The following is a 214,602-nucleotide window of genomic DNA, read 5'->3' as shown; positions in this document are numbered from 1 at the left end:
AAATCAGAATATGCACAAATTTGAATGATGAAGAATATAGCTTAAACATTTCAATGAAACCTCTAAAGCCTGTAATAGCTAGACTTGCACACAAGATGGCAGTATTTGCCCACTTTAACACCTCCCTGTTGGCCTGCCTCCCAGGAAAACCCAAATCAGAGTTTTTAGTTAAGTTTCTTCTACTTTAAGGGCACTAATATGAAAAATATGAAATGTGTTGCTGATGTGAATGTACCAAAATTGGTTGATTTGGGGTCTAAAATTCCACTGAACTCAGGAAAGTTGTGAAGTTTGAATACCTCTCTTAACGCACAATCTTGGCAATATATCATATGTATAAGTTTCATATCAACACATCAGTTTTTTCTCTGCCAGTGTTTGGAGATACCGTTTAAAGCATCCACATACCCTGGGCAGTTGCCACTTCACAGCCTGGTACTGCAGACATCCCAGCTTTTCCACAGACCATCTGTCAGCACTATGCAGAAGCAGTATTGTATGCTGCTGTCCGCAGGCCAAACCCAGTTTATGATCCGTTCAGCCACCCTCCTGTTTTTAAAATGATACTAACTTCTCATAATTTCTGACTTCTGGGACACCCTCCCTGACCAGATCTGCTGCTGGTGCAGTAACGCGTCACAGAGTCAGATTGTCAAACCCATTGTCCATCTGTTCCTCATAGACACAGAGCATAAGAGCATAGCCACGACTGTAATTAGCTGCAGGGAGAAGTTCAAAATCCCCACAGACTGCAGTCAAAACGTGACTTTCTGGGACAGTCTGCATCCAAATCGCAACCAAAAATAGCATTGTGGGAACAGACCAGACTCTGGATTCTGGACTGAGCACAGTTACCGTACTTTGACAAATGACCTGTGTTTTTGCATTTTGGTTTTAAGTTGCAACAAATATCCAGCCCTATCAGGACATCAAAACAGGGACTGCATTGTTTCAGATGGTATTCTTTCTCTCTTTGGTTTGAAGGGGGCACAAAGGCAGACAGAGCAAGAGAGAAAAAAAATAGGTTAAACAGTTCTTTGTGTAGAAATAAACTACAGATGGTAGAAATCTGTAGAGTATTTATATACAAAGTATACTCTCACACAAACATAGAGTTGATTTTTCTCAATGCTGTATACATCTATATGGAAGCCCATTTCCACCACTGAAAGAAAAAATATCAAAATTATGAGACAAAATATAATAATATAATTATGACTTTTTATCTCATAATTTCGACTTCTGTATGCAAATTTTAATTATTAAAAACAAACTTTAAAAATTTAGTGTCCAGGTTGCTGTAAAAATTTAACTTGCTGAATTGTTTAAGACAAGTTGAAGTAATTTTGTAATGATTCAAACCAAAAATAAACTTTTTCTGTGAAACAAACTTAAGAAAATATTTTTGCAGTGTTTTCATTATTGTGAAAACTGACAACCATAACTTATCTTAAAGTATATTTAAGACACACAGCAAGTTTTCATCATATGTTTTCTTAAAACTATATATATATATATATATATATATATATATATATATATATATATATGTATATATATATATATATATATATATATATATATAAAAGTGGGTGTAAGGAGAGTATTAACTCTCAGCTAAAATGCTGATCATGTTTTTAAAATTCATTTAATGAGTTGATGGAACTCTGCACAGTACATTCAGGACAAATACTGAAAATTTCAAGTTGAATTAATTTAATAAATACAACTTGCATGTTTACTTTAGGTTAAAGGGACAGTTCAGCCCCAAATCCAAAATGCACATTTTCCCCCTGGCCTGTAGCATTGTTTATCCAATTAGATTTTTTATATATAAAAATATGTATTTTTGATTATAAGGTGAACTGTCCCTTTATTGAAAAAATAAGCCAATTTCACTGAATTCCTGCATGATTTACTTACATAACATCCAAATCCATTTAGCATTTACATTCATTATAACAACTAAAGATCATGTTCAGTAAGATTACAAAAACACTCGCCTATTAAGTTTAGTATTTTTGGAAAAACACACATTTTAAAACATGAAAATACAAATCAGATTAAAAAAAATTTTTTTTTTTCATATTCAGTACCATGCACACACACATTTTTTTTTTCAGATCAGTATTGTCAGTCCTGATCTTCCATACTTTGGAGAACTTAAAGAAAATGACCTCAAGCAAATCCCCGAACATCTACTTCTGCATTATTGCTTTATCGTTGTTGCTCATTTCATTCACTTTAATCAAAGACTTCCATCTTGAATGCTCAGCCTGGAGACAGAGACACTGCATGCCTCACATTGTGGACCCATCCTGCCTGAATCCTCCTCTTATCTCTGAGGACGACAGATGAGCTGTCTGCGGTGGCAAGGCCTCGAACGTGCCCCCCATCACTCACATTGAGTTCAGTCTTTGCTTGAGTTTGTGTGTGCGTACTTTTATTAGAATATACTGTGCGTGTCTGCAAATCCTCAGCCAGATCCACAATAGTCATTTATGTAAATCCAAGGTCTTTTGCTCCTTTCTTCACTTATCCAGCCTCTTCCTCCACATCCTCTTAAGCTCTTTGAGCTTTTGTCGCCTCCTCTCATCTGCCTCAACCTTGAGATTTGCCATCTACTGCACTCCTTATAGATCAGAGGGAGAACATGGAGATGCACAGTACAGACACATCACGCAAAATCACATGCAAAAAACATCATTTTTATTTCAGTACAGCGCAGAGAATACTTCAGTTTACAACCAGATCACTTCCACCCCTTTGAAGCAAGTTTGGTTCCACTTCCTTCTCCTAGTTAAGCTGTATTAATGGCTCAATAGTCTGGGCAAGTGACCGTAGGGCTCTGTTTCAGGCTGCAAAGACTCTTGCAGTTCAAGGCCATTACCTCGGTTATAACTGCGGGTCCTGCTGGGAGCTGGGAAGTGGGTCTGCATCTCACCCTATTGGCCAAAAGCATTCTTTTAATCCTTTTAATCTTTTAGTGCCTATAAAAGAAAATATTACAAAGAAATAGAAAGGAAATGGTGAGTCAGGCTGGTGTGTAAACACTGCATGCATACACACACTTTCAAATGTACTCACACACGGTCAATAAAATGTCAATATGGACTCATTAGACGGTATGAGGCTGATGTTTATGCTTCCTCAGTTTATTCACAGGGTGGTCGATATCCAAATGGACCCGAGTTTCACAGAAGTTGCAGTTAAAGCTACTGAATTTTTATACGAGTTCTTTCACAGCCTGATGGGGATTCCATTAGACCCCTCTTGCTTTTATCGTCTACTTCACTCTGTCTTTGCCCCGTAATTCACTTAACCTGAGCTCTCCCTTCCTTTCTTTTTCCATTTTCATCCTCCTTTCAGCCGTGCCAAACTGGGAAATTCTTGAAAGTGCTAGTGGCACGGCATATAAAGGGCAACCCGCCACTTGGGGTCAAACTGAAATATCGCAGCGACTACAGGATGGATTGCAAAGGAATTTTCTACAGATTCTCACAGTCCCTCCAGGATCAGTGCCACTGACATTTCCTCCACCTCAAGGTTGACATTTTTGGTTTTTAGTGAAATGTCTCAACAGCTATTGGCTAGCTTGCCATACTGTTTGGTTCAGGCATGTCCCCCTCAAACTGTAACAACTTGTGTAATCTCCTGATCGTCAGATAAAAATCTAAATTTGTACAGTACTATGTTGGAAGGCAGAGCTGGGAATAACCAGGGTTGACTGCATTTCTTTGACATATATAGAAATGGGCAACATTAGAGCTCCCCAAAACTGAAGCCAAAACTTTTTACTTGCCCCCTGGTGGCTGGCTGCAGTATAGGTCATAAGTACATGTTAAAGAAGTGTACAGTGGTAACACTTTTAAATAAAATGCACAAAAACTGAGTAGTTACTAGCGAACAAATGAGGAATGAATGAGGAATTAACTGCTTGTTAACCTTTAGTTAATGAGTAACCCATAATCAAATTATATTTGTTAATGATTAGTTGATGAAAAAAATGAGTGAGGAATGAATGAGGAACTAACTACTAGTTAACTATTTGTTAATGAGCTACCATTAATAATTTAGGGTTGATAATGATTACTTAATGATTATTTAATGAGGACACGAATGAGAAACAAATTAACTAACTAATGATCAACTAATCATAAGCAACTGTCAAAATGTGATTGAGGTTGCTCATTAATTAATGGTTAACTAGCATGTTAGTTCCTCATTTGTTCCCTAGTGACTGCTCAGTTTTTGTCTACCTTCTTCAAAAGTGTTAGCCAGTATAGTATACAAAAGTATATTACCACAGCTTTCACTACTGTTGAAGTGCAGTGAAGCCATCTTGGATTTTGGCATTGGGGTTGGTGAGATTCCTTCAGTTTCGGTGTTGGGCGTTCCATGTGAAATTTCCAACTCGGAACCCTTGGAAATTCTGACTTCCCTGGTGAACTGGAATGTACCATTTAGTTCATGAGACATGGCCAAATATTTGCAAGACTAATAATATTCCTGTCAGCCAGTTGTAGTTTTTGTCCAGTGTCAATTAGCAAACGTTAGTATGCTCACATGCTAAGACGGTGAACATGGTACACTTTCAAGCTACTGCTTAACATCAGCATCTTAGCATTGTCATTGTGCACTTGTTAGCATGCCGGTTTGCCAGTTTAGTTCAAGTACAGCTTCACAGAGCTGTGAGTGTGACTGTAGACAGTTTTTTTTTATATATTTTCTTCCACTGCCTCTAACACAACATCTCTGTTTGTGTGCCACAGGTATAGTCTGACCTTGGGCTGCCAAAAGAGAAGCCTTATCTTGTCAATCTGATGACTGTCTCTTTTCAGTACCTGGTCACATACAAGAAAGCAGCTCACCCAGATAACACACAGGTACGAGCAAAGGCAAAGCACAAAATGATTTTAAGCCAATAGAATTGGGAAATAAACGTAAAATGATTGTTTTCGCAGCTGTGCAGTTGGCACTCATGCTTTACGCTGGAGTGAGCGGTATGTACAGCATCAGGCAGGCTGAGCTCAAAAAGGGGGGGAAAGGGGCTCGGAGTGTGCTGTAACAGTGAACAGGACAGGTCGAGCTGCGGCGTACAGGGGAGATGAGATGAAGGTTAGTTGTAGGTGATTGATGGTGTTGCCTGCAGCGCTGTCATTGAGTAATTGACCTGAAGTCATCAGAGTTGTTAGTATTGAATCAAGCATCTGTAATGAAATCAGAGACCCGGGCAGTGCTAAACGCAGGGATCCGGCTCTAATGCAGCAAGACTGATGAGGTTACGGCTGCAGTCATGTTTCATGTCCCTGTGTGTGGGAATCCTGGTTGGACCTCAGAGGGAAACACAATATTCTGTAATGCATTTTTTATACAAAAATAATTGCAAAAGGATTTGAATTTAATGCCGTGATCTTGTATTAAGAAGCATGTAGACAGTTTTATGGCATAAAATGATGCAATATTTGGATGTGGACGCTCGTCCTTCTGGAGATTCAGCCTCTCATTGTGCGCATGTTGTCCTTGTCTCTCCCTGACTCTCTCTGTGTGTTTTTGTTCTTATGCCCTCTCTGTGTGAATAGTATGCTTGTGCTTCGTCTCTTGTGTGTCTGTGGGGCCTGTCCTCGTCCAGGTTTCCATGGTAGAGAAGAGTTTTTGTGGCTCAGGTGTCTTCGGCGACCCCTGAAGTTGCTCAACATCCTCCTGGATCCATTCATCACACTTTTTTGTCATGCCAATTGTTCATATTGTTGCCTAGCAAACTGATATCAGCTGCCCTCTAAAATGTTTCTTTCTTGAAGTCATTATTATATCAAAAATAGTTCACAAATTAAATTTACAAAAACATACGTATGACAGCAGTGCATACAGTTCATATTAGTCTTCAAACTGCAGTATTTCATTCTCTGTTGATTCTCCATACTGTATCATGAAACAAATACTGAAGAAAACAAAATCTATAACTCCACCAAAGCCTTTTTAAGGTAGATGACTAATGAAGAAAATGCTGCACTTGGATGACTACACTGGCCTCGTGGCAGGACTCATTGTTTTACTGGAATCAGATTTGTGCAGTCTCAGGGATAATTCCTCCGTCACATGCAATACAGTCCCAATCAAAACAACTTTCCTGTCTACGGGAATGTTGGGTGGGTGGCTCACTCCTTCTGAGGTCTGACCGCTAACCGTGTCACGCACTTAAGAGAGAGTTTGGTTTAGTTTGTAAGCAGGTATTTAGGTCTTTGTTATACTTCCTGATAATGACCGTCTTGAGTAACCCGCTAAATTTCATGGCCTCAGGGAGCAAAGAGCTGCACATTCATCCTTCACTCGCTCAAATCAGCCGTTCTCATACGCGGTACAGTGTGCATATTTCCTGTGTATGCAAGAACTCGTACAAGTGATACAAAGCAAACAATATAATATACAAATTACAGAGTACATAATGATTTAGTAGGGCAGCAACACTGTATTATAAACATTAACAGATGGACACTGTGGACAATAGGTCTCCCTGTGGTTGCAAAAGCCGAATGGTCAACAATGTGAGTAATGATTTGTAAAAGGTGGAAACAAGGGTATGAGCAACACAGTGATCGTAAGAACAGGATCCCTGACCTCATTGTTACGACAACTCTGCTGTGTTAGAGTACTGGCAGGAGACAGATCAGTGCTGACTCAGTGGGAACAAGACATCCACAGCAATGAATCATACAAAGAGACAATATAAATATTTTCATCGGGCTTCAAACTGAATTGAAATGAGGAGATGTGAACAGAGGCCATGCACGTGACGTCACAGTATGCAGAAATCCCAGCGGTTACAACTACAGGGCGACAGTGAAACGAGTGACAGTTTGTGCTCAGCGTGAATGACAAAACGCAAAATACACATCTAAAATGGGAAAGAGCTGTTGTGCGATTTAGTGTACAAACAGAGCGATCTTTTTACAGACTGCCAAAAGCAAATAAGAAAGAGAAGAAAAGAGAAGCAAATGGAACGCTACAATTCACAGAAACAGCTGGATTCCAGGCACTGCAACGTGGCTTTGTGGGTGTCAGGTTTGCATCATTGTGATGTAATGTTTTCACATCACAGATGACAAAGAAAGGCATTGAAATGTGCGTCGTAAAAAACATTCATGTAGGCTCATGTATGAATTTAGTGTGACGAGAAAGGACCCCGCAACACATACAGTGAGTCTACTCTGCTCATCACTGACTGCCTGTCAAAAAGCTTAAAATGTGTACACATTTCAGAGGAAGTAACTTACCTTTTCACCCACCCACCATTAATATAATATGTTAGTTTTTATGATTCGCCCCACCCGATTTATCTGTGTGTCCATGGGTATAACTGCAGCCCATCATTTTTGGTGGAAACCAGCGAAACTGACATCCAACACTTGTTTTGCTAAAAATCAAAGATGAGCTGGCCTCAGTTTTTTTCAGCGCTGCAATTACTTGGTGACACGACAACCCATCATTAGTTTTTGTTTTGCATCTTCGTATCCAGTCTCCCCCTCAATTCCTGTGTAAACAACAGAATAATAACTTATTCTTGCCATTAGCCAGCCTCCAGTTCAATTTAACTCTATCCTTAAAAAGCAGCTTGATGAACCACGTTTACCAACTCTACACACAAGTGGTGTTTTTGACGACAACGAGCGTTAAAGCAACACAACACAACGTAGCTGTCCACAATACGGTGAGAATCTTCACATTCTCATTCTGTAGGACATTTTGCCACTCAGTCCAACTGAGGGAGGGTGTTTCAGTGGGAAAGTGATGTCAGCACATAGCCACTATCACAGCTGTCCTTCATTCACCTGTGAGACACAAACAGATTCCTTTCAGATAAAGAAGCCCCAGACCTATATCTGATTCCTGATCATTTACACGATTTGCGCGTGTAAATTAATAGAGATGAAGCAGCTTGTCCACTTTGTAATCTCATTTGTCAAACAGACTGATGACAGACTGAAACTTCACTGTCTGGTAACAAAGAAAACACACAAAGCAATGATTTCATTGTGTAATGGCCTCATCTGCTGCAGGATCTCATTAATCAGTACACTTGGAAAGGTTGTTTGCTACAATTTGAAGTGGGTGGAATTTTACGTGGGCGGACTACATGGGATAATGATTTCAAAATATAATGCAATATAAACTGAAGGCCAGATTGTCGAGGTTCCAGTAATCATGAAGATTATACGTTATTAGACTACATTGCGTATGTGGATCAAAATGAACAAATGAAGCCAATTATTCTGTGTCTTTCTCTTGTGGTAAATTGATGACTAGCCTATACACAATGCAATTACTTTCATTTCATTATTTTATCTCCCGTTGTAATTTAAAAGGAGGGAGTAGCTCCTCACTGCAGTATCATTAAAGGATTCCTGTGTGTTGTTCTGGCTCCTAGTGTATGTGTTTTGGTTGCTCAATTAACATTCTGTGGGGAACCGTGACATTTCCTCTCTGACTGTATCTACATGGACATTAGCCGGCCCAGAGAGCTACTCTTTTGGTGTGGTAGTGAAAGGTGATATGTGTGAGCAGCTGTTTGGGCTCCACAGTTCGCCTGGGCTGCCTCCCAGCAGCTGATGAGTGTGTGTGTATGTGTGTGTGTGTGTGTGTGTGTGTGTGTGTGTATACACATGTGGATATGTGTTACTAGATCACATAAATCACCCCTCTGCTAAGGATCACTGTGTCACTTTGTTGTCAAACCAATGCTTTCGTTACTTCACATTTTCTTTTTTATTTGCATCAAACTCCATTTATTAAGTGTTCAGACTGTGGGAGGGGGGATTTGGATGAATTAGAGAAAGCAGAGAAATTAGTCACACATGTGTATTCTCCTGTCTTGTCTGAGTGTGTCTCTGAGCATATGTAAAACATATTTAATTATAGAGCTGATTTAATAATCATTTACATGATTTAAGGACAATGTCAGCATGTCTCCCGTTTTAAGTGCTGTGTATTCATTACTAAATTACTGTAGAATATGTCTCTGAAGCAGTCTGGAGGAAGTAGTTACGCAAGTTTCACCGTCTGTTTAGACAAAGACGGCCATAAAATCCAGACTTTTCGGTGCTTAAATCAAATTTTGCCACAACCTGACTTCCCACCAAGTGCATGCTGGGACAGAATCCAGACCCCTGTGACCATGAAATGGAGTAAGTGGGTAACAAAATGAATAAATAAAGGAATTAAGTTTTGCCACATTTGTAAACATCGTTTTTTTTTCTTTTGTCTGTGTGCTAAAACCACAACACGCTGGAGACTTTGCTGGTCAGAGGCACCAGAGGAGAAACAATTGAGAACTTGAAACCTGTGGAAATGGTTACTGACAGTATCTCACAGTGTCTGACAGTATCTCTGCAGTAAAACAGTACACTGACACAGTAGCCACTGATAAAATCAACTGCTTTCAACTCACTTTAGACATTTATATCATTCAGCGGTTGATGAAAATGTCTCCATCCAGAAAAGTATGGGAACTAGACTGAGAGTCTACAGCCAAGTTACTGTAGCGGCTCTGTGAGGCTCTAAATGCTAATGTAAGCATGGTATAACAATGCTAACATGCTAAAGTCAAGCAGGTGTTGGGTTTCATGCCCAACAGAAAGTTAAAAATGGGGGTACAACACTCATCCCAATCCTGAAGCAAAGCAAAAAAAAACAGTGACCATAAATAAAGATGGATGATGTTTCCACTTCCTCCCACCAGACAAAACTGAAACCTAAATATCGCGCTGCCATCTTGCGCTGGTGACGTCATTCTCTGGTGAGCCAGAGTCCGTGCAGTAGTGACTAGTGTTGGAGCCGCGGTATCGAGTTCCCGCCCACACAGCTGTCTGACTCAAACACAAGCAGAGCTCAGCTGTCAATCATGGAATGAAACCCCGATTTATATAAGCAAATAACTAATTAAAACCACTTGAACAAACAAAAATTTACACTTGAACAAACACCAGCATGATAAGAACCATCTGAAACGACACAAACCAACCCCGACTTGGGCTGGATTCAACCCAAGTCAGCACCCACGCAAACAGGTATAATGTTCATCATCATTAGTGTGCTAGAACTAAAAACTTAGTTTAGCAGATATTTGGTCATTGAGTTACTCAACCCAACTGAAATCTTCTGGTCCTGCTGAATTTGAGAAACTCAGGAATGTATTTCTCTTATATTTTCCTTAAGTAACAAAAGGGCTTACACTACTTATAATGCAAAGTATTGGACGATTGACAAATTTGACCTATGATGATACCAAATGATTGATTGACTTCATGGTAATTCACCCAGTAGTTTATGATATATCAGTCTGGAGCAAAGGGGTGGATACTCAACAGACCAGCATTGATATACTAGCTGATAATAGATAATATGGTCTATAAAATCATGGGGCAAATTAGCTTAATCAAACCAAGAAATGGGAAAATCAACAATCAGCAATACCACTTTCTCCATTTCAGTTCGGTTCTATAAAAATTATTTTGTAGAAATAACAGCAGACGGCAGAAATTTCACGTTTTTGAGATAAAAGTTCAGAGAATCCTGTGAGATTAACACTCTGTCCTTGTAAAAAAAACCAAAAACACATCAGCCCACAAATATTTACTTTATCCATTCCTTGCGTCTTAATTTATGACCCATATTTCACAGTTATATTGACACAAATGAAATAACTGTGAATTCTTGTTTAAATTCAGGGAAAAGTGGTGAGGGGGAACACGGAAAACTGCTTGAAAGAAGTAAATGTTAAGTGTAAAAAATTAAACATTCAGTGCTGCAGTCATTTTGATTTGTGTGCTCTTTATGAGGATATTCGTGTTGGAAAACCTCTTTGTTAATGATTTTCACAGAGATTTTGACTTCGGCTTTTATTGGCTTCACTCAGAGCCCAATGTTGATTATAAGATGTGTGTATCCATCACAATTTAAATTCATTATATCATTATTACAATCGCCATGTGTTTAATAACAATGCAGTCTCACCCTTTCACCCCGACTCTTTCCACTAAGTTGGGAAATTTCACAGCTGCAGACAAAGCTTGTGGTTTTTACGGTATATAGTGGAAAAAAAGCTTCACCACTAATGATTCTGTGTTGTTCAGCACAGACCTGATGACTCAAATTTGATGTTAGAAATGCATTTCAATATCAAACACGTGCATTTTAACCCTAGCAAATTTATTGTGGAAAATGACCCCATTACCAAAAATTCATAGTTTCCCCCCGGCCTGTGCTGCTCTTTATCCATCTAGTTTTTTGGTGTGAGTTGCAGAGTTTTGGAGATATTTGCCTTAGAAATCTCTGGCTTCCCTCCAGTATAATGGAACTAAATGGCAAAAGTCCTGTGGTGCTCAAAGCACTGAGAAAATACATTTGAAAAATTCAAAACCAATTTTTCTTTCCAAAAATCATGACCCCGTTACTGAAGATAATTCACAGACCTTGTTGTGAGCAGTTTCATGTACGAAGTAGTTTCTTTCCATCAGAAAGAAAATAGTTCTGATAGATTCTTCTGCAGAAATTAAGTAATTCCAACATGAAACTACTCACAAGGTCTGTGAGTTATTTTTTAGCAACCGGGTCATGATTTTTGGAAAGAGACACTGGTTTTGATTTTTTTTAAATGTATTCTTTTGGTCATTTTGGGCAAAACAGGACTTGAATTAGTTGCATTTTACTGGGGAGGAGGCAGACATCTCTACAGCCAATAACTCACACCAAAATGGATAAACAGCATTGGAAGGCCGGGGGAAAAATATGTATTTTTGATTTTGGGGTAAACTGTCCCTTTAAGACAGTCTTAATTGTCCTCCAGTATAGCTGTTGACCTTTACTACCTGCTGCATGTAGCAAAACATGATCCAACACTACAGGTATCAAGCACTTTATTACATTTGGCCATGCTTCATCTGTTGTGAAACTCACTGTAATGCTCTCCTGCTGTGCTGAACTCTCCATACCAGTCCTCCCCAAACATGATGACTCTTACCCGATGCACATTAGTCTTAATTAAACTAAAGTGTTTTCTCTCTGCAGACTGCATCCTCCCTCCCTCCATCTCCTCCTTTCCCCCTTCACTCCTCCTGCCCTCCCCTTTCTGTCCCTTCCTCGTTTTTCCCCTCCGTCCTTCCAGCAAAGCTTCATCACATTTAATGACTTGCTTGTCTGGTCTCACGGGAGGTGCAACCGGTTTACATTCATTTATTCACAACTGTAGGCAATAAAAAACAGACTTTCAGTTCACAAACCAATAGGATGTTTCCAAGGCATTTGCTGTGACTCTGTACTGTAAATCACCGGTTCCATTTTCAGTGGGTGTAAAGATCTCCAGGCTCTTTGTATAGCACCACAAGAGAGGAGGGCAAAAATGTAGTTCGTGCATTTATTTAAATTTATTCACAAACATATTTAACTTAACACTGGTTTAACACACTCACTCATATGGTCCATATGCATGAAGAATGGACTGTAATGCATTTTCCTACAAACTGCTGTAAAATAACACATTCATTGGTGTATCCAAAGCCTGATGTATCTCTAAATAAAGCTGTATTATTATTCAAAAACTATTTAAAAACTCATCAGACAAATCGTGACATATCCCACATGCACTGTTAAGCTTGAGCACCAAGCCATTTTCATCTCATCTTGTCAGACACTGATGTTTCTTCACCACCCTTCTGCATCTCAAACAGGCACACAAGGTACACTTTAGCTGCTGTATGAGACGCTCCCAGAAAACCTCCAATCAAAGTTGGGAGGCGAGCCCTGGCGTTAAAAGGGCAATATGTAGCAGTGGCATGTGCAAAAATGACTACAGCTGCTGAAATAGCAAGTTGGAGCCATAGAATGTATGTTAATTTGATAAAATCCTATTTAATATACAATCTATGGTTGAAGCAAGTTGTTTCTTGCTACCTTCTTTCTCCTCCAGACTCAAGGAAAGCTCTGCAGGCTGCAGAAACTCTGCAGGAGTGCAGGATCATAAATTGACATTAACAAGCAAGGACAACTCTTCTACTGTAAGGTGATCAACGTTTATAACTGTCAGTTATCGGCCAAAGTAAAGGCCAGCCCATTATCCTCAAAACAAAAGCATACTCCTCTGAGTTAAGTGTATGCCTGTCTCACTGCCCGCCAGACACCATTAATATATGGCTCAATTTAACTGTTATCAACATCTACAGCTTCTACAAGATTATTAATGATTTCTTACAACTCACACACAGACACTTACTGTTTTGGTGAACGTTCTGCATTAATTTGACTATTATTGTGCAATGGACAAACAACAAGAGTTATTTTGGCTGCGGCTGCGGCCCTAATGTCACAGAAATGAGTATTTCAACTCAACATGTTTTCTTGATTTCTGATGACAAATCATGGTCACTTTATGATTCATTATGGTAAATATATCACACAAATCTCTTTTAAAATGTAAAGGGTAATAGCTTGCTTTTTCCGTTCATAGTATTAGAGTCCTACGTACTAATTTGCTCTTTTCACTGTGTAGGTTCACATGCAACACTATGTACCTTACAACTTTTAATAGCTTTTTAGTTTCATCTAGGACATGAATCCCGGTCTCTTGAGTTTGAACCATCCATCCTCCCCAATTGTGGATGCATCATTAGATGAAGTCACTTGAAAGCCTGATGTGTCTCTTTCAGCTGGGTATTGTATTTATGTCTGTATGACTCGCAGAGTTGCGGTGACAAAACACTGGTATGTAACCAGCTGGGAGTAACCAGTGGGAGAGATGGATGGACTCTCACATTTTTGGTTTTGGTCTTTTTGTGGGATTCTTTTCATACATTTTTCTCTTTTATATTATGTTGTTTTACTGTTTAGACACTAAAGACAGTGCATCACTTGTTTTTCTAGTCTTCTCTCTCTCTGTCTAGCACTTAAATGCCATTTCCTTTCTATATAACTTCTGTTAGACTGACTCTTGATAACCTTGTCTGCTTCTGTTTGTTTATAGTTACCAAATGAATCACATTCATTCAGCTCCATATTTCCTGTAGATACCTCCCACATTTTAGGCAATGGTGGGAGAGTGACCTCTATCATATATATCACATTATAATTCATGTGTGGTTTCTCAAAATAGATAAATAACCTGAATATAAGCTCTGACTTGTAATAATAAAGTATGACGAGATGTTCTGAGATGATTTTCCTGTAGAAGACAATAAATCTCATTATCTGTGGCTGGTTTAAAAACAGAAAAATACCTCAGTTCCAGTCTGTCCGCCGGCCTCCTTCCTGTCCCTGACCTCAGAGGTCACGGCAGCATAATGAGCGCGCTCTCCGGTTTCTCCTTCTCCTCCGAGCTGTCCTGTCGCTGCGCCTCTTGCAAAATATCACTGTCTCAAAGTTGTTCCGCTTATGCTGCTTCAATATGACCCCCTGACTGTGAGCTTTTCCACTTGTGTATATTCAGGGACAAACGGCCAACACGCATGACAGTGACTTATGGCGAAGGGGAAATGGGAGTGGCTGCAGAAATATCACTGATTACGATCAATGTAAACATACATCTCAACATTTAGCAGGAGCTCTACTGTATAGTAACAGTCATATATCAGTGTCTCCCAGGCTAATGTACAGTACACTGAATCAGAATTATGTTTGTTGTCTTGTGGCTGATGCCATCTGCCCCAGATGCAATTACCCTATCCATTATACTCCCCATAAGATTTTATTAATCACACATACATGAGTATTAGAGTTTCTCAGCTGTACGACAGACCACAATACCTTTGGGTAGCGTAGTTTGGTAAACCTCATTAACGCTGCCCAGAGAGAAAAGCCCTTTATAAAGCCTCAGAGCGGACTGTAAAAGGGACTGGGTCAATAAAGTCTTTATTTGTCTATACAGAGGCTGTCAGCAGGTTCTCTCTGTTGTTTTCCTGAGAGTCACTTTTGATTTAACATACAATCTATTTCAATACAGAGCGGCAAATGCAGAGCAATGAAGCTTTGGTTTGAACTTGAAGGAAAACCATTTGCCAAGGAAATGCATGCTGTGACTCCATTTAAAAAGTCAGTGCAGGCAGTGTGAGGGTAAGATTAGGTTTGGCAGCGTTAATTCTTACCTGCAACTGTTGCTATCTTTAACTCACAGCCAAACAAAAGTCATTTAAAGTTATAATCCTTAAAGGACAACTTTGGTACTTTTCGACCTCAGTGAATACAGACTTTATTTAAACCAAACAAGAGCTGGTATTTGTTGGAGCAGTGGAAAGATGAGCCAAGACATTCTGAAATTTATTTGGATTCTGTTGAGTTTGAATGAAGATGACAATGTTATTTTTCACTGAGGTTGAAAAAGTTACCCTTAAAGATTTCCATGAAATCAAAGCCCATTTTTTTCCTGCTGTAGCCTTTAGGTGTATTTATGTTCAGTAATTACCTCTATAGTTTTTATTGGTATTTGCTGATCCTGCCAGTCTCTGGGTTCATATTACCTGCTGTACACATACAGGAAATCACACGCGTGTAACCCAATGCAATGTCAGCATGTTGATATCAGCCTTGCTGTTTGTTCTCTTTACATCAAATTGACTTTTGATTAACATTTAAGCAAAACCTGTAAAAAAAAAACAAAAAACAGATCATCCCACATTACAACACAACATGCAAAACATTGTGTGGCTTTTATTATGAGAAAGTCTGCAGCTGTATTTGTAATAAAAAATGTGTGTACAAACCAAGACAACAGTGTTTTTTTTTTTTTTTTGTCTTTTCTTCACAAAGGATCAGTTTGAAATATTGCAGGGTGTTTGTTTGGTTGTGCTGGAAACACATACAATCATTCTTCTGTTGTATATCTGGCAAAGATGATGATCAGTGAATGTTTGCTGAGTATTAAACTCATAGACTGGATATAAATACAGATGTGGACGCAGCCACCCATCGGTTTGTGGACTCCTGCCTTTGACGCCTCTAATTTGGCATTTATGGACAGTGGTGACTTGGTTTTTTGCAGCCACAAGTGACCATATTTGGCTGAGAGGGTGGAGCTAGGCATGATATGGATTGCTATGCCTGAGAACCAGAGGACTTGTCAATCACAAGGTTGCCAGGCCCTCAAGCTTACCATGCTTTATTGTCTTTTACTGTGAACTGGACTATAACTTACAAAATGAACATCACATCAAGACTTCTTTTTGCAACAAAGAGAGTCGCCCCCTGCTGGTCATTAGAAGAGATGTATGTTTAAGAAATTTCCACACTGGCTTCATTTGTCAGACCCAGAAGTTTATGTCTGTGATTAAACTGCAACTACTGTTCCAAACAACAGGTGGTAACCAAAACTGATTTAATGCAGCAAATGTATGCTGAATTTAATGTCCAATCAAATCAGTCACTGCTCATGTTGAGACGGATGAAACCAGAGGGAAAAGAGCTTGACGGTTTCCGTAGCGATGCACGTGCACGTCTGGAATGTCTCTATGTGAGCATGAAGCTCAGTCTGTCCCACTGTGCCGTGGACCCCCGCGGCAGAGAAACCGCTCAGTCTCTCTGCAGTCCTGCAGACTTGCTTTTGCCCGTAGCACAATTTTATTCTCTGCCCAGCTCTTTTTTTGGCAGTATATAAAAGTGCTGGCTGCGGCTGCACAAATCATCACAGGCAGCCAACAAAGGTTGTGGTGTGGCGGAGGAGGGCAGTAGCCTGCTGGTGGATGTATAACTGCACTGTAAATTAAACATCAGATAAAGCTCTATCTGCCGTCAAGGCTGTGGGAGTGTGGGAGTAGCAGTGCAGAGGCCTGTGCACTCTAAAAAGTCACACAGGAATTTAGTAGTCAACTGATCTTTTCTCACTAACTTTAAGTGAATATACAACTTTTGCATGTTTTTATATGTTTGAGTTCTTCCAAGATTTCAATATTCTAAGTATTTATTTTCAGAGCACATTAAAGCTTAGAAACATGACTTGAAGTCATTTGGTTTGAAACAAACGAAAGAGTTCAGTCAGCACATTAAATTAAGTTAAAATAACATTATCAGCATTTTAGTTTTTTTAGGTTCAAGTAAATATCTTAAGCTTGTTGTTTTTTTTTTTTTCAAGTGCAAATGAATTAATATCAAGTTTATCTGAGCAGAGAAATTCATGTGTTTTGAATCATTACAAAATTACCTCAAATGTCATTTCAAATTCAGTCAACTTTTGGTTTTCAGGCAGCCTGGGAGCTAACTTTTTTTTTTTTTTTTTTAAGTAAAAAACAAATTGTTTTTTTGTTGTTGTTTTTTACAGTGTGTGGGTCTCTGTGAATAGCAAGGCAGCTGAAGTCAAGGAGGTGCAACACATGCTGAGATGTGAAGAGGAATAAACGTCTGATGAAGAATTGGGGATTATTCCAGAGGAGGTTTAGAAAAGGGAGGGTGGGCAGATGAATAAATAACTTGTTTGTATTTTCTCAAATAAAGGAGGCTAGTGTTCTTTCTTTAACCCGTCCTGGTAGGAGGAACCATGGAAAGCTTAATCAAAAGCAGAAGCCCAGAACAGGAGCTGACATTTTTTTTCTCTCGTAAAATGATCAACTGCCACTTTCAGTTTTTTGTCTGCACTTTGTATCTCATCTCTCACCTCAGCTGGATCAAGCTGGAGGTCTGGCACCAGCCATCCTGATAATAAGGAGAAAATGAGAGGAGAGGAAGCCGTGAAAGGAAATATCCCTTCAAAATGTGCCCCCTTCTTCTCCCCTCGGCCTCCTCTCCCTCCTCTCTGTCCCCGCTCCAACCTCTCCACCTCTATTCCCAGGCTGCACACCACGCTGGGCCCTCCATGGAGAGCAGGAAGCTGGACTGGGAACCGGGAGCCCTGCTGTCTCCAAGCCAAGGCAAGAGGGTATGAGATGTCTGCCTAGGAGAAGGTGGCCACTTTCCCAACTATGAGCCAGAGTCAAACTGACAGCCATGTTCAAGAGACCCGGGGGAAATTACAGAGCCTGAAAAACCTGAGTGCACGGGGGCACAATGTGAAAACCAGCACCCAGTGGATGAGCATAATAACACACATTGTGCTCACCGGTCCCTTCATATGGGGAATAATTAAACAAATCTCTATCTGGCACACACAGACAGCCTGAGAAAGATTTGTTGGGTTTATGCGCCTTTTGGGAGACTTGGTCAACCGCAATCCAGAGAACTTTAAGAATCCAAGTTTTGTCACCAAGAAAAACCCACCCAACTTTATTCCCATGATTACAGATGTACATTATTGTTTGTGCACTGTAAAAAAAAAAACATAAAAAGCTGTTTTGAAACAAAATCAGACTCGTAAACTAAACTAAACAAAGTTTTGCTGACCTATAACCTCCTGTTGAGAAAATGTACTTTTCTTCTTTAGATAAACTTGAATCTTTGAGTTAACATAACATGTTTCCCTGATCTCTGATGACATATCATGGCCATTTTATGATTTATTACAGTAAATATATTTCAGATTTCTGCTTTAAGAGTGTGAGTCTAAAATCTGAATTGGGTTGTCTTGAGTTTTCTCACTTTTTAATTTTTTTTTACAGTGTTTTTGCCTTCCACATGTTTTATGGATGGTGATGAAATATGTTGTTCATGAAAAACTGGCGAATATTTTTCTTTTTTTTTTAGTCAATACAAGATGTCAAATACTTCTGAAGCATCTTTGGAGCTGTCTTGCTGACACAATTCATTGCTTTGCCACCACAGCATGTAATAACACTGCAGTGCAGATTTCATAATTGTTACTGTGGCGTTTTCTTTTGTCAGACCCCACAAAAATGTCGATTTTGCTTGAGGGAGTGAGCCTATTTTTGTAAGAAACTCCAGTAATCCACACAGCCAGTTTGATCTGAAAATTAGTAACTTGTGACAAGTCTCTCTGGCTGTCTGATTAGCATGTTTTATTTTCTAAACTGTGATTCATTGAAAAGAAGAATTATGTCGACTCCAGGACAGGCAGCTAAATGAAGTAACCTATGGTCGAGCTGGTTTCATATAATTGAAAACACACTGCTCAGTCGCATTCTTGTGGCTGGAAGAGGCTTGTTTTTGAGAGGTTAACCTCTCTCTTTTTGTCCTGTGTGTGTCATACGTGAATTATAGTGGAGGAATAAGATTTAACATCTTCCACTCTGTTCTCACCCTGAGAGCTCCTTTAAGATGTTTTCAACCGCATTACCCATGTGGAATGTCTCAAACATTAGTTAGACGCTAAGAAATTGGTTTGTAAGTGCTGTGGAGAGCTGGTTTTTGTGTTTGCTCCAAGAGGTTTCCATAAAACATGTTTTGGATTTGAGTTAACAGTAAATGTAAGCTCTGTGGGACTATTGGCTTGATTTAGAAAAATAGCCATCAGATGTTTTATTTATGACATGTGCAAATGATTTAAAAAAATCATTAAAATAAGAAAGGAGATTAAGACATTAGCGAGATCTTTGAACATAACAACCCCAAATCTCCTAGCTTCCTCTTAAAGGGTGAGTTCACACAAGTATTTCACTCGCTGTACCTGATAAGGAAGTTTTGGTTTTATATTTGTATGATCATTTTTGTGTATTTCTGAGACTTTGAGGCTTACACTCCCAGTAAAGGTGAATGGTAACATTATTTTATTAGGGCCCGAGCACTGACCTCAGTGCAACCTTGGTAATGCTATATTGTGAAGATTGTGACGTTTTGTGTTTTGTTTTGTGTTGTTACCCTGACAACACAGTGAAGGTCGACATTTCACCAAAACATAGGAAGTTGCTTAAACTTAACTGCATGGTTGAATCAGCCTGAAACTTCACATTCTTTAACAGTCCAGGCCTGATCATGTGAGATGAGTCTTATCGATGGGCGTGGTCAAGCCATTTGGCCAGAACAGGCTCTGCTACACGTTTCACACATCATATTTTAACAAACTCCTCCTACAGAAGTAATAGTAGTAAGACTTCAAAATAGGTGTGTACCATGCAGATTAGTTTGTGATTAACAGCAATTAAAAGATTTGGTCAGCTTGACGTTAAGTTTTGATGTCGCGCCATGAAACCCGAAATTGCTATAACTTCTGTATAAATGGTCAGATTCGCACCAAACTTCACATGTTTTATGAGTCCCGACCTGAACACATCAACATGACTCTGAATTCCTTCCTGCAGTATCTGAAGGCCATGAAAATTCAGAGCCTCTTTGACTGGGACAAATACGACCAAAAGGATACGAGGGTCCGTTCAACGCCGCTTGCAGCTCATCTTGAGTTTTTGCTTGTTTTTGTCACTTGCTTTATGTCTACTGTTTCATTCTATGGTTGCTTCCTTTTTGGCTTACATGAATTTTGTATTTGTCTATAATCCTTAGAGTTGCCCTTTTAAAAATATCACTTAGTTCAGGGGCTAGTTCAGTAACAACACTGACTTTGGCCACCACTAGACTCTTTGAGTAGTTTTAAAATTAGATGAAACGCCCACAGCAACATCACATTTATATTCAGAATACTTTTTCTCTGCTTCACTGAAGCTTTCATCACACTTGTAGGAAAATACTGAATTCAAACCTAAGTCTGGCAGCACCATTACATCAAATGAAAGATATCGTTTTCTACATAATTCCCTCACATTTTGGACATCTTTGGAAGTCCTACATGGGCACTTGTCTAGAGTTGAAAAATAAAGTACTGAAGTACGTGAACAACTCTTGTCTGCACAGCATGAGTATGTAACCAAACCAAACCAAAGGGTTTATCTGGTTGCATTGTATCAAATATGAATTATTTATTGCTAAACTAAAGATCCGGATCTCATCCCTGTGCTTATTGCTTTCCTCTGGATGTCTGCTCCACCCTCACAACAAATGATTGATCGTCCCAGCGCCCTGCGAGAACTGACAGCTGCTCCCTCATCTCCTCTCTGGCCTTGCTAACCAGAAAGCCGTAATCATTTCTGACTGGACAATATCTATGAGACCTGCATAGTGCAGGCTGAGGGCAAGGTGTCCTGCTTGTGTTGTGACAAAGATATTAAAGGAATCTGTCTTCATCTTCATCTTATGGGAGTTTTCTTTTTAATCCACTCAAGGAAGGATGGCGGGCCCTCTGTGTACTCTCACTCTTATAGAATATTGAAGGATGGGAGCCTTGACACACACTCATAAAGTTGAGCGAGGAGAAAATCCTGTTTATTTGCTTGGAATATTACTCTATTCCCACAACAGATTTCAGGGTCACGTAATATGTGCTGACACAGATAGCACAAACTTCTGCCTCTCTATACTTGGTGTTTTTTATTGATCAAAAGAGATAAACTTTGTTCTTTTCAACATGGAGTCTGAAAGTTTGGAATGAATAAGTAACTGAATAAGTTTGAGATTAAAAAAAAAAAAAAAAGCCACACATCAGAAGGCAACACTGAGGTTTCTGTCTCCATTTTTGGAATATTTTAACAACTACAATGATTATCTCTCAATGCAAAAAAGTTCAGCAGCTCCATAATTCAAGAAAGGATGAATAGATCCATAATTTAGAGCATTCTGCACTCGTCTGCTGGAGACAACAGCACCACAACGGTTCTATTTCTGTCATACAGTATACTGTATGTACTAATACATAATTCAACAGTTAAAAACAACAGGGAAAGTGTGTTAGAAAAAGTGTTATCCAATCTTATTATAGTTTACACATGACAAAGTGTTACTGAGTGTGTGAGAGAGTGTGAGAGACACAGGGGTAAGGAGAACCAGATTATAGCATTATGAATCATTACAGATTGATGGATGGGTGCAAGTGGAAAGTGGGATTAGGCCTTTCGACGCGGCCTGTCATGCTGGAGTCTTCAGCTACTGTGACTGTTGGACTATCTTACTATTCCTAATATTTCAAAGCCTCTTACTCAGTGAGCATGACGTCCAGGGACGACTTCAGATGAGCTTACCACATTAGACATCCAGTATTAAGGGTTCTGCTTGATCTGCAGTGGGACTAAAACCAAAATTTAGATTGCTACTCTAGCACAAGCAAGAGTCAGAGTTTAGTTTGATGATCGCACTTTATTTTCCAGAACACTAATAAGACAAGCCATATTTTGTATTGAATTAGATAAAAACTGCAGATAATATGTTCTTCATTAGACAGTATTTGACCCTTTGTTAGACCCCTATTAGGCTTGGCTAATTAGAGCGTAATTAGGGACACATTATAACAGACTTGTACTGCGATTTCAGACCTGGGGTCTTGCAACCTTTATGATCAAAAGAGACGTTTTTGGGCTGGACCCTATCCCAGCTGACAATGGGCGAGAGGCAGGGTGCACCCTGGACAAGTCGCCAATTCATGGCATGGCTAACACACAGAGACAAACAACCACTCACTCACATTCAGACATACAGGTACTTTAAAGTTACCTATTAACCCATTATGCTGCATGCCTTTGGACTGTGGGAGGAAGCCAGAGTGTCCGGAGAGAACCCACACAGACACAAGGACAACATGCAAACCCACAGAAAGGTCCTGCCACAAACTCCCCAGCCCCTCCGCCAGCTGGAGAATTTGAATCCAGAACCTTCTTGCTGTGAGGCGATTGTGCTAACCACTGCACCACCATGCTGTCCAAATGCAAATTAAAATATAAAAAAAGTTGAAAGATTATTCATTTCCATATTTTTTCTTTTTTTGCTAAAACCAAAGGGATTAAATAGCCTAATGTAGCTCTGGAGCCACAGGTTGCAGACCTCCGTGTCAAACAAAAAAACAGAACTTATGGATCAGTTTATGACCATTATTCATAATTAAGTTTAAGGGCCATGCAAATTATGAGAGTTTCCAGGGAGAAACAACAAAACAACAAACAACAAAATGTTAGGATGCCGGGAGACGGCCCTGAGATACAGGAGAGTGTTGGTAGGTATGAACAGAACTGTATTGTAAACTAAAGTGTAGTCTTTCTCAATGTTGGACCCATATTAGATTTCATCAGAGGGTAAATAAGGACACATTACAACAGAACTGTACTGTGAACTAAAGTGTATTATTTCTCTAGGCAGATCATGTGAGATCAAGGAAATGTAAATACAAATGTGTCCCTAATTACCCACTAAGAAAGTCTAATAAGGGTCTAATAAAGAGCTAATACTGTCTAATATAGAACATATTATCCCTATTTTTTGTCTAATTTAAAACAAAGCACAGCTTGTTACATTTTATTAAGTGTACTGTAAAATAAAGTGTGACCAGTTTGATTACAGAAATGCAAAATGAGCTGATAAAAGTTGAGGTCTGGAAAAGGCAAAGGGATCCACGTCATTGCCCTGACTGTTATCAGTCTGTCCTTACTGCCAAACAGATGGTTTGTTTGCTCTCCACCTCCACACTTTATGGTCGTATAACCTCCATGTGTACAAATGTACCCTGACAGCGCTCCTTGCTCACAGACAGAGCACTGTTTGAGCAAGGAGCGATAAAGTTTTGTTAGAGTGCTGCCGTTATCACAGAGGGAGGCCTCAGCTAACCTTCAGGATTAAATAGGGTGCTTTTTTACATTTATTTGACTTTTACAGGGTCATGAAAGTAGGACAGAATTTATAATTATGTTATGTGGGGCAAGAAAAGTCATTTAAAAGAGACTGTACTGTATCATTACCTTTTACAGGGGAATTCTTTCAGCTTATTTACCCAGCTTATATTTTTATCTTTTCCCGTGGAGTCAAAATTGATGTTTAAGTGTTTTTATCACATATGAGTTATAATAATGATAAAAGTAATGTTTCAGAGGTATTATCTGGTATTTTTAATAGTATTTCAGAGTTGGTCTTTTCCTGTAAAACAATTAAAAACTGTTGACGATTCATCCTGCACTTGGAGGCATACAGTAATTTTGCATCCAATGAAACATTGGACTGGAATATATGTCTGGGGAGTGGGACTGACTGTACAAAAGCACTACTATTACTGTTATTTTAGCAACTGATTTGGGTGAAACAGGATCATCTTTCGTGGGGAAAATATTTTCTGTTTTCCTCTCTGATGGTTACTTATTGCTAAAATAGCAAACTGTAAGTGTTCGCTTGCCAACCCTCCATGTTTTTAAAGAAAGGGGCACATTGTTTTTCAAAGAGCAGCCTAACTAACATACCCTTAGAAAAACCTTTGTAAAAGATTAATTTATCGTAATAAAATCCGAAACTGGACAAGGTAAGGCTAAATGCTATTGTCATAAGTGTCAGTTATAGGTCATCTGCAGGCGTGTGTTTGCCATAAAATGTTCTGTAAAAGTCAGCAGAATACAGGAAATCTGTCTGTGAGAGGACCCACAGAACCTTCTGCTTTAGAAATCCTCCCTATTTTTGAGGTCTCAAGGTTGGCAAGTATGTGTTAGTGAGCAAAAGAGCTGGTCTCAGCAGCCTTCCAGTGACCACAACTGGTCACTGGCACAAACACATCCTCTGAGACCGACAGGGAATACAGTACCCAGGTCATTTACAGAGCTTCCTGATGGAAAGTTGCTTTACTTGTTGCTAAAGTAAGTTAGCTAACCTCTAACCCCATTAGCTTGGTTAGCCATGACTCAGCCCCGGGGTCCTGGGAGCAAAACCCAGCAAGAAAACCAACTGTGCTGCATCCTATGCCTCATCAAACTGGCCTCTGTTGGTTTTTGAGGCTGTTTTGTTGTTGGTGTCTGGGAAGATTCAACAGAACCGCTTTCCTTCCTGGTGGCTACTGTTGTGGTCTGCCACAAGTCCCTCCCAAGTTGCCTGTTTTACAGGAAACATGTAACCAGTAAGAACTCTGCTGGCATTTTAAGTGCATATCTGTTCTTTGTGTTATCTGCTGTATAGGGTCGGTTAAACAGGAAAAAGTCAGTTTAAACTGTCATTTTAATGCATTATTTTGGATTTATTGTATTATTTTCATTATGACACAGCAGTAAAATGTTCCTAGGATATTTGTAGTGATTATACTGATAAATTCTGTGGTTATTATCCTTGCAGTGCCCCTCTGCTACTGAAAAGCGTAACACCAGGCACAGCATGGTAAAGTACTTGACCTCTGAAAATGCTGAATGTAACTTCAGTATATGAGGCAACCGCCTAACCTCCCACAAACACTGCACAGGGATACCGAAGGCAGCGCCAAAAAGTTTTCTGCAGTTTTCTGTACGGACTGCAGTTTGACCCTTTTCCAAAACTGGAAAATTAAGCAGAGTAAAAGAAAATGAGGATTTGATGAGGGACATAAAAATCCAATATTACTCAAACCATCACTGGTATTTAATTCATTTAATGCCTCAAAGCCCAAGTGGTTTATCCTTTTGACTCTGGGTTGAGGAAACCTACACACATGTCATCAAAGGTGGGTCTGTCCTACAAATCATATTGTATACACACACACAGACACACACACACACACACACACACACACACACACACACACACACACACACACACACACACACTTCTTTTTTGTTCCCCAAACAAAAAATGATGATGCATTTCTTCTTCGTACCAGCAGAGGGCTACACATTGCCTATTAGGATCTTCAAAAATATTCAACTTAAGACCAAAAAGGCTTTTCTGTCTAAAAATGTCATTATCATCTAAGAAAATGGTAACGTTTTTTGGGGGTTTCTCTGCTTTAGATGTATACCACCAGGAATTCCTTCAGTTCTTTAATATTTTAGTGTGTTGATGTTGGATATTATTACCACTGGGCTGACTGACATGCACTGGTGCAGATGAGACATGGTGTCGCAGCTTTGGATGTAATTTATAACTGTTAACTTGTGCTATTCATGTTGTTGTTGTTTTGCATTTTATACAAAACAGTAATCTCCCAGCTAGGTGTAATGATATAATTTGACCTCCTAACCATTCCACCATTACATTGCATAAAATCACACATGTTGAAAAAAAAAGTTTATTTCATCTGAGCCCTTAGGACCCACCACTTTTCAACACAGTGCAAGTGATGCCCCTGCATTAAAGTAAGAGGAAGGTTAAGTACATAGAGGAAGTTACTGTTAATGCACCATTAACAACTCTACTTAAACAAGTGCAACTGTTCTTGGTTTTGATGTTTTCAACTTTAAATTTACTTATGAATTCAGGGTCACTACTAAAGCATTTCTGCAAGATGCATTTTTTTTTTTTTTTATCATTGCTCAATTTCACACACTTTCCCTGAATTTACATCATTTTAAAATCTAACCCGAGATAAAAGAAGAGACTAAACTCTGCTGGAACTCATTTTAGTATTTTAGCATTAAATGACTGGGAGAACATGTAACCTTGGCCTGTCACCAGCATGAATTTGCCTGACAGATTGAATCCAATTTCTCTGAGAGGCAGCATAATACAATATTCATGCAGTGTGTGAATACACAAATCACCTTTTAAGACATTATGTAAACATAATGCAAGCTATGTGTCCTTTCTTCTTCCGAAAGTTCAATAAATCCTCTCGGGCGCTCCTGTCTTTCTCTCGCTGTCTCGTCCACTGCAGTCTGGTCTTCCTCTCTTCATTTTATGTAAATGTGGCAATAAGGGGCCCATATACATGTGCACTTGCAGAGTGGGAGCCTGCAGCTGCAGGGAAGAGCTGCCACTGAGGTGCAATTACTGTGTTGGAGGGCTTCAGAGCAGCAGTCAAGCCTTGAGATGTTTGATGAGACATCAAACAATTTCCAGTAGAAAGAAGTTGTGCATGTGAAGATTCTCTGACTTCTTCTCTTTTGTTCGTGAAACAGATGAGGGCCATAATGAGGCAGACATGACTACACAGGTGGTTTGCTTCATTTGTTTCCATCCAGCTGTCTGCATTTGTTACACCCGTTTTTATATAAATCAGAAATCACGGCTCCTTTCTCCTCTTTCCAACTTTCAACATAGGCTGACTATGTTCTTAGTGCCAGTCATCCAAGAATAGTGCCCTGCCTTTCCCTTAATGTCACAGCTGTTGCTGATTTCCTCTTTTTTTTTTTTTTAGGATTCTGCCAGCTTCGCCACAGCAACAAATCCCTGGTGCATCCTGGGTCCTTGATCCTCTGTTTGTATAGAGTCACTATGGGGTAGCGCCCCGAATTTACTTTGAAAATGTTTTTTGAGCACATTGGAGAACTTGAAGGATGAAAGATATGCCTCTATTTCAACATACTCTTGTATATTCAGCTTCCCTGGCTGAGCCCAGATGTCTTGAGGTTGGAATAATGGGAACAATAAATGAATTAAAGGCAAATTCACAGATATTGAAATAAGCCCACACAGTCAGCCGGGGGCTTGTATAAAAATACTCCAGCAAAGACACTCATGGCAGCGTTTCTGCTATATTTGAGGATCTAATATTACACCCGCGCACGTTCTGTGATAGCACCCGGAGGCTCAGACATGTTGAGAAGCTCATTAATCACCAACCTGCAGTCATTGTGTTTTGCGTGATAGATTGCAGCGTGAAGACGGTGTAAAAATGACGAGGAGGAGCCTCAGTCTGTGTGTCTGTGTGCTATGATACCACCGTGTGTCTGTCCAGCTGTGTGTGTATGTGTGTCTATGTTCACACTTAACCCTTTGCTTCATCATAAATGACTTGACAGCTGAAGGCACAGTGTGACTTTGCACCAACATGGCACGGCTTGCCAGCGGGGGCATACGGTGGCGGCCACCTCGAGGCAGATGGCTGTGATTCTGTTAACATCTGTGTCAGGCTGCCCCTGCTGTAAAATAAATTTCCCCTCTAGGCCTGAGACATGACTTTGTCTTCAGGAGCGTTAACATGCCATGTAATCACACTGTGTCTGTGAATGTCATTAGCCTCCCTTTGAAATATGTAAGGGAATAAGAGGAAGGAGGCTTCGCTTTTTAAAAACAGGTGTGTGCACGCTTACTTCCTCCTCTGTATGGTTTTTAAACTAGAGAGTGCACTGTGCCAGTCATTTTCATAATTCACATGAAATCAATCAAAAGAATCAGACAGATCCAGGAATGCTGCGCTGCTGCCCTTTCGCTGATGCTGTGCTGACGTCTTAATCGAACAGTATATTTACAGTAGCCACTCCGGCAGCCATATACCTTAACTCAGTGTATGAAACAATTTGTGATTGTACACTAATGAGCCTTGAAAGAGACCATATTCCACAAAGCTTTGCCTTTAATTTGTCAAGTTAATGCTGCGTTCAGCAGAACAAGCCCCACAAGGACTGACCTGGCAACCTTTTCTTTTCTTTTTCCTTTCTTTCTCTATCATTTTGTTTTCTGGTTCCTTTTCTTTTCCAGTACCTTCCCTTTCCTCTCTTTTCCAATTCCCCTCTTTTTTCTTTCCTTTCATTCCTTTTTCAGCTCCCTGCCTTTCTTTTCTAGTTCCTTTCCTTTCCTTTCATCTGCTTTTCTGTTTCCTTTCCTGTCCTGTCTTGTCATGTCATTTTTCCTTTCCTTCTCTATCACTTTCTTTATTGTTTTGTTTTCTTTTCCAGTCCCTTTACTTTCTTTTCCAATTCCCCTCTTTTTCTTTCCTTTCCTGCCCTTTTCAGTTCCCTTCCTTTCTTTTTTTTACTTCCTTTCCTTTCCTATCCCTCTTCCTGTCCCACCTCTGTCCCTTCCTTTTTCCTCTCCTCTCCTCTCCTCTCCTCTCCTCTCCTCTCCTCTCCTCTCCTCTCCTCTCCTCTCCTCTCCTCTCCTCTGAGGTTTGACCACTTACGTATTCCACAAACGAGACAAACTCTCCTCCTCACACTGGTTCGGGCTTCTCTTTCGGCTTGAAATTTACGATGCTGAGGTGCAGCAGGGGTGTTTGCCTCGAGTGCAACAGGGAGAACTGTGGAAAGGGCATTTTTGCAAGCTGTCCTCTGACACGCCACCCACACAGTCCTAAACGGGGTGTTGTCTTCCGCCATAAATCACTCGGGTCATTAAATCACACCCCAGATACTCTTCTGCCCTTTCTCATCACAGTGGTTTCTCTTCATCTTTATTCAATTAGGGAGATTAATGGCCCGGGATACAGCACCCAGGTTGACATTCTGTTATGGGCGACATGACTGAAATGTCACAGTGTGAGGAGGACAGGATGTGAAAGGATGGGCAGGGGACGCTCATTTACTCTGGACACGTAGTGATAAGCCACTCTGAGGGGCTCTTTATTCCTGTTTATACACCTGTTGCTACTGGCTTGATGTGGCTTCAAGATCAGAATTTACAGAGAATCAAAGGAAAACTGTCTAAACCCCAATTCCAAAAATGTTGGGATGCTGAGTAAAACATAAATAAAAGCTTTTGCAACATCTGAACTTGGGGATTGTAATTTAGAATGTCATAAAATCATTTTTCATATTGTTTCTCCCCTTTAAACCCTTTCTTTTTACCGTCAGGAAGATGTGGTAGAAATGTTTTTTCAAGTCTAATGACAAGCAGAGTAAAAATTTTGTCCGCACCATGAATGAAACCATCCCAGACGCCATCCTTTCTCTGTGACTCACTCTAACTGTGAGCGGTGCTATGTGAAGCTGTAACAGACCTGGAGACATGGAGCTTGCTCAGCAACTCAGCAACTGCCAGAGCCCACAGCATTTCCCTACAATAGAGAAGGGATTTGAACTGGGGACTGACCAGTGTTTCATCTGTCAGACACTGGACCACATCTGAATAGCAGCCCTGGGCAGCGGCTTTGAAGGCTCCTTGTTAGTCCTGCCACGAACTGCCACTGTAATGTAAATTAGGTGGTCAAATAAAAAAAGAAATATGAAAATGTGAAAAGGAAAGCCACTAAGTGAAAACAGCACTCATTTCCTATAATGTATTGTTCTGTTGCTAAGGAGAGCAGAGCTCCAGGGGGATATTTCATCATGATATTATCTAAATATAGATAGAAAATGCGCATTTTATAGATTGCTGAGCCTTGCTGTGATGGTGGGATTTGCAGGCTACTGAGTTGAAGGGCTGTAATGGTAGAATAATAAGCCTTTCATCTCCCTTCGACTTAAATTTTTATCCAGTCATGTCAGTGGTGCTGTGTCTGGCATATACATGATACAATGAAGGTCACATAAAGGAGGAGAAAATTGGATTTTTGTGGATGAATGAATGAGTGCTCTGTTGTGGTTCCTATGCTAATGGAAAAGCTTGAGAGATGACTGTGTCTATCACTTGATCAGTTAGTTGATTGGTCCAGACTAAAATATTAACTATTAAATGGATTTCCAAGAATAAAAGTCTAAGATTTCACATATAGTAGACAAATTTGTGTTGCTTTGTTATGCTATATCGATGGTTTAAGAGTTATATTATTTTAAGTACCACTTTACAATAAAACTACCCTCATAAATGATTTATAAATTGTCATTAATTAGGCTGTAAACACTTTTTTGTGGGACTAATAAACAATAAACAAAGTTATAACACAGTTTTATTATATTCATGTGGGCTCACTATTTGGCAAGATCCAGTTACAAATTAATCTCTCTAATGTGCTGCTAGCATTTTCAATACATCACCATTTAGTAATGACTTGGTACCATTTATAAGCAAAAGGAGCCTCATTTTAAACCCATTCAAATCATAATAATAATGACTCACTGCATGCTGAAAATATCAAAGTAAACAATATTGCTAGAGCCTTAGTGCAGAGGTCAGCAACCTTTGGTATTAAAGGCCAAAAAAACAAAAAAACAAAAACTGTCTGGAGCCGTGACTATTTTCATCAGAAAATTGTACTTTTTTGGATTTGGCATCGTTAGCTTGCCTACAGTAAAGTAAGACTGGCCACTGGCAAAATTTAGAAGAACGTGCACTGAGCCATAACTGAGGCTGTGATGCATATTTTAATTGATGAAATAATAAAAACAAATATATAATTGTCATAAATATTCTGTGTATAGCTATACATTTTTACAATTGGACAATGTAAGAATCATTTCAGAACTACAACAATGATTCCTTCGTTATTTATTTCAGCTGAATTTTTTTTGACAAAGCCACAGGAAGCCACTGATGAGGTGCAAAAGAGCCACATGCAGCTCCAGAGCCGCAGGTTGCAGGCATCTGTCGTAGTCTGTGTGAATGCTAGTGATGGAGAAGGCAAAGTAAGCAATGAGATCTGAGGCTTAACATTACAGATAAATGTAGGGTCACTATTTAGCAAGCAAAAGATCACTACTGCCCTTTTTATCTAATGAGTTGTAACACCTTATTAATGATTTACAAAGTGTTTACAATCTAATTAATGACCTAATTATCAACCATTTATACATATTTATTTAATCTAATTGTAAAGAGGTACCATTTATTATATTATTCTTACATATCATTTGTGTATAAATGAAATCTGACTAATTTGTCTGTCTTTGTCTCTGACATAAATTGTGACAAACTGTATCCCTGTAAACTGTTTCCATCTGTGGAAGCTTATCCACATATTCTACATTATATTTACAACATTAATTGTTTGTGCAAGTGTTGTGTTACGCTTTCCACTTCCAATATATCAAACATATGAAATGTCACTCTGTGAGGAAACATGGAGCGCCTGTGAGGTCTGAACGTCAGGAACACTTTCTGAAATGTGCTCTATGCTGTTCTAGTCCGCTTATCAAAATACTGTAGTCATTACGATTTCAGCGTGGTTGTTTCCAATTCATTAATGATGCTTTCAACATGAAAAAAACAAAGTGTGACAAGATTTATAAGACAAACTGCAAGAAAATAAGGCATACAGACATTTGAATTAAGCATGGAATGATTATCAAATGGCAAAAAAAGTACCTCCATCTGCATGGCGTTGCAAAAACATCTCATCCAGAAAAACAGCATGAATGTTACAAGCCCCTTTTGCTTTTTTTGTATCACTCTCACGTAACCTACTTTGCCTTCACACAGAGTTTGGAAGCAGCTGGGTGAAGAAGGAGGCAGCTCCGTCTCTCATCATAGTCTGGAGTTGACTCAAGCTGCTGTTGGCTGGTTCGTCTCTGTCGTCATCTGGCAGGTGACTGACAAGAGCAAACACTCAGGCAGCCACGGCATTGTTCACGGTGGAGAAATCTCCTGGGAACCGCCAGCAGACTTCCCCCCGCATTTACAAACCTTTTCACACGCACACAGGATTGTCTACCATTACTTAGTATTCATTTCTTCCACTGTGTGATTGTCAGGCTCTGGGTAGCCATTGTTTAGGTTGTGTAGTGTGATTTTAGATGTCGTGTAATGTGACAGTTATTGTTGGTAAAGCTGACTGGAGCCTGGCAATGAGCTTGTTAAAGAGGAAATTAAATAACACTTTGTATCAAAGTGTAATAAAATGGTAGGGTGCCATAGAATTTTAGTACAAAATGTGAATGCTACAACATTATAGAGCATTCGAAATAGCTTTTTAATTTATCATTCCATCTGCAGCTGACACACAGGACTCCTCTGTGCATTGCTTATATAATTAACCTTTACTCAACCGTGCAAGCCACAGCACAGCGGAGCAAGACAACCACGCACATGTCTCCATGCTCACAAATACAGTTTGTCTCTGATGAAATGAAGAGCAGTGGAAAGATCTTGGCATGAGAAGTAATATGATTATGCATGGACTCACAGGTGTAACATTTCCAATTACTGCTGTTCTCAGTTTAATCAAAACACAACCACCCCAGAGCATCACCATCTACATGTTTATGAATTGTAGTTTAGAGGGTTGGCTGCACTGTGTGTACTGTTGTTTTTACTCTGGGTGGTACACAGTCAAATATGCTTAAATAATCATTTCCTGCCAGCGTTGCATTAAATGAAAAATAAGTCATGCTAGACTTGATAGAAATAACAAAACAGGTACTTTAGGTGTTTCATGAAAGTGTTGATTTTATATGCCTCATTATAAGGTGTGATTACCAGCTTGGCACTAGTTGCATGTATCCAAGCTGTGAGCGTCTTGGCAAACAGTTGAGATGATTCCAAAGCCAAGACGGCGAACAATAGCAACTGACTACAGCTTATGGTAATGAAGCTGAACACTTGCAAACAAAAGGAGACAAAAGAATTGCTGCCACATTTTCACTTTCTTAACACAGGGGTATTTATTATCCTGATATATAACAGCCCCTATTAACCACTTACAAGGTACACACTTAGAACGAGCTATTGTACTGTAAAACGAGTGATTTTATGTTTCTCTGTGCAAAGAAACAGAATAAACAGAAAAGTGAGGAAGATTTCAGACATCATTGTTCTTTACTGTTGCAAACCTGTGGCAATATGATTATTAGAGCAGTTTGCTTTGTCAGGCTCACAATGAACAATTTAAAGACAGTATCAAAATCGATGCAACACAAACAGAAATATTGTCTTTTTAGGCCACAAGTTCATTTCTCACAAACCAGGCAGACAGTTTGATTGCAGACTTCAATGTGTTATGCAAGTACCCAATTTGACACTGGGGGGTGGGGGTGGGGTTGTCATAACTAGTGTACAAATTCTGTGAGGTCAGAGCGAGCTTTGACCTTAACCACCAAACTTTAAGTGGTTGATCTTCGAGCCCAAGTGGACATTTGTACCAAATTTGAAGCAACTCCCTCCAAACAAACCTGAAATATTGCATCCACACCAGGGGGAAGGATGTGAAGTTACTTTTATCTTTGAACAAAATTTCATCAGTTCACTCTTAAGTCCAAGTGAACACTTTTGCTGAGTTTCAAAAAAATCCCTTAAGGTGTTGAAATATTGCGTTCACAAGAATGGGACAACCAAAAACCATAATGCCTCTGCATGTCAGGGCTGTTCCTGGCATGAACGCATAATGTTTTACAAGGCTTTTCAAAAATTGTGAATCACCCTGATTGGTCCAGTAGGATGTGAGATAAGATGCACACAAATGCAAGCGATCACATTGCCCCTTCCAGGCTTAAACCTGGCAGAGATTAATTAGAATTCACACGCTTCCTACTGGAGCCAGAAAACTTGCTAACTTTTGTACTAAGACCTGTAAACACTTTCTGTAAAATTAGTGGAATTCCCCTTTATGTACATGATCAATTTCAACAATTGCCCAGCAAACTACTCATGTTCTGGGGAAAGATAAACAGCTGAAGAAAAAAAAGATAAATTAAGGTAACAGAATGTTAAAATCATATAGTTTTGTTAAATACATGAACAAAACCAAGAGATGTTTTCTTTTCTGACAAACACATTAAAAGTTACTTTAACAGTGGCAATGCCTCCGGCTCACACACTGAGTGGGCAATTGTAAATAGGTTCAATTTGCAAGCTGATATGTTAAGTTTGCATAGTCTGCTGTTACCGCTGGTTGCCAGTTCTGGTGCTATTCTGAAGGTTAACTAAACACTGAATGAAATGAAGCATTGGTTTTGGACGGAATCATGAGAAGCAAACCAATCTTTATTCTTAATTACATGATAGTAGAAACGCCAGAGAAAATATGGGTCACTCCTTTGGTTTTTCAATGTGGCCACTGTTATGGCAACTTCAAGCGCAATTGCAGCCCTCTTTCCATTAAATGGCCATTTGTCACTGTATGAAAAAAATCTTGTCCTTCCCACCGTCATATGTCTTTTCACCGTCTTTATGACCAGTGGATGTCAAGGTTGTGTGGGAGGAATAACACAGCCAACAGTATAACTGAGCGTGTCCATGAATGACAAGAAAATGGACTCAATCAGACCATCCACAACCAAGCAAATACAACTCAAAGGTGGACTGGAAAGGTTGGACCTTGCTCGACAGAAGGAAAAAGCACCTTCATGCCAGAATAGCTCATACTATGCTCTGTTGCTGCAGCAACATGAATGATGTCATACTGTCAATATTAAACGCATCACTTTGTGGCCAAAACTTGATTGGACCTCAAGAAAATACCGTGGACCTGCCTGCCAAGGCTATTCTCAACATTAGCATGAAAAGCTGAGTGACAATAAACAAGAGTTCTGTTATTTCCAAGCCAATTGTTGTCATCAACTTTTCACTGGCTGCCATTTCTCAGGAAAGCTCAGATTCAGGGGCAAATATACGCTCTGAGTCTGAGCAGTGATGCTTTCACTTTCCCCATTCTTCAACAGGATTGATACTTAGTAGGAGGGGAGGCAAACGAGCAGCTTGGCAACTCCATTAGCATAATTGCATCATTAATTGTGAATCCCTTTCACTCTGAGAAATAGTAGCTGGTACTGGGTGCAGCTTCTAGTCAAGAGAAAGGCTTCACACACAGCAGTTTGTAACGAGCCAGAGAAATGCCTGCTGCCTCATTAGTGCTAGATCCCTGCAGGCCTCCTTCTCTGAATACAGGGGGGTCTGACGCCTGTGAATGACAAACCCATGGTGTTTGGTAGAGTGGAGGCATTCAGGTGAAAGTTATTACACTTTTCTTCCCACACTCAACCGCATAACTCAGCTTTAGTGTTTTCCCCACAGGGACACTCCAAGGTCGATTGTATCTCTCCAAGTAAAAGCGGTGACCAAACTTATGTTTGAAGAACTATTCCCAAACTGCTGTCTCCTCCGTAATGAGGACGCTCTCCCTGCATTCCTGCATGCTGGTGCTGTGAAACAGAATGGAAGAAAGACTGTGTGAAGAGGATGAATGAGTGAGTAATTAGGAGTGTAAGGCTGATCTTGAATTAGCAAAGGAATGACAAGTGTGAAAGCCGCCTCTTTATTTCAACACAGAGAGAAACCTAGTGAGTGGGCTGTACATGATTCCCAACAGGCAGTGTCAACTGCATTCAAGAAACAAATGCACAATGTAAAGAGCACACAAGTAAAGCTTTTTCACTTCACTACAGTAAGATGTTTGCAAGACTGTTCTGAGTGATACTGACATAAGGGCACTCAAAGAAATAGTTTGAAATTTAGTTCCGTATTCACTTTCTTGTCAAGAGGTAGATAAGAAGATATGATGCCACTCTTATGTCTGTACGGAAAATATGAACTAATGGTAGCAGCTGCTTAGCTTAGCTTAAAAAAAAGACTGAAAACAGGCCAAAAACTAGCCTGGCACAAAACTGGATGAACAAATGAGTTATAATGTGTTAATTGCTGAGCTTTAGAGGTGCTGGCAGGTTGATTTTGTTATCCTTGGACAGGGCCAGGCTTGCTGTTTCCCCCCATTTCAAGTCTTGCCAAGAGCTGAGACATAAGACTGATAACACTCTCATGTCTGTATGGTAGGCTAAATATGAAACTACAGCCAGCTTATCTTAGCTTAGCATAAAGACTGAAAACAGAGGGAAACAGCTAGCCTGGCTCTATCTGAAGGTAACAAAGTCTGTTTAACTTCAAAAACTCAATTAACTTGGGGAAAATGTGTCATCTGAAAACACACTGCTCACAAAACTCTGAACAAACTAGATTAAATACGTTTAAAAATAATGTTACTACATTGCCTGTTTCTCACATAAAATGTTTTCAGAAACATATTTTAGTGTACGGTTTAGCTGTAATACAAGAACTACTGTATTTATGTGGCGACCATTTTGACTCTGGTTTCCAACAGAGATTCAGTCATTGTCTCCTCACGATGCAAATACTCTAATATATCTTTACACAGCAAATAGTTGTTTGCTGACATACAGTGTGACTGAATGTTGTATGTTGCACTTTTAAAGCACTTTAAAAGCACCTTTAAAGCTCACTAATTAACATGTTATAGCTCTCTTTTTAAAATCAAAAACTGAAGTTGGTTTTATGGAAAGTTATGTGTGTTAAACATCTGCTGGTTGCAGCTGAGTATTTACCAAGAATGAAAACAGAAAACTATTCTTTTAAGAATATTTATTTTATTTAAGACACCATGGACACGGATGTTAGGAGGAAGAATTATAAAACAACATTTTCAAAAGCACTCTTTGGATTTTTTGGGGCTGTTCTCACTTTCCCATTTCCTCTCTTGGCTAAATGAAGAGAGCAATGAAATGAGGGAAACACAGCAGCTAATTATCATGGCCAAGCTGCTCAACAGTCCACATCCTAGAATGTCTGGTGACTCTCAGATGAAAACAAGCCAACAGTATTAATGTAACTTGGTTGAAAACTGGTCTTTCATGGAGGCGTAAATGGTCTCTTTCAAAAGCAATTACTGGGTACATTTCCTCAGCCGGCATGGTTGAATAATTATTCAGCAGCAGTGTCAGGAAAATGGCAAAGTTGGGTGCAATGCAATTCAGTTGAACATGAACAGTTTACAAGATGTAAATATTTTAATAATTTTCAGCTTTCAATTAGAGCATTCAAGTTTTATTTTCATGCAGTTTGTGGTTGTGCAAACAGCTACACAAAGACAAATTAATAATTCTCTTGCTGCCCTGAAATCCACTGTATACATTTTTATCTGATATCTCACAGGGATGTTCAGGGTTGTTGTGATGTTTGGTTCATTATTCATGAATGATAAATAATGCAACAAGTGTCACAATCGGTCAAAGCTAGTGTTTTTAGAGGAACATGGAGGATTTCGCACTGTATGCATATTTTATATAATGAAATGTTCTGTTTTCGGTCGGCAATAAAACTGATTCTCTGACCTTTCTCACTGGTGTGGAAGTTTAACAGCCTTCTGCAACGTATCAAACATCAGAGAGGCTGCAAATGCATAAATCTATTCATAACGAACAATGCCCACATGGGAATGTGGTCTCAAATTTATGGAAAACCAAACACACTAAAAGGTTTTGCTGTGCTTGTGTTGGAGGGTGCAGTCTATGATGAATGACAAGAGAGTTATGATTTTTGCCAGATTATAACCACCCAGGTGTGGGTGAAGAAAAGAAATGTCCATATATGCTATGATTGTTTTCAGCAATAAGTCATTCTCTCTTTATTTAATTTTTTTTTCTTTTTGTCAGGTGAAGAGCCAATATGCTACATTGTTTTGTTATATCCATAAGCTTTGTAAATGTCTAATGCTGAAATAGTCTGATAATTTCTTGCTGAATTGTTTCAGTAGCCTGATTTGTTTTGAACTTGGGTGTTAAATGGATTTTCCAAAGCGGCCTAAAAATAAAAGTGATGATACTTGATTTTGTCGTGCTTCGGCCTGCTCAGAGCAGCAAACCCTTGTTGAAAGGCCAAAAAAGATGGATTTGGAAAATAGCTAGCTGGTAAGACTATGATAATATTTAACACCACATTATTCTGCTTCACAGTGATTTTATTTTATATTAAGTATTTGCTCTGTGGTTTAGATTGGCACTTCATACTTTACCTTGAGGCAATAATAGCTTATTTTCTGAAAGGTCCTTTGGACAGAGGTGCATTTACAATGTAGTCACAGATTCCAAATAAAATTGATATGAAAATAATGCTGCTATCCTTCATCAGATTAATTCAGTATTTTAGAGGAAAACAGCCATATTGTTTTGACTACAAATGCACAACCCTGTCAACCAAAAATTATATTTGTATGCTGTTAAACAGTGTTGCCAAATAACAGAATTCCTGTCTGGATTATGTTCAATAGCAAACTTTTTTCCAGACCAAGATATGGTATTATATTCATCTACTGCACAGACAGAGTTTGTATTATAGTTGGGACGGATGGTACATAACAAGACTGACAGTCTAGTAGCTTTGTGAGGCTGTACACAGTCGTGCTTTGAGATCAATGCTAACGTTTGCATGCTAAAGTGCTCATAGTGACAACGCTAACATGTTGATGCTAAGCAGGTACAGAGAGGCGAAGTTGCTTCCCCTCTGGTGGACTACAGTGGGACGTTACTTCGGAAACAATATGAACGTTAGTTAAAGGTAGAACCAGTAGGATTTTTCCATCCTCAGAATGTTGAATATCAATGTCTTAGGTTCTGTTTAGGATCCCAGGCACAGCAAAATAATGAGAAATACAGACAGAAGGCAGAGTATCTGGAGATACAGTCACCACCACACACTTCTAGTGGGTCATAATCAAACAAACATAAACAAAAGGAATTATGTGTTTGAGTGTATACATTGCTTTATTAGTAATGTCAGATATTTTTTGATCCTGTTTGAATTGTGCCATGAATAACAGTTATGATGTTTGTCAATTTAAAGGATAATTTTACAAGTTAAGACAGTGGACAGTTTGCCGTTTGTGGTAAAACTGTTGGAAGTATAAAACTATGATGACACATAATAAGAAAGACTAGAAGTTGCGCAACTGACATTATGACTTTTTCACTCCAAAAGCTAAAGACTGTCACTGAAGCTATGATATCTGTGGGTTTTTTTTAGTAGCTCTGTGAGGCTGTACACAGTTGTGCTGTGAGATAAATGCTAAGGATTGTTTTCGTACCAGGATATAGTCACACAAATCAGGTGTCCTGGTTGTTCTTTCACTTCCCGGCTGCTGAAAGGTCCAGGAGTCGCTGGATAAAACACTTAAGATAGGGACAGTGATGTTGGTGTTGGTGATATACATTGTTGAGACAAGACACTTAGTTCATTAAGCACTTTCACATCAAACTAACTAAGAAAAGTGTAAAATTATCTTTCAAATTGACAAAAATCATATGTGTAATTTATGGCACAATTCAAACTGGATCAAAAAATTATTTGTCGCTTGCCATTGACTATTGTTTTTTCTGAAGTAAGGTCCCATGTGTGGGTTCTCTCTGGGTTCTCCGGCTTCCTCCCACAGTCCAAAGACATGCACGCTACATTAATTGGTGACTCTAAATTACCCGTAGGTGTGAATGTGAGTGTGAGTGGTTGTCTGTCTCTATGTGTCAGCCCTGCGATGAACTGGCAACTTGTCCAGGGTGAACCCCGCCTCTCGCCCAATGTCAGCTGGGATAGACTCCAGCAACCCGCGACCCTTATGGAATAAGTGGTTACAGAAAATGAATGAATGAATGAATGAATGAATGAATGAAGGTCCCATGGGGCACAATGCTCATCCAGGGGAACATCATTGTCTGTATCAAATGCCATACTGTTAAGGAGGCGCACAGTGAATGTAAACAGCAATTTTATGTTTAGACATATTGTAGTTATACTATTTATGGTCTTTCTATGCTTGGTGATGTGGAGAAGACTTGCAACATTTTTCAGCTCCTGTCAGCTTTCAGATTTTTTGTTGTGTATGTTAAAAAAAAAAGATCACACACACAAGTTTAGTAAAAAAAAAAATTGCCAAAGCAAACACTGTGTCTGTTTGAAATTATTAGATTATCAGATTACTGACAATATCCCTATTTTCAAATATGTGTTGACATTCACAGTTCAACCAGTGATGATCACTGTTATTTGGAGGTTTTGTTCTGCTGATCACACTTTGCTGCAAAGACACATAAAAAGCTGTCTTTAAATGTAGCTGATCCTCTCACTAATATACCCACAACCCATCCAAGGTTAAACTCTGGCAAATATCACAGAAATGAAACAGGAAGATCTAGCACATCAGCTTATAGGGCCACAGTCTCCACTGTCATACCGTGGCATGATGGATAAGCGCTTCTCTGCAATGAAAATCGGTTTTACTTTTTTCATGTTCTGAACAAATGGAGCATCCTGCCCACCGGGAGCCTTTTAAGTGATAAGCTGCATTTATTTCCCAAATGCGTTTTCTTTCTTGGTACAAAGCCGCGGACATCTGGTAAAGCTGATTACCAAAACAGACCTGTGTCATGCGTTCCTGTTTTTTTCCCCCCATGTCGACCTTTGGGATTGTTTATTGAAAAAATTATGAGCGGTGAAAGGAGTCATCCAGGGAGAGGATGCATTTGATAAGACACAGATGGTGAAGCATCAAACTCTTGATGATGTCAGTTAGTATGGTGCAGACAAGTGTGCTCTGTTAAGTGAGGAGCACTGACTGAGAGCTAATATATTTGATTAATGCAAAGGGATGCATGCTGTAGACTGCAGCCTGGTTGACAGTGTAAGTCATGCTTGATTATAGTCATATCTGAAGGTTAAACCAGTAAATATACACTAATTCTTTTTGCAGGAAGTATAATGCTTTAAAGGAATAGTTCGGACTATTTGAAATGAACTGCTGTGGACGGGGTCAGCAACAAAAGGCATTTTAGCCACTAAAAAAAAGGTCTACCTGAACAAAAATCAATATTAGTTTAAGTGTATGGTATATTTAAACATTTTGCCATCAGACAGCCTTTCTTGATGGGAAACGGCCACTATATTTCAATCATGAGATACTTCATTTTAATGTGCACTGTCTGGATGAGAAATGTGGAAAGTCTTTGGCAATTAGACCCTATCATGATGTCATCATGTATAAGGAGGTAGTGAAGCTGAGATTAATGTAGGAAATCCCCCGATGGAGTCCAGACACTGGTGGTGGTGGTAAAGTGAGTGAACATCTGATGAGCTCAACCTGGGCCCGGTTATGAAGAACTGGGGGCGAACAGGATGGAGGAGGGTCGCAATGATTCCACACTGAAATGACAGCTGGCGGCAGCAGCAGCAGGCAGGAGAACAGATCTGAAAGACTGTCAGTGATAACATGACTGCCTGATTGAGACAGCAGCTACATCTGGTTGGTTAACTGACAAGTGAACACCCTAATCAGCTGATTGAGAATGAGCAGGAAAGAGTTGTGAATGAAAGCTAGTCTTCCAGACTGAACTTATGCATAAGCCAAATATTGCTCTCTCCAAGCCAACCAAACTCTAAAGGTGAAATCAGTCATTTTTCCTCACAGAACCTGGGATTTGCTGGTCTACCGCAGCCTTGATTGGTCAGTTTGTTTGTATTAATATGTGACTTACTGGAAAAGTAAAGCGGTGAAAAAAATCTAAAGACAGCCTACACATAAACTGATACTGATCTATTTTAGGTGGACCTTTTTATGTGGCTAAAATAACTTTTGCTGCTGACCATGTCTACAACAGTACATAGATTTATGCATTTCTCTAAACAGGGGGCATATCGACAGCCATCCACTGTAAGTAAATCACTGGCTATGGATAAGTACCTCATACAACCCTACATAAAATAGTTCTCACTAATCCTTCTATTGCGTTCCATTCGGCAAAAATGAACAGCTATGAACGTCTTCTTTCTTGTTTTCTTCCATAAGAGGATCATTTTACTTGAATACCTTTAACCCCAACAACTGAAAATAAGGTGGTTTCTGTTTTTACCTTCATCCTTTTTTAGAAACAACAGTCCCCAAAACCACAACCAGCCTACAGCAACATTTGCCTCCCTGCCCTGAGCTCAGACCGCTCTTATATCTGGTAAAATGTTAAGATCCCTCTGCGATACATAAACAAAACCCCAGCTCACATTTCTTGCATGTAAACAAGTTCCCAAGAATTCAACATTTGACCAGAAAGTTAATGTAATTGCGTTTAAGTATGGTGCCTAAAGTGTAGAGGCCTATCTTGTGATTAGAAGAGATGATTACATGCTGAAAATCTATAATTATCTTACATAAGGTCTGCAGACCAGCAGCAATGCACTTTGGCTCAACACTGAATATTAAAAGAAGCTCATGCTTCTTTTGTTGACCAAAACAAAGCTCTTAAGATCTCTACCCTGGACATTTTCCAAGGCTCGCTTTGCTCACTTGTAAGGTAATCTTGCTGTGATTGGTTAATTTATCCCGCAATAACCTCAGGCACATGTAAAGAGGCAGCAGAGGAGGCTGACATGGTGGCAGTATAACAAGGAAAAATAGATGTTATAAAGCAAAACATGAAAACAATATTAGAACATTGTAACATGTTCACAATAAAGAAACAATATTTTGGCACAATTCACCTCTGTTTCTCTTACATCTCTCTCTCTCGCTCCCTCTTTTTCTCGTCTGCCACGCAACTTATCCCCCCAGAAGAAAGCGTTTGCTCACAAGTGCCAAACACAGAGGCGGCAGGCACTGCAGAATGTTTGTGTTTACCTTACAGATTTACACTATAATCTTTTCTACAAAATGTGAACCATTTGAGTTGGATCGGGAACAGAAGATGGTTTGGATCATGTTTTACTGATTGCAATGTTTTGTTTTCATAAAAGCAAACAGTATGGACACATACCACTCACATGCAGTGCTGGTGTTTATGAAACAAGGCCTGCGAGCTAGTTCAGGCAGTCAGCATGAGTCAATTGCTACTCTCATATAACATAATGTTCCAACCCAACTGGCAGACAAGACTATCACAAGTCTATCACAAGACTGTTCTGCAAAACCCTGGCAGACATGTATTGCCAATGTTTTTAATGTCCAATATACTGACAATTTGAAAAATGTCTGTATGGTTAAGGTTATGGATATATTGGGGTTACCCAAATTAACTATGATTAAATGAATACTACACCAATGTAGGATTGCATTCCTGTGACATTGTTTGGCCAGGTTTAGAGAACAGAAAATCAAAATTGATTTAGAGAAAAAGAGATATTGAGCCTTGTGTAAGAATATTTTAGTACTCTTATCCAAGATTTCTCTTACTTATTTTACAATGGGCTTGTACATGCCATGTGTAGCACCTCAGCACTCCATAGTATTTTAGACCTAAATGATTTAAGGGACCTCAGACTAGAATGATGGGGTGTTTAGGTTTGTTAGATTCAGGTATCTATCACATTGGGTGAAGCTCAAATTTCCCTGATTATGAGCATTTTTTTTGCAACATTAAGGTTACATGACTTCCAGCATGGTCACTTAACTATAACAATATAGAATATAATCATTTTCCGTACATGTGCTGACCTGGCTGAACTCAGTTTGACTCGGCACCACAGTCCACTTGGAGGTGGAGCTGGTGTGCTTTGCCCCCGCTCCAGAGATGGTCCATCTTGGGTACGATTCAGCACAGCTTGGTGCATTAAAAGTGGTAATGGAAATGCAAATCAGCACTGCATGGTTTGACTCGGCGCAGCCAAAAGTGCCAGTGCAAAAATCCCATCTGTCAATATAGACAACAGAGTCTTCTCACTGCAACACAAATGCTATCTTTGGTGATTTACTTTTAGTGCCCTGCTCACTTTTGCTCCCATGCCTGCTGTCACACTGCTCACCTGAATGCTACGCTGCCATTTGCCGCTTCTGCTGCTGTTCATGAAGCATTTCATAACCCCACCTTCTCCCCAGCATCCACCTGTACGCTGTGAGTTCCCCAAAGAAGAAGTCATTCCTTTTTGTCTTTCCCCAATACCTGATTTGTGGAGCCAAATATCAACTGTAAACATATTCTTGACCCATTTACATTCCATGTGAGTTGGCTGACTGAACTGTTGTCGTGGTGATAGCTCTAAGGTTATGAGCAAAAGGTCACTGCATTAATTCCCTCAACAAACAAAGAGAAGGCAGAAGAAACGAAACGTCCCACCTTCTTTCAGCAACTATTTTAACAACTCCCCTGAACAAGGCAGGGTAGCTGCAACTGTAGCACAGTATTAAATCTTGTGTTGTTGTTGTTTTTTTTTTTTTTTTTATGTCTGTCACCTGTACCTTTTTGTTTAGCCAGTTGTGCATCACCATCAGCTTTCACATGTGGTCTCCTGCACTTGGCTCTAATAGGGAAGTCTCCCCAATATGGCCCGCAGATGTTCATTTGAAGGGTCATTTACTGTTGATGTTGTATTAACACAAGTGTTTTAGTCGACTGACCCAACAGTGATTTATGATCTCTTGGGAATTCCAGGAAATTGTGGTGAACATGTAATTGCAGGGGAGCATTTTTAGCTCCTCACAGTTCACTGGACGTCGTTGTCCGGTCAGAGGTCTGGCAACCAGAGTGGCGCATACGTCAAGAAAGGATTGTTGGATGCCTGCAGTGCCACGGCTTTGATTTCTTGATTGATATAATCTAAATTAATTGGAGTGACCAATGCGGTTTCACATAATTAATGTTTACATACTGTCCAGTAACTCATTCAGTCTGAGCAGGGCCATGAATCACACAGTAAATCATTCAGAAAACAAGGAGAACTGGAGTCTTTGAACTGTGGACCAGTTCTGCTTCTGCACCACCTCCATCCTCCTTCACCATTTCCTCCAGGTGTCCATCACACAAAGAGCTGTTCTATGAGTCAAACCATACCTGGGCTCATTACAAAGCAGCATTCACACAATGAAACTCTTTGTTTCAGGTGCTGCATGTTTTGGTGCATTAAAAAAAAAGGGATCACTCTAAAATTCTCTGCTTGTAAATTCAGCAGGCAGCCTCAGTTTCCTGTGGAGGAAAAACACCATTAAGGATCCACAGTGAATCGAGGTAGCAGTGTTTTTTCTTTTTGATGGAGCGAGGATTTAACTTTTAAACAGATTTTTTTTTCCTGCAGGCCCTTTCATCCCCTGACCAACTGACAGCTCAAAGTAGAATTTCAATGTAATAGTATCAAAATATCAGCAAGGGGTTACGCCACAACTTGTAGCAGTGTAAGAAACATCAAAGATGCTCTGTGTGTGGCACCGTATGATGACAGAGAGCCTAAAAAGAACCATCTTTAGTACAGATTACTGTTATTAAAACATTATGTGTCTTTCCAAAGGCTGGGCTATTGCACTGGACAAGCTGAAGGGATCCTGCTGAGATGCAAAAAGTTGCTGCATGTTTCTAACTAACAGAGTATTTGGAGCTGAATGAAATTTAACGCGCGTGCTGAACCAATTTCCAAGATATTATCTCCACAATTTAAGTCATAAAACATCAAATCAAAAGTCAGAATGTCTGAAACTAATCTGCTACTGCAAAACTCATATTAAAACAGGGTTCAGTCTTGTTTTAGTTAAAAACAGGAAACAGAACTTGAGACGCAGTTTGATGATGTTGTGACATGGTGTGGGATCATGGGAATTGTTTTCTTTGCTTTAAAAAAAACATCATAGCTGATGAGAATCTATCTGACATGATTCAGGTAGAAATCATGTTCAAGGATGGCGTAATATTTAAGTTTTTTCAAGTTGTTTACTTTGGTCGCCAACTTCCTCCCTCACTCTCCGACATATGTATCCCGTGTTTTAGCAGCTAGCAGCTAGTAGTCTGACTCATCGATGTACACAGCCTACCATTGGTCGCTTGTTTCAGGCAGCATTGTGACGTGTGCTATTTGCATTTTCAAAGTCCCCGGAAAAAAAAAAACAACTTCTAACCTAGTCACTAAAAATGTTGGCAAATTAGCTCCTGGGTCGCTAATGATGCAAACAAAAGCTAGCAGCTCTTCCATTTCTTTTTACGGTGATTTAAGGCCAGGGCTCGCCTCCTGACGTCCAGATGTTCCAGCAAAACTCCTATGAAAAGTCTAGGAGAGTAACTAGCCAGCAGAAAATGCACTGTTACCTTGAATATATTACAGATTTTTCTAGGTTTAAAGATTTGAGATGTAACTACACAACTCAACAGAATTTATAACATATGTAACTTAATATCTCAACATTATTTAGACAACAGGTTTTTTTTAAAACTCCTTCTCAGTTCTCAAAACAGAAGGCAATAAAAGAGGTTTAACTTAAGCCATATCTGACCTCTTGTGTCACCTACCAAGAAACAGGCAATTTCCCTGTTTATTTTGCAAATCAAGAGGAAATCCACTTCCATGTGTGTGACCAGTAATGATTTGGGTTTACATGCCCTTGGGAAGGTTGAATTCATCTAAATCCCTCTAATTAATTTCCTGAGCATTTCTAACTCGCACACTCACATCTGCTTTGACAAGCAGCCAATCAGTGGAGACTAGAGGATCTGTATACTTAACATTATTGTAATGAGTGATCAATGTGCATCTGATTACATTTGTTTCTTTACTTCATTACAGTCTAAATTAACCTGTGGTGCCCCTGTTACATAAAGGCTTTCTTGTGTGCCCCTGTAAACATGGCAGTAATTAACTTCCAGTGGTTCTGAAGGATACAAATATCATATTTGTCCTTCAGAATGATCGTTTTTCATTGTCTTTGACGAGATGAGTCACATCGGCTCTGACTGAAACACACCATATCCAAGCTCCTAACGTTGACTGATAAGAAGTGACTGAAAACATTTTGCTTTGACAAAAGTGTCAGAGCACATTATCTCCTGTGATGCACAAAAATAGCAAAAGTCGTTTGGATGAGAAAGCACTGTAGATAATGCCAGAGTTTATACTGCAAAAAGTCACTTTACACAGAGTGTCAGTGGCAGTGTATTAAACCATGACATTTAGCACATTTGTTTCATAAAGTTACAACAGACCTAAAGTCATTTTTGGATGTTTTGTGCTCATGTACAGTATGCAGTGGTGGAAAGAATACTGAAAATCTGCACTCAATAATTTAAATGATAGAAAGTACTTTTTTCCCCTTGTTTTTAATTTTTTTTGGCCTTTTTAACGGTCATTTTGTTGTCATTTTAAATTGTAAATTTCCTCAGTCAACAAATGGCGCCACCAGAAAACAATGTAGGAGCAATTACTCCCACAACTATTGATGAAATATCCATGAATACTTTTTAACTGGTTAAATTATTAACAGCAATTAATCAATTAATGATTAATCATTAACATTCTTACTCCAAACCTGTGTTGCCACAGCATTTTATTTTGTTTTTCAGTTGTATGCCCTTGTTTTCATTGGTCCATTTGTGATCAGATCACTTTATTGAGCTCAGTACTCAACTACAATTTTAACGGGGACTAAGTAGATTACATCTTGAAATGTATACTGAAGTACAAGTAACAGGCTTGAAAATCTACCCCAAAAAACTACTTAATTACCGTAATTTGAGTATTTGTAATTAGTTGCTTCCACCCCTGACTGTATGTTACATTTGATTCTGAGTACAAATACAGCACATATACCATTTTAACTCAGTGAACTCTAACTGTTCATATGTTAGATAGCTTTGGTGAAGAGACCTTGGTGAAGATGTTATTTTATGGGTAATTATTGTCTATTTGTAAGCATCAGCATTTGGGTATGGTGGACACAGTCCCCAAAAGATGCATAAAGCATAAAGTAAATACTTAAATTTTCATGACAACTGTTAAAACAGAGACTGGGGGGAAGCTGGTCATGGTGCTGTGCACAGTCACCGATGGATTCTCATCATTAAAAGCCCTCAAAGCCCAGTAAAGCACTGCGGTTCAAGCTAATGAAGAAATATGACTGGTTTAAAACTGACAGCCTAATGGCTGCGATAGTAAGCAGTTAACCACCAGTTGCCTCAGTGCCATTTTATACTCAGCATTAAGTGAATATCATTTTGCCAAATATATAAACATCTTCTGATTACTTCCAGAACTCCAATTTTGCTCTTCCCACTAGAATGGAATAACACACCAAATCCACTCATTTGACGACTGATGTGATGAATGAAAAACGATTACTATTCAGTCCCTCTGCGCTGAGACAGAAAAATATGAAATTACTCCAAAGGGGAAAAAAAGTGTTCAACTGGTGTCCAACAACAGCAGAGTCATAAACTCCTCACACAAACTGTTGAATGTGATGTTAGGTACTAAGTCACTTTGTCTCTCAAGAGATAACCCATCTATTATCTGTGTTATGTTTGGGAATAAATCTACATTGTACCATGCATTTTACTGTGGGATTGCAATTAAGGTGAACTTTAAAGAAAAGAAAATAAGACAAAACTTAAAGAAAGGCAACCGGCTGTAAAGTATTTTTGAGTTTACTAAAGGCTAATTTGTTGTGTCAGCTTGGTTAAATTAAGAAGTTCAGTTTAAGTTGAGACTTACTTTTTTAAAGTTTTCTCTACTTTTCCTTTTTTTTTACAGTGATAAAACTGCACGTCTACACTCCACTCATTTGTAACAAACCTGAGAGGGTGTTTACGAGGATTTTCCTCATCATTCTTATACTGTTGCTGTAAATGAACAAGCACCAACAGCATTCGGGTTTTTTGCCGCTGGTCTCAATGGAGACTTTGTTTGGTTTCTCCTCTGTCTGGTTTGATACACAACAGAAGCAGCAGTGCGTGCTGTTTTTGGGATTTCTCCTCTTGTGATGAAGGTCTGTGGCCTTGAGCTATAGCTGCATGGCTGTGGATGGCGGAGCTTGACACAATCAAAGGCATCAATTACAATCAGGCATGTAATGGGGCTTTCTGCATTGTTTGAAAAAGAGCTGATCTGCAAAAAAGTCATTTGGCGTAAGAGGAAAAAAGGGGGATTTCTTGACAGAAGACACATTTGCGTGTGAGTCGAGAGACTGCACATGTGTGTGAGGCGCATTGAGGTTGCTTAAACAGATGAAAAACACAGACGTGTCTTGGCAAACAATGAATTGAAATGTGGATGTGCCTGTTAATTGTTTTAACAGCACTGATTGTATTTCAGCCAAATAAACACTTCATCATTGTAACAAACTAAAACTTAACCAGCTATTTTAACTTCATCAGCAAACATTTTTAGCTTTAAATGATTTGTGCATGAAAGGACCATCCTCTGACAGGACAGACCCAGAGGCCTTATCAATAAGAGTCTGTCATATGAGCTTCTTCCAAGACGAAAATGCTGATGATAAAAACAAGAGCATGCAAAATATTGATTTCAGCTTTAAAAGGTATAGCATTTCTCAGATGCCTGAATAATCTTTTCATGTCAAGGGACAGATTAGTGTGTTCCCAGAGTATACTCTAATTTCTGTGGTAAACAGTCACACTAATCAGTGTGTGAATTTCACATTTCACATCAAAAAAGGGGGAAACATACTGTTTTTATCAGAATAAACGTCCCCAAGGATTCTTGTGGAGCTCAGTCAGGCCGACTGGTAGATGTCCAGACCGCAGCTTTGAGAGATTTTCCATTGGAATCCATATCGGACCTGTCAGGGGGCCTCCAGGCAGGAACCCTGGTGCTGAACGTCCTGAAGCCTATTTGCAAATTACCTCCTTCACCAGAGCCGAGGGTAGAATAACACACAGCAGCCCGCCGTCTGTCCAAGACCCGGCTACCTGGGTCAGCTACCGCAGGGAGAAAAGATATGGGGCAGGACGGAGGAGGGGGGGCGGGTGTCAAACCTGGCAAACCGATCCCTGCTGATACGAGACCTGTTGCTCCTTCCACGCTCGCCCACCGGTGTCCCATTTCTGTTATTATGGGAGTTTTTTAAAGGAAGTGTCCAGAGTTGTTAGCAGCAGACTTTTTACTGGTTTTTGACATAAGGGTATAATAAAGCAGACTGTGGTAGACTTGAGAGCCATGTTCGTGCTCTAGATTTGCATGATGGATGGTGGCAGTGGCTGAGCGGGACAGGTTGCCTGCTCTAATGGGTCTCTGAGGAACTTAATCAGCCGTTCCCGCAGCGCTAAGGATAAATAACAAGCTGGACAACTCTGCTTTAGGGGGGGTCCGGCCAAGAAAGAGCAGACTGATGGCACTCTTGCAAAAAATAGCAAGAGCTCCCTTTAGCAAGATAATGAGCTTAATCAAGAGTGAAGGCTGGGAAACTGAGACACACACTTAAAATACATCTTTCTTTCCAAAATCTTGGGCTGGATGTCAATCTGTGTGCGCTCACAAGGCATCTAAATCTGTGATGAAGGATAAAGAAAGGTGTGTTGGTTCTTGGTCAAACCACATACTGTATTTTGGCTCTAGACAGTTTGCAGGGCAAAGTAATATGTAGAGAACTGCAGTGTGTTAATGCTCAGTGTAAAGAATTCTCTCTATAAATATCTACTTAACACAGTGAAGTGTAGCATTTTAAATACCCAAATGCCATCCAGGTCTCAATTTGTGATATATATACTCTTCTGGAGAGAGAAGTGCATTAACATGATTAGGAGCATAAAAGTATAGCTGTGTCTACTTGAAATAAATGGCAGCAGCTGTCAAAAATGTATTGATGGAGTGTTTGGAAATGACTCCGCAACAGATGGTTGGAAACAGCAAAAGATGAAGGCAGAATAATCAGCAAGCACTGACCAGCATGGCTAATGAACTCACAGTCTGCAATATGAGCTGATGAACTGAGAAATCATGGAAGTCGGTTGATTTCCTGACATATAGTCTATTTCATTTTGTGAGGGACAGTATCAGTATGATCAGAAATCACTGGTGAGAAAAGATTCAGCATTCAGAGCGCTGACATATTTTGTCTTTCAGCTGATTTACATTACAGAGATAGGTCTGATTTTTTCAAGTGGGGTTGTATGAGGTATTTATCGACCGGCGACGTGTGGCCAGTTAGCAGGAGGAGCAAAGAGGAGTACCAGCTCTAGAGACACGCAAACTGGCTCTGACATCTCCACATGTTTACATAAATCATCCACCCACCACCCACTCAGACCAATTATTGTCTTTAGAGACCCTGCAACAGGCACAATGAATCTTCTCTGCTCAAGTGACATCCTGTTGAAAAATTAAGCTAAAAATGTGTTTACATGGTAGAGAATCTAATTAATATTTTCCTTATTAATGCTATATTTTTTTTCATCCACCTGCCATTAATCTGCTAAGTTAATTTTTATGAACTGACCTGCCTGCTCTGTTTTACCCATGTGCCCACATGTATGATTGTAGCCCACGCATCTCTAACCAGCACAGAAGCTAAGCTGTGGACGGGATCAGCAACAAAAGGTATTTTAGCCACTGAATACTGAGTATTTTCACTGCTTTACTTTGTAATCATACAGCCTATTCTAATCAAAATATGTTTATACAAGCCAAATATCATTCTTTCTAAACCAACCAAACTCCATAGGGAAAATTGATCATTTTACCTTGCAAAACATGGGAGCTGAGTGTTGCCACTCAATCTGTTTGCGTGCTTCGGTGAATCCAAAATATATATTTATTAAAGTTACACAATAAACAAACAAACACGACATTACAAACAAATTAACAGATCGAGGCAGTGGTAAACCAACAACTCCTGTGTTCTGTAAGATAAATTTACTGATTTCACCCATGGAGTTTGGTTGGTTTGGAGAGAGCGATATTTGGCTTGTATAATGGTGGTTTCCCGTTGAAAAAGTTTGTTTGATGGCAACGTAAAGCAGTGAAAATATTCTAAATACAGCATACACTTAAACTGATTCTTCATTGCTTAGCTTCTGTGCTGGTGCCCCTTATTCTCCCAACTGAGGGGGTGTCAATCAGTAACTGTTGTAGGTAATACACTGCCTGTCGATAAGCACCAACAGTATTGATAGAATACCAGTGACAGCATGTATTTTACAACAGATATATATGTTGTACCTTAAAGCTGCAGCATATAAACCCACGTACTTGGGTTATATTACTCTGTAGATTATACTGTATAGATATGACATGGTTTCCCCTTCAACGTGAATCTGTAACAAGAAAAACAGTGCTGTAAAAATGTCAAACTCAAGCTGTGTGGGAGAAATCACAGAGGCTCGAGGAGAGAAACTGTGAGTTGCACTCTAATTGTAAACAGTAATTATTATAAATACACACACTTTGTGGGATGACATATTTCTGTGTAATTTGCTGTTCGGTATCGAGACCAACACTCTCCTGCTCCCGTATCTACAAGGTCGACAGATTCCAGGAGCTGCTGTGTGTAAAGGGATTCTAATAGAAATAAGCTGTGTATGAATCATAATTAATATCTCTCCTGACACACACTCCCCCTTATCTTCCACTGCTCCCTCACACACTCTAATGAAGTCAGACTTTAACTGGTAATACTACTTTTCACTCTCTTTATCGTCCCCACTCCACCACCTTTAATGTCAATGTGTTCTTCAGTCCATCTCTAGTCCGCCACCAGCCTAGACATCAGCGTCAATCCAAAATTCTCTACGCCGCATACACCCAAAGGAGATCATTTCTGTGTGAGATGAAATAAAAGCTTTTCTGCAGCTCTAGCCTCTTCACTGATTTCAGTCACCTCTTAAAATCATGTCATTCTCCATTCATGTCGGCCTTTCCTGATTGAGGCTGACTACCGCTGGGATTCAGATATTGTGCTTATTTTGTAATGTTTGGCTCTCTGATGCATCAGTTGGAGGTTTACACAGATTGTGTAACAGAGCGATGAAGAACTGGGCAGGGCATCATCACGGCCACAGCAAGCAGACAGATGGGAAACCTGCCCACATAAAAAAAGACTCTGCTGTTCATGAATCCCCTGCAACTGGTGCCATAATGGAGGTTCTGATAAAAAAGCCACACAATTTCAACTCTGAACAGCAGATTAGAGTTCATGTTCCTTTACTTCAGGCTAATTTAAACAACACATCAGACTTGATTAACTGACAACAGCAGATATTGGACATGTCATCTTTTTGGTCACATGAAAAAGGAACAGCACAATTTAGGTTATGTTTGGTGTTGATTAAATTAGAAAAATATCAGCTGACATCAGAGGTCAGATACACAAAGACACAAATAATTTGTTACTGTGCTGAATTTTCAGTTGTCGGAAATTTACGTTTTTCTTTTTCTGATAACTCAATACATTTCAAAATAGGCTTGTTACTTAACTTTGAGTGCATTTGACAGGAAAAATAGGAAAGACGATTGCTTGGTGCATCCGTGAGTGTATATCATGCATGACAGACATAACAAAACAAAAACCAACATAAAAGACATAACGAGATGAAAATGATGGAAAAGAGGAAACAAGATGGAAAGTGACATAAAAGTCGTAACAAGACAAAAAGGACATAAAAAGCAAAAAAGACAACAAGACAAGAACAAAAGTAAAAGACATACCAAGGTAAAAAATGACATTTAAAAAAAGAAAAACACATAAGATGAAAAATGAAGTAAAAAAAAGATGTAACAAAACAAAACAGACAAGAGGCAGAGACTCAACCAAGGTGAAAAGGTAAGGTTCAGTTAGTTTTGCACAGAAACAATCAGTAGAAATGTCTTTCAGAAGGCGACTTTTTACTTTTATACTTTGAGTACATTTACAAGCCTTAACTTTTTCGCTTTTGCTTGAGTAAAGATGTTGAATCAGTACTTTTATTTTTTTTTTTCTCATTTTTTCCCACAAGAATCTGTATTTGTACTTGAGTAAAGATTTTTTTTTGTACTTTTGCCACCTCTGGCTGACATTAAGATTTATTTAAACAAGTTGTAGACAAAATATGTGATTCTTCCAAAACATCTGCCTCCAACTTCCACTGCATTATTTCAATGTCAAAGTATTGTCTGTTTCTGGTCTTGTGTCCCTGTAATGCTTCATGCAGAGATGCTGTATTCCCCTCACGCTTTCTGTTTGGACCACACACTTTCTTTTTTATCTCATTACGTGCTGTGAGAGCAACCTGACAGCAAGACAGATGACTGAAAAGATTGGTGTCTTGTGGGTGTGGATCAGCTCGGTTCTGTCAGAAACACTTGCATCGCAAGGCAAATGGAGATAACAGTACTATTTGACACAGCGGAAAACCTCTTGAGAAGACTCCCTGCTGCAGCAACACACCAGGATAATGTGAATGAAAACACGACACATGATAAATAACATACCAATAAGCCCCAGTGGGTATTAAGTAAACACCATCCAAGGTGCATACAAACAGAGCAGAGGAGAGCAGAAGCAGGTGGAAGGCTGGAGCAGGGAGCCTCTGGCAACAACAGCAGGTACAGTAAGTAAGAAACACATCTGCATTCAGATTGGATGTGAGTGTGAACCTGAAATAGCCCCAAAATCACTGCAATGAAATGTGATGGTTGAGCTTGTGGTGCACCTGCACACGACACCTTCCTTCTCCATCAAAATCAAGTTTGGTAAACCAGCTAAAATAAGACAACGCACTCACAAAAAAAGGAATGTAATATAGTTACTGAACACACTTCAGTATGGTGGCTGAAATAGCTCAAAGCACTGCAACCTAAGAAAATACAAACAAATTAAGAAACACCAATTTGACAATATTCAGCATAAAGGAACAAGCTACAAACAGAGAGGGGAAGATACTAAAACTGGTGATTATGCTGCCTTCATTGGAAAATAATATTACAGCCAGTATCACCAGTAATATCATAATAATGCAATTAGAGCATTCAAACTAAACTAAACATTGTTTGCTCATGGTTAGTGTTTTTAAAGTTGTGGTGTGTTGAGCTCTCTCAGTTATCATATGTAATGCTGGCAATATGAACCTTGAAAGGTGGGAATCAAGGGATTCAAATTTGTGAATAACAGACTATGAGAGTGAAAACACAATAAATGTAGTCATTGCTACTTAAACACCACAGCTTATGCTATTCCACTACATAGACAATAAATCGTATTGATGATTTATTGGTTAAAAACCAATGACCTGTAGGCAGTATATTAAACAGTGGACAGAGCTTCTGCGTCTGAAAAGTGAAGTCAATGCCAAAGTGTCTTAAACCTGTATTCTTTCTGATGGCCAGCAGGGGGTGACTCCACTGGTTTCAAAAATAAGTCCGACTGTATGTAGTCCTATGAGAAATAGACCCTACTTCTCACTTGATTTATAACATCACTAAATAGTTTCCTAATGAGTTGAGTGTCAGTTGGTAGTTCCATGTCTTTCTTCCATACAGCATGATGCTCATTTTGTAAATTATGGTCCCATTTAGAGTGAAACAGACAATAAAGCACATGATTTAGGACGGGGGTGACGAGTCATTCTCAGTGAGCCTGATGAAACTGCTGAACTATGCAGAGCTGATCAAATATGAATCAAGATTAAGCTACCGGATTGCCTATATCTTGCATAAAATGTTTTTAGAAACATATATTTGTGTACTGCTTAGTTGTAATACAAGAAAGATTGTGACCATGCGGCCACTGTTCCCACCAATTCTACACTCTCATCTTATGCTCTGGTGGCACAAAACCAAGAGGGCAACCTCCATAATACCAAACTTGAGGTTTTAAAACAGTAGTCCACAAAACAATGAGTGACATCATGGTGGGTTCACACTTGATTTGACCATTGTCTGCCCAACTGACCCTAAGTCCCTCCTGCAAACAGCAAATGTCCAATCATAGCTTAGCAACTATAACTAGGGTGCAGTAGGCCTGTCAAGCTTTGCATTTCTCTCCGTGTTGAAGTGGTGTGCAGGAGGCTCTAAGGCCAGCAATTATCTGTGTTACACACTAGCCGGCACTCAAGAGAAAGCAGTACTGTTTGTGCTCCGTTTCAGAGGTGTATTAGTAAAATGGGCTGTTCGTTCATGGCTTTAAATACTGTAAAATGTATTTTTTTTTTGCATCTATAACAATAGTAGTCTCCCTTTGTCCTCTTCTCTCTTGTGGCTCCCCAGTCTCCTTCTTCCACTGAGTCCATCTTTAATTGTCTCTACTGTATCTGATGAACGCAGCCAAGCTAACCAACCGCATGACATCACAGGTTGTGGTACGGCAAGACGGCACTCAATAGATAAAACTGAGCTTCTTTTTTCTCTTATATGCGTACATTTATCATGTTTGCTAATTTGGTAATGTATGAAGTAGTGCCATAGTTAACATGAGCACCTTTAGCGAATTATTACACATTAGTTAACTATTAATTAACTGTGAGTTAATGCTTATTAACCATTAACTAATGTTAATTAATGTACCCTTATTGTAAAGTGTTACCCATTGGGATAGATTTGTTATTAATCACATATGTTGAAGAATTTTGATAAAACCAAGTTAGATAAAACAATCTGTTCGCTTTCATTGCTGCTCATACAATCGAGGATCTCTGTTCTGGCTGTCACTGTGTGTTAAATCACCTGGAATAACCTCTCTGTAGGTCAAATGAATAATTCCTCTCTATCGTTCTTTTGCATGACATTGATCTTCTAGCGGCAGTAAGTACTGCCCAGAGGAGTTCTGAGCCCACACTGGATCGCACACAACCCACCTATAAATATTGTCCTTCCCCCCTTCAGAATGCATGCACCCCTTGCGATGGCCTGAATGGAAACCCAGCTGTCTGGAGAAGAGCCTGTTGTTTTGACAGTATGCTGCTGGATCTTCACATCTTGTCTCTGTCTCTGGAACTAATCAATCCTGACGCTGTGATACGCACAGGCCACCTGCCTCCTCTCTGGCTACCACACACACATATGGCATACACACACCCACGCATACACATAATTCTACATGCACATTGCGCCGTTCCACCTCAGAGAACACTGCAGTTCTGCTTCTCCACATCAATGAGGGAAGAAAGAAGACAAAGTACATTCTGTCAGTGCAGACATAAAGAAATGGAGCCGTTTCCTGAGATGTGTAGGTCCCAGCTGCCAAAAAAAACACACAAAATGGTGTGTTCAGAAGGTCTCAAGGGTTTGGCTGTTAATAGTACTCTGTAAATCCTCAGGGGTGGCCATTTTGGGGAGATGGGGTTCTGGGCTGTGTCTCTGACTCCTTTTTCATGCTAAAACTGTACACCTGCACAAGCACACATGACCCTCCACGCAAGATCACACACACAAGCCTGTGTGGAAGCTGGCATATGTGGGGATCAAATCCAAACAGGGAAATAGAGAGAGCAGTCTTTCGCCAACAATTAGTCAGAACCCATAATGGCTTTTGGAGGATTCCTACATGTCTGTACTGACATTTGGGTGAGCCTTGGCAGCAAAACTCGAACTTTGAGTTCTGGGAATCACATGCATCAGCAACTTCAGCTTCAAACTTTTCAGAGGACATTTTCCAAACACATATTATACCGTGTACACTTGTCAGTAGGCTGGTGTGAAGGCTAAAAACCAAATATAGAGTGCTGTAGTGTTGAAGAAAAGATTTATGACGCAAACGACAGAGAACCACCCTGTGTGTTCATTTCCTGCTGTGGGCCAGAGTTCACTCACACACACACACACACACACATACACACACACACACACACACACACACACACACACACACACACACACACATATAATTTCAATGATAATATCTACATGTGCATCTAGTCCAGAAGGCAGAGGATTTGACAGTGTCATTTTGATGAATGTGTTGTTATTTTACTGGACTAAACTTAATGAGGATCGGGATTCATGAGGGGGAAGGGTTTGGATGGTGTAAATCTTTTATTGTGACGTCTTTATGCTTGGTATTAGAATAAATGCATTATCCAGCATATGTGCATAATTGCATTTCCCAAACTATGTGACGAGAATGCTTATTGCATTTGTTACCATTTATTTCTGCAATATGATTTGTGCTGAAGAGGCAGTGGTGGGTAGAGTACTGAAAGTCTATACTTAAGTAAAAGTACAATTAATTCCATTTAAGTGACTCAAGGGATCCATTTGAGAAACCCACTCAAGTAAAAGTTCAAAATGTTCCTAGTTAATAAATTACGACAGGTAAATACAAGTTAGGCTACTTTCCATTTTCATATTTTTTAGGGTTTACTGTTATCTAGCCCCGTGACATTACTTACAAGAAAATGATACTAGCCCTAACCTGGAGTGTACAGAAGAGATAAAAATGGACTGTTTTTCAAGAATAGAGGCGGGTTAGCTTACCGAGCTGCAGCCTAGCAGTTAGCCAGGGTCCCTTAGCCGAGGCCTTGCCACCGCCCGTCCCTGCTCTACTGAGTGGCAAGCTCCATCTTGTCTCTTAACCTCAGTTTAGGTTGGTGTCGGATGGCTCCCGAAAACAAAAGAGCTGGCTTTTGAGCAAAAGTCTTTGACCTGGAAGGTGGGGAAGCTGTGGTGTGTCTTTTTTTTTGGAGCCTTTCCAAAACACTGGCATGTCAACATTCATTCAACTGCTATAAAGTACTCCAGTAGAGAACCAGTCCAAAGGGTTTGGGGAAAAACCCTTTGCTTCACCATCACTGCATTGTGGTCAAAAGACAGACTATCTCTAAAAAGGAAAAGGAATATGACAAGTACTTGTTCCTTAAAAAATGTGTGTTATATATAAATATGTGCATTACTTGTAACCTGCTAGGCTCCTACTCACCTCTGCAATGAGGGAAATCCATAATCCACTTCTAGTAAAACAGTGTCCCATCACTGTGCTGTTGTCTTGATTAAGTTGGTCATTTACAAACAAACAAGAGTAAAAGTCAACAGACATGCTAGCTGCTAAGTTAGGCTGTAGTTAGGCTCATGTGATGCTCTGAGCTAAATGTGAACCCCAGGATGCTAACATGCTCACAATGACAAAGCTATGCTAATGCTAAAGCAGATAATGTTTAGCAGGTTCATCATCTTAGTTGAGAATGTTTGCATGCTAACATTAGCATGCACACAAAAAAAAGTCATCATAAAAGGCTGAATAGGATGTCAGATGGACAGATTTAAATTTTGAGCTGATGGTGGCACTAAATGGAAAATTCACGGATGACCAAAGTTCAAACAGTTCGTCCAGATGGGAACACGAATGTCTCAACCAAATTTCTCTCAAAACTAAATGTCAACCTCAACATGGCGCTTAGGTCAGTGGTCATTCTGAGTCATCCTCTGAGCGCGATGGATAGCCTATCTGTACCAAACCTGTCTGGACCAGTCGTGGACCAATCAACAGACTTACATCATCACGCCACTAACTTAATTAAATAAATTTCCCACTTTGCTTTGAGGTCAGGGTGTGGAAATCTCCTGAATAAATCTGCCAAGAGAAAAGTATTGCACACGTAAAAATGACTTCATATTACATCTTATTTTGATAGTGGTGAGACGGCGATGAGAAGCTGACCGAATATTGGCAACGTGTTTCCTTTTACACGATAACGCCAAAATAATGTGTGGCTTACAAAACCATTACAGCCTACTTACCTACAATAGAATCCTGTACGTTGTGAACTTTGCCATGTCTTAATAAACACTTTGTATTTAAAAGTCGTAGCCTCTGTGCTACGGTAGCAGCAGATATTACAAAATAACATAATGCCAAAGAAAGACAATTTCCTTTCTAGACATCAAAACACTTCAATAATATGAAGCAGAGTCTCATCTTAATGCTTCTTCTGTCAAGTAATAACAATGGATATTGGGTCCAGAGGGGAGGACTTGACAGCATCACGCAGAGCCGTCCACTCTAAAGAAGCTGGGAGTGCCTGGCTCAGGCACTTCAGATCAAAGTGGTGATAGTTCATCACAAAATATTTGCTTGATAACAGCAGGCAGATTTGCCAGATCACAGCCTAATAAGAAAAATTCCTTTCTCCCAGCTTGAACTCTTGTGGGTTTCGAGAAGTTATATAAAGCAATGAAGTACACTAAGTTTTCAGAGTGGAAGACAGACATTTTTGATTTCCTTGGGTGCTGGACATGGGGAATCCAGGGTTTATCTAATGCCATAAGATAAAGGTGAATATTCTGATATAGGAACAGGAAATCAAGTTGCATAAGATGTGATTTCCTCCAGGGGAAGAAAGTATTTTTATGTCTCACTTTACAAACTCAACACTTTTCTTAGATTTCTATTTTCAAAGAAACACTTGCTCAGTTAGATTCAAACTTAAATCAGTACAATATTACTTTGAGCAGTGGTTCTAAAACTTTTTCATGCATGCCTCCCCTTCAGGAGCTGAAAAAAGTTTGCACCCCAAGGGTGGCGAAGGGAATGATAAAAAGGATTCAAGTTGAATTCCATTCATTTAATTCTAGTATATCAATATATCAAAAATATTGATATATTAATAAATGTCGATACTAATATTTATATGCCCGCCCTCCACTTTGGGAACCACTGACTCAGGGTATGATGATGATGTCACCTCACATTAGTCTGTAATCCTTCAGATGATTTGCAGGCTTTCTGCTGCACATAATGATGGTGTCAATGGGAAAAGATCCTTGAACTGGTTTATCATCAGTTTACCACTCTAAATCAAGCCGTGGAGCACTAATAACAACTGACAAAATTATATGCTTTGCATAAACTCTCCAAGGGCAAATGAGGACACACGGTTTGTTTAAAGGCCACTGACAATGAGATCCAAATAAACTAATAAGCCGATATGTATCTGCTCAGTTCATTTCAGGAAAGAGTAATGTCTGCAATTACATGTCACAGCTAGACTTGTGCAGAGAGTTTTTAAGTATGTGGAGAAACTGCATGACCCACATTTTGGTCCATTTACTGTATTTTAAAAATCCTTGAGGACAGGGCAAAGACCATGTCTGTGAAGCGGCTTGTATTTTCACTAAAACCAATACCCCTTTCAGACAACAACTGCATCTATTTCAACTCACGTTTGACCTGAATGTTGAGGTCTGCAAGCACAGTGGTGCCATGAGCCAATGCTAATGTCAGTGTGCTAAAATCCTCACGCTGACAATGCTAATATGCTGATGTTAAGCTGGTTTCAGCAGCTAATATTTTATTATATTTTTGGTGCCATGCTGTTGTTTTGATGGGACATTATTCGAAAAGTCCAAGAGGCCGTAAAATGTCCCACTTGATCGAATCTCCACAACACCAATAACCCTGATATCTGATAACTAATATGAAACATGTTTGATTTTGCTGGGATGGCAAAAAAACAGATTGTTTGGGGGGGCACATTAACTGAGGTAAAACCCTCATGATTTTATTACAGCATTGGAAATTTGTCTGCAACAGTAGAATGACTTGAAATGTCATTTGGTGTAAGGCCAGAAAGATGGCCTATTAAGGGCAGAAACTTGGTGCAATATTTCAGTTTTGGACAGACCAGCAGATATACACCTACAATGGATATCCCAAGAGTTCTGCTGCTTGCATGGCTGAAAAATGCTTTAGGATGGGACAAAGGCTGCATCTGCAAAATTGCTTGCACTTTCCAAAATTCCTAAAACACTACCCTCTGCCTCTGCTGCAACTACCATGTGCACTGACGTATAATTTGCAAGACAGCGGTATATTTAACATCATATGGGAAAAAACCCGAATGCCTCCCGAGGCCTATAGCTAAAAAAACGAAAGCACATTGCCTTTGTGACATGACCTCACCACCCAACAAACCAGCAAGCCTCAGTATTTCATTATTTGTCAAGATAAGTGAGGCACACCTGTGCTATGAGGAGAAGATTCAAACTGGACCGGACAGTGCAGGCGGCCTCTGTGCATTCCAATCCAATAAGGAAAGCTGGGCACCACGGTGAGCCCCGATCATGGGAGGAGACCTTCCATGTAGACATGTGAGAAACATCACAAGGCGGACTGCCTCGCTCTCAGGGAAGGGCCTTTTGCTTGTCAGCAGGGTCTGAATTGTGGGGGCGGCTGTAATCGAAACACACCAGCCATATGTAGTCACTGTGCTACCCCTTCCATATGGGAATATTTACATGACTTCTTTGTTGTTCCAACATCAAAGTGGAGGAGATCCACTTGAGTTGATTTTATGACACATTTTAGCAAATTTGCAGGGGGGAACTTTAAATGCCTTGTAAAGCCTGTTCCACAGCATGCAAGACCACCCCATTAAGTCTGATATCCCACATGCATACAAAGGAAATGTGACTTAAAACTGCAGATGTAGCAACAGTGTGAAGGGGATGTGTGTTTTTGGATGGTGGAGAATGTTAGAAGCATACAGTAACCTGAAATGTAATCTACTTCAAAAATGGCTGCACAGGAACCAAAACAAAAGCGGAACACCATAAATTTATTGTGGAAAAAAAAGCAACATTGGGAAGAAAAAAAGTCTATTCTGGCACATTGTTCATCTTTATATTACAAAAAGGAGAAAAAGGCTACAAATCTTGATAATTTATACAAATACAACAACTTTCAAAAATAAATCTTTAATTTAGTAAACGCTCTGTGAACAAGTTTCTGCAATAACCCACTGCTTGAGATCCCTGAGCAGAGACACAGAGTGAAATGTCTTTTTTTTTCTTCTTTTCTTCACTCAAGCAATAACAATTATCAGTGTTTGTTCAGAAACACTTTATATACACACACACAGGAGAAAATGAGCACACTGTTTGACGATGGGGTGTGTGAGGTGAGGTGTGGGGGCAGGGATGAACGTGAACTGTGAGAATTTTACTGAACACATCACTGGTGACCATCACAGTCACAAACAGAACAGTGTTGACACCATTGTGAGTACGACAACTTATGTATATATTCAATTTTGTATCCTCCATTGTAGGTGCTGCTCTGTATTTATGTACAAACCCAAACTCCAAATAGTCGGGATGCTGTGTACAGAATAATTAAAAACAGAATGCAAGGATTTGCAAATTTCTATATTTGACTTGTGTCAACTGAATGCAATGCAAAGTCAAGATATTTAATGTTCAAACTGATAAGCTAAATGTGTAAATATACACTCATTCTGATTTTGATGTCTGCAAGATGTTTCAAAAAAAGTTGGGACAGGAGCAACAAAAGACTGGGGAAGTTGTGGAAAGTGCACCCGTTTTTAACATTTCACAGGTAAACAGGTTAATTGGTAACAGGTGGCAGTATCAAGAGTGGGATTTAAAGGGGCATCCTTGAAATTGTTCACAAGCATGGATGGGGTGAGGTTGACGACTTCGTGAAAAACTGTGTGGGCAAATAGTCCATCAGTTTCAGAACAACGTTTCCCAACACACATCTGCAAGGAATTGAGGGATTTCACCATCTACAGTCCATAATATTATTAAAAGATTCAAAGAATCTGGGGAAATCTCTGCACGTAAGAGGCAGGGCTGAAAACCAACACCAAAAAGCCTGTGACCTTTGACCCCTCAGGCAGCACTGCATTAGAAACCCACGTAATCGTATGAAGGATACTACATGTGCTCGGGAACACTCTGGAAAACTGTTGTCGGTAAGCAAAGTCCAGACGACATCGAGAAACATGCTGATTTCTCTGGGGCCCGAGCTCATCTGAGATGGATCGACGCCAAGTGGAAAAGTGTGCTGAGGCCTGACGAGTCCACATTTCAGATTGTTTTTTTGGAAATTGAGGAGAATGACCACTCAGACTGTTAACAGTGTGTTAGCGCTCATGGCATCATGGGTAACTGCCACATTTGTGACAGCCCCTTTGATGCTGTAAGGTACATAAATGTTTTGGAGCAACCTGTTGCAGGCATCAAATTCAGAATAAGTGTGTATTTACAAAAAAACAATGAAATATGACTATTAAATATCTTGAAAAGTATTTGCAGATCATTGCATTCTGTTTTTATTTACACTTTACTCTGCATCCAAACTTTTTTTTGGAGTTGAGGATTGTGTAATGGGCCACACTACTGTATTTGGACATCATATCCGCTAAGGTCCTTCATTTTACATGTAAAAACACAGTGCCAGCTGGTTCTGTTGCTAGGGGTAAAACAAAGCAATAAACTTACAACGTATAAACTAAGGACACAGAGAGATCAGGAGTTTTGTGGCCAATAACAAACAAATGATCACAAACACTGTACATATTCAAGGAAGGTGCCGTTTCACTTACTGTATGCTGACAACAACAAACAAAGAAATGGATGTTAATTACACAGAATATGTACAAAATGAAACCTTAAGACTGAGTTTTGACAATATGGGGAAATACTTCATGAGAGGGACCAAACTTGCTCAGTGTCTGAGCCTCCATTTTAAGTCTGGCTACTTTTTTGCTGCATGATTTTCTGTATACTGTACACAATGTCGGTATATATTAGGATTCATTTATACAAACACAATGAAATTAGTTTTATTCCAACAAAAACAATAGGCATTAAAACATTTCCCTCAGACGTGCTATGTCTGTGCATTGTTACGTGTTGAAAAGGTGTGCATCGGCATAGCTTTTGTATTTGGTTAGAAGAACTCTTTCATCTGTTTCGGCTCTGCACGCTCGCTCGTGAAAGCTTCAGGCGTGTGAGGGGAAGGTGTGAATGAAACTGCCGTACCTGCCTCTTTGTTGTCTGTGACTTCCATGGGAAGGTAGCTTAATATTTCCATTTATAGCTTCTTACTGTAGTCGACAAACAAGTTACCATGGTGACTTAGCCTCTTTGCCAGTGCAGAACAAGCAATAGTGGTAAAAACGCCACATGTGCGCTACTGTACACTGCTAAAGAAGATTCACACCTTTTATCATAAGGCATTACAATATGTCCCATTTCCTTTGCTTTCGAGGTTTCTTGCCAAAACATACTGTGTTCAGCAAAATCCAGCCTTCATGGAGCTTTTAGAGGCTATTGTTGTGCTGTCATGGCGACCAAATTAAATTCCCTTTTTCAAGTTTTTTTTTTTTTTCAAATATCAGGACATCTGCTATAAATGGTTTGCGATAATGGTGCTAATTTTCATCTTCATTATGAAGTGTGTGTGTAATCTCATTAGCAAAACAAAGTGACCCACTGAGGACGTGAATGGAGATTTTAGCGATTTAAACTTGATTTACATAATTAATTGGGTGATTCTGGATGGTTTCCAATTCTTTATAGTGCCGTATTTTCTTCATTATCAAGATGGAACATCTGATCTAACCAGGAACTTTATTAAATGGTGATGGGAAATAACCCTCAGTGCAGTGCTCTGAGATTCTTTTCTCTCTTTTATATTTTATCTCACACTGCTTAGGGACAAATTTCACCACTTTGAACTACAACTGCGTCTTTTAAATATCCTAATTTGCCGAAAATGCTGAACGATGTACCTATCTCACTTCAAGTGCTCTAGTTATAATAGAAAAAAAAAAGAAAAAAAAACTGTGGTTCCTTTGAGAGCACTAATTTTGAAGAAAGTTCTAAAGAGTCCAAATACCATGTAGCGCCTGCCAAACTGTGAGCAATGCTTCTGAGGAGAGCTGCTGGCCTGAGGTGTATGCAGAGCTCAGGAGTTATTAGGAGGTCTGTGCGGCACAGTCATGGCCCCTCTGAGCAAACATCCTCCCTGAGTCCCTTCCATCTCTCCCGGATGACGAGAGCGACCGCGGAGCATGTAGGCCGTCCTTTCCCCCCAGGTCTGGCGCGCAGATGGCTGGTGGGCGGGCCGGGGCGGGGTGAGCTCAGGGGCTCGTGGTCCTCAGGCCCTGCTTCTCCATGATGTTCCACAGCTTACGCAAGTTGGACTGGGTGATGGTGTCATCCGGTTTCAGTTGGAGTGCTCGGAGGTAATTGGCTTCAGCTTCTTGCAGCTTCCCGTTGAGGTGGAGGATCGCCCCCAGGTTCATCAAGGCTGCAGGATACTGAAACCAAAAAAAAAAAAAAAAAGAGAGATTTTCGTCATTTTGGGATTAGATCAGTTTCACACTAAGTGCACCTCAGGGTAGCTTAAAGCTTTGTTCCAAAGATACACTGTCTTTTCTGTCCAAGAATAGTAACACAAGACTCTACTCTGCTATTGAGAAGTAGGTACAATGAGTATAAACACAGTGATTCAGCCGCTGAGAGCGAGCTGACATGAAAGCAATAAGAGCTATTTTACTCACCACCAATGGTTTCTTTAGACCAAAGAATTATTTAATGAAAAATTCACATTTTACAACATCAGAGACTATGGGCGGATGTTTTGTGAGATGAATAATACAAATGAAGTCGATCTATTCACACTTTGCTGGGATAAATATTTTCGAAAAGGAATGTGGTTTGACCAGAAATGTTTTGAATCACTGAGCCACATCCAATAAATCGTTGTCTGGGCAATTTCCAAACAGAAAAACTTTGGACAGATGTTATTTCTGAAAGTTAAAGCTTTAAAATACTTCAAAGGAGATATATGCAAAATCCTAGTGTTCACAAATGAGTACTACAGTCCAAATAGCGACTGGGTGGAACAGCCTATGGTGGAAGCAAGTTGTTTCCCTCTGTCCCCTCCTCCCTAGATGAGGAAGCTCAGGCAGGTTGCAGGGACACTGAACACGTGACAAGTCCAACATTAAATTTTGACAATAGCAATAGCAGTGACTGTAAGTTGATCAGCAATTTATAACTGTCAGTTACAGCTGCTGTAAAAGAGCATTTGGTCATCTTGTGAGGCTACACTACAGACCCCAACACACTGTTGGTTCCTGTTTGTCAGCTCACCCAGACTGTGTTTGGAGTTTGGTAACCATGCTGCTTTCCATGCCCTTGTGTCTTGTCATGTCAGAGGGAGCAGCCACCACTTTGAAGTGGCTCCAGATGAATATATTGTATATTCCTGCTGGTGCCAAGGGGCGAAATCATCATCAGTGTGACGGGCTGGTGAGTCATGAGGAAAAGTGTCCGGGGTGCAGACACAGTAAGACCATGAAGTATCCAGGCCAAGGGAGGGACCACATCTGATCTCCATTTTAGTTGGAAGTGTGGAAAAGATGTCTAATCATATAGAGAAGCTACTGTTTTACTGCTCGAGATTATTGTAATTTAGGTAATTGTATCTCCTAGGAAACAAGGAATGTTCAAATAAAACAGTCTTAGTAAAAATGGCAGATCATCTGCTTTTACTGAACTGTTTGTGACTTTTTTCCCCTATAATTATCTCCTCATGCATCACTGTCACATGGAAATGCACATGATTATGGCATCATGACATTTACTGATGTGTTGTTGCACCACAAGCCTTAATTTTTTTTTCTCATGGCCTATTAACTAATCAAGGGTAATTCTAAGAGCAACACTTCAATGACGAAAGAGTGCTTTTCTATTAATGTTACAAGAAATGTTATGAGGGTGTAGAAAAGTGAATCATTTACAACAACAACGCTGCTACAACAGCAAAAGCATAGAAATAAATTGAACAGCTCATAAAAAGACTATGAAACAACATAAAAAGCCATCTCCATCTACATGGCTTATAAATATAGTAGAATTACAGCAAAACCAGACCAGAACCAATGTTCAGTGACATTTTCTCTACCAGCACTGTGTGCAAAGAAAAAAATATCCTATTTTGTGTGCCTGGGTGATGGGTCATGAAAACACTATTGTACTACAATTTTTGGCTAAATGTAAGTTATTACTATATTGACATGTATGATTCCAGTGAATAATTTCCAGTGAGAAAAAGTACAGAGGACTGATAGAGAGCTCAAAATTATGATGTCACAGTAAAGTTGATCTTTGACCTTTTGGATATAAAATGTCATCTCTTTACACACCACATTTTATTTTATTAGCCTACATATTGGTAATAAAATGGTATAAAATTCAGTCATAATTCAGGTCCATGTGGAGTCAAGGGTGAACTTCAAGAAATTCCTTCCAGGTGTTCCTGGGATATTGTGTTCACGAGAATGGATCAGATTTGATGTCAAATTGACCTTGACCTTTGGCAGTTCACCACCAAAAACTATTAAGTTCATCCTTGGGGCCAAATGTACATTTGTACCAAATTTGAAGAAATTCCCCCCAGGCGTTGCTGAGATATCGTGTTCACAAGAATGGGACGGACGGACAAGAAGACCCAAAAACATAATGCCTCCAGCCTCGGTTGTCACTGGCACAGAGGCATAAAAATCCAAAAGATAAAAAGATCCAAATCACCTAATGGATTTATCTTAACATTAAAGAACATGCCCAACACACCCTGAAATACAAACTGTTTTTAAACATAAAGCAAGCAACCACAGATGAGCATTTCAGCCTAAACACTTTAGTTAACCTTGCATTAAGAATACCTTTTCAGAGAGGTTCAAAACACAACCACTCTCAGATTGTGTGGTAATTTATCTTGCTTTGTCCATGCTGTAGATTGTGTGAACTGCCCTCTCTTGTGAGACTGTTCCAGGCTTGTCTAGTACACTCAAAAAACTCTCAAAACATTTCTCTGTTTTTCCAGTGTCAAGGTCGGATGAGTGATGCTCCATGCATGAGAATTTCAATGGGAACAATATGTCCAATCGTGCTGCTTTTCTCATAGGGAGAATAAAATTGATGAATAAATCAAAGAGAGGAATAATCCTTTTGTCCTTTAGAGAGAAGTTACTTCTTCCCTCAACACATATAAAACAAGCTACAGATGCTCCAGTCCAAAATAAAAGCGGACATGAACAACACTTCTACTGTTGCTGACTGACCCCAAAGGTGCTGCATTAATGTTACTGGACACCAATTCACTACGCTCGCTGCATATTGTGCAATTACATTAATCCCCTACCAAAACAACATTTTTTCTCTGTGTTTCAATTATCGTTCACAGGAGCTGCCAGAGTCTGTCTTTAATGGTCAGGGTAATTGTGAGGCTGTTTGCACTATAAATTACCTTCAGTTTGACCTGCCATTTGAGGGTCAAACCACAAAATAACGCTGGGGGATCAATTTGCAATTTGGGGATTTTTACAACTCAGGATAACGTTAGCCAAAATATAATGGTTTATATATAAGGACATATGTGAAAATGACAGCGAAGGGGCCGCACATAAATGTTAGAGCAACAACACGCAGGTGACAAGTAGGTGTATAATGTCAGTTTGGCCTCTTGCCTCTTGAACTGCCTGTAGGCCCCTACGGCCTATCAGACTTACTCATGTTCTCTCCTGACTAGATCCTTGCTTTTGTTTCAGCTCTCGATGTACGTCGCTATGGATAAAAACATTTGCTAAATGAAATTGTAAATTGTAAATTGCAGTGTTAATGCCATTTAGTAGAGTTGATGATGCAGTGTTAAGTGAATTGCAATTATTCCTTTGCCTCAGTTAATGGTATACGTCTGGATTCAGAAGCGTGTGTGTTACATAAAACACAATAATCATATTGTTAGTGTGCTTCATAAAATACCACTTCTATGCTGACTCTTTAAACCCTATGAATATTGTTCTATTTCTATCTTTACTACAAAAATCCCTGCTTTTCACTGTATTATCTTTAATTGATGGTCAGTTCTAGAGTCTTAACAGCTAAATGATTTTTGATAACACTTTTTTTTGAAGGGATGTGCATAAGACTGTTATTACACAGTCATAACAATGTCATGACACCTGTCATGAACATGGAGCAGTCTTTATGAATGCTTATGACTGTTGTCACAAAATGAAATTTGGCCAATTATGCCAATTTTAGTGTGGTGTCAGAAGTTGCTCCCATCTGGATTTGGTGGTCGGACAGGTTCATTGGTTTTCTGGTGAATTAATTAATTGACATGATATTGGAAAGTTAGGGGGGAGGGCAAAAATAGGATTTTGAAAAGTAAGGAGAATATGTCTCCGCCATCCCAAGTAGAAATTACATCCTTGACCTCCGTCTGTTCATATGATATCATGACTCAGAGTAAATGAAGTCTCTGGAGTCACTAAATGAATGACTGACAATGGTCAATGAATACCCTTCTATCTGGGGCTGTATTCACAAACAAACAACAAACATCTGGCAAGGACTGATAGCATAGCAGTGATTTAGGAAACTTCTCAGAGCAACTCTTACAAAAGAAGGAGACAGAAACTTTTATTTTGGTGACGAGGTGTTGTTGGGCCCATTGTTAGGTATGACTCATGCTTTTAAAGAATTAGATTGGCCGATCCAAAAAAGAACAAAATGGTCTTAGTGATAATGGGCAAAGAATGCGCAGTAAAACTGACAGAATTTAGTCTCTATAAAGACATGGTGTAAATGTGAATACTATTTAAAGAACATTCAATTGTATGCCAGATTTTAAAAGTAGTCTAGAAAAAGTTTGAAAATCTGGTCATACTTGCATAGTAGATCGTTCACATGCTGATAGTTGTTATAATTCTGTTATATTTATTTGTTTATGTTTATTTACCATGCTGGCTGTTTTAGTACTTAATATATTTGATATTAAGGGGGGAAGCCCAATATGTCCATGAATACTGTTATATTTTCTTTTATGAAACACCTTGTAACATAAAAGTGCTATATAAATAAAGTTTATTATTGTTTATTGTTGTTGTTGATGTATAGGTTTACTTCTCAGTCTTTGTCTTTCTGCCATTTTCTCCTCCGCTTAAGAAACTTAAGCCTGTTTAAAGTCCTCCTTCCCTGCACCTAACAGTTTTTCATCTTAGGAGCTCTTTTAAGGCTAAGATTCTTCATAAATAACTTATCTTTAGTAGAATTTGCTCTTAACTTTAAGGGGAAATTCTTTAAAAAAAGTCACAATTCCAAAGATTTTCTCAGAATTTCATCACTAGGAACAACTTGTTGCTCGAGGAAGCTTTGTGAATACTGTCCCAGATCTTGTATGAGGATTTGATCGCTGGCACATGCACAAAAGAATGTTTCCGTGACAATTCAAGCTTCTCGCATCATTCTTTTTAGTCCATGGCAACACAGTGAAGTTTCTCTCACATAATACAATGGATTGAGAGTTTTCCCTTGTTGAAACAGGTTGGTTGTTGAAATGGCCAATGGGGAACTAGCTTTTGGTGCCAGAGTCAAAAACAATGTCTGTCAAGAAAAGAGGTGGATTTAGATGGATGAGAGGTTGGTGAAGATGGGTAACCATGATTCTGGGGTTTGAGCATACAAACTGAAAACCTTTGTTGATCTAAGTGGAAGGTTTATGGGAAGCTGACCTAAACAGACTACTGAAAGCCTTTCGAGATCAACAGACTCCTGGTTTTCCTCTGAGTGCAGTTGCAGCAGAGACTTGAAAGATCTTTTTCTCTACATCCATGCAAAACTTATCAATTCCTGAGTTTCGTTTCCTTCCTCCACTCTCCCCTGAAGGCTCCCACCTTTCCTCGCCCAAGCCCTTCTCCCCCTACTTCACACAGCTAAGACTTCTGTGATTTATACCCCTACTCCTGCATTCTTCCTCACCCTTGCAACACTTGCAACACTCTGCGAAATGTTCCCTTGTCAAAAGCTTTCATTTTTTCCTCATTTCCTGCTGCTCTGTAACCTCTCTGCCTCCCTACCCTTCCCAAAACTGGCATGTAGCAGCAGAGGCAAGGCCAGATGTGGAGCATATTAGCCTCGACCATAAAGCAACATGTGCTATAAAGACTGTGAGAGTTAAAAGTGAAGCTAACTTGGGGAATGACCTGACCATAATGACTTCAGATTGGCATTTTAGGTAAAGAATGTCTACGTGGAATGGGGAAATTTCAAAGGACAGATGTCATAGGGTGCGGAGATCAACCAAATCAAACGCAGCATCCGATAGGATTTAGCTTGTCTAGATAGAGGGAATTGTAGGACTAGGGTACTAAATCCTTTGAATGGAGGGAATTGTCCGCTCTCACTCAGAGCGAGCAAACAGATGGGCTTAATCTAAAACACCAGTGCCTTTGGAAAGTGAAGAGTCAAGCTGCAGTAAAGCATGAAATGACAAATGAAGATGGACAGGGTACATGGCTTAAGTCAAGTCGCATCGGGAAGAACAAAGGATTATGGTAAAGAAGATGGATGAAGATGCTAAATTATAATTGTGCCCCAGATGTAAGCAATACAAATGGCAAAAGGCATCCAAGCAAAAGTGACCAAGTAGGGGCAAAAAAGTGCCTCTGTGCTTGGATGTGGACAGCAAATGCGTGTTTGTACAATTACAGATGCCAAAAAACAGTAATGTGAAAATTACATGGATCTGGCCCTGGAATAGAACTGTACGGAACACAAACATCCTCGGGACGTTTCTGCAGAAGTACAGATGTGTCAGGGGGCCGCAAGACAGTGGTCACCCCTGTCTCTTCACAAGAACTCCCAAAGGGTCCAGAGGCTTCAGATGAGGTGAACTGCGGTGTGAATGTGAGTCATGGATGTACAGTGTTAAGAGAACGGAAAACCAAACTCGAAGATGGCAGCCATTCATCGCAGTGAATGTTGGTCATTGTGTTTTGCCTCTGTGCTCTGCAGCCCACTGCTCATCTCTCTGTCCTGAAGACTTCATGTAACAGACATAAAGGTTTTCAAGGTTGCAAGAAAATTTTAAGAAAATAAAATCTTTATGTTTTAGAAATTCATGATACAAAGAGTTGTTGCAGCACGAGGTGCAGAACGTGTCCTGTCAGCAGTCTTTGGAGACATTTTTAATGTAGTCCTTCACATACTACACTGAATAGGTAACAAGGCTGAATGGCCTTGCCATATTTCTCAGTGTTAAGACATTTATGGTATGAATATGTTATTCCATCCTTGTAAACACTGCATGCTAGAAAAGGTCCTGCATCCATGGCCCTAAAAGGGATAAGCAGCCAATGAATGGACAAACAACCACTAGCAAACCAATATTGTTTGCTGTTGGACAAAATACAGAAATTGTCCTAGAAAAACAGGCTTGATTGGTCTCTTGCTCAAGGTGAGTTTCAACAAGAAGTGGCACAGCTCAAAACAACACAAGATGAAAAATAAATCAACCGTCCACCACAGAAGATGTATTTTTATATATTTGATGCTTGGTTTTACCCTGCATTCACAAATACAAATAAAAAGTAGCAGGCAGATCCTGTAGGTTCGTGGGTATTTTGCACTGAGATCATAATTGACATACATTGCTTTTGTAACTCAGTTATCTTCTAAGATAGCTGCTAGGTTACACACCTATTTACATACCATGTAGTGTGGTGTGTAGAACAAGCTGTGACTGGTGAAACAGTAGTCTGACTACTAGACTCTGACTAGACTGTGGGTATAAACCTACAATTCAAATGGCATTTGTCATATCTGCTATCTGAGTTTTCAAAGTCCACTGTCGCTGCGGGAAACAACAACAATTTCTGAGCTAGCAACCTACTTGCTGAAAATGTCAAATTAGCACCTGGGTAGCTAATGGTACAAACATGAAAAAAGCTAGCACCTCCCAGTTTGTGACCCTTTCTTTTGCCACGATTTAGCCATTTTAATGCCAGGTCTCGCATCCCCACGTACTACTGTTCCACCAAAACAAGTCCCCCTCCCCCCAACTCTATTTTGAAGCAGCACCATCAATGCATCCTAGGCTTGTGATTGGCGCAGAGCAATGCAAAACATCCAGAGATTTTTTTCCCCTAAAGCAAAACGATCACGCGTGGAGAAGGACCTCTCTCCAGCACTGACCGCTGTGGAGAGAGGTTATGCAAGACGAGTGAAACAGTATCTACTTAGCTTGTTTTTGAGAGCTATTGCGGGTTAAAAGGTTTCTTTGAGATTGGTGAGGTGTGCTACCAATGACTCATACCATTATCCTCTCAAAAAAAAAAAAAAAAAAAAAATACACACTGTCTCTTTAAGATTTCCAAACCTTTCTTTAACTCCAAAGGTTCTGCAACCGTCTATAAACAGAGAGAAAAAAAAACTGAGCATCGATTAGACATGAAAGCCTCACAGCATGGAGAGGAGTTTGTGCTACTCACAAAAGAGAATTAATGGAAACATTCCCACAATTCACCTTAAACTCAATGGTTCTCTTACATAATTTATGTATGCATTTGAACTGAAGCAATGAGAACATTATTTTTCTTACATCTGGGTTTAATTAGATGTTGAAAATAAACAATTTTTTGGCACAAGTTGAACCCGAGATCGACACTGAGCACAACAAAGGGGATAGGAGCTCAATTTCATGGTTTCTGTGGAAATGTTAAATTTTATCCTTTTGTTATACTCAAGCTGTTGTTTGTCTTTTTGTTTGTCATTGTTTGTATATATTATAGTGGGGCTCTTGCATGCAGAACCAAACTTTATTGTCTGTATAACATTATCCAGATATATTTTGATCATTAATCCAGAATTTGACTTCTTCTAATCAAGACGCAGGAACAAACAGGGTGACCACATGCCAAACATATTTTGCTCCCTCAGCGGACCTCACTTAAACAACTCGACCCCTCCTGTCAAAGCTCTCAAAGACTGGAGCCCATTCATTTTCAAGCTGTCAAAGTCCCCTGACCGAGTGTTATTATCATTATTCTTTTCAATCTACTTACCCTGGCCCGGCCTTTGAAGTACGGTGATGGATGATGCACAAACAAACCTGTGAGCTTAGTGAAAACCTAATTTTTCTGAGATCCACTGACAATGAAGGTCGTTGTGACAAGGCAGAGCGGGCAGTAATAATATTGGAAAGCCACCCATCACACAACGTCCAAATAGTAATGGGGATAATTAGCTACTTGTGGTTGTACTCACATTGGGTCTCAGGCTCGCTGCTTGTCCGTAATACTTCTCGGCTGCCTCATTTAGGCTGGCTTGTCTGCAAAGGGAAAACAGAGAGAGGCGATCATTACTCATCTTTATTGCTCCTGGCTTCGGATGAGGCCTTGAACCCGGTGTGTTTACTGGCACTCAGGGGTCACTGGGAAAATAACAGTAGGGAACAGCATGAGGGATGAGAGAGTCCGATCCAATCTCTGTTTGGTTTCTCGTCCGATAGCATCTTTCACTCGATAGCATCTGTGCCGAGCAGTGCGCAGCAAGCACTTTCTGCTTTAATTGAACCTTGAGGTCAGGACATTTGGCTTATTGGGTACTTCAGGAAAACTCATCAACAAAGCAACGCTGATCAGGAAAATTCACTGTACATTTCACTTTAAAGCTAGCGGGGGACATGCAGGATGGATACTGAGACACTGAGGGACAGCAAACAGCGTGGAAACACAAAGTCATTCAGTCATGTTATCATAACAACCAAGACAGCAGAGGAGATGGCACAGATGCACCAAAACATGCTGTATATGTCACACTGCGACAAAAAGGATTTTTGGGGCAGATGGCTTGTCGGCATGACTCCCTGGAAACAGAAATGCTGCAATATTTTGCTCTTGAGGACAGTAAGTCTTTACACTCTTAGAAGCAAAAGGTTCCAAAAGGGTTCTCCGTGAAGGGATGAGGCTACTACCTTCAAGGACTGTTGAAATCCATATAGAACTATTTTGTTAAGGGTTCTTTGCCCCATAATATAAAATGGTTTTTGGTAGAACCCCCAGGTGGGCCCTAGATAAAATCCTTGGAATATCAAAAGGTTTTCAGTAGAACCCCCTGAGTTGATTCTAGATGAAACTCTTGGAACATAAAATGGTCCTTTGTAGAACCCCCTGGGCAGATTCTAGATAAAACCCTTGGAATATAAAAGGGTTCTTGGTAGAACACCCTAGGTGGGTTCTTGTTAGCAAAAGGTTCTGGATCAATCATCAGACAGGATTCTAGATGGAACCATCACGCCATAGAAGGTTTCCCCGTAGAACCTCTTATATGAGATTGTGGGCGATGGTTCTAGCTAGAACCCACTATAAAGGGCTGTCTAAAAGGGCTCCAAGTGGAATCTTTTTAAAAGGTTCTACCAGGAATCAAGAGGGGTTCTCCTAAGGGCACAAAATGAAGAGAACCTTTATTTCTAAGAATGAAGTCAAGTCCTACATCATGCTTCTTATCGTCTTTTCATAACCCCCTGCTCTGCCTACTGTTATAGTCAAAGCTCCTCTGTTACAAGACACTTCCTGTTATTAATACTCCGCTATCCTAAAAATCACCTTTATGGTCTGCAGCTGCATGCTATTCACTGATGGCAACAATCGTCTCATTGCAAACAATTTAGCTTTGACAAAGTCAAGGACAGAGTCAATGACGGCTGGCTGTGGTGCCCCTTAAGTCGTAATGATCAAAGGAGGCGAGGCCGTTGGAACCACAGTTTCATTTAGGCTGTCGCAGTCTATTAAGGGATCATCATCCACATGGTTCCAGATAAAAGGCAAAGCTTTTATTTAAGGATTCCCAGGTCAGTGGCCCAAGTAGGATTTATGTTTGGTTTTAAAGACACTGTCTTATGTGGTCTACTCTTTTATTTTTCACTGATCAGTGATTACATAATTAATGTTTTCAGCTTGATATAATACAGTAAAACTAAAAAGTAAAACATCACATGCATAGAAATTGTAACTTTTAAGTCCACCAGGAGATGTGGGCCAATATCATGTCAATTAGAAACTGACACTTTAAACTCATTAACACCAGGAAAAGGCATTTGATATTTGAAGGTCCAGTGTGTAAAATTTACTGGGATTTATCGGCAAAATATGGCAGAAATTAAACCTAATATTCATAATATGTTTTCTTTAGTGTATAATCACCTGAAAATAAAAACAGTTGTGTTTTTTTGTTACCTTAGAATGAGCCGTTTATATCTACAGAGGGCATGGGTCCTCTCCCACAGAGGTTGCCACGTTGGACAACCGTGTTTCTACAGTAGCCGAGAGCGGACAAACTTAACACTGGCTTTGGATATGGCCTTTTGCATTTTTATTTTTTGGTTTCAGTTTTACGGCCTGTAGACTCAAAATGTCTGATGAAGGCCTGGTGCCAGAAACGTCACATGTGGTGATACTATTAAAGAAGTCTTAAGGAGCAGTTTCTGGTGTGCGGACCTATTTTTTGATTTTTGTTCAGTTTTACGGCCACCATAGTTTCACTCTTGGCATGTGAGTTGGTTGCAATCTGCTCTTTCTGCACTAGATGCCACAAAATCCTACACACTGGTCCTTTAAAGTTTTATTGAATAGATCACTAACATAAATATTTCATCATTTCATCATTCACTGATCAAATCATCACTTTGATCTAAAAAAGAGGTTATCCACTTACATATTTAACATACACAGAACAATGTGCCACTGCTGTTTATTATTTTAGCACAACTGAATTTTTCCAGTGCTGTTCCAAAGAAGCATTTTACATTCCAGAGGCGATCCAGACACCGACTGGAATTGCTGAATTTGTCCTGAGATTATAAATGTGGCTTTCACGTCCAACCACAACCATATGTTTGTTTGCCAGCATAATATTTAGAAAGCGCAACCTTATGAGTAAAAAAAACAGCACAAATCTAATTCTATAATATCATTATCACATTTATAAACACATTATCAGAAGAGAACTGGAGAACTGCCACGCCATGGCCAAAGAAGCAGCGGGACCTCCTCCTAGGGCTGTCTGCCTGCGGGTTCTGAGAGTGCAGAAGACAATGGAGGCCAAGAATGTAAACCGCTGCCTGGGTCTAAACCCGAGGAAGAGTCAGTGTGAGGCTACAAGAGCGCAGACATAAAGAGAAGGAGAAGGATGGGAAAATGGAGTAGGAATGAATGAAAAAAAAAAAATCCCTGGAGGGAAAAAAGTACTTGACCATATTTCAAATCAGCAACTCAACCACTGATCTTTTTACCCTGACATCCTGTTGTTTGGAGATGCTTTATTAACCCCAGACATGCACAAATCACAGCACTGACAGTATTGCTTATAAGCGTGACATTGCTGGATACTAATGACTGCATGAACAAATTGCGTTTTCAGCAACAGCCAGATATTTGTGCTTAAGCTGCAGCCGTCCCATCTGTTTTGAGCACAGAATTACATTTTTTCTCTTGGTTAGAATGGTACACTGAACACAGACATCTTCCCTAAGGGAAGTACTGTATGTGCAGTACACCTAATGTAAGTTGCTACCAATGTTTCCATTTATTACCATTATAAAGTTATCAATTTAATCTAATTTATCCAATTGGAACAGTCATATATGCACAAATTGGCATATCTAACATCATGATATGCTAATATACAATATGTATTGTAAGGCACATGGTTTGGATGGGAATCTATGAGGTGTACTATGAGTGCATAAACTGCTTCAGTGTGTTTTTTTTAAGCAGAGGTTGATTTTTTTTCCCGAAGACATTTTGGCCGCCCATCCAATTCGATAAAGGCACATTAGTGATGCTCATCATTGTATTTGCCTCACGGCTCAACACTAAGCAAAATCTCATGTTGGCCAAGTAAATCTGGCAAAAAAAGGATTAAACAATTAAACTACTGGGATAATAGATTAATCACTAAAAGCTATTTTTCCTGCAAAATGGCAGAAAATGCTGTTTTCAGCCTCTCAAGTCTGTAGATTTCCCATGTTTATTAGTTTACTATAATATTTAACTGATTATGTTTGGGTTTTAGACTAACAAAATGAGACATTTAAAGGTTATCTTGAAACTCAAAGAAGTGGTGATTTTTTACTATTTCCTGACATTGTTTAGAAGTTGCAGCTCTAGATTAAACATGATAATTAACTTTAGTCATTGTTATTCAGTAACCTCTGATAAAACAATTTGCACCGGGGCTAATAAAAGCTGACTTTGGGTATGTAGATGCCCAACCGGGCAAATGAAAAAAAAAAACACATTAACGTTCAGCCCTGTAGTTGTTTTTGTTTTTTGTTTTTCATTTAATTCATTTGTTGCCTTGGCGGTTTGTTTGAGAAATCTTTCCATCTTCGTAACCACTATTCTCTGAGTGATCACATTGTTGTTTCCAAGGTAACAGGTGATGTGTCCTTGACTGGTGGGAGTAAAAATATCACTCTAATTATATTTTGTTAAATTAGAACATAACCTAGAAACAATTTATTTGTTGAAGTATGAAGCCTTTTGTAAAAAAAAAAAAAAAAGAAAAGAAAATTTCATCTACGTAAGCGAACACGACTGTCTGTGAGAAGATCGGTTGTTTCTATATAGTTATTTTTATTGCCTGAATCAGATGAAACAAGTCTAAAAGAAGGAACAGATTTTTCTTTAGATAATTTTATTTTCAACATTATATTTTGTAGAAACACTACCACTTTTATCCACAAGGGGCTGTAGAAGTCTTCAAAATATAAAAGGTCCTGCCGGTAGCTTTAAACAAATTAACCTCAAAACTTTTAACAGACGCCTTAGCAGAATGCCACAGACCCCTTGGACCACACCTTGAGAATCACTGGTTTAGAACTTCGCTTTTCCTGTGAATATCTACAGATTTAACATTACTGAATGATGTCACAGCGCAAGTATTTTCACAGGGATGTGACACAAGTACAAACACATCCCCATGGAATCACCATTAACCAACCATGTCTGTCCTAAATTCACACTATAAACCAGAGTTAGTTGAACAAAAAAATGTTCAAAGGAGGCAGACGAAAATTATTAGTTTGGAAGCAAAATTGTCAAAAACCAAGTGCCCAAGAGAGTAATAAAGAGACATTTGCACATCTGAGAGTGTCTGCCCCTCTTTTTAATCTCTTCCTTCCCCCGTGTAGATTCACTTGTGTCCCCACCAACCGAGGGCCTTTCCACGTCCGCGTCCAAGACAAACACATAAAGAACTTGAGCTGTGGAAGAGTGGGACCCCATGCCAAGCAGGCGGAGGAAAGTTTGGCCCCAGCACTGCTTGAAGCCCTCTTTAGCTGCCAGGGGTCTGGACCCTGGAAGAGGCCCTCAATACTGAAAGCTGCTGGTGGTGAAGATCCAAGCTATGCATCTAGCAGCTGGGTAAAAATCTTATGTAGGGCTGTACAGTAATGCTGTACCCTTGGGTAAAGAAACAGCAGCTTTATTTGACTCTGGTGATTCAAGACATGGGTTAATGGTCTTAAAGGAATAGCTTTTAGGAAACTGAGAAGATTGATACCATTCCCCTGGCTGTATACTAAATATGAAGCTACAGCCAGCAGCTGGTTAGCTTAGCTCAGCACAGAGACTGGAAACAGTAACCTGGCTTTCTTTAAAGGAACAAATTCCACTGACAAGTACCTCTAAAGTGCTCTATAACCTGATTAAAACAGTGTACAGCTCCTGTTAAATTAGCTGATCATATCAGACTAAAATTGGATTTTATTGGATGTTACTGCTATGTAGGGTGGGTATAATTTGATTTTAATAGCTCTGATTCTGCTTATCAGTTTCAGTTCTTATAGATTCTCAATTCTGATTCTTTTATAAATGGATAAATGTTACCAGCAGAAAACACTGAGCGAAGCTAATGTTAGATGGTAGTCAGTGGATGGTGGTCACTTTTCTTGTTTCGTGAATATTCTGGTTTACTTAGGCTACTTTGCTCTAATGATGGAGGAGTATCCTGTCCTTGTTAAGTGTTTTGTAGCATAGCATTTGCTAACTTGAGGTAAAGACTCACACAATTTGTGCTACTCGTATTCCTGTTCCTTGGGAATCTCAATTTCGAAACTGATTTTATTCTGTGAATCAATCAATCATTCGGTTCTTGCAGACATTACACCACAGGTTTGACACCTCTGTAGTTCTTTTCACCATGTGGGCCACATTATCTCACCCAGAAACTCTTTAGATTTCTCCAATTTGGAATTACAACTTGTCAGATGATCTGAACAGTTTCTCTGATTCAGCTGCCCGCAATAACTTTCTGAACCACGTGAAGTCTCCACCTCAAAATATCATTTCTACATTTAGGTTTTCGTTTGCCAGGCTAACTGTTTCTACCTGCTTCCAGTATTTAAGCCAGTTAAGATGAGCGTTGTACTGATTTTTCTCATCTACCTCTCGTAAATAAAGAGCATAAGCATTTTCCAAAATGTCAACCTATTCCTTTAAAGATACAATATGCAGCAGAATATAGGAATTGTTATCTTCATTTTTAAACAAACACTAGCTATATGACATGACTCAGGCAGAAATCATGTTTATGGATGAGGTAATATTTAAGTTTCATGTTAACAATAGTCATACTCGCCGACGTCATCTGATGTGTCCTGTGTTTTCCTGGAAGTTACAGCAACTAGGAACAAGCTAGCAACAGCTTGCATGAAGCACACTGTTACCTTGAATAAATGATGGATTTCTCTGTGAACATTGTTTGAACATTGTTGGAAACATTTGGAAACAATGTAAGAACAAATCTTAACAAATATGTAACATCTGCCGAGCGATTTTGACATTTTAATGTGCTACATATTATAGCTTTAAAGATAACCATTTCCTTTCATCAAGTAGCTGTAATTCAAAAAGTCCTGAGCTACCCATGAAGTGTTTAGAGAAGGAAATCTCTACACTGGGTCATACTGTATAATTGTGTTGGTTTATTCAGTCAATGAGGCAGCATACTGTAAGTTGGCACATGGCTGTATTTACAAATTTCTACTCATGGCGTGCGTTCAGAAACACAACAGCTTGTAGGCTGCTCAGGCTTATCAGCTGAACCGAGCACTGATTTGGAAGCAGACTTTCACGTATGAGCCGAGGCCAGCAAAGAAAGAGTGAGACGGAGTGGGAGGGAGGTAAAGACAGAGTGAGAGAGAGCATATGAAGATGCATAGCTGCACAGCACGCTAAGACAAACCAGCAGCTCTTGGGCTGGCACTGCAGCGAGAGAAGAGGATTACCAAGTACAGCCAAGTAAATCACACTGGCTGAGGAGTAATGTAAGCCCCTGGATAAACCATGCAGACAGTAGACCTCCCTCTCTCAAACACAGCCTCCTTTCTGCTCAGCAGTGGAAAACTGTGGCCCACCCATCCCAGCTACAAAGAAAGAAATATATTCAGTGTCTTTGTACAAGTGCTGGAGCCATGGAAACCATCAAATGGTAAAAAAAAAAAAAAAAATCTAATCAAACACTCACCTGAGCATGTGGGCTGCACTGAAGACCACATCAAACTCCCTGCTGTCGAGGCGCGCGGCTTTCTCCGCCATCTCCGCCGCTTCCAGCAGCCGCGACTCCTCCAACAAAAACTGACCTGTCGGGGCAGGAGAGAACAGCGCTGCTGTTAAAACGCTGTGGGATCCCCACAGACGCATGTAGGGATACACAGTCTGCAAGTGTTGCCTTTGGCCCTGACAGAGGGACAGCCTGGTCTGCCCCTGAAATAAAACGCTGAAACACTAGATACGAGTGAACATACCATCTCTCCTTGGCCATCTCTCAGACCCATTTGTTCACATTAGCCAATCTTGTTAGATTTGTTTCTTTAAAATGAAAATGTATCTCGCAGGAGGTTTGTGTCTTATTATGGGTGTGGCTGTGTTGGCAGTCAGCCTCTGTGAACCCACAGAATGAGATGGAACCCTGGAAGCCTGACAAGGTCATGAACCGAGGGTGGACCCCTTGGTATGGGCCAGGTTTAAAGAGGAATTAATACTTTGTTGACTTTGGTTAGCCCCACTACTGTACCAGGATGCTAAACCACTATGTGAACCTAAGCATATTTTCCTTAATAACTGTGGATGAAACTGAAGCCATGAATACAGGCCTGAGGTGAGAGACAGATGTAAAGTGAGACTTCAGACCAGGACTGAGTGTAAAATAGCTCCAGGGTACAAACACCTCCGCAGTTATGGACGGTTCATGATATATCAAAGCTATGAGTAATAAAGGACAGACAGTCCCTGCATCAATAAATGCCAGTGCCCTGCTATATATTTTTTTTCAATATTTTACAATGGTGGTCTGTGCAGACAGACTTTGATACTGTGATTCATCATGTGTCACCGTGACTGTTGAGGGAATACTGGAAGACTACGTTTTGAACACAGAACATGGCCAGTTCACAGTGGGACAGACAAGTTTAAAAAATCAAATTATGAACATCCAGCAGCACTAATAGCAATTTTCTTGGCTGTTTCTGAGCCTGACCTGCCAATTTGAATTTTGGCAGATGCCATTTTTTTCTCTCTCTCTCCAAGAGTAATCATTGAGAGCATACGCAAACATTTTTATAACTTTTCTTTAATAGAAAATTAAATCCTATGCTCAAAATACCACACTGACTACAGCAGAGAAAGAGTGAGTGGTTCCTTCAGTTTGGGAACCACTGCCCTATAATAACTGAAAATAATGGTGCATCAGATGCTACAGGATATTATTAAGATGATCGTGCCATAAGGTAAATAAAACAGACACTGATACGGTGCAACAACCTGCTGTAATAAGGCTTTGCAGTGAGGGAAAAAACAAAAGCGGAGTCTGGATGAGAAAATGTTTGGGGAGACTGTTGAGTGTTCTTAAGCAAGCAACTGGAGGTGAGATTTTAACTGGTAGTTTTAACATCTTTCAACAGTAGTGTGCAAGCTGCAATTAGCCTAAAGGGCTGAAGAGTCCACTGCTGTATGGTAACACCATCAGCTGCTCAGTGCTTTCATCTCCTTGTAGTCTTGCCTCTCTTCTTCTTACCCTGTTATTGAAATCTATCACTCCTCTTGTTAATGCCAAGGTCATGCGTGTGTGTGTGTGTGTGTGTGTGTGTGTGTGTGTGTGTGTATGTGTGTGTGGCTGTGACCGGCGGCATTGAATATACATACACAGCTGTGCATGTAGATGCGTGGCCAGTAGCTCCTTCATACTTCATTACTTTTCTCTTATAAACTGTTATTTTTGGCTTTATGGCTGAAACTCACGTAACCTGTGACAGAAATACAATTGTGGTCATTGGAAAATGAAGCGTGGGGTTTGCATTAAAAAGCCATTGACCCTCAGACGATCAACAATACACGCTGCATCTTTTGAACATGGAGTGGAGTGGCAGTGAGCGGGGATAAGAGCGATGGTACAGCTTTGAGTTAAGACGGCTCCTGGCTAACGTCCAGTCAGGAATATAAAACGGGCAAGGTGTGCTGCATTTGATGGCCTCCATCTTTGCTGAAAGGACAAAACATGCAAGACTCTGGCAGGACGAGGGGAGGAGGACTCTGTGTTTTTGGTACTAACATGCAGTAAAAGTTGATGGATAATGTTTCCAAGATTGCTTCTGGTCTGAATATGAGTATGTAAACTACCTGCACCCTGCCCTGATCAGATTAAAGAGGTGTAAAATGGATGTTTTGTGTCTGAGCCAATAGTTTGCATAATGTGGATTCTCCATCTTTAATCATTTATCAATATCATGTCCATTTTTTATCCCGTTCTTTGCCGCTGCAACGACATTCTTTCTTTATGTGGATCAATACAGTTCATCTCATCTTAAACAAGGTTATTAACCTTTAAATGTGACAACTCTGACATACAGTACTTAAAGACAATGCAAAAATCCACCATTAGCCCGGTGTATTGATCGCTTTAAATGTCAAATACAAGCTAGTGCGATGACAGCAGCAAGCGGACATATCACTTCATCATAACATGCTGTTTCACAGAGACAAGATTTTAAAGGACTTTGAAGGAAGGAAGTAATTAACTTGTCAGCTTATTCAAACTCAGTCTGAGTATGACAGTAATTATATCCAAGAGTTTTACCGTCCAACTTCAAGTCATGTTTAGTCGCATCGAAATAATGTGAGATGAGAGACGCTGGAATTGTCACGTTCCATATTTTCATCAAATAAAAGAGAACAATCTGAGGAAATCATCCTGTCTTTTTACGATCCTCCCCTAACCACGTACAGACTGACACCACAGCTGATTGGAGGATGGGGTCAGCCGACGCTGTTGTCCGAACAACCTGCCAAGGTGTGGAAGTTCCTGTCTTTGTGCACGCAAGTGCACAAAGTGCATAGGTTAAATTACCAAATAAAATATTTGAGGATGTAAGAATAAAGTCAGGATATGTCCAATTGAAAGTGAAAAAAAAAATACAAATCTATGCTTACCATAATGCATGTAACAGTTTCCCTTTGTGGGATCGAGTTGGATGGCCTTCAGGAAGTACCTCTCCGCTTCTGTTTTCTGCCCCTGAGAGAGACGGATTAAACACAGTGTCATTATTGTTTCAACTGCTCCTCCAAACTACTCATTATGAAAACACCACATTCAGCTCAAGGGCCAAAATACCTTTGTGTATACCTAATGTCCCCCTCCAAACCGCAGCCCTACTTTAACAATAAATCTTAATAAATAGACATGAAACACATGGACCATGAGTGTTATTCTTTCAAGCTCATGTGTCGTCCTGTCAAAGTACACATTGTCATGCTTGGCACGGCGAAGCAGAAGGGGCAAAGGCTCATTCATTACACACTTTTATCTGTGCAAATAACACTTCCAGAGCATAACCGCAGATTGCCGGTGTGTGTGGGCTGACCACTGTGAAGCAAGACAGAGAACGGTGGATAGAAACGGAGCAGGAGGGTGGGAAGGAGAGGAGAGGAAAGAGACTGAGAGAGAAATAGTGAGCATGATATATCTACAGGGATCTTTAGAGTCATATAAACACACCCAGGTGCATAGCAAACACACACACACACACACACACACACACACACACACACAGTGAGATTTTTTTTACTGTGTGTACAGTGTTGTTCCTTTAGAGAGATGAAAGAATCCATACTGGGCGTGCGAGCATAGCATGATGACGGGAAGCCTCGCTGAAGCCCTGTGGACCTCGAGAGCTCCCTCAGGTCCGTTAGACTGTGACACGTAACCAATCACAGCTCAAACAGAACAGAGCAGCTGGCCAATAGAAGTGCCAGCTGGGACTTTGACACATCCCTGCTCTCAGTTGGGCACCAGATGCCATCTGATCAACAATTAACAATGTGCACTCATCTATAAAAGCTGATGTTTTAGCATTAGCAATGCAACCATTAGGGTGTGTTTCATTAAAATTGAATGCCTTTGCATGAATAATAACATAAATTGTTAAAGTGGAGTTGTACCAACAGAGGTGTGCGGTAAAATGCCAAAGAAAAAGATAAATATTGCATAAGCCAGGACAAATAATGCATATGAACTCACAGTTAAAAAAAGCAACTTACTTGAGGTTATTTACATGCGCTGTAAAAAAAACCCCAAACATTTGTTTTAACCTTAATAAAGTTAGTGTCTGCCGCAAATTTTTGTTTACTGAATTTGAAAAGAGAAGTTATGGAGAAAATATGAGTTAAGTCCACTTCCTGTACGATTTTTTACAGTGCAAATAATCTATTTGAACAAATGACTTCAGTTTAATCAAACAGGAGAATGGGCTCAAGTCCAATCAGTACAGTGCACTATTAATGACTGTATACTTAGTCGAGTGTATACATTTTCAGAGAGCTGTGGATTCAATAAATACATAATTTTCTAATGTAAATACGTGAGCGAGGTTTCCCTTGATGCTGCGGAAAATCAAGCACGTGCTAAGTATATGTTTAATAGAGTTGATGGTGTCCAAGTGGTGATCACAGTTCCAGTCTGAAAAGCATAATCTCTGTGTATTTTTATACTCGTACTCGCAGATGTAGGAATGTGTATGTTTGAGGTTCCAGCTGGTTTTATAATAACAGAGGCCTACGTCTGTTTGTTAAACCTCAGAATTAAGCTTTCACACACTGAAATGGGTTGCAGTTGCGAGTGGATGGAAGATTTGGATTATGACACATCTAAGTGCATTAATGGATAACATGCCCAGAATAAGCTACAGTATGTGGCAGTTAGTGAGCTCGGACCTCAAACTTGCTCATTTCTCATTACTCGTCTTAAAAGAAATGTTATTACACTTCTTATTAATCCCTAGAGAGGCAATTTGTTACACTGCTTGTTATATTACTTCACTGTTGTACCTCTTTAAACTGGGAACTGCATTCTGTTTCATCTTCAAACTTGTGCATTATAACTCATTTGGCTCTCCTATATCTCTCTGTGAATAATCATGAAACCCAACCAGCAGCACTGATGCTCAGTTTTCTTGTAATCTTTTTTTCTTTGCCAAGGTAACTACTCCAACATTCTTTATTCTACAATATTTTTCAGTGAGGGTTTGTGCTAAAGCTCTGCTGCCCAACCTTTACTGTGTACAGATCAGGTTTGTTTACTGTCAAATGTAATTTAACTGAAATTTCTCTCTCTGACTGTGCCAATCTTCTGCTTATATGTTGCAACATGATATTGCCTGCCCAGTTGGAAGAGGAGTATAGCCAGTGTATTGCACATGCTTGGCAACCTACAGCTACAGTCAGTAATAAAAAAGATGAAATTAAGCATAATATAGCTTCTTTTTATGGCTTCTGACGGGGGGCATCACAGAAAAAGTTTGGGAATCACTGGTTTAGAGTGTTAGCATTGCAAATTAGCACGAAACATAAAGTAAAGCTGAGGCTGGACTTTGGCCTGGTATTTTGTTGTAAACGTCCACAGTTATGGAATTCATTGAATCCGACACTGAAATTGTTACTGAATTCCTGCTTGCAAACTTTTAAGGCGCAGTTAAAGAAAATTTTCATTCCACCCTGAACCTCATCGTAAGATGTTTCTGTTGGTTATTCTAAATCTGTTTTATTGTTTCTTTACTTTCTGTTCTTTTCTCCTGTTTATGCTTGTTTGTGTATCTTGAGTATATAGAGAGTTGGTGTTAAATGTATTGTATTGTTTGTTTTTGCTGAGAAATAATGCTATTTTTTCATGGGTACGGTTTCTGAATAAACCTACCAGAATTCATTCCTCTCCTGCACTGCAAATACTGTCTTTTCTATTGATTGTATATGTTTTATATCTTTTATTTTGTATATATATTTTGGCTCACTCTGCAGCGAGGGATTATGAGGGCAAACCAATTTTTTTTTCTCAGTAAGGAGTTAGACTTTTGGAATACAAATGTATCTTTAGTAGTTTGTTTGCAGCCCAGGATTTTTCTTCCTAAAGATGAACGTATACTGGCAGAAAATAATAACTGCTGTATGTGATATGAGTGCTAATGGAAGACACAAAAACAAGGATCAATGGGACCCACAGCCAGCTTGCTTGCTGTCACTTTCCACATTTCATGACATGACAAAACTCCCTTTTTGTAGAATTAAAAGCACCTTGAGGCCACTCACTTGGGGGAGGGGATGGAAAGCACAAAACTGATATAGGAAGTCAATAATAAAATGCCAACCACCCTTCAAACCAAATTCCCATTAAATACATCCACTTCTCATTCTAGGCAGCTCATCGTGTGGATACAATATCCTCTCTTTTGTCACACACATGCTGAGCTTAGTGGTGCGTGCCTCACACACTTAAATCTCCTGATAACATCAGATAAACTGCAGATGTAGCTCTGGCTCTGTGGACGCCGGGGTGATTATGAATGAAGCCTGTGTTGTATTAGCTGAGGAAATGACAAGTACATGACTGAATCTAATATTGCAAGCATCAAGGCGGCCATGTCCATCTCTGACCTGCTGTGTGTACGGAGAGCTCGAAGCACATCCTGATCCCTGGGGCGTCAGTGGAGGTGTGCAGGGGTCAGCGCAGCGGGAGGGCGATACTGATATGTGTGATTAACTCTCCCTTCCGCTCCTATTTTGTCCTCCCCTCATCCACAAATCAGTCTTTGCTCTCTGCTCCCCAGCTACCGGCTCAGCTCCACCGTCCTCCCGTCCCTCACCTTTGCCTGACCTTGCTGCCAAGCCTTATCTTGCAGTCTCTCCACCTCTCCCGCAGGGATCTGAACCTCAAAACCCCTGACAGTATCTGAAGCGTCTTCATCACTCACAGCGGTGCCACAGGGAGTGCCGAGGTAGGGGATGAAAGAGGCGGGGGGCTGGTGGGCAGCTCAACTTCCTGCACTGGTTTTGATCATGCTTAAATGCTGTTGTCATCAGGCACAAAGGCCACAGCCAAAATCATCAATGCAAACTTTGCATTGTCAACAAATTTTGCATTTAAAAATTTGGTCACACAAACAACATACAAAAACTAGAAGTAATATGTTCTTTATTAGACAGTATTAAACCCTTTATTGAACACTTACTAGACCTTATTAAAGGGCATTTAAGGACAGAACTCTACTGTAAACTAAAGCATATTTATCCCTTATTAGACTTCCTAACTGGTTGATTCCATCAAGCACGGCACGTCTATGTCACGGTTCTGATCCGTCCTCCGCATGGCTGCAGCGCCGACCAGCAGTGTTTCAGAAACGTTTCAGTGTTTTGCCTGCCTGATTATGTTTACTTGCTCAGATTTTGTTGATTAGGTCCTCTTTCCTTGGTCTTTATGCTTCCACTATGGATAAGCAGGGTACGCTGTTAAATTTTTTTTTTTTCTGTTTGTCTTTATGATCGTGAGTCTGCACAGGGTCTTTTATTTTGAAAATCAACCGGATTCTCCCTGCCTTTTCTGTGTCTGACTTCCTGATCAATCGACCTGCTCTCTGCTAATCTGTCAAAAATACACTTGGCACATATTTGAAGCAGAGTGGAGTGGAGAGACACTTCTGAGATGCGCCGCAGTGCTTGTGGTGGAATCACAAGCATCGTCTAGAATGGCCATGGATTGCTCCGGCCGCCGCGGGGCAGTCGTATTGCACCTGGTGGAAATTGTGGATTAGAGGGTAATATGTACATGTAACTACAGAACTGAACTATTAATTTAAGTGTAATCACATATCTGCCACTACCCCATTTAAAAACAATATGTGAACCAGATCTACCAATAAATGCAAAAATTAAAGTCTTATTGTAAAACTGTGGGTAAATAATGTGATGTGCACAGTTCTGTTGTACTGTCACCCTAATTACCCTCTAAAACACATCTGATTAATATCTAACTAATACTCTTTAGTTTACAGTACAGTTATAATGTGTCAGTAATTACCCTTTAATAAAGTATAATAACTGTGTAACAGTATAGAATAATACACTTTAGTTTATAGTACTGTTCTGTTGTAATGTCTCTCTAAATACTTTCTAACAAAGACTAATAATGGTCTAATAAATGGTCTAATACTGTCTAATAAAGAATATTTCATTTCTATTTTTTTGTCTGATTTGATACAAAGAACAGTTTATTAGTGTACTATAAAATTAAGTGTAACCAAAAATGCTTCAGTTTTCAATCTTTCTTGTGGATCATGGCTCTAAGCTTGTCTAAACAACTAAGTTCCCTTCTTTGATGGCATTATTTGCACTCACAGGATCAGGGGGGCTCAAAACCCCTCTACAATCCATCACAGTCAGAGTCCTACAGATATTCATCCCTGCAGGTTTGAGCTCTACTTTCCACCAAAATCAATAACAGTTTCTTAAATAAAATGACTTTCTCTTCACGGCCCACTGAATCCTTCCCCTGAATCCACTTCACCAAGTCTTAACACTCTCCTCTAAAGAATTGTGCTGTTCCCAGAGACTGTCCTCGCTGACAGACTGTGGTTTCAGATCACTTCTGATGTCCAGTGGCTTTTGTACAGAGAGGAATTTGTGTCAGCTTAACGAGCAACTTTTATCCATGTTGTCAGCTGAACTGTTCTTTAAGCTGACCATCAGTCTGACTACAGATGCGAAAATCAATCCCGTGTGATGCTGGGGCTCAATTTAATTTAGACACTCAATGATCTACAACCGCAAGACTTCTTCACCCAGGACAGACTACGTAATGGCATTATTGAACCACAAATGTTTGACACCCAGGATGACGAATTAACACAGTTTTCAGATTAAAAGAAAAGTTTGACATTTTTCTTTTGTTGCAGTGGAGTTAGATGAGAAGATTAATACTTTCTTAGTTTTGAGAGCCGTATTAATCCTCTAATCTAATTCTGTGAGAAAGTAAATACACATATTTCCTGAGCTGTTAAGGTTTAATGTGTTGATTAAGTTTGGATGCAAAACTGCAGAGGTGTGGACTCAAGTCACCTGACTTGGACTTGGAGTCATGAATTGCAACCCGACTTGGACTTTAACACTCGTGACTTCACTTGGACTTAAGCCTTTTGAGTTACTACACACCTAATACTTGATACCTTCCCACAAGTGGTGACTCCACAAATAAATTAATTTCCCTTCATTTCCTGAATATACTAACATGTACAGTATTCATTCTTTCAACTTTGTTTGAACCAAACTGACATTATCCAGTCAAGTTGCATTAGAAAACCATGAAGAATTGAAGAAACTATCTGTTACTGAGTTCCAGTTGGAAAAATGATAATGAATGATAATTTTGTGCATGGACAAAAACTATGCAGTCGAATTGCAGGAAGCAAAAAGTCAAATGAGGGTGGAAACTCACTGTTACATTATGGCTTGAAGATGACTTGAAAGTCAACTTTAGGACTTGCCTGTCTTGACTTTGGACCTGACTGGGGACTTAAGTGCAAATACTGGAGACTTACTTGTAGACTTGCTTCCACTTCTGCAAAAAATGGTTGGACATATTGGAAAAATTAAGGTTTTTCCAGTTTCAATTTCAGTAAGCGATGTTCGAGCAAAATTCCTCCACACAGTGAAGCACAAAAACTAATAATTTTGGAAATGAAGCAAATTCTTTTTGGAATAAATGAAAGGAACTTGAAAAAGACAGTTTCCATAAAGGAAATGAAAAGGGACAGGGCTGGGGAGACTGTAGGCTTTCTGTGGAAATCCAGATCCCACTGCTCCAGGCTTTTGAACACATTTACTTGCTTTCATTAGGGTCCAGGCTGTGGGAGAAACGGGTGTCAGCTGAGAGCTCCCGCCCTTCCTTTGACCTTCTGTGCAACTCTTCTTCAAATTTGTTTATTTTTCTTCTAATAGTCCTTTTCGGCTCTTACTGCTCCTCTCGGTCAGCTCTACTCCAAATACGCCTATCTAGCTGCGATCTGTCACGGATGACTGGCTGACCCGAACACATGACCACCTCCTCGTTAACTCTGGGATTCTGGAAGCTTCTCCTGGCTCTGAGACCTTCCTACAAAGATGGCAGTTTCTTTAATTATTCAAACACAGGTGTGTGACCCTGAGAGGTTATCAGTTCTGAAACAGGAAAAACGGAAAATGCTAGGGGGACGTAGATTTCTTTCTTTACAGTGTTCAGAGATTTTAATTTTAAGCAGAGCCACGTTGCAAACATGCCAAATGCATGATATCTGATTTGCTGTTGATTCAAAGTTGCGAATTAAGCTTTTTGAGCCTTCTTTTAAGACCTAGTAAAAATGGCAGGACAAGGTTTTTAATCAAGCAGTCCTGTTCCCCCCAACAGACAGAGGCATCTCATGAAACGTGACCACCTCCTTTCATTGTTCTCTCAAGCTCGCTCACTTCCAATCTCTTCTCTCTTTCTCACCCACACACTATTGATTAAGTGTAGAGACTTCAGAACATTACGACCATCAGTAAAGACCTGGAGAAAACAGATGAAAAGCCTTTGGAGATGAAAGCGAGTATAATAAAAAGAAAGTGAAAAGAACTGAGGGAGCACACCAAGAGAATACGAAAGAGGTTCAGGGAAGCAAGACGGTAGACGATGCGAGGTCAAACGTAGAAGACAGCAAGACAGATTTCAGACCAGAAAGTCACCAGGTGAATACAGCGGACCTGCAGAAATGGATTTATAGTTGACCCAGGGTTGATTATTATTTTTCCCTGTCTTGTTACTGAATAGAAGACGAGAGTAGCAGAGTTTTTCTTTTCCTTTATGTTGTCCTCACTCTCAAAGTTCACCAGCATCAGAAACATGTAAAAGAAAACCCAAGCAGCCGATCACAGTTCTTGCAGTCCCAATGTGGAGACTGTAGCCCTGTTTTGAGGAGGCGCGTGTCAGCTACACTTTTACAAAATTTACAATACCAGCACTTTTAAAGTGACATCAATACCAATTTTCTACATCATTGCCATCATGTCAGTGGGAGCGTTCCTAACATAATCCTTCCACATTTTATGAGTTTATTTTTTATCAGACACCACAGGAGTGTAGTACAGCTATACTTTACAACATTTTGATGACATCCTGGCACACTGAAACTGTGCTCGACTTCACCACACCACAGACTGTACGGGTTGTAGCTGCTGTTTTAATGGGCCGACCACAAATCGCATTAAAATTGAAGAATGCTTGCAGTGATTGGCTGTGAACATATAGTATTTTTTTTCTTGATCTGGGTACAAAAAAGATCAAATGCAGGTATTTGATTAGAGAAGTTTCAATACTACTGGCTGATATCCAACCTTTACTAGTTTGTACCCTACAGCATACCTGCTGAGCCTCTGTAGGTATAAATCCAGCTTATTTAACCCTGAGCTACACAAGTGAAGCTACAGCTCAATGGTTGCCACAAATGTAAAACCTTAGAGATATTTAATTTAGCTAAGTGTTTGAGTTTTGCTGAAAAATACCATTTAGGCTATATATTTTAGTTCATAAAAAAGACAGAATTTGTTAGTTCTTCTTTCAAAAGTAGTATAGTCTCGCCTTGAAGGGAGGACGACACAAAAATCTAAAAAGACTTACCGTCATAGCCAGGAGTTTGCCGTAAGTGAGGTGAGCAGGAATGTGGTCCGCCTTGGCTCGCAGGGACTCTCTGTACCAGTGTTCAGCTTCAGTCAGCTTGTTCAGTCTAATGTAGGCCTCTCCTGTGAGAGCAGAGCGAGGGTCGAGTCAGGGGTCAAGCTGTCAGAGGTTAAGACATCACACATCTTCCCATTGTTCAGCTGAGGGTTTCCATTACAGTTAGACAAGTGGTGCTTGAAATCCAGCCTCAAACCCCATGTTGTTTGATATTTTTTACATATGTAAATCTGACACTAACCTTAGAACGTGCATTTGTTAGAGTGCTGCAAAAACAAGTTGCAATAAATCATTAGACCTCTTTTCGAATTCTTTCTCAACAGCAAAACTTAATAAATAATGGACATTGTGGTTTAAGCTTCAGTTGAGTGTGTGGCTTACAAACTTTCAGAGAATATTATTGAGTCTATAACCCACTCCCTCACTCTGTCTGATCTGTCAGACATCATCTGATACCTCCCCCTGCACCAGCTCTGACCCTCTGCCTGCTAACACCTGAAACAACAATAACCTCTCTTTCATAGCCATCCAATAACACTTGTATTATTGCAGGAATCTGACAACATCAGTTGGTAATTGGACACAACACAGTGAAAATCAACATTATAACATATTCAGGGGAAGAGGCTGAGTGTCTCCTAGCTGTTTTTAAATTTCACTAGAACTTGGCAATGAGGTTTAAATTCCGAACGAGTGGACAAGTCATTCAGACGGGAGTGGAATGAAACTTAAATTCCACGGGGATCAGGGATAATCGCTTCCCTGATCGGAAACTGTGATAAGCAACAGGTGTCACATGTGTAATCACAACTCGGGGACTTGTTTAATGATTTAAAAACACTTTCTCCTTTTACTGTGAATGAGCGATAACGCCGTGTAATGACACCTATTTAAAACATACCATAGGCATGTAAAAGACATCGAATTCATCGAAGGGCGCCAGACTTCAGACTTTTCCCCCGAGATGTCATATGATACGTGAGAATATATTTTCAAGATGATATCCATCAGTGCAGCCTTATGTTTCACATTTAAGTGTTGGAAATCCATCATATTGTCGCTACATAATCAAAAATGTTCTTGTCAACAGCTGACATCAAATGGAACAAAATAGTGGATTAGACAATATCCCAAACTTGATATCCATCAGTCTCCATATTTTCTTGAAATAAAGGTGCTAACTAGAACCATGAAGGGTTCTGACCTTTTTTCACAGGAGAACCTTTTTCAATTCCTGACAGAACCTTTTATAAAGGTTCCACTTTCAGAGACTTATACCTAGAACCCAACATAAAAGGTTATAACTATAACTATCAATGAAAAGTGTAACCCAGGAGCTCCTGTGAGAAGTTCTACAGAGAACCACTCTATGGTTTAATGGCTCCACCCAGAACCCTCTCTGGGGTTTCTAGCAAACAACACACCCACCCAGGGGATTCTTCAAAAACTCTTTTTAAATTCCAAAAGTTTCATCTAGAACCCACCCAGAGGGTTATACCTAGAACCCTTTCATATTATAGTAAAAAAAAAAAGAACACTTGACGCGAGAGTTCTTGAAGGATTTAAAGAATTCAAAACAGTATTTTGGATGAAAAAGGTTCTTAAGTGTAAGACTAAGGGTTCCTGTAGCCCCTGACAAACCCTTCCTTGAAAAAGGGTTCTTCACAAGCAAATGGTTCTGGGTAGAACCTCAGCTCTTCAGGCAGAATTCTTTTAGAACCCTGATCTCTAAGGGTGTACTACTGCAATATCGAAATCTTTTAAAGATGCCTTTATTCTCATGACCAGCTTGTCATTATTTTCTTGCTAACATGAGATTTATACTATTTGTCAGGAGGGAGAATTGAGAGCTCTGTATGCTTTTTTTAAGAATAGTAAGTAACTTTAGCTTAATAAACCATTTGTGTTTGATGGACAGAAATATCTGGATTTGAGAGATTTACCATAAACCCAAGGCACAGGTCTTCTTTGACATGACCTCTTTATTTGTTGACGGGGTTAAAAGCAGCCAAAATACTTGTCTGTCCTTCCTGGCAGCCGACCGCCATATGAGATTAGCACAAACTTCAATGTGCAATTAGAAGTGACATCGAAAACCAGCTCCTCGGAGCGGAACATTCCTCAGCCCACCAGAGGGTGTTGGAGCGAGACCAGCGGGGCGCAGATTACCACCCAGGTCTGCCTCTGATGAAAGCTTCTGCTCTTTGGCGTCTGACAAACAGCATGAGAGCTGCACAGCGACTCAAACTGGAAATACATATGAGCAGGTGTGCCAAATGTGCAAATCAGTTCAGCGAGGAAACAACGCTAAGCTGCAGAAATCACAGATCTCTGGCTCGGTGCCTCGGTTACAGACGCGGCGCTGCTCCTTAACGGTGACTGGAGCTTTCATCAACATTTTGACATAATCTCAGTCGCTCTGTCAAACTGCATTTTGCCAACACATAAGTGAACTTGTGGCACTACCTAGTCTGGATTACAGTGTGTGTGTGTGTGTGCACAGTAAGTAGCTGCATGTTTATGAGAGAGAGAGAAAGCAGGAGGGAGACGGAGACATAAAAAACAAAGAGAAAGCGGATATAATGAGCCTGAAAGCAGCTGTTCTACAGCTGTAACATAACAAGCTGGGTTGTTCCTGTAATGAAAAGCAAATTAACTCTAATTAACATGATATCATAAACCTTACAACTGTCTGGTCAGAACAGGTCTCAAACATGAGCGTAAACATGTTTGCTTGATGTCAATCTGACAGGTTGTTTACGGACAACATTTCTTCAATCTTTCAGACTAGAAATTTTGACTGTGTACATGGATGCTAAATAAAGTGATGTGATAAAAGCATGTGCATTAACATGCCCCAAAGGATTAATCAGAATCTAACTTTTTTGACAAGCACAAAGTGGTTCCGCTCACTTCTAATCTGTAGGAAATATAATAGAAGAAGTTGTTTCTGGTTTACCAACCAAGCTCCCAGGAAGAGCGCTGGGCACTGACGACAATTTGACATAGCGGCCAAACTGTGTAATGACAATGTCAAGGGATGCACTGCAGCCAAAAAAGACTTTTCCCCCATAGACTTACATTGTGAAAGAAGCACCTGTAAAATGACGTATAAGTTTTTTTGAGTGTCACAACCCCCACGAAATGATTCGTTTCAATATCAGAATTTTCTTATCCGGTCTGAGAACGTTTAGAGGGTCTCGATAAGCTGAACAATTGAATCATTTTATCCACATTCAATTGAGCTAAACTGGAAGTTAGCTGCTCAGCTGAAGGAAGTCTCTATTACACTTGCTCTGTGGGTCACTGAGTAGCTCTCATAGAAATGAACAGAGGCCTGCCTTTAACTCTGTATCCACCTCTCCTTGGTACATCCATGTTGCCAACAGCCAGTAGAGAAAGAAAAAAAAGAAGTGTAGTTTTCAAGATTGACCCACATCGTATCCTGGGAACAATCTCAGCATCTTTAAATCTTTTAAGGTTTCTACCAGAAAAGATGCATCTGCTTCTGACCAGTTCCGTTTGTTTTTGTCCATCCTGGAAACTCATTTGTGACACATCACCTAAACCCACGTGGGCCCGACGTCCACAGAAAAAATAGATTTATTCCCACCAGAAAGTAATAATCAAAATAAGCATTTATATGGTTATTACTTTCCTGTCGAACAGATTATGGAAGTTCACACCAGCCCTCTCAGCCTGATTGAAAATTCCTGTTGATACAGCTGGATTGGACCAATCTTTCAGGATTGAGGTGTTTACATGAGGCACTTTTATTCTGATTGGGCTTCTGATTATTTGTGGAATATTAGGGTCCATGTAAATGCAACAACTGATTTACACATTTTTTGACAATCTACTTTATTCTAGCGCTTCTTAAAACTTTTTGCAGCACATCTTAGCCCTGGCTTAACCTAAACACAACTGGAAATCTGAGCCAAGGGTTAACATCCTCTGAATTCCCATAATGCTAGAGGTATGACAAATGTTTGACCTCCACTTCTCTGCACATTTTTAACATGTTGAAAATAAATTTATTCTAATGGTATATAATCTAATATGAGTGATTTTAACCTGTGTTTTTGGGGAAAATTCCAAAACATCTGGGATATCCATGCTCCACACTTGGTGTTATCCCACATGGAAGTGTGAAACAGCTGACGGGGCTGTAAGCAGTGGTTTTGCACCATTTTTACACCAAAATAAGCGTGTATGCAGATTGTTTAAATGTGGGTAAACCCACTAAAAATAGGCGACTGACTACTTTTCTATTGCCAATAGAGGAGTTTGCTTTTTTTTAAGGTAATGGTAAGCCAAGACTCAACAGATGTCCAGTGTAAAAGCTTTACTTGCACTTAGAAATCCCTTGTGCTTACTGAACACTGCCTGTCCAGATGAAACACACGTTTATTTTAAGTCAAAACAACAAAGCAGCACAAATATTTAACACGTATAGCCATTAATTGTCCTAAAATACTCCAAAAATAGCAGGTAACCTTTCAGTTCCACTGTGTGTTTAAATTTTTAACAAATTTTATGCTTTAGAACTTGAAACAAAAGCAGCTCTTACCCATCATGTTGTAGAGGCTCTGTGGTGCAAATTGTCTTGGCATTTTCTGTATTGCTTCTTTAAACACTGTGAGGGCCTCCTGTGAATGAGACAAATAAAAAAAAAAAATCTAAAAAAAAGGTGGGGGATGTTTGCATTAGCGAGCGAAGAGACCCCGCCACAGAAACTGGAGCTGGAGTAACTAGTCATTCCTCCCCTGCAGCCGGGGCCCCGACACTGTGAATACACAGCGTGGAATTGGGGGTCGCCAGGAGGCTGGTTCATACAGAGTCGAGCAGAAAGGGTCTATCCTCATTGTCACGGCTGTTAAGACGACTAGAGCGGTGTCACATATTGACTGTGGTATGTATAGAGTGGAGGTACAGCGCTTCACCTCAGAGTTTAAATGGTAGAGGGAGCTGGAACTACTTTATTGCTGAAGGAAATGTTGCGGTTAGAGGTCGGAGGAAGTGGGGCTGCTCTCTTTCTCCAGCATGCCAACAATTTATAAAAGGCTTTATTGAATCTGCAGTACTACTGCTTCAGTCCTGATTGAATCAGCAGCATCAGTGCTTGTGTACAATATAAATGTTCAGCATTGGAAAAACCAGTTACTTTAGCCAGCACTGGAGGTCTTCAGGGGCACGAAAGAGAGTGAATTTGTGAGAAACTGCCTGAAGATTATCTGCACAAAACAACGCGTCCCCTATGACACAGGCAATTTTGGAACACGTCCATATAAAACCGAGCATTTTCTCAGTGTCCCCCAAAAGCTCCTTAGGCAAGTGTCTGCGTTTTATCTCAATTCACTGCGGTTCTACATTTTCCAGCATGTATTTTATGTAAAGAAGCACTCGTTGAACTCCCTGGTTAGCGATCAGGCTGTTTGCTAGAGGAGTATGTTCACAGGTATGCTGCAAAATACATATAAATATGAGCCAAAGTACACTCACTGTATGGCCACTGTATTATGCACCTGAAAAATCTATTGCAATTCAATACATGAGCTTTGACACAAAGTCTCCCTTTAGAACATTTATAATGTTCATTGGTGTTGACATTGTTGGAAATGTGTAAATACAGTTTGTTACTGAGGTCATAGTTAATGGTGGTATACTGGACTACATTATATTGAGTGGTGGTTATAATGTTTTCGTACAAAAGCAGAATAACAGAAACACTCAACATGGTATGAATATGATGCAGTCCAGTAAAAAAACATCACTAACTATGACTGAAAACATATGGAAGAACAGTGGGCTGCATTACTCTGCCCCTCAAAGTATGGGCCGAGGTCCCGATGTGTAGCATTTTTTTTCTATTAATCAATAAATTGTCAGTGAAATTGAAAATACAGTGTAACTCAAAATCATTCATGGAGACAGTGTCAACATCATTGCCATGGTGACCTTAACTGCTGAAGAGAGAGTGCTGTGCCAAGTTGAGAAAACTCAAAATTTCAAGGCAACATACTGCAATAGATTTCTGAGTTTTGAGCCTAACTCAAATTATTTAGTTCTGAAAAAGTTTTACTAACTAATATTCTTTCGATGCGATAATTTACTTTTCTTGTTTAGATAAATAGGAAATTCACTGAAGTGAAAGTGAATTACGATTATAATATTTTCATTTTCAGGCACCAAAATCAAATAAAGCAGGTTCACAGCTCACATTTTTTGTTTTTTTTTTAACACAAGTTCATCTAAAGAAGAAAAGTAAATAATCTCAACAAAAGATTATAGGTTGGCAAAACCTTTTAAAGTTTATTTTGAAACTTAAGAGTTTGAGTTAGGCTCAAGGCACAAAAATCTACTGCAGTACGCTGTCTTAAAATGATTTTTTTCACAGTGTAATATGCAAAATCTGTATAGACATAATCTCTATTGTCACTTACAACTGAGTAGAAGTGTGGTGGTGGTGGTTGTATCTGCAGAGACCTGCCATGTGCCTGTATTTCTTATCATTTTGCTGTTTTTGGCATGTTTTACCAACCCAAAATCTCAGTATTTGATGTCCTAGGAATGAGACTTAACAATAAACTATTTTTGTGGTGTGAACAGTTCTCACCAGTCCTACTGATTCTACCTTTAATTATAAGTTGTTTGTGAGTTGTGTTTGTCAACTGTTTCGACCTCTGACCATGGATAAGATCCAGATGTGAATTTAAACTCCATGTTTTATATCTCATATTTTGGGGTCAAAAAACATTTCAGAAATAAAACAGCAATATATGAAGGAATATCATGTTGACATACTGCATTTTATGTGTGTTAATGTGTTGGGTATATGGGTATATCATTGACAAATAACATATTGGCTTTCTTATCACATTCAATAGCATTATCAACAAAAATATGTACATAAGTTCATTCATAAAATAACCATTATGGTAAACTGGTGCTTTTAAGTTAAAATACATTACGGGAGTTATGTGAATTCAATGTTAACGCCCATGACGCTAAAATATTTTGGAACATACGTGTATCTCTGAGCATTTTCTAAGAAAAATATGAAATATGTTTCTGCAGTCTGGATCTTTACCTCCTGGTGCCCCTGCTCATGGAGCAGCTTGCCCAGGTTGTACAAGCAGCTGGTGACGGAGCTCTTGTGGGCGTGGGGGTCCTTCAGGTTCTCGTCTGGGATATCAGCACAGGTCAGGAAGGTGCGCTTGGCCTCATCTAGGCGACCCTGATTCATCAGGATGATGCCGGTGTTCAAGTAGGCCGCTGGGAAGAAACCAAAACATGTTAATTAGTGTTAGTTCAGGCAGGACACTCAAGTTCAGCTTGTATCAGTTGATTGGAGAAGCTTTTTCCTTCACCTCCACGGATTAATAATTGAAATAATTAAAATTCATTGAATCGGCAGGCTACAACCAAGCCTTTATATAAAACTGCATTTCATGGCTGTCAGTAACTTTTGCAAAAATATTTCACAACAAACATGATCATCAAAAAATAATCACACTAGCGAACATGCTGAGAGTTAGCTTGAGTTTAGCTAACATACAACATTAGTTTGTGACTAACCTCATTATGCATAAGAAGCTCCAGTCTGTTATAAATCTACCATAACATTAACATAACTTGCATACAATTTTTTTTATCTGGCATACAAATCAAACAAAAATATTAGAGCTGCAATGATTAATCAATTAATCGGTTTCTATGGTGTTTTTTGATTTCAGCTTCTTAAATGTGTTTTTTCGTGATTCCTGTATGACAACAAACTATATCTCTGGATTATGAGTAGAACAGGACATTTGAGGACATTATTTTAGGCTTTGGGAAAAGCTGATTGGCATGTTAAAACATTTTAAAACAAATAACCATTTATCAAGAAAATAATCAACTGAATAACAACTATTAAAATAAGTTAGTTGCAGCCCCTGAAAACATATGAAACATTAGCTTATAACAACACACCAAAATACCAGAGACTGTGGATTTGTGGAACTGAGCAGGGAGAGATGAAGGAGTGATCATCAGCGCCCATTCACCACTGTGTCAATCTTTCTGTATGTGTTTATTAAAGGGGATTTGCTCTCCTGGCAGAACAGAGCTTGGATTCTTTGAGATCTCCCTAAAAGAAAATAGCCTCTTCTGTCACATCTATGTACAACCATCTTCCCACAATGGTGATTTTCCTTGACATAAGTGTCTTTCACTGACATGAAGCCACATAGATGCTGAAAAGGTGAGTTATAACAATTTCTAGATTAAATATAACAACACTGTTGACTGTATTTATGCTTTGCTGTATGCTTAACAGTTGCGTGCATCCTGTGGGGTACTTTGGATACTTGCTAAACTTTTTCTTAAGCAGTAAAAGACAGCATCTAATGATCAATATGCAGCCAGAGAGTAATTAGTCTCTGTGGACCTCCCTCTCTAAACAACTCCCTATCAAGCAAGGCTGTTTGGATAAATTAAGTGAACAAAGCAGATCAATCTGGAAGGCTCTTCTATAGGGTGTTGATGTATAATCAAGGCAAACGGGGCGGCTGAGAATCAAACATGTTATCTTCATCCTCTGCTGTCCTTGAAATTCGTTATCTCAAAAGCTCACATTATGTTACGCCACATCCTTACACCTCATCGCCTTATCTGTCCTGCGTTGTGTTGCATTCGTGGGTCAATATCTAGACGTTTTTCCACTGCATGGACCTGGACTGAAAGCGGAACAGATAAGAAAAACCACAGATAGACAAAAGAAAGTTTTATCCAGTTTCATCAGCCTTCTAAACTGATTTTCCGTGTGCAGAAAATGTGACAGAAATCAATAGCACTTTATCACAGAGCAGGATAGCACTGCATATTAAATAAAGAAATGCTACAGTTTGCACTAGTTAGCCCACAATTAGGCAGTGAGAAATGTGTAACCTTGAAAAACACTTTAACTGTCACAACCTAATTCTGCCTTCAACATGTCTTCTGCTTAAGGTAATTAATTAACCTTGTTATCGGCTATAACAGATTGAATAATTGCACGCTGAATGGAAATTTTCTAGTCTAACCGGGATCTTGATTAGGTCTATAATTAATCCGGGGGAAGAAAGGAAGAGACGTTTAGGATTCTCTGTTTATCTGTCATTGACTGATGCCTTGAACAATGGGGAGCTAATTTATTGCATGATCAGGTAAGATTGCGAGCGATTTGTACTAATCAGGAAGTGAAGCTGCTGAAGATGACACGGTATGGAAAATTTAATTCCAGGAAAAGCAAGAAGATCGTGGTGAATGCTCACGGGAGTGAGTGGAAGAGTAATGAGCAAAGAGGAGGGAGAGACCACACATATAGAAACGTAGATACCTCATTGTCCGCTGCTATATGTCTCTGCTATGCATCTGTGAGGTCGCCATATTGAAAGAGGAAGTTTTTTTCTACAAAATCAACTATAACTCGCTTAATTGTGAACCAGTTTTCTGGGAATTTGGTTTGTTATAAACCTCAGAAAAGGATGATCCAATTAACATTAACCCTCTGAATAACCACAACTTCCCCACTGACATTAAGGATCCAAACTATGAAGTGGCCACATCAAGTGCAGACTTGAAGAGTGCACTCATGCAGAGTGCAGATCTCATTAGGCAACCTGAGAAGAATATTTAGATTTAAACTCTTTGTAATTACCAACATATTTATTAGTAACTAATTTAAATATATGTTTTTTTCTCAGTAACTGTAACAGATTATAAATACATGCACTATGTAATGTAAAGCATTCATGATATATTATATTTACAAGAGTGGGATGGACGTTACAGCAACCTTTGACCACCAAAATCTAATCAGTTCTTTAATAAGCCCAACTAGACGTTTCTGCCAAGTTTGAAGAAATTCCCTCAAGGCGTTCTTGAAATAGCATGTTAACAAGAACAGGATGACCCAAAACCATAATGCCTCTGGCCACGGCTGTTCCTGGCCTGGAGACATAAAAAAACATTTTTAAGGTTTTTGTCAAGGTCCTTCAGCAAGCAGTCATAAATGTGCACAAAAAAGGCTGATGAGTCAAGTAGTATGCAAGATTAGCTACGGAGAAGTTTCAGGTTTGAGGGTAACTCGCACACGCATGTACACAAACACACCTGGTGGAGATAATTATTTAGAATTTCAGCTTTTTGTGACTTTCTCTAAAATTGTAGCTTTCTATATCTATTATGTAGTTATAAAACTGCCTGGTTGCTTGTTAATATTATAAAGATTTCATATTTAAATCAATTCATTAATAAAAATAAACAAGACTATTTTTGCTCCCCAGACTCCAATTAAGAGAAGAAAATTTATCCAGTGTTGCCATTACAAACAATGTCATAAACACTGCAAATCTCAAATTAATAATTTTCATCTTCATTTATTCACTTTTGACACTGACACTTTTTGGAGAAACCCACAAAAGTTGAAGTTCTAATTGATTTACACTTCATGTCGCCTGTTCATTGGTCAGACCCTGCATGACCCAGCGAAAGTCGTGGCCATTCAGGAGGTCGATGTTTAGGCATAGAGCTGATTAGATCACCCAAGTAACTGAATTTAATCGTAACACAGAAGTACACGTTTATGAAAAAAAAATATTTTCATGAAAATCCGGTCAGGATTAAGCGAGTTGCAGTCGATTTTGCAGTCAAATCTGCATCTATCAGTCACTGAAATATATAAAGATGGATGACAAGTGAGGCCGAAACATCTCCATCGCCCCCTGGTGGCTGGCTCCAGTATATGTCACAAACCCCGCCCCCTTTATAGTAGCCGATGGGACATGGTTCAAACTGAAATGTCAATGTACACATCAAGCTCGAGCTCTGCTTACGACTGTGCCGACTCCAACTCTGACTCTGATACTACACAGACTCGAAATGACATCACCAGCCAAAGATCCCAGCTCCCATATCCAGAATATTTTGGCTTCAGTTTTGTACAGTCGGAGGAAGTGGAGACATGTCACCCATCTTTATATAAAATGTATGCTGTCAATGCACATGTATTCTTCAGTAGCGGATCTTGACCTCTCCAACATGGAGGACAGGCAGACACATGTCAAATCATGAAATCGTGTGTTTCTATACCTATAGGAGAGATGCACTAAAACTGAGAGAAAGAAGTAGACGTACTGAACATAGGAGCGGTGAAATGAAATGAGGGCGTCATGGCCTGGATTCATAATAAATGACATCATGCAGTTGCTTGATCTGTTGACACGACTCGGCTTTGAAAGCCAGTCCGACAGCTGTGTTGAATGTTGAATTCAGTTGGATACCCGCTGCCCTTTGCCACCTATTCCTCGTCTCCCTTCACATAACCACAGCCTGTGTTCACTGTTGCCTGGACACAGCACAGCCACAACCACAAGAGCTGGAGACTGTCAATAAAAAAGAAGAGCTGTACTTACAAGCCAGAGTTGGCCGGCTTCCAATGGCCAGCTTATAGTAGTGGAGAGCCTCTGAGAACTTGTTGCTCTCCTGGAGTAGCAAACCACTGGAAGGGACAAAAGAGAAGACATTGCAGGCAGTTTAAAACAAAAAAAAAAAACTGTGAGAAGATGTCGAAACTTTAAAAAAAGCCTCTGTTATGATTAGACAAGAACACAAGCAGATGATTAAACTGACGAGGAAGATTTAGATCTGAGTAAAACCACAGACATTTGAGCACACTCTGAGTGTTGGTTGAGGATGTTTTGCGTTTCCCCCTCAGGCTCAAACAGCATCATTAATAACCCTGTCAGACAGACAGCACTCTGGGGAATACAAGACAACAGGCACTTCCTCAGAGAGAACAGCTCTGATCAATGGACGCACGCATGTAAACGGAGAACTCGCCCATTTGTTCGTGCACACACACACACTCCTCAGTCACTGAACCAGCCATGAGCGGAGACAAAGAGAGTCAAGTACAAAAGCTTTGACATCAACACATACTAAAGGAAATCAAAGACGAATGAGCACCAAGGATAAGAAAAGATAAATTACAACACAAAAATATGATAACTCACAGGTTATACAGCATGTCAGCCATGTTGCTGCGGTAATAGAGAGCATTTCTGTACGCCTGTTCAGCCTCCTCCATCTTGCCCTGGCTCTTCAGGACGTTTCCAAGGTTGCCCCATGCTGACAGGTAACAAAAGAAAAAGGTTAATCGAACAGGATAAAAAGAAAACTTCTTAAATACAACTTTCTCACAGTCATCAAAAGCTCTTAGATTAAAGCAGCGGGAGAGGACATTTCTGTGGCAAGTAATGATTTTCTTTTGTTATTCACAGCCGCTTGAGTTCAATGTTTTTTAACCTCTAAAGAGAATGTTGTTCTGCTGCAGCTGGTATGGCAAGGCATTATGGGTGAAGAGAGCTGACACAACAGGGGGGGTTCGTGCCAAACCCACCAGTCACTCTTATGACAGTGAGACTGAAAAGAGGACCACCACAGTGCTATTGCACAGCTAATGGCATTAGTGTTGAATAGCAGAGTGCAGTAACTGACAGGTGAAACAAGGTTGCTAAGAGCTTTTGTACATTTTGTGCAAAGTGAGAACAAAAAGGAAATATAATTGTATGTAAAAGAGTAGCCTTCGCCGATTGGTATGTGACATAATAACTGATCTGTTTTTCAGGGTTATTTTATACAGCACCACATCATGTTATAACGTGAAAAGTTTTTTATGTTATTATGACATACAAACTTATCACATTATAACAAGAAACAATATAAGTTATCACATTATAACATTAAACATTCTATGTTATAATTAGGGCTAGCATTTTAACCTTTCTTCATCACCTGTGTTTGGAAAACATCAGATTTTCACACAGTCAGAGAGAGTAACAGTGTGCGTCCTTCTATAGTTCATTAATAAAATCCCACGCAAAGTAGAGGTTCTCTCGCTGTGGTCCGCCATAACCTTCCCTGCATGCTCCATGCTCCCTCACACCATGAATTAGAAATTAATTAAAAATGATGATACAGTTTTGCAAAAGGAGTCTGGTTAGTCTCCCTAGGCTAGCTACGGTTGCCAACCCCCCCCCCCAAAAAAAAAGAAGTGTCTGGGGAAAAAACAGAATTTAGTAGTTGCAGCTCCTGCCTTTTTTCTTCTTGTTGTGGCCAGAAAGAAAACAAGCGAGCATCATTAGCATATCACTCTTCTCTGCTTTCATCACAGTTTGAGGTGATTTAGAGACTCAGTTTGTAAGATTTCTGTCATCCTGGTGCATTAATCTGCGTAAAATGATGCCGCTAAGAAACATGAGCTGAAACTTGATTACCAACCACTCCTTTCACCTTCTCAATTAATAGGTGCGACAGCTAATATAAGCATTTCTAACTTATTTGTAACTCTTCTTTGAAATTGTTATCTGTGTGCATTTTTGTGAGCTCCTACCTGTTTTATGCTGTTACTGTAATGCGCACTGACTGACAGAAAAAAAAAAGAAACTCAGTTCACTGAGGGGTCTCTCACTGATGATTTGCATCTTTGCCTTTCAGGGAGAAGTCCTAGTTATCACATTAAGTTAACACGTTATCATGAACATTTTAGTATGTTTAAAGATACTGTGTCTTCTTGCATCTCATGTTATATTCATATTGAATCAGAAGATAAAGGCCTGGCTCACAGTGCTTTTGTTGACATGTGTTTATAGTGCTAAAATATGCAGTGTGCCTTTAAGCAATGTATTTACAGTATATAGTTGTTGAAAATCATAACATCTATGGACTCCTGGAGGATTATTCAGAATAAACAAGCAGAAAAACAGCCCCAAGTCCCCTTCATTTGACAGTGCATCCAGTTTTTCGACAGATTAATTCCTGAAGTTTCTTTCAGAGGAAAGCTTTGTGCATCCTGACATTTCACCGTTCAATCGATCCAATGAGTGCGTCTGTGTTCGAAGCTGGGTTCTGTTCAAATATCATAGTAGCCATAATGAATGTGAGTCGGGGACATCGGCGCTGCTGTGTTGGGCTGATGGCCTGCCAAAACAAACAGCTGTCATGCCTCAGCTCTGCTGCAGAATCTGAAAGGGAAATTAGCTAACACAACGCGTCCCGCTGTTGCCTTGCGAGTGCCCGGCCCTGCTTCCCTCCTAAGCAGCTCTGAGAACTTTGCTTTGGACAGGAATCTGTGTCTGATGACCTTGATTGTGAAGGCTGCTGAATATTTTATCTGCCTTTAAAGGTGCCAATCAGAGTTGCTGATGGTGCCCTTCCAAATGAGCAAGGGCATATTAAACAGATTGCATGCTGGGTATAAGATCTGTGATAAAGAGATACAGCAAGTGTTTCTAGCCTTGAGTGGTACAACCCACACCAGTCTCATTTTACTTCTGGGACAGTGAGTTCAACTGAGTGCTTGTATATTCAGCGGTAAGGCTGAGTGATGAAGAGACGACATTTTGAAGCAGCTTTACTTTGAATTATTCAGGGCGGCAGCAGTGAGACAGCACACATTATCAACTTCAAAACCTTGCTTCAAAGCTTGCTCACTGTTCAGACAACCAAATATGATGGCTGAAGGAGGTTTTGGTGAGGGAATATGTGCATGAAAGCGTGTGTGTGCACATATTAGAGCAGTTACATCTGTGTGCATACTGAGCGTGCACCCGAGTTGGGCGTTACCTTTAGCAGGATTGACATAAATCCCTGACTTGTAGAGCATCTCCTCATTCTGCCAGTCCCGGTTCCTCAAAACAGTTTTGACACCAAAAAGCAGGACCAGGGCAGCGCTGCAGTACACCAACATGGCCCTGGAGGACCTGCGACGCAGACGGACATACAGCGACCGCAACCCCACCGCCACCAGCAAGCAAAAGCCCATGCTGGGGATGTACAGTACTCTCTCCGCTATCACAAACCCCACGTAGAAAAACAGGTTTGTGGCAGGGAGGAAAGGGATCGCCAACAGGCCTAGAGAGAACACCACGACATTTTCAGTGGTGGGCAGTGGAGTCCTGCTCTCATAGTGCTTTTTGGTACCATTTTGTGCACTATCAATGTGAGCGTCTGTGTGGGAATTGTTCACATGTTCGTGATTATTATATTGGTAACTGTGTCCATTACTGTTCCCATTTCTGCCATTGGTGTAATGATGCGCTTTGCCATTAGCATCCTTGCCCTTAGCTGTCTGGTGTGTCCACAGGCTGAACCAAGCCAGCAAGAGCAATCCAGAGTAGAAGGCGACTGTATGCAAATTCCTCCAATCAGCGAGGGTCCTGATCAAAGGCAGGGCGTCCATTGACCAATCAAAGCTGAGCGTGTCCGGGCAAAGAAGAAGCCAAAAGTTGATGGCGGGCAGGTAGAAAAAGGTTAGCATCCTGGTGAGGAGCGACGGGGAGTCGGCCGCTGGGTTGTCGGAGTTGGAGAAGTTGGGGGGTTTGTTGCCCATCCAGTAGAAGCGGCAGGCCAACAGGACGGCTCCCCAGGCTGCCAGAAAAAACACATTCAGCAGCAGGTGGACGTTCTTTCTCTGAAAGACAAAGAAAACATAGAAACGGGGATCAGCCCTCAATCCACTGGAAAGGAAAGGAACAACTGTTGGAGAAAATACACAGCAAAATAAAGCCAAATGTAGTTTTCTGGGTGGTTGGAATATTTATGAGTCTTGGACATTTAAGTTTACTCTGACCTGAGGCTACAGACTGGAAACTGATCAAAGGGATGCCTGATCTTAAATCACTTCTACTCTAAGAATGAAATGACTACTACATGGTCACGACAGTGCAGCTGTGTAATGTCATCTGGAGCGAAACGTTTCTAAAGTATACTTTAGAAAGTTTTGATTCAGTACACTCTTACAAACGAAGATGCTAACTAGAACCATAGAGGGTTCTTTGGCTTGTCCTCATAGGAGATCCCTGGTGGAAACTTTTAGAAAAGTTTCACTTGGAATTCTTTAAGAGGGTTCTACTTAGAACCCAACATTAAGGTTATTCCTAGAACCACTGTTTCACCCAGAAGCCCCTCTGAGAGGTTGGGGGTTCTATCCAGAATCTTTGCACCTTCCAAGGGTGCTAACAAGCTGCTAATAAGAACCCTTTTTATATTGCAAGGGTTTTATCTAGAATCCACCCAGGGGGAACTACTGAGAATCTTTTCATATTCCATGGCTTTTATCTACCAAGAACCCTTTTATATTATGGTACAAAGACCCCTTAATAAAAGAATTCTTCAAGGATTTCAACAATTCTTGAAGAACTCTTTGGATGAAAAAGGTTCTTAAAGGGACCCTTAGTCTTACAAAGAACTCTTGACTAACCCTTTCTTCAAAAAGGGTTCTTCAAAAGTACATACTTTTGGGTCGAACCTCAGCCCTTCAGGAAAAACCCTTTTGGAATCCTTTTTACACTGAGAGTGTAGAGTCGCTTTGATATGTGTTTCATCAAAAAGTTTTGTTTTGGCTGCTGTGATCTTTTTTTTCAACAAACTCTTCAAACCACTTGTTAAACCAACCATGAAAAATAAATAACACATTAACTTTTATTAAATCCAGATTATTCACACTGAGTCAGTTCATTGATTGTTTAAAAATGAAAGCGACCTTAAATAATAACCTTCTATTCATGCACAGTTTTTTCTTCCATGGCCTCTACAGACATATCAAAACAAGCACTATTATATGAAGTCCATTCATCATATTACAGACTTGATATTAAACACTTTCCCAAATGCCGTGTGGAAATGCGTATGAAATATTTATAGTGTGTTTGGTTGTTTAATACTTCGCTGGCAGAGCACTGAAGAATGAATGGACATATTTCCCCGCAAGCATGTTCCAGTGTGGGGACCAACTGACCTTTCTAATTGTGCTCATGTCCAAAAAACCAACAAACCAAATTAGACCAAACCAAATTTAGTTCTTTTTCTAAATTCAGCAGCTGGAGCATGAACTGCTATGCCCACTTGTGTCCTGAAGAATCAATTTGAATCATTTCTCAGAAAAGGGAAATAATTCAGGGCCACAGAATGCAACAAAACATTAATTATCAATACATGAACTATGCAGCAGTGGTTTGAACCATTAGCCATTAGTCTCAGCAGTCTGAATCTAAATATCCAGGGCATCATAGTCTTAGATGTTTAATTATTCAAACTTAATGTGATGTGATCTTTCTCCGTCTCCACATGCCAAAGGGCTCAGGAGCTAATGTCCCATCTGTGACCATGAACTTCATACCACCACTGCTTTGGGGGCGCACTATTGATTTCCTCACCTGCCGCGCTGTCATTCACAGATTGCATTTGTCAAGACAGGCCTCTGGGACCTCTGGGGACATCTGACTGCAGGGGGGGAAAGCTTTGTTATCCGCTCGTGATCACGGCTAATGTGAAGAGCTGCAGTCACACATTCAGACTGAATGAGACTGTAAACACAGATTTAACACCATGCCAACACCATGATAATGATCAACGTAATTATCTGCAAACAACTAATTATAATGTTTGCCATGGTGCAACAGAGGGTGTGAACACAACAGGAACACCTGACATTGCAATGCAATCAACTGCAACAGGTTTTTATGTTCAGTGTTTACTTAAAGGAGCAACGTATAAGATATGGTCAACTGTCGATAGTAAATTCAGACAAATAGGGGGCAGCATATAATCAGACTAACTGCTAACTGCTGCTCATTATACTCTTTTCTGTACCTATTTTTGGCCATGGTTAGCCAAGCAGGTACTAGCTGCTGCCAGCTCAGTTAGCCCTGTAGCAAGAGGCCTGTGTTTACGCCACAGGCAACAGAACCAGGCTCAGCAGCTTCTCAGTGAACCCTGTTGGACCAGGACCAAACACAGAGATTAACTGAGGCCAGTTTGACGACAGAGAATACTGTACCTAGGTGATTTACCGCGGCTCCAGCCAGGGCTCTGAGCTCCCCACTCAGTGATCAGGATGGGGGGCAGCGGAAAGCCAGAATTTTCACATCTATCTCAATGCATTACGGTTTTATTTTCAACTAAACCGGAGTTGGCAATTTAGAGCAGTGGAAAGACAAAGCTATTTGGTGAGTTTGAAGTGTGTTTATGAACAAGCTCTTCTTAGTTCAATAAAAGACATAAACCTGAATCTCAGTGTAGAAACATTTCATCTGGCATTTTGAAATTTTGTTTTGTTTATGTATCAGCAAAGACCACTGCTGAAAGTAGCAAACTCCAAAAAGGCACAAACTGGTATTACTAGACAGGATGGGCCAGGCTAGTTGGTTAGCATGCTAACTTCAGTAGGTATCTCTTCAACATTATAAATAATGATGATATGGTGTCTTAACTGTTGCTTAGTGATGATGTCAGTTAACTTTTTTAACGTTTTAATTTAAAATTGAGGCCATATCTTACACGTTGCGCTGTTAAGAGTGAAATATGAACTCCTCCTCAGTGGTTCCTTTCATCATGCTCTTGCAGCATAAAAGTCAGTCACTCTTCTAAGAGCACCAAGTCCATTTTGTGGTTAAAGTACAACACTGCGGAGCTGAATATTGGTATACAATATTCATAACAGTTTTTGAAAATACCACTAACATGAAAAAACAACCTGCATAAGGTCAGCTCTGTCAAAAGCTTTAGGGGAGACCTGACAACAACCCGCGGGGCTTCACTATTTCATGAGGATAGGACACTGCTGAGGAAGTTATTCAGTCGCTTGGCAACAAAAGGTCATCATTTCAATCCATATCACCATATCTCATTAATTTGAGCAACTGCCAAAGGTGTTGCGGTCAGCTCCCATTGACTTCCAGAGGAAGACAAGACACACAAAATCCCAAAGATATTTTATATAGGTTAGTTATAGGTTAATTATGAATACACAGAAGGCTGGAATAGCAAGAAATATTATCAGATGCTGTTAAATTACACTAAATTAAAAAGCAAAGGCACTGCACAGAGACCTAATGGATAAACTAGTTTAACCATTTACCCATAATGAACCTACTTCAGCTGGAAACCAACTGTGACAATAATGCTCTAACATAAAAACAAAAGACCACAGCTAAGCCACTGAATACTAAAAATTGGAGTCTATGATGAATAATCACAATTATTTCAATGTTATTTAAAAAAAAGTACTACCATCTATCATAAAAACTGATAACATGGTGCAAGGTTCCAAAAATGGGACCAAAGTGAGGTTTTGGCCTGTGAAAATTCACTGTGAGCAACTGAAACTGTGCCAGTTCAAGTGAACTACAACAGAAAGCACATGGGCCATGAAGCAAAGAATTATGTTCAAGTGGTCCAGTAAAAATAGAAGTAAATAAGCCTAACTTCCTGTTGAACAAAGGTTAATACCATACCATATATCATTTTAATTAGCTCTTAAGTGACATAGAGGAATGCAACATCTACGCTCCTGCTGATTGTGGGATTCACCACAGGAGCAAGCTAAAAACAAACATTAACACAACCATAATGATGAGATGAAACAGATCCTTTTATAAAGGTTAAACATAACAATAAGAACATGAAAATGCTGGGAATTAGATGGAAAAACTGATACAACTCTCAGTCTAAATATAAAGCTAAAGCTAGCAGCTGGCTAGCTTACAATTAGCATAACAGTCGGTTTTTTGTTCGAATTAAACCATTAAGGTACATTGTGTCAGACAGAGCCAGGCTAGCTGGCTAGCTGCTACAATTTTTGGGGCAAGAGTATAACAATCAGAAAACATCAGCACTTACAGTATCAGTCTAAAAAAAAATCTGTAATCTAAACTTCACATGAATTTGATGGATGGACGGATGAAGATCACCCTCTCCAAATCTTACACACCAAGTTTGAAAGTGCTTTGAGTCAATCCTAAAATCACTGGAGCAGAGGAGCAGAGGTCCTGTGGACACTGTATAATCTTAGCAGGTGAGCAGAAACTCTACATGGAGATGAAGTGGGCTGAAGTGGTCCGAGAGGCTCGGGGGCCGGACTTTGTGCAGACTTTGCAAGAGAGGCTTGCTGAGCAGTGTTAATACATCTATATCACTGCTTCAGGGAGATTCAGCCTGGATTTACGAAGCTCTTCTACAGGCTTTCAAGTGGCCTCTCTGGCCCAAGCACAGGCTTTCAAGACACCACCTCAAAGTTAACTCAGAGCACTCTTGAGGAGAGATTGGAAGAAAAGCTTTCCTCTATTTTTGGAACGAACAGGTCATCCAAAATTGGGTGCTATATGGACGGGGCACTGTGCCAGACAACACCCTGATCTCCTCTGAGCTCATTTCTGTGCTGTTTATGGCTGAGTTTTGCAGTGCCTTTGATTCTGCAAAGCCGCTTTGCTCCTGCTGTGACAAGACCACCGTCCACAGGGCAATGAGTTGGCATGAGCGTATCAGAGTTTTTGTGTGTACACCTCTGAAGTACAGATGTACTGATCCACTTTTTTCTAGTTATGATTCGATTGCCTTAACCAGATTTGGATATCTACCAATACCATACTATACCGATATAAGTGTTCTTTCTTTCCTTCATTTCTTGATTATTTGTTGTTGTTGTTGTTAGCAGTAGTAGTAATGGTCGTAGTAGTAACATAACATGAGGCTGAACATGAACCTCGGTCTGGAAAGCTTGTGTAGTTTGTGTAATGTAACTGGTGTAATGACGTCCTTTAACCACTGTGGGGCAATGCAGGATTCTGGCCTGTGACAATCACATGTGCATCTGATAGGATGAGAGACGGCCCTCATTTGCATAATTTCCCATAATGCATTGCTGAGAGTTTAAGGTTGCTATTTTATGCTCCAAAATGCAAATGCTACTTTGCTATCCTTTGTGATGTGTTTGTGATGTGTTTGTGATGTGTTTGTAATGCATCTATGTGCTAGTTTATGGCGATTTATGTTCCTAATTATTATTTTTGTGTTGGTTTATTGTCCCACCAAAAGCAAGATGGCTAGTAAATTTCTTTTCTCCAGCTGTATCATAGCACAGTAACATTAGACTGCGCTAATAATAAACGCAAAAGCAGGGAAAGGCATTATTCAGCTCTAAATCCAGACTGCTTCAGCGTAGTGTTTACAAATAGAAAGAAGTATGGGAAACTTACGTTGTTGTTGAATTTTAGATCAGAATGTGGATTGATGTGCAATACCTATTGACTATAATAGGTCAATATCGGGCTCCAATACCAATATTGGATAAGATCGGTCCCACCTCTACTCTGAATTTCTGATGCTGACCATACATATTCCTACCTGGCCCTGTGACAAACACATATGTCATCCTGACTCTTCTCAGACGCAGCACATTTACTCAGACACCACAACCACCTTAACTACATCCATATGTAGGGCTGAGGCTGTGTTTCATTTGCATTCTTGTGCTGCACTCACACATTGGGATTCTTCTATGCAGAATAAAGTCTTAAGGCAGCACTGAGAACATAAAACAATCTTTTGATTACACTTCAGCACACATTTGTAACCATGCTGCTCCTCCTCTTGGCCTACTTTGCCAACTGCTCTGACTTTCGAAGGAAAAATCAATCTGAAAGCAGAGGATATAAGCAGCAAGCAAACAGGAAGTGCTCTAGAGATGTTCTGGAGGATGCATTACTGAGGGGACAGCATGGACCCCAGGTCTATTATCTCTTGAATAAACAAACATATGCATCCTCCCTAACATGCCTGCAGTTAATATGTCTACCATTCAAAAGCATAAGTTCAATTACCAGCCGGGCAACGACTCCCCGGGTGCTATAGCTCTATTATGCAGGAAAACCAAGGCATTCCAGCTTTGTGTCTTTTGTCTATAATCCAGTTTAGTTTGAAATAAGTAGTTTAGCACAACCCCGTAGGAGGCATGAGGGCACTGTTTTTTTTTCTTCTCTTTTGTTTTTCAGGCGCAATCAGTTCAGAATTGAAACAATTTAGCCTTTATAAGGCAAGCGTGTGAATAAAATATCCTTGGAGATGAAATGCAAAACAGGCCAATTACTGAATCCCTATTTGTGCCTGTGCCTGTGTTTTTTTTCTCCTCTACACTTTGATTAGGTTGAATTGACTGAGAGGAAAACTCAATCTAAAAAGTTTTTTTTTTTTTTAAACATCCGCTAGGGTGTTGTGAAAGAAGTGTTGTGGCAAAAAATAATGTAGAGAGAAATTTAATTAATTAGTCTGGATAAAGTGCTCTATTCTCTGGGTACACGCTGCCTTTTTTGCATAATTGGCTGATGCACACCTTACCATTTTTCACAGGCTTTTTAAGTACAATCCATCACACGACACATCTAACTAGCCCATCAAACTGCAACGCCGTGACTGGCTCACACTCCAGCGAGCACCTCAGGAGAAAATCCTGTGAAAGTGGCTCGTCTGACCTATCCCCTCCTCTTCATCATTACCGAGATCAATTGTCTGCAGAGGGCCTTTCATCAAGATCCTGCCTCGCATTGATAGACTTGTAATGGAAGTGAAAATGAGCTCAGGGTACCAATCAGGGAGTATAACCATCTTCAAAGCCTTTACACACACACACACACACACACACACACACACACACACACACACACACACAAATAGAAAATTTGGTAAAAACACTAGATCCCCTTAAAAAGCCCTATACAGCCTGTACAGGTTTGATGGATTGATACAGATTCAGCTTGTGTCCTTGTTCCTTGATGGCTGGATTGACGAATCAAGCTTGTGGTTGATGAACCACAAATTCACCACCTATCATTTCTGCTTCTTATCAGCTGCAGCTGTTGTGATCCCCTCCTCTGAGACAGTAAAGAACCTTTGGGTGTAAAAACCTGATTGTTAGCAGGCATGACAAGATAAGAGCCTGGCTGTTTGACTTCCTAACAACGTGTTATGGATTACCAACAGCTGGCTCATGTTTTCAAAATGTGATTAAGCTGATGCCTGACAATTTGCTCTTGCACAGAACGTGGAAGCTGTTGCATTTTGTTTTTGCCAATTTCTTGCTGCAATAAAAGAAATAAACTAGTGAGAAAAAAAAATTCTGGCTAAAAATTTCTGATTTAACATTCTGACTAGAAAATTTGCTCCTTTCTTTTTTCAGTTAAGTTGTGAAATGAACTTAGATGAATACAAAGCTAAAGCCAACAGCTAGTCAGCTTAGCTTAGCACAAACAATTGCAACAGCAAAATAGCTTGCGTGGCTCTGTCTGAAAGTAAAAAAATCTGTTTATCACTGTCTATAAAGCTGATTAACTGTCATATTGTATCTTATTTGTGAAATCTTCGATACTGCCCAGCACATAACCATCCATTAAAAAAAAAATAGTAGAGCCCAATCATTCATGGACTTTTGGAAATGATGCAGAAAGAAAGTCCAATATCAATACATCAGCCAATAAACACAAATACAGCAAAATATATGTATATATTAAGCCTAACTTAAGATAAAGCTTCAATCTAAAATACATAAAACATGCCCTTTAAACCTAACACATAAAATCTGCATGATCATTTGTTAAAGAAGTCTTCATATTTACACATCAGAAAATATATAGCAGGGCTGAACAAAAAAGATTTTGCGATATGATTTGTGATATTAGAGGGAATGATCATTTTTAAGTCATTATTCTCATTTTCATGGAAAAAACATGTTAAATGATTATAGTGTGATTTTTTTTCAGGCGTCTGTTTTGAACAGATGTTTTCTTAAGTGATGTATAGGCCAGGACTCCTCTGCAGAACAACAATATTTGATTTAAAAAGGTATTTTGACACACATTTTGCCTTGACAAATACTGCGCCTCTGACAAAATTGCAGTAGGCCATACTGCAATCATGAAAAAATGTTGATTTGCTCTTCAGTGCTAATATATACAGATACAGGTATAGACCAGTACAGCTTATGCCAATAATGGGCTAATAGCATTGCATCAATAGCCACAATTATTTAGTAACCTTTTAAAGACTAGCTGTTTAACATGTTACCAGAATTTCGAGGTAAGCAAAGAAAACCCACTGGCTTCATATTTACTGTACAGATATGTGAGTAGAATCAATGTTTTCATCCAACACTTGGCAAGAAAGTGACTTATATTTTCCAAAATGTCAAACTATTCATCCAAGTATGTGTCACTGAGTTTTAATAAATGTAAAAGTAAAAGGAGACAGATGCACTTACTTGCCTCAGAGAGTCAGTGAACACCCAAGAAGTGTCTCTTAACAATTTTTCACAGTCTACTGTATGAACAGAGGTTCAAATCAGACCGTAAATCATCTCAAGTCACATGCAATAAATTCACATTCCTCAATTTGTCACGTAGTTAAGATAAGCTACATCAGCCCTGTCATCACTTTAGGATAGATAACCCTCCATAAAGACTGCGTGTAGCTGCTGTGCATAGTTTACTTAAAGTCAAGTGGTCAACTGCCGGACTGGGGGCCACATGGTGCGAAAGGTCACGGAGTCAAACTCCACAGCGGACCCGCCTCGCACTGCTCATGATCAAAGCATTTAACCCGTTTGAACCCATCAGAAAACCCACAGAGTCAGCTGGTCTGGCTGGCTGATAGATAGAACACAGAGATGGAAGAGGGAGGGAGGATCTGCCTAAGAAACAGCAAAGCCCTGGAAAAAGGCCAGTGATGAGCAGGAATGAGTTGGAGATAAAAAAAAAAAAATGTGCTTTTATTGACTGTGAAACATTAAAGAATTAAAAACGTGCAGCTTGAAGCAATAAGGGAGGCCACAAAGGAGGCAGGATTAAACAGGAAGGAGACCGAGAAGGGCAATGCACAATATTATGTGGTGCCAATCTGGATAAAAGGCAGTGACAGGTTAGATTTCTAAGCTGAATGTGAAAAAGAACAACGCTGCTGCCTATCTCCAAAGGCCGAGAAAAAAAAAAAGAGGTGGAATTTAAACATGGTGAAAGCAAATAAATCTGAGTAAGAAAATTTCCGACCGAGACGTCGTAAAACACGCCAGCTCATGCTCTCTTGGTCAGCTTTTATTAACCATAATCATTGAACCAACACAGGATCCATTTCTCCTCAAAACCTTCACTCAACATTCCAGCTCGTCTCACCCTGTCTCTCTTTAAACACACTTAGTTTAAATGTCCCAGTCATGCTACAAAATGTCTTCTTTTCACGCTGAAGCCAGATGATCCTTTTTTTCAGGGGTCAGAGAGGGTCTCCCTCTGCCTGTGCCATAATCAGAGTACATTTATTTTGTCACCAGTGGCAGTCGGACATTGATAGATTCATAACGGTATAGGGAAGACCTCATTCTGTTAAGCAGAGGGTGCTTATGGATGGAGATGAAACCTGAACTTCAGGCTGAGTTTAAATGGAAGGTAGGCAAGAGGAAGACGAAGTAAGGCCCGAGGCAGAAGATACATAAACAGCTAATCAATGGAAAATCCTCCGCTTTGCCAAGTTCTCAGTGGTTATGGAAAATTGAGTTGATCGGAGGTGCCAAAAGTACATGCATTCTTTACTCAAGTAGAAGTACAGATTTGTAAGTGAAAAAAGACTCTGGTAAAGTAGAAGTAGAGGTACAGATTCAACTTTGTCTTTGCATAAATTAAAGTGAAAAAGTGAAGCCTCAGTTCTGTGCAAAGCTAACTGGAACCTCACCTTTTCTCTGTCGCTGTCTACTTTGTCTTGTTAAGTCTGTTTTTGTCATATTATGTTTTAGACATTTTTGTCTCATCTCAATGTTTTTGTCTTCTTACATCTTTTAAGTCATATTTGTTTTGTTATGCTGTTGCTCGTTACAACTTCTACATACTACTTATATTGTGTTTGTCTTGTTACGTTGTTTCCATCATTTTTGTCTTGTTATGTTTTAGTCCTTTTTCTCTTGTTAAGACATTTTTTTCTTGTTATGTCTGTTGTGCGTAATATGCACTGATGGATACAACAAGGAATCATCATTTGTGTTGTTGTCCCATAAACTGAGGTTGTAATTGGTGTTTATGTTGGGATGCACAATGGTGCAAAATAAAAATAATCAATAACTCCCCTTAAACGCATTAAAACTAAAGTAAGAAGCTTGCTTTACAAAGTAGGGCAGATATTTGTGATAAAATGTGAAAACACAAAGTACTTGGAAAAATAAATACTCAAGTAAAGTATACATACCTGGAAACTCAACTTAAATACAGTAAAAGAAAAGTATTTGTACTTAGTTACTTTCAACCTCTAGAGTTGATAAAACATATGGGAAAGGAAAAAAACACACAGTATTTTCCAAAAGTTTATCCAGTAACCCACTTAAAGTTCAACGACTCGACCCGCTGACTCGAAGTGGCAAGAAAAATGCAATTTCTGTTATTTTTCAAGATGTATTTGCTGGGTTACACGCAGCCACATCAAGGTCATGCATCACAATTCATTAAGGAAAATGAAACAACTCTAAATTTATCTTCATTAGTGGTCCATACAAACTGAAGTCATATTCGGAAATGGCAAAAGCGTTGGGCAGACCAAACAATAAGGACATAATGACAATGGAAAACCAAAGCCGACTCAGAGCCCTTAGCATTTCTTAAGGGATATTTATTGAGTGAAACCACAGTAATGGTTTGAAAAATAAACGGAGAGTTCCTGATTTCTGGTCCTTCGTTTCCCGTATTTATTTGTTCTGCGAGGGCCAACTAGACTGTGTGACCACTACTGCAAATTTGCTGTGACAAGATGCTGATTCAAGCTCTACAGAGGGGGTGAGATGTGGGTAGAAGGGAAGCGCTTTTTATGCTCATGGACTCTCGAGGACTTTAGTGATAAACTGAAAGAAAGAAAATACATCAAAATTTACTTGTTTTTGAGGCGTACTGTCAGTTGCATATTGCCAGTCGTATCCAAACTAGATTAGTCTTGTCCATGCATGGATTCCCAGTCATTACTATGCATTTGGGAGATCAGAGCCATTGTACTGCAGGGTTTACAGAGGCAGTAAGCTCCTGCAGAAACGTGCATGCATGAGCCACACAAAAAGCCAGAGTGAGGGTCCCCAACCTGCTAAGCAGATATGCTGTCAGAGGGATGTCAGATGCTGGATGTAGGAAATTGCTCAGATTGCATTTTTCCCTCTGAACCACTTTTTGAAAATAGCTCCCTGGTGTGTCACGTTACGGTTGACCACCACATCTCAGTGACAGCATGCCATTTGTTGCTGTTTATACTGGCTAGTAACAAGCACGAGAGAAGCTCAGCAAACGTAAAAAGATGACTTGTGGTGTGGGTCGATGACGAACAGCAGAAACAAGCGTCAACCATAAAACAGGCAAGGTCAAGTTTCAGTCTGAGCTTAGTCACCGAATGATAACATTCCACTTTTTACCAGAGGGGCCTTAAATTTTTTTGCGCAGATGAATAAAAAGCAATCTGAAGATGTGAGAAGTGTGAGAGTGAGTGTGTCTTTGTAAGAAACAGGACTACAGCCACAAAGCTATAACTGGTATTTTTACAACAAATGTAATGTGAAAACAATGTGACAATGTGAAAGCTGTCGCTTGCTGCGTAGTGATGCGTCTACAGAGAATTAAAGAAATCTGCAGCTCCCCTTGGCATTACAGAAATTTATAGTGAGTTTCAGCTCATTGTTTTGCTGTCCGGCTCACAACTGCACTGTTTTGGTTCAGTTTTGCTGCTCTCACAGCATTGGGCCTCATGCAAGAACCACTCGTACGAACAGTTTTGTTCTTATGTGGTGTGTACGAGTGATTTAAGAGAACTTGTCACATTCACCAGTTTTCTTGTATTTTGAATTTTCTTTCAGATACAAACACAATTTACGAGTGGTCCAGACCTGTTGTAGAGTTATGTGCAGTCAGTCTGCTGTTATCCAAACTGAACTTTTTCGCTAAGGACTCTATATTTCATTAATTTGAAGACAGTCAGTTTGAAAAATAAATTACACTTCATAATTATGTCGACATTATCCTGTTTGACTACATTTCAAATTATAATAGAATTGTGAATTTAAGCTTATCATCATTTAATCAATGATCTATTATTACCTGCTGTCAGGTGTATTGGTCACACATCTGCACATACAGGTTTATGAAGTCTTTGTCCAGTTAAACATCCTCACTTATTCTGTCCTCTGTCTCCATGATGTAAACTTCCCCTTAACCCTCTCCTCTCACTGCAGTCATTGATCGCTCTTTACTATGGGTGTGGCGAGTTGTTTTTTTTCACTTAAGTCATTTTCGTATTGAGACATTTCTTCTTTCACCCATTAATAGCACTCGCTTTTCCCATTTCTTGGCTTTAGCAGGTCTTTTAATTTCACTGCTGACGCTGTTAAAATGACAGATTTTCCTTTATGGATCTCTGAAAGCAGGACATCAAACTCCAAACTCATAAATTTCTTCTTCTGTCTCTTTGATGCCATTCACATGAATAAACACTTCCTGAACATATGGAGCAGGAAGCATGACCATATATGGTATTATTGGGGCGTTAAATGTGCATATTTGCACGTGGATCATTTACACATTTACAAACATTTTTCTGAAGTTATGTATGTTTGTTGAATAAGACGTGGCGTGTTCATACGACCACTTCATATGAAAAAAGTAAGAGAAATTTAAGACAAGAATATGAAAATGTTCTTGCATGAGGCCCATCATTTTCAGCTGTTTTCAACAAAAAAGCTGCACCATAAAAATTCACTGACCACTACCTGCTCAGCACCAAACAGAAAACAGACACAGTTAGGGACTATCTGTTGAATGTACTGGCAGCTAAGAGACAGATATACCCATCAGGAGCTGGTGGAGACCAAAACCTGAGCTACAAGAGAGTGAATACTGAACTATAATAGGACCGTCCTCTGTCCACTCAGTAAGTTAAAATAAGAGCTGCAACTTCAAAATATGTCAGTGTCAATTCACTTAAGAAAGTATCAGGAAAACAGACAATATTGTTCATTTTCTGGCACTTGAAGAAATCTAATTAAAAACAGAGAGCTCCAGGTAGAATTAATTTGGAACACCAAAGGGGCATTAGTTAATTTGTAAAGGAATTGAAACACAGATTAGCCTCATAAAATCATCACAGAATCATAAAAGTCAAGGAAGAAACTTGGAATTACTTTAATTTGTAGTTTTCAGCAGGGACGGTAAATCAAAAATGGCTGCAGAGAGAGAAATATGAAGAGCACTGGAGGGAGAGACTGACAGAAAAAAGAGCTGACAAGAAAATGGAGAGAAAGAGCCGAAGAGATCAAACAGAAAAAGAAGAAACCGTTAATGTTGCAGGCATGCCAGACATCTCTCTGAAGGTCTCCGAGCCTCCATACAGCCTTGAACTCACACAAGGGCATGATAACTCAATTCTACACCAGTGTGCCCCGAGATTACCAACGAATCTGAGGATTGAGAGAAGAATTCCCAGATGTGCTGGCACAGAAATCAAGCACCTGTATGTCTCCTTTTGGAGCAACACTCTGCTACAGGATGGTGAGATGTAACACAAAACCTTTTCTACATTGAATCAATAAGATTCAACTCAACAACAGAGGCTTTCACAGCCAGTCAGTAAACCTATACTATGTGTCTTGAAGAGAAGTTTTGGGCTGAGTTAACATGTTCTTTCTCAAGGCTTAATCACACACGATTTTATCAATGTGACTCTCAATACTACTGACATTTCCTTTCACAGATCCTATTATGGTGCAGGATTCTTTCCACAATCTGCATCCATGTTTACAACCGGTGGATTGTCCCGTGTGGCTTTGCTTTACCGCTGTGATAATCATTCCAATGTGTCACAGAAGAGAAATTAGAATTGGGTGTGGGCCAGGGTCCATTTAGTCTACACGGTCGACTGAATGTTTAAGCACAAAAACTGCAACTCAGCAGCTAAATAAGTGAGACTGGAAAACAATTAGAGAGAACAGTAAGAGCGGGGCTGAGGGGGGGAAACAGCTGAAGAGCAGCTCTCAGTCGTTCAGGGTGGGATCAGCATGCCCAACAATCTGAAATTCACATTGCAAGAAAGCTCCCTGGCTGCTCATTCATCACTTCACTTCAACGCTCGCTGTGGTATACAGTATGAAAAAGCATATAATCTAAGAGCAGAGTTTAATTAAACTGAGACAAAGGATAAATAAAAAACATGCAGAAGGACTGAGTGGAAGACAGTTCTGGAGTAGCTGGAATGAATCCAAAGAATCTGCTCACAGATTTGTTATTCAGAATTCACAATGTCTTCTTTGTATTCATCTCAAAAAAAGAAGCACATTCTTGATCAGAAAATCATGTCTGGACAAAATAGCCATTAAAAGACTCACAGTGTCCCTCCCTGCACCAGACATTAACATGAGTCTTGCAGCCTGACTGTATCTATTTTTGCCTTAGCTGGACGATGTTGAATTGATATGCAACTCAAATTTCTGCATTGAGATGGCCCTCGCACTTAATTAACAGCCTGGATCCCCTCGAGGTTTCTGACCTGTTAAAATTTCACCACAGTGCTTGCTCTTCTTGAGAATAAATGGGTTTATGAGAGCACAGTCACCTGCTCTATTTAAAATGTGTCCTGAGAAAACTAGATTTTATACAAAAAATTACACTGAATTAAACTGAAATTCCCCCACAATCCTTATGTGTCAACTGTGTCACATATGTCCCACTGACTCCACATTGTACACCAGTGTCCATCATGAAAACTACATGGACTTTTCAAACAGCAGGAAACAATCAACTTAAAATCTAAATTTTAAATATTCATGTCTTGCACTTTTTAGGTTCTTCGATCTCATATGCATTTTACACAGCAATAAGGCAGAGTTACAAAGCTGACATGAATGGGCTAGGTGTTAAAAGGAGAAATAGAAAAAAACAAATTAAGTGAAGGAAAATGAAAATCATAGTTGACTAATCACATGAATAATTCATGTTGGAAGTACATGATATCAGTGTGGCCAGCCAGGTATATGTTTGCATGCTTACTCACATTTACTTACATACATTATGTACTCATTTGACACTAAGGCTGCAACTCATGACCTTTTTAAAAATTCTTATGCAATGTCCTGAAATATTTTGTCTTTTTGGTGCCACATCCGTGTTGCTTTTAGTCACAGCAAAACAGCAAACAGTGTTCATCAAAGTATATGTTCTTGCCTTGCCTTGATTGAAATTCCAAGGTGATACTTATGTACTACACAGGTGGGATAAATGGTCAAAATTACTGTAAGACTAATGCAAAAGAACAATACATTTCCCCAAATTTGTACACCTAAGACACCTCGTGTCACTCCGACCTTTCAAGCATGGAGGAGAACCTATGGTGGCTGTGAAACCTGCTGAATCCAGAGCCAGTGTTTGGTAACATAATGGTGCAACATGGAAGAAGACCCATGCACACTGTAGATACAATATATGGTAAATGGCTCATTCTAAGGTACCCAAAGCACAATGATTCCTATTTTCAGGTGATTATACACTAATGAAAACACATGTATGATTATCATATTACATCTTGGCCAGTAAATCCCTGTTAATGTTACACACTGGACCTTTAAACACAGATTGAATGTGAAACTTATTAAACCAATGAAAAATCAAAATGGGCAGTGAGTGCCAGCGCAGGTTTCATATATGCACAGAGAGAGAAACCTCTCTGACTGATTCATATCCTGTGTTTGATAAAGGGCCATAACATCAGCTTGGTATATGAGTCTGTGTATCCTAAAATAGAGCATCCAGTGGCTGATGGTTCATGGGGAGCGACACACCATTTGACAGAAGCACTGCGCGCTGAAAATGTCTCCAGCAGACTCTCTCTCTCGCTCCCTCCCCCGTGTCCCCTCGCTGCCCTGTACGTTAATGTCTCTCTGCCTCCTCTTCAACGCGTTTTTGCTCCGTCTCCTTCGCACATGCTCCGTCTCTCTTCGCCTCTCCTCGTCTCTGTGCTGGGAGCGCCCACGGTGATGATGGGACCTCTGCTGGAAACTGCAGCAGTCCTTTGTAGCAGTGTGTGCGGGGGGGAATTTCTCGCTGGGACTGAGACCTTTTCAGGTAATAGACTGAACCGCTCCGCCTCGAGGAGCTTTTGTGAACCCTAACCCCAGCAGGGCGTGATGAGATGATGCAGCAGTGAATTTGCAGAGAGCCCTACATTTGTTTCTCTTTCCTTTGTTTGTTGAAAGTGGCCGTCTGCCCATTCCACATCTGAATGATTTCATTTCTCTTATCCATGAGAGATTTTGGCAGCAGTTTATAGTTTATTGGATATCTGGTTGTATGCTTGTTTTGACTAGGATTCCTAAATGCTGTATTAACTGTATTAAGCATACAAACAACTAACATGAGAACATTCCCAAGTGTACTGTAAACCTGTCAAAAGGCTTTAAGCTGTTCCAGTTTTAACATTAATCCTTTTTATTGAGTTTTGCATAACAATAACTTAGAAATCTGTCTAAAAAATAATTGAGTTTGTGAACAACCGTGACTTTGTACTGTGTTTAAAATTCTGTGCATAATCAAATAGTATTGTTCCAAGTGACATCATGGATTTTTTTTTTACCACAGTGAAAAGGCTACATATTCCCACAACATGGGTAATGCTAATGCTAGCGTTGTACGACGTCAGCTCTGGTCCAATCGTATTCATTTCAGAAGCTGTAATCCAGTTTTGGTCATGATCAAAAATCAAACATTGAATCTGTGGTTTATTAATATTTTTCATCTTGAAAACAGTTATTGTTTCAGTTAGCATGTTGGCTTGTCAATCAATCAGAGGCTGTATTCCTGACTTGTCGAGCATGGCAGCGCTGATCCATAGGTGTATTAACAGATCCATGCACTGATCCAAAACTCACGCTGAGACTGACCCTTCAAAATAAAATCTGTAGCAATGACAGTAATGAGCTCAACCCCGCAGCAGGCATCATGTGACTGTTGTAATTCAGTTACCGTCACACCCCTGTGTACATCCAATCTGAAACTGTGCGACATGACGCCTAACAAAGGCTTTCACCAGTCTGCTATTTTACTGGTACAGTAGCTGGAAGTCTCCAGTAATGCAGTTCTGGCTGACTGATTTTACATGCCAGTTTATTTGCTGAGACCATAAAAAGGAGCCATAAATAGGAAGTATGGTCAGCAACTGAAACAAAGGCCCAAACTATGTTTCACTGGTGTTGAAGTCCTATACTTGCAAAACGTTAAATGTAAAAAAATCACTTGATCCTAGAGTGTGCTGAAATATTTGGTCTGATTTTAGTTTAGGAGTGTTCAGAGAGGGACAAGATGTGATGAAAATATATTCAGCTAATTAAAATGAGGTGAGTTTCTTTACTCTGAGTCTGTTGTTTCCTGTAATACTTCTGGGTGAATCGATTATCCCTCATGAGAGCTTAATGAGTTTGAGAAAACAGACAAACCAGCAAATCTATACATGTCTCCAGTAAGACAACCCAATGCATGCATTAGCGAGATGCTGCAGGACACTGTTGCTGTGGGACATTCCTTTCCTCGACTGAGGTCTTACATAACATGCCACTATCGATTCACAGACACACTGGCTATAAAAAGAACGCGGCATGCAATCATTTTCAGCGAGAAGCAAAGCAAGGGACAATGTTTGATATCTGAGGCCTTGTGCTGTATTTCACATTTGTTTTTCATACCAACACAAAGCTTTGTTTTCGGGAGTTTCCATTCTTTCTCTCCATTTCCATCTTCTCACAGCAGACAAAGTCAGGGTCACAGTGCTGGCTGTCGCTGGCACCCTGCCTGTCAGGTTCACTTACGCCTGATGAACGGGAGGCTGAAGCAAACCCAGCTCAAGTCACTTTCTATCACTGCGGCTGCTCTTGCCTCATTTTACCCCAAAGCGAAGACATGCAGACTCGTTCAATCACGTGCTCGTCTTCAGAATAAAAGACATGAAGTAGCAGCACTTTTCATGCACAGTTTCAAACAAAATTTTAAAGCAACAGCTCAACATTTTGGGAAATTTGCTAAATATGAAGCTGGAGCAAGACTCTGTTAGCATACACCACAAAAAAACATACAGGAATTTAGTGGAATCAACTTATCTTTTCTCATTAAGTGTAAATCATTTTATTTATTTCAGTGAATTAAACTTAAAATTTCTAGTATTTATTTTTAAAATAATTCAGAACTTCTAACTTGAAATAAGTTGAATGAATGTGCTGTGCAGAATTCAATCCACTGATTAAATAGAATTTCAAAAGAAACATGCTCGCATATTAGCAGACTTCCCAGCATGCACTGTTTGAGACCCTTCTTTTTTTATATTATTTTTTATATGTTTGAAGAAAACATATGCGATGAAGAACCACCACAATATCTTAAGCTTAACATATTTTCTCAAGTACAAGTCACGTTTATTTGTTTTGAATCATTACAAAATTACCTTGACTTGTCTTTTCAAATTCAGTCAACTTAAAATTTTAAGGCAGGCTTCTTGCAGCCTTTACAGTGTAATGACTGCAAACGGGGGCAACAGCTACCTTGGCTCTGTCCAAAGATAACAAAATTTGCCTCACTATTTAAGAAATTACATCTAAATCCGTGAAAATCGAATTAAAAAATGTCACCTTGTGGTTTTACGTTTTAGGTGCGGTGCAATTTCTTGGCCAGGTGGTGTAACATCTTGGAGCCTCGATTCCCTAGCAAGCTAGCTACTGCCCCATCTCCACTCTTTGTGCTAAGCTAAGCTATTCTGCTATTAGCCTTAGCTCCATATTTCCTGAACAGATATGAGGGTGGTATCAATTTTCTAATAAAACTTTGCAATAAGGCAAATAACCATATGTTTAAAAATGTCAAACGAGATCAAACCTTTATGTGTTACTTTTTATTTTTCTGTAAATGTGTTTCCATTATGCATGACTCCAACTGCCCATCTCCATATCCAGACCAGAAGCGGTGGTGTGTATCCCCATGTGAGAGGCAGGTGGGTGAGGGCAGGGGGCACTGCCTGAGCCCACCAGGCCCAATCCATCACACAGTGACAGGAGCCATTAGAGCATGGAGGAGCATCTGTGGAGCCCCAGGTAAGAATGTATTGGCTGGGCTGTGTTTCCTTTTACCTCATCTAACACACAGCCAGGGTATGTATGGATGTCACATTTTGTATGCAGAATCTATAGCTCACCCAAACACACACACACTGGCGTGTAAACATGCACTGCATACATACGCATGTTCGGAGGGACCTCCCGTCTCACATCTGCCCCACCTGAACTCCTCCACATCTGACATCACCGAGGTCAGGCCTCGCCGGCCTCACCAGCTCTGCGACACCTGAGCTCTCAGCACAAGTAAACTCTGTCAATTCCGTCACCCTCCAGACACATAACACACACACACACACACACACACACACACACACACACACACACACATACACACACACACACACTCACATGCTGTGAGCATTGACCTTGTGCTAATAGCCAAAGTGTGAACAGAAAACGGGAGGTGTGAAAAGATAAAGTGTGTGCACTTGACATTCACTGAGGGCCAGCTGGGTCTCGTCCCAGATTTGGAAATCATTTTCCAGTGGCTACGTCATCAAATGTTGGACATGAACAAAAGCGATTGCAGAGGAATGTCTCAAGTTTCTCGGAAGACGTATTTGAGCCCTTGTGTACTCAGGAGCTCCTGATGGATGTACAGCATTGACATGACATCACCAAGATTATCCTCTTTATCCAGTTTGCACTGTCAAAGCGTCAGGTTTCTGTATTGTGTTTTCAAAGGGTTGTTCTGGCCATGGTCATGTCAGGAGTGTCGGCCCCTCAGGGCCTCTGGATCACACTCTACCTGCATGTTAAGTGTGAAAAGAGCTCACTGAAACTTTCTCTTTCTGGGTAAAAAATGTGGACAAAGACTAGCATTATGTGGGCTGGACAAAGCCATCCATCAAAAGAAAAGGAGTAAAATTGTAGTGAAGATGTTTACATTGAATTATAGGGCCAAACAGGTCTTGTTTTTCCCATCACTGGAGCTTGCATTCACTTCTTCAATCATCCAAACATGTATTTTACTGGTCAGCTAACAAAAGAATGAGCACCAGGTCCTCAGGACGGACAATTAATTGCATTATGCTATGGAAGAAACACCGTGAGATCACATTAAAAAGCATTCCTTCCTCAACTAAATTATCTGTAATTGTGTTTCACTATCTCTTATTGAAAATGAGCCTATTAACTAATGCTGTGCAGGAAACAGGCTCGTAAAAAAGCACGTTTTTTCCACATAAACTGTGGTTACACCGCACACCCGCTCCACTGCCAACTATGTTACATTTTGAATGCTATAAACTCATTGCCTGGGAGTAGCTCAATACATAAGAACACATGGCCGTAAATGCTTTAATCAGGCACAAAGGCAACTGGAGAATATCACCACTGTAAAGGTCAGCTTAAGTAAACAATTTAATGACAGGGTTTTTTTGTTTTTTTCCACGTTTGAAGACAAGTCTTGGAAAGAACTAATTAGAGAGCGCTGGCACCGGTTATCAACACTGTGAGTGTTGGTGGGTTCGACACTAAACATACACACTAATGACTGCAGGGAGGAAAAGGAAGGGGGAAAGGTATACAGGAGATTATGGGGGATCATAAGTGAAATTGCAATATTCAGTAAGAAAGAGGTGTTTTGTATGTACAAACTGTTAACCTCAACAGTGTGTCTCGGCTGCCTTAAAACTGTAAGTTGACTGAATTTTAAAGGGCAAGTTGTTTTATAAATTTTGGAATTATTCGATTTGAAGTGTAAGGGGGGGAAGGACATGTCGGCTCACAACCTGAAAATATCTAATTGCGATGATTTTGATTGCTATTGCAACTGTGATGTGATTTGTGATTTTAAATATCATTGTAATTTTTAGATAATTATTCTCGTTTTCATTGAAAAACATTGAAATAATTATGGTGTGATTTTTCCACCAAACAAAGATGTTTTCTTAAGCTTGTAAAATGTGATTTGTCGGCCAGAACATCTCTGCAGCGCAACAATATTTAAAGGGATAGTTCACCCAAAAATGAATATTTAGTCATTATCTATGACACGCTGACTGAACTAGTTTTTCAGTCCACAAAACACTCCTGGAGTTTTACCGGCTTTCAAACATTAATTTAAAAATATTTTCACCATTTTGTTCGTCTCATCATGTTTGTTGCAACAGGCCATATTGTGATTCGGATAAAATTTTGATTAATTGCTCAGCCCCGTTCGCAATGTTTTAATTGTGAAAACAACCAACCATGACTTATCTTAAAGTTTCAATCATACAAGTTTTCTTCAAACTATAAACAAGGAGGCTCTCAGGAGTGTTTTTATTCTCAAACAATGCATCATGGGAAGTCAGCTAAAAAGCTGATGATGATTGTTTTATAACTTAATTAATAAACTTAATAAGTTGGTTGAATTCAGTATGATATGTTTATTTAACATTCATCATTTCAAGGCACAAGACTTCAAGTTAGAACAACCCAAGTTTTAAATTGTTTTACTAGAAATTTAAAGTTGAATTAACTTGAACAACTGCAATATGTATATTTCATTAAGTCAATGAGAGAAGATTAGTTGATTTCACTAAATTCCTGTGTGACTTTTTACAGTGTATATTCATAAAAAGATTATTTAATAGTGCTTCTGAGAGACTCAGATTTACCTAAAGAGCTCTGTGTTTTTCCTAGAAAGGTCACTCGAGCATGCAAAGGTTGCACCAGATCTCTTAATAAAAGCTTTCCCCACAGTTTGGATGCCAAGAGCTTTGACTCCAGCGTCACCGTTAACGCAACACGTGCTTATTCAATTACTGTCTGGGCACTATTGTTCACTTCTCATCGTCTCTGTTTTCTCTTTGATTCTTTCAGCCAGAGGAGCTCCTGCGCTGCTCACATGAACGCAGGCAGAAACGGACTTAAACATGCGTTAGCTTTTCCACTGGGTGCTCTGTATAATGTTTCTAATGTTTAATATTCACAGAATCTTTTAGAGAATATAAAGTTGGCATGTGTTTGTCTAATCCTTTTAAGGATTTTGTGTTGCCCAGGGACAATTTAATTTGTTGAATGAATGGAAGAAATGGATCCATGTAAGCTCTGAAGCTGACATTACACAGACAAAAGCCTGCGAGAAGAAACACATGCACAGTACACAAACGAATTATAGTCTATTCAAAGTGACAATATGCTCTGACCTAATTTAAATACAGCATGCTTTAATGTAAGATGTCTCTTTTTACACACTTATTTCTTTGCTGTTACAATCCTTAAAGAAGCTGTTATTTTCTAGGTTTATTTTTATACTCAACAAAAATATAAATGCATCATTTTCATTTTTGGTTCCATTTTTCTTTGAATTGAAGTATAAAATCTAAGAGCCCTTCTATGCAGACAGAACGTTCACTTCTTTCTCATTTTGTCCACAGAATTGTTAAAATCTGTTAAAATCACATTTGCCAAGCTCATCCATTCACCTGATATATAGAGAAACAGCATGATTCACAATAAAAGACAACTTTAAAATGTGCAGTTTTAGTTTTTTATGCTGTTTTTTAGGCACTAAATTCTAGCGATTTGACTTAGGTCTACAAATAATGTTTTCCCCTGGAGGGCGAAGTCATGACCTGCCCTACTCAGAGGCAGAGTAGAGCGGGTCATGACTTTGCCCTACTGGGAAAAAAAATTGGCCATCTGTAGCCCTCTGTGAATTAACCATAGTTCACTGCCTAAAACACAGCCAGAAACATGCGTGTTGATTGAATGTGTAAGCAGCTTATTTTTTTATTTTTTATTTTTTGGAAATATTTTTTGGGGCTTTTATGCTTTTATTTATAGGACAGCTGAAGATATGACAGGAAAAGGGGGAGAGCGAGTGGGGTGATATGTGCAGCAAAAGGCCGTAGGTGGGAGTTGCTGCTACAGAGGACTTAGCCTCAGTACATGGGGCGAAAGCTACACCAACTGAGCCACCAGGCCACCGCAAGCAGCTTATTCTACTGTTTATTCTTAGGCGGTGACCTCTAGTGGGCGTAGTAAGCAGGCAGGGACGGAGAAGTAGCCTATAAGGAGCAAGAAAGTTCACTTATGGAGGAGGTGGGGTGGATGGAGCTAAAAAAAAAACCCCACAAGACTTTTGCCCAAGAGACTAGGGCAAAAGTCATGACACAAAAACTTTAGAGCTGTTTAAAGTTTTGAGTAATTTAAAATTTGTTATGGGCGTTACTTCTGTCGCATGAGTGACATCACTTCAGTCAGGTGACATATGCAACATAGTTATTTTAATCCAAAACATGACCTTTTTCTAAACCTACCCGCGTAGTTTCATTGCCTAAATCTAACTAATGTCACATGATGTATGTAATGTAGTTTAGGTTCGCTAATCCTTTCACTACAGGTACTTTCCATCAGTAATATATGCCATTCTGGGTGTAACTGGCAATTGACCGATTCATTCTGTCAGACATGTTGCTAAAAAAGTTTTTTCAAGATATAACTGCAAACTTTAGAACATTTTTTAATTTGACCAGTCCGAGACACACCGCTGCAATAATCTTGCTGTTAAATTAGCATCTCAATGCTTCACCTGTCATGTGGATTAATAATTTGTTCAGTGCTCACTAACACAGAGTCTGTGAAACAAGTTTTAGATAAAAAACTTCTGAAGAAGTCTTTTTTTTTTTTTTTACTGCAATTCATGAAAAATGGGAGCAAAAACAAAAGTGTTGTGTTTTGATTTTTGTTGACCATAGATATGGTTCTAACAGTAGCACATGATTCACCTATTCCAAGATCTGTTACGCAATAAATCAAGATAATATCCATGCATTGCTTCCTCTTCCCTCTGATTTGTATGCAGAGAGTCTGCAGTTAAAGTCTTGATGAAATGAGTTATGGACCTACACGGAATTACAGTGAAGCTCACAGTCTCGACTGCCTTCAACCTTCAAACCGCACGCAGAAGCCGTAATGACACAATGGGAGATTTGCAGCAGATATAAAACTGTAATGTAATTGACTGTGCGCCACAATCAGATAACCAGCTTGGTGGTAAAAACGCAGCGCCGGCCCAGTGTGGCCTGTCAGTCACGCAACAAGCCGGACTCTGAGGTTGCATGTGCTCAAACAAGGACAAAGCTGAGACAGTTCTTTTTTTGTGCTTTTATGCCACGTTTCCCTCTCATCACACGACGTTACTGTTACGCGGCCGCTTTCCCATTCATACGCTTCAGATTTGGGAGTTAGGGTCTGAGTTTTCAGCACCTGATAGATCTCAGGCCCTAACCTGATGGAGGGAAGTGTATTTATCTTCACTGGGATCATTTTCAGCTCTGCACACAACTAACGTTCAAGCAGGCAGCTGGAGGTTCGTCTTGCCCTGAGGAATAACTCCCTTTGCTTCGCATCAGTCAAAGTGTTGCTTCTCTCCACAGAGACAGAGAAAGATGAATGCATACGCTGCTGTTAGCATGAGGATTACAGACCGGGTCACTTTACAATACATATGAATGTATGATCACAGAGCACCATTACACTACAGACAGACAAGTCTTATGTGAAAGAAACCTCCCAAGTTAATGTGGTTGAAGTGATGATGACAGCTCTCTGTCTGTGCTTCCTTTTATGTTGTCTGTGGTGCGACTAAATGACACGCTACGATAATGACAATTGTCATCTCAAAAAGCGAGCCATATATGGCAGCCTCACTTCCAGAAAAATACGCTCTTTTACGGTCTCAGCAGAATGAAAAACAGTTAGTTGTTTTGCAGAGTGTTTTCCCAGAGTGCCTGACAACCCACGCAGTGCTGCATTTGCCTCCTCAATGCAGAGTCACCCACTGTGAGAGAGCTGGAGCCTCACTTTTCCTCTTTGCTGCTTCTTTTCAGACTATCTAATGTGTTGGTTTGTTGAATTTGTCATTTCACGGTGTTTGTGTCCAATTCGGTTAAAACTTGTTGGATCTGATACTGATTTTTTTTCTGTGTGTTTTAAGTGTGTAATATAGAGACAGCCTGGATGGCTGCAGTGTGTCATGTTAAACATGAGGATATATAGTATACCTACAGCCTTTGTTGAAGAAACACTGCCTCATTCAGAGGTTCCTTGGTGAATAATATGTTTTCCACAATAAAAATAAGATGGTTAATATTATTAATAATATGAAGAAAGGAAATAATTTTCCTGACTCCTTTAACAAGAAATGACATGAGAATCACACACGACTCAGGATAAAGGCCGTCGTAGACTGAACTGTTTTTTAGGCAAATGTGTTTTGGGCTGCAAATATTATATGTTATAATTTAAAAGATCAGAAAATTTGTCATCAAAATTTTGTAGATCTTGTGTCTTCTTCTAAGTCTTTATGGTGGAGAGGTGGATCAGACACCACAGATTCAATGTCTTTCTCGATTCACAGTCCTTACAGACTGTACAGTTCAAATTTTATGTGTTAGAAATTTTGCCATTAGATTCTGTATTTAAAGTGATTTTGCTGCTCTGTTCTGTACACATGGCATCAATTACACGCCTGTCCATCCTGGGAGGGGAATCCTCTTCTGCATCTCTCCCTGAGGTGTCTTTATTTTTTTCCTCTCCTTGTTAAAAAGGGATTTTTTTCAGGGTGGAGATTTCCTTACGCTTTTGAGGGTCTACAGAACAGTGTCGTAAAGCCCCCTGAGGCAAACTGTGATTTGCAATATTAGGCTATATCAATACAATTTGACTTGATTTGACAAAACTAAAATCAACTTAACTTGCTCATAAAATAAAAAGAATTATAGGAGGCCTTAAAATCTTGTGTAAAAGGATAAAAAAAAAAAAGAATTGGAGACTTTTCAATGCAAAGAGGTTGATTTATGCTTTAGCTTTTACTATCTTCTGGGAAACTGCAATGCTCTCTGAACTGGATGACCTCAGAAAAAGAACAAACTTCAAAGAGACCATATTGCACCCATTTTAGCAGCTTTACTCTGGCTCAAAATTACTCAAAAGTTGTTTGACAATCTATTACTAATTTACAAGTACAGCTGCAATGATCAGTCAATTAATTGATTATTCAGTCAAAAGAAAATTAGTTGGCAACTACTTTGCTAATTGATGAATCATTTCATTTTTCAAGCTAAAAGTTCAAAGATTTTTTCCCTCCAGCTTCTTAAATTTGAAAAAAAAGAGTCTTTGGGTTTTGGACTGTTGCTGGACAAAATAAGCAGCGTGGAGACGTCATTTTGGGTTCTGCAAAATTGTGATGAGCATTTTTACTTTTATTATTTGCACCAACCGACCTCCATACTTGGTTGACTGTCTCTCCCTCTGTACCCCTACCTTAGGTCACTGAACACAACTGCATAAAATCTGACCATTTTTAACACTTAAGATTACTGACCAGTCTGCCTACAAACATTCGATATGCAACTTGCAACTATAAATTTCTTCAAGAATATCTATGAGTCGCTTTTATGTAGTTTCTCGTTGCCTCACTTATTTTACTGAAATATTTGACTTCCATTGTATTCTAAATCTTTTAAAAGAAACATTTTTATGCAGTTTTACGTGACGCACTGTGAGCTGAAACTTTATTTATGATCATTCTTACGATCTCCACTGAATGAGCGTCGGGTCAAAAACTCTCACCGACATAACAATCACAACACTGTGGAATTCAGAAGCTCCACCGGACGCGCCGCGCTGCAGCAGAACACATCTGCCCCTGGAGACGCACGCCAAGTTAGTTAACCACGATGGCAAACCATGAAAGAAATCTGTGGGGCTCACTCCATGCCAGGAGTGTAACTATCTGCCAGTCCATTTTTTTTTCCAAAGACAATTGGATCAGCAGGCTTTGTGGATTTTCAATCAAAAAGCTGAAAAACTGTCAGCTATGAGGCATCATCTCCTCCAGCCCTTTTGGCCCTGTTTCCTCTCTATGTCTAGCCATGCCTGACAAGCCATTAGAAGGCCTGTCTGCCTGCGGCAATGGATGGGCCATACTCCAGAGGACACAGGGAGTCAGATAAGACTTAAATCATGAGAGGACAGTGCAGAGAAGACAGCAGCAGAGGCCCTCACGCTTTCACTTCCACACTACGCTGAGCAGTAAAAGGGCGAGGCTGGATTTGCTCTTCAATTAACCATTTTCTCTCTTTAATTTGATCTCAGAGTCTGTCTCTCTTAGTTTTTGCCTGCCTCTATCCCTCCTCGCCACGTAACATTTCTTTAAGTGTTTTTTTTTTTTTTTTTTTTTTTTTCTGGGTGTGCCGGACAGCCACAGTCTCACTGGCCGCTCTGGAGCCCTTTTGTCACGTTTGTGCACTCGTCTTGTTGAATTTGTTATGATGGGTCGAGAGTCATGGGTGTCACATTGACTAGACAGCAAACAGTAAATACTTGTGACAGGAGCTGTTGGGGAAAACGGCTACTTAATGGCTGGATGCTTCAAAAGCGACAAGAAAATATAAAATGGCCATCGCTTTTTGTTGTCTCAGCTATTTCTTTTGAAAAATGCTTTAATTTTCTTCTCTTTCACAGTGTGCACTGTGAATATACAAGCAAACAGGCACACACACAAACACATACACACACAAACACAGTCATATATCAGTACATGCACAGTACACACTGTAAAAAAAATCATGCAGGAATTTAGTTAACACAAATCCAAGTTTTATTTATTCAACTTAATTTAACTTAAAATTTATTCTCAGACGACTATAGACCTTACAAACATGATTTCTCTTTTTAGACTTGAAATGATTAGTTGAAGAAAATGTACTGTAGAAAGTATTAAGTTTCTAAAGAAACATAATCAGCATATTGGCACATTTCCCAGCATGCATTGTTTTAAAGTTAAAACTCAAACAGAAAATGTAAAAGGAAATTGAATTAGTTTGTAATGTTCATCAGTCTGTCTGAAGAGTTGGTTCTACTTAATATCTTACGCTTCTTACATGTTTTCTCAAGTACAACTGAATATGAAGTTGATATGACTAGAAAAGTTTATTTCTTTTACTTCATGACAAAATTACCACAACCTGTCTTTTCAAATTCAGTCAACATAAAATTTTAAGGCAGCCCAGACACTAACTTTGTTAAGTTAAAACAAATCATTTATTTTTACAGTGCACACAAAAGAAGGAAAACTCTTGCACATGTGTTACATGAGGCAAACTGCTCACTTTTGATCATCAAGTTTCAAAATAATAAACATTAATGGGTTGATTAGCCATTATTCTCACCTTGAATTTACTTTTATGGGCTTCTTGTTAGTTATATTGGTTCTTAATTTAGATGTTTACAATTTAGTTTCTCTTTTAGTTTCTCCTGAAATGGACATATGAATGTTTAAAGTGGAGCCACATTAAGGGACAGATTTTGATTCAAACAGGCAACATCTTGAAGGACGTAAAATGTGTAACAGCCAGTTTGTTGTGGGTTTTTTTAGCATTAGAATGAGTTTATTCCTGAGGCTGAAAGAGTAAAGGTTATAAGAATTTAAATTTCAGCAATAAAACTGCCTCCTATCAATTATTTTTATGATTCTTCATTACCATAATGATACTCATTATTCTGATCATTTACATTCATCTCAGATTATGCATCAATGGATGGGTATAAATGGGATGGGATCAAATGCCTTCTGCTGCCTTCTGTTTGCTTTCCTTTCTCAACATGTGTGTTTCCTTGCTTTTACCAGAAAACACAACAATCTGACTTGAATGACACAGCTGTGCACACATTGGCAAATTTCCTTTGAATTCTATTAATGAAAACAAAACAAAACACACACATTTAGCACACACACAGGCACACACACCACTATTAACTTTTCACTGCCAGATTCTTGTGAGTCAGGGTGCCGGTGTAGGAGATCAGATAAATCAGACACAAGTGAAAAAGTAGCATCAGAGAGCAAACACAAACTGTTTACCTTGTAGAGGAGCATGATGACCTGTCGCAGTTTAAGCCTGTGGTAAACGCAGACGTCGTACAGCGCCGATACAGCCAGGACGGTCACTCCGAGCTCCTTCCACAGCATGCTGCATGCAGCACAGCTCAGGCTACCCAGGAACCAGGCCACGAGCCGCCAGGGCCCGGCGTGGCCCCGCAGCTTACAGTGCCGTATGTAGCACAGCAGGGACAGCAAGAAGAACAGGGCGGCGCCTTCGTCGGCGCGGCCCACAACGCCCGCCACCGCTTCCGTGTGGATGGGGTGAGAGGCGAAGAGCAGGCCGGCCAGCAGGCTCCACAGGCCTCCTCCAAGCAGCAGGCGAGCCAGGGAGGTAAACAGGCCTGTCACGGCCCCGTGGACGACCACGTTAACCAGGTGGTAGCCCCAGGGCTCCAGCCCGCCCAAGGCGTGGTTGAGGCGGAAGGAGAGGGTGCAGAGCGGTCGGTAAGACTTATGGCTGCCGCTGTGTGTGAGTAAGGTGCCCCAGAAGTCATCGTAGAAGATGTTTGTCCAGGGGGTCTCTGGGAGCAGGTCCTGATTGGTCTTGATTGCACGGCTGTGAAGAGAACAGCAACAGATTAGAGGAGGATGATACTGTAGATAGAAAGATCAAATCAATAAATGATACAGCGCTGAACACTGACATTTTTGTCAATTCAATTAATGTCACAAAGCTTCCCTGCCTGACCACTTTACCGCCCTGCCACATTCAATAAAAGTGCTCCGTCTGGAGACAGTGTTTATGGTATACAGTATTTCTTCTGGCAATGTACTGCAGACTCTCTGAGGAGGATGCACAGCTATTCTTTACCAGTGTGGACCAAGCAGAAAATATAGGTTGCCATGAAATGAAACTTTACATTTGCTTACAGCTTTACCCCGGGAGTGTGGTCATGTGGCATTCACAAACAGAAAATCAGAGGGCGAGCTTCGAACTCTGGGCAGCTTTGCCACCACAGCCACAGCTCTTACAGCTGCGGACTCGGGGATTAAGCAAGAGCACCACACCCTAAACCACAAACAAATGCTGGCACGCAGTAGGGGAACGCCATGTTGGCAAAGTGCAGCTTAGAGAGAGGGCGACCTGTGGTGACAATCGACATGGCAGCTCAGAGTCTGTCTGCTGCATGCAGGGGAAGAAGAAGCAGCGGTGCAAAAAAGAGATATGTCCATGTTTAGGAGCATGGTTTCTAAACACCAAATGTGTAGTTTCAGCCAGTCTTGGCAGGCATGGCCACTAAGTAAGGAGCCACGACTTCCCCTCTGTCAGGGATGAACCTGCGTGACCTAACCTAATGATGCTACATCAGCCACAAGCTGTGGGTGTCAGTGGCTGGGGAGGGGGTCGACCAGCAGGGGTCAAAGTAGGAAAAAAATGAAAGCATGATTCTCCCTTCAGTGTTAAATGTTTTTCTCCTCTTTTCTGCCTTGTTACAAGGTATCTGACAGGGCCTCCGCTGTTCTCCCTGGGAGAACGTGGTGCAGACAGTTTGAAGGCAACAGAATGAACCTCCGCAGAGAGAAGGCTGGCAACAGCACAAAAGAGGTGTCGCAATTAAAGGTGTGATAGATGGGACATGACACGTGATAACAAGCCAAGTGCACCAGGATGTAATGTGTCCTTACGGCAGTCACAATTAACGCACTTAATTAGTTCAAACAGAAATGGGCACGGAAAAGGTGGGAGGGGGTCACAGACAGCACGAGACAAGAAGTACAATCCAATATCAGGCTATCACCGATCCATGTTCAATCTAGACTCCACAACCCCACGGGTTTTCAATTTATTAATACAAAGCCCTGCAAATTCAAAGATGAATAGCACTTTACACATCAATTCTCCATTACTATATAATCCCTGGGAAACACAAGTTCTAGCTTGGAAAAACAGCTGTAATGAAGAAAAGCCACCAACATAAGCCGCCATTAACCACCATGTTCTGAACAAACACAAACGCAATTAACATTTACATGTTGGAACATAAAATAGCAAACTTAAAAAAAAACAAAACTTGAAGCTTAGCATCATGGGAAATGAGGGCTGCCTCTCCGTACTATCTGCAGCACATGTAAGACAGTCCCAAAGCACCCCACGATGGTTGGAGAACGCCATTACACATGCCAAATTACACAAACTACACAAATTTTCCAGTTGTTGAAAACTCTGACTGGATGTGGATTAACATCAAATGACACAAAACTATTCATCACCAAAGTCAAGTTCAGTTTCAGTCTTGTGCAATTTTTGGTAAAGCCTTTGCATCGGCAGATATCCAAATTCTGATACTGGAATCAGAACAGAACTGAAAAAATGTAGATTGGTGGGTCTCAACTTTTTTTTTTTTTTTTTTTTAATCTGTGAATAAAATAAGCATAAATGCGAGACAACTGAACGAATCAAAAAAGCAGTTTACTCAAGAGTAATGAACGGCTCCCTCGGCTGTTGTGAAGCTCTTGAGCAAAACACTTTACTTTGGCAACTGACACCTCTCAATACCAGAAAGCTCACAGGGAGCTTGGTGAGGCGCAGAGGGGATTGCAGCATTCATCAACTCACAAAATGAACCGCCTCTCCCTGAGAAGAGTAAGCAGACTCAGCCCATTGTATGATGGATCTAAGGGAAATAAATACTACCTGGCCTCAGGATGTTGGAAGGGGCACAGAAATAATCAGCTGGGATATAATAGAAATGCCTTGGATGTCAGCACACAGATGATTGGGTTTCTCTAGCTTCTCTGACGGACCGACGGGGGCTCCAGCTCTCCACCAGCAGGCTTAAGAGTCGGTAGCCCGACGCTCCACTTCATGACTCAGATATGCCAGTTTATTTTCTCTGGCCCATTTGTCAAGTGAGATCTTCATTCCACCGCAAGATGCTCACATAAGAGGCATTACGGTTCAATTACATCTCAAAGCCATTCTGGAGACAAGTGCGCTCTTTTTCCATTGCACTGTGCGCTGGAGCCAGTGAGACCAGATACATTAGATATTGCCTCGAAACCACACCAGATTTTTCTGGCAGCGAGGGAACAGACGAAAGCCAGTGCCAGTCGCTCAAAAGCCCAGCGCATTTACAGCCTTGGCTTCCTGAGTCGCTGTGCAGTAGGTTCACCTCTCAGATTGTCTCCTGCTTTTATATCACCCCAGGCAGGCGAGCAGCTAACGTACTGTGGCTGACAAGCACAGAATCGAGGAACGCGAGAGAAAGAGCAGAGTGTAACCTCTTACCCAACAACTACTGAATGGGATGAATGGGATACACCCACAGCTGATTTAACACATTTCCATCAAAGTCCAACTAGTCATGGTCAAGTCTTCCCAATCTATGGCAATTCATTAATCCACTGCAGGTCTCCATCATGATCAGACCCTCTACCAGCTAAGACGCCAGCTGGAGTGGTGGATTGAGTTTCTGCGGCTGGCTGGGCTCATTTCTCAGTAGAGCTGGAGGCAGGGAGGACCTCTCCGTGCACTGCAAACCTTTTCCAGCCAGGGGCACATTCCTCCCCCCCAAACCACACGCCTGTCCGCTGACTCCCAGAGGAACCCAGGGATCATGTGGCCACTAACAACAGAAGCCCCTGAAAAACTTTTCTCCCTCCCATTACTCCATCTCCAGCATCTACTTCTTGCTGCCAAACTCAATTTGTCCACAACTTGTCTGGACGTCAATCATGTGTGTCCATTTGTCACAATCTGTTTGCACGTCACAATGGAGACTGAAACAGAGAGCGAAGTCGGAAAGTTTTGTCCTTATTTAGATTTATGGTAACAAAAAATATATATAATTGACCGACTGACACTTAATGACACTTAACAGTCATAAACCTTTATAAAGACTGATGTTCTTAACAGGTGTCATGACATAATTATGACAATGTAATGACACAATGTCATGTCTTATGCACACTCCTTCAGATACAAAGATTTATATCTGCAATTCATCTTTAATAAAACAAGACATTTAAGGACACTTTTTTTATGGATTAAAAAAAACTAACTGATTAGTGAAAAACTTATTGCCAGATTGATCAGTAGTTGAAAAATAGGTTCAAATGTGAAAACAGGTGGAGCGCACAGATGTGCATATTTTGATTTGGGTCACGATGGTTTGTCGGTTTAAAAAAAAATGGGTCCCTAGAAAGAAAAAGGCAGCTAATAGCAGCTTGGAATAGCTGGTGAACCCAGAGACCCTGAAAATGTTTACAACATTTCATCAACTCAATATTTTTACAAAAGTGTTACATGACTTCATCAAAACAAAGACGTGTAAATCCTGCCGAACAGAGAAAACAAAGACAGCCCTGTGTCTGTTTCTCATATCAAAGGCCTGACTAACTCTTCTTACAGCTTCACAAAAAAGATCACTTTCACTCCAACAGCACTTCAGAAAGTGCTATGAAAACAGCCTCGTTTCTTCTTCTTCTTCTTCAGTGCAGACTATTCCCACTTTGTCAAAAACCTCTGAATTGTCTACGTCATTCCTTATTCTTAATCAAATTATTAGTTTTTCTTTTAGACCAAGACAAGAGCCCTTTTTTTATGATTCTATTATGTTTTTAACATTTGCATAAAGAAGCAGCTAATGAAAGACAGTTGCTGACCATGTAATTATAAACGTTGGGTAAAAACAATTTCCTTTGTAGGCGTATCCTGAGCCCTTCCTGCTGAGCTCAAATCATTTCCATGAAAAATGCTCCCACTATCTCCTTATCTCCTTCGCTGAGAAATAATCACATGAGAGGTAACCTTTTCACCTCTCGAACAGTTTCACTTATAATGTGAATGTACCAGCAGGGTGGAAGAAAATAGGCAGGTCCAGTGACTACAGGATCCCACATAAAGAGGCTATCTAAAATTGGCTCTGTGGAGCAGTGGGCACACAGAGGAGATGAGACTGGATATTAGAAAGGAGATTGAAAAGCAAGGACATGTCATCGGGTTTATCCTTTGCAACTACTCAATGAATGTGAGATGAAGCTGTGAGTTAAATGACTGGAATAAAACCATTGTAAAGTCCTCCAAAACCTGGAGGAAAATCACAATAAAATAGGCAAACTAATCTCACCAAAGACTGCATACGCCGGGCATCTGTCTGCAAATCACACAGTGGAAAAGCGCTTGACCTTCTTACAGCAGGTCTAGCATTCTTGTATTGAATGAGTTTAAGAATGCAAAACAACTTGAGCTCAAGTAAAAGTGAGTTAAACATTTGGAAATTGCTTTTTCACTTTCTTGCAAAGAGTTTGATGAGAAGATTAATACCACTTTCACATCTGTTGGTTCAATATGAGGCTGGAGCCAGCAGCCAGTGTAGCTTGAACTTAGCTTGCCTTAGCTTAGCATAAACACTTGAAAGGGAGGGAAACAGCTGAGAGGGCAATGCAGCACTGAGACCGCTGATCGCATACACATACTAGAGTTATCAGCAGTTAACAGGAAGAGATGTACTTCATCTTCTCAAAAGGTAGCTGTTGCAATCATGTTTTGATTTAAGGCAGTAATGCAGCATAAAGGATGCCAGTTACCTTAAACCCCAAAGAAGAAGAACATGTTTTGATCTGATGTCTAAATAACCATGTTTGCAAGATGAGCATGAGCACTTTTTATACTATCATTGAGAGACTAGCATCTTAACTAACGGAGCCGAGCAGTGATCAGCTGTAACAAAGGAGAGCTGCTGAGCGACACATGCTGCAGCATTAAACAACTTCAACAAAGTCTGCGCTGAAGAAAATTACTCTGCTCAGTGTGTTTCGCCTTTAAAACTCTGTACCTGCCGTGCAACTTGGAAGGCGATGGACTTCCTCAGAGCGGAGCTCTCTGTGCTCTCCACTGGTGGGGACAGAATAAAAAGGCTGCAGACCATATATTTGCCAGTCATGTTTCATATTGTATTTCAGGGATCCTGGAGCAAGAGCCTGAAAATTGTTCCCCCTTTTCTATTGATTCGATTAAGTACGAAATCAGACAAAAGTTCCCCTAATTGTACCACGTACATCATGGTACAATTATGGTTCTAGTTTTGGTGAGGATTGCTGATTGGAGCAGCCGCAAATGGATACAATCCCGCTGACTTAAAAGCTTACAATTTTGATGCATCAGGATGCATCGAGAATTGTTCTGCAACCACATCGTAGCCCTTTGAATCTGAATCATGAGGTCCCAAAAGATTCCAACCTCTGGTCATGTGTAGATAGTAATTCCAGCCCTGCAATTGTGAAAGTAATAATTTTAACCCAAACCATGGTCTCTCTCTAACCTTAACTGAGTTTTTATATACTTAAGTAGATCTTAACAGTATTGTCATATTATAAAACACAATTAGTTTGTCGAAACATGCACAACAAAGAAACAACTTGTGAAACTTGTGGAAATCTAGGGCTCCCATCTACACACGATCAAGAAATAGTGCCCTTGTTTCTCTTTAAGCCAAGTGGCTGTCGGCTCCAGCTTCATATTTACCATAGTGGTATTGAGCTCCTCGTCTAAGTAAAATAAGCGTATTTCTCAAAATGTCTGTTCCTGTTAGGTTAGGATTATGTACTGGCAGTTCAGTCTTTGGTTACATTTTTAACAATGTGGTTAAGGTTTGGGGAAAGGCTTCAGTCATGGTTTTAAAAAAAAAAAATCTCAAAGCTTTAATTTCACTAGCAACCTTTGTATGACTCTAGATCTTTGTAGTTGAACCTCGGGAGCAAATATTTCTACAACAACACTCCACTACTACTACTACTACTACTTTCCACTGTGTTGCTTCGTAATCCTTTTCAGAAGCCAAAGTCTATTTCTCTCACATTCATTTGCATTTTGAGACTTATTGCACAAATGTTCACAGAAACAGACTGGGAGGAACAAGCAAATTATAAATCAATCCATCTTGAGCCAATAGTTTTTAAAAGAATAACACACTAGTAAGACAAATTACCCCCAGGATACTCACTGGTGTCTGAGCTTGGCTATTGCACAAGAGGGACAGACAAAGACAAACATGAGGAAGAGAGGAAACCAATTAATAATATTCACACTGATTCCACAGCGGGTGACATCAGCTCAGAACTAACTAGTGCCCGGTTTGGATGTCGAAGCACTGAGGAGAAAGTCGGCCCTTTAAAATACGACGAGGCACATAAAGATTTCCACTTGTGACAGCATGCGAAAAGAAAATCAACTCTGGTGGGAGTTTGGGGAAAGTGACCGAAGGCCTGCCAAATATATGTCATCACACAGCTTCAATATCTGAAAGAGGCACAGTGGTATTTTTGGACTGCCCATGGAGACACCGGGGTAGCCGCTCAGTGTTTCCGGAAAGCTCTTTTGTCTAATGTTTCTTCCCATGGGTATTCTAGCAGGTCATTAATGGCATACCTCCACTGTGTTTATGGTAGCCTACCTAATATAGAAAAAAGTCTTTCCCTGTGGCCAAGAGTACATTTTTAATTTGTTTTCTTTACTAAAATGGTATATAAATGAGGGAATAAATCAAAAAGAATGTCTTAATACCATGATTTTAATAGACTATTTAACAACATGTTTCTGCTCTCAAAGCTCTTCATGAAATGAAAGATAAATAATGTCCTATTTTGTGCCTTTAGGGTGCTGTGATAAATGTATTCAGTGGCAACAGAAAAGCAATCCAACTCTCAAAAAGCTCATTTGAATACATCAATTATTAATGCAGACGGTGATGGAGATGAAATGCACAAAGACGGAGGGGGGGGGGGGTAATTTGCCAAATAAGAGGGGAAAATTTACTATTTTGGGACAAATAGCGTCTGAAAGCACGTGGGACATGAATGAGACCCTCAAGCCACTGGTGGTGGACGCCAAACAAGATAAAATGTAATCAAGCATTAACAGTGAGAGACTAGCTCAGCCAGGGAGAACACACACAAACACACACGCACACACACACAAAAAAATCACCTAGGATCCATTCAACATGGAGAAAAAAGACCAAATTTGTTTTGGCTTAAATTCAGAACTCCTCTCTCCACATCCTCGGGCTGAAAAGTAATTAATAACTCGAGTATCAAAGTGTCGCTGAATGTTGTGATGTTTTAGCTTCAACACGAGGGCAACGCAGTCAGTGAAAGACGAGGAAGGCTGGAGAAGACAAACAGCTCGCTGTAGCCAACACGCCACCACTGAGAGCGCCGTAAAATCCCTATTGTCAAGAATGAATGGCTGCTTTCTTCCATTTGACATACACGATTGGTAGGCCTACAATAAAAGCCCTTGATAAAAGAAAAAAGCCTCAAGGAGCATATTTTTTAGAATTTTTGTAGTATTTCTTACAAATTTTTTGTTATTAGCGCAAAAAAAAAACAAAAAAACTCATAGACCAGAAAATAACCCCCGTTTCGCGCATATATATATACATATATGACACTTTGTCCAGTCAAACTAACAAATTTTGTATTCATTTACAGTAACAGAACAAGTCATTTGTGCAGTACTGTGGGTTTTTTTTTCACTGTTGCTGAGAGCAAAATAAGGGCGGGTATCACACTATTATTCGTGGCTGTGGACACCTGATGCCTCCCTCCATCATTGTAATTGATGAAAGGCAGGAGAGTAACGATGGGGGAGATAGTGGTACGGACAATGAGGATAAAGGTCAGGGACTGCTGTAATTAGGGGTGGACCTGGGCTGATTCTACTCTGTGCTCCTAAGAAACCATTCTTCTTTTCAATATTCTTACACATGATAGTTTGAATCATTTGAATATTTTGGTGTAGAGTAGCCATTTTCCCTTTAATCCCTTCCTCTAAATCTCTATACAGGCAGATGTGGTGCAAAGCCAGTCTAAAAAGACATATTTGATCCTTTATTCTGAGCTGCTGGCACCTTCATTTTTTTTTTTTTTAAGATTCTATTTTTGATAGACTTAAGATATGACAGGAAATGGGGTAGAGAGAGGGAGAGGGGATGACATGCAGCAAAATGGGCTGCACACAGGATTCGAACCAGTGGCCCCTGCAGAGGACTAACAGATAGGGGCCCCTGGTTTACTTTAATATTCAAGTTTATATCTCAGGTGAGTTTTTGTCAAGTTACAACTCAAGAAAAATACACTTCGTGACAACAGAATCAATGTATTCCATTATCTTGAGGATTAACCATATTCACACGGTGGCCGTTTTCCTCTAACATCACATTCCCTAACCATAACTCACAAGTCTCAAGTTAGAATTTGTATAAATATAAGAAATCTGACAACTGATTGTCATTTCCCTGCTTCCTGAAAACACACAATCGACAGTGAATATCTGGATGTATGTGGGGCTATATTCCAAGCTAAAATAACATTTGATAATCCATTAGCTACGGTAGCATTCAGCCACTTCCTACCTAACACTACTGTCTGATGGTGTTAACATGATAAGATATGAAAGGGTTAAATGAATATTTCCACTGATATTACAGAATTAATTTTTGCTTTTCATTTCATATCATGTAACATTATCCAACAGTAACAGGTTAATGATATTATAACTCTGATAAATACATCTCGCATATTTTATGTTTTTTATACATTTGCTTCCCTGTATCTTTGCATTTCTATTTTTATATTTCTACATGTCTGTGTTAGCACCTGTGAGAACTGCAGTTTCTTTCCTGTATTACTCTGCGTGTGGAAATGACAAATAAACTTGGAACACAGCAGTAACATCACTATCTTTTTGATAACAGCATTTGAGCTTCCCACCTTGAGCATGACGTCAGAGCAGAGGACAATGGCCGCTGTGTAAATATGGTGAATTGCTGAGTGTATTTTTTTTATTATTACATTGCAAATATCCATGCATTATAAAATGCACAGAAAGAGATTTCACAAAAGGCTCACTAAAAGTGTTGCGCCACTGTGTCTAATCCATCAGCAGCATTCCCTAACTAAGTGGAATAGGTCTTCTCTTCAGGGAGGGTATTTGCATTGCTCCACTGGCACGATCATACACACTCACTCCATTTCATGGCACAGTAGACAAGCAAACACTGAGACACTGAGACACCGAGTCTGGAGCGGGACAGGCTCATCCAGCACTGCAGTGTGTTTTAGCTCGCTGAATACCCGTGCCTGCTGTTTAGCATCCCTGATCAGCCCTTTGTGCTGTGCGTGGTGGGCACAGTAGGGCATGACCTGAATGCTGATCCCCAGAGCTAACCAGGCAGCAAACCAACCAACCCGTGAGCCACACTTCTGTCCAGCCAACCAGGCTGACGGAGCAGGAATCCTGGCAGCCGAGCACTGAATCCCACCATGGTGTAAAGTTGCCAGGGGCACGTATGAGTCCTGCTCAATCCTCTGATGTCCAGCAGAGGCCTTCGGGCCAGTGCCCTGTTTGATAAAGCTCTCTGGAAGCCTGTCTCTATTACTTTCTGACCAACCAGACATCAAAGCAAAACCAGCATGATATTTTATAAGCTGGAGAATCCAAAAGTATAATTTCAAAAAACTTTGGATAATAAATATGGAAACATCATATTTATTTAGGCTAGAACACCATGGCTGAAAATTTAATTCACTGTCCAAATTAGGACAGGGTTTAACAGCAACCATGGGCCCAATGGCCCGTGGCCACAAAAAGTTATTCTCTGGCCATGAAATACTCCATGTAGGTGGCCCATCCTGCAAGTCACCACAAACACTACTTTACAGTTCCACAAACATCCCTATTCAACTAGCCAACAACTAGCTGGTTTTTCATTTGTAACAATCAATACAAGTGTCACAGTTAAAGAAGCCTGTCTTAAATTGGGTTAAACTGACTTATCTTTATTGTTTTTACAGTAGTTTACATTTGGGCCACCAAAAATGTACTTTGGCCAGCAAGAGGCTTGTTCATCACGGTTCATCCCTGAAGGAGCGTTCTAAGCAAATCACCGAATGTCCGAGTCACATGTTCAGGCCAAGTGTTAAGTTGTGTGATGTTTATATTCAAGTCCAGGTGAAGGAGCCAATTACAGCAGCTGCCTGTGCAGAGCTGAGCAGTTTGATATACACTCTGATTATTGTATCCAGTAAATCTGTCAGCATGTGCAGGGCTGTGGCAAGACACAGCGGAGAGTTGCTGGGTCACCCCTGTAGGCCTCTCACACATACACCCCTCTCTTTCTCAGGCGCTAACTCGTCTCTTTTCTTCTGTCCAAACAGAAAGTGTTGCACTGTATCTTTCCCTATAGCTCCTTCTTTATCTGACTGCATCACTGGGGAAGTGTGGTGGACAGTCAGAGGTAAGAACTTTCCACGGCTGAGGCTCAGATGGTTTTCATAAGAGTAAGTTCCCACCTGGAGGGTGAAATTCATTTGGAGCCACATATTGACACACAAGCACCTGTCTGCTCAGAAAAGGGAAGAAAAAAAATGGACGAAAGGCAAAGAGTCTATAGTCACACTAGCAGCTTTGAGCTGAATGCTAATATACAGATATTTAGCAGGTATAATGTTATAATGCACTGTAAAATCACACAGGAATCTAGTGGAACCAATAAATCTTCTGTTACTAATGTAAATATATAAGTTGTATTTGTTCAAGTTAATTAAACTTAAAAATTCTTGTATTTTCTTTTTAGAACACATCAGAACTTATAAACATTCCTCTAACTTGAAGTCTTTTGACTTGAACTAATGAGCTGAATCAATTTACCGTTGACCTGACTTTAACTCATTACATTACGTATCTAGTATTCCCAGCATGCATTGTTTCAGTGTTAAAACTCTCGTAAGACACTTCTTTTTATAGCTTGACATAACATAAATATCTTGCTGAGTGTCTCATACATTTTTGAGATAAATCATGTTTTCACAATAGTTAAAAAAACACTGCAAAACTATAATCCCGACACACTTAAAATTTAATAAATTCATTGGGAGCAGTTTATGCCAATGCAAACTGGGAAAGTGTAAAAGGAAATCATTTTTTTTTCATTGTTTGTCAGTGTGACTTAAGAGTTTTTGGTTCAACTAAATATCTTAAGCTTACTGAACATGTTTTCTCAAGTACAGCTGAATTACTATCATTTTTTTGTTGAGAAAAATGTATTTGTTTTCAACCAAAATTACATAACAATGACTTTTAAAAGTCCACTTAAAGTTTTAAGGCAGCCTAACTCTACTAAAGAAATAGTATATTCAGCTTGTTGGCATACTAATATTTGCTCATTGGACAAAAAAAATATGACCTGATGATTAAAAGTCATCTTAAAGGGATAATTCACCCAAAAATGAAAATTCAGTCATTATCCACTCAATCTCATGCCACCTGAAGGTCAGGTTTAGTTTTTTATTCCACAAAACACTGCTGGAGTTTCACAGGAAAACAGCACTGCAGAGTCTCCCAAACAATGGAAGTGAATGGTGACCAGTTTTCAAATGTAAGAAAACAACAGAGTAAAAACATAAAATGCCTCCATACTACTCGTCTGGTGTAAATCCAAATCCAAGAGAGAATGTTATTTACACCATGTTTTTAGCCTGAATCTTCACTGTAGATCCTTCACTTGGAACCACATTCGCGTGCACATGCACACTGTCTGAAGTGTGTGTGTGTGTGTGTGTGTGTGTGTGTGTGTGTGTGTGTGTGTGTGTGTGTGTGTGTGTGTGTGTGTGTGACAGTGTGCAAATGGCACATTGGGACTTTAGGAGACTTGGATTACACCAGACGAGCAGTATGGAAACATTTTATGTATTTTTTTTCCAGTTGTTTTTTACATTTGAAAACTGGTCACCATTCACTTTCATTGTTTGAGATTCTGCAACACAGTTCTCCTGTGAAACTCCAGCAGTGTTTTGCAAACTACCAAAATAAATCCAACCCTCAATCTGTATGAGGGTTAGAAGATAATGACTGAATTTTCATTTTTGGGTGAACTATCCGTTTAATCCTGAGGGTCAAATGAATGTCTGGAGTCTGGATGAACCTTCTAGGCAATCCAACCAATAGCTGTTGAGATATTTCAGCCTGGACTGAGGGACCACTCGACCCACAGACTGACATTGCCATCTCTGGAGCCACACCTGTGCAGCCACTTGATAGTTGCTAGAAAAAAAGATAGAAATGCAATTAAATTAAGAGCTGACAACCAGATTGCTAGAAAAATATTAAGTACATTTCTTATACAGTTTAATATCCTAATGAATTTGACTGTCTATATTTAGTTGCATTTCTTATAATGGTCACTTATGGTCACCAAATTGAAAAAATTAAATTTTTCAGTGTCTTTTTAGGCTATTAAGCCAATTTAACACTAAAGTGGAAAATTTAACCAAACAGGTTTTTATTAAATAAACGTCACAGTCCAACAACAGACAAGAAGAAGGTCTTTGTTCTCAGACTAGTTCTACCTCTATGTTTTCCCTCGGTCTGACCCATGTCTAATGCTGCGGTAGTCACCCAGGCTCTGTTTGGAGGGGGGCCACTCCACTGCACTCCTCCTCACAACAGGAGGCCTTTTGTCACGCTCTGACCTTTTCGGCCATGTGGTAATAAATTTGTTTGATTTGTTCCTCCTCTCCTGTTTGGAGCGCTTCTCTTTCACATGGAGAGGCCGATCAATGCAGGGGAGGATACTCTTTCTGGGCTTGCGTGCAAGACCCATCCGGCCTGGCCCCACCACTGGGCCGTTTAAGCATTCTGGTTTGGGCTCGGAGCATGTTGACCCATGGCTGGGTTCAGTGAGACCCCCGCACCAGATGGAGGGGACCAGCAGAGAGGGATGGAAAAATCCTGTGCAAGCCGGAGCTCAGACGTCTGCGCAAGGAAGCAGCGAATGAGTGAATGGATTGTCTGTCAAGCATTTGCCATTCTTCTTCCCGAACCTTTTTTGCATGGAGGGGCTTTTACGAGGCACAGCAGCCCTGAAAGGATGAGCCTGAATCATGGCACATCAATGCAGAGGCCTCCGCTCACTGATGTTTATTGCACGGGAGCTTAGGTGCAGGAAGAGCCTTTGAGGATGCCAGTGGAGCAGAAAGGAGAAGACATCTTTAGTGCCCCGACCATCTTATATGTCCAGCATTTGAAACAGCTGTGTCTCATCCCAGTTCTCCTCAAGGCTATGAGGCTCTTCTGTTTAAATATGAAGACGCTGCCTAAAAGCAGGAGGACTCAGGGAGCTTGTAGGCCTGCAGGCGTTGTGATTAGATGCCATTTTCTAGAAGGCCTGTGCAATCAATCAAACACAAACAAATACAAGAGAGAACCAATCAGCTAAAGGCAGCAAGAGAAGGTAAGCAGCTGGAGGCCAGCAGAGCAATTGATTACTTTGTTCTCTGCTCAGATCATACCGTCAACAGCTTAATATAAACCTTATAAGTTTGAGTTCATCTAATGTGAAGTCTTTTGACTTGAGATCATGAATTTACTGTACATTATGAATTTACTCTACTTAAAAAAAAAAAAAAATTGTGAAATGAAGAACTACATTTTCAAACTGAAAATTGTAAAAGAAAATCACATTTGTCTGTGTGTTTGTCAGTGTGACAGAAGAGTAATTTTCTGAATTACACCTGCATTAATATCAAATTTATTTGACAAAAAATGTTTAGTTGTTTTGAATCATGACATAATTACCTCCACTTTTTTTGAATTCAGTCAACTTTCAATTTTAAGGCAGCTCGGACATCAACTTTATGGTTCAACTTAATATCTTAAGCTGATTGAACATATTTTCTAAAGTACAACTGTATTTATATCAAGTTTAGTTGACTAAAAGGTTTATTTTATTTTGAACCATGACAAATGTGCCTAAACTTGTCATTTCAAATTCACTCAACTTAAAATTTTAAGGCAGCTCAGACATTAACTTTATAGTTAAACTTAATATCCTAAGCTTACTGAACATATTTTCTGAAGGACAACTCTATTTAAATAATGTTTATTTTACTAAAAGGTTTATTTGTTTTGAATCATGACAAAGTTACCTCAACTTGTCATTTCAAATTCACTCAACTTCAAGTTCTGAGGCTTTTTGGTTCAACTCAATATCCTTAACTTTTTGGACATGTGATCTCAAGTACAACTGAATTGATACCAAGTTTGTTTGACTAAAAATAAATATATGAGTAAAATCATAACAAAATTAAATATTAACTTAAGGCAGCCAGGACGCTAAAGTAAAATTTGTTTTTACAGTGTAGACTTCTTGTAGCTTCTTTCTGCTCACCACAAGGCAGCACCCAGAATGCATGCGTGAACGCTTATTTAGTGAATTGGAACACATAACACACACACACGAAGAATCATTACATTAGTGAATGGCAGCGTTCAAGGATGAGGGTCTGAGTGATCTCATTAGATACTATCACAACAGGCCAGTGTTCTCACACTGCCTGTTTAACATCTCCCATTTGGGCTCCATGCAGTTCCAGGCCCTAATTGAAGGCACATGTAACCTACTCACAAAGAGATGGAGAGCCCCCATCGACAGCCATGTGACTGTGCGGAGGCGGTCGGTGTAAACGTGGAGGGACAGGAGGTTTGGTGTTCCTTCAGGGATCAGTTCAGTCCTTGTATGACGGACTGCGCTGACGTACCACTGATCGCTGATATTACCGCCTCATTAACTTTTGCTTGCACTCAGATGGTCAGGGCCAATGTGAGCTGGTGCACGGTAAGGAAATCAGGTTAAGGCAAGATGGTAATCTGCTATTATTTTAACTTAAATTGGAGACAGAAAATTAGCCTTAAGGGGGTTGATGCTTACGCTACAGCCATACTGTACAGTAAACACTGTTTTAATGTGCAACTGACAGAGTCGAACTCTGAGCAGAGAGAAACAAATGAATATAATAGGAAGGAAACAATGAGGAAAGCAAAACTTTATATCAGGTCCATCTCCATGGCCTGAAGCCTGCTAATAATGCATAAGCAACCTAAATATCTCCAGTGCGGCCTGCCATTGCGTGAGACAGCACTGCCTTGTAAACCTATAAACATGACCAAGAGGAACCCAAATAGCCTCTTACGTGTTTTTTAATGCTTTGTCTTCCACATGGTGTCAATTTGCATTTTTGCAAAGGAGCTCATTTACGCATTTGAAATTTTATGGCCACCAAATCACTCAAACCGCACCGCCTCCGTAACCAGTGCCTGTGCTTTTTACAGACCTTGGATTTCCTCACTTAGTTTTCCACTTAGAAAGTGTAGAATCTCTCAAATACATAAATCAACACGAGTAAACATGTTGATCCGACAGAAATGGATTCCCTGTGTTCAAATCAGAACTTGCTATTGTCACACAGAGCTTTTCTTTAATGGCAACAATCTGTCCTCCATTTCTGACTAGTGATGTTAATGATTAATGATTAATTGATTATTTATTTATTTTTTTTAATTACCAAATTCTTAACCCACAATGTATTTTCTGTGTATCATTTATCTGCGGGTTTTCTCATAATTGATTTGATCTGCCTTGTTAGTCCAGAAATGGCAGCAATTGTGCCTCATTTGACACTGTTTTGTTCATTTGTTGAATAAGGATGGGAGGACAAGAACAGCAGTTTTGAGCAGAAGCTTTTATTATTCTGTTCATTTAAACTAGGTGTGCTTCATTAACTAAAGTTTCACGTAACTAATGTGCCTCTAGAATTGTTTAAATAAAACTGAGAAAAAGATATGTGCTTTGTATCTTATTAATTATTAATAATTAATCAATTGATTGCCAACAAGTTCCACTATCAGTTAAGGAAAGCACACAAAATTTGGAACCCTATTTCAGACAGTGTAAAACTATGCAGCTGAAATTTCATATATAAAGTATGTGCACAATTCAGATTAGTTTCACTGCTGAGGTGCAAAATAAATTAATAATAAAGGAACACAAATCTTGCAACATCAATTTGAAGAAAAAAAAAATACTTTTACAAATTCTGCGTGCATGCATCTAATAATAGGTCTTTGTGCCTTGAAATGGCCCAAAATGCAAAATCTCCTCTTCCGTTAACGGTAATGTTTCCTCCTGTGTCTTCATGTCTTCTCTGTATTGTATTGTCACTCCTGTCACTGCACCACAAAAGACTTTCCCCAGCGAATCTCTCCCCCTGAGTCAATAACATTCAGAGGCAATTTTCTTCAGTTTCCATTGTCAGCTTAAATTGAATTCCAAACTAAGATACAGCATAAACTGCAACAGTCAGCACTACTGGATTTTCAAAGCCATTTGTTCAACACAGGCAATGGTGGGCTTATAAAATGTTGCATTCTACAATATGCATAATTAAAAAAAAAACAAATATTAATGACAAAACATACCAAACATCAGATATAACGTACGTGTCAATGAAGCTGTATCATTAGCTTAGAATTACTGTGGGATGAACTGAACAGAATCAATTGGATAAAACGCACAGCAATCAATGTGTTTGGCTGAGTCTAGTCTTCTGAGAGCAGGTATCACACAAAGGCAATCTATAGCTCCCCTGTCCTGAGGGCAGGCCTGATTGTTAAACAGACAGCTGCCTGTTTTCTTGTTCGTAATTGGCTGGCGTAAATGATCAGAGTCATGTGACTCCGCAGGGAGAGTTGCTCAATTTCAATATTCCCCTGACAGGCTTGTGATCAAAGTGAGAATTGAGAAAGTGAGAAAACGTGATTTTTTTGGCTCTATTGCTGAAACACATATCACCTCTGACATAACATACTCGCCGACATTGGAACATGAAGTGTGGGGTTTTGGATTAAAGAGCAGCGGACCTGGAGACAACCAAAAATGCAGTTATCATTTTTCGAACACGTTGTCGGATTAGCTGGACGCACCGCTGCAGACCACCCCAGGAGGAGTGGAGGTGAACAACAGCTACAGCTACAGCTGGGACTTAAAAGCTGCTCCTGGCTAATATCCAGAAAATCGAATGAAGCTGCTGCACTGGACGGATGGACCAGCTTTGAGCTGAGGGGATGCAACACGAAAGACTCCAGCAGGACGAGAGGAGGAGGACTCTGTTTACATTGATGATGCTTCATGCTCAAACCCAGTTAAAGTTGTGGAATTCCCAGATGACAACATATTTTATATGGTAGTAATGGTATTAACCATATTATCATCACCATCTTGGTACTGCAGTTTACATTCAACATGACGAATAGTCAAAAAAATGCACTACAGAATTATTTCGTGGATGTACACGTGTATATGTGAATGACAGTACATGTTGTTTTATTTTATTTTGTTTTATATTTTATGCCATTTAGTTTTGAATTACATCAATTATCTGTATATATGGTGTATGTTGTGTATAGCATGAAGGAATTACAACTTTAATTGTACAACACTGTGTTGTCCGAATGTGGATGCAAGGGGAGCACACTGGCCTTGAGGTTTTGAAGCTCATCCTTTTGATGAGGGGTTATAAAGTGTAGCAACACTGAGATTTAGAGTTAGTGGCAATAAAAAGTTCAGCTCTGTAGATGGAAGATCCCAAACCTACTGAAATCTCAAAAACTTCCTTGGACTTTATAAAAACTGTGTCAAATACTACAGGCAGCATGGTGACCTGAATGAGTGGAACAGGAAAAAACAGGATTTTTTCAAGGCCCCTGCGAAGGCTACCCAAGAGGTAGCCGTTTGCCTTTGAAGTTTTCCAATTCTGTTTTTCTGGTTTGCGGCAAAACAACAAAGGACCATGTGGTGTGGAGGACTTATTACTTGAGTGGACCAGCTCATAACAGCTGCATGTTACGCTTCACTCTTGCAGGTCTGTGCAGGCAGCAACAAATCAGTGCCATTCTTATGGTAAACCAAAAGAAAAAACTGGAGATTGATTTCATGAGGCAAGCTAAGTGACATCCCCTTCTTCAATATAAAATGGTTACAATGAAATCCTTGTCAAAGGAGGATGGGGATTTCATTAAATTTACATCATTACCATCCTACATGCCTCATGTTAATAAAGTGTCAGGGTGGTACCATCGCTAAGGGCCTTCACAGAAGTTTTCTAAATTAGCAAAGCCTCCAATATAATGAAAGAAAGAAGAAAGAAACCTCCTGACGTGTGCGTCAAACATCAAAAAGCTCCACTCTGCAGATAAAAAGAAGAAAAAGGAAACTTAATAAGGCTCAGATATAAAGATTTATGGTTGCAAAGTCAGACATGTTAGTGGACGTGGAGACAGGGGGACATATATTAAGTTTTTAGTGTAGTATCCAGACTTCTGACGCCTGTTTTTTTGGTCCCTTAATTCAGTCAAGTATGATAAATATGTCTACAGGTTTGATCAAAAAAAGCGCTTTCTTGGATTCATGTGGTCTGCATTGGGGGTTGCTGCTGGGACTGAGGTCTGCTCTGTATTGTTGGATTGTATGCAATTAAAGCATGCATGAGTTTTCAGTTCACTAACAGTGCTTGCGTATCCTTCAGAGCAAGTTTCAGAAACTCCGCCACGTAAACAACAAACTCTCATTCAGGAAAAATGTTAATTAAACTCCTTAGAGCAAGAATTTTATTTAATTTTCTCTGAAAGTACAGAAAGGATTGCCGGGATTTCTTTTATAGCTTGTATCCCAATGAATTTATTCACATCATCAGCTCGGCTCAATAAACTGCCCAAATCGTCAGCGAAAACCTCCTGAGCAACATGAAATCAAAAACCCCTTTTCTCCTTCTTTACTTAGGCACATTCACGCTGACAGAAAGACTTGCATTCATCGCATTTCTGGAATACTTGTTGGTGGCATATTGTAGGTGGAGTGAACAAAGCTGAGGGAGTGGACGCTGAGGCACCGGGCCCCCAGATAGGAGGACAAAGAGGCCCGGCAGAGCTCAGGCTAAGTGAAAGGGCCCCAGACAAAAGGCTGAGAAGAAGAAGAAGAAGAAGAGGGCTTTTTGGGCCAGTTTGGAGGGAGATGGAGGCAGAGCCGGGGCCTGTGCCCACGCACCGAGGCCCCCAGGTCTTGGAGAGCCGCTGGAGCACGACCATGTGTGGTCCATTATCGCACCCAGCAAGCAGCGAGCGCCACGCCTCCCTCAATGGGAAGACGGATGCCCCCTCGCTGATTGCCCCAAAACCTGGTAAGAAAGGCTCGAAGGAACAAAAGCACCCGCCCTGTTGGGAGAGGGCCATTGAAAAGGTCGCAGGAGCATGCCTGCTTGGGTTTACTCTTCTTCAGGGGAGGACAATGGAGTTGACAGGTGTTTGAGGAAGACAGGGCGAGAGAAAGGGCACGGACGGGTTTGGAGGTGGATGACGAGATGGAAGAAAAAGGGAGGCACTGCTAAAAAGCAAATGGCTTCCGGAGGGGAGCACAAGTATTTATGTCCTACATTTTGAGCTGGCTTGTTTATTGACGGAGCAAACAATGGAACCCTGCAGCGTAAACGCGGCAATGTTGAATCAGTTAACAGTTATAGACAGAAATGTTGTCAGCAGAACTGTCTTTTGTTTGTGTTTATCTGCTTATAATGACGCCTGACACACAACCACCCTCAAAGTCATTCAACAAACATGTCAATATTTCCAGCCTCACGCACTCAAGCAGAAGGACTTGTCAAAACACGAGCAGAAAGCCGTGACTCATCCTTCCGTTTATTCATTTGTCTTCATCTGATCTGACTGCGAATGCCGCAGCCTTCGGGAGCAGGAAACAGATGGAGCCACGTCCTCCATCAGATCAAAAAAAGCGGGGAGGCAGTTCAGGCCCATCAGCAGCTCATCTGCAGGCTCCACAAACACGCGGCCGACGGTCTACGTCAGCTGCTCTCTGCGCTCTTTCCAGGTCAGCCACTACAAGGGGGGCAGGAGGCAGGCGGTGATTCTTCTCAGGAAACCTTTCCTTGAGGAATTAGGGTCAGCGGCTCTGCCCCGCTGACCTCCCAAGTCCTCAGGAGCGGAGATCAGGGGTAATGGAAGGAAGAACGGGAGGACACTTGCGTCATTCCCTGTCCCCTCCCGCCCCGTCTTCAGTGACCAGGTCTCTTACACAAGAGGCTTTAGAGCCGCATTATCCGCCACCAACAGCAGATGAGAAAGGGGTTCAGAGAGCGGCGGGCTCATCAGACACTACAATCCCTGTCCTGGATGTCCAGCAGGCCATATCTCACAACTGTCACTACAGATCCGTCAGCACTGAGCACGCATGGCGCATAAACACGCACGCTTCAAACAGCACTCAGCAGCTTGTTGCAGTCCGTGATGGATGCCTGGGAGTGGCGTGGAGAAGCTTAGCAGTACTCCTGTTTCCATGCAACAGGCCATGTTTGAAATCAGATCAGATAAGGTTAAATAAACTGCAACACAGAGAATGCTTTCTGCTGCTGGGCAGAGTGCTGGTGTATCACTGTTGTAAAATATGATGGTTAATACTACGCAGCTGTAAAAGCTACATTTTTTAAAATCCTGACTGCTCTCATGGTAGCATTTAAGTGATAAAATGAACAAGTCAGTCCAACAGTGCGTTCACACTGTGAGTAACAAGATCAACAAGCCACCAGAGAGCCATTCATTTCACAAAGAGAACAGAGAGAGCAGGGACACTTGAGCCTGTGCGAGAATCCTTCAGGCTGAAAAAAGCCACCAAGAACCTTTCATGGACATCAGCCATTAAAAGTCAATAGATCTGCATGCTCTCCTCATTTAAAATGAATAACTTTACCTCACAGTTGATTACAGTTTTGTTACTTTTATTTAAAAGACACATAAATGATTGCTTTATTTTCACTTATTTTCAATCAATGTTACATAATTAGGTTTCAGGTAGCTTCTAATTAGAGCTATACAAAAAAACAAGTCAATATAACAGCTGATATTAGGTTTTGCAAATATCAATGTTAGTGTATATGTCAGCCAATCACAAGAAGTTGCAGTCTTTTTTGAGGTAATTTACAAAAAAAGTGTAGCTGTATTTCCACTACAGGAACATGGCAGGGACATGATTTTTTAAAAACCTGCAGCTGCAAATTTGTTTTTCGTTCCTTGTGCTTCGACACATCAACACATCAAATTTATGTAAAACAGCCAAACTTTGAAGATCTTTAGACTGTGGTGGAAATGCAGACAAGAACTAGCTGAAAGAACCTTTTAGTTCCTTGAATAGTAGTTCCTGGGACTAAAAGTTCTGAGTACTTTGGGTGGAATTTACACATTTACACTATAAAACATCCCTTTTTGTATGCATCTTGGTTACAGTTCTTTGCAAAAACAAATTTGTATTCGAGGAGTAGAGGTTTACATATTTGCAAAAGCAGATATCTTTTTTATCTTTGTTTGTAGCCTCAATGTTGCTTGGCTAGCACGTTTATGTAAGTCTGTTTATGGTGTGTCTTACAAACTTAGTCAGCCCTTAAAGTTCTCAGTTAATTCAGTTTAACCTAGGAGTGTCTGACAGCTCATGTGAGGTGATTATCTGTAAACAAACTGAAAATGAGTCAATGTTTTCACTGCAGAAATGGACTGAAAAGGAGCAACCGAGAGCTTGAGAGTGTTTTTGACTGACAAACATGCAGATTTATCTGCACAGACAAGCTCGCATGTAAGAATTTAGGCTCTGCTTTAATGCAGGTATTTCTTCATTTCACTTTTGCCAGAGAAAAGACCTCAGAGGTGAGGACTACCTTCTTCTTGATTAACTGTAGCCTCTGTAAGGGAAACTGTCCCAAGAGGACTAGTTTAATAAGTTTCTTATCATCAAAAAGTCAATTTACTTTATGTTAGGAGTTGAAAAATCAGGGTCATCTTAAGAACAAAACTTACTTTCCAGCCAGAATGATAATACAGTGTGTCCCCACATCCATGCTGTTGCTTCACCCTCAGATGAAAACCCATCTGGCTCACATTGTGCACACACAGTGAAAACAGAGGTGGTGAGAGCTGATGAGACCATCATTAGAACATCTGGAGGGGAAATATCACGATGACAGTTCAGTGCCTTTGTTTGTTAAATGGTGTGGTCGAACCAGTTAAAACGCCCCTGATGCGTAGGGTTAATTTTTCCAGAACCAGCAGAACGCAGAAACAACATTTGGTTAACAAACGAGATGCAGTAAACAGGCGTTGCGCAACATGGCTATGGGTGTGACCACCCAGGTCCAGCATCTGGGATCTGGTCTGGAAATGAGTCAAACACAATCCAGCACAAAGACAACCCACATGTTCTTCCTGTGGTGCAAAATCAAAGCTCTCCTTCCTCTAAGATAAATATCACCCCTCAAGAACATCACACAATCTTTCATCATCAGGCCAAACATGGAGGGGAAACAATCATTTTACTGTATGCGCAAACATGTAGGCTAATTTCCACATGTCTAGGGAGTCTGAGGAGGAACAATAACGTGATCACTGCCAAGAAGCTTTTTACTCTATCTTTGCTGCCAGCCACTCCGGCGTGCTAACCTTTACTGCAGAAAATCCCTCGGCTTATTTCTCCCCGGACTGTCTGAATTAGCCTGGGACATGCCGTATCACACCATCAAGACAGGAACATTCAAACAAGTGAAGCAGGGCCAGCTATGGTGAAACCCTCCACACGATCTGTCTGGCTGAAGGCAAGGTGATAAGTTCATCCTTATTCAGCTTCCTTCACTCACCATCACTCCACTCCCACCTCAGCAGCAGATAAAGACACGACATCCAGATATAAACTGAGAGAAGAGATCAAAGATGTTTGAGTTGAGCTGGCCAGAAATACCATTCGGAGGTGAAAGTTGCTCTTCGAACGTTTGTCCAAGTAACAAACTGTCATTTCTGGTATGTGCTACTGAATATAATTGGCTGGGAAGCCCCTCACAAAGGTACATTTTTCATCTCGCAACACCTCCAGCTATATTTCATGCACAGCCCTCAGGCCTATGCAGAATATTAATAAATCAAGACAAAAATCATCCGGAGTACTGCTTTTGGATGTTTCCTACACACTGGGGAGTAATTTGTTATTGCAGGTGGCCCCTTACAAGCCCAGTGTTCCTTCTCAAGTATCCCAAATAAAGAAAACAAAGGCTCTCAGATTTGGAAAGACAGCGTTTTCTTTCTTTGCTCTGCAGAGAGAGCATAAAATACAGAAAAGTGCAGCTTCAGATGATTAAAGAAGAAATATGTAACACCCACCTGCAGTCCAAATACTGAATTGGAGCAATACATGATATAATAAAAACAAATTAAATAGACATATGATATCGTCAAATATCGATCGCAGACCCCTGAACTGAATCAAATCAAAAGTTTATCATGGCATACTTTGTCATATCGACAAATATTATGTTGTCGTCCAAAGAACTGATATAATTTTGTATCATGATGAAACCACACCAGCTTGCAGGTTTTCAGTGACAGAGCTTTCAGTGTGGCAGCCCCCATCCGCTAGAAGTCTCTGCCGGCAGAGATCCAAAATGCCCCGCATCTGGACATTTACAAAAAACTTCTGAAAACTTGTTCACCAACGCTTACACCATGTTTTGTTTTCTTTCTTTCTTTATTTATTTTTGTATTCTCAGCCTTGTGTGCACTATATAAATCCAAGTTACTCTCATTATAATTAAAATTTAATACACAATCTATGATAGAAAGGAGTTGTTTGCTTTCTCCTTCCCAGACTCAAAGCTCAGGCAGGTTGCCTTCAGGCTGCAGGGACACTGAACCTACACAAGCTCAAGATAAGAGCAATATTATACAAGTCCTCCACTGCAAGTTGATCAGTAGTTAATAACTGTTAATTGTCTGTTGATATAAAGCTAAACCTATTATCCTGAAAATAAAAGCCCACTGTTCTGAAAATACAAACTCTGGAGTTGGAGTTGAGTGACTGCCTGCCCTCTGTCTGCCAAACTCCATTACCAAATTGCTCAGTTTAACCATTACAAATATCTGCTGTCTTTAAAACATTAATAATCATTTCCTACGACTCATAAACAGAACTTTACTCATTCGGCCAACATTCAGAATTAATATTAACTTTAATAAATGTGGAAAAGTTTATCAAAAACTAGCTGGGACTGATCCGATCCAATATCGGTATTGGAGCTTTATATTGATGTAAGGCACTCATCAGGTATCGGACTTGCATCTCTGCATATTTGCATTCACATCTTAATTTCACATGTTCTATTGGTAAATAATATGCTAAGCAGTGTGAGCTGAAAGCTGAATAGCTTTTTTTTTTTACATCTGCCATGCATTAACATTTAGTACAAGGGAAACACATTTCAGCATGGTGCAGCTGGAATGAAGAAATTAACTAGCCACTTAACTCATTAAGTAATAATAAGCCAGCAGAAAAATGACAATTACCAACATAAGCCACTATGTAAAAAATAGCAAACTTAACAAGCTCTCAGCAAAGCGTCATTGGAAACGAGGGCTGTCGCTCCGCCAGTCAGCTGCACGTGTGATTGTCACAAGTCACAATCCTACAGCACCCCACAATGGTTGATGGATGGTATTACACAAGTTACATTACACAAACTTAACAAGCTTTCCAGATGGTGAAAACAACAACAATATCAACAACTATAATCATAATCATAACCATAATCAAGATGAAAAAGAGCTCTGGTATCAGTATAGTTTTGGTATCAGCACATATCCAAATGCAGATATTGGAATCGGATAGGGACTGGAAAAAAGTGCATCAGAACTTCTCTATCAACAGTCATTCTGGTGCAGAATGGAAATTTATTGTAGAAAATGCTGGCATTGTTGTCTGAGAAGTGAATATTTCAACTTAGCATGTTTCCTTAGCATTTTCTGACATATCACGGTCACTTTATGCTTTAGCACAGTAAATATATGACGCATTTCTCTTTTAAACAGCCTTTTGCTCTCTATGATTAGGCCGATGCCAGAGCCTGTGTGGCAAAGACTTTGCATAAGTAAATTCACAGAAGTAGATTAGTCTGTTTCTCCCATAATCCCTTTGTTGCCCAGAGGAAGGGATTTGTGGGTCAAGCCTGAGGGGGTGGGTGGCTTCACTCTGTGTCCACCTACAGCCGTACGGAGAAAGAAGCTACGATGCTTCGACCAGACGGGCAGGGGAAGCCTCCGAGCCTCGCTCCCCCTCCCCCACCAACACACACTCAGACATACACCCAGACAAACACACACACATACATCTTCCCTCAGACAGACCAGGAACAAACCATAATGGCACAATGACCTACAAACCACAACCCCAAAGGAATTATTCACAAGCTTTTAAATCAGATTCCATTAAAAGTCAGCTGCAGCAGGAGAGAGGGTGGGGGCACGTACCCAACCCCACCCACCCTGAGCCCATGCATTCTAACACACCATCATTTAATGAGCTCACACCCAAACAAAAGACATTCATGCTAAACACTCCTTCTTTGTTTCCAACATACTGTATGCTGGTCATGCTGTGGAAGGATTACAGCATAGCTGAAAAAATGAAGTAAGGACAAGAGGACACTGGAAAGTTGGAAGCAGCACAAAAAGAAGTAGAAGAAAAAAAAATATACAGATAGCAGTTGACATTTTATTATTCTTACACAGGCAATGATGTTAAAGGTCTAGAAACAACATGTACATGAATTTAAACTTTAGCCTTACAGGGATAGTTTGGGTTATATGAAAACAGGTTGTCAGTTTAAGTGTACACTATATTTAAAAAATTTCCACTGCTTTACTTTGCCATCAGACAGCCTTTTCTGGTGGGAAAACACGATTAAACAAGCCAGATATTGCTGTCTCCAAACCAACCAAACTCCATAGGCGTAATCAGTAATTTTAGCTTACACAACACTGGAGTTGCTGGTCTACCACTACCTCCATCTGTTAGCTTGTTTATGTTATTATGTGACTTCAGTGAATCTGAGCTTTTTAAAAGACCAAAGTCACACAACAACACAAACAGACAAACAAACTGAAGCAGCAGTAGACCAGCAACTCCCATGTTCTGCAAGGTAAAATTACTGTTTTCACCTATGGAGTTTGGTTGGTGTGGAGAGAGCAATATTTGGCTTATATAACAGCTGTTTCCTCACAGATTGGGCTGTCAAAGGGCAAATTAAAACCATGAAAATATTCTAACTATAGCACACACTTAAACTGATATAGATTTTTTTTTAGGTGGACCTTTTCTTAAGTGGCTAGAATACATTTTGTTGCCGACTCTGTCCACGTTGCTCAGCTCCTGTGCTGGTGCTCCTCTCTGCTTCTCCCAACTTGGGGCATCTACTGTAAGCAATACACTATCTATCGATAAGTATCTCATATAACCCCACTTCAAATAGTCCGAACTATCCCTTTAACACAATTTAATTTCCAAAGCTCATATAATCTTTTCTTTTTTCCGGCTGAGTCATTAGCATAAATATAGATCTTATTATGATTAGATTTAAGTATGATTGAAGTAATTAACCTAACTAAACCCAATTAATTCTTAGTATAGCAGAGTGTAATTTAATTTGAGATAAGGACCTGGCTGCGAAAAAAGAAGTTTCACATAACGCAGATAAAGCGGTAAACTGTGAAGACTCATGAAGAGTCGAGTTATTCATCATGACTCAGACATTTACCACAGCAGCAACTACAGCTGGGAGCAAAGCAAAACCTCTTTTCATGTTTCTCCTCTCCTTTCAAGACTTATAACTCAGAATGAAACAGAACTGAATTCAGCAAATAATGAAAATAAGATGTTGCCCCTGTGTTTCATGGTAGCAAGTAAAATGCTCTGTATTTACGCCTCTTAGTTATGGACATATAATGAATGATAAATGAACAAACACTTGTTAAAGTTAGATCAGTGATGAATCATTCTGGGTAAAAGCCTTTTCAAACATGAGTTCTGATCCCAGTAGAGTAGGCCATCCTGGTTAGATAAACTTCAAGTACATCAGAATTCTTGCTCTACTTGTCAGGCAGTACATTTGCACGGAGCGGCTTTGAGCTAAGCATTGACGTCAGCATGCTAACATGCCCACAAATTTGCATAACATTTGCTAATTAGCACTAAACACACAAAGAGCAGCTGAGGCTGATGGGAATGTTATTCGTTTTATTATTATTGGAGTATTTGTGGACAAATTGAAATTCTGCCCCGATGATAACACCAGATGTGAGATTTTTTATTTATTTTTCATTACCTCTGATATCACACATCACATTGCAACTACAATATCAGTCAGAATAATAGTGAGGGAACATGAGTCTGGTTGTACATCACATTCATTTACAAATGAGAATTCATGTTTGTGTATGCAAGCAAGTCGGCATTTGAAGTAGGGTCCATTTAAAGTGGATTTTTGGAGATGCTAGAGATTAAACAAAAAATTAGCTACTGATAAATCAGTTGTTATTCTTACTTTATATATCATCCAAAAGGACATCAGGGCATTGAAACAGTAAACCTTTACTGGTATTTTTAATGATTATAAAGAAGTGAAATAATGAAAAAAAACACAAATTTGAAATAAAGAAAAGAAGAAAAAGGACCAAATTTATGTAAAATGCTGCCTTTAAAAAAAATAAAATCAAAATAATCTGCATTATGTTCTTTAAAAAAAATTACTGTGGACTGATATAGTTGTGCTAGTCCAGTATCATACTGATAATATCAGCTAACCAGTGGCTCTAATTTAAAGTGGGGCTGCACAATTAATAGCAATATTATCAAAATCACAGTATGGCTAAGCGAGATATATAAATTGCATAACCAGAATCAAATCACAATTTTTCAAAAAAGGAAAAATGTTTGACAAAACAGCATCATAATTCAGGACTGTAGTGCTGCAGAGATGCCCTGGCCTAAAAATATTGTTCCTCAGATGAAAGAAAATATGTTTGTTTGGTAGAGAAATATCAGTCAAAATAATTGCAATATGATTTTTTTTTAACATGTCATGCAGCCCTAACTTAAAATTAAAAAATGTTAAAAAAAAGAGAATATTAACATATAAAAAAAGGATGGCTGTCAGCAAAGTACATGTTTATCTCATACAACACTGGGTTTCTGAATAATTCATCCAAACAATTACTGCTTAATATGCATATACTGTTCACAAAACATGTAAACTCATGTCTTTTAAATTGGAAGTGCAAGTGGAAGCAGTAAACACTTTTGCAGCTCTTTTCATTCCAGTTTTATAAATTGTGCCTCTGTTTTGTAAGTTCTTCATATGGGGATCAGACAGTGTGTGAGACGTCAACTACCTCCAAGCTTTTCTCAAACTCTTGCATTATAAACCACACGGGCTGCTGATCGCTGTTCCAAGAAATATTGTGTTCATGATTCCATTTCCTCACCGGATGGAGGAAAAAGTAGCACTTAGTTGTATAAAAAGCCTTTCCACACAGCAAAGAGGCAGCTTACATACAAACAGCCTAATTTCTCTTGTTCTCAGCGCTCTGATGGACCACCTGTTAGACTTGATGCTCATTAGGCTAGAGACTGGGAGGCCGCCATGGGGCCATTCTATCAAACAGCCAGACTCATCCTGGAGGAATCCGGCTGTAAAACGCACCCTCACTGGGAAATCACTCAGACGAGCTCATAAAAAGGCACACACGAGCGTTTACTCACACAAGCTCACACACACAGCCCCAATATGCGCAAACAAACACACACTGTTGAATTTGGACTGCAAACCGATGAACGCAGAAGGCAATCACTATCACCAGTCCTAAAGGATTCAAAAGCCCGTTATCCGGCGGGTTTGATTTTCTGTTCGGGTGGCTCCAGCGTGACAAGTTATGGGTAAAAATAGATCATCTCGCCAGGGAGTAAGACTCAACACACAACAGATGATGTCTTGTAAACATTTGCCATCTCATTCTTCTGATGGAGTATATGTTGTCAGGGTTTACTGGTTTCTATTGCTACAGGAATTGTACTGTATTTTTCCACTTTTATGTCTATAAACCAAAGACATTAGTACTGTACATGCCCATTGTTAAAGGGATAGTTCAGATTTTTTTGAAATGGGGTTATATGAGGTATCCATCAGTCAGTATATTACCTACAGTAGATGCCAGTCTGCACAGCCCCAGTTAGGAGAGTTAGTGTGGATTCCACTAATTTTAATCCTGCCATAGAAAGATCATTTTATCCTCCTTTTTTTCCATTCTACAGTTTTACTAGATCTAGATGTCATGCAGCCATGAGGGGATCCTGCAGCCTGTTTTTACTACTCTAATGCAAATACTCAAGTGGTCATTCACACCTTAAATGTCAAAATCCAAGTAAGAACATTTAATATTCTTAAAACTTTTCTATTTTGACTGGAGCGTTTGCACATTATCTCTTTGTGAATTGATCAGAATATGGCTGCAAAACACATATGTATAAGCTTTAAATACAAACATGTCAGACACAGGAAGTCAATTTCTTTCTTAAGAGCTGAGATTGGTAAACCAGTAATTTACAGATATTTCTATATGGTTCAGTTTTGACATCATACATACCATGAGATGAACTGCAATTTTATTAATAGTCTATAGACCAGCCAAAAATGTAAGTGAGCTGTAATAGCTGTGTTTCCATCCAAAGGTATTGCAAATTTTAACCAAGATTTGAGTAAATCTGCATAAGAAAATAGAAATGAATGCTTGTGTGCACACGAACTAACAGATGGAGGTGCAGCGCTTGTGTTCTGCATTGTAAAGTTACTGATTTTGCCTTTGGTCTGTTTGGAGAAAACACAGCGGATTACTCTCAGAAAAGGCTGTCTGATAACAAAGCAAAGCAGTCAAAATATTCTAAATATAGAGTACAATTAAAAAAGTCCACCTGAAAAATAGCAATATCATTTTGAGTCGTTAAAATACTTTAATTTTATTTATTTTATTTTATTAGCAATACTTTTATTGCTGAGAGAGAGAGTGCCAACCGGAATCTACTGTAAATTATACAGTAACTAGCAATAAGAATCTCATACAACCCCACTTTAAATAATCTGAACTATTGTTAAGACATCAGTTTTTTTACCTCCATAAATCATACCTCAGCACACACAATTTAACTCCACTTACAGTACAGATGCCACAGTGTAGGAAAGAGGTCAGCCACATGAAAAATAGCTGAGGTAGCACCACTCTGCAAGACCTTATGTGTCCTTGATTACCCAGAATTCCTCTCACTAGAGTGAACAGATTATGCCAACCTCACCTCAGATATTTATAGGTGTTAAACGAGCACATGCTGTTTCTTTACATCGTCTGCTGGCTGAGCCGCTTTCTATTTCTCCAGCTCTTCTCGGGAAGCAGCATCGTCTCCACCAGATTGTTGAGGAGGATGTTGAGTCTCCCGCAAAACTATTTCGAGTCTCGGGATCAGGTTACACTGTTTTACATGAACACGGGAAGTTTTTCCAGGGGTAATGAGAATCCGTGCCAGCCCCAGAAAAGTGCAAAGCGCACTCAGCGGGCCCCAGGGGCAGACAAAACAGCATTAAGTATTAAGGCTGCTTAAATGGAAAGAAATTCACTGTGTCAACCCAATTTCCTCATGAAGGAGCGAGGAAGCCATAATCCCAAAAATAACATGTTGACAGAAGGTGTATATTCATCCTGCTACCAGTGCTGTGGTGGTAATGACCAAAGCAGCAAGGTGCCCAGCAATTACACTGGCCCCACTTTGTGATCCTCTGACTCACAGCAGAAAATGAGTAGTGATGAAATATTCAAGACCACTGTGTGAATGAATAAACCTCCATCCCTGCTCACCTGGTGTAGCAGTTTATATCAAGAATAGCAACATAATCTATATTATAAGCTGCTTAGTGCTGAAATGATTATTCAATTGACTGACAATTCAGCCAGTCAGCTATTTGGATAAATGATTTATTGTTATTTATGAAGCAACATTTACTTCTCTGAAATTCTCAGTTGTGAGGATTTACAGCTTCAATTTTATTCATAGCTTTGGCTTTTGGACTGTTAGTTGGACAAAATGATCAACTTTAAAATGACGCCTTGAGCTCTGTAAAATTATGAGCGGTATTTTTCACTGTTTTCTGACTAAAAGACTAATGAATTAAAAAACTCTGTTGAGTCGCTGTTGAGCGCTATGCTTGTGTGCTGATGTGGTACAGGTGTACCGTTGACGATGCTTGCCATCTTATTTAGCGTGTTTGCATGCTAACATATGTACAAGTATTGGATGAACTGAAATTTTGACCAGTTGATGCTGCTAAAGCAAAATGATTAGCGTCCACACTGAGGGGAAAATGAATGTCTGTACCAGATATCATGCATCAAATAGTTGGTGAGATATTTCGGGACATCTCAGGGCAAAGTGGTGGACAGACTGACACTAATCTCCACAGACAGTAATTGATTTATATGGTATTTTTGAATGCTCACGGTAAATACAAAACATCACAAAATATGCTGACGTAAGCATGTGTTAAGACATGTGTTCAGCAAAATAAATGTAATACAGAAAATACAGAAACCAGGTGAATTCACACAAAATACTGAAAGGCAAATAATGGAATTTGGACATGAAAGTGAAAACAGAAAAATAATAATCCCGCTAGCAGCTTTTCCCCTCATGCAGTAGTCATAATGCTTTGTTGGATAAATGTGACATGATGCTTCCAGAGCAACACCTGCTTGTGACGTCTCCATGGGCTATTTGTGGAACAGTCTGTTAACTGCTAAGCTTAGGTGCTCCGCAAATCCTACAGTATCGTTCCAATCAGTGTCAGAAAGCTGAGCGAGGGTTTGTGTTTACATATCTGCGCATGAACGAATGACAGAGACAGACTGTCATCTCCAGCGCACTGCCAGAGCAAATCAGCACTAGTGAGCCCTTAATTCACTGATGAGGGACAAGCTGAATGCTTAATGAGGATAGGAGGGACACAGTGGAAGGCGGAACGTGTTGAAGCCGAGGGACAGAGACGTGCCATGTGAGCTGCTGCATGCAGATGTGAACAAAGCAGAGGGGTTTAATTATGTGAACCTGCTCGCGTCAGATCAGTCAGATCACTGATAACAGAGTTCAGAGGAGGACGGCCCTTCTCAGAGGAAAGATTTACCGGCTTGTTTGACCTAGGAGAAGTTGGTGAATTAAGAGTGGGAGGAAAGATTCATCCCAGCCTGCTGCCTAGCGAGCCATATATAATCTAGAATTACGATTAGGTCAAACATTTTTGGCAACATACTGCATACCCTAGTCCATCTCCCTGTTAGATGTTGACTTACGACGCAGGTGCAGTGCAACACATTTATCTTACTGATATCACAATTATTTATTGGATACTTTTTTTAACCCACACTAGCAGTTTGGCTCTATGGATGGCAATATTAGTTGGACTTAGACTTAAATTAAACCACTGAATGGATTGCTATGAAATTTTGCACAGACATTCATGGTCCCAAATGGATGAATCCTACAGATTTCGGTGATCCACTGACTTTATCTCAAGCACCACCAAAAAATCTCTTGACTGGATTCGTTTGGCATTTGCTACATATATTCCAAGCCCCTGGAGCATAAATTGTAAGACCGCCACTGCTTCAGTTGAGGACCATAGCCAAGCAAAACTGATGCACTACACCTCGTACAGGCCGCATAACCAAGCGAAAATGTCATGCTCGCTGTGTTACATGTCAGAAACGAAAGAGTAATGGGTCCGCGCTGAAGTTTTATCGAATACCAGCTGCCACTGCCAGTCGAAAAATAAAACAAAGACAACTGTGGTTAAAAATGATTAGGTGCAAAGATTTGGACAGAGGCAACCATCATGGATGAGGGAGAATCCAAAGATCTTTAGAGAACATATCTGATAATACAGACTATATTCAAGAGCAGCAGTTGGGGCAGCAAAGCTTCCCCATGAAGGGGTTTTACTCATTAAAAGTGCTTGTGTGTATAGCGCGCACTTCATATCAAGAAGGTTAAATAAAATATTTCCTGTTGTAGCTATGGATAACATTTAAGATAATGCTAATTCCCTTAGCACAAGTCTGTTAGCTAGTTGTAAGTCCAGAAACACATCTGTTTAAGCATCATTCTGCATTGGTGCAACATAGAAAGACGGTCCATCCATCGACTGAGTACGTAGAGGTCAGCCAGTCTGGTCCTATTGGTTAATGTGAACAGTCCTGGAGAGAGAGCAGTCGCACATATACAGAAGAGCTCATACTTTCTTCAGCCATGGTTAAGAAACAAGGCAACAAAATTTGCTAGCTAGGATTAGAGAATGTGTTTCAGGAACCCACAAAAAAGATCATGTTTGGCAACAAAAAATGGTTTATATACCCAACAATTTCTCTATTTCTTTGTGTGAAGTGCTAGTCAGCAAATATCGTCGTGCTAGCAGGTTAGACTCACATGAAGGTAAACCTGGTAAATACTGCCTGCTAAATTTTAGTATCTTAGCACTGTCACTGTCAGCATGTTAACATTTTGGCGATTAAAGCAGTGCTACTGATTACAGCCTCACAGAGCTGCATTTTCTGACATACAAATTAAAAGACAAATCATTTAAGCAACAAAGGCGAGCTACTTCAAAACAGTGAGGCCAGGCAACTGCCGTCGGAGCACACGAATCTGAGCTAATTCTGGTCTTAGCAGAGAGATCAAAATAGGAGAGTGCTAATTTCTTAGCTTTGTTCCCAATTCGGATAATCAATAAGACTAATTCTCCACTGACAACAATTTCCGCCAGTGAAACAAATGGCTCACAGCTCCAGCCAATACAGCAGGTACAGATCAGCTGGGACCGAGGACGAAACAAAGAGCTAATCTGTCAGTTTATCCGCTCATACCTCATCCACTGAAGTTCATTTCTAGCTCATTCTCTTATCATTGTCCAAAAGTAGCTGTGAGTGTTGGTGAAGTGCTGCAGAATAATGAAATCACTTGCAGCAGATGCAATAGAGACCCCACTCTACTTCCATGCCTGTTATTCCAGTGCAACAGAGTGCATTCCTGGAGCTTAGCAGATATTAAAAATTCAAGTCACGCAAACTGGGTTAAAACACCACACAGTGCACACATTTAGTCCAGCTCAGTAGCCGAGGGTTCAAGCCAGACTCTTGCATTTGTGGCAAAGACATACACACTTTAGCACTCTGGAGTGTCGACTGGCAGCTGTGGCCATCCAGAGGAGCCAGCAGGGAAAGGCTGCTCAACTATCACTCAAAAAAAATGAAGGAATTCATGATGTTCTGTCACTCTGCTATCACCCTGAAACAGTGGTTTATGGCGAAGGATGCAGGGAGCGGGGGCTAAACACACACATCAGAGGTGTGAAGGACGGCATCATCCTCCGTACTGCCCTCCTCATCACTTCTATAATCCTCAGGGACTGCTCTGAGGGCTTGCAAGTGAGGGACCTTCAGCGAAAGGCCTTCAGCAGCACTCGAGGTGTGCTCACAGGTTTTTATGAGGTGCAAAGTGAGCTATTATTCCCTCCAAACCTTCAGCTGCCTTTCCTGAGGGTGAAGAATTCTGCCTAAACCCCTAAGAAAAATACTTGTATATGGATTTTTATGACCTGAAAAGTATACTTGCAATTGACCTATCCCCTCTATTGGCTGAGAAAAGCAAAGTTCGAAGGCAGTGGTGCCAAATATTGCACTGCATGGTATGGTCCTATACTGTACATGCAAACAGATGAATGAAGCACTACAGATGGTTTCAAAACCCAAGAAAAAACACTGTCTCTGCATTAGTGCCCATCACTTGCATTATTCATGTTATGCCAACAAATTATTTAGGCCTTGCTCCAGGCAAATGCCGGCATTTGGTGGAATTAATGGACACCATTTTCCACCACACATCAGGTATAATATGCTAAAATCAAGCCTACATCCCAAAGATGTGAGCTCATCTCTTTCCGAACTGAGGTTATAAATCTTCGCAACCATCTGTAATGTGGGACTTGAGCTCAACACAACACAGCACAAGTGTGTGATGTCTCCTTCTCTTTGTAGTGAAACTCAGTGTCAGGGTATATAAAAAGTCTTTTGTTTGGGATCCACATTGCATTTTACGTCCTTGATATCACTTACAATGATGGGTAGTTAAATAGAATTATTCTGTGCCTGTAGCCTGGAAAACCACATGGTCAAACATACGGCCTGTAAAACCAAACGGCCTGTGTCACTGAGATATGTTTTTTGTAATAACATCACAAGTGTAGTGTGGCAAGATGGTTGGTTTGTAGCAAAGGCCCGGATGAGAACAAAGAGCTGAGGCACCATTTCCACACCCTCATCATGTAGTATTGATCTTCCTGTGGGTCATGGACCCCCCGCCCATCCCGCGCTCCACTCAACTACGCCTCAGGACTGGCCTTGTCATCTCATTTCACCAAGCCAGTTGGGGAGGGGGGGGCGCTTTAACAAATCAATTACCAGCCTCGCTGGTTAGCTCTACTGGAGGCCACCACCGGCCGCTGGTTTTGGTCTCGAATTCAGTCAGCCAATACTGCTTGACTCGCTGAACGCCATGAAGCTCCACCAGTGCTAACTGACAGCCAAAGCAAAATACAGACACCAAAACAGCTCTGTTTTTTAACCAAAAGGACTAATGTGGTCTAAACAGAGGAACATGGTTTTTATGGATGAGCAGACTGATGTTTTGATGCTTTGATCCCGCAAATAAATATTGTCTGTGATGCCAGAGCTGGATACATTTATTTATTTGCCGTTGCTGTCCACAATCTATTAAAAACATATCAGTGAGCCACACTGTTGCACTGAATGCTGTGTTCCATCATTACAACAAACTTGGGCACACTAGTTTAATTTCAATCACACAGGCACATACCTGCAGCCTTTTTTCCTCATTAGAACACCAAAACTGTATATTAATCCTCCACTGAAAGTAGTCCTCCACAGTTGCACTATTTACTCCTCTTTAAGCAGGGATGTTGGAACTATTTTGGGGAGAGCTTTTCTTTTTTTTCCTTCGATGACTTGATTTTATTTGGTACTTTCCGACTTGACCGATGACATGGACGTACGGTCCACTTGAAGGGGTGGGGGCAGGTGATGGTACTACTTCCTGTACCTGTCTGACAATATACATAGCCTACTGACAATTCTGGGACTGTGTAACTGCCAGTCAGATTGGATGCTCCTACATCAGTTGTGTTTGTCAGTTTGGTGCCGTAAAGGGAAGATGATGATGATGATGATTATGTCTTTGAGTAATGTTTACTAAAAACTACAGTGCCCAGATATTTAAGGAAATCTTTTTTTAAATTAAACCTTTCTTTTAAGGTTTAGATGTTCAGTAATAAAGAATGGGCTTAGGACTGAGTGACGGAGAAGGAGGGTAACACCAGCCTTTAAACTACTAATATACCACAAGAGGCAGGATCAGGATGTTACTATTAAGGATTTTTTCGCTTGTTTGCTTTTTTAATGAGGATCATGTTTATTACTTTTGAATAATGCATGATATTGCACGCACATGGCTCTGTTTCGGTCTATTTACGGGAAAAAAAAGTGGGTAAAAAAACAGCAGGATAATTACTCTGCGCTCGCTCTCAACGTCAGTCATACTTGCAGTTCCTCACAATCAGAGAGCATTCAGGGAAAATCAGCAGGTATTTTCTGTTCATTCTGAGCCAGGCAAAATCATGTTAGGGTTATCTGTAAGAAAGCAGATGATTTAGCTGTAGCAAAACTCTTGAAGTAAACACCGCTGAACACTGAGCTAGTTGTTTTATCCTACTCATAAATCTCACAATTATCTGACTGGGCCTACTGTATCCTGCAGAAGCTGGTCCCAAATAAACAGTCTTAAACCCTGCTCAAATAAACACAGTCCCAACAGCCATAAACACTTCACCAACTGAGCTAATAACACAAACCGAAGCTGCAGAAAATAAAGCAAGCAAGTACGAGCTGTCATGTACATGCTGATCTCTGGTATTTGGTTGAATGATGCTGGAGATATGCCAGCATGTTTGTCCATAGTAGCAGGCCCATTTTAAAATGATTTAAAGGGATAGTTCAGATTGTTTGAAGTGGGGTTGTATGAGATACTTATCAACGGTCAGTGTATTACTTATAGTAGATGGTGGTCGACACAACCCCACTTTGGAGACGCAGAGAGGAGCACAAGCCTGGAACATAAGCAATGTACTACCATGGATAGGGTCCGTTTTAGCCATATTTTAAAGAGTCCACCTGAAAAAAGTGTACGCCATATTTAGAATATGTTCACAGCTTTAAACCTTGATTTTCCAAAAAGGAACTGCCATTCTATAAGCCAAGTATCTCTCTCTCTAAACCAACCAAATTCCATAGGCGAAATCAGTAATTTTACCCTGCAGAACATGGCAATTCCTCGTCTACTCCTGGCTCGATGTCTTAGTCTGTTTTTGCAATTGGGTTACTTCAGTGAACTCTAATTATCCCTTAAAAACACTAAAGTCAAACAATAACACAAACAAACTAACCAATCCAAGCAAGAGTAGACCAACAACTCCCATGTTAAATAGCTAAAATTACTAAGTTTGCCTATGGAGTTTGGTTGGTTTGGAACAATATTTGGCTTATATAACAGTGGTTTCACCTCAGAAAACATTACAAAGTTAAGTGGTGAAAATATTCTGAATATAGCGTTCACTTGAACTGATTTTTTTTTTTATTTGGACCTATTTTAGCTGACTAAAACACCCTTTGTTGACGACCCCTGTCCACAGTAGTTTATTGCTTAGCTTCCTACACCTGTACTCCTGCTGCTTCTCCAAACTGGGGGTGTGCCGACCGCCATCTAATGCAGCTTATACACTCAATATAGATAAGTACCTCATACAACACCACAAAAAATCTGAACTATACCTTTAAGTGAGATTGAGCCATTAATGCTGAAGGACTGAGACAGCAGATGTGGTTTTTGCTTTGTCAGACTGCCTCTTTAAGCTGCATATTTTAAAGTAAACACCATAAGACATCAGGTGCGATTTTATATATTTCTGCTTTCATTCAACATACTGTGTGTCCCTGCTAATAAAGTGTGCTTGACCTCCTAAGTATTTGCTAATAAGGGCATCATTAATCTGTATTCTGTAAAGAATAAATAAATAAATAATGGAAAATGAAAAAAGTAGCTCAACATATTAGTATGCAGTCTCGTGATAAGCTAAGGTGAGTTTTCCAGTAAAACTAATGTTGGCTACTACACAAAGCTGGCAGGATGAGAGACTCATAGATCAGCCAAAGGTTGCACCACACACAGCTAAACTTGCATCATAGGGGCTTTCTTGGATTGACAAGGTGAAGGCTCTCAGCTGCTCCACATTTTACATTAGGCTCTGTCATACTGCGCCCAGTCTTTTGATGGATAGTGTTTACTTAGTGCGCAGAGACTGACAACTCTGGATTCATTATGATCCACATGATGTATTTATGTAGAGAGCAGCTGCACCTTATTTCGTTGCCCTCGCTCTTTGTCCTCAACAAAGCAACACCCACACTACAGTATCTGCGGGCACGTGACAATGTGTAGAGCTGAAGATCCAGGTAGGCATCAGGTCAGCTGTGCCGAGCTTTATGAATATGCATGTGACCTCCGCTCAAAGGTTTAGAGCTGTCAGAAAGTGTAACTGTGTTGAGGTGAAAACACTGTGCAATGCACTCACGGAGCAGAGCTGGGTTTTATCTCTGGATCTCCAGCTGGGGTCAATACAAAATGTAAGATCAAGATGTTTGACCATTTTTAATGCACTTTGATGTTAATCATCTTTTCTTTTGATGAATTCTCTGATTAAGATCAAATGCACCTTGCCTTCAAGTCCTTTTCTTTTCATGTTTTTTTTTTTTTTTTTTCAGCTTTGAGTTTAGTCACGAATCACCTAGCAATCATTGTACTTTACTCTGTCCAGTTTCTTCAAAATTAGAAAACTTTAGCACCGTCTTGGACAGGGTTGGGAAGTAACGGAATATATGTACAAAGTACAAAATATGAGTAACTGTACTCCTTAACAATTACTCAGTTGTTTTTGTTTTAATTGCATGTTTTGGCATGGAAATAAATTGAAATTACATCTTACAACATGGAGGTAACTTTAAGTTGTTTTTTCACATGCTGGTGTCATCCTTGTGAGGGTCTAACATTGAGGACAGACAGTGTCGTACGCTGTACACATTTTAAAGTTCACTGATACCAATTGAATGGTGTTTTTAGGCAATATAGAAGTGAAATCTGACTTGATTGGCTTGTTAGTTTGGCTAACTAGTTGGATTATTAGCTTAGCTGAATTGCCGCTAATTAGCCACAAATATGGCATGTTCATTCAACATGTAGTTGATGTTACATAAGATCAGTAAAGGGATCTCTCCTGTGAGTCAAGTGTTAACTACATTCAGAGACAAACAAAGAGACTCAGCGAGATGATTTTGAAGTATTCAAAAATTAAGCTTAAGTATATGTTCCTTTGCCTGGGTAATCTATATGACAACATTACAAATTACATTCCAGTGCATGTATTCAGTAATCTGTAGAGAATTGTGTTTGAAAAGTAGCTCTCCCTGCACTGTCCTTGTATGCGTTCCTCTGCAAAACAAGGTATGGATCTAAATTAAGAGAAGTTTAACAGCCTCTCGACTGGAGACTAACAGGTTTAAACTCTTAATCTGGTTCAGACTGTGGGCGTGCACTGCTGCAGCAGCTGACTCACCCTTGGGGAGTCCACTGACAGTTACACAGAAAGCCTCCTAAGTCGGACAAATCTGCAAATAATTAAAGCTTTTGGGAAGATCCTCTGTTTTATTAATTAATGCATCCCAAATCTATTTTAAGGCTGTAACGGTTTATATGGGAAAAGCATGAAGCATCATGCATCTGTTAGAGAGTTTTACTACGAAAATGAAAGAAGAGGTACCCTTGCCAATGTTATTATTTATTGTCCGTAGGGTTTAGATGAAGGAACCTGAAGAACCACATATAAAAAATCTGTTTTTATTATTGTGGACAACACAGGAACTGTGATGCTCATAAAAACCAGGCTACGCAGAGCAGTCAGCGGACCTGTGGCTCTGGTTTCTACTTCCCACAGCGTCCCACTCACTACCATTTAATCTCAGGCCAGGGATCCCCCTGCTCACAATGATGAAAGATATCTGAATAGAGATGAACTGGTTTGGTTATAAATGCAATACCGTGAAAAGAAAACTGACCACAGGTGTCTTCCAAGAGTAAATAAACAATATTTCATAAAGTCTCGCTGTTTACTCCATCAATCAGACATGATGTGAGACAGCAGAGCTGGTTTCTTGAAGGAAACCAGAGGTCTTCTTAATAAATGCCATGAGATCATTCATAATGATGATTATGTGATTATGGCACCGCTCCGAATGAGCCCTGTCCAACAATATGCTCACTCAGACAGTGTATTGTAAAACTATTAGGCCTTGGCAACACGACTGTCGAGACAAAAACCCGGGTAATGTATTGAGGAAGTGCTTTACAGGACATTATTTCAAATTTCTATTTAAAATATTCTTATTTCCAGCGAAAATATTAATTTGTGAGTAACTACAAAAGGAGGCCTTGCCTTGTTTTGTTAAGCAGGTTGGGGAGAACGAGCGTGGCTTAATCACGGCTCTCAGATGGGAAACTGTGATTGCACAGAGTGAAAGCCAAGATTGCAATTTAGTGTGAAACACAAACTACCCATGAAAACAACAGCCAATTACACTGGAAAAAACAAATGTTTAACCACAGCCAAACAGGAATGAGGGATAATGTTGTGTGTTAAATAAATAAATACAATAAAGATTAATAAACTAGCCATAGAGGCAGCTGTAAAGTGTCTTTATACTTGACTAAATAGGTCGAGGGGTACTGGCACAACATAAAAAGGATCATGTTTCTGACCAATGCCTCATGTCAAAGAGCTTTTTCCCAGATGCATCTAACTGATTTTCTATTGCACATTCCCTTTGTTTCTTTTTCTGCATGAAAAGTTGAAAATTTAATTTCTAAACCTTTTGCAAAAAAGAGCAATCTCTTAGTCTGTCATGTTATTTATAGTCCAGAGAGGAAACGGTTCTTTTATTCTTCCAGAGAGGTCTGACTTTCTGATTTCAAAAGTCTCCTATTTTGCTGATGGCGAGATGTTACCGCAAATTAAAAGCTCATTGCGCAGGCAAACATGCCGGCGTGCGTCCCGCCAACTCATCTGTTCATTGTGACAACCTGAATCCATCATTCATCACCATACAGCCAAGGGTCTCCAACGGTGGAGTGTGAGATACATCATCAGTTCCTCCAAAAATCTGAACTGTGCTTGTTGGCCACATGCATTAGATCACATACAAAACACATATGCTTTTGTGAGGTTTTACTTTCCCATGCAAGTAAATCTTGATACTAAACTTCCAGGGATAGTTAAGCTTATTTGATGTGGGGTTGTATGAGGCAGTGCAGTCAGTGTATTACCTACAGTAGATGTGTTTGGCATGTTCCCCATATGGAGAAGCCAGCATTGAAACTAAGCAATGAACCGCTGTGTTCAGCAACAGAAGGTATTTTAGCCACTTAAAAAGGTCCAGTCTGAAAAAAAGTCAATACATGTGTAAGTCTATGCTATATTTAGAATATTTTCATTACTTTACTTTGCTGTCAAATAGTCTTTTCTGAAATTGCTGTTACAGAAGCCAGACTTCACTCACTGAAACCAACCAAACTCCAGAGGCAAAATCATTTATTTTACCTCACAGAACATGGGAGGTGCTGCTCTAGTTCTGCCTCAATTTGTTAACAGGTCGGTGCAATGAAAGACCAGCAACTAACTAAGAGATCAAGCCAGGGGTAGCCAGGGGTAGATTTCCCATGTTCTGTAGGGTAAAATTATTGATTTCGCCAATGGATTTTGGTTGGTTTGGAGAGATATATATTTAGCTTATGTAACAGTAGTTTCTTGCTGGAAAATCAAGGTTTAAAGCTGTGAACATATTCTAAATATGGCATACCCTTAAACTGATACTGATTTTTTCCAGGTGGACCCTTTTTAAACTGTGGCTAAAATACATTTTGCTGCTGAACCTATCCATGGCAGTACATTGCTTAGCTTCCAGGCTGGTGCTCCTCTCTGCTTCTCCAAAGCGGGGCTATGTTGACCATCATCTATTGTAGGTAATACACTGACAATCAATAAGTGCCTCATGCAACCCCTAATCAAATAAACTGAATTATCCCTTTAACCCATTTTAGGTTGTTAACTACTCCCACAGAGAATATATTTTACATACAAATGTATACAGTTGTGTCACTGCAGGAAACAGACATGGGCCTATAGCTCATTCATTTTCCATTATGGATTTACACTTCATTGAATAAATGAGATGGGTTCTGCAAAAAAAATTGCAGGAGGAAATAAATGAAATCCTTATTCACCTAATAAGGGCCAATTCATCTGTGTGCTCCCCGGGAAACTACGGTGGATTATTCCCTTGCTAAAAATCAATAAGCTCTCAATGAGCTGCCAGTGGTGGATGCTATAGCTCCTGAGGAGAATGAGAATGCAAGCTGCAGGATGTGCGGTTTAGGAGGTGACATAATCATAGACGCCAATCAAGGTCCATTGTCTCCAAACAACGGGACCATGTCTCCAGGGAAAGCGCGAGCCCACGCTGGAGGTGCCCGAGGCCTGCCTGCGTTACCTCAGCTGTCATACGGGAGAGTCATCAGCCCCATCAATCAAGTGGAGTGATTGCTGCACTGCATTAGCAAATGTTTCAGAGTAGGCCCAAATGAGAAGCGGAGGCAGTGCAAGCACAGCGCAAGTCATTTAATGTAGTGTTCAGTGCTGATAATGTATTTTCCTTTACAGCAAATGATGGAAATCTGCCAGCAGGAAGTCATCTTTTCACTTCTTCCCAGACTGAAATCGACCAGTTTCTTGATACAAGCGTCATCCTCTTAAGCACAAACTGTCTGTTTTTGAGATAACAGTGCTTGTTTCTATAAAATAAAACATTAAAGTTCCCAAGAAGTTGAATTTATCCTTGTTTAAGCCAGGAAAGTCCCACTGCAATACTAGACCTCTTCTTCCAGGGAGTTCTGGTCAGCACATAGTTTCTCATAGACAGTTTCACAACTTGGAATACTTACAGTACGTAAAAAAACAACACAAGGAAAACAGTAAAACATACCGGCCATACCAGCAATGTTCAAATCATATTTCATCTCAAGTCAAGGAGCGGTTTGTATAAGACTTTTAAAGGTATTAATAGATGGAAGGGAACTAAGGAAATTATATTTAGGTCAAAAATTGATGATAAGGTGTTTTTATCACATATATACTGTATATCCTCTTTGGGCCAGAATCTGATCCAACAATGACAATAAGGTCATTTGTTGTCTTTGTAAGTAAATGACCAAAAGTTGAAGCTAAGCAGTTATCACAGGGGAAAACAGAAAATATTTTCAGAGTTTTCTTGATAAACAGATGCCTTCAGGTTTGTTGCTGCTAAAGTAGCTAACCGTAACTGTTAGCTGCCATTAGTGGGCAACACGACTGGGCTCAGCAGCATCCCAGTGAACACGGCCAGTCACAGGGACGGTCACATGGACGAACATAGCCAACAGGGAACACAGCATTAAAGTGGTTTACAGAATTTCCTACTCTGCTTCTTGCTAAAGTAAGTTAGCCGTGACCCAGACGCGGGATGCTGGAAAAACCCAGCAAGAAAACCACGTCCATACTGTAGCCATTTTGCTGTTGTCATACTGACCTCTGTTGGTCTCAGAGGCTGTTTTGATCCCACTCTGGCTGTGTTCACTGGGAGCTCTCAGTCCAGGAAGAGTCAGCTGATATGACTGTCGTCCCTCCTAGTGTTACATCCATGAACCCCTTTAGCTGCATTGCAGGGCAAGGGTGTAACACACAGCACTATTGGCTACTGTAAACACCAATCAGTGTCAAGTCCCTCCCTAGCAGCCTGTTTTACAGGAAACACGTAACCACTAAGCACTCAGCTAGCCATTTCATGGGAACTTAAAGCCTAACCATGAGGCTAAAAGACTTGGTAAGGTCAACATCTTTTTGGCAGACAAAGAGACGTTTTGAAGTTTCTGAGTGACAGTTTGTTTGAACAGTCATGAGCCTCATGTGTCTGAGGGTTAGGGTCTTCATCAGGGACCCCGGCAGTCACTCACGCAAAAGAAAACAAAGCTTGGAAGCCAGCAGGGCCGTGGATGGATTTTCCTTTAAACTGCTTCCTAATTAAAACAGCCGCTGATGTTTCTACCAGGTGGTGGCGAGAAATGTGTCTACTGTAAGGACTGGACACGTTTAGAGGAGCCACTTGGGGGATCCGGTGTGGTTTCGGGCCCTCTTAACATCTCATCAGGTAAATGTTGTAAGACCCTAAGCAGCTGGAGTTCACAGTCAGGACAACATGTGCTCACCACAGACTGAAACAGATCGCTTCGATACCTTCACAGTTGCACTTAAACAATCAGGGATCAGACCTTCCATCTAATGCCATAATGCTCTATCAGTCATTCTTTCTTTCTTGCCAGCTCTGCTCTTTACTCTTTTGCATACCCTCAATTTCTCTCAGATGCAAAATTTATTTTTCTTGAGAGCGCATTTAAGAAGTCTCATTATTCTGTCAGAGCAGCTGACAGCGCTTCTCTCCAGATCCTCAAACCTCAGGGGCTGGTAAAGGAAAAACAGTTGTGCACACTTTCTCCCAACCCAAACTTCCTCCTCGGGATCTAAAATAAACTCAGGCCAATTGTGTGCATCCACCTCCTGCCGTAAAAGGAAGACCTCACTTGGCAAAATAGCCAAAGGGGGAAAGTCGCACATGCCAAAGGTCAGCGATGAGGAGAAACACGACAGCCACAGATACCCAGGGTCAGTGCTCAGCCAAAATAAACCACTGAAATCAACCCCGTAAACCATCATGATTCCATCAATCTGTCACCAGCGTGATTTTATTCATCATGACAGAGAGTGAGCAAGGGAGAAAGAGAGCGAATGAGGGAGTTGGCTCTGTCTGTGAAATACAATACAGCACAAGCTGTTCTCCATCTGGGGAGATGTCAGACTTGTCTGCCTCACCGAGTCATGACAAGCTACATTATGACTTGTCAATTTACACCACATTTGATTGGATTCACTAATGCCACATACATATATGAGAAAAAATATATTGCCCAAAACCTTAAATTAACATGACTAATTAAAAATAAAATAGTTGATTTTTAACAACTCTGAATATTTTACAGGTGTAGCTGGTGAGGAAAAGCAAAAGTACAGACAGGAACAGTAGCAGAAACCAACAGCAGGAACCTAACCTACATATATATCTGGTTTCATTCTTTCATAACCCACACAAGCATTTAGTGAAAAGCCCCCTAAGGCTGAGATTACAGCCCTGGATTGGATTCAACTCTTGCCCTCTCTCACTGTAGCTATTTGATGAAAGACTTGGCAAGGGTCACATCCAAGTGCGGTGGGTATTTTTTTTTTTAAACTTACTTAAATGAAACTATACGAGAACCTGGGCCAGACTGGTTGTCTGGTTGTAAATAACCTGTGGTGTCCCAGAGGGTGGCACACTGCAGGCTGTTGTGCTTTGCACGCATTTTGCAGAGTACTAAAACCACGCACTGGGTTCCCAGGGCTCAACGGTATCAATTAGGGGCAGCTTGTGAAAAGATGTGCTTCCTCCGTTGCTGTGGTCTGGTCAGAGGTAGGAAGTGAGGGAAGAGAGAGGGAGGAGGCGACTCGGGTCCATAAGAATTCAGTCCTCAATTTGCCCTGTCAGCTTGTTCACAAGTCCGCAAATAAAGAAAAGCGGAGCACAATACCTGACCCGTCGCTCCCTATTTCCGTTCTCTCATCAGAAGTGTGCAGTAATGTCCCCCCTCCACAGATACCTCAACTCAATGACTGCAGAGAGCACACAGCACCAGAATAAAGGCCACAAAGGGCGCATGTTTAGTTGTGTCCCAGTGTTACAAGTCTGAGGGGAGCGACAGGTTACCCACAGTGGCTAAGCTGGCCAGACCACAAGCCTTTCTGTGCTCAACTTGACTCACTTACCACACTTAGGAAACACCAGATACTGTAATCATATTTGAAAACCACTTCAACCACAATAATAACACACGTCAGAGAACTTCCAACACTTGTGTCCTTCCTTCCTTCCTTCCTTCCTTTAAGGAATGAACATGAGCCTGACAAGAAAGGGAAAACCTAGGACTGGGCAATATGGACAAAATCAAATAACACAATATTTTTTTTTACCAAATACCTTGAAATCGATACGGCAACAATATTGTAGAGATGACTAGTGGTGCTTTCACAAAATATGAACACAATGTGTTTTTTGATAAATAATTATCAGTAACATCTATATAAAAACTTGGTGGGTAAAGGCAAATAAAAGAAAAGAAAATCACTTTATTGTAATGCTGCCTTTAAAACCAGGAAAACACCAACCACACTTATGCCATAACACGATATAATGTTATCCAGAATCTAAGAAGATATCTAGTCTCTTATCACAATATCGATATAATAAAGATATATTGCCCACCCCTATCTCAACTGCTGATAATGCCCCTGGAACAATAGCATTTGCCAGGTTGCACCAGGCAACAAGGATTTAGACCTCGGTCAGCCACTGCATTTAGTACGTATTTTGCCACTTCTACTGTGTAAAAAGTCCCAAAAATATTCCAAATTGAATGACAAAATACATCATTTGTAAGTGCCATATGGAACGACATATGAAAGCATCTTCTAATGACCCCATGAGCAGTAACAGGTTATAAAACAGTCACAAATCTCTGTTGAAAATTAAATACGTAATTTTATGACGTGACAACGCTCTGTGGTTAAAGTTCGGTTATAGGCTTGGACACAAAAATTACTTGGTTTAGGGAAGTATCATGGTTTGGGTTTAAATTGCTATGCTGTTAAGGTTAGAGGAGCTACGTCGTTATGGTTACAATTATAAACATGTGTTTAAGGTTAGGGAATGATTTTGGTCCGATGTTTTGTTGACCCAACTATCCACCCTGACCTCCTCCCTATGCAGACTGTATATGTTGCTTTGCTTTAAAACAACGTCTCCAGACACATCCTGTGCTCCCGTCATAATTACTTCGGCCACTACCACAGGTCTTTTATGGGCACTTGTTGAAATGATCCTTCCTGTCATTCTTCTTGGGAGAACAGTCTCAAAAGTCCCGAGACTTCCTGGGAAATGAATGGGAATGGGGATGCAGCAGTTCAGGTTATTTTTGAAAGTTTCATCACCTTAGAAGTCATTCTCAAAAACCAACAAACCTTTCACAGTGACAGCACAAACAAGTAGATCGGGGTTATGTAACATGTGTTCAACCATTCTTGCTTTCACTTTTTCATTGCTAAAATGTTGCTTATAATTAAACCAGAGTATAATTGCTCCAATTATAAAGGACAAAAATATGGCAACCATTCTGTCAGCTTTGGCAATCAAATGCTGATGGCTGGTTTCCAGCCTGGCAACCAGCTCTAAAACTTGTCAGGCCGCATTTCCCAAGTGCATTGACTGATGCATCATCTTTCCGCGCCATCGAAGACTAACAAGTTGAACTTGCCATATTCATAACACAAAGAAGCTTCTGTTAGCTCACTAACTGTGAATCCTCTGCCCTCCTTCCTCCGTCTCGCCTCTTGAAAATGCTAACCAGAGCACGTACGACCATAATGAGTTCACCCAATTGCTTCTGACAGGTTTGGTCCGCAAAGCTGCAGCAGTTTTTCTGCTCTGTTCAAACAGGGAACACTGAGGTCTTGCTTCTTTGTCCTTCATAAACAACAGGCCAACACAACCAGGGCTTAATTCCCCTCTGTTTGTGGACAAATGGCCTCCTTCATTGGATCCAGGGAGAACAGAGGGACCACACAGCCCCTTCGTCTTAGAATGGACAAAGGCATTGCCCCCGAACCGGCCAACTTGTGTCATAACCTTATCGAAACGAGCCAGTGCTCCTTGTCTGAGAATAAGGCCACCGAGATGGAGAGGCCCAGTGAAGAGGGGTAAACTTCTCCTCTTCCTTACTGAAAAGGGCAAACTATGGCATCCCTGTTGGATACGGGGGACAGGGGAGTTCTTGTTTCTAATGGCTTGGGGTTCTCTGCTTACACGTCGTGCCCCCTCTCATCCACAGCCCTGTTAATCCCATTAATATGAAGAGGGCCAAGAGCTTGAGAGTGGCCACGGCTTAAGAGCCATCAGCCAGCATTAGCCCTCGAAATCCAAACCCTTGTCTAGACCCATTAACAACTTAGCCCCGCAGAGTCAAATCATTTGAGAGTCATGTTTAATGATGGGAGCATAACCTATAGCCAGCATTTACTGATCACGACACGCGTTCAGAGTACTGTCTTTAGAAAGCGCCAGATGCATCAGGACTAATCTCCTTTTGTTGGTCAAACAGCACATTTGAACCAGCATTTTGACTCAGTGTATTCCTTGGCAGCTTTGATGCCTTTCTCACATGATTGAGTAGCTGTGTTGAATGTCTGCCATGCAATTCTGACCATGCGAAGGATTTGCTTATTGGATGATTCAATCCAGTATTACACATTATTCCCATTTAAGGCGATTAATATTGTGTGTGTGTCTGTCTGTCTCTCTGTGTGCAGTATACTGTATGTGTGTGTGCTGCTATAACCACATGATGTATTAAGAGAGATAATCTGTTGGCTTTTAATTAAATAGCCAAGCAAGGAGCACTGAGAATACCCAAAGAGGGCTAAGGTTAACGCCTTGCGCAGTGCAGCGAAGACAATCTCTAATGTCTCAATCCGCCACCAGGCAGCCACCCGACATCGACATGTGGCCCATTTCTCATCCTACTGCATACCAGTTGGGTGATTTAAAAGCATTAGAGCCTGATTAATGCTGCTTTGAAGCAGCTTGCTCTGGCCGGGCCGGAACACAGCGAGGGCTTTCAAGAAACAATGGGCATGGTGACTGCTCATGAGCAGCCTTCAATCCCACAGTGAGACCAGTGACCGAGAGCTGCAGAGAATCACAAATGACAATCAGCTGAAGCGGGCAATCAGCGGAGTGATTCAGTTCCCTTCACCCCGCTGCTACACGTATTTAGTTTCAGCCGATGGCAGATCCATTCAGTTTGCCCCAGTAATCAAAGGAAGGTTCAGCTCAATGCTGTAATCAGCTCCACATCGAGCTATCACAGGTATTTAAGACTCCCGGGTATCTTGTTTCTCAAGGGTCTAGACATCATCTGGATCTGGAGGTTGGGGGTGTTTGGTGGCGTCAAAGGAGCATGTTCCCTGTGTAAAATGTCATTCAGGATTACTGTGAAGAAGTCAAACACTTGAACTACTGCTTAATGGAGCTACTATGCTCTGCACTACAACCTGCCAGTGTTTTCACACCTTTAGCTACAGCATAGAGTGTACTGTAACTTTATAATAGTGAATGCAATATTGGTTATGTTGTTAGTTGTTATATTATTATTATAACTTGCCTGATTTTTCACCCAAATACATAACATATACAAGTGTATCTGGAAAGGATTTTTTTAATTCTTAACCTTTTTTATAACTTTGGCCTAATATGGGCACTTAAACGTCCAGTAAGTAAGTTCTGGGGTTTCTCTCGCACTGAAACAATCATCATCATCATCACCAGATATTTGGGGAGATATTTCAGTTTGGATCGAAGTGGTGAACTGACCGGTCTGCATTCCCATCCACAGAACCATGCCACTAGTCTGGCTAATAAACTTGTCAGTCACGCTTTTAATTGTTTATTCAAACATTTCTTTGGCATCTGAACCGCAACTATGTATCAGCTGACATGTTGGCCTCACCGAGTGCAAATTACTGCTATTTTCACAAACCAGAAATAATTGATATTTCCTCAGCTTCTCGTGGAAAAAACCTCAATTGAAAAACCTTTCGATCGCCCGAGCAGTGACGAGCTGCTGGAAAGAGAAAGCTGGCTGAAGCCTGCAGCGTCACACCCACCAATACGCAGATCACGCACGGAACCTGCCTTTCCAATCTGGGCCACACAGCAGTCTGATGAGCTAATTTAACTGTTTTGACAGTCGCTGAGAAACCTGGTGACCCAGAATGGAAAGGTAGAGAAAAAGGAAGTTCACAGTTAAGTAACAGGAATGCAGTGTTCTGCTGCAATGTGTGTGTTTCCACACATTTTACATGTTAGGAAGCGCACCAATAAAACACTTTCTCAAATTTAATCTCTATTGCACATTTTCCAAATATGCAGGTATTTCAGATTTTTTCCTTTCTGCCCACACCACAGGCACGGCAGCACAAAGGCCAACATTTTTTTAAATGAACTTTAGGAGGTGAAATTCAATAACCAAGTTACAATATAATGAAGTCTTATTCTGGGCCTGATGACAGTGCGGGAGAAGAGGGAGCATCATATCTAGTCAGCTGTTTCCTATTGACCTAAATATGAACTCACTCTATCCAAGACTCCAACGCTTCAAGTAATTCTGTAGGGTTTTGTGGGTAAGGGAAGCAACTCACAAACATATCAGAACCCCTCATTAATGGTATTTTTAGAAACAAATGAATTTCTGCCAGGCTAGCTTATCTTGCAATTGTGGCAAGGGTGAAAATAACAATTTCTACCCTCATCGGCTATCTGTTGGAAAATGAGAGGTTTGGGAAATGGAGATCCAATCTATCTGTGGTCAGACACTGAGCTGATGTTTCCGGGCTGGTGCAGCTAAAGTAAGGATGGTCAAAGTGGTGGCATATTCATAGTGGCAGAGCCTCATCCATTTCTGTGAAATGCCTAGATGGCTGGAGATTCGATACTGTTTCTGGGATATTTTAGCATTCTTAAAGAGAAAGACGAGGACAGCACTGGAATGAAAATCACCAAGAACTTTTAACATCCAAATTTGTTGACTCACAGCAGTGCCTGGAACCTGAACAGTCTCTGGTTGGCGCACAGTGATTGTGCATGATCTGTAAATTTTGCGAAGAAATCATAAACACCCACATCCCGTCGTCTGAGAAAATATATGTGAGAAAGTGTGGGGCCAGTCAGATTGGGCAGGATGCCTCCGACAGATCTTCTTCCTCTCCTGCCAACAGATTACACTCCCTGTTGGTCTGAGGAAGGAAATGCAAGGACATCAAAATTTCCTCCTCAAGACAACAGACGCGCTGCACATTGAATAGCCACAAATCAGTCATTTTTATCATATTATTTAAACCTGCAATAGATTTTATATAAGATTTTATTTATAGTTTGATGCCGTTGCCGTATAGTGTATTAAATGTATGCTATTAAAAGTGAAAGTATTAATTTAATGATTAACACAAAATGCATTTCATGTCAAATTTGGGGGCCAAACAAACCCCTTTACAAAAACCTTGCAGAGCTAACGGGGACTGCATAGTGCAGATATAAACCTCTGTCTGCTCATTTCTAAAAGCAAACCCTGTCACATTGCTCATAACCATTCCATTGTTATTAGAATAAATATTGATTTATAGTCGTTTTAAAATATACGACAATATGACTATGTGCTTTTTTCATTAGGCCATCTTCACAGACTCTATTACGTACCGTCTGTGTCATCAGGAACTTTGATGTCTCCATCCTGGCAACTACAAGCAAACACAACATCCTCCATTTGAATCCACTTCAAACCTTCCCCTTCAAACTGCAGAAGGGAGAAAAACCCTAAACTGCTCACCAAACGGGACCATCTGGAGGCAGCCGTTGGATGATGGGAGCTGGAGGCCTGAAAGGCTTCAGGGGGTTGTGGAAGGGAAGGGCAGACAGAGAAAAAGAGAGGAAGAGAGGGAGAGACGGCGGAGCAGCTACGTCTACCAAACCATGTCGTGAGTCCCTCTCTGCAGGCAGGACGGTAATTACAGGGCGCAGACAGAGAAAGCCTGACTGGGGAAAAAAGCGGAGATGCTCAAACTGCCGGGTTGCCGCCCTCAACATAACCGCAACCAGCCCGTCCTACAGCATCGGCCATGAGAGTCGGGTTCCAGATCAGTGCGCTCGCACACAGTGCCAAGGACGAGGCAGCCGTGGCCACAGACGGAGTCCACGTCAGGCCAGGTAGGTCAACACAGGACAGTCTCCACCCCACAAGGACCACACAGAGCCTTCAGTCTGTTAACAAACGCTCTGTGAGGATTTTTATCAAGTAACCTATCAAAAACAAATGCAAACAAGGACCTTAAAGGATTTTTTGGGTTTGCCCCAATAGGAGAGCCCTCTTTGGTCCCTGGTAGAACCTTTTGTAAGGATTTCACTGGGAACCCTTTCAGAAAGTTCTACCAAGAACCCATCATATGAGAGATGAAATGTTTCCCACAAAACCTGCTATGAGAGGTTTGAGAGAGAACCTTTCTATGAGAGAACCCTCTCTACTGATACTGTCGAGAATCTTCCCACCTTTAGGGTGCTAACAAAAAAACACCCAGAGTGTTCTGCTGAGAACTCTTTTATATTCAAAAGGTTTTATCTAAATCCTACAAAGGGGATCTACCAAGAACCCTTTCATGCTATCGAACAAAGAACCCTGACAATTATCTAGAACCCACCCGAGGGGTTCTACTGAGAATCCATTTATATTATAGAACAAAGAACCCTTGACAAACTCTTGACAAAAAAAAAATCTTGAAGGATATATCAACAATCCTAGAAGAACTATTTTTTCAAAAAGGGTTTTCTAGATGAAAAGGTTTAGTAATGGTACATTCAGTCTTAAAAAGAACTCTTACAACGGGTTCTTCTGAAGCAGTGGTTCTGGGCAGAACCTTTTTGGAATCCTTATTTCTAAGAGTGCATCCAGGCTACTTTTCTGCTGATGATCCATGATAAAAACTGAATAAAATTAAGCAAACATGAAAGGAACATAAACAGTAAATAAATAAAGATTCACTACTTTTTGCTTTGTTTTTCCCGTAACCCGGTTGGTATGATCATTAAACAACATGAGTCACCGCCTAAAGAGCTGTGTGGCTTGTATTTGCCGTCATCGACTCCGAGCTCACATCAAACTACATCAGCGTGAAGTGTTCGGTTCTGCCCCCAATCCCTGACTTCTCTAATAAAGCTTTCGGGGCAGGGAGCAGAGCGGCGACTCGCCTTTAACCAACTGTCTGAGCGTTATAAATCATCGCCCATGCCCGGGGAGGCTGCGTCCTTCAGCGTGACCCGCAACCTTCACACATCCTCACACAGTCACACCTTACGACATCGCACCAGGGCAGAGAAATGAGGCGGGTGCAGTTTATCACATCCGTCAAGCTCCTGACAGTGAACGGTAATCCATAAACCCAGTGTGTGTGTGTGTGTGTGTGTGTGTGTGTGTGTGTGTGTGTGTGTGTGTGTAGGCTCAAATATGCCTTGAAAACAGCTCAGTGTTTTCAGCTGTTAAATGGAGAAAGTGGCAGCCTTTTTGGGTGTCACTCCTACCAGTTTAAGCTTGGTTAAACTTACTGTACTACAATAGCAACAACTTAGCAGGAAGCAGGGCTGCACAATTTTGTAAATAAGTCGTATTGCCATTAATTTGACTGAAATTGCGATTGTGATTAGTGGAATTGATCAGTTTTGCATTACAATGTTTATGTTCACTGAAAAAAAAGATTAAAAGTGTGATGATGTGATATTTATTGAAGTCTGTATCAAACAAAAAAGTTTTATTTCATCTGGAGAACAAGATTTTTAAGGTCAGGTCATCTATGCAGCACTACAGTAACTCATTATAATCCTGTTTTCTCATACATTTTCCCTTTTTCAAAGAATTGCGGTTTGGATACTGCACTTCACCATATATCAATTTTATTGCAATTGTGATTAATTGTGCAGCCCTAACAGGAAGAATATCACATATCATCATCATCTTCTGAACCCCAAAGACGGGCACAAGGTTTTCGGGACGGGTTTTTGGGAGAAAGTAAAGGGTACCAGTACTGAATTCCTGGCACTGGTATCAACACCGTATCATTTCAAATACGTACCCAACCCTGCTGGACTATGACAAAAATCGCCACCTGCAGTCAAGCTAATATGCACCGATGCCTTCACCAGAGTTTGCTGTTACACTGCACGTTTCTGGCGTGCAGGCCCACAGCAAGTCATAGAATATTGCACCAGTATTTCTCCTCTGACATTTATCTGGGCTCTCCCATTCCTTCACTCAGCCCTAACTGTAGATTATAGCGGCAGAGATATGAACTGCATGACGTATGATTCCCATTTTCCAGTGCAGGTGTCAAAGCTGTGTATGTGTTAATGATGAGCATGTCCAGGGGAGGGAGAGGAAAAGCTCCCCGGGGCGATTTGGCACCGCGGAGCCGGCCACTCTTCCAGGCTGTTGTTTTTTATCAGGGGAGGGGACGTGACTGACTGCATGGGATTATTTCTTTACAGCCTGGAGGATAACATGTAAACTTTTTTTTTCCCTTTAACTGTGACCTCCCGATGGCCTTGGTTACCCCGCATGAAACGCATAAAGTTTACTCAAATTAATGTGTAACCAGGACTCACCTTTGATAAGCACATTGCGACTCAGAGGCCCTTTTTCTTTTATTTTTCCTTCGACACTCCCTTCCCCATGAGAGGAATAAACGAGAAAGAAAAAGCAGCAACTTATTATGTATTCCACTGCCGTTCCTACCAGCCGATCGATTGCAGATCCTCAGGTGTCTTTTACATCAGCTCTGCAGCCCTTAGCCATTTTACACGCACCCAAATACATTCTGGTTCCTAACTTTTTACGCTGAGTTAAGTCAATTCATTGGTTTCACAGCCAGGAGCGAACGGACAAAACAATCTTTCTTCTCACAGAGAGGAATCAATGATGCACTGTGACAAAATATCCATATTTAATCATTCTGCAACTATTTATCACAAATATTCAATGGAAGAGTTTCCTTTTAGTTTTAAATGCTCACCAAATAAGTACATCAACAACACATCTTTTTGTTTTTTCTTACATTCTGTAATGCTGATGTCCTTTGAGTTGATGAAAAACATTATCTGAATGATCCATAAATTACTGTCAGACTTGCAGCTGAAGTAAATCCTCCCAACAAGCTGCAGGGTTGCTGGGTAATAGCGAGCTCGCAATTTGATTTATCGTCAGGCACACATTCAGGATTCTCCACGATGACAGCTTCTTTACCATCACAGAGTCACATCAGCCTCTTTTACTACACAAGCAGCAGCAGAATTAGCAAGTTAGATCAGCCTGCGTGTCCAAGGCTGTTTTACTTAACAAAATTACATATCTCTGTCGCACCCTCCCTTCCTCCGTCCCCCTCCCTCCCCCAAGTGGAGCCCAAGGGGACCGGGAGACGGCTGCTAATTACAAGCCTGAACCAAACACATGGTGTTAAAAACAGATAACGCCGCTTGACAGATAGCCTGCGATGGAAAACATTTCAGAGACAGAGCACGTCAGACAAAAAGCTCGAAAAATCTATCATCTATTCATAAAAAGCCTGCAATCACTTGGACCAAACCTCATGTGGTAATAAACAACAATATGTTAACATCTCTTCACAGAATAATCAGCGTTTGGCTTCTCTTTCTTGGATTAAAAACTTGGAGGCTGGCGGCTCTTTGGCAGCCACACAGCAGCCAGCTCTGCAGCAGCAGCAGCAGCAGCCTCTCACCTCTGCACAGCGAGGCCACTCCCTGACAGGTTTATGGACACAGAACACCATCATTCTTGCACAGGAGTTGCGAGAATCACCTGACCGTAGCACAAAGTGCAACGGCATAGCAACTCCACTGCAAGAGGAGTATCAGACTTTCATGAAAAAGGCCTCGGGGAATGTGTAACACAGGAAATGTTCTATATACAGAGCAGTCAGAGACGTTGTAAAGGAAATACAGTACAGCACCAGCTGATACGGACTGTTTGTGTAGTGTTACGTCACTTCTCTGAGTGTGTTGTAAAGCTGCACAACACCTGTTATCCACCATGTTTTTAGCTTCTGATATTATTCCTACCTCAGATCCTCTGTTTGGTCAGCAGACATTTAAACTTGACTGATTTTAAAAGGACACTGGCTCATAATTCTTTGTTATTCTATCAGATTTATATGCAAACTTTTATTTATAGATGAGTTATTTTGTATTCTGTTGTTGGCATGTTGGAAACTGTTCTTTGGTGCTACAGTGTTCCTTTTTAATTACCCCTTTCACTAAATTGCTCACTTATTTGCAATTTTATTTGCTGATGTACAAGAGATTATATAGGAATGATGCTTAATATCTTGAACTTTTTCTGAGGAAAAAATCCTCATATTCAATTTTAAGTTTTTACAATTTTTGGCATCAGCTTCTTCATGATATTTGGAAGACAATTCATTGTTTTTTTCCACGCTGTCAAACTCTTTATCTAGTTCTTGCTTCTTTTTAACTAAAAAATAATATCATTATCTGTCCTACAAATGTCTTGAATGCACACCATATTGAATTTTCAATATTAGATATTTCAGTCTGATTGTTTTTTATTTTATTCTCCAGATTTTATCAGAATGTTTATTTACTGAAGGTGTCTTTAACAGTGTCGCCTGATCAAAAAATGGCTATATCATGATTTTTTGTTAATATTACTTTACACAGCTCCATACCAAATATGAAAGTATAGTCTATATGTTTTTTTTAGCCTGTAAATAATAAATATATCTGCACAACACATAACTGCTGGTCCAAAGGACATATAGAATATCATGAGCTGCACAATATTCTGTCAAGAGCATCTATAAGAATGATCTCAGTATGAATCAACCTGTATTAGCTGTAAAATGATTGCACAGTGATGGCAGCAGGAAAACAACCCTGCCTCTGACCTACATCAAGGCATCGATGGTGCATTAATGAGCCTGAGGCACTGACAACCATTCAGCCATCAAATATCAAAAGGCCAGCTATGAGTAATGCATTACCCCGCCGAACCCAGCCTGCACTGAGCTCGCCTGTTCAAACCAAGTGGAGGGTGACAACTTACTGCCTATTTGGAAGTGAATTAATAACAAAATACTTTGCTCAAAGTTTCAGCAGGCTGGGGCGCTTTTGGCGACGATGCTCGGTGCTGAGCGGAGTAAGAAGACAGACTTCTCCTCCAGAGATCAATTATTTCCTCAGCACAACTCAGAGACAGAGAACAAGTCCAGACTCTGGAGACTCAACACTGCCTGTACTGATTTCACTGTTCATCCTAGGAAAATGATCCTAGACAGATATTACTGCTGCAGGATGTATCATAGGAATGTGTGGAAACACTGTATGATCATGATTAGAGCTGCAATGATCAGTTGATCAGTTGTCATCTATTAAATTAATTGCTAGCTTTTGACAGTCAGTTAAGAAGAATTACCCAAATTCTCTGATTTTAGCCTCTCAAAAAATGATTTGTTGATTTTGTTACTCTTTTATGACAATAACAACAAATATCCCCGGGTTGTGGAAACTGTGATCATCATTTTCCCCTTTTTTTATGGACCAAACAACTAATCAAATAATCGAGAAAATGATTCACAGATTAGCCCTAATTGGCCCAAATAATGATCACTGTAAACTCACCAAAAACAGAAAAAGTTTCTGCAGGAGAAGGAGAAGTGTTACAGTGCTCTCCAAGTTACTGGCACTACAGGTAAGAATAGGCAGGAGCAGAGCATCGATCCCTCCACAGCTCCTCAAAGCACCACACCACTTCTGATACACCACCTATGGTTGATAAATTGATTCTTGCCCTCAGGCACACACTTTGTATTAATCAGGGTTCTTCCATCTCTTCCAAAGTCAGATTTAAGCACTTTTCAAGGTGCATTTTCATCCTTTCCAGGACTGTTCACATGCATATACTCAAAATGATTATTTCACCTCATCATCGAAAAAAGGAAAACGCAGAACACATAAAGTTTCAAAATGTTGACTGCCTATACAATCTGACAGAGCCAGTATTGCACTCATTTTATTTCTTTATCTAAAAGCCAACTATTCAGTCAGGCAGAGACTTATTATGAAAGTACTGTAATTGAAATTTCAAGCACTTTTCGAACCTTGAAAACAGTAAATTGAAAAAAAAAAAAAAACTGTTTTCAATGATACGAACCCTAATAAATGTAAAAGCTGAGCTCACAGTGCTGCTGCAATGACATTCAGCTCATTCAGAGTTATGGCAACATAATGAATGAAAGCCCGTTATTATTCCTGTGAACTGATAGTGGATAAGAGAGGAGGTGCGGTGGAGACAGTGGTGTTAGGATCACGGGGCTGCATGTCATTCATTCACTCAGTAAGTACCTGTCATCGTAGCAGAAATCGGCGCCCAGAGTGTTGACATACAGGACCAGAGCCACGGCGCCGCACAGCAATTCTGCAAACATCTCTCTGTCTCGCACGCACGCAGGGGAAAAAATAATCAAAAAGAGCACAACAACAAAAAAAATAAGGGGAAAAAAATGAGAAAGATGCGAAGCGAGGCAGAGAGGAGCAGCGATCTGTGTTCCCTCTCAGTCCCCGTCTTTGTCAGGATGTCTCTGCGAAAACAAGTCCGTCTCCCCCCCCATCATCCTCGCTGAAGTGCACAAAGTGGATAATCCATAGGTCGCTCTCTGTCTCTCTAACCCATGTTTGGTGTGAGCTGGAGGGCAGTTTTATCCTGCTGGGAGCTGGCAGGGCAGGAAGAAAAGACGAGCAGCCTTCAGTGGATGTGTGACAGCAGCAGACCGCACCGCACGCCTTCCCTCCCGACACGCAGGAGGAGGATCTGATGCTCAGCGGCCGCTGCTGGATCAACGTCGTGATACGGACCGACGTCAAGTCACACGTAATGATCGCCTACCGCATCCGGCTGGGCTTTCAAAATAAAGCTCGCCCGTAAACCTCGAATTTCATGCGCAATATAAGCTCATTGCCAAGGTGGATCTGAAAAAAAAAAAATATGATAAGAAAGTTTTCTTTTAATTTTTACAACAAAAAAAGGCATGTACTACCTAATGAGCACAGAAACAAATAAGGGAAAAGGTTTAATTTAAAAAAAAAAATATGATACCATTACCAATACAAGATCCCATAAGGTGATGCCAATATAATTCGTTAAAAATAAACCATGCTTAACTTCACCATAACAGACTGTAGCTGTTTAATCCATACATTAAGGGTATTGGGTACTGATATCCATGTCTAATTATCCCATTTAGCTCACATCGAATTGAATTACTTTCTTTTTTCCATTACTTATGATTGAACATAATTCTTCCATATGTGCATGAATTCACTGTGCTGCAGCCTTTTTAAAATAAAATAAAATAATCTAAAATGACAGTATTATCTGACATTTTATGTTTTGCAGCTAATTCAGCAATAGACATTTTTTCACAATGGACATGTTGATATGAAACAGTAGGGCAAACACAGGTGTTACTTGTTCATAATTAAGGTTACAGTGCAACAGCAGCACGTGACCCTGTTTGACTGGAATAAATGGAACAGAGCCTTAATTAGCATCACTAGTAACTCCTGTGTTTACCCTACTGTTTCATGTCAAAACAGCTGCTGTAAAAAAAGTCTATTAACAAAAGTAGACTACATACCATAAAAAACCTCTTCATTTATACTGGAGCTTCTATCCATATCCATTTTCCTATGGACTCTTTATGTGAGGTATATTTATGCTTTTATACTGAGAGAAATCTTCTTCACTTCCGTTCCTGCCCTCAGTGTCACTGGTGTCTTGACGCAGCCGCTGTCCAAACGCATGTGGTGTAGGGAGATCTCAAGCGCATGCGCACTGCCCCACCAACTGAGACGAGGATAAATCACACTACATGATGCTGAGACCAGTCGGTAAGGGTCACTTACTGTCACTAACAGTAGTCCATAATGTGGAGGTGGTCCTTACTGTGACGTTCAAGGACATCTGGTATGGATTCTTAGAGCATAATCATGAAAGTTTTATTTAATGTCACTATTATTTCATTCCCTAGGGGTAATGATTGAATATTATTTCAGTCAGAGGTGCCACTCTCCTCATCCACTAACTATAGCATATAGTACATTATGGTATAGGCTTATGGTATACCATTTAAAGATGAGTGCATATGACATGTTGTTTACAATATTTATTTGAATGGAAGAAGTCAGAAGTTGTCACTGACCCAATCCTGGGGACAGTAGCAGCGTGATTTGGGTTTGTGATTTGCTGTGTGCAACCTCTTAAATTATATTTCACTAAGTTACTTTTACTTTTTGTTTCAATAATCTAGTATTCTAAAAGAATATGCATTGTTTTAAGAAATATTATAGTAATATTGATGCAGTAACTATGTGTTAAACATGGGCCTAACTTGAGTTAACGTGCAGATGTTCAAGATGCTATTCAATCCCTCTATATTTGTGAGACAGGAAGAATTGAACAATTTTCAATGCAACAAACTTTTTTAAGGCATGTATTTATTGCACAAAACTGCAACAATGACTAGTTTATGTTGAAAAATATGCTTGTATAGTCTGTTTTGATTTAAACTTAGTGAGTTTTGATTTATCTGTGTACAAAAGATCAGGACAATGTAATAAAATAACTACTTTTATACTTCAAAAACAAGTTGCTTTTTTAAAAATAAATCGAGCAGCAGATATTGAGTGTCTTCCTGATGGGGAGAGGGTCTAACTCACCAGTTTCAGTGAGTGTCATCACGCATGTTGCTGATGGAGGACTTGTTGCAACTGTCATGAGTTGCAAATGTCCCCAGCCTACCCCACTGAAGGCCTATATCTTATTCTATAATTAAGACACATAAATCCTAGAGGCTGTATAAAGGACAACAGCGATGTAAAATCAGCCTGTGTCTTGTGAATGATTTAGTGAACTTTTATTATAAAACTAATCTGGTTTCAATAAACTACACAGAAATGATCACAGCTGCAGAAAACAGCAGCTATAAAAGAAACATTCTGTTTATGTGCTTTGACTTCTGTTCACTGAAAAGAGAAGGACAATTCACAGATGTTTATTTTAAGCTACTTTAAAATCCGCTACTAGTAGAAATCATAGTTTTGTGAGTGGACGTCTGTCAGTCCAGTGACTGGATCCTGTCAGAGTAGAGACACTTTGATCTGATTACATCATGAGGGGACAACCTGTTCTGTTACCTGATGCAAAGAAAAGGTGACATGTTCATCACAGTGGCTACTGTGAGACTCTCTTCACTGTCACTCCAGTAATTGCTTTCTATTGATTTAAGTCTGAGCAGGCTAAAAGATGAGCTGGCCCCACAGTGACCAGTAGAGGGCTCACAGTGCATGGTGTCTGTGAGGACACAGTCTTTATTTCAGTCTCTGCTGCACAACTTAATGCATTGTCCTTAAATAAAAATAAAATCGTCTCAATTGATTGTGAATTATTATCCCAACGTTCCAAAATGACCCGTTTAAAGCACTGATAGAATAAAACAACAGTGTTCTTTTCCATGATGAGTTTAATGTCTGGTAGTTATTATGCTTTTCTAGATTGGATCTTGTATCATCAGCTTCAAGATGAACAACATGTTTTGATTTCCAAAAACAATATACAGCATTTGAAAATCAAAGTCGCCCACCATTCATGACGAGCAAAATGTTCCTGGACTCCGCTCCACAGAGGATATTGCACAATATAAAGAAGTAAGAGACCAGCAGTGAAGAAAGGAGCAAAAAAAAAAATAAATGTAAAAGTGTTTCACAGACAAAGCAAGTAGCTGGCCCACTGCATATTGATTGAGGGTTGTTTGAATAGACAGACCCCATCTGTCGGAGCAGACTTCAATGTAGCCTTTCACAGGACAGCAGCAGGACACTGCCATGTAACACATTTCAGGAATTAATTAGACTGATCAGAGCTACCGGCCAGCACAAGGGTCTTTTTTTTTTTTTTTTTGCTTCTAGTCTATGGCTCACTGAGGGCTGATTAATAACCAAACATGAATGATCCAGCCCCCAGGTTCAAAGATGCACATGTGCTGCAATGTCTAACTGCATTATACGTGAAGAAAAGAAAACAAAAAATTCTTCTGTGATCAAAGCAAAATGATAATAATCTGACAGAGGAACAAATGATCAAATGCTCAAAAACTTTCTGCAATTATGTTACGTGCTTGGACTGCTGTACTGCTTTACTTACACACGTCTCTCTGTCATCCTCATACATCACTGGCAGCAGTACTGCACTTACGTTAAATTTGAAGTACTTGTACTTCACTTTAGTTTAACTTGATGGCACTTTATACTTCTACTTAACATTTTTTTAGGGAAATATTGCAGTTTTTACTATTTAGTTAATTATTACTGCACTAGAGCTGTTGATCAGCAGAAAATGAATTGATAGGTGTTTGGATAATAAGTATTTTTTATGTAATTTTTCAACAAAAAATGCTCTAGTTCCAGCTAATTATTTCCAGGGGTGAAATTAACTCATTGCAAATACTCAAATTACTGTAATCAAGTAGTTTTTTGGGGGTATTTATACTTTTATGAGTAGATTTTCAAGCCTGTACTTTTACTTGTACTTGAGTACACATTATACATTACTTTTATAGTTGAATACTGAGTACAATTTGAATTAAAACTTTCATCTGCATTTAAGGTGATCTGATCACAAACAGACAATGAAAGTCAGGACATATGAACAGAAAACAAGCCATAACACTGCAGCAGCACACATTTGGAGAAAGTTTTAGCGATGTAACAGTACTTATACTTGAGTACAGATTTTCAGTACTCTTTAAACCTTTGATCATTTATAAAAATGTCCTGCTTTTGCTTGTCTTGTGTGGTTGTGAAATAAATGTCTTTGGGTTTTGAACACAGGAAACATTTCATTGATTAATAAATGCAAAAACAGGAAGAATAATCAATAATAAACATAATCAATAATGAAGATTATCATTACTTGTGGCCCTGTATTTTACACATTAAGACAACACACACAAAACAGCTTATGGTGGTGGAAGTATTCAGATACCACACTGTAAAAATACTACAAGTCAAAGTCCTGCATTGAAAATGTTAGTATGAGTTAAAGAATGTTAAGTATTATTAGAAAAATGTACTTCAACTCATAAAAGTTAAGGGGTTTTATGTAACATGTATGTTACGTTATATATGTGCAAATAGTCCAAATACACAAGTTATGTAGTTTTAGTCAAGTAAATGCAGCACATCCTCACATTTGAGAAACTATAACCATGAAATGTTTTGCATTTTTGTATGCAAACATACCAACATGTTACATACCACAACTGTGAAATATGATTATCTATAATCTATGATGATTACGGCTGAAACCAGGATATTAAGTAACTGATATAATCAACTACAATATTCTGCTTCTTACTTGTCAGTGCATTTGAAATAATAATCCAGCCTTTCTGCTGTATAATGAGTACTTTTAATTTTTCTACTTCACATTTTGTGGATAATATTTACTTTAATGACAAGATTTTACCTGTAAAAGTGCATTTATATGCTGTGATGTATAGAGAGTTTACAATTTTAAATACAGAGCCTGAAAACTTCTTCCACCACTGGATCCTTGTGTGAACTTGAGCAGGAATTTGGTGCAATTTGACTTGTTTTGTGACCAACATTAAGACATGAGGAACGATGGATTGAAGGAAACAACTTTTTCTTACTTACCGTTTCTATATTAATATAGTTGAATATTTCATAGACAAACATATAATTTATTGTTAAATGTATTTGTATTGAAACATTTGTCAGGGAATCGGTGTACATTATGATAAGGTCTCAATTTCACACATGTGAAGTGTCCAGCAAAGTGAAAACATGTGCATGTGCATGTGGGTGAAGAGGAAAAAGGAAAATGGGTGCTGGGGGGATTTTGCCTGATGTGTGTGACAGAGGAAGACCTCCCTGAATGTCTTTGGATCCTGGACGGTTTGAAGGAATTACAGGGACACTGTTCTGGCTGTTAGATAATTACAGGTTCAGAGCCACGTCTGAGGGCCAAATCACTTCTGCATGGAAAAAAAAAGAAGACGAAACGTGAGTGTGGTAAAAGCAGAAAGTGATGCTTAACGCAGACACACTTAAGTATGGCTTCGCACAAAGCCAAGAGGCTCATACTACTTTGTGGGTGTTTTGGAGGAACAGATATTCAGCAGAATATCAAACACGGAAACATAAAGCAGCATAAAGCAGCATGTAATTAATAATAGTAACTATAGGCAGAAGAATAAGAGGACGGAGCTTCCAGGTCTGAAAAGTGAATGAAACGTGTAAGTGGCTTACAACCAGGGGCGGATCTAGGAGTTTAGGAGATCTGGGGCTAAGCCCAGGGACTGCAGCCAATTTTTTTTTCTTTTGCTTCTACGTACAGCGAAATAACTTTAAGTTCCATTTTATCCAACTTTATGCCACTACACTACATCCCAAAGGCAAATACTGTTCTTTTTATTCCACAAAGCTGAAAAAAGGATGTTTAATGACTACATGGTTCTTACAGGACAGTGACGCTACAGACATTGGTTGGTCTTATAGACCATGATGCATTGCTGTAGATGAAACCAGCTACAGTGACCTCTAAAGTAGTTAAAATGAGCCCAATCTTAAACATCTACAACAGTAAACAGCAGTAAAATTAAAGCAATAATATTAATACAGAAACATCAGACATAATAACACTGACAGGGAACATTTTACTGCAACATGAATACTTTTACTTTAAGTACATTTATCTGATAATATTTCCATTCTTTTACTTCAGTAAGGTTTTGTGAATGCAGGACTTTTACTTGTAGTTAAGTGTGTTTACAGTGTGACAGTACTTTTGCTTCAGTAAAAGATCTGAATACTTTTTACACTCCTGGTCACCTCAAAGGAGTATCATCATATCCATATATGGTCTGGACAGACAGACAGACAGACAGACAGACTGGTCTCCGCAGAGGCTGCTGCAGGAAAATGTGCATGTGCATATGAACGCATGTTCACACACGACATGGTTATCTCTTCTGAGCTACAGATTAGAAACACACTGCACGTTGGCTTTCTGTGGATGGCGGTGCCGTTGGCTTTTTTTTTTAAACTGTGGATGTCCATACTGGAGGGTACGCGTGAGTGAGAATCGAACAGCTCTTCTTTAGGGCAGGCTGAGGAGGCTACATGCTCGTTGGCAGCGTATTACTGCCTCTCTGTTAGACTCCAGTACTGCACAGTGACACACACGCAGTGCTGTCAGAATGAGACTGAGAGAAATTACTTATACAATTTAATTTTCAAAACATAAAAGATATGGGGCTTTTGAGAAAATATCCGGGGCTTGAGCCTCAGTAGCCACCCCCTTAAATCCACCTCTGCTTACAACCTCCATTTTTTCTAATGGTCAGCAGGGGGCGACTCCACTGGTTACAAAAAGAAGTCCAATCGAGTGTAGTCTTTTGAGAAAATCATCGCACTTCTCATTTGAGTTATTACCTTAGTCAACAGTTTCCTAATGAATTTATGATCTAAATTGCTAGTTTGAAATCTTCCTCTATACAGCACGATGCTCCCTTTGTAAACTACGATCCCATTTAGAGTAAAACAGATAATAAAGCAGAGTATTCTTTAGGTTGACAAGTCAGTCAGTCTGTCCAACTTCAACTCACAGCCAGGGCTCACGAAACTCAGATCAGACTGTCAAATTAGACAAGTGTTGATAAAATATGAACCAATATTATGTTACTAAATTGTGTATCGCTTGCAGTGTTTTCAGAAACATAATTCAGTGTTCTGTTTAGTTGTAATATGAGACAGATTCCAACCACGCAGTTGCAGCTGGGTTTCTGGTTTCCTGAGGGAGCCTCCCTCAAACTAGGCAGTTATGATTAAACATGGATCAATATTCTGTTACTATATTGCCTATTTCTTGCTTAATATTTTCAGAAATATATTTTCGTGTACTGTTGTAATTAAGAAAGATTGCAGGCAGGCAAGCTGCCGGTGATTTCCTGTTGAATGAAGGAGTCAAAACCAAGCAACGGCCATGTCACGGTGCATCATCCGCACTTGTCAACCCCCATAATGCCAAACTCGCAGACTTCTAAACAGTGGTCCGCATCTGATGGCTCCGTCCTCTTATTCTACTTGCTATGGTAATAACTTGCCTCGAGATGCACACAGGTGCACACAGGAGTGACAAGCCAGCCTCGAGTGAACTGTGTCCCCTTGAAAACTGTACTCTAAAAGTGACTCTCTAGCAATCAGGAAAAACACAAGATAAGTTTCAAACTCTGATTTGTCTCAACACAGCTGACTCATCACTAAATTATCATCAGCAAATTACTTTTCTCTTCGGAGCTGATGGTGCAGCCATAGAGGACATAATGCTGACGGACAGATCGAGTGGAGGTGGAAGAAGAATGTCTCTATCAAACAGGATGCAGTGGCATTTCCATTAATATAATTCGTCGTTTTCTTTTTCATTAGGGAGTTAGCTAGTCAATCCACATGGCAGGTCCATTAACTTTGAACTGGAACTGGAGGTGCTGTATGGAGCTTTGGTCTTTGGAGATTCAAGCTGCCTGCTGCTATGTGATGTTCAGAAGATTACACTGAACCTGGTCCTTCTAAATATACATTAAGATAACTGCTCACACACACTCATACATACATGATTCTCCCTTCACCACATCTCAGTGTGCGATGGAGCGCAGAGAACAACATTTCCAATTTAAAAAGCAATTAAATTCTGAGCAGAGAAGTGAGTAGAGAATCCAGTGAATTATCAAAGCACCAAACTGCAGCTTGCTATTATCTTTAGGATGAACTTCTGTAAATCAGTGGTACATAACCCAAGGTTCTTTGGCTGCTTTAAACGAGCTGCACTGCTTTTTTTTTTCTCTTCAAGTAACCACCACCATCTAAAGAAGTCCATCCGCGTCTTGCTTTGAATCCCGATGCCCCCTGCAGCGGCACCCATGCTGCTGTCTCTCTCTCAAGTCCAAGCGGTGGTGGAAAAGTCTTGATCTTGCAGGCAAGGAAGAAACCCAGCCTTTACTCTTTTAAGTCATAACTTCTGAGGTGGATTCTTGTTATTTGCCAGGTAAAATTAAAGCAAAGTTGAGTGGGTAAAGCCATGGATGAATAACTTTGATTTTTACCTTCTATCCAAACACCACTGCCCACCTCAACTGATACGTAGGATAGATTTCAGCCTTGACGATAATGTGCACTGTTAATTATTCATGTGCAATGTGGAGTTCAAAAAGATCAGTGTACGGATTCCACAGCAGCGTAAAAGGTTACACTGAAACTTAAAAGTTAGTGTCTGGACTGCCTTAAAATGAAAAGTTAAAATGACTGAAGGTTGTGTAAAGCAACAACAAATGAGTTTGTCAAACCACAGAAATGTGTTATTAACCACCCAGCCTAATTTTAAAGATTTAGAAAATTGTTAAGTATATAAAATTTGGTCAAAATCATGGAAAAAGTAGCAGTTTTCTCTGCTCTGAAATATTTGAGTAGATAGATGGATAGGTCACTGACTGGAGGAAATTTGTCATCACAGCAAGTACATACATAGGAGCACATCAAGATACAATACAGAACAAGACCAAAATAGCCACACAAAAACAGTCACACAAAAAGCCACACGGTTTTTGTTTTGTTTTTTCCCTTTTGTCTGGTTGTTGGAACTGAAGTGAGCTGACGTGAACTGCTGGCAAATTTGGAGTGAGAGGGTTGCTGAGGTAAGTTCGTAACTGACTAAGATAGATCACAAAGCACCTGTGATATATGGTCTGTTAAATCCGATCTTAAAAAGATTACTATGATGAAAAACCCATTGATCTCAGAGTTCCCACAGCTTTTTAATAGTAAAATTGAAGCACTTTATATTTATCTAAACAAAACATTTCCAACAAACCTTGATTGAACTCCGTACAGTACATTCATTCAACACGTCATTTAAAGTCAAGAAACTTAAAGATAGAGATAGTCATGCAAGTTCTCTGAAAGTTTCAAAAAAAAAGTTTCAATACCTTTGTAAAGTTTACAATTTAAGTTAATTCATGTATTTTAGTAATTTGCTAAAAATATGTTTATATTTGTACAATTAACTATTTACACATTTATTTTCAAAATTATTATTTACATTTTTACATGTTAAAATATTTGCAGCAGCCTTGTTAAAACAGTTAAATAATTGATTGGATGTGCCTCTGTAATTCCCACACACACTCAGTCCAAGTCCTTCTAACTTCTCATTGGTTAGTTAAGAGACATGTGACCCATAACAAGGAAGTGTAACCAGGGATCCAACTACCACACATCAAACCTTCACGTTACACCTTGAACAATAAGTAAATGAGAAATGATGAGTTGATTCCACCAAATTCCTGTATGATTTTTTTACAGTGTTAGTTTTAATAAGCATGAAGGAGTGGGGGTGATTATTTATGGCACAAAGACAGAAAAAAGGAAGGAGAACAATAAAAACTGTTTAAAAGAGCAGAAAGCCAACGTTTCCATTGTGTGTACTTCAACACTCAGAATGAAACCTGTTATATTAAATGTCCACTTTAATTTTTGTTATCATTAGCAATGAGAGGTTCAGTAACTTCAAGTTCTTTTTGATTAGGTACCAAATTTTCCACAGGACGAATATGCCAACACAGCAGCCGCCTGCTATAAATAAAAACAATAGCTCCTGAAGTAAAAAAGTTAAGCTAAAGCTCAGCACAGCCAAGAACTCCCATCTGTTTATGCGATACAGACAGGCATTGTAAGAGGAATGCTGTGGCTTCTTTCAGAATGACATTTTTCCCTGTTAACCCAATGAAAGGGGATAACTGCAACTGATCAGAAGACCACTGTAGTGGTGGTGGTGGTGTATAAGCAACCCTGCCAGCCCATACGTATCCTGCCAGCCGCACGCCGCCTGTGTCCTTTCCAACACGGTCACAGGCACAGGAGCACTCAAACTCATCTGCATAATGAAATTACCCGGAGCAAGGTCTTTCCACGGATGAATCAATGTCTCCACTCTGGAGACAATCGCTGAAACCTCTGTTATTCCTAACCTCTGCCTCTATAACCCACTCAAGTGGCAACTGAATCCAAGCTCCAGCTCATTCTGTATCCTTGTATAACCTTGAAAATCTACAAAAATGTGACACTTTTTGGAAATACGGCATTTTATTGAGTGCCTTTCCATCGGGCAAAATGACCCTCTGCTTCAGAATATTATAAATATCAGATACTTGATGCAAGCAGACATGATGCTTTTCTTGGAAGTAGACTTGAAGACGTTTTAGTGGACCCTCCACTCTATCCCTCAACAAAGAGTCAATAAAACTGCCTTGATCTATAAATGACAGATATAAAACACAGATTGCTAAAACATTAGTTATAAAGGAATATTAAAGTTATACACAAAAAACGAGTAGTTTCATCTGTGAAAATATAAACCACACTCTGTTTGATTTGTATGTACACTGTAAAAAAAAATCTGACAGAAATTTAGAGACATCAACTAATCTTTCCTCCATGTAAATACATGTTAAAGTTAAAGTTAAAGGTTTTTTTCAAGTTAATTAAGCTTAAAATTTCTAGAATTTATTTTCACAACACTTCAGAACTTATAAACTTCTAACTCAAATGTTGATGATGACATAGAGTTGAATTACTGGATTATACAGAGTTTGATCAACTCATTAAATCAAGTTTCCAAAGAAACATGATCAGCATATTTGCAGACTTCCGAGCATTAAGATAAGTTATCGCCGCTTGTTTTCACAAAAAAACACTGCATACAGTATAGTAACCATATAGTATTGAATTCATGAGATTTGGTAAATTCACAGTGAGTAGTTTCACTTTTTGTCTTTCTGCCAATGTTGGAACAACGAGCTCCAACACTCTTAAAAGCTGAGAGAATGTTAAAGGAAATCAGATCTGTCAGTGTGATGAACAGTTGTTGGTTCAACATAATATCTTAAGCTTATTCAACATGTTGTCTCAACTTCAACTGACTTAATGTCAAGTTTATTTGACTTAAAAAGTTTATTTGTTTTGTATCATTACAAAATTACCTCAGCTTGTCTTTTCAAATTCAGTCAACTTAAAATTTTATGGCAGTCCAGACACTAAGTTTTCTAACCCTTAGAGAAAAAAAATACATGAATTTCCCATGTTTTCCACATGTGATCATGTGATCACACATATGTTACCACACGTGACATTCACATAGGAGTATACATATTAAAACCACATGTATCCCATGTGCCAAGAACATGTTTAACATGTGAAAAACACACATGAAACACATGTACACATGAATTTCACCTGTGATTTTCCACATGTGAAATCCATGTGTTTCACATGGGAATATTACATGAGTTTCATATATTGTACATACATAAAATGTTCCAAAACCCATGTTTCCTGTGTGCAAAGAATATGTTTAACATGTGAAAAAATGTGATCATGTGATTTTGCATGTGTGAAGTTCATGTGTTTTTTTTCTGTAAGGGCAGGTAGTAGCTTAGTAGTAGCTCTTAGAGAGTAGCAACAACCTGCACTATAATTCCTTTAAATGATCAGTTTAATAAGACCCAGTGGGCTGCTTCAGCTTGGCTAGCACATCATCACTTTTATCCATAAATATGTTCGATGAGAGGGTGTTTACAGTCATTTTAATGAACACACTGAACCTGTCCCAGCAACCTTAGCAAGCTGTGATTCCCAGTGCTGTAGCTGTGAGAGTGTGTTAAAAAAAAAAAAAAAAGTAGGGTACTGACTCTGCAGCGCAAGTGCCAGATAGACAGGTTGTGTGTGTCTGGATGTTTTGCACATCCACATAAACCGAGTGTGTCTGTTTATAAGAGTGTGTGTTTATACATCAATCCCAGTTGTTTTTGATGTGTAACACTTGGCTCAGCCCGAGTGCCTCTGATGAGAAGCGCAGCTGATCTGGGTTAATGCGTTCTGCAGAGGATTGAAGAGGGGAGCCGAGCCGAGGGATCTTTTAAACGTCAGCTCAGGTCTCCTCCCGCTCTCAGCTTTGACTCCTCTGGTAAGTGCACACCAGAGGAGGGCTTGCTATGAATAAAAGTCTCGTTGAAGTTAAGGAATTGTGTATTTTTGTATGTCATGTCATGAGACAGACTAAGACAGAATTACACGGTCGCTGGCCATGAGTCTCTTTGCTTGGCTGCAGCTTGCCAGATGTTTGGATGAACTGCATTTTCTGCAAATGACAGAGACGACCAGAGGAAGGAAATAAGGAAACATGTTCAGGAATGCCTCTCTTTTCTAAAATTACAATCAAGCAATTATACACACAGCTTTTTCATTTTTTACAACAGACATAACAGGAAAAGCACAGGTGTTAATCATGTCTGTCAGTAAGCTTTGATAGTTAACAGAACCTTGATACTGAAGCAGGTAATTGCAGTTAAGCCAATTTCATTAATACACCCGTGAATTACCTACTATGACAGGTCAAAATGTTTTCCAAGTGAAAGGCCTTTACACTTTTTCAATCTTATTTAAAGGGATAAAAATTTCAGATTTTCAAAAATGAATATTCAGTCATTATCTCCTCACCCTCATGCCGACTGAAGTTTGGGTTTGGTTTGTTGGTCCACAAAGCACTGCTGGAGTTTCACGGGAAGACAGCATTGCAGAATCTCCCAAACAATTGAAGTGAATGTTGACCACTTTTCAAATGGAAAAAACAAAACCAAAAAACCCATAAAAACCATAAAATGCATCCATCTGGTGTAATCAAAGTCTCCTAAAGCCAAGACATGCTGTTCACTTGCATGCACACAAGAATGTGGCTCCAAGCTAAAGATCTACAGTGAAGATTCAAGCTAAAAACATGGTGTAAATGATGTCTTCAAGTCAACTTGGCATGTTGGGGCTTCAGGAGACTTGGATCACACCAGACGAGTGGTATGAAGGCATTTTATGTTCGCTTTTTAGTTTGGTTATTTTTTACGCTTGAAAACTGACCTTCAATGGGCATCAGGATGAGTAAGTAATGACTGAGTTTTAATTTTTGGGTGAATTATCCCTTTAAAGGTCCTGCACATGTTATGTAGCTGATTAGACTTTTGCTCAAGTTGAAATTGGGCAGAGGCATGCTGGAAATTACATTAAGTCACCAATTGGCAATAAAAATGTTAAAGGTGTAAGTTGCACTACCTTTAGAGGTGCAGCAGGGACATGAATCATCAGGATTTCATGAGTATTAAGTAGTATCAATACAATAATCGATAGTGATACTTCCTCCAAACTTTTATCTGTGAAATACGTCCCATAATTTGGGTTAATTTTAGTAAAGTTGTCACTAACTTCACAGCTAACACTCTTGGGTTTTTGAGGGTTGTTGCATATATTCACTGACAAGTAGCCTAAACTGCACACACACTGCACTTGTATGTTTGCAACTTTGCAAAACAAGCAGTTCGTCACTGACATGGGAATAACTGGTTCACCTTAAAGCTCAGTCCCCCTCAAGTTAGCCTAACACTGGAGCTAACTCCCTTCAGGAGCATGCAAGATATGGGAACTTAGCCTTGGTCCTGAGGAGTTGCAGTATTTATTCAGGGAGTTTAAGTGTAAACTGTATACACACTGCACTCCACTGCTACTTTCATAGGTGTAACGTCACACACACACACACACACACACACACACACACACACACACACACACACACACACACACACACACACACACACACACACACACACTCTCTTGACTGCACACTCACTAATGGGTACATTAAAGTGAATTAATGTTTCATAAATACAGGTAGCAGCACCATTTGTCCTGGAGCTTATCAATATCTTGGCACTGATCAATCAGCAACCAGGACCAGTTTAGTGGCTCTTGACAGCCATCCCTAAACAGGAGAGTGAGGCCGTCATTACACCTTTTTTACAGCAGCCATTTCGACATGAAGTAGTGGGGTAAATAGAAGTAGCAGTGACACTAATTCACGTCCTCTTCCATTCATTAAAACAAGAACAAGACATAGTTTGATGATGGTCTGAAATCACGTCACGTCGCATTTAGTCACATTTGCCAGCTTCCTTCCTTACTCTCTCATGTATCCAATGAATCCAACATATCCAGTGTTTAACCGGAAATTATAGGAACTAGCTAGCAATTGTTGGCAACATTTGGGATACTGTGAGTATACAACTCAACAAAATATATAACATGTTGAGCGTTTGTAGACGTTTTAATGTGTAAGTGTTACATATTGTAGCGTGTGACTTTTTTTGTAGCTTTTTCTGCCACCCTAAGTGAATAAAAAAGAAGTTATTGCAGGTTATACTTGCTATCAGATAGCTGTAACTTGGTAGGTCCATGCCTCTGGCAGGCTAATGTTATTTTGAAAATTCAGTAGTGACCAATAATCCTTAAAAATTTCATCAAAATCCATTCAGTGTCTTGGAGGAACTGTGGGACAGACTGGAAGACTTCCCTAATCTCTGCACGATGTAACAGTAAGCTCCTGTTAAACTTTTAAATGAGTTGACATTAGCTATGAGTAGCCATAGATGCTATCAGCGGGAACTCTCAGGAGGAAAATCAGTTGATTGAATTGCATGAATTACTGGGAGATGTTCCTTGCAAAAGGGGGTTTTATTGTCTGTTGGATGCCAATTATCAGTCAAATCAATTTTATCAAGATGTTCTCCTGAATGTCATTAGCACAGAGAAGCAGCTTAGGCTGCCGTCTTTTGCACATAAAATCAAAATGAAATGTGAAGCGCTCAGAGTGGTCTCATGGTGTGCCTTGCATCAGCAATAACCCCTCAGTCGGTGCACTCCTACGCTGTAAACATGCTGTTTGATTTATAGTGGGGTGAGCACATACTGGAGAGTGACTAGTCACTGAATGCTAATGTGCCAACGTTAAGCCGTGCATACAAATGTCTTCCCCCTCTCACTTTTTTTTGCCAAAACACTTCTCGAAGTATTTCTTTCTATCCCTCTTCTCTTTCTCTCTCCTTTTTACCCACTCTCCTGTTCTCACTGTCGCTCCGACTTACTTTTGTGCTCTCTCTCAGGAGACAACACACAGTTGACAAATTGTTGGGCCGCACTCTCATGCTTCCTACGTAGTGGAATAGTTTCAGTGGTGAAGACAACACGCAAGCTAGGAAAGGCAAGTGGTTCCAACGTTTTTCTTTGTTCTCCAGCTGCTTTCTTCTCCTCTCAGCTCCAATAGTCTTCAGAGCCAGATATTCAAATGGTGCTTCAGTGCTGAAGTGGAGCCACAAACCAGGATTTCAGGCTGGATTGATATGAAGAAGACACACAGTAACCTCTGTTTGGGGCTGTAATTTGTCCATAATGTGGTTTAGGGGATTATGTGTTATTATACATCAGAGAAAACCAACATCCTTTACACTGGTAATATTGTCATTACATGTATGAAAGAACAGAGACGAGTGTCATCAGGGACAAACAAGTGGGGAAAAGCACACAAAACAATCAGCTGTTTGCCTCCTAAATACATAATAAGATCCATGTGTCATAGCTTTAAAGGGATAGTTTGGATTATTTGATGTGGGCTTCTGTGACGTACTTGTCTACTGTCAGTGTATTACCTACAGTAGATACAGTAGATGGAGGACAACACGTCCCCAGTTTGGTGAAGCAAAGAGGGATGAACAGCAATGAGCTGCTGTAGACAGGTTCAGGTGTTTTAGCCACTTAAACAAAAGCTTAAACTTAAGTTTACACTTTATTTAGAATATTTTCGCAACTTTACTTTACCATCAGACAATGTTTTATAATGGAAAACAGCCATCATATAAGCGAAGTATCACTGTTTCAACTCCATTGATTAAATCAGTAATTTTTTCCTAGCTGAACACAGGAGTTGCTAGCTGCTTCAATCTGGTTAGTTTGTGTTTTTGCATGATATCGTTGAACCCAAACTATATTTTAAAACAGTGAAGTCGCACAATAATGCAAACCAGCTAACAGATGTAGCCAGCAACTCCCGTGTTCTGTGAGGTAAAATGATAGATTTTGCCTATGGACTTTGGTGGGTTTGGAGAGAATCATATTTGGCGCATTTTTGCATCAGAAAAGTCTGACTCATCATAAAGTAAAGCAGTGAAAATATTCTAAATACAGTGTACACTTAAACTGATACTGATTTTTTTAGGTAGGATTTTTTTAAGTGGCTAAACTACCTCTTGTTTCCGACCACATCCATAGCTTTCTGATCTAGTACTCCTCTCTGCTTCTTCAAACTGGTAATACACTGACAATCAATAAGTACCTCATACAACCCCAATTCAAATAGTCTGAACTATATACTTTGAATTCTGGGATCTATAATGATTCTGTCGTTTCCATGTTGGCATTATA

General features: G+C 40.0%; 1 protein-coding gene across 1 annotated transcript; it reads right to left on the bottom strand.

Moving 5' to 3' along the window:
* Positions 1–63,683: 63,683 nt before the first annotated feature.
* Positions 63,684–198,001, bottom strand: tmtc2b (transmembrane O-mannosyltransferase targeting cadherins 2b). The gene is made up of 12 exons (XM_084734511.1): positions 197,521–198,001; positions 138,321–138,897; positions 108,109–108,955; positions 105,498–105,612; positions 104,898–104,983; positions 100,550–100,734; positions 98,030–98,108; positions 93,403–93,524; positions 84,882–84,963; positions 81,922–82,036; positions 74,659–74,722; positions 63,684–65,861 (listed from the first exon to the last, which is right to left on the bottom strand). Exons 1-12 carry the CDS (start codon positions 197,601–197,603, stop codon positions 65,682–65,684), a joined length of 2,535 nt encoding a protein of 844 aa, XP_084590637.1. The 5' UTR covers positions 197,604–198,001; the 3' UTR covers positions 63,684–65,681.
* Between the last annotated feature and the right edge of the window lie 16,601 nt (positions 198,002–214,602).

Source organism: Lutjanus erythropterus, chromosome 13 (assembly GCF_056507025.1).
Source record: "Lutjanus erythropterus isolate fLutEry1 chromosome 13, fLutEry1.hap2, whole genome shotgun sequence".
Lineage (NCBI taxonomy): Eukaryota > Metazoa > Chordata > Actinopteri > Lutjaniformes > Lutjanidae > Lutjanus > Lutjanus erythropterus.
The sequence above is the reverse complement of the archived record's forward strand: the minus strand, read 5'-3'. Positions and strand labels throughout refer to the sequence as shown.

Excerpts from the sequence above, each read along its gene's own strand:
- tmtc2b (XM_084734511.1), bottom strand. The coding sequence starts at position 197,603 with ATGTTTGCAGAATTGCTGTGCGGCGCCGTGGCTCTGGTCCTGTATGTC. Across the intron at positions 138,898-197,520 it reads GATTTCTGCTACGATGACAG|CCGTGCAATCAAGACCAATC; the intron begins GTACTTACTGAG and ends TTCTCTTCACAG. Across the intron at positions 98,109-100,549 it reads ATGAGCAGGGGCACCAGGAG|GAGGCCCTCACAGTGTTTAA; the intron begins GTAAAGATCCAG and ends TCTCATTCACAG.